General features: G+C 41.7%; 2 protein-coding genes and 1 non-coding gene across 3 annotated transcripts in view; 1 reads left to right on the top strand and 2 right to left on the bottom strand.

Moving 5' to 3' along the window:
- Positions 1 to 363: 363 nt before the first annotated feature.
- Positions 364 to 139,805, bottom strand: ift172 (intraflagellar transport 172). Its single transcript, XM_067984452.1, has 48 exons — positions 139,696 to 139,805; positions 132,886 to 133,029; positions 131,736 to 131,848; positions 129,088 to 129,127; positions 125,224 to 125,289; positions 123,376 to 123,455; positions 122,811 to 122,898; positions 118,081 to 118,295; positions 115,520 to 115,643; positions 114,860 to 114,955; positions 114,195 to 114,356; positions 113,587 to 113,640; positions 107,627 to 107,730; positions 107,080 to 107,165; positions 102,386 to 102,498; positions 101,590 to 101,757; positions 96,369 to 96,505; positions 94,766 to 94,873; positions 94,172 to 94,256; positions 90,932 to 91,024; positions 83,692 to 83,769; positions 81,035 to 81,283; positions 78,769 to 78,847; positions 77,153 to 77,273; positions 76,844 to 76,988; positions 67,614 to 67,703; positions 65,965 to 66,062; positions 63,739 to 63,874; positions 60,691 to 60,807; positions 56,658 to 56,800; positions 50,270 to 50,363; positions 49,066 to 49,130; positions 48,796 to 48,976; positions 47,973 to 48,082; positions 46,693 to 46,822; positions 40,592 to 40,690; positions 36,014 to 36,123; positions 27,406 to 27,469; positions 25,679 to 25,765; positions 22,733 to 22,849; positions 21,632 to 21,742; positions 18,761 to 18,880; positions 17,796 to 17,891; positions 6,022 to 6,081; positions 3,902 to 4,000; positions 2,823 to 2,976; positions 1,178 to 1,269; positions 364 to 626 (listed from the first exon to the last, which is right to left on the bottom strand). Exons 1-48 carry the CDS (start codon positions 139,732 to 139,734, stop codon positions 537 to 539), a joined length of 5,250 nt encoding a protein of 1,749 aa, XP_067840553.1. The 5' UTR covers positions 139,735 to 139,805; the 3' UTR covers positions 364 to 536.
- Positions 139,806 to 140,266: 461 nt separating this feature from the next.
- Positions 140,267 to 140,338, bottom strand: trnaa-ugc (transfer RNA alanine (anticodon UGC)). The gene has a single exon. It is a non-coding gene; the product is annotated as a tRNA-Ala (tRNA).
- Positions 140,339 to 186,648: 46,310 nt separating this feature from the next.
- cad (carbamoyl-phosphate synthetase 2, aspartate transcarbamylase, and dihydroorotase) overlaps positions 186,649 to 243,793 on the top strand; it is a 96,346-nt gene continuing 39,201 nt past the window's right edge. The window contains exons 1-22 of the mRNA XM_067985271.1: positions 186,649 to 187,062; positions 194,171 to 194,310; positions 199,345 to 199,474; positions 204,208 to 204,350; positions 208,707 to 208,848; positions 210,659 to 210,830; positions 215,102 to 215,287; positions 217,758 to 217,870; positions 225,674 to 225,828; positions 226,194 to 226,325; positions 227,844 to 228,077; positions 228,427 to 228,648; positions 228,787 to 228,975; positions 230,569 to 230,693; positions 232,796 to 232,929; positions 234,557 to 234,669; positions 237,349 to 237,593; positions 238,513 to 238,759; positions 239,584 to 239,682; positions 241,876 to 242,100; positions 242,326 to 242,508; positions 243,354 to 243,572. Coding sequence (XP_067841372.1) covers positions 186,954 to 187,062; positions 194,171 to 194,310; positions 199,345 to 199,474; positions 204,208 to 204,350; positions 208,707 to 208,848; positions 210,659 to 210,830; positions 215,102 to 215,287; positions 217,758 to 217,870; positions 225,674 to 225,828; positions 226,194 to 226,325; positions 227,844 to 228,077; positions 228,427 to 228,648; positions 228,787 to 228,975; positions 230,569 to 230,693; positions 232,796 to 232,929; positions 234,557 to 234,669; positions 237,349 to 237,593; positions 238,513 to 238,759; positions 239,584 to 239,682; positions 241,876 to 242,100; positions 242,326 to 242,508; positions 243,354 to 243,572 — 3,657 coding nt within the window. The 5' untranslated portion in view covers positions 186,649 to 186,953. The remainder of the gene's footprint in view (positions 187,063 to 194,170; positions 194,311 to 199,344; positions 199,475 to 204,207; positions 204,351 to 208,706; positions 208,849 to 210,658; positions 210,831 to 215,101; positions 215,288 to 217,757; positions 217,871 to 225,673; positions 225,829 to 226,193; positions 226,326 to 227,843; positions 228,078 to 228,426; positions 228,649 to 228,786; positions 228,976 to 230,568; positions 230,694 to 232,795; positions 232,930 to 234,556; positions 234,670 to 237,348; positions 237,594 to 238,512; positions 238,760 to 239,583; positions 239,683 to 241,875; positions 242,101 to 242,325; positions 242,509 to 243,353; positions 243,573 to 243,793) is intronic.

The raw sequence follows: 243,793 nt of genomic DNA, 5'->3' as shown, positions 1-243,793 counted from the left end.
CCACCTAGAAGGACAAGAGCAGCAGGTACATGGGAACAACACCACCTGCATGTTCCCCATCCAAGTCACACACCTTCCCGACTTGGAAATATATCGCCGTTCCTTCGTCGTCGCTGGGTCAAAATCCTGGAACTCCCTTCCTAACAGCACTGTGAGAGAACCTTCACCACGGACTGCAGCGGTTCAAAAAGGCGGCTCACCACCACCTTCTCAAGGGCAATTAGGGATGGGCAATAAATGCCGGCCTCACCAGCGACGCCCACATCCCATGAACAAATAAAAAAAATACGAAGAAATATTAAGCACAGGAATTTTGTTACGGCACAAAATTGCACAGATTCAAAATAGCCAATGGTAATGCAGTTTTGTTTTTAAAAGTTTTATTTATAAGGCAACTCTGCAAATAAATACAAGTCCTCAGAATGGAAGAGAATCATAAAGCAGACTTTTTGGTCATATTATGCTAAGCACTCACCATAAAATAGAAATACACATAAAATACAGTTTTATAACAGGTGGTCATTTATTAGTCGTCTTCACTGGAAGGAGAAGCTAGCACTGGGGAGGCCTCCACACCACTGACTGACAAACTTCAAAACATCTTGACACTCGGGACTGTGAGTTGTCTGGAGATGGAATAAAGTATATAATAATTACAAAATGAAATGGATTGACTACCACTGCCCGAGACATAAATCAGGATGTTTAAATGTGAATTCTTAATTATTGTTGATATTTTCTAGTAAACATCTGCACAAATGATTTTGCTTCCAAGACCCCTTTTGTGTAAGTACTTTAAACAATGTGATCTTCCCATATAGTTGTACAAGTGAAAACATCAGATTTAGGAACTCAAGATAAACAGTCACTACCTCTGAAGAGGTCAAATATGTGCTTCCTGTTAGAACTGCTATTGGCTGAAACATTTGTTCTAATTTTTAACCGAGCTATTGCTCTCTCCTGAATTAATCATGTACAGCAGCCTAATTATCAAGACTAGATTGCGTTTTATTTAATTTCGTACTGGACTGAGAACAGGAACTGAATTAATATAAATCGCAGTAAGTACGAGTTCAAATCTCGAGACCCACTCCACATTTTATGATAACTACTTACTGCTTTCTGAGACAACACTTCACCTAACTTGAATACCTTCGAACATGGTGTAGTCACTTACTTTCACTGCCATGAGGAATTTGTTCCAGTCATCTTTGTTTGCTGCTTTTCCAGGTTTTTTGAATTCAATTTTGTTACGAAGTACTGGATAACCTAAGTCATCATAAAAGAAATGGTTACTCAGTATATGAAAATGATTAGCTTACTTGACATACTGTTCTGAACATTTTGTGGTAATCTATTTGTAGATATATCATGATGTGCATAGTGGCAAAAGGATCCAATGTTCCCTTAGGCTTTTAGTCAAAATATTATTTCTGTATAAATCACCAATGACGTGGTGGGTATATGCACCACACGGTGTGGTATTGAGCCATTTAGGTCATAGGTTCAATTACTGGTCTCCGATGAGTTGGCTGATCTCAGCCATGATAGCAACAAGCCATTACAATTAGCCTTTCTATCCCTGGGTTAAAGTGAAGTAAAATAAATGCCCAGGTTCTCTGAGGACAGCATCAGCTTTTGTTGTGTTGTCCCCAGACCAAACTCAACAAACAAAAAAGTATACTTGGGTGGTGACCTGCCCGTGTTGGACCTATAACTGAGTAGAGTCACTACATCCCAGACAGGAGGCGTAAGGAGTGAAACCTTCAAGAGATAAAGTAGGCATAGGCAAACAGTGTTTTTGGCTAGGGCAAGAGGAAGATGTTTGCCATCATTATTGCAGGCACCAAGAAGCTAGCACCCAAGGGCAAGAATATGGCGAACTGAATTAATTAAAGTCATCACACTGTTCACTTTGCATTAACAGTCATCGACAGACACAGATCATTCTCTCCCCCCCCCACCCCCCACCTTTTTGGTTGACAGACACAGGTCATTCCTCCTCCTCCCCCACCTTTACATATGCAGATGTGACTGACTTTAATTAAATCTTAAGAACATGAAAATATGAGAATGTATGAAACATGAAAAAGCTATTTCGGCCCATCAGGCCCATTCCTTCTAAAGGACATATACAATTTACAGTAGCAGACTCTGCTCAACCCACTCAGTTTCTCAAGGGAAATAACCAATGATATATAAACCTCCAAGAATATAAAGTCTTGTGATTTTTTTTTTCCTGAGCCCCCTCCCCTGCCTCCCAGAGTAATAAATCAAAACTCCAGAATAATAATCCAACTCTGCAACCCAGTTACAACAACTCTAACCAGTTGAATTCTACAGGTGATTCATCCAGCAATACATGTTCCATAGATAATCTGTGTTTATCATTATTCTTGTAATCTTTAATCTGCTCCAAAAAAAAGCATTATCTAGCTCTTTTTTCTCAGTTTCCTCCCCATCTCCTCTTTTTTTCTTCCCTCCTCTATTAAAGATACTAACTCTTGCTGGTGAACCTTCTATTGGCACTTGCAGCCATCCAGCAGCTTTCCCATGTTTGCACCTAGACAGTCAGCATCAGCAAGTTATGTGACCAAGTAAGGCCTCTAGGCCCAAACGTCACACTTGCAATACGGGCTAAGACACATTATTGAGACACAGCAGACTTTTACTATGCTTTTAACCCCGGTTATAATTGCAGGAGGAGTGCTTAATGGATGCAAAAGGGTAGATAAGTGTTCCATTTCCCAGCATTGTCATCCCATAATTTGATGCGACAAATAATTAATCTCCAGCTGTACTTATTATCATTAAAAAAATACCTGTTATTATACAAGGAAGAGAACGGATTCCAGTATTTATAGCCACTAAAGAGGCTTCATAAGTGTCTCGTTCATCTGTTGGTAGGACCTGCTCAACTCGCTGGTCCATAGACACGGTAAGAACCCAGTCCCTAATTTCCTCACGCTTATCTTCCTGAAAAAAAAAAGAATCTCTAATTGCATTGCTATGTAAGGAACTGTGAAAGGAAACAAGTTAAGTTGGAGCAAAACTACTGCTAGAAAAATGAGTTCCAGAAAGCCCCAGCATTTAAGTTTCTGATCAGCCGCAGTTATCTCAGAACATCGGGCAATTTAAAAATTAAATAAATATGGTTTCCATTTTTGAAAAACCTACATGGAATAATATTCTGATCAAAACTACTGTCATTTGAAGTTCTGATGAGACTTCAGTGAGAAAATATATTAAAATAAATGGCTGAAACTTTCAGCCTGTAGTATGGGTAAGCTCTTATAGAAGTGATCTCGAGCATGAAATAATACACCTAGGTCGCTCCATTTAGAACATATTCTCATTATTAACTGTCAACTGTAGTAAAGGAAGATTAACACATAATTGGGAGGGGAATATTAACTTAGAGTGATGAAAGTTCAAAGACTGCAATACATATAAGCACCAGATGAGCCAGGTAATGTGAAAACATGTTAATGGCATAATTGTGTATGGGTAGGAGCCACTCAGAATATGGGAACATTTACAGGTATAAATAAATAGCAAATCAACTCAGAGACATTCACTTCAGTGAAGGGATTTCATCAATGACCAAGGATGAGTTCTGAAGACATTTCAAACTCCAAATGGAGTCACTGTAAATCTTTTTCTTCCCCAGTTTATCCAAATTTATATGTCAGCGACTTCAAATACTGTTCAACTTAGGGGCTTTTGAATAGGGTTCTGTAGTTCAAAAACAAACTAAGGCTTCACTAAAAAAGCAACAACCCGTTAAGAAACTCAAATCCAAAATACAGATTTAGCATTCAAATTTGGAATCACATGATAATATTATTGCCAATGGACACAACACATATAGACAGACTTATGACATTCTGTTTGAACTTACTGGAACGTGCTGTTTTACAGGGACAGGTATTTCAAATGGAATATCTGTATCTTGAAAATCAGAATGATCAAGTGCATCAAGATTCCCTTCCTCAATCGCCTGTAAACATAAGATGTGCAAGAACATTACGATAGTCTTTAGTCAGCACTTCGAAGACTATTTGGTTTACAGGGCTTATTGACTCTGTGTTTTAACTTCCTAAATACAACTTTTTAAAGCATTTTCCATTCTAATTTTAAAAGCAATCAAACAGCAGATTGACTCTACCCGTGGTGGGGCTTTAATACTGAGCATTATTCAGGATGACACGATGATGCAGCTTGTTGGAGGGTAGATGCACAACATAATGGTACTGGGAATGCTGGTTCAATCCCTGTATTTCTCAGTTCCAAATCTTAACCATGGGATTGTGGGATTGATGCCAGACGAGGGGCAAGTGCTTGCCTAAGGCAAGAGGGAAAACTAGAGAATTTGTCTTCTGATAGCTTGTTCAAAGTAGCACTGATGGATGCCTGAAAGCAGGTCACCTTCTCAAACACAGATGATGCCTAGGAGAGACACATTAGGGTGACTCATACCTGCACATAAAAAAATGGCTGAATGTTATTCAAACATAATAAGTGTCTTCAGAATATTCTGCACAAACTGAACAAACTCAGTTTAGTTTTAGCCTTTTTAGGTTACCAGCACCATGCATCATTGCCCCAATCCACTGGCCCATCACTCTGCAGTATAATGTGTAGTGTGCAAAATTTGTAGCGCATCTTTAAGGAGAGAACAGGGGCAGTCAATATTAATGCATCAGCAAAACAATTTTATTAACTTTTTGTTGACCCACTTAGTCTTAATAGTAACCCAGCAGCAGCTATTAACTAAACAGAGTTTAAAAAACAGATGGGGTGAGGGGAGTGTGGTCTGGAAAATCCCAATGGCTTTAGTGCCGATTTGCCCCAGACTTAATTTTTTTTATGATCCAGAGGAGTTAAGTAAATTACTTTTTTTTAAAAACAGAACAGTTAATCAGGAGCAACAGAGCAACAAGATTGGTGACACCATATCGCACCCAACTTGCTGGTCTGAAAACATCAAATCTTCCTTGGTCTCCCACTCACAGGAAGTGAAACAATGTTATTAGGGAGCAGGGTGGTCCCATCATCCATTGCTTTGTAAAACTGATCTGTTCTGAACAACAGTATCAAGACAGACACAAAAGGATAATGGGGAGGGATTTCAGGAGCAGAGACGGGAGATCCAAGGAAGCACTGAACACAAAGATATACATGAGTAGCAACGTTAACTCATTTTACATATATGTGAACTGCAGTCAAAAGGTTAACTTATTTGCACGAATTAAGTTATGCTTAATTAGCATCACTCATTAATTCATTCATTATCTCAACCCTAATGCATAGTGACTTCTGTAAAGACAGGGGCCTCAAAATGCACTGGGTGGGATCCGGGCAGTTATGCTCAGATTATGCCCGCCGTAGAATTCTGCTGTTCCCCCACCAAAGCTCAGGGCGAGGAGTTTGCAGGAGCTCCCCCACCAAAGATCCAGAAACACAGGCATACGATGTCTGGCCCAGAGGGATGCCAGGTTCCTCTGGTGAAAGTGGTAGTTGGTGCCTCAGGGGCCACTTAAAACATATTAAAAAAAATTCCCTGCGATTCTCCCACCTGACCCAAACCTGGACCTCTCCCCCAGCGGGTCCACTTTGCACCCCTCAGGAGATCAGTATACCTCATTTCAGTTGGTATACTGGCCTCTAACCATATACTTGGTCTCATTGAGGGAGTTCCCACTCTCAGCCCCATCCCCTCTGTTTCAGTAGCCTCATTGGTGGTGGAACCTGTGTCCACCCAAACAAGGCCACTAGAAACTCCAACATAAGGCCAGGATCTGGTGCACCCAGGTCCTGGCGCAGCTTCTGGCTAATATGACAGTAGTCCACTGGAACAGCCAAATAAATTCACTGTCAGAAAATGTTAGGAATACAAATATTAGGTTTATGAATGTAATGCTTTTAATGCCACTTCTTTCCTCTTACATTTGCTGACTTGCAGAGTAAAAAAAATACAGTAATCATAATAAATTGAAATTAGAAGATTGGAGCACTTACGTCACTAAGATCCAGGAAACGATTCAGGAATATAAAAGCCATGTTCTCCCAACCAATTGCCTGTTTTATTATGGAAAAAACATGGTGCTCAATTTTCAAAGTAAAAAACAGGTGTTTTGGGGGTGGGGGGGGGACATTAAAAATTGCCACCATTTCAGACCCGCCCCCAACCCGCCCATTTCCGGTTTTCACTGGGGCGGGTGCCGCTCCCAGGAGTGGGTTGGGCTTTAAAACCTTTCAAGGAGGCTTCAGGCCTCCAGTTTTCCTCGAATTCCCAATTTCAACTCCGGGGTGGGGGGGCCGAGATTATCGGGCCTTCTGTTTCATGCCTCGTGAAAGGAAGCGAGAAGGCCCGAGACAAACAGGTAGGTGCCTAGAAAGGCACAGCTTGTGGGCCCGGAGGAGTGCTTCCTCCAGGCACAACAAGCCTACCTGCACCGATCCCCCAACGATCGCGGACACCCGACCCCCGCTCGCGGAAACCCCCAACCCCCCGATCGCAGACCCCCGATCACGATCCTCCCCCCGACCCTCCCCCCCCCCCACTTCGATCCTCCCAACCCTGATCCATGATCCTTCGCCCCCACTCCAATCCTCTGACCTCGGACCCCTGATCCTCCCCCTCAACGATCGCAGACCTCCACGATGACCCCCGATCCCCACAACCCCAGTGACCGACCCCTGATCCCACCCCCCATTACTCACGACCCCATGCCAACCCATACAAACAAAGACTTACCTGCATACTTACCTGAAGACGTCCTCTCCCTGGCTGGTCTCCCGTCCAACTGAGACCAGCCTGTCAGTCGGACGGGAAACCGACAAAAAAAAACACGTCCTTACGGCAATCAATACTAATGGGTTTCCCAACCTCAATTTGAACACCCCGCCCCCTTCCCGGCTTGGTTTTAAAATTGAGCCCATGATCTCTTAGTTCACTGAAGCATAACTGCTAAGTTACCAAAATTGCATGGATGTCAAAACCTGGGGACTATTAGGAGAAAGTTTTGAAGAGTACTTTAATATCCCATTCGGTTTTGTGACCGGCTGCTATTCTTGCTCCAGAGACTGGCTGCCATTAAATTCACAGGGCTATCTCAGCCCCACATCCAATCTACTCTAACAATGAATCATTGAGATAGCATCAGTTTTAGTGACATTAATTGACAGAAATACAAAAAAGTTCAAATTACGATCAGTTGCTGAACAGAAATTAAACTTACAAAATAAAAACCTTACTGCTTAAATTCCAAATAGCAGCCCTTAGGTGTTTTGTTACCTCAAATGTCCACTGCTTTGCCGCAGAAGTTTATGCTCCTGGAAGTTTTGTATTTCTATAAAGTTAAAGAGTTAAAACAACAACAACAACTTGCATTTATATAGCACCTTTAACGTAGTAAAACGTCCCAAGGCGCTTCACAGGAGCGATTTTCCAACAAAATTTGACACCGAGCCACATAAGGAGATTTTAGGGCAGGTGTGACCAAAAGCTTGGTCAAAGAGGTAGGTTTTAAGGAGCGTCTTAAAGAAGTAGAGAGAGGTAGAGAGGTAGAGAGGTGGAGAGGTAGAGAGGCGGAGAGGTTTAGAGAGGGAATTCCAGAGTTTAGGGCCTAGGCAGCTGAAGGCACGGCCGCCAATGGTGGAGCGATTAAAATCGGGGATGCGCAAGAGGCAACAATTGGAGGAGCGCAGCAATCAGAGGGCTGTAGGCCTGGAGGAGGTTACAGAGATAGGGAGGGGCGAAGCCATGGAGGGTTTCAAAAACAAGGATGAGAGTTTTAAAATCGAGGTGTTCCCGGACCGGGAGCCAATGTAGGTCAACGAGCACAGGGATCATGAGTGAACAGGACTAGTTGTGAGTTAGGATACGGGCAGCAGAGTTTTGGATGAGCTCAAGTTTATGGCGGGTGGAAGATGGGAGGCCGGCCAAGAGAACATTGAAATACTCTAGAGGTAACAAAGGCATGGATAAGGGTTTCAGCAACAGATGAACTGAGGCAAGGGCAGATAGGGGCGATGTTACGAAGGTGAAGTAAATGGTCTTGGCGTTCGAGCGGATATGTGGTCGGAAGCTTATCTCAGAGTCAAACAAGATGCCAAGGTTGCGAATAGTCTGGTTCAGCCTCAGGCAGTGACCAGAGAGGGATGGAGTCAGTAGCTAGGGAATGGAGTTTGTGGCGGGGACTGAAGACAATGGCTTCGGTCTTCCCAATATTTAATTGGAGGAAATTTTTGCTCATCCAGTACTGGATGTCAGAAAAGTAGTGGAGGGATGGTGGTGAGGTGGAGCTGGATGTTGTCAGTATACATATGGAACCTGACGTTGTGTTTACGGATGATGTCCGTTCAAGAACGGTCTCCGTGGATTGGAAGGTAGTACGTGTAACTCCGCTATTCAAGAAAGGAGGGAGAGAGAAAACAGGGAACTATAGGCCAGTTAGCCTGACATCAATAGTAGTGAAAATGCTAGAAACTATTATTAAGTAGTAACAAGGTGCATAGAGAATCAAAATATGATTAGGCAGAGTCAACATGGTTTTATAAAAGGGAAATCGTTTTTGACAAATCTATTAAGAGTTTTTTTGAGGGTGTAACTAGCAGGATAGATAAAGGGGAAGCCGTGGATTTTCAAAAGACATTCGATAAGGTGACACACAAGAGGATGTCACAAAACATATTTGAAAGTTCTTTATCTGAATGCACATAGCATTCGTAACAAAATGGACGAGTTAACGGCACAAGTAACTACGTATGGGTATGATCTTGTGGCCATTACAGAAACATGGCTGCAGGGTGACAACGACTGGGAATTTAATATGCCAGGGTATTTAACAATCAGGAAGGACAGGCAGGAAGGAAGGGGAGGTGAGGTGGCTATGTTAATAAAGGAATAATACAGAGAAATGATATTGGGACAAAGGATCAGGACAATGAAACAGTTTGGGTAGAGATAAGGAATAATAAGGGGAAAAAAAACTAGTGGGCGTAGTATATAGGCCTCCTAATAGTTGCAACTCTGCTGGAAGAAGTATTAATCAGGAAATAGTCGGGGCATGTAATAAGGGAACAGCTATAATTATGGGGGATTTTAACTATCATATTAACTGGACAAATCAAATTGGGCAGGGCAGCCTTGAGGAAGAGTTTATTGAGTGTATTAGGGATGGATTTCTTGAGCAGTATGTAACTGATCCTACAAGGGGGGCAATCAACCTTGGACCTGGTCCTGTTTAATGAGCCAGGATTAAGTAATCATGTCCTATTTAAGGATCCCCTTGGAATGAGTGACCATAACATGGTTACATTCCATATCCAATTAGAGGGTGAGAAGGTTGGTTCTCAAACAAGCGTACTGAGCTTGAATAAAGGAGACTATGATGGTATGAGAGCAGAATTGATTAAAGTGGACTGGGAAAATAGATTAAAGGGTAAGACGGTACATGAGCAATGGTGTTCATTTAAGGAGTTATTTTACAACTTTCAAAACAAATATATTCCACTGAGGAAAAAAGGGTGTAAAAGAAATGACAGCCATCCGTGGCTAAGTAAAGAAATTAAGGATAGTATCCGACTAAAAACAAGGACACATAAGGTAGTCAAACTTAGTGGGAGGATAGAAGATTGGGAAGTCTTCAAAAGACAGCAAAAAGTAACAAAAGGATTGATTAAGAAAGGGAAGATAGATTATGAAAATAAATTAGCAAAAAATATAAAAACAGATAGCAAGAGATTCTACAGTTATATAAAAAGAAAAAGGGTGGCTAAGGCAAATGTAGGTCCCTTAGAGGATGAGACCGGGAAATTAATGGTGGGAAACATGGAGATGGCAAAAATGCTGAACAAATATTTTGTTTCAGTCTTTACGGTAGAGGATACTAAGAATATCCCAACACTGGACAAACAGGGGGCTCTGGGGGGGGGGGGGAGGAGCTAAATACGATTAAAATCACTAAGGAATTGGTACTTAGTAAATTAATGGGACTCAAGGCGGATAAATCCCCTGGACCTGATGGCTTACATCCTAGGGTCTTGAGGGAAGTGGCAGTAGGGATTGTGGATGCTTTGGTAATAATTTTCCAAAATTCTCTGGACTCGGCAAACTGCTAATGTAACACCCTTATTTAAAAAGGGTAGTAGGCAGAAGGCTGGAAATTATAGACCAGTTAGCTTAACATCTGTGGTGGGTAAAATTTTGGAGTCTATTATTAAGGAGACAGTAGCGGAACATTTGGATAAACATAATTTAATAGGACAAAGTCAGCATGGCTTTACGAAGGGGAAGTCATGTCTGACGAATTTGCTTGAGTTCTTTGAGGACATAACGTACAGGGTGGATAAAGGGAACCAGTGGACGTAGTGTATTTGGACTTCCAGAAGGCATTCGACAAGGTGCCACATAAAAGATTATTGCTCAAGATAAAGAATCACTGGATTGGGGGTAATATTCTGGCATGGGTGGAGGATTGGTTATCTAACAGGAAGCAGAGAGTTGGGATAAATGGTTCATTCTCGGACTGGCAACCAGTAGCCAGTGGTGTTCCGCAGGGGTCGGTGCTGGGTCCCCAACTCTTTACAATCTATATTAACGATTTGGAGGAGGGGACCGAGTGTAACATATCAAAGTTTGCAGATGATACAAAGATGGGAGGGAAAGTAGAGAGGAGGACATAAAAAACCTGCAGGGGGATATAGACAGGCTGGGTGAGTGGGCGGAGATTTGGCAGATGCAATACAATATTGGAAAATGTGAGGTTATGCACTTTGGCAGGAAAAATCAGAGAGCAAGTTATTGTCTTGATGGCAAGAGACTGGAAAGTACTGCAGTACAAAGGGATCTGGGGGTCCTAGTGCAAGAAAATCAAAAAGATAGTATGCAGGTGCAGCAGGTGATCAAGAAGGCCAACGGAATGTTGGCGTTTATTGCTAGGGGGATAGAATATAAAAACAGGGAGGTATTGCTGCAATTATATAAGGTATTGGTGAGACCGCACCTGGAATACTGCATACAGTTTTGGTGTCCATACTTGAGAAAAGACATACTTGCTCTCGAGGCAGTACAAAGAAGGTTCACTCGGTTAATCCTGGGGATGAGGGGGCGGACATATGAGGAGAGGTTGAGTAGATTGGGACTCTACTCATTGGAGTTCAGAAGAATGAGAGGCGATCTTATTGAAACATATAAGATTGTGAAGGGGCTTGATCGGGTGGATGCGGTGAGGATGTTCCCAAGGATGGGTGAAACTAGAACTAGGGGGCATAATCTTAGAATAAGGGGCTGCTCCTTCAAAACTGAGAGGAGGGGAAACTTCTTCATTCAGAGGGTAGTAGGTCTGTGGAATTTGCTGCCCCAGGAAGCTGTGGAAGCTACATCATTGAATAAATTCAAAACAGAAATAGACAGTTTCCTAGAAGTAAAGGGAATTAGGGGTTACGGGGAGTGGGCAGGAAATTGGACATGAATTTAGATTTGAAGTTAGGATCAGATCAGCCATGATCTTATTAAATGGCGGAGCAGGTTCGAAGGACCGATTGGCCTACTCCTGCTCCTATTTCTTATGTTCTTAATATTAGGGCTCATGGGATTGGGGGAATATATTAGCATGGATTGAGGATTGGTTAACGGACAGAAAACAAAGAGTAGGAATAAACAGGTCATTTTCGGGTTGGCAGGTTGTAATTAGTGGGGTGCCGCAAGGATTGGTGCTTGGGCCTCAGCTGTTTACAATATATATCAATGACTTAGATGAGGGGACTGAGTGTAACGTATCCAAGTTTACTGATGATACGAAGCTAGGTGGGAAAGTAAGCTGTAAGGAGGATGCAAAGAGGCTGCAAAGGGATATAGACAGGTTAAGTGACTGGGTGAGAATTTGGCAGATGGAATATAATGTGGGGAAATGTGAAATTATCCACTTTGGTAGGAAGAATAGAAAAGCAGAATTTTTTTTTAAAAAGGTGAGAGACTAAGAAATGTTGGTGGTCAGAGGGATTTGGGTGTCTTTGTACACGAATCACAGAAAGTTAACATGCAGGTACAGCAAGCAATTAGGAAGGCAAATGGTATACTAGCCTTTTCTGCAAGGGGGTTGGAGTATAAGAGCAATTATATAGGGCTCTGGTGAGACCGTACCTGGAGTACTGTGTACAGTTTTGGTCTCCTTACCTAAGGAAGGATATACCTGCCGTAGAGACAGTGCAATGAAGGTTCACTAGATTGATTCCTGGGATGAGAGGGTTGTCCTGTGAGGAGGGATCGAGTAGAATAGGCCTATATTCTCTGGAGTTTAGAAGAATGAGAGGTGATCTCACTGAAACGTATAAAATTCTTAGAGGGCTTGACAGGGTAGATGCTGAAAGGCTGTTTCCCCTGGCTGGAGTGCCTAGTCTCTAGATAAGAGGTTAGCCATTTAGGACCGAGATGAGGCAAAATATCTTCACTCAGAGGGTTGTGAATCTTTGGAATTCTCTACCCCAGAGGGCTGTAGATGCTCAGTCATTGAGTACATTCAAGATTGAGATCGAAAGATTTTTGGAGTCTAAGAGAATCAAGGGATATGGAAATAGGACGGGAAAGTGGAGTTGAGGTAGAAGTTCAGCCATGATCTTATTGAATGGCGAAGCAGGCTAAAGGGGCCGTACGGCCCACTCCTGCTCCTATTTCTTACGTTCTTATGTCACCAAGGGGCAGCATGTCGATGAGAAATAGGAGGGGGCCAAGATAGATCCTTGGGGGACTCCAGAGATAACGGTGCGGGTGCGGGACCGGGAAGAGAAACCACTGCAGGTAATTCTCAGGCTACGCCTGGATAGATAAGAATGGAACCAAGTGAGCACAGTCCCACCCAGCTGGACGACGGAGGAGGAGGGGCGCGTTGGAGCAGGATGGTGTGGTCAACCATGTCAAAGGCTGCAGACAGGTCGAAAAGGAGGAGGAGGGATAGTTTACCACGGTCACTATCACATAGGATATCATTTGTGACTTTAATAATGCTAAAGGGATCAAGGGATATGGGGAAAAAGCAGGAACAGGGTACTGAATTAGACAATCAGTCATGATCATTTTGAATGGCGGAGCAGGCCCGAAGGGCCGAATGGCCTACTCTTGCTCCTATTTTCTATGTTTCTATGTTTAATAAGGGCCATTTCAGGACTTGAGAGGAAAGGGAGGTTGGAGTTGTGGCGGTAGTTTGCAAAGACAGGGGTCAAGGATGGATTTTTTTTGAGGAGGGGGTTGATGATGGCAGATTTGAAGGGCAGGGGGACAGTACCCGAGGAGAGGGAACCGGTAACAATATCAGCTGACATGGGGGCCAGGAAGGGAAGATGAATGGTCAGCAGTTTGGCGGGAATAGGGTCAAAAGAGCAGGAGGTGGGTCTGATGGCCCAGATGAGCTCGGAGAGGGCACGAGGGGAGATAGGAGAGAAACTAGAGACAGATGTGAGTTCATGGCTAGGGCAGGGAGGAACCCTACAGGAAGTTTAGCTTGGTGGGCTATGGGAAGGGAGGGAAGCAGCACAGGAAGCTGAACGGATGGTCTCAACCTTAGTGACAAAGTAGTCCATGAGCTCCTCGCACTTGTTGTCAGAGGTGAGGGTGGAGGAGGCAGGGGGAGGGGTTTAAGAAGACGGTTTGTCGTGAAGAGAAGCCAGTGGTTATCTTTGCATTCCAGGATGATCCTGGAATAGTGAGCAGTTTTGGCAGAGGAAAGCAGGACCCGATATTGCTTTATGTGTCCCAGCCAGATCTGGCGATGAATGGCTAAACCAGTTATCTGCCATAAACGTTCAAGTCTGCGTCCCTTGGACTTATGGGAGCGGAGATGAGGACTGGACCAGGGGCAAAAATCAGGGTGAGAGAGGGTAATGGTTTTAATGGGGACAGAGGCGTCAAAGTTGGAGGTGAGGGTGTGATTGAGCAGATCAGTAGCTGCAGAAATGTCGTGGTGAATGGAGGGCCAAAGGCTAGACAGTTGGGAATTTGAAAGTACTGTTATAAGTGACTTGGGGGAGAGTTTTTTCCAGAAGCAAACACAGAAGGAAGTGGGGTTGGGAGGGATACAACGAAGTGATCCAAGGAAGTAGATACTTGCTCTTTGATTTACTGATAAAGTAAATATATTGAGATTTATATTGAGATGGTCGCATCTACTGACCAGGGAAGGGGTTTTTGGTGACTGAGGACCAAGAAGGAAATTAGTCCTAGTTTGATGAGTCTAATTATTTTCATTAAATCTTATTTTAGTTTTGTGGTTTCTTACAGTTTCTCCTTCCAGTTTACTGTAGAAATCTTTTCTCCCACCTCACATCTGGTTGAAAACAGAATAATTACTGGTTGTTGATTCTGAATTCTGAAGCTGTTAAAGGTAGCTGTATCAAAAACAATATTACAGATGTAACAGTTCTGAACCCCAGTGGATTTTTAAATGTAAACAAGTTATGCATAATCAACCAAATGATAGTGCTCATACTAATCATTATGGTCTCAGACTAAGGTTCTTCCACATTGAAGGAAAAGTTAAAAGTAAACTTCATAGGAAAAAAGAATTTGCATTTATGTAGCGCCTTATTGGGCCGAAATTTGCTGAAAAAAATAATGGCATGTGAACGACACATGCCGTTATTAATGTGCAAATCGTCCAGCAACTTGTGGCAAGGAAGAGCTACCCCGTGAATTGTGAATTGCCACAAGCTGCTGGACGATTTGCGTCGCTCCGCCGTTGCGCCTTTAACCTCCCTGAGTTTCATGAAGTAGCTGCATTAATTGCCCATTGAACTCGCCACAGAATGATAAGTCTAGTAATTAAGTGTAAATACCCTTTGAACAATGTGATAATTGTTAATGACTGCCAATCAACCTCTCTAGTCCAGAAAGTGAACAATTAAAAATGTTGAGTCTCATTCCTTCAGATAGTGAATTGTTGATGGAGATTTTAAAAATGTCAAATTTTAAAATTGAAATTTTTTTTCTTACTTTTCCTTTGTCTCTTTTTTTCTCTCTCTTAATCCAATCTTTCTTTCCTGCTCTTTATTTCTCTTTCTGTACCTGATTTGACATTGAATTCACCCACTCTAATTCACCCTCCTTCTCAGTCCTTCCTATGGTTATTTCTCAATCCTTAAAACTTATTGGTTAAGTAGATACACTGTTTGTCCCACCGTTCACTAAGGTCCCAGATGCCCAGTGCTCTCATCACGCTGTTATCAGCTCGCACTTCCAGGGCAAAAATTTTTTGAGCTGAAGATGTGCTGAAAAAAGTCTAACTGGGCATGCCATAAGATGCCCCTTGCCAGCAAATTCTGGCCAATTATGTTCTCAGCAGGTCCCAAAGTGTTTTACAGCCAACAAGATTAGTTTTGAGATACAGTCACTGTTATATACAATAGGTATAAATGTTGAGCCAAATTTTCCAAAAACTAGCCTGAATGTTAACATTAATGTTAACAACTTAAAAAATAAAGTTTATTAAGTAAATCTTCATACTTAATAGTGACATATCGGGCTCGATTTTCGGATGTTCGAGACGGCGGGTTCGTGGCGGGGGGCTCTGAAAATCGGGGATTCCCGGGGCGGGTCCGGAGCCCGGCTCCAACCCGCCCACTTCCGGGTTCCCCAGTGACACGCTTAGATGCGCGTGCAGCCCCCGCGTGCGGGACTCCCGCCGGCAATTAAAGTCGGCGGAATCCCACTTAAGCCAATTAATTAGATAGTTCAGGTCGTTTGCAGACCTGATTTGTAGGATATTTTAGGAAGGGTGGGATTTTCAACTCAACTAAGTTGAAATGGACGTGTTGCAGCCAGCAGCCTGTGACAGCTGCAAAGTTCCATTTGGCAGGGGTGGGGGGGGGGGGGGTGGTGGGGAGACCCTCACTCGTTGCAGGAGGCCACTCTGTCACTTTGGACAAAGTTTGGCCTCCACCACCCTCCTCCTAACAATAAAATTCACCAACTTGCAACCTCAACCCCAGTGTGCAAACACATTTACCTACGTTGCGGACCCCCTCAAACTTACATCTTCCGGATGGGGGCCGCCATAGCTGCAGTCATGACCGCCTCGGAGGACGAACAGCATCACCAGCCTCTCTGGCCACGCCGTCCACCTCTGACACGTGGAGCTCCACAACACAGTGCTGTGACACATCCACCTGGACAGCAGGAGGGTGGGCAACCACAGAGAGAGATGTGTCGCAGAAGGCACTACCCTCGCCACAGGGTCTACAGGCCGAGGCTCAGCTTCCTGGACCTCTCTGAGCAGCAGTGCACATGGAGGCTCTGAGTCACTCGACATGTAGTCGTGGACATCTGCAGCCTTTTTCATGCCGAGCTGCTCCCGGCTGGCCTGGGCACCATCTTCTTACCTGTCGCTGTCAAAGTCACCACTGCCCTCAACAACTTCTCCTCCGCATCCTTCCAGGGTGCCACCGGGGACATTGCCGACATCTCTCAGTCGTCTGCACAAAAGAGCCCTGCAAGTACACCTACACCCACTCTGCAGTGACACAATGGGTCGCACAGGTGTGGGTCTTCATGGTGATCCTCGGGAAAGGGCATTATTGCACAAACCAGACAAGATTTGCAAAGACGTGGCAGTAGTGGTGACAATATATGTAATGTGAGTTGATCAGAAATCAAATATAAGTAAAAACCATGACAAACCCTCAAACACCCTTGTGCATCCCCTTCATGCTCACGACACGTTTGCCTTATGCTTCCTACTGCACATATGTGATGCATGCCCTGTGGCTGCAGCACAGGTAGTGGCAGGTTGGGTGAGGCTGACCGTGAAAGAGGGTCAGCCTCACCCAACTGAGGCTGAGTATGAGACAGAGCCATGAGATTGTATGAGGATTGGGCTGAGTGGTAGTGGCGGGATGAGTACTGGCGAGGTTAGTAAGTGCAGGTCAGATGAGGATGAGCTTTGAGTGGGTGTGAGGAGCGATGTGATAGAGTAGTGTTGGCAGTGCAGAAGGAGATGTGGGGTGGGGGTGGTGATGTGGCAGACGGAGTGTAGGAAGTGAGTAAGTGTACTCACTTCGGCTGACCTACTGAGGTCATTAAAGCGCCTCCTGCACTGTATGCAGGTGCGTGATATGTTGGTGGTGCTGGTGACCTCCTCTGCCACCTCGAGCCAGGCCTTCGTGGTGGCAGAGGCAGGCCACTTCCTCCCGTCCGCCGGGGAGAAGATCTCTGTCCTCTTCCTCCTCACCCCATCCAGAAGGACCTGGAGTGAGGCATCATTAAACCGGGGAGCAGCCTTCCCCCTGGGCTGCTCCATGCTGTAATTTTGGCTCCTTTCTGCAGCATCAGTCAGCAGAGGACTGCCCCTTTAAATAGGGCTCCTCCAGCTGACAGCCTATGACGTGGTTGTGCAATCCGCCCGCTGTACAGCTTTGCAGCGCGAAACCTGGAAGCCAAGGTAAGTGGCTTCAATTAGGCTGCGATCGCGTGCGGAGCATCCCGATTTCACTGGGCGCGTTACTCACGCGCCCAGTCGACCCCCCGCTGCCAACCCGCCTCCCTCCTAAAATCGAGCCCATCATTACTTTCCGTTGTTGGAAAATTATTGAATTTCAAGAAGAAACTCGGAGGCTGTTCTTGCTCCAAGATTATAAGTTATTCTACAGAATCTTTCATGAGGAAATTTTAAGTATCTAGTACTTTTTAGTTTTATTTTTAAAACTCATTAGCAGCACCGTTGCTACCGATTTGTAGTAACTTTACAGTACAGTGGTATCTCCATTAAAAATAAAATTACAGGTGAAGACAGAATGTATACCTTTGCTGCTACGCCAGCTTCATAAAACGCTTTGTCAGCAGGGATGGTATCAGTGTGTCGCAGCAAAGAGATGGATAATTTTGCTGCAACCGTGTCCTGAAATCAAGAATAGTTTGAAATGTTTAAACATGTAATAGATTAATAGATTTTAAAAAGTCCAATTACTCTAAACAAGTCACTTGCCCAACACCAGTGATCAGACTTTGCCTGTAATCAAACCAAATTTTCATTTGTATTTCATTGTTGAAAACTATGTAATTTTCCGTTTCTCTTCATCAGAATACATCAAGAGCATAGAAACAATTAAATCACCATTACGAAAAGCAAAAATTATACCAGACTGATAATTGGATTCTTTGTTAATTCATAAATGGCACTTCTATGATAAATAATGCATTGACAATTGCTAACTTGGTTACACAGTCATGGAGCTCCTGTCCACCTAGGTAGAAGTGATGTGGAGATGCCGGTGATGGACTGGGGTTGACAATTGTAAACAATTTTACAACACCAAGTTATAGTCCAGCAATTTTATTTTAAATTCACAAGCTTTCGGAGGCTACCTCCTTCCTCAGGTGAACGATGTGGAAAATTTTCCACATCGTTCACCTGAGGAAGGAGGTAGCCTCCGAAAGCTTGTGAATTTAAAATAAAATTGCTGGACTATAACTTGGTGTTGTAAAATTGTTTACAATTACCTAGGTAGAAGAAGTGACCTTTTATACTGAAAAATTGCAGTGTTACAAGCCAAATTGCTTAACAACAAAGTAGCATATACACAGCACAGTGGAATACAGGATAGCACTGCCCAATAATCCAGCAAAATGTTATCATCTTTATCTAATGAAAAATCACCCTTTAATCTATGTAACAAAAAGGCCAGTCCATCTGTGCCAGGATCTAGTGATACATAAAATTTTGACAGACAGTCTATATTAAGGTAGTCATACAGTACATAAGCTTACCAGTTGGTTGACTCCCAATGACCCTGCACGAGTGGCATAATAGTGTGAAATCAGCAGCATCTGCTCAAACTCTTCATGAGCAGAAGAATTAGCCTCTGAAGATTTCACCAGGTTTTCACACTAGAACATTACAAAGAAAATCCCAAAAATTAAACACTGTATTCATCTTCAATGCAAACCAAGACAGAACAGACTGCTGAATTGCAGATTACACATTAGAAATGTTATCTACGATGCTAATGATTCAGCCACACACCTTAAATAAGCTGTATTTTAGATTGAATAAAATGACATCTGGGGGTGGTGCACTAATGCTCAGAGCCATGGAGTAGGTATGGATATAGATTCAAGTCCTGCTCAATTTCTGATCTGAATCACAATGAGCTGGGAGACTCCAAGTGCAAGTTCTGGTGTGTCTCAGAAGGAAACAGGTGGAAATTGGAGGACAGAATCCCAAAAGATAGTGTTTAGTGCATCCTGGCAGCCAGCTACAAAATTCACTGCCAGCGGCCTAGGAGCAGGTCCTGCATCTCTCCCTTGATTGCAGGTGCTAAGCCAGACAGAGGAAGCAAATACAAAAAACTAAAAATAAGTTGTCCAAATATCCATTTTAAAAACAGTTTTAAAAAATCAGAACTGTGATTTAGAGCAACAGAATGTTAAACTAGTGTTCAGCTGGAATCTGATAATTTCGAATAAGTCCCTTTGTACAGCTAAATAAGTTAGACTCAAAGAAAAACATTAGAACATCTCTATTTTATAGCGATGTAAGTACTGTGATGCCATTTAGATTAAAAAACAAAATCTACAGAGTGTTTCCACAATCCCATCACTACCCCTTCACTTACCCCACCCATAACCCTCCAATCACTACTCCCACTCGCTCACTCAAGAGTGAGTGGCAAGTTGCCAGAGGCCCCCTGATCCAAAACCAACCTCCTTTCCTATGTTTCCCTTTGTTTGCTTTCAAAATTCCACTTGTTTTTTTAAAATCAAGTTCGGATGAAGAAAGAAACTGTGTGTTTCTCACTATTTGTGTCTTTCTTTGTCTTCCTTGCTGACTCATAGATGTTAGAAATTAGAACCTGTGTCTCACAGGTGTAACCCACTAGCATTGACTTTTTCCATCTGTCAACAAAACACAAGTAAGGTAATCAGTTTGCTTCAAATTTCAACTTTTTTTTGAAAATTGAAGTAACATTACATGAAGACTCATTCTTTCTTCCCCTCATTGCCCCTGTCTCTGACTCCAATCTCTCTTTCTCACCCCCCCTCATTCTAACCCTAGTCTCTCTCTCTCTCTTTTTCACTTTCTAACATTAGTGTGCGTAATTAGAATGCTGTCATTTTTTCTCAACTAAATTTCACCTCAGTAAAGCTTTTGAAATTTGTCCTCTAGCTTTTTTCCAAGTAATTTTGAAAAAGTTGCTAGAAGCTGAAGAAAAAAATATTCCTCAGAATAGCTGACTGAATGGTATGAGAAATTAGATATACTGCACATGCTCAGGCTGCACAATCCAAATTCAGCTCACAGTTCTGGGCAAGTCTCAACTCCAAGCCCAGGTTTTTGGGAGAGGCTGAGATCTAATAAAATATTGATGGAGGCGTTAAATGACATAAAAGACAATCCAATGGATAAATTTAATCATGTTGAGAAATATGTAATTTCTGAATCCTTTTATTATATTTGAACTTATATTTTGGATGTTACAAAATTTTAGTTACTGATGACAAAAATGGCAGATAAAAAAAAATTCAGAAAGCAATTTTGAGAGAACTGAGAGAACCCAGTGGTCAGATTACACAACCTGGGGTCAGACCTCACAGAGTGGCAGGTTTACATAGGTAAAACTCATAAACGTGGACATAAAAATTTACAATGGGAAAAAGGTGACACAAGGAGTGTAATGAAAACATGAAAATAGGACATCAGTTAGCTCAGACAGGAATATCAGGCAGACACAAATACTCTTCATTATTTTGCTGCTAAACCAACTTATTCCTCGTTCCAGTGGATAATATGGAGGTGTTGAAACTATCCTTAGGCACACATGTCTTGCCTATAAAGGTTGAACCTCTACAATGTCAAGAGAAAATTCTCAATCACTTTGCAAGACTGTTGTTAGTGGCAACATGCAAACATTCCATTGTAAAACAGCCAGAAAAAATAAATCCTCAAAATAATTGCTATAAGTGCAGTATAATAATTATTCAAAACATTTGTAATTTCTTAAGATCAGTGTTGTGTTTAAAGAATAAACTGTATCTGTGTGTATTGGTCACAAAAGCAAAACATGATTTGCATCAAAAGGTGAGAATTTTTAATGTTCAGCATTAGTGCAATATGTGAGGAGGCTACCACCTTGGCTCAAGCGAAGGACAAGTCAGCAGAATCACAATGCAGATATACATTTTGTGCAGAAACCACTGTATTTTTCTCCATTTGGTGAGTTCAAAACAGGTCCACATATAATGATTGGAAAAGATGAAACCCATTTCTTCTGAAATGGCCCTGGAATATCCTATTCTCACTTCTCAGAGCAGCATCCTTACTATACCAATGTAACAGGATTGTCTGCCCAAGCAAGAATGCAGTATTGTTTTTGTGCCAAATCTTAGTGCAGTCTTTTGCTTTGGATTCATGTTCACAGAGAACTGATTTGAGATTGCCTAAATTCATTTCACCCAAAACCTTTCCAAAGAATTCATAGACCAAAAATCTTAATTCCATCTATCTGGATTTCTACCTAGGTTCTGGAAGATAAAGAACAATGATGCAACACACTTTGACATCCAGATCTTGGTCATAAATCTCAATTTGTTTCAATGTTTTTTTTCTTGTATTCATAATTGAGTTTATGCTACACTAACCAGATTGAAGAGCACGTCGCGAAGATCAGCCCATGTCCTGTATGCATCTGCAGTATTTATATCTGGCATGTTTATAACATCCATGAAAATCCGTTTGTATATGTTAAAATTCTGCACACAAAAGGAAAAAGATAAAGCGAATCACAAAATTAAACACACAAAGAAAGTTCATTTATCAAAGAATGTACAGGACCGGGAAAGGCTATTGTGACCCATCCGGTCATACAAGTAAGCATGGGCTATCAATGAGAAAATCTCATTGGCAAAATACTTGAGACGCCAGGCTCTTTAGGAAGAATTTTATCTCCTGGCAGACCCGCCAGCAGAACATGCAGGCCTGCTGTTCAGGAGGTTCTGTAAGAGGCCTGGTCCATTTTAACGGCCAGGCCTCACTAACGTAGATGTAACGAGTTGCCCGCCCAAAACGGGCACCAAAGGGCAACTTGCCAAATTCTGGCCGGCGAATATCAGGCTGTCGGAGGCCGTCCGGCTGGGGCTGAGGTAAGTTGTCTTGGGGGAGGGAGAATTTTGGAGGGTTATGCGAACACAGATCGGGGGGCGTACTTCTGCTCCTCTTGAGCCCATAAAAATAATTGTTACACTTACAAGAAGGCCTCTACTTCTTGCTTGCTGGGTTTTACTGATTGTAGCATCCCATGATGGACGTCCCACCCAGTAAGCCGTTAAATAGCTTTCAGGTCCTAAGTCCATCATAGGACCCCAATTTACATTTATTCATGGCCCGAGTCAGGCGTTAAAATGGCTGCGGGGCGGTAAAAAAGTAGGAAGTGCACCGCTTGCATCTTAACTCCTGTTTTCCACCCAGTTTCTGCCGGGTATAGGGAGTTAAAATTCCCTGTTTGCTTTCTGTACTATGTGCTTGTACCACAAAGCTAAATTCAGTTTTTCCATTACTTAAGCTAACAGCTATCTATCATTGCTGAATGCTCCCATTTAGAGGAATTTTTGCCATACCATTTCACTTCACATAGCAAAGTTTTTTTAAAACAATAATTGGGAATTGTCCAATAACTAGCACCTCACCAAAACACATTTGAGGAAATTTACCATGATGAAATTAATCTCAATGATTTCACTTACTTGTGGATTAGCAGGAGCACCATGTTGAACATACAGATTTAAGGCCTTTTCTGAATGACCTTCTTTGATAAGATGTGTAACATATAGAGCCACATACTTGTGGAGAATTTTGTAGTTCTAAAACAGACAGTACAGTTAGTGTATCTTGTAGAGTACAGACATCATTGTTGAAAACTCAGTATACAAAAACTAAAAGTATTTTACTTGCAGATAGAAAGATTTGTTTCCAGCACTTCTTAGTCTTTGGCTCCTAATCTTACATAGAATTTACAGCTCAGAAACAGGCCTATGCTCCACATGAGCCTCCTCCCATTTCTATTTACTTCATCTCACCCTATCAACATATCCTTCTATTCCTTTCTCCCTCATCTACTTATCTGGCTTTCCCTTAAATGCATCTATGCTATTTGCCTCAACCAAGCCATGTGGAAGCATTTTGTAAAGGGAGGACCAAATTTGACTCTTTACCAAGCATAAACCAGGATGAAAAAAGTACAGGAAAGATTATGTGCCACAAAGCACTTCCTCAAATTCACATAGTAAATATCACAGCAACTGAAAACAGGACACTTTTGTTTGGTTTCCTCCAGTGTCTCCTTCTCTGATGTTGTATGCTCCATCAATGTCAGCAGCTTTCCTGTATCTTGTTCAAACAGCCACTGTTCATCTGTGAGCCTGGACAATCTCTAAAATAGGTCTCTTACTCTGCCATCTGCAGAGTAGGATCTGTAAAATCACCAGGCAGGATAACTCTGACTGCTTGCATTTGTTTTGAGCTAGCCCATACTCCATACCCAGGTGACCCCTGAATACCAACATGTGGTATCTACCAGTTCATGGATATCTTTCATGATTAGTGGGTACAACATGGAGCCTTTTGTTTGTTTTCCCCAACCCTTACAGTTTTAATTTAATATTTTTTGTAACTACTTTAAAAATCACTTTGGGTGGAGCATGCCTCCCTGAATTTTTAGTGGTGCCCTTTCTTTAAAGAATACATCATATATCCCCATGGGCTAGGCTGTGCCCAATTCCATAATTGCACTGACCTACTACAAAATAAGACCCCTTTATTGTGTTGCTGTTTCCTGCTATTGCTTAGCCCACCTACTTAGTCAGTCCAGATCTCTGAACACTGTTTACTTCCCTTATACTAGAAACCTAGTCACATAGCTTGAGGCCATCAGCAAATTTTAAATTATTTTATAATATTACAGGAAGTACTCTCCTCCATATCACTTCAAATAGTGTCAACAGCAGGGGCTCCAGAAAGGACCATTTATCAACTCCTTGGAGAAGTTAAATATTGCTACCATTATAATAAAGATTATACCATAATAAAAATTATAATGTTGCTGGCTTGATTCAGGAAGTCCTCAAAGAAAGAACTAGCCCTATATTACAAGGCTTTAAGTAACAGAATGACATTATTATAGAGCCACAATGACTTGAGTAACTCTCTATCAGTCTGCAAATCACAAATTTTACATAAGAACATAAGAATATAAGAAATAGGAGCAGGAGTAGGCCAATCGGCCCTTCGAGCCTGCTCCGCCATTTAATAAGATCATGGCTGATCTGATCCTAACCTCTGTTAGCGTGGATTTTGGACTGTTGAATTAAAGGCAACGATGAAGTGACTAATGGGTACACGACAGTGGTATTTACCCTAAAACCACACTGAAATGCGCTTTGTGTTTGCGGAATGTCCAGTCTTCTCCCAAAGCTTTGTCCAATAAACTGCATGTTGAATCTTTAAGTCTGATTCCGAGTGGTGATTTTTCCCACAACACCTCAAATCTAAATTCATGTCCAATTTCCTGCCTGCTCCCCGTAACCTCTAATTCCCTTCACTTCTAGGAAACTGTCTATTTCTGCTTTGAATTTATTCAATGATGTAGCTTCCACAGCTTCCTGGGGCAGCAAATTCCACAGACCTACCACCCTCTGAGTGAAGAAGTTTCTCCTCATCTCAGTTTTGAAGGAGCAGCCCCTTATTCTAAGATTATGCCCCCTAGTTCTAGTTTCACCCAACCTTGGGAACATCCTCACCGCATCCACCCGATCAAGCCCCTTCACAATCTTATATGTTTCAACATTTGATGCAATATAAATTGGAATTTATTTTATTGTGAGGCTACTCAGAGGGCACCTTGTTTACAACTTTAAAATGCTCTTCAAACCATAAATTAATGACTATGTGACAAATTTTCCACAAGAATCCACTGTATTTTACACATAACAACCAATTTGGGTGAAGTATCAGTCAACACTAATAAAACACACTAATAAGATATTTTCCAGTTTCTTCAGATTGAAACTCATTTACATAGAGGGAATTTAACATTGTATCCAAGATAAAGCAGCCCGCTTGATTGGCACCCCATCCACCACCCTAAACATTCACTCCCTTCACCACCGGCGCACAGTGGCTGCAGTGTGTACCATCCACAGGATGCACTGCAGCAACTCGCCAAGGCTTCTTCGACAGCACCTCCCAAACCCGCGACCTCTACCACCTAGAAGGACAAGAGCAGCAGGCACATGGGAACAACACCACCTGCACGTTCCTCTCCAAGTCACACACCATCCTGACTTGGAAATATATCGCCGTTCCTTCATTGTCGCTGGGTCAAAATCCTGGAACTCCCTTCCTAACAGCACAGTGGGAGAACCTTCACCACACGGACTGCAGCGGTTCAAGAAGGCGGCTCACCACCACTTTCTCAAGGGCAATTAGGGATGGGCAATAAATGCCGGCCTCGCCAGTGACGCCCACACCCCATGAACGAATAATAAAAAAATAAACAAAGCAGCACTTTTATTTCGTGAAAATAAATTTTGAAATATTTAAGAAATACATGAAGGTGCAGATGTAACATTAGTGGGTGTGAAATTTTGGTCAATAATATAGGAAATACTCGGAAACAAAAATGTCTGCTTTACCTGCTTATTAGCAGTTTCGATGCATTTTTCCCATTGTCCTCGTTCAACATACATGTCAAGTGCAGCTATCACATCCACTCCAACCAGCTGGAAAAAATTAAAACAATTTAAAATAATATATCAGAAAAATATGTATGAATTATATAGAGTGTCTAACACTTCCAGCTGGATGAAGCACATATCAAAAGAATAGACTCCACTTCTCTTCTGTCTAGTCCATGGTCCTAGTCAAAGGGAGTTTACAAAAAGCTAATTTCCCCCCGCCAATCCAACTTAAAGTGCTGATATTGAGCTAGATATTGCTGTGAAAATAACGGTGAGGCTAAAAGCGCTCACCGCTATTTATATGCAAATCGGTCAGCAACATCTGGGGAGCGCACATGCGCAGTTAAACGCGAAAATCTGGAAGTTGCTATCTGAGATGCGCTGCCCCTCCGTAAACTGCGCAAAAATTGCATCTTGTCATCTGGCTCTCTATTCAAATGTATTGAATGGCATGAAGTTCCTGTACTGACGTTGCAGATACGGACTAAACACACCACAAAAAGTTAGGGCTTGTCCATTCCAGTCTAAGTACTCTTTTAACAGCATGGTAAATCTTAATTACTGCCAAACAACCTCTCTGGCACTGAAAATTAACTTTTACAAGTGTGGAGTCTCATTCCTTCAGCTTTTAATTATTGTTGGAGATTTTCAAAAAATTAAGTAACTTTTTTTTAAAAACTTTTTCTCTCTCTCTCTATTTCGCTTTTTGTACCTGATTTGACACTGAATTCATTATTCTAAGTTACACTTCCTGGTTCAGACTCTGCGCTGCTCAGTAACAACTCTTCAATCTGATTGGACAAGGAGATACACAGTTGCTTGCTCTGTTCACACAGATCCAAGATGCCCTGTTGAGGGTGCCACACCATTTGGATGTCCTGTTGTGCAAAACCCCATAGAAAGTCTATGGGCAAGTGCAAGTCTAACGAATGGCTAATGTCATTTGTTCGCCGTTCACTGCCCAATATGCTCTATCCTCAATCTCTTTAAAACTAAACTGAAAGTATCTTTCAACAGCATATCTTTGACAATTTGAGTACCCTTTTACCTAAGATTCTGGCAAAGTATCTTGATGATTCGGTCCCTTAACATCCCCACCATGATCAAATGGAGCTACTGAAAGTTTGCTGTCTTCTGAATGCTTGATATGGTGTTGTAGCTGAAACTTGCCCACTGTTTCCATACACTTTGTCACAGCATTTGCACTGGTTACAGAACAACACAGGCAGAGGCGCTGGAGCGGATCTCGAGCCCATCCACATTGCCAGGAAATCGTACTCACGGTATGGGGGCTCGCCTAGTGGCAGTACATATTGGGAAATTGCAGGCATGCTCAGCATGATTTTTTGCCTATGAATTTCAATATCATCAGTGAGTTCTTGACATGCGCTCACAGGAGGTGAGGTTCCTTGCTGGGATCACAATTTAGTAAAATCGGCCACATAGAGTAAAGAGATTACAAAGCCAAAGGAATGAAAATTTTAAAAACTTACAAAATATATATATTTCCTCAAATCTCTTCAAGAACATTTCTTAAAACTTCTTTTTCATAAAAAGAATTCACACTCCAGTTTTAACCTCCAAAGCAAACATTGCTTAAGTAAATAGACTTAAAATAAATATATGCAGATTGTCTAATAATGTCACGTCAATTTACTATGCAAATCAAATGAAATTCTTACTGAATCTACTTTGCCTTGATTTTTCAAATATTCCTTATAGCTTTGATCAACGTAGTCTTCGTATCTGGATAAAATAATGGAGAGAAAGAAAGAATGAGGTATTTAAATAGCACCTTTCCTGTTCTCAGGGTGTCCCAAGGCTCTTCACAGCTAATGAAGTGTAGTCATTGTTATTTTGTACACAAACACAGCAGCCAATTTGCACACAGCACAGTCCCATCAATTGCAAATGAGAGAAGTGACTAGAAAATCAGTTTTGGTGGTATTAGTTGAGGGATGAATGTTGGCCAGGACACCGAGAAAGCTCCCATGGAATGTCTTACGTCCACCTGAACGGGAAGATGGGCTCTCTGTTTAACATCTCATCCGAAAAAGACGACACCTCTCACAATGCAGCGTCCCTCAGTACTGCACTGAAGTGTCCGTCTGGATTATGTGTTCAAGTCCTGGAGTGGAGCTTGAATGCATAACCTACTGGTAGGTAGGCAATAGTTGTACTACTATGCCAAAGTGAAATATTAGCAGTAAAAATTTGTAACTTTAAAAGTTATTTTAATTATGGCACTTGATACTGTTACAAAATTAAACTATTTTCAGGAATCAATCAAGTTTTTAAAAACTTTTATTGATTGATATTTCCTTACCTTATTTGGCTAGTACTAGCATTTAACAAAGTATCCACCAAACCTTTCATTTTCAGAAATTTATCATTTGAGTTGAATTTAGTGTTGCATTTCTATGCAGCAATACAGAAACATATTAAAGTTAGAGTTGTTGAATTAAAATGTTTAAATTTGAGGTATGTACAAAATGTATTTTTTTTAGTATTATACGCAATATGACGTACGAAAAGTAATACACTGGTAACAATAGCAATTGCAGAGCAAAGTACTCACTATTTAGTATGTTCTTGCCTAATTTGAAAACAAAACTTAAAATACAAGATGTCATTAAGAATTATAGGGCCAACAAAATAAACAATAGAAGTCATGGAAAACCAACTGACAGAAGTACAAGGCCATTGGAAGAAATGGAGAAAAATATGATTCAGAATAGTTAAGTGTGCTGTTTGTCGATCTGAATTATGATCAAACATGTTCATTAACAAATTCAAAAAGCTCAAAAAATTACATCCTTCCATGTGGGTATCACAGATCAACTATATGGAGTGTCTGGGTGTCTCCACATCAATACAAATAGTACAAACAGTTGTTCAAGAACAAGTGAAGGAGAAAAGCAAAGAGCAGCAGAAAGAAAGTGTACTTTAGACACTACAGATAAAGTGAAAACGAGAAGGTGTAAGGCGATTAACCCAGCATCAAAGCTGAAGGTCAGGCTAGAGTCTGTGGCCCAACCAAGAGTTCTATATACAAATGCACGGAATATAAGGAATAAATTAAATGAACTACAGGTTCAAATTCAAATTGGAGGGTATGACATGATAGCTATCACTGAGACATGGCTGCAGGATGGTCAGGATTGGGAACTAAATATACTGGGTTATAAGGTCTACAGGAGAGACAGGGAAAATGGGAGGGGGAGGAGTAGCCTTAAAGATTAGAGATGAAATCACTTCAATGATAAAGGAGGATATAACGAGAGGTAAGCAGCCAACAGAGACCTTATGGGTTGAATTGAGAAATAGGAAAGGATCTAAGACTATAGGGGGAATTGTGTATAGGACCCCTGGCAGCAGCTCTGAAGTGCTAGATTGTATAAATGCAGAGATTAGACAAGCGTGTAAGAAAGGCATAGTGGTCTTAATGGGGGACTTTAACCTTCACATAGATTGGGAAAAGCAGACGAGCAACTGTCAGAAAGGTAGTGAATTTCTTGAGTGTGTTCGGGATAGTTTTCTACAGCAGTATGTCCTAGAGGCAACAAGGGGGCAAGCCACATTAGATTTAGTAATGAGTAATGAACCAGATTTAGTTAACGGCTTAACTGTACGTGAACATCTATCCAATAGCGATCATAACATGATCGAGTTCAATGTAGTGTTTGAAAGGGAAAAAAGTGAGTTAGCTGCTAAGATTCTAGACTTGGGTAAGGCCGACTTCAAAGGGATAGGAACATAGGAACAGAGGAACAGGAGTAGGCCATTCAGCCCCTCGTGCCTGCTCCGCCATTTGATAAGATCATGGCTGATCTGTGATCTAACGCCATGACCCGCCTTTGGCCCATATCCCTTAATACCTTTGATTGCCAAAAAGCCATCAATCTCACATTTAAATTTAGCAATTGAGCTAGTATCAATTGCCGTTTGCGGAAGAGAGTTCCAAACTTCTACCACCCTTTGTGTGTAGAAATGTTTTCTAATCTCGCTCCTGAAAGGTCTGGCTCTAATTTTTAGACTGTGCCCCCTACTCCTAGAATCCCCAACCAGCAGAAATAGTTTCTCTCTATCCACCCTATCCGTTCCCCTTAATATCTTATAAACTTCGATCAGATCACCCCTTAACCTTCAAAACTCGAGAGAATACAACCCCAATTTGTGTAATCTCTCCTCGTAACTTAACCCTTGAAGTCCAGGTATCATTCTAGTAAACCTACGCTGCACTCCCTCCAAGGCCAATATGTCCTTCCGAAGGTGCGGTGCCCAGAACTGCTCACAGAACTCCAGGTGCGGTCTAACCAGGGTTTTGTATAGCTGCAGCATAACTTCTGCCCCCTTGTACTCTAGTCCTCCAGATATAAAGGCCAGCATTCCATTAGCCTTCTTGATTATTTTATGCACCTGTTCATGACACTTCAATGATCTATGTACCTGAAACCCTAAGTCCCTTTGGACATCCACAGTTTTTAACTTTTTACCATTTAGAAAGTACCCTGTTCTATCCTTTTTTGATCCAAAGTGGATGACCTCACATTTGTCTACATTGAATTCCATTTGCCACAATTTTGCCCATTCACCTAATCTATCAATATGGGAACATAGGAACAGGAGTAGGCCATTCAGCCCCTCGTGCCTGCTCCGCCATTTGATAAGATCATGGCTGATCTGTGATCTAACTCCATATACCCGCCTTTGGCCCATATCCCTTAATACCTTTGGTTGGCAAAAAGCTATCTATATCAGATTTAAATTTAGCAATTGAGCTAGTATCAATTGCCGTTTGCGGAAGAGTGTTCCAAACTTCTACCACCCTTTGTGTGTAGAAATGTTTTCTAATCTCGCTCCTGAAAGGTCTGGCTCTAATTTTTAGACTGTGCCCACTACTCCTAAAATCCCCAACCAGCGGAAATAGTTTCTCTCTATCCACCCTATCTGTTCCCCTTAATATCTTATAAACTTCGATCAGATCACCCCTTAACCTTCGAAACTCGAGAGAATACAACCCCAATTTGTGTAATCTCTCCTCGTAACCTAACCCTTGAAGTCTGGATATCCCTTTGTAATTTTATGTTTTCATCTACACTGCTCACAATGCCACCAATCTTTGTGTCATCGGCAAACTTAGATATGAGACTTTGTATGCCTTCATCTAAGTCGTTAATTAATATTGTGAATAATTGAGGCCCCAAGACAGATCCCTGCGGGACTCCTCTTGTCACATCCTGCCAATGTGAATACTTACCCATTATCCCTACTTTCTGTCGCCTTTCGCTCAGCCAATTTCCTAACCAAGTCCGTACTTTTCCCTCGATTCCATGAGCTTCTAAATTAGCTAACAGTCTCTTATGTGGGACCTATCCTTAATTAGAGACTCCAGCAATTTCCCCACAACAGATGTTAGGCTAACTGGTCCATAATTCCCTGGTTTCCCTTTCTCTCCTTTCTTAAAAAGCGGAGTGACATTTTCCAATCCAGAGGGACAGTTCCTGAATCTAGAGAACTTTGAAAGATTATAGGGAGGGCATCTGCAATCTGCTCACCTACTTCCTTTAAAACCCTGGGATGGAAACCATCTGGTCCTGGGGATTTGTCACTCTTTAGTGCTATTATTTTCTTCATTACTGTTGCTTTACTTATCGAGTCCCTGTCCCCGATTCAATATTTCCGGCATGCTATTCTCTTTTTCTACTGTAAATACTGACGCAAAGTAATTATTCAACATGTCCGCCATTTCCCCATTGTCAATGACAATATCCCCACTTTCAGTTTTTAAGGGGCCAACACTGCTCCTGACCACCCTCTTTTTCCTCATATAACTATAAAAGTTCTTTGTATTGGTTTTGATATCCCTTGCAAGTTTCTTTTCATACTCTCTTTTTGTAGCTCTTACTATCTGTTTTGTGACCCTTTGTTGATCTTTGTATCTTTCCCATTCGCCAGGATCTGCACTATTTTTTGCCTTTTTGTATGCCCTTTCCTTATGTCTTATACTGTCCCTTACCCTCTTTAGTTGTCCATGGCTGTTTTTTTTGGCAAGTAGAGTTCTTGCCCCTCAGGGGTATAAACCAGTTCTGTATCTCATTAAAAGTTTCTTTAAACATTTCCTACTGATCATCAGTCGTTTTACCCATTAACAGATTTGCCCAGTTGACTGTGGACAGTCTCTGTCTCATCCCATTGAAGTCGGCCTTACCCAAGTCTAGAATCTTAGCAGCTGACTCACTTTTTTCCCTTTCAAACACTACATTGAACTCGATCAATTATGATCGCTATTGGATAGATGTTCACGCACAGTTAAGCTGTTAACTAAATCTGGTTCATTACTCATTACTAATCTAGTATGGCTTGCCCCCTTGTTGCCTCTGGGACATACTGCTGTCGAAAACTATCCCAGACACACTCAAGAAATTCACTACATTTCTGACAGTTTGCTAGTCTGCTTTCCCCAATCTATGTGAAGGTTAAAGTCCCCCATTAAGGCCTTTCTTACACGCTTGTCTAATCTCTGCATTTATACAATCTAGCACTTCAGAGCTGCTGCCAGAGGTCCTATACACAACTCCCACTATAGTCTTAGATCCTTTCCTATTTCTCAATTCAACCCATAAGGTCTTTGTTGGCTGCTTACCTCTTGTTATATCCTCCTTTATCATTGAATTGATTTCATTTCTAATCACTAAGGCTACTCCTCCCCCTCTTCCATTTTCCGTATCTCTCCTGTAGACCTTATAACCCGGTATATTTAGTTCCCAATCCTGACCATCCTGCAGCCATGTCTCAGTAACAGTTATCATGTCATACCCTCCAATTTGAATTTGAACCTGTAGTTCATTTAATTTATTCCTTATACTCCGTGCATTTGTATATAGAACTTTTAATTGGGCCACACACCCTAGTCTGACCTTCAGCTTTGATGCTGGGATAATCGCCTTACGCCTTCTAGTTTTCACTTTATCTGTAGTGTCGAAAGTACACTTTCTTTGCACTGCTCTACGCTTTTCCCTTTCACTTGTTCTTGAACAACTGTTTGTACTATTTGTATTATAAATTTCCCCTGGGTCTTCCCCTCTCTTGCTGCTTTCAACTTTACTCCCTTCTGACTCCCCGCTCAGGTTCCCATCCCCCTGCCACTCTAGTTTAAACCTTCCCCAACAGCACTGGCAAACACCCCCGCGAGGACATTGGTCCCGGTCCTGCTCGGGTGTAACCTTTCTCGCTTGTACAGGTCCCACCTTCCCCAGAACCGGTCCCAATGTCCCAGGAATCTAAATCCCTCCCTCCTACACCATCCCTGCAGCCACGCATTCATCCTGTCTATTCTCCTGTTCTTACACTCACTAGCACGTGGCACTGGTAGTAATCCTGAGATCACTGCCTTTGAGGTCCTGCTTTTTAATTTATCTCCTAACTCCTTGAATTCACCTTGCAGGACCTCATCCCTTTTTTTACCTATGTCGTTGGTACCGATATGGACCACGACTACTGGCTGTTCACCCTCCCCCTCCAGAATGCCCTGCAGCCGTTCCGTGACATCCTTGACCCTAGCACCAGGGAGGCAACATACCATTCTGGAGTCACGTTTGCGGCCGCAGAAACGCCTATCTGTTCCCCTTGCAATTGAATCTCCTATCATATTTGCCCTGCCACTCTTCTTCCTCCCCTCCTGTACAGCAGAGCCACCCGTGGTGCCACGAACTTGGCTCTTGCTGCTTTCCCCTGATAAGCCATCTCCCCCAGAGACTGTCCACAGTAAACTGGGCAAATCTGTTAATGGGTAAAACGACTGATGATCAGTGGGAAATGTTTAAAGAAACATTTAATGTGATACAGAATTGGTTTATACCCCTGAGGGGCAAGAACTCTACTTGCCAAAAAAAAAAACAGCCATGGACAACCAAAGAGGTAAGAGACAGTATAAGACATAAGGAAAGGGCATACAAAAAGGCAAAAAATGGCACAGATCCTGGCGAATGGGAAAGATACAAAGATCAACAAAGGGTCACAAAACAGATAGTAAGAGCTACAAAAAGAGAGTATGAAAAGAAACTTGCAAGGGATATCAAAACCAATACAAAGAACTTTTATAGTTATATTAGGAAAAAGAGGGTGGGGTCCAGAGCAGTGTTGGCCCCTTAAAAACTGAAAGTGGGGATATTTTCATTGACAATGGGGAAATGGCGGATATGTTGAACAATTACCTTGCATCAGTATTTACAGTAGATAAAGAGGATAGCATGCCGGAAATCCCAAGAAAACTAATATTGAATCGGGGACAGGGACTCGATAAAATTAATATAAGGAAAGCAACAGTAATGAAGAAAATAATAGCACTAAAGAGTGACAAATCCCCAGGACCAGATGGTTTCCATCCCAGGGTTTTAAAGGAAGTAGGTGAGCACATTGCAGATGCCCTCCCTATAATCTTTCAAAGTTCTCTAGATTCAGGAACTGTCCCTCTGGATTGGAAAATTGCACATGTCACTCCGCTTTTTAAGAAAGAAGAGAGAGGGAAACCAGGGAATTATAGACCAGTTAGCCTAACATCTGTTGTGGGGAAAATGCTGGAGTCTGTAATTAAGGATAGGGTGACTGAACACCTCAAGAATGTTCAATTAATCAGAGAGAGCCAGCATGGATTTGTGAAAGGTAGGTCGTGCCTGACAAACCTGATTGAATTTTTTGAAGAGGTGACTAAAGTAGTGGACAGGGGAATGTCAATGGATGTTATTTATATGGACTTCCAGAAGGCATTTGATAAGGTCCCACATAAGAGACTGTTAGCTAACTTAGAAGCCCATGGAATCGAGGGAAAAGTACGGAATTGGTTAGGAAGTTGGCTGAGCGAAAGGCAACAGAGAGTAGGGATAATGGGTAGGTACTCACATTGGCAGGATGTGACTAGTGGAGTCCCGCAGGGATCTGTCTTGCGGCCTCAATTATTCACAATATTTATTAACGACTTAGATGAAGGCATACAAAGTCTCATATCTAAGTTTGCCGATGACACAAAGATTGGTGGCATTGTAAGCAGTGTAGATGAAAACATAAAATTACAAAGCGATATTGATAGATTAAATGAATGGGCAAAACTGTGGCAAATGGAATTCAATGTAGACAAATGTGAGGTCATCCACTTTGGATCAAAAAAGGATAGAACAGGGTACTTTCTAAATGGTAAAAAGTTAAAAACAGTGGAAGTCCAAAGGGACCTAGGGGTTCAGGGACATAGATCATTGAAGTGTCATGAACAGGTGCATAAAATAATCAAGAAGGCTAATGGAATGCTGGCCTTTATATCTGGAGGACTAGAGTACAAGGGGGCAGAAGTTATGCTGCAGCTATACAAAACCCTGGTTAGTCCGCACCTGGAGTACTGTGAGCAGTTCTGGGCATCGCACCTTCGGAAGGACAAATTGGCTTTGGAGGGAGTGCAGCGTAGGTTTACTAGAATGATACCCGGAATTCAAGGGTTAAGTTACGAGGAGAGATTACACAAATTGGGGTTGTATTCTCTAGAGTTTTGAAGGTTAAGGGGTGATCTGATCGAAGTTTAAAAGATATTAAGGGGAACAGATAGGGTGGATAGATAGAAACTATTTCTGCTGGTTGGGGATTCTAGGAGTAGGGGGCACAGTCTAAAAATTAGAGCCAGACCTTTCAGGAGCGAGATTAGAAAACATTTCTACACACAAAGGGTGGCAGAAGTTTGGAACTCTCTTCCGCAAACGGCAATTGATACTAGCTCAATTGCTAAATTTAAATGTGAGATTGATAGCTTTTTGGCAATCAAAGGTATTAAGGGATATGGGCCAAAGGCGGGTATATGGAGTTAGATCACAGATCAGCCATGATCTTATCAAATGGCGGAGCAGGCACGAGGGGCTGAATGGCCTCCTCCTGTTCCTATCTCCTACTGGTTGAAAAAAGCACAAAATATCAGATGCAAAATGCAATAAATCTGTTACATCAAACTCAACAATATATAAATTAATACCAAAAACTTTTATTATTAATTTTTTCCACACATTTAAGTCTTTCTTATTGGGTGGCTGTGGATTAAATTATTTCGTGAAAGCAATCTTATCCATGTGCTCAGATTACTAATAAACTAATTAAACTTTGAAAGACTTCTGTTTATCCATAGTCAATGGACAGAAACTATAGGCAATGATTTATTTCATTATAAATGAATCTCTTGATGAGATTCTTGACTTGTGATCACTCTAGAGTACTTAATTGTTCCTAACATATTGCAATTTAGAAAGTTGTTACCTGGGATCTAACTCCTTTGCCACACGCTTGGCTTTGTTCCATTCTTCCCCTCCTATGAAACAGTCTATGGCTTCTTTAATGAGATCCATATTAAGGTACAATTCAGCTGCCTGGAAAACCACAGCATTACAAAACAATTAAATAATAAAAATTAAGGATACTGACTGAAAAATGGTTCATTATAAATTAGCCAATATAACACAACACAGCATAGAGGATGCCACAGAGCACCCAGTGTGATATCACATTTAAAAAAGGAGTGGAACCAACTGCATAAAATACAAGTGATAAAACTACAAATGTGTTATGTTTGATTAGGTTCACAAGTCCTTTAAATATGATTTTGAACTGGTAGCTGTGTGGTATTATATTTATTCCAGTTTTCAAACATTAAAAAAATTGTTATAAAGATAGATGAAATAAATGCTTTTTTTAAAACACAAAAAAAGGTAGAATAATGACAGTTGGGTTGGGCATGTAGATGTTTCAGAAGATGCAGTTTTTGACACAAAATCTTTCCACATATTTCTTTCTATATTGTTTGGTTGTAGTTTATAGTTTATTGGTTTTTAAATGTCCTATGATTGAAATTTTATTCCAGAGAGCTCTAGAGGATAACAGTAATGTGAAACATGGTCATGTTTTGCAGCTTACGTGAAATGTACCTCCAAAATAGTATCATCACATTATTTGTTGGAGGCCAGTCTTTGTATAAATATGATCATAACAGGCAAACACAGTAAAAACCTTAAAAACAAACTGTCAAGTCAGTATCTTATATAAAGAGTCATGCTTAATGTTGCACAATTACAGGGGATTAAAGGATTTCCTATGGGAAGTAGGATAACTACTTCCCATAAAATTGGTTGTATTGGTCATAAATTCATACAAATGTTATGACCTGCAAGCTTGATTTGTAATTTGTCAAAGAGATTTTACATATGGCTTGACATTCAAGCCAGATTTTACAGTAAATATTATACTGTGAACAGTTTGCCCAACAGCTCTTCTGAATATATTAGGAGCCTGTTCCTGTGGTCAAAGTGGCATTTTAAAGAATAGAAAAAACGCTTTGAAAGTTGTTCTTGCTTGTGTGTAATTCAGTGGCTAAGAGCTGTTCTACTAAGTTTAAAAGGGAAACATTTTGATAGTTATGGTTAAAGATCTTTTTTAGTTGGAACAGTACCATACATGTTGGAACAAGATAAAAGCAATCTTTGTGGCCAATTGCTTAATTCTACAAATGGTAAAAAGTTTCCAGCTCATAATATATTAACTTTCTTTTTTCATATTTGCAGCTAAAGGATTACAATAGGATAATTCTTCAGAATTGCCATATGAATTTCCTTAACTACACTTTTACAAAGTAAAATCCTTTTTTTTTTAATATTGGTGGACTGTCAATTGTACCCAACAGTTTTCATTAATCCCTCATTTTTACGGAGGCCGGACATTGAGGCATGCCGAAAGTGCCATGTCAAACACTGCTCACATCTCTCTCCAATCAAGTTCTGCCTGTTTCCCTTTTAAACTCAGCAGAACAGCTCTTAGCCACCGAATTACACACAAGGAAGGACAACTTTCAAAGTGTTTTTTTTACTCTTTAAAATGCCACTTTGATCATAATTTTTCAACTCTTAAAGATGACAATCAATAATTATCATTAAAAAAGTAACCTGCTTTCAGAGCATTAAAATTGCTTTGATTTACATCAACAATTTGCATTTATATAGCATCTTTAACGTAGTAAAACGTCCCAAAGCGCTTCACAGGGGCTATTATCAAACAAAATGTGACACCGAGCCGCATAAGGAGATATTAGGACAAGTGACCAAAAGTTTGGTCAAAGAGGTAGGCGTTAAGAAGCATCTTAAAGGAGGGGAGGGGGTAGAGAGGCAGAGAGGTTTAGGGAGGGAATTCCAGAGCTTAGGGCCTAGGCAGCTGCAGGCATGGCCACTAATGGTGGACCAAAGAAAAGCAGGGATGCGCATGAAGCCAGAATTGGAGGAGTGCAGAGATCTCAGAGACTTGTAGGAGGTTAGAGAGATAGAGAGGGGTGAGGCCACGGAGGGATTTGAAAACAAAAAGATAAGAATTTTAAAATTGAGGCATTGCCGGATCGGGAGCAAATTTAGGTCGGCGAGCAGAGGTTATGGGTGAACAGGACTCGGTATGAGTTAGGTATATGGGTTTTGGAAGAGCTCAAGTTTACGGAGGGTGCAAGGTGGGAGGCTGGCCAGGAGAGTATTGGAATAGTCGAGTCGAGAGGGAACAAAAGCATGGATGAGGGTTTCAGCAAAGACGAGATTAGTGCTACATTTCTGCTGGATCAGAATTTATAATGCTTCAACTAATAATCTAATGAAGTATTTCCTTAAATTACCACTGTTTGTACAGAATCAAATTCAGAACAATAGCTGTTGTGGTCTGGACTAAAAATACTATGAATGAAGTTTCCAACAGGCTTATAAGATGGATGCTCAAAGTAGGATAAGATGTATGGCTCAGTTTTTTCTTTCCCTAATGTGAGGTACTCAGCGGTACTCTGCTGTGTGCCAAAACTAAAAATTGACAAAACAAATCTAAGTTAACGGAGAAGGAAAGCCCACGAGAAGTACTTTCAATACAAAGCGCATATCTCCTGCTGATCTACTTCTCATAGAGACCCATCACTGCACCAGTGACATTCATTCAACTAACAGGGAAAGCTTTGTTCTGGACTAGGCTGCATGCCCATCTAGAAGTGCTAGTGTACTTGGTGAAACAACTTCAGCACCCAGTCTGTTTTAACTATTCCTGACCTTGGCATCTTCAGATTGGCAGCAAGGCCTGCCTGAAGCATTGATATCAATGTTAGAGTGGGAGACACTTTCAGTTGCAGATGGGCCACCTCCATAACTTATGTTATCAGAGTTGCTCCAGGTGCAAGTGGAGGCCCAAGATGTTTGGGGGGGGGGGGGACTACACACTGCTACACACTTAGTCAGTGTCAGCAATTCTCTATTCATAGTAGGGTAGAGTTTTCTGATTGCGCCCAAAATTGCACTGGTTAGGTTACAGTTCAAGTTTCCTAAAATGCATTTGTATAATCACAAAAATAAAAATTTCCATGAACCAGCGCAATTGGGCAGCTTAACAGAATGTAATAGTTTACTTTTTTTCTTTGCACTAAAAAATATTCATTGATGTATTTCAGAGTGGCAACCTGGTGCAGTTTTATTAATACAGCTGAAAATGGGTCTATCACAAAAAAAAAGCATTTTTAATAAGGATGTCCAGTCCTCCACCTGTGAATAACCTGATTTTAAATCACTGAAAATGACTTAAAAAAAAACAATTGTGAACCATTTACTAATATCACTGGTTTCTTAGTAAATTAAATATTTTTTGATCTGTAAAAACTTTTTAAACGTGCCTACTAGTGCCTGTGCGCCCAAGGCAATGAGCGCAATTTGAAGAGCCTTCCCAAACCAGTGCATTCGGTGGAATCTCGCAATGTTGACCTGGGGGCGTGGCCAGTTTTGTGGGCGGGGCCTGCTCAGGGCAAATTGAATCTTGAACCAGCATAAAAGATCGCGGTAAACCCACTTACGTTTAAAATTCCCCGATCTTTTGAACTGGTTTGGCCGATTCCGCCCAAGTTGCACTGATATTACTGGCGTAAACAAGCGGAAACTCGACCTCAGTATGTTTTGAGAAAAGCCAAATTAACTAAACGTCAACCTGCACCTTTACTTACAGTTAAAAATCACTAGCAAAAAGTGAATGAGTGCATTTTAGATGCAGTAGTCCACATTTTGTAAGTTGTCTCCCACATAAGGAAAAGTGTGCAATCGGGAAATCAGAGGGACACCTGGCTATTTATGAAATCTTAGCTTGCTGGCAAGGTTTTTAAAAATCATTCTCGGGATGTGGTTGTTGCTGGCAAGGACGGCATTTATTGCTCATCCCTAGCTGCCCTTCAGAAGATGGTGGTGGGCCTTCTTGAGCAGTTTGATACAGCTGAGTGGCTTGCTAGGCCAAACGGGCAGTTAAGACCCAACCATGTTGGTGTGGGACTGAAGTCACATATAGGCCAGACTGGGTAAGGGCAGCAGGTTTCCTTACCTAAAGGACATTAGTGAACCAGTTGGGTTTTTATGACAATCTGACAGCTTCAAGGTCACTTGTACTGGTACCAGCTTTTTATTTCTAGATTTTTAAAAACTGAATTCAAATTGTCAAACTTGGGATTTGAACTCACATTCTCTGAATTTCTAGTCCAGTAATATAACCACTACACTACCTATGAAGGGTTGCTTACAATGGAAATAAAACAGAAAATACCATATATATATGTATAGCAGGTCCATCAGCATTTGAAAGAGAAAAGAGATTAACATTTCAGGCAGAGATCCTTTGTCAGTCCTAATGAAGGATCTCTATCCAAAATATTAACCTATCTTTTCTCCTTCAGATATTGACAGAACTGCTGAGTATTCCAAGCATTTTCTGTTATTATTTAAAGGTTACTTACAATATATTTACTTTCACATATATAACCGAATCAAAACAATTTAGATTAATCCTGATCCATACCGCACTGTATTTCTGTATTTCAATCAGACGAGGACCAACTGTCTGAATCACCTCAAGAGTTTTTTCCTGGTTTAAGAATTTGATGGACAATTCAGCAGCCTGGAATATAAAGAAGCCATTAATACAAGGAATATTTGCGCGAGAGCCTTTGTAAAAAAAAATTACATTGCAAAAATATAGCCAGGCACAGACTTCAAAGAAGCAAGAACGACAAAATATTTTGCGACATAGGTAATAGCCAGGCATGAAATTTAGGCAGATGAATTACATTAGAAATTGAAAAGTAAAAAACAAAAGAGATAATCCAAAAAAGCAAAAACTGTAAATGCTAGAAAGCTAAAACAAAACAGAAAACGCTGGAAACACAGAGCAGGTTAATCAGCACCTGTGGGGGGAAAAAAATCATGGTACATAGAACTCTAATGAAGCATTACAAATTTAAATGGAGTTTAAACCATTCAGTTACCACCTCCATTTCTCTGCGTCCTTTTCTTTCAGGTGAAATAATCAACCTTGACACACAGATTCAATGGTTTATGCTTGTTAATTTCAGTCATTTAGCTTTTGTGACAACTGCACTTCACAACAGTGTGTGGTGTTTTGCATCTTTAATCTACCACTTACATTTTAATATTTAAAGGACTATCACAATGTTGGTGGTGCAAAGGATAAAGATAATTTTCTGGTGTTGCTTTTCATTTTAGGGTAAAAATTGTTTTCTGGTGACCTCATTACAGCCCTGGTCCAAACATGGACAAAAGAGCTGAATTTCAGAGGTGAGGTGAGAGTGACTGCCCTTGACATCAAGGCAGCATTTGACCGAGTGTGGCACCAAGGAGCCCTAGTAAAATTGAAGTCAATGGGAATCAGGGGGAAAATTCTCCAGTGGCTGGAGTCATACCTCGCACAAAGGAAGATGGTAGTGGTTGTTGGAGGCCAATCATCTCAGCCTCATGACATTGCTGCAGGAGTTCCTCAGGGCAGTGTCCTAGGCCCAACCATCTTTAGCTGCTTCATCAATGACCTTCCCTCCATCATAAGGTCAGAAATGGGGATGTTCGCTGATGACTGCACAGTGTTCAGCTCCATTCGCAACCCCTCAAATAATGAAGCAGTCCGAGCCCGCATGCAGCAAGACCTGGACAACATCCAGGCTTGGGCTCATAAGTGGCAAGTAACATTCGCGCCAGATAAGTGCCAGGCAATGACCATCTCCAACAAGAGAGAGTCTAACCACCTCCCCTTGACATTCAATGGCATTACCATCACCGAATCCCCCACCATCAACATCCTGGGGGTCACCATTGACCAGAAACTTAACTGGACCAGCCATATAAATACTGTGGCTATGAGAGCAGGTCAGAGGCTGGGTATTCTGCGGCGAGTGACTCACCTCCTGACTCCCCAAAGCCTTTCCACCATCTACAAGGCACAAGTCAGGAGTGTGATGGAATACTCTCCACTTGCCTGGATGAGTGCAGCTCCAACAACACTCAAGAAGCTCGACACCATCCAAGATAAAGCAGCCCGCTTGATTGGCACCCCATCCACCACCCTAAACATTCACTCCCTTCACCACCGGCGCACTGTGGCTGCAGTGTGCACCATCCACAGGATGCACTGCAGCAACTCGCCAAGGCTTCTTCGACAGCACCTCCCAAACCCGCAACCTCTACCACCTAGAAGGACAAGAGCAGCAGGTACATGGGAACAACACCACCTGCACGTTCCCCTCCAAGTCACACACCATCCTGACTTGGAAATATATCGCCGTTCCTTCATTGTCGCTGGGTCAAAATCCTGGAACTCCCTTCCTAACAGCACTGTGGGAGAACCGTCACCACACGGACTGCAGCGGTTCATGAAGGCGGCTCACCACCACCTTCTCAAGGGCAATTAGGGATGGGCAATAAATGCTGGCCTCGCCAGCGACGCCCACATCCCGTGAACGAATAAAAAAAAACTACTCATTCATCAAAATAAATAATTCATCAAAAAGAATGCAGTCATCTGATTGTGAATAAACTTTCTGCACTTCTTGGATGTCCTTTAAAATTCAGCAAAGGTCTCAAAACCTAAGATATTGATTTCTTATCATGTACATACAGAAGTTATTCTTCGGATAGTAATGTAGCCATCTACCACTGTGAAGATTTCTTCATGCGAGACACTCGTGGCCAACTAGAGTTCTGGGGCACGATTTTAACTTCAAAGTGCGGGTGCATTGGGGGCAAACAAAATCAGGCATTTCTGGAGCGGGAACCCGCTGAAAAACACGCACAACCTCGAGCCATCTGGGTGCGCGCACCATTCCCGAACCCGGAAGTCCCACCGGCAATTAAAGCAGGCGGGACGATATTAAAACCAACAAATGAAGTACTTAAATTACTTTAAATCTGCCTTAATGTAATTAATCATGCTGGCAAGCGATTTTAACGCTGCCTCTAGGTGTTTCCCATGCTGTGTGAAGCATGCCACTGGAAAGTAGGCGGGTTGCAGCCGGCAGCCATTTGGACATTTAAATCCCTGTTTGACAGATGGGAATAAAAGGTGAGTTATTGCAGCAGGGCACTCAGTTCTCTCAGACAAACTTTTGGCTGGGAGATCTTTGTGGTTAGACTGAAAATTCTTGGTTCACACTCAGAATTGTTCTGTTTACATATAGTTATCTGCTTTTTGGACCTCCTCAAACTGACACCATCAGGATGGGGGCACAATGGCTGCATTCACCAGTACATCCAAGGAGGAGGAACATCACCATCCTCGCCAGGCATGGCGTGCACTTCCGCCACTTGAAGCTCCACAATATAGAGGTGCGCCACAGGCACCTGCATGAGCAGAGAGGGGAACAACAGAGGGACCAACGTCACAGGAGGCACTATCCTCGTTAGATGGTCTACAGACCGAGGCTGGGCTTCCTGGACCTCTCTGAGTAGTGCCTACGGAGGCTGAGAGTGAGTCGCCAGGTGGTTGCAGACATCTGCAGCCTCCTTCATGTCGAGCTGCTCCTGGCTGGGCTTGGTGGTATCGCATTGCCCGTCACAGTTAAAGTGACCACTGGCCTCCACTTCTTTTCCTTCGGATCATTCCAGGGTGCCACCAGTGACACCACCGGGATCTCTCAGTCGTCTGCCCACGAATGCATAAGACAGGTCACTGATGATTTGTTTCGCAGGGAGTCCCACTATGTCAACTTCCCCAAGGACGGCCTCAGTCAGAGGGAGAGGGCAGTGGGTTTCCACTCTATGGCTGGCTTCCCACGGGTATAGGGTACAATCGATTGCACGCATATAGCAATCTGAGCACCTCTCGAGCCAGGACTAATCATCAATAGAAAAGGACATCACTCCATCAACACGCAGCAAGTTTGTGACCACTGGAAAAGATTTCTTCATGTGTGTGCCGGATTCCCTGGCAGCTGCCATGATTCATTCATTCTGAGGCAATCCAACATCCCGGCCCTCTTCCCCTCATCAAATAGTCTTAAGGGCTGGCTCCTCGGAGACAAGGAACACCCCCTGCATACGTGGCTCATGACACCTCCAAGGAACCCCATCAGCGAGGAACAGCGTTGATACGACAGTCACATCGCCACCAGGTCTGCCATTGAACATGCGATAGGACTGCTGAAGATGCGATTTCGGTGCCTGAATCGGTGGGGGAGCACTTCAATACGCACCATCGAGAGTGGGTCGAACTATAGTCGTTTGTTGTGTCCTGCACTACATGGCGCAACAGAGGGAGTTACCGGTTGATGAGGCCCCATGCCCTAATCCAACATCCAAATCTCCCATCAACATTGAGAAGGAGCAAGAGGAGGAACCCATCGGCAGAGCAGCGGCTCACCTGGCTGTTCGTGAGGCCAGCGAGTCACTAATATTTGAACGATTCTCATAAGGAGATCACAGAGTTGGAATAGTCCAGTCCTCAGACCACCTGGAAAGAGCAGCATCAAAACCAGCACAAAACAGTCCTACAACTACACATACATCCACTGTAAACTCACCCACTGGGTGGCATCAAGTCTCGCCGTTTATGATGAAGCACATGAAAGGGCACTATCACAAAAAGCAGTCAAGAATGGGCAAGACGTGGCAGTAGTGGTGAGAAGTATAACACTTAATGTGAATTTAACAAAAACCAAATATAATGAAAAACATGACAGTATGTCAAACACCCTTTTGCATTCCCTTCGTGATCACAAAACCTTACCCTTTCTCTTCCTACTTCTTCTACGTGATGCATACCCTGTGGCTGCAGCAGAGGTAGTGGCAGGTTGCTCATGTACATGCCCTGACTGCTTAAATGCTTTCAGCCTATGCCCTTTGGGTTTTGGAGCCCGTGAGGGGTCCCTCCAAAGACTGCTCCACCTGCACTTGTGCAGGGGCAGATTCGGCCACCTGGAGAGGAGGCAGCATTGCAGGTACTGGTTGAGAGGTGGGGCAACAGCTGAGACGTGGGGGCGCTTTGAGTGGCATCCCCACTTCCATGTCCCCTTTTGCCATCATCCCTCTCCTGGGCAAGGCCCACATCACTCCTACCACCCTACTGGACAACAGTTTAGAGGACATGTGTCATGCCTTGGAAGCCCAGTTGTAAAATTTCTGTCTGCCTGTTTAAGGCGGCAGAATGTTGTTCACCCTGAGTCCGAGCGACAGTTGTCAGGGCCTGAATGGACTCATTTGAGCTTCAAGCATGGCTCACAATGGAGGCTAGCCTTCTCTCCATCGCAGACATTCCCGCACTTACCTGCGTCACTATCTCAGACATCCCTGCACGTACCTGTGCTACCATTCCACTAATGCAGGAGGTGGACTCTTTCATCCTCACCGCTATTGTGGAGAGTGTGCGTGGCACCTGTTCCAGTACCTCGCAAATGTGATGCTGTCCCTCGATCATTCTCCTTTTGAACTAACTGACTGACCAACTAACTGACTATTAGGACCCCCGAGGTGTATCTGCGCTGGTGGATGGCTCACTAAGATGTGATGGTGCGCCCTCGGAGGCCGGGAGTTCCTCTGAGGAATCGTTCTCTCCCGTCACTTCAGTCGTTGAAGGGCCTGGAAGAGAACAGAAGGCAATATTAAGCATCATCACAGATGTGTAACGTTGCGATGAGCCATACTGAGGTGTTCAACATACCAAACATTCTTAACATCAATTCGTGTTGCATGTGATGAATGTTGAAGTTGTGTCACCAGACATTTGTGGGGTGCCAGTCTCGGCGTCCCCGACGGACAGGCACTCGAGGGTGCAGCTGATCTCTAACGCCTCCTCCTCCGTGTCTGTGAGGACCACTATTTGTTGTGCCCCCCCCCTCCAGTCCTCGCCCTCTCGCTTGCATTTTGAGCTCTCTTCTCCTACAAGGGGAGAAAGTGAGTGAGTGAGGGTGAAGTGGTCAGCCGATGAATGCATTGCTTTGGTGGGGGGTGGGGGGAAGAGATGATGTGCACCATGGAATGCAGGAGAATCAGTAAGTGTACTCACTTTCACTGACCTAGTTAGGTCATTGAAACACTTCCTGCACTGGACCCAAGTGTGGGAGATGTTGCTCCTGCTGGTGACCTCCTCTGCCCCCTCGAGCCAGGCCTTCTTGGTGGCAGAGGCAGGGCGCTTCCTCCTGTCGGTCGAGTAAAATAATTCCCTCCTCTTCCTTACCCTGGCCAGCACCACCTCTAGTGAGGCGTCACTGAATCTTGGAGCTCTCTTGCCCTTCTGCTGCTCCATTCTGCATGCTTGCTCCTTGCTCCAGCAAAAGCCATTGGTGCAATGGCCCTTTAAATCCAGATGCTCCAGCTGACAGCAGGTCATGCGGGTGCGCAGTCTGCCCGCTGCACGACTTTCGGACAGCAAACCAGAAACAACATTAAGGGGCACCAATTAAGTCACGAACATGTGGGGAACGTTAAGATTTTATTATTCAGGTTATCCGCGTGCCCAATGACCCACCCCCACCCTCGGCTGGCATTTTAAAATCGTGCCCCTAGTATTTGGCATCTAGTAGCCTACAGAACATTTTGGTAACCAAGGACTATTGGCTCTGCTTCAACTAAGAAATGTTCCTCTTGCTAGGAATGCAATATTTGAAGCACATATTTTACCTTCATCCAGCACTTCTCCATCAGAGCCAGGTTATTAGTCTCTTTGACTTTAAGGTAACATTCCACGGCCCTGATATATTCTCCTGATTGCTCCCATTCTCTGGCCTGTTCAACTATTCCTTCTACTCCCCTGTGAGACACAATTATGAAATCAATAGGAGTTAAATGAACAAAATATGTTAATGCCTAAATGAACAGTCAATGCTGTTACAGGCAATGGACAGGGAATTATAGAAGTTGTTTAGAAACTGTAATTATATAATATAGTTATGAATGAGTGGAGAAAAATATTTATAATTTTGTCTAATACATTAACAATTATATGTTATCCTAATTTCTGTTCATCATAAAAATGATTGTCAGCAAGTCCAATCACAGCACTACATATGTGAAGAAATACGTGTAACAAAGAACAATGGCTGTATGGATGACACTTCATTTTATGAAATGTGCAAGTTCCTAAGAAAACTGCAAAGTTTACAAAGGTGCAAATTTGATCAAGGACCTGGTCATTGAATTTCTCTCTCAAATGCTAAAGACTGAAGATGCTCCTCTAATTCTAGAGGCAGTTACTTTTATACTTTTGATCAATTTTATACCACCATATTTATTTTGAACACCCTGTAGGCAAGCCAGGAGACCACCTGCTGAACAATGTCCAGGTTGTGCCAAATTTGTCACTTGCGAGTATAGGAAGCCGAGGATCACTGGCAAGGGCATCTTCGACTGCTTGCCAATGTTCTGTAACTTGGCATGCATAGGATTCACGTTGAATATAAATACTGAAATGTGAAAGATATCTGCAGCTAGTGGGCACTGAATGAGATTTTATGAATGTTTTATATTTTCAATTATTTTACCATTTAACTATTAACAAGTGCCTCACTAAGGCAAAGATGGAAAAATCAGATGGAGAGTCAAATGAGAAGGCAATGTGGAGAAAAATATGAGCGGGTGGGTTTCCACTGGCTGCTCTCACATGCATCTTAGTTGCACTTCAAAGTAGCATTGGCAAAGGCTTTCAAATAAGTCACCATCAATTCTCTCAGCAGTAGACGGTGATAAAAATGGTGGGAAAAGTTTATAGTATTCATTTTTCCCTCTCAGGTGTTTATAACAAACACGCTTTCGTTTATAGAAAAAAACATATAAATCCTACTTTATATATCCTTCCTACCAAAGCTAGAATATAAATTGTTTATTTTTATAGCCATGTAATTGGTAATAATCTTTATAATTACAAATACATGCATTTCCACTTTGTAAGGTAATTTGCTCACTTTGTTCCTTTCTTAATTGCTTCCTGTTCATATTCCTCCTGGAGTTGTTCAAGCTTGTTAGGGATATATTCTTTACAAATTCTAATTGCATCACTCCACATTCCAACTTCCTGTAACAAAGAATTCTAAGTAAAAAGGGCTTTAAAAACACAATTGCCTGGAATTTCCGCAGAGGTTATCCCAAACATCCACCATAGCTTCGGCGGAAAATCGGTGGAAACCACGGAGAAACGGCATAAACAGCCGTTTATGCTGTTTCTCCAGGGTATCTTCCAAAGTTACAGCGGGAGATTGGACAGCCCTCGTGGAAGTTCTACCCCAATCAACATTTTCAGTTTTTACTTGTTTTTGGTGAATTAAGACATGTCCTGCTATTCGCTGGATAAACTCGGGGAAACCTTTCTGTCAATTTTTTGATGTGATATGGAATCATCATAGAATGCTACAGCACAGGAGGCCATTCGGCCCATTGTGCCTGTGCCAGCTCTTTGAAAGAGCTATCCAATTAGACCCACTCCCCTGCTCCTTCCCCAAAGCCCTACAAATTTTCACTTTACATTGTCCCAAACGTACTCAATTGGATATGAAATTTGAAATAAAAGTCATCCCTATTTCACACACAGGAAAGATGTACCGTTTGCACTTTTCAGATTCAATCGTTATTTTAACTTCTATAAGTTGTAGGTTAAGCAAAGAATATTTACATACGAAACAAATTACTCTTTACCAATGGCACTTGCAAGGTAATGAGCTATTTGCCCTCCCAGCAAAATTTCAGTACAATCTTCAATGACAAAACAATGTTGACAAAAAAACTTCTGACCTTGTAATATTTGACAGCCAATTCTGGTCTTTGAGCTCTCAGAAGGAAAGCCTCAGCCTTTTGATATTCTTTCTGGTCAAAGGCAAAGCGAGCCTGGCCAACCAGGACATCAGCTACACTGTCTGAATCATGAGCCTCCGCCACCCTCTGGGCTGCATCCCAGTCCTGGTTATGTACATACCTTTTAAAAGTAAACCGAACGTTAAGCAACATAAAACTATAAATACCATCAATTTAAGTAGTCTGTTATCTACCAGAAGAAAGACTCACATAAGGACAGCCTCCTTAGACTTTCCTGCTTTAATAAATTCGACTTCTGCCTCTTGAAATTTTCCCTAGAATTGTGAAACATGATAAATTTAGCAATGAGAAATGAGCAGAAATAAACATTACTATTTTTCCATCAAGAGTGTGCCTGCATTTATCGTTTACTTTCTTAAACTGAATTGTTTCTATCTATTTGTACCAGATTTGCAACTATTTCTGAAATTGTTGATTGATAAGTGACGCTCTGTAGATAGACAAGGAAATGCCACACCTCCTTGTTTCCCTCTTACTAACTTTCTTCCATACATTTTTAATTTTTTGTCCATAAAATTATTTTCTGATGGTATATTATCAAAAGTTAAAGAAAAGCACCAATGAATTGCAAGTTAATAACACCATAATTTTGGGCACTAAGGTTTGGATTTAACCTCCAGAAAGAAAAATAAAAAGATAAGAAATAAGAGCAGGAGTAGGCCATACGGCTCCTCGAGCCTGCTCTGCTCCTCAATCAAATCATGGCTGATCTTCGACCTCAACTCCACTTTCCCGTTCAATCCCCAATTCTCTTGATTCCTCTAGAGTCCAAAAATCTATCTATCTCAGCCTTGAATATATTCAACAACTGAGCACCACAGCCCTCTGGGGTAGAGAATTCCAAAAGATTCACAATCCTCTGAGTGAAGAAATTCCTCCTGATCTCAGTCTTAAATGGCTGACATCTTATCCTGCGACTATGCCCCCTAGTTCTAGACTCTCCAGCCATGGGAAACAACCTCTCAGCATCTACTCTGTCAAGCTCCCTCAGAATCTTATATGTTTCAATGAGATCACTTCTCATTCTTCTAAACTCCAGAGAGTATAGGCCCATTCTACTCACTATTATTTTCCTCTCACTAACAGCTATTAAGTTATAAGTGCATTCATCATAAACGACCCATGCCCATTTGCCAGTAAATATACATCCACAGCAACATCAAAAAACATGACAAAGTTAATAATTAGCATAAAGTGAAATATTTTTGCCCGAATTTTAGTTGCCAGAAATGACAATACACTACTGCAGCCATCTGATTTATTGCATTAGATCAAGTTGTATTATACCATATTACCATGTTGACCACTACACAAACACAATAAAAAATGGGATCCACATGAGCTGGTACAGCTGCAATTAGTTGAACATTCACAAAGGAAAGTAACCATTTACCTCATCTTCCAGATACATGGCATATTTGAGATGGATATCTGGGATTTTATTTTTCATAGACAACCGTGTCAATTCAAAAGCAAAGTCGAAAGAGCTGAAAGAGAATTTAACATACCGTAAGTGATTACTGGGTGTGTACTTTACTGGGAAAACTCTCCAGTGGCCAGAGTCATACCGAGCACAAAGGAAGATGGTAGTGGTCGTTGGAGGCCAATCATCTCAGCCCCAGGACACTGCTGCAGGAGTTCCTCAGGGCAGTGTCCTAGGCCCAACCATCTTCAGCTGCTTCATCAATGACCTTCCCACCATCATAAGGTCAGAAACGGGGATGTTCACTGATGATTGCACAGCGTTCAGTTCCATTCGCAACCCCTCAGATAATAAAGCAGTTCGTGCCCGCATGCAGCAAGACCTGGACAACATCCAGGCTTGGGCTCATAAGTGGTAAGTAACATTCGCGCCAGACAAATGCCAGGCAATGACCATCTCCAACAAGAGAGAGTCTAACCACCTCCCCTTGACATTCAACGGCATTACCATCGCCGAATTCCCCACCATCAACATCTTGAGGGTCACCATTGACCAGAAACTTAACTGGACCAGCTACATAAATACTGTGGCTACAAGAGCAGGTCAGAGGCTGGGTATTCTGCGGCGAGTGACTCACCTCCTGACTCCCCAAAGCCTTTCCACCATCTACAAGGCACAAGTCAGGAGTGTGATGGAATAATCTCCACTTGCCTGGATGAGTGCAGCTCCAAATACACTCAAGCAGCTCGACACCATCCAGGACAAAGCAGCTCGTTTGATTGGCACCCATCTACCACCCTAAACATTCACTCCCTTCACCACCGGTGCACCCTGTGGCTGCAATGTGTACCATCCACAGGATGCACTGCAGCAACTCGCCAAGGCTTCTTCGACAGCACCACCCAAACCCACGATCTCTACCACCTAGAAGGACAAGGGTAGCAGGTACATGGGAACAGCACCACCAACACGTTCCCCTCCAAGTCAAGCACCATCCCGACTTGGAAATATGTCGCCGTTCCTTCATCGTCGCTGGGTCAAAATCCTGGAACTCCCTACCTAACAGCATTGTGGGAGAACCTTCACCACTCGGACTGCAACGGTTCAAAAGGCGGCTCACCACCACCTTCTCAAGGGCAATTAGGGATGGGCAATAAATGCTGGCCTCGCCAGCGACGCCCACATCCCATGAACGAATATAAAAAATTTGTATGGTTTCTTGATCTTCTATAAAAAAATTTAATTGGAATAAATAAGTTTTATTCTGAAAATCCAAAAGCAGTAATTGTCCTCCACAGCCTCCATCTTCTCAAAAATATTTTCAGCGAACTTATGATACTATTCCACGTAAAGTCCATGAATTCCTTTATAGATTTTCCTTAAACTTATGTTATATTGATCTACTTCTACACCATAACATTCTGTTTAGATTTGCAAATCACTGGCATTCAATGTGATACTGAATGTTTGATCAGTTATCACACCCAAATCTTTTTTCTTGTTAGACCTCATTTAATAATATATTCTTCATTGGTTAATTATATTTGATATTAGAATATTTTTTAAAAATTGTATGTCATCATCTATTCACCATATCACTAAGTCTCTGGCTCTTCAATAATATCTGTCTCCTCATACTTGCCCGTACAACAAAGATAATTTACTTTCAACACGATCACTGATTTCATCAATAAACAAATTTGACAGCAAGGGACCTTGTACAAGTCCTGGAAGTCTTTCTATGCACATGAGTTTCACGTGAACATTCAGGAATGTTATCAAGTGAATACAGAGAAGGCATTTAATTGGGCTGAGTTTTGGAATCACAAGGAGATCATTCGACCAGTCATGTCTGTGCTAGCTCTCTGGGAGGGCTATCCACTTAATTCCATTTCCCATCCTTTCCCCATACCCTTTTAATTTTTTATAAAACATAGAATCCTATATGCTTTTTATTTACAAGTTTATTAACTTGTCTTCCCACTTCTAAAAAAAAATGTATGTACCTGAACTCTAACTCACTCTGCTCCTTTTAAAGTTTCACCATTTAGTGTATATTTCTTCTCCTTATCCTTCCTCTCAAAATGTATCACCTCTCATTTCTCCACATCAAATGTCACGTGACATCCACCCTGTTCTCTCAGCATAACATTACATGGCTATCACTCTCTCTTTCCCAACCAAACACCAGCCCAGAAACATACACCCAGGAGGCATTAGAAAGTGAGTCAGAGGGGATTACTCAGAGCTCCAAGTGAGCAGGAAGAGCTGCAGTGGAAAGTTGGGAGTCAGAAGTTCTTGAGCAGAGGGTCAGGAGATGTATTCCTTCTGGAAAGGGGCCTTGGGACATAGATCTCATTGGTCCTGCTTTTAAAAAGAGGGTGCGATGAAGAATGGACAGTGAACCATGTGTGAAAGTGGGTATACCAATTATCAAAATAAGATCACTTTGCTCCAACGTTTTAATTTTTGCTCCTATAAAGTTGGGTGTGCCCATCCAAGATAAGAAGGTTATCTGTTCTGCCAGCCAGAGGATAGCGCATGGCACAGGAAGGAAAGAGGGAAAGGGGAAATACATATTATTTTAAATGAAATTATTTAATATTGCCATCTGTACTAAGTACGTCAGCACAAGGGACGGAACTGATTGGTGAGTAGCTGGTGAGTGTTTTTTTTAAACTCTTTAGTTTATTTCTGTTGAGTTAGTAGTCTAATAAATAGAGGCATGGCAGGGCACCTCGGTCTCATCGAATGCACGTCCTGCGCCATGTGGGAAGTCCAGGACGCTTCCCGTGTCCTGGACGGTCACAGGTGCAGGAAGTGTCATCAGCTGGAGGAGCTCGAGCTCCGGGGTTTCAGAGCTTGAGCAACAGCTGGCGTCACTGCAGTGCATCCACGAGGCTGAGAGCTATGTGGATAGCACATTTCAGGAGCTGGTCACCCGACAGCTTAAGAGAGCACAGGCAGAGAGGGAATGGGTGACCACCAGACAGACAAGGAGGACCAGGTAGGTAGTTCAGGAGTCCCCTGAGTGCATCTTGCTCTCTGACCAGTATTCAGTTCTGAATACTGGTGAGGGAGAGGGTTCCTCTGGGGAGTGCAGCCAGAGCGAAGTCCACAGCACCATGGGTGGCTCAGCTGTACAGGGGAAGAGGAGGAAGGTCAGGAAAGCAATAGTGATAGGGGATTCTATAGTTAGGGGAACAGACAGGCGTTTCTACGGCCGCAGACGTGATTCCAGGATGGTATGTTGCCTCCCTGGTGCCAGGGTCAAGGATGTCACTGAGTGGCTGAAGAACATTCTGAAGAGGGAGGGTGAACAGGTGGAGGGTGAACAGGTAGAGGGCGTGGTCCATATTGGTACCAATGACATAGGTAGAAAAAGGGATGAGGTCCTGCAGGCAGATTTTAAGGAGTTAGGAAAGATTAATAAGCAAGACCTCAAAGGTAGTAATCTCCGGATTATTCCCAGTGCCACGCGCTAGCGAGAATAGAAATAGGAGGATAGAGCAGATGAATGCATGGCCGGAGAGATGGTGCAGGAGGGAGAGCTTTAGATTCCTGGAGCATTGGGACTGGTTCTGGGGAGGTGGGACCCGTACAAGCCAGACTGGTTGCACCTCAACAGGGCCCAAGCCAATATCCTCGCAGGGAGGTTTGCTGGTGCTATTGGGGAGGGTTTAAACCAGCTTGGCAGGGGGATGGGAACCGGAGCGTAGATTCAGGAGAGAAGCAGAACTGGAAATGGAAGATAAAAAATCAATAAACGAGTTTGGAAGGCAGAGGAAACAAAAGTTAGAAAGAGAGTTCAGCAGTGCTTAATGATATATATTTCAATGCAAGGAGTCTAGTGAATAAGGCAGATGAGCTGAGGGCACAGAAAGACACGTGGAAATATGATATCTTACCAATACTGAAACATGGCTTAAAGTGGGGCAGGAATGGCAGCTCAACGTTCCTGGTTACAGAGTTTCCAGATGAGATAGAGAGGGGGATAAAAAAGGAGGAGGGGTGGCAATATTGGTTAAAGAAACAATTACAGCTATGAGGAAGGATTATGTGTTAGAAGGAGCATCAAATGAGGTCATATGGGTTGAGCTAAAGAACAAAAGAAGGGGCAATCGCACTGCTGGGACCGCCAAACAGTCAGAGGGAGATAGAGGAAATATGTAGGCAAATTTCTAAGACGTGCAATAGCAATAGGGCAGCAATAGAAAGGGATTTCAACTACCCTAGTATTAACTAGGTCACAATCGGTGTAAAAGGTATAGAAGGCGCAGAATTCTTAAACTGCATTCAGGAGAACTTTTTTAGCCAGTACTAAGCAAGCCCAACAAGGTGGGGAGGTGGGGCACAGTTCTGGATTTAGTTTTAGGGAATGAAGCTGGGCAGGTGGAAGGAGCATCAGTGGGAGAGCATTTTGCTGGTAGTGATCATAATTCAGTCAGATTTAGCATAGTTACAGAAAAGGATAAAGATAGAACAGGAGTAAAAAGTTCTCAATTGGGGAAAGGCCAATTTTACTAAGCTGAGAAGTGATTTAACAAAAGTGGACTGGAAATAGCTACTTGAAGTTAAATTAGTGTCAGAGCAATGGGAGGCATTCAAGGGAAAGATAGTGAGGGTTCAGAACAAACATGTTCCCACAAAGAAAAAGGGTGGAACTCCCAAATCAAGAGCCCCCTGGATGACAAGGAGCATTCAGGGTAAGATACGGCTAAAAAGGGAAGCTCATGTCAGATACCGAGAGTTCAATACTGCAGAAAGCCTAGAGGAGTTTAGGACGTGCAGGGGTGAAATTAAAAAGGAAATTAGGAAAGCAAAGCGAGGGCATGAAAAAATACTGGCAAGTAAAATCAAGGAAAACCCAAAGATGTTTTATAAATACATAAAGAGCAAGAGAATAACTAAGGAAAGAATGGGGCCTATTAGAAACCAAAAAGGTAACTTATGTGTGGAGGCGGAAAATGTGGATATGGGTCTTAATGAATATGTTGCGTCTGTCTTCACAAAAGAGGGGATGACGCAGGGATTATAGTTAAGGAAGAGGAGTATGAAATATTGGATGGCATAAACATAGTGAGAGAGGAAGTATTAAAGGGTTTAGCATCTTTGAAAGTAGATAAATTGCAAGGCCAGGATGAATGTATCCCAGGCTGTTACGAGAAGCAGGAGAGGAAATAGCAGAGGCTCTGACCATCATTTTCCAATTCTCCCCGGCTACAGGTGTGGTGTCGGGGGGATTGGAGGACTGCTAACGTTGTACTGTTGTTTAAAAAGGCAGAGAGAGATAGACTGAATAATTATAGGCCAATCAATCTAACCTCGGTGGTGGGCAAATTATTGGAATCAATTCTGAGGGACAGCATAAATAGTCATTTAGAAAGCCACGGGTTAATCAAGGACAGTCAGTATGGATTTGTTAAGGGAAGGTCGTGTCTGATTAACTTGACTGAATTTTTTGAGGAGGCAACAAGGAGGGCCGATGAGAGTAACGTGTTTGATGTGGTTTACATGGATTTTAGCAAGGCTTTTGACAAGGTCCCACATGGCAGACTGGTCAGAAAAATAATAGCCCATGGGATCAATGGGAAAGTGGCAAGTTGGATCCAAAATTGGCTCAGTGGCAGGAAGCCAAAGGGTAATGGTAGATGGGTGTTTTTGCGACTGGAAGGCTGTTTCCAGTGGGGTTTCGCAGGGCTCAGTACTAGGTCCCTGCTTTTTGTGGTACATATTAATGATTTGGACTTGAATGTAGGGGGCATGATCAAGAAATTTGCAGATGATACAAAAAATGGCCACATGGTTGATAGTGAGGAGGAAAACTGTAGACTGCAGGAAGATATCAATGGGGTCAGGTGGGCAAAAAAGTGGCAAATGGAATTCAATCTGGAGAAATGTGAGGTGATGCATTAGGTAGGGCAAACAAGGCAAGGGAATACACAATAAATGGGAGGATACTGAGAGGTGTCGAGGAACAGAGGGACCTTGTAGTGCATGTCCACAGATCCCTGAAGGTAGTAGGACAGGTCGATCAGGTGGTTAAGAAGGCATACTAGATACTTTCCTTTATTAGCCGAGGCATAGAATATAAGAGGTTATGCTAGAACTGTATAAAACACTAGTGAGGCCACAGCTTGAGTACTGCGTACAGTTCTGGTCACCACATTAGGAAAGATGTGATTGCACTCGAGAGGGTACAGAGGAGATTTACAAAGATGTTGCCAGGGCTGGAGAATTTTAGCTATGAGAAAAGCTTGGATAGGCTGGGGTTGTTTTCTTTGGAACAAAGGAGGCTGAGGGGAGAATGTCCTCCTTCTGTGCCATAACTTTCTATGATTCTATAAGTATATCTCACCAGTTATCAGCTGCGTAATCAATTGCTGTTTCCAGAAGACCAAATTTATTCAGCAACTTAACTGCAGACTCTCCTCCCAGACTCTTAGCCCATAAGTAGGCCACCTGTTTATGGGCATTTGCACCGCCATGGGCTTTAGAAACCTATAAGAAATACAAGGGAGTTTTCTTAAATTCAAGTCTTTTGAATTGTAACTACACAAATTTTAACAAAAATAATAGATTTGACTATTGATGTAGCATTTGCTTTGATACATTAATGCAATAAAACAAATGTGATGTCAAACTTTTTACGATGTGCGATAACATTTTGACCTACTTCTTTCTGTCCATCATCACTTCCACATGACCTTTTTGTTAAACCATCTGTTTTTGTTAAGTGTGCAGTACAACATGCATTTGCTGCACAACTGGCTCCTCAATTTTGTCACCTGTTCAATCAGCTTTCAATCAATATATTTGATAATGCCATTCCTGCTCAAAATAAAATATCAGATTGCCTACCTTAGGTATTCTTCCAGTTTTGAATGAAGCTCGACCACATACAAATAGGAATTGCTGCTTTCTCATATAGGAAAATCATTTAGGGACACTAAGTGGACATTTTTCATTTTGGTGCTTCTAGCACACAATGAGATGCATATCAGGAAATTGTTCACCCCAGCCAGTGATTTTCTGTCCATTAATTTCAATGAAGGGAAAAGCATGGGCTAGGGTGCGCAATTTCCTGACATGCACTCCAGTGAATGCCAGGAATGCTAAAACAAAACATCTGCCCTACTATCCCCTTAAAAATGTCATACCATGTGTGGTTACCTTCCTCCACTCTGAATGTTTGTAGGAGGCCTTCTCGCTTGTGCCCATCATTTTTCGACTCCATGTAAGAGCAAGAGCACTGAGACTTACACACTAAAGAACAACAACTCTAAATCAATAACTGATCAAAATGAGAAACAAAGATGGCAGTCCTGAAGTATGTGGCCAGGAGGAAAACGAAATGAATATAACTAACTAGAGAAGCCATCACACCATGCTGGAGACTCGTCTTCTGTGGTGATGCACGTGGGGAATGAGTATGAAGTGTAGTTTGTGGGTTTAGTGGAGTTAAGAGGACAGGAGGCAGCAAGGGGAAAGGTATGGTTAGAGGCTGGGGTCAGGGGGAAAGAAGAGCAGGGTTAGAGGTAGAGGGAAGGAGAAGGTAGAGGAGGGTAAAAAGGGGTAGAGTGGGGGAGGGGAAAAGTAGAGCACACTTAGAGGCCCGGAGGAAAGGTGGAGCATAATAACAGGCCAGAGGGAAGGGGGGTTGAAAATCAGGCAACGCTAGAGTGGGAGAGGAGAGGGTGGGGTGAAAGTGGGTCAGGAAAAAGGGGGGGGGGCAGGGAAAGAGAAAGATGGAGAGGGGAAGGTGGAGGAGGAGCAGGAAGGACAGCAGAGGGGAAGAAGGCAGAAGAAAAAAAGAGAAAAAGGTGGGGAAAGGAGGAAGGGGATGGGGAGAGAAGGGGATGGGGAAAGGATAGACAGGGAGGAAGGTGTGGGGGAAAGAGGGCAAGGGGGTAGCAGAGAGGAGGGAGGAGAGAATAAAAGCAAGTGGGAATAAGGATAGTAGTAACGGGGCAAAGTGAGAGGAGGACATTGAAGCTGAATAAGGATTAATGGAGAATTTATTTTTATATAAAAATCTTGATTATTTAAAAATATATAAATATGTATTAGATATAAAAAAACACAAGGGTTTATATAAATTATTACTTTTCTTGGTCAGAGCAGCCAACTGGCAGAGGTGAGAGAGATAGTGGTTGCAGGCCGATAGGGGCAGAGCTAGACTGGGGCAGCAACAGATCAGTGAGGAAGAGCAGCAGGGCCAGAGGCCCTATCAACCTTACAACAACTGGGCCAGGGCAGGGAACCTCCAGAGAAGCCCACCGAAGCGGCAATGGTGCAGTAGACAACTTTGGGGTTGGAGCTGTGAAACTACAGGGAAGCGGGAAAGCTGCGGGAAGACTAGACAAAGTGGGAATTTGAGGAGAAAGACACACCCAAAGGGAAACTCCAAAAGGACTGGCAAGAGAAACAGCAAGGCTGGGGAGGTACTGGTTGAGAGTGTTGAAGAGCCTGGGAAGGAAGCAGGCAGGCTCCTCTCTAGAGAGTGAGGCTTAAGAGGAGAAAACATGAAACCAGAGGATAGGTGGCTAAAGACTATGGAGATATAGAAATGGGAAAAGGAAAATCAAAAGATTTACATTTAAAAATCAAAACAAAAAGTTAAAAAATGCAGAGATAAAAACACAGATGGAGGATCTAATTAAACAGGAGAAATAAAAATTGCTCTTCCCACCATTAGTAGCTGAACATTTGGATAAACATAATTTAATAGGACAAAGTCAGCATGGCTTTACGAAGGGGAAGTCATGTCTGACAAATTTGCTTGAGTTCGTTGAGGACATAACGTACAGGGTGGATAAAGGGGAACCAGTGGACGTAGTGTATTTAGACTTCCAGAAGGCATTCGACAAGGTGCCACATAAAAGATTATTGCTCAAGATAAAGAATCACTGGATTGGGGGTAATATTCTGGCATGGGTGGAGGATTGGTTATCTAACAGGAAGCAGAGAGTTGGGATAAATGGTTCATTCTCGGACTGGCAACCAGTAGCCAGTGGTGTTCCGCAGGGGTCGGTGCTGGGTCCCCAACTCTTTACAATCTATATTAACGATTTGGAGGAGGGGACCGAGTGTAACATATCAAAGTTTGCAGATGATACAAAGGTGGGAGGGAAAGTAGAGAGTGAGGAGGATATAAAAAACCTACAGGGGGATATAGACAGGCTGGGTGAGTGGGTGGAGATTTGGCAGATGCAATACAATATTGGAAAATGTGAGGTTATCTTAATGGCGAGAAACTGGAAAGTACTGCAGTACAAAGGGATCTGGGGGTCCTAGTTCAAGAAAATCAAAAAGATAGTATGCAGGTGCAACAGGTGATCAAGAAGGCCAACGGAATGTTGGCGTTTATTGCTAGGGGGATAGAATATAAAAACAGGGAGGTATTGCTGCAATTATATAAGGTATTGGTGAGACCGCACCTGGAATACTGCATACAGTTTTGGTGTCCATACTTCAGAAAAGACATACTTGCTCTCGAGGCAGTACAAAGGAGGTTCACTCGGTTAATCCTGTGGATGAGGGGGCGGACATATGAGGAGAGGTTGAGTAGATTGGGACTCTACTCATTGGAGTTCAGAAGAATGAGAGGCGATCTTATTGAAACATATAAGATTGTGAAGGGGCTTGATCGGGTGGATGCGGTAAGGATGTTCCCAAGGATGGGTGAAACTAGAACTAGGGGGCATAATCTTAGAATAAGGGGCTGCTCTTTCAAAACTGAGATGAGGAGAAACTTCTTCACTCAGAGGGTAGTAGGTCTGTGGAATTTGCTGCCCCAGGAAGCTGTGGAAGCTACATCATTGAATAAATTTAAAACAGAAATAGACATTTCCTAGAAGTAAAGGGAATTAGGGGTTACGGGGAGCGGGCAGGAAATTGGACATGAATTTAGATTTAAGGTTAGGATCAGATCAGCCATGATCTTATTGAATGCTGGAGCAGGCTCGAGGGGCCGATTGGCCTACTCCTGCTCCTATTTCTTATGTTCTTATGTTCTTATTAATGGCCAGAGCCTGCAAATCTTTTTTTTTAAAAAGAGGAATTTCACAGCACCACAAGAGGATTTTGAAAGCCAAATCATCATCCAAAACTTTCCTCAAGTGCAAACCTGGGAAAGTCCTATTATAGTGCCACCTACAGATGTCACAGGCAGGTGTGGACACTCTTAAAATTGAAAACCCCATAGGATCCATTCACTTAGGGGGAAATGCAACAGACATATTGATTTTATTAATATGTAGCTGCTATAATAAAATCTAATGATTGTTTAGTTTGATGGGTTTGGGCATATCCTTTGTAAACAAAGGGCTTCCTATCAATTACAAATTGAATATAAGTATGTGTAGAATAGAGCAAGTAGATCTTCTTACCCGATATGCTTCATCCCACATGTCATTGACTCGGTACATGTTCACTATTGCCTTCCATTCTTTCGCTTCCAAATAATGATACTCAGCTTCTCGAAAACGGCCTTCACTTTCCAGTTCCTACAGCAACACAAAAACAGCTAATAAGTGGACAACTATGCACCTGAGTTAGATAAATATTAAAATTGAACTCAGGATTTTTTTTGAGTTTCTTTGTATCACTGCATCTGCAATGGCATTGATATGAGTCAGTGACTGCCTAAAGCATACATCTGTGGACTAGATCTTTATAACACAATCTTTTACAGACACTTCATATATATAAATATATCTGCAGTATTTGTAGTACAGTCAACCAGTTGAAAGTAATGTAGGAGATCTGAATGTTTATAAAGATGCTATAGCAAAACTATAAATATATGTTGAGGCTAAAAACATTGGTCGCAATTCAGGTTAAAATCAAGAGACCAAATGCAAGTGATAGATAGAAATGCATTATCATTATTAAAACTTAATTGAAGCCAACTAAGTAAATCCAAGAGTAATTAACTTTAGTATGAAATTTCAGTTGAGAAAAATAATATGTCCACACTGTCAATCCATGTAGCATCAAGATTAGATTAAATACACCAAATTGTATTCATAAATGTTGTTTCAAAATCACTGAAAATGTGAATTCCTTTCTTTTAAAAATACGAGGTAAAATATTTTAAACAACTCATCCTCATACTGCATTTTACACATTATAGTTATCACTGCCTTATACAATATACTTTAGCACCCTACTGTATTACATCTTTGCAGTGAGCCAGCACTACCACATAGAATCATAGAAAAGTTACAGCACGGAAGGAGGCCTTTCGGCCCATTGAGTCCGCGCTGGCTCTATGCAAGAGCAATCCAGCTAGTCCCACTCCCCCACCCTATCCCCGTAGCCCTGCAAACGTTTTCCTTTCAAGTATTTATCCAGTTCCCTTTTGAAGGCCATGACTGAATCTGCTTCCGCCACCACCTCGAGCAGTGTATTCCAGATCCCAACCACTCGATGTGTAAAAAAGTTTTTCCTCATGTCATCTTTGGTTCATTTGCCAAACACCTTAAATCCTCTGGTTCTTGACCCTTCCACCAATGAGAACATTTTCTCTCTATCTACTCTGTCCAGACCCTTCATGATTTTGAATACCTCTATCAAATCTCCTCACAACCTTCTCTGTTCCAAGGAGAACAACCCCAGCTTCTCCAGTCTATCCACGTAGCTAAAGTCTCTCATCCCTGGAATCATTCTAGTAAATCTCTTCTGCATCCTAAGACCTTCACATCTTTCCTAAAGTGCGGTGCCCAGAACTGGCCGACCTAGTGTTTTATAAAGGTTCATCATGACTTCCATACTTTTGCACTCTATGCCTCTATTTATAAAGCCCAGGATCCCGTATGCTTTTTTAACCGCTTTCTCAACCTGCCCTGCCACCTTCAGTGATTTGTGCACATATACCTGCAGATCTGTCTGTTCCTGTACCCCTTTTAGAGTTGTGCCCTCTAGTTTATATTGCCTCTCCTGGTTCTTCCTACCGAAATGTATCACTTTGCATTTTTCTGCGTTAAATTTCATCTGCCATGTGCCCGCCCATGACACCAGCCTTTCTATATCCTCTTGAAGTCTTTCACTATCCTTCTCACTGTTTACTACCCTTCCAAGTTTTGTGTCATCTGCAAATTTGGAAATTGTGCCCTGTACACCCAAGTCCAAGTCATTAATATATATCAAGAAAAGCAGTGGTACCAGCACCGACCCCTGGGGAACACCACTGTGCACCTCACTCCAGTCTGAAAAACAACTGTTTACCATTACACTCTGTTTCCTGTCACTTAGCCAATTCTGTATCCACGATGCTACTGCCCCCTTTATTCCATGGGTCGCAATCTTAATGATAAGCTTACCATGTGGCACTTTATCAAACGCCTTTTGAAAGTCCATATACACATCAACTCCATTGCCCTCATCTACCCTCTCTGTTACCTCATTAAAACTCTCTCAGGTTAGTTAAACATGATTTGCCTTTCACAAATCTGTGCTGGCTTTCCCTAATCAATCTACACTCCTCCAAGTGACTGTTAATTCTGTCCCGAATTATCGTTTCTAAAAGTTTCCCCACCATTGAGGTTAAACTGACTGGCCTGTAGTTGCTAGGTTTATCCTTACACCATTTTTTGAACAAGGGTGTAACATTTGCAATTCTCCAGTCCTCTGGCACCACCCCCGTATCAACGGATGTTCGGAAGATTATGGTCAGTACCTCCACAATTTCCACCCTTACTTCCCCCAGCAACCTAAGATGCATCCCATCCGGACCGGGTGACTTATCTACTTTAAGCACAGCTAGCCTTTCAAGTACCTCCTCTTCATCAATTTTTAGCCCATCCAGTATCTCAACTATATCTTCCTTTACTGAGACCCTGGCAGGATCTTCTCCCTTGGTAAAGACAGATGCAAAGTACTCATTTAGTACCTCAGCCATCCCCTCTGCCTCCATAAGTAGGTGATCTTTGTGGTCCCTAATTGCACTCCCCCCTTACTACTCGTTTATTGTTTACATGCCTGTGGAAGACTTCTGGATTCCCTTTTATGTTGGTTGCCGGTCTATTCTCATACTGTCTCTTTGCCCCTCTTATTTCCTTTTTCACTTCCCCTCTGAACTTTCTATATTCAGCCTGGTTCTCACTTGTGTTATCAACCTGATATCTGTCATATGCCCCTTTTTTCCGTTTCATCTTACTCACTATCTCTTTTGTTATCTAGGGACCTCTGGCTTTAGTTGACCTACCTTTCTCCCTCGTGGGAATGTGCCTAGACTGTACCCGAACCATCTCCTCTTTAAAGGCCGCCCACTGTTCAATTACAGTTTTGCCTGCCAATCTTTGATTCCAATTTACCCGGGCCAGATCTGTTCTCATCCTATTGAAATTGGCCCTCCTCCAATTGAGTATTTTTACTATATTATTGAAAGATAAACCTGGAACATAGTGAACCTGCGTTAATTCACTATCCGCTACCTTTGCAAGATGAAGGTGGGTGTCTGTGAGTAGGTCCTTATGATATTTTGCCACAAGGCGAATCATGTCATCGTACATTTTAAGCTTCTTATACATTGTGATCGCTAAATCAGGTTCATCCACTGTAGTATACAACCTGCAGCAAAATCAAAGTGTCATTATTCAACATCATAAGAACATAAACAGCTTACAAATAAATTGATCAATCTGCTCTTATTAGCACAGAGCATCAGATGTAAATGCAATAATCTTTGAACTACACTACAGTATAGTGGTTAAACTGCCTTTTACATTCTCCTCTAATTGCAGTAATCAAACCCTATGATGTCCAACATTGTATATATACCTGGAAAAGAGAACGAGAATCTTTCCTCTGTGCACTGTGTGTAGCAAAATTTTAAATACCTTTGTAAAGAAGGCATTAACAATTTAACTATACATAGTATGAAAGAAAGCTTCCCCGAGGATGTGTTTTTTTTCAGTTCTCAGCCAGTACATTCATTGGTACACCTCAAGGAAATACAATGCACTATCCAAATACACATCCTGTGACCTTCAAACATAGAGGAGCATTGGGAATGGATACCACATATCATTCTGCAGCCCAACTACCCACTCTCACAGTTGAAAGGATTTCTCTGTGAGGGCAACAGATAATAAACTGGACTTAAAACATGATTAGAAAGTAAAACATTTCAGGGTGGTTTTGGTGGAAACATAAACAACTACATACTAAACAGTAACCTCTAACTAAATCCATACTGTTAAGTCCATTCAAAAATAGTGGTGAAAACTTTATTTAAAGAAGAGATTTTGCAAATCAAAGGTAGTGTATATATACAATATACTAGGGACCATGATTTTTTCAAAAAAGAAACTTGTGTTATAATCAAAACTCCCTCACAAACAGTAGGTATATGTTCAGCACTACAAAGTGATTTATTTTATTCAAACCACCTGTCCTTAGTGTGGATCTTCTGGGCATTATTTTCTTAAATGAAAATCACAAGATCTGTTAAAGATTAAAAGTTCACATCAGTGGTAGTTGAGAATTCTTAAACCACATTTGAAAAAAAGATATTCAGAAAAGGATGCTTTGAGAAAGTGACAGATATGGTGGATGGGGGAAATGCAGTGGATGGGGTTTACATGGACTGCCAGAAAGCATTTGACAAGGTACTTCACAGGAGACTACTGGAGATGATTAAGGGTTATGGATTAGGTGGAGTGTGGCAAATTGGATTTAAGAGGTTAGAAGAGAGGGAACAGAGAGTAGGAGTTAAGAGCAGTTTCTCAGAATGGTTGTAAGTGGGTAGCAGTATCTTACAAGGTTCTATTCTGGGCCTGTTTCTGTTTACTGTGTACATCAATTATTTGAATATCGGGCTAGAGGGAGTGGTGTCCACATAATGCAGATGATAGTGAAATGGGAGGTAATAATTATACTTTGAATGGGGGGAGGCTGGTGTTGCACTAAAGCAGAGAGATTTGTGGGTTCAGGTTTACAAGACATTAAAAGCAGCACCTCAACTGGATAAGACCATTGCAAAAAAAAACTAATGGAATTCTGAATTTTATGGCAAGAGGTATAGAATATAAAAGTCGAGAGTAATGGTGAATCTATATAAAACTTTATCAAGACCACAATTGAAGTAGTGTGCGCAGATTTGGACTCCATACTATAGGAAGGATATTGAGGCAATAGAGAGAGTACAGTGCAAACTCACTAGGATGCTGCTTGGTATGAGGAAATACACATATTAAGACAGACTTGAAAAATTGTTTTCATTCAAACAGATGGGAATACAGGTGCTTTGATAGAGGTACATAAAATCATGAAAGGATGGGACAATGTAGACAGCAATATATCATTTCCAGTGGCTAAAGGGCCCAGAATAAGGGGACATTGATGCAAGATTAAATGTAAGAGATTTAGGACAGAAAAACTTTCTTTTTTTTACACAGAGGGTTGTGAGGCTGTGGAATGTACATGTGGAGTTAGTGACTGAAGAAGAATCCATGTCAATCTTTAAGAATAGGTTAGATAGATAGTTGAAGGAAAGAGAGATAAAGGGATATGTGAACAGGGCGGGCACATGGGATTACGATTATTGCTTGTGTGGAGGATAAACACCAACATGGATTGCTTGGGCCAAACAGCTTGTTTCCATGTTGTAATTTCTATCTAATTCCATAATGCCAACAGCATAATATTCAGCATGTCACCTTTCAGCTTCCTTGTATTTTCCTTTCTTTTCAAGTTCTTGTGCTTGATTAATATACAAAACAGCCACTTCTTCATGCTTCATGCACTTCATAGCCAACTACAATAGATCCACAAGAAAAGTACTGCTTTAGAATTATAACTGTGAGTTACAAAATTAGTGAGGCATTGAACACGGTTCTACTCCAAAGCTAGTAAACAGTGCACTGCTGTTGTATATAATGGATTTATTTTGTATAATAAGCTTTTGTTAGCATAAATCAAATGTCCGGGAGCGAGCTAAATTGGACATAAACAGCTCGACAGTAAAAGTACTAAAATAGCACATTCTAATAATGAGAGAATTTGAATGTCCAGACCCCTATGGTTCAGTATTTTAATATGTAGATATTTTTACAACTGCGGTGGAACGGATAATCTAAAGGTGAATAGACGACTGAAAATTTGCTGTGTAGATCAATCATGAGATGAAAATTCTAACAGTGACATAAAATTTTAATGTCACTCAATACTGTCATCTCGGCAGCAAAGTCAGGGAGTGTGGAAGTCGCGGAGTGCAGAACTCAGCATTGGACATCAATGTGATAAATAAAGCATATGTTAAAATATTTAAAAAAACAATAACTTGGGGCCAAAACACCATGACGGGGGACGTGGCACATCCCAATGCAAATGTCGGGATGTGCCCCCTGGGACCTCCGTCGCTAAGCCCAACAAATTTTGAAGGGTCAGGAGAAGGTCCATTAATCAGCATGCCAATGGTGGGTAAAGAAACATTAGCAGCCCCCTATCCTACCAGACTACGTTGCACTTCAACCTGTGTTTTTTTTTAATTTGTTCATGGGATGTGGGTATCGCTGGCAAGGCCAGCATTTATTGCCCATCCCTAATTGCCCTTGAGAAGGTGGTGGTGAGCCGCCTTCTTGAACCGCTGCAGTCCGTGTGGTGAAGGTTCTCCCACAGTGCTGTTAGGAAGGGAGTTCCAGGATTTTGACCCAGCAAAGATGAAGGAATGGCAATATATTTCCAAGTCGGGATGGCGTGTGACTTGGAGGGGAACGTGCAGGTGGTGTTGTTCCCATGTGCCTGCTGCCATTGTCCTTCTAGGTGGTAGAGGTCGCGGGTTTAGGAGGTGCTGTCGAAGAAGCCTTAGCAAGTTGCTGCGGTGCATCCTGTGGATGGTACACACTGCAGTCACGGTGCGCCAGTGCGAAGGGAGTGAATGTTTAGGATGGTGGATGGGGTGCCAATCAAGCGGGCTGCTTAGTCCTGGATGGTGTTGAGCATCTTGAGTGTCAATGGAGCTGCACTCATCCAGGCAAGTGGAGAGTATTCCATCGCACTCCCGATTTGTGCCTTGTAGATGGTGGAAAAGCTTTGGGGAGTCACGAGGTGAGTCATTCGCCGCAGAATACCCAGCCTCTGACCTGCTCTTGTAGCCACAGTATTTATGTGGCAGGTCCATTTAAGTTTCTGGTCAATGGTGACCCCCAGGATGTTGATGGTGGGGCTTCGGCGATGGTAATGCCGTTGAATGTCATGGGGAGGTGGTTAGACCAGGGGTGTCCAAGGGGTGAATGTGCAGTGTGTACTAACTGTGGAAGAATACTTCTTAAAGATTTCAATTTTTAATCACAATTCAACACTGAACCTTGTGGGCCTGCTCCCAACTTCCCACTTGTTTGTACATGTCAATGGCATCCTTGATTCGGTCAGCTTTAATGTACATCCTTTCTGCAGTCTAAAGATAAAAAGAAAAATAGGTCGATTCAAGTTACTCAACCATAAAATACATAAACCTCTTCAATAATTCAGTACTCTTATGTAAAACGTAAATACATTCGTGAGATATATTTACATTTGATTTTAAGGTGATGCGTTTTCACTTTGATATAAAAAAGATTTATACATGTCTGCATTTGTCACCATGAAGGTGCTCTTTCAAATTGTAAAATTACACTGTGTGTAGTAGCCTAAAATAGTTATAGGTAGATATATAGTATATGCAATTTAAAAAATCAAATAAATGCTCAATTACTTTTTCTGTTCAATTAATGAAACAAAACCACAAAATGACCCTGCTGTCAAATATGACCACAAAATTTCCACCCTGCAAATTTCCTACAGTTAATATTCTTCAACAAAACAAAATTGCAATACAACACAAAAGCCTCCAGACCCAGACCTGCTAGCTGTTCCACTAGAAACTAAGCACCACTAGCTGCAAGATAATGGCTCTCCCTGTTTTGCTGGCATGCAGCCCTTCCCACAACAGATATATGGACAAAACTAATCGTTGTGGGACACATGCAAATCAGAATGAGTGATACTTGATCTCCACCTAGAACGGATTAAGTGACAGACAGACTGATGATCCTTTCTGGAGGCCCAAAACCTAAGTTGCTGCTCCCTTTAAATACCCAACCCATTTTTTGGGAGGAGGAAACAAGTCAACAGCAGCTACCTTCCTGAAGCCAGGCAAGAACTGCATGCAAATAATATGTACAACATTCCAATTTTTTTTATAATTGTAAACTTAAGAAAAATAAAAACACAAAAAAGCACAACCTCAAAAAGTAAAATTCACAAAAGGTACTTATATAAAAATATTTGATGGCAAATAACATAAAACCATGTTTTTATACTCTTAAGGAATAATTACATAATGTAATTTTAATGCATGCAAGTTAGGAGATAAGTCTCACTTGTGTGATAAATATGTGGTCACATAGCTCCTGTCAAGGATCCTCTATGTATTTTGTGAACTCGGGGATTATTTTTCAGATTCACAAAATTCTTTGGTTTACACCAACATACCCTGGGGAGGGGCAGTTGCAGGTAGTGGGCTCATGCTTCTTCATGAAAAAGAATATAAACTTTTTTTCTGCTTTGACATGATTTATGTTACCATGTCATGTCTTCACATTGAAACAGCAAAAAGGTTAACTGATCATTTTTCATGAAATTCGCGCCCCTTAAAACTAAATAAATTTGAAGTAAACTGTCCTACTAAAAGCAGCCATTAGTGGGATCACGTTTCACAGAATGGTATTCCAACCCTTTATAATGTCAATATTTAAGATTACGACATCACATAATTCATATGATAACTACAAGATTATTTTCCCATAAGACTACACGAGAAAACAATTGGCTTGCAGCGTTACCACACACAGATTCAAGCAAGCAATTCAGATGTCACAAATGGTGAGAGCAAAGTTCGAATAGTTTATCAACAATAGCAAAACATTTAAAATGAAATAGGTGGGGGAAGAGCAAGGGGAAATCTGATCTCTGATGATACTAATTGCAGGTTAGAAGGTAGTCAACAGGTGGGCACAAACACAGAAATTCAGAGACATACATGATCAGGAAAAAGCATACTCTGGGTCACAAAAGGAAACATGATTACTGGAAGGATTGGAAACAAAATGACAGAACTGAAGATTGTTGTCGAAGCAGGGAACTGTGATGTAGTGTAGAATATCAGAAACATGGTTAAATCCAGAGGATGGTAATGAATATAACATTCAGGGATATTGAGTATTCAGAAAACATAGATTGGACAGAAAGGAAGGTGATGCAGCATTATGGCAGGGATACCTAGGAGATAAATGTAGTTGATTCTGTGGGAGGTAGAAAGCTACATAATAAGCTAATCTATTAAATAGCTCTAATGTGAAAAAATACAAGCTAACATAAAGGAGTATACTACAGACCATCAAGTCAGTTTAAGAAGAAAGATAATTTGCTCTATTAAAAGATAGGAAGGGTATGTGAGAACAGGAAAGTAATTTTTAAATAGGTGACTTCAATCAAAAAAATATAAATTGGGAAACCCAAGTGGTTTACAGTCAGAGTTGGTAAATATAATACATGATTGCTTCATGATTTAGTGCTTCACAGGTCACAAGAGGCAGTGCTCAACTTGACCTGATATTCATAAGTGATCCAGACAAAGTACAGAGGACAGCAATCACAGAATATCCAAGTATGATCTGGATTTCAAAAATACCGAAGACCAGGAAACGAATAAACTCAAAGAAATGAAGGAACAACTTAAGCAAACTGATTGAAGGTGGTTGTTCGACAACACTTCAGTAGGAGCCAAATGGAACACCAATAAGGTATAATGTTGAGCATGCAGAATAAATACGTACTTAGCATCAGCAAGCTCCGGCTAACAGTACATCTAAATGGATTAGCAAATAAATCTAAAATAAAGAGGAAAACTGACCTCGACAAATCTCAGGGAGAAAGGGGCAGGTGTTCATTGGGATGAATATTGGAGCATGCAGAAACAAGTTAAAAGGATGAGGAAAGGGGCATAGCTGGAGGCAAAATGCAAATTGAGAAATTCTTTCATCACTTCAACAGTAGGAGGGTAGTCAACGAACAGGTGAGAACCATAAAAGATGCAAACAGACTTGAAACAGAGGATGAGTACAATAGTAAATATTCTGAATGATTGCAATCATCATGAGCAACATCCCCTCCCCAAACAGAGATGATCTAGACAAAATTATGATGTGGAGATGCCGGTGATGGACTGGGGTTGACAATTGTAAACAATTTTACAACACCAAGTTATAGTCCAACAATTTTTATTTGAAATCTACAAGCTTTTGGAGGCTTCCTCCTTCCTCAGGTAAATGTCAAGAGCTCCTTGAAGCCTACGCATTTATACATATAGAACAATACATGGTGTTTACAGACTGCCCCTGCAACTGCCCGTTGCCAAGGCAATCACCGTGTTCAGACAGAGAGGTGTCACCTACAGAACCCCCGAATACACATTCAACAAAAAAACAAACAGGAAAAAAGAGGCAGAAACATCCGGAAGCAAGAGAAAGCCAGCAAATGACCCATTATATTAAAAACAGATAGCTTTTGTTCGCTGGTGGGGTAACGTGTAGCGTGACATGAACCCAAGATCCCGGTTGAGGCCGTCCTCATGGGTGCGGAACTTGGCTATCAATTTCTGCTCGACGATTTTGCGCTGTCGTGTGTCTCGAAGGCCGCCTTGGAGAACGCTTACCCGAAGATCGGTGGCTGAATGTCCATGACTGCTGAAGTGTTCCCCGACTGGGAGGGAACCCTCCTGTCTGGCGATTGTTGCGCGGTGTCCGTTCATCCGTTGTCGCAGTATCTGCATGGTCTCGCCAATGTACCATGCTCCGGGGCATCCTTTTCTGCAGCGTATGAGGTAGACAACGTTGGCCAAGTCACAAGAGTATGAACCATGCACCTGGTGGGTGGTGTCCTCTCGTGTGATGGTGGTATCTGTGTCGATGATCTGGCATGTCTTGCAGCGGTTACCGTGGCAGGGTTGTGTGGTGTCGTGGACGCTGTTCTCCTGAAAGCTGGGTAATTTGCTGCGAACGATAGTCTGTTTGAGGTTGGGTGGCTGTTTAAAGGCGAGTAGTGGAGGTGTGGGGAAGGCCATAGCGAGGTGTTCGTCGTCATTGATGACATGTTGAAGGCTGCGGAGAACATGGCGTAGTTTCTCCGCTCCGGGGAAGTACTGGACGACGAAGGGTACTCTGTTGGTTGCGTCCCGTGTTAGTCTTCTGAGGAGGTCTACCCGATTTTTCGTTGTGGCCCGTCGGAACTGTCGATCGATGAGTCGAGCGTCATATCCCGTTCTTACCAGGGCGTCTTTCAGAGTCTGTAGGTGTCCATCCCGTTCCTCCTCGTCTGAGCAGACCCTGTGTATTCGCAGGGCCTGTCCATAGGGGATGGCCTCTTTGACGTGGTTAGGGTGGAAGCTGGAAAAGTGGAGCATCGTGAGATTGTCCTTGGGCTTGCGGTAGAGTGAGGTGCTGAGGTGCCCGTCTTTGATGGAGATTCGTGTGTCCAAGAAAGAAACTGATTCTGAGGAGTAGTCCATGGTGAGCTTGATGGTGGGATGGAACTTGTTGATGTTATCGTGTAGTAACACACGAATCTCCATCAAAGATGGGCACCTCAGCACCTCACTCTACCGCAAGCCCACGGACAATCTCACGATGCTCCACTTTTCCAGCTTCCACCCTAACCACGTCAAAGAGGCCATCCCCTATGGACAGGCCCTGCGAATACACAGGGTCTGCTCAGACAAGGAGGAACGGGATGGACACCTACAGACTCTGAAAGACGCCCTGGTAAGAACGGGATATGACGCTCGACTCATCGATCGACAGTTCCGACGGGCCACAACGAAAAATCGCATAGACCTCCTCAGAAGACTAACACGGGACGCAACCAACAGAGTACCCTTCGTCATCCGGTACTTCCCCGGAGCGGAGAAACTACACCATGTTCTCCGCAGCCTTCAACATGTCATCAATGACGACGAACACCTCGCTATGGCCTTCCCCACACCTCCACTACTCGCCTTTAAACAGCCACCCAACCTCAAACAGACAATCGTTCGCAGCAAATTACCCAGCTTTCAGGAGAACAGCGTCCACGACACCACACAGCCCTGCCACGGTAACCGCTGCAAGACATGCCAGATCATCGACACAGATACCACCATCACACGAGAGGACACCACCCACCAGGTGCATGGTTCATACTCTTGTGACTCGGCCAACGTTGTCTACCTCATACGCTGCAGAAAAGGATGCCCAGGAGCATGGTACATTGGCGAGACCATGCAGACACTGCGACAACGGATGAACGGACACCGCGCAACAATCGCCAGACAGGAGGGTTCCCTCCCAGTCGGGGAACACTTCAGCAGTCAGGGACATTCAGCCACCGATCTTCGGGTAAGCGTTCTCCAAGGCGGCCTTCGAGACACACGACAACGCAAAATCGTCGAACAGAAATTGATAGCCAAGTTCCGCACCCATGAGGACGGCCTCAACCGGGATCTTGGGTTCATGTCACGCTACACGTTACCCCACCAGCGAACAAATGTTATCTGTTTTTAATATAATGGGTCATTTGCTGGCTTTCTCTGCCTTCCGGATGTTTCTGCCCCTCTTTTTTCCTGTTTGTTTTTTTGTTGAATGTGTATTCGGGGGTTCTGTAGGTGACACCTCTCTGTCTGAACACGGTGATTGCCTTGGCAACGGGCAGTTGCAGGGGCAGTCTGTAAACACCATGTATTGTTCTATATGTATAAATGCGTAGGCTTCAAGGAGCTCTTGACATTTACCTGAGGAAGGAGGAAGCCTCCGAAAGCTTGTAGATTTCAAATAAAAATTGTTGGACTATAACTTGGTGTTGTAAAATTGTTTACAATGGACAAAATTAGTGACTTTGATATAAATTGATTGGAAGTCCTAGACTGCAAAGCAGGGGAATACAAGGTAAATCTTAGGAATGGATAAGAAAGTTGCCTAAAGATAATGGGAACTCATTAAAGGAGTTATGTTCGGGCTGGGGGGAAGCAATGAGTGGAGTACCTCAGGGCTTAGTGTTGGAACCACCACTGTTTCTAATTTACATCAATGACTTGGATTCAGAAACTCATTGCAAATTGGTCAAATTTTCAGATGGTACCAATCCAGGAGGGGCAGTGGACTCGGGCAGTAGCTCAGAAACTACAAAACAACTTGGACAAAAAATATAAGTAGGCAGAACAATGGCAAATGAAACAATGTTGACAAGTCTAAAATACTGCACACAGGAGAGAGAAGTAAGCAAAACTCATGCTCCATGAATGGTGTTGTAATAGATTAGGATGAAGTTCAAAGAGATCTAGGAATCTGTAAATTTGACAACCAGCATGTCCAACAATGCAATCAATAAAGTCAACAAAGTATTGAGGAATATAGCCAAAGCAGTAGGAAATCATCAAACTTTATATTGCTCTGGTCAGACAACATCTTGAGATCTGGTCACCGAGACACAAGGGAGATATTCAAGTGCTAGAGGGACTGCAGAGAAGAACCACAAGGCTAAGCCCTGCTGTCAAAATGTCAATGGTCTAGGTTATGAGGAATGATCAGATAAATTTGGTCTTTTCAGCCCTAAGAGGAGGCATTCAAGAGGCGATTTTATACAGATATATAAAAGTTAGAAAATGTTTATGGAAAAGATAAACTCAGAAAATTACTTTAAACTAAAAAGGCAAGAGCAGGAGTAGGATAAGGGGCCACAGGTTCAAACTAGTAAAAGGCAAGCTCAGGAAGTTCTTCTTCAAACAAAGAGTGATTAATACATAGAATCGATTTTCAGATAAAATAGTGAAGGGGAAAAGCCTGAAATCATTTAAGAAACAATTAGATGTCGCAATGGGGTTACTTCAGGGTCTTTCTGGATAGATGAAATTGAACGGCCTTCTTGAATAATAATTACCTTGTGATTTTGTGAACTCCAAATAAATTGCTGCCAGCTATTTATCAATCTTTACAATGCACAGGAATTTTTGAACAGCTGCATTCATGGGAATCTGGGACTACACTAACTGCCTGCCCTCTTAGGAGGTTTGTAGCCCAAGGAGCGGGAGAAAATAGCCATGTATAACCTGGAAGGAGGAGGATTTAGCAGTGGATTATTATTCCATATTATAAGGCTACTCACTATGCAATTCATATCTATCTACAAATCTCTCATAGATATATACACAAAGTAGCAGATCTCCCATGACATTACACATGGTGAGGTTGAGGATACAACAGAGTATGACAGGGCAAATTTGGTGGAGAAAGTGTCATAGGAAGTATAACACATACATAGGTGTTCACTAGACTTTTAATGCACTACTAGCAGATCTCCTGAGGCATTGCTCATGGTGAGTCAGGGGCTATGCTGTTTTATGATAGGAGTGATGCCATGTAATGCACGTTGGTGCAGATGTTATTGTTCCTGCACCTGGGCATATTGGATCATCTGGGCACAGAACATGGAGGAAAATCAGGCAGGTAGGTGTACATAGCAAAGCCTGCCCAATCTTCTGTCCATTTAAATTAGGAGGAATCCAAAAATTAAACCTCATCTTCCAGCTGGGTTAAAATCACTTAGAAAAATAAACTGAAATCCTCTTCAACTTTGACTAAGAAAAAGAAATACATTCTCAATGAACAATCCTTGTTTTGTTTTCTGTCAACAAAGAAACCACAGGTGTTAATGAAGAATGTTGTCTGTCTGTGAGCAGTTACATCGAGTTACATCGAAACTATAACACAGAAACAGGCAATTCGGCTCAACTGGTTTATGTATCCGGACCCCTAGATCCCTTTGCTTCTCTATCCCATTTAGACTCTTATTATCCAAGCAGTATGTGGCCTCTTTATTCTTCCTACCAAAATGCACCACCTCACACTTATCTATATTGATATTCATTTGCCCATTCTACAAGTTTATTAATGTCCTCTTGCATTTTAATGCATTCTTCCATTGTATTAACCACACCCCCAATTTGGTGTTGTCCTCAAATTTTAAAATTGTACTTTCGATTCCCGAATCCAAATCGTTAATGTAAATTGTGATCAACAGTGGTCCAGCACTGATCTCTGTGGAACACCACTTCCCACCTATTGCCAGTTTGAGTAGCTACCCATAATCCCTACTCTTTGTTTTCTGTTTTGTAGCCAACTTGCTATCCATTCTGCTACCTGTCCCAACTCCACATGCTCTGACCTTAGCCATGAGTTTACAATGTGGTACTTTATCGAAGGCCTTTTGAAAATCCAAATATATTACATCTACTACATTATCCTTGTTTACTCTTTGTTACTTCTTCAATGAATTCAATAAGGTTGGTCAAGCATGACTTCCCCTTCTGAGATCGGTGCTATCTATTCTTTATTATATTTTCATTCTCTAGATATCTTTCTATTACATCTTTGAGTAAAGATTCCATTATAGAAAAGGAGCAGTTGTTAAAATTTTAACTGTGGGATTTTCCCTTGGAAAAAGCAAAAAAACCCACAAACCCTCAAAGGATGAAGGACATACATCAACTCAGGGAAATCTACTGGAATCTTGCTGGAAATTCTGCAAACTGCACATACTCAGGATGCACAGTGTAGTTGTAAACTCATGGCAAATGTTCCAGGGAAGAAATCCAGCCGAAAGCTAGGCTCTTGAGATAGGCTGAGGCATTAAAGTAAAATCTTTAAGAAAGGCATTAAAAGCATTTTGACTGATTTGATTGGTTCACCTTTTTTCCTACATCACAACAGTGACTACACTTAAAAAGTACTTTTTTGGCTGTATAGCGCTTTGGGATGTCCTGAGATTGTGAAAGACGCCTAATAAATGCAAGTCTTTCTTTCATTTCAATTTTTTTTATTGATCGATTTTTCTGACAAATCATAGGCAGAGAGCGCAGCAGTGGGATTACTTTTGGTTGCTGTAGCCATAGGGCCGGCACAGAAATGATGTGATGAACAGAGTCCTTCTGTGCTGTAAACTTCTATGGTTCTATAGATGGATGGGGATAGAGATATAAGTATATAAAAAGTTTTTATATCTATGATTGCAGAGCACCAAGCAAGAGATGCTGATTGGATCATGCTGACCATGTGACCAACATCATATAGTTACCATAGATCTGTCACTTCTGAATTCCAAAGAAACACAGGATACATGATCTTCACCTCCTCTGGAATGATCCCATGCCCTTACACTGCAGTGGCAGCCGTGCATTTCTAACTTTTTCCATTCCTAGTTCAGCCTAACTACTTTTAAGTCAGCTTCCTGCTGCATGCTACCAACTCAACCCATGCTTCCACATCAGTCCCCACCAGAACTGCAAACGAGCAACACCATGGACATCCAGTAATTGTTTAAAATTAACTTGTGGATTAAAGCTTGATGTAAGTTTGAGTTAACTAGTTAAATAAATTACAGCTTAAAAACTCTGTTACCACTGTGTATAATATACAACAACCATTTATACATACTAAGTGAAGAAAATTGCACTTATGGTGACTTCCTGACCTCATATTCTTGGACTGCGGCGTAGTGCTGTGCTATCTTATGATAGTACTTGTAAGTTGTTTTGTCATCTTGAAGCTCTAGAATATGGACTGCTTTTTTCCACTGCCGAGCTCCAATACTTGCTTCAATTGCCTTTATAGAACAACTGGAAAAAAGTTGAAAAGTTAGTTTAAATATGATTGACATAGTAAAGCAGTTTAGAATTTAAGAGTTGTCACCAGAGAAAACAACTTCCAACCCTTGAGGCACATGGCTGTTACTGAGTGTCTGGAGAAAATATTCTTTTAGATCTATTGCAGGTGAACTTACCCAGCCTCAATGTAATGATTAATCGCAGCATCCAGCTGTTTCTGTTGTACAAGATAGTCTCCCCAGGCCTCCTCTAACTTCACAACCTCTGATGGAAAAACAGTTCGAGACAGCTCCACCGCTGAAAAAATATTAATTAATTTTGATAAAACTTCAGACAAAGCAACAGCAAAAACTGATTAAATTACTAAAATAACCATAAAATGAACCATCAAGGTTTCATAAAAAGGTAATTCCTGCCATGACAATTAGTAATTTTTTTTTACAATAAAAATGAAAGTACAAATGTTTATGCACCTCACATAACTAAAGCTTATTAAGTCTATTCACAGTTCCTCTCTCTAACAAGTTTGGAGTCATTTTTCCCATTGGCAACCATCCAAAGCATAATGACTATCATAGAGAAATCTACCTTTATCCATATTAAAAATTTTGTATTGGACACACAATTCCTGTCCACAAACCTTACCTCCTATCGTCACAATTCTTTGGGCAAGCTTTTATACCAACATTTACAATGTTAAGATGGAAACTTCTGTATGTCAACAATTCCCTGAACTATGGCCCCGATATTTACAAGGAAACGGGGAGGGTGCAGGGGAGGCTGAAAACGGCTGAAGAACCTGGCAAGGCCAGGGGTGTGGAGGTCCTGCTCAACTTAACGGCAGGACCTCTATCATTTTTGTCATCCGTTCCCTGCCTGGCCTCCGGCAGCAGGAGGTCGCAGCTTTAGGAACGGTCCCCGGCAATCGAGAGGGGGAAGAGATCGGCCATCATGACGGGGAGGCCGGGGGGATAAGAGATCGTATATCGGGGCTGGAGGGAGAGAGAGGGCATCGGGGCTGGGTTGGGGGGGGGGGGGGGGAAGGCTGGCCATCGAGTGCTGGAAAAAGCATTTACCTTGTGGAGCTACAACTCCTGCCTCCTTTTCACTGCCGGGTTTCCTGGCTCCTGGGAAACCCGCGCAGCAGCAGTGAATTTTAAATCATGCTCCCAATTGCACTGTGGGAGTCCAATTTAAATATGTTAATGAAGTGTCCCGCCACTCCATGGTGGGACACTTAGATGCCACGAATTCCACTGGCGTAAAAAAGGTGGTGGGCACGTGCGCAGCGTGTTGGGGACAGGTTCCCCATATTTAAGTCTTTAACCCTCACCCCCACCCCCAACCCTCTTCTGCTCGTCATGGTGGGGGGAGGGGGGCAGGTTTAACATCAAGGCCTATGTAATTGCAAGCTTGAGCTACAAAGCAGATAGCATTGATACATTTATAGGGGAGGCTTGATGTATACATGATAGAGAAGAGAATAGAGGGATATAGGGGCAGGGTGGGAATAGGTCATTAGAGTGGGAGGAGACTCGTGTGAAATATAAACACCTGCATAAACTAGTTGGGCTGAATGGCCTGTTTCTGTGATGTAAATTCGATGTAATTCTATGCAGATTAATATCAGAGCATTCCATTTCTTGGTTAATATGATCAGAAGTGCAATCTGTCAAATGATTTCATGTTTGTACAGTATGCATTAGATCCCATCTAATTTGCCTAACTGGTTACAATAGTAATTCTTTATGCACCACAAAGTACTGATCCAAGTTATGAGAGCACTATATACCTTTCCTAAATGCACTGCCCTTACAGTAGCAATCCAATGCTCTTTGGTGATTTCCAATTTTTTCATAGAGGTCTCCAGCCTAGAAAAAAAATCGAGTGCTTAAATAAATCATGGATGTACTGATCCTCTAGTATGCAATTGCTGTTATAATAGTCAAGAAATGTAATTAGTTGCTCTTGTTATAATATCCAGAACAGTGAACATCTTGGTAACACATGAACCCATCGCTATAGTGCTCAACACAATACCAACTTACATTGCACTGAAACGAAAGCAGCAAGTCTATGTCTATGCCCTATATGCTCCACTTTTTAAAAAAAATCAATAGTTCATTGTCATAATTTGATCCATGCTTAGTTTGAGGCTTATCTCTCCATCACCTGTGGTTCTCAGCAGACTTGCAACTCATATGGTTCCGGGCCTCTATGAGTGGCCTCTCAGCTGTGGGATGTTGACTTTGCTGTGACACTAAGTTAGTCCCTTTCCTTTTTTATTTTTCAGCAAAGAAAGTAAGGAAATGCGATTAGGCAACAGGGTTAATTCAATGCCACAGAACCAGCAAAACGGCCCTATTAACCTAGAACGACTGTCCCTACAGTTTTTTTCTCTTCCACTTGACAACTGCCACACAATAGTATGAATGAAATCAGGAGCTCACTGCAGGCAGAGGCCCATGTCCCATTAATTTGTGATGCAGAATGCTGCAGCATTCCTGAGAGTGGCCCTTGAGCAAGACATTGGTTTGCATTACCAGCCCTGGAAGTGCTATAGAATTGTTATTCAATGATGCATCACCTACCTTCATGTCACGTGACAGCACAATGGTACCTTTCAAAGACTGTTATTCATAAAAATAAAAGCAAAGTTTCCAACGGTGCTTTCTGTATTGTATTGAAACAGTAGCCTATACAGAAATGTCCTTTTAATATCTTCATTAAAAATTTTTATTTCAAGTCCTCAACATGTATCAAAGCCAGAGCATCGACTGGTTATTTTTACCTCACAACAGAAAGAGCTTTCAGCTGCATCTGTGCCTAAAGCATACTAACAATCACAATTTTTTTTTAAACTTTTAAGACAAAGATGTTATATATAAATCACTTCTTTAAAAAGTCAAAATTCATACTGACGAGTACAAAATGGTAATTTTAAGGGATTCAGATGATATTGTAAACTACAACAGAAAAGCTGTCCCATTATGATTTCCTTTCTTCCATTTTGTATGCTGAGTGCATTATTTTAAAAGAAAATCTTTTCTAGATAAGTATTCAGCCAATACTCATATGGTATTTTGATACTCAACCTGAACTACTGTATACAATATTAGGTTGGTGGGTGGGAACACGGTAAGAGAGTAGCACCTCATGGTCCAAAAAGCACCAAGGACAGTTTGGATTCCATTTTCCTGGGCCTCTCTCCTGAGTCCCCACTGTTGCTAAACTCTGTTCTTCTCCAATACTGCCAAATCCCACAACCCTCCAATATTGCCAGACTCCACCCCCCAATACTTCAAAACCACCTTCCCAGTCTAGCAGAAGTCCAGAACCCCTTTCCTCAGACTTCTCCCCTCTCTCACTCCAAGACCATGATACTCCATCTTAGTGCTTACAAACCCCTAATTCTGTATTTCCAGGAGCATCCCTTTGCTCCCACACCCTGAGATCTCCTCCCCAATTCTCCTAAATACCAGGACCTGCTCCCAGTGATCTCAGGTCCCACAAACTGTCCCAGTGTTCTCAGAACCTTCCTCTCCAATGTTCCCAGAAATACCACCCTTGTACTCCCAAACTCTGGGCCCCCTTCAAAGTACTGCTGAGATCCCTTCCCAGTACTGCCACATCACAGTGCCCCCTTCCCATTGCTCCCATATCCTAGGGTCGCCGCTAATGCTGATAAGTCAGTGCCCCTGCACTTGACATTTTTATAAAACCTCAAACTTGCCATGAGCAACATCACAGGTATGTTAATACCTAACTATAAATAAAAGTTTTATTTTCCAGTCTGAAATTCCATGAATGTTTGGCTTCTATGCTCACAATGTGTAGGATACTGGACAGATATTTTTCACTGCATATAATCAAAGAACTGCTGAAAATAAACATCCAACACATTATTTTTACAAGTATCAAGAAGATTTTAGGGGTCAATTCTTCAAAGATTATTTTCCTCAATTTGGCATAAAAAAATTCAAATCCTACTTATTTATATATTAATTGCTGTTAATTAATAACACAGCATAAAAAGTAGAGATGTTCCTAACACTCACCCTTTCGTAAAAATCCCCTTTAATTAGGGCAGCAGCAATTCGGTTGATGATATCACTGTTTCCCATAAGTTCATTCCGACTCAGTACTAAACGGGCAGCTTTTGCAGGGAGGCCAGCTTTCAGATAGAAATTAACGGCCCCAGTGTAATCTCCATCATTTTCTTTCACTTCTCCTGCCTTTTCATCCTGATTTGTCTCCATCAGCCACTGATAATAACTACGTCTAAGATTGTCCAATTCAGGGTGACCCTAAAGGAAGAAGCAAAGCAGTTATAAATGCCATAGACGATTGCTCTGAGCAAGATTTTAAAATGAAGAGCTATGACATGGTACTCCTTGGTGTGAAAAATATCAATACAAACACTGTACTATTATCTTCATTTTTTTAAACTTTCAGATGCTATTTGCATTTGTTGATATGGCCATAATAGGATTTGAAGATTATAAAGGATAAACCTTCAATGTATGTTACCACATACTCAGACCTAGATTACTGCAGTTTTCCCTTAAAGGATCTTTCAATATTTTCCAATTTGACACACGTACTGCTTGAGGGGTGGGGAGAGAAACAGTTCAAACCTTCATTCTATTGTTTACTTAAGAAAATATATTATAATTTTTAAAAAAAATAAGAACTCTGCTTTTGGAAGGAAAATTACACCTTGTAGAAACACTGCTAATTTTTAAAGGTTTCTAATATGCAAGACTTTCAGTTTTTAAAACAAGACTTTGACAATTGGAAAGAAGCTCCTCCAGAAACACATATTTTATTTTTGTCATAACATTAAAACTACCAGCTCAATTTCTGATACTTTGCTTGACTTTATACTGCTAACATGTCAGCACAAAAAGATTGTTTTTTGTGTTAAACTTAGACTTAGCAGCAACTTTTAGTTAATTACACACAGGGTAGGTCCCTAAATTCATCCCATGTTTGTAATTTTCAAATAAAATACACACATTATGTTTCATTTTTGAATTTTCCAACAGGAATTTTGAGCTTTATTAAAACTACCACCACCAGCTGTACTCACTGGGTGCCTGTGTATGCATAGTGGTGCTCAAGTTTCAGAGGAAGCAGGAATACCAAATTGGTTGAATCAAGCTGACATGACTGTGGTGATATTATTTAATATGTATCACTTGCACCAGCAGATTAATATAACTATGTCTGACAGTTGATGTTGCAGTGAAGATTGGTACTCAAACGTATCACCATGCATGTCATTATTTTTTGTGAAATTCTTCACAATCACTTAACCCACCCATTCCTACACCTGAAATTATCATCCAGTTGCTAGCAGGGTTTTGATACCAGAGGTGTCTTTGTTCAAAAGATGCCCACTTTGATGACTGATGGTCCCTGGTTTAAGAACATCTTGTTCATGAGATTTATTTCTTCTGTTAATTTTTTTTGGAAGGTGTGGATTTCAAAATGAAGTGCATATCTTTTCATTTCCTCCTTCCCCCACCCCTCAAAAAAATCATGTCGAGAATATTTAAGCTGTACTAACGATCAAAATCAACTTTTTAACTTTTAAGACAAAGATATTATACACAAATGTCTTCTTTAAAAAGTCAAAATTCATACTGCCCGGTACAAAATGGTGATTTGAGGGAGTTCTGATGATATTGTAAACTACTACAACTGTCTCATTATGGTTTCCTTCCTTCTATTTTATATACTGAATGCATTCTTTTAATAAAAGGAAAATTAGCAAGTCCCACCCTTGCTGCTGTATCTTGGAGCTGCATTAAGGCTCTGATGGGTTGTGAAATAAAACATATTGATATATCATTAGCTAAGTAGTAATGATTACATGTGAAGTGGATGTTTTTACATTTTTGACCGTTTTAGGAAAGAACTTGCATTATATAGCATCTTTCACAACCTCAGAATGTCCCAAAGCACTTTACAGCCAATGAGGCACTTTTTGAATTGTCGTCATTGGTAAGGTAGGGAAACCTGGCATCCAATTTGCGCAAAACAAGGTCCACAGACAGCAATCATAAAAATCACCAGATAATCTGATATGTTTTTTGAAAAGTGATGTTGATTGAAGGATAAATATTGGCCAGGACAACGAGAAAACTCCTCTGCTCTTCTTCGAACAGTGCCATAGTATCTTTTATGTCCACCTCAATTTAATGTCTCCTCCAAAAGATGGCACCTCCGACAGTGTAATACTCCCTCCGTACTGCACTGAAGTGTCAGCTTAGATTATGTGCTCAAGACTGGAGTGGGGCTTGAACCCATGACCATGAGGTGAGAGTATTACCACTGAGCCACGGCTGACATCTTACAACTTTTCTTAGATTACTATTACAGTAGAATAGATTTTAAGATCAGTCCTCCTTTCTCACTGCAAACATTTTGCTTTGCAACAATGAGCACATCACAATTTTTCATGATGTGGCACATGGTTGGATCCACGGAAAGCCTTAAATGCAGCATAAAATATTGATTCAATGATAATAATGTTTTCAAATTTGGTAAATAAGGTAAAGCTCAAGCAATTCAAAACACATTTTTCTTCACCATCTTGTCCCCTCTTGCCCATCATCTTTTGTGGATAAATATTCAGTCAATACTGAACTGGCACTTCAATACCGTAAACAGGACTCCATTGTATTGGTCAATCTGCAGAACAAATTACCTTAGCCTCAGCAACAATAATACATTCATCCCACATGTGTAGCTCCTGGTACATATCCATGGCTTTATCAACAGCATTCTAGGAAAAGATTGATATTTGTTTAAATAATGTTCTAAAGACAAGTACTAACATGCTGAGAAAATTGATCTATTAATTTTAAAACCTTTCACGGACAAATTGTGGATATACACAATACAGAAAAAAACACAGGCATTACTTTACAAAACTAACATCGCGCTATCCGTTATATTATATTAAAACAGTAAAACTAAAAAAGTATCTGATCTACTAAACCTACAGCAAATAAATGTGATACACACATTTTTTTAAAAACTGAAACCATAGGTTCACTTTCACTCTATTTAAAGCCTGCACAAGAAATGATAATGAATTATATTTTCAGTCAAAAAATCTGTCCAGAAAAGGCTTCTGAAGTTCTCAAGAACATATCCTTTCATATTTCACTGATTTGAAGTGATATGGAAGTAGTTTTATTACATTATTATATAAAATTTATGGATGGTTGGGTGTAAATAACTGAAAAGTAGTTGAGAACTTGAGAGGATATCAGACACATAAGGATCGATTGTAACTCACTCCACCTGGTGGGAACGGGATGGTAGCGGCCCTAAAATCGTAGTACTGCACTTACCGCCTCGTTACTGCTCATTGTCATCTTCCTCAGAGCATTCGCGAAGGCGGCCCAGGCACCCGCTTGCTACAGGCGGGAGCCTCATTATAGTATTTAAATCAGGGTCCGATGATGTCAACCAGATCCTGATGCCATTTCACTCGCCAAAGCGGAAGTGCAGTGCTGGACACGCCCAGGCGACACAGACATAAAACGGTAGTTGGAAGCGTTATTTCAATAGGCACTCACCTGAAGGCACTCAGGTTACTGGTATCTGTGTGTAATTCTCCTGCCCAGATTTCTTCACTAGTCTTTACATTTGAATTCACTGGTTTTCATTTTCTTCTGCTTCTAAACCTTGAAGAAGCCTAGGGCCCCAAATGGGAGTCATCCTGGCCATTCTATTGTGCTTGGAGGGGTAGGGTAGCAACAGGAGCAGCAGCAGTAGGTCAGGAACCCCTGAGGAGGCTACATATGAATAGGGCTGCTCTGCCCATAGAATCTATAGTTTCAAAGTAAGTTACCTCCGGAGAGCAATACATCAGGAAGCTACGTAACTTCAAAGAGGCCGTCATGGACCGGTGCAACCATCTCTCCCACCTGACCACGCATTTCCTGTGGCAATCAAAGTGACTACAGCTCTTAATTTCTTTTGTTTCCCCATGGGCACCAGTAGTCAGCAGCTTCCTACAAGTTCAGGCTGTGATTCACTGTGCCCATGTAGCCATCAGGGCACCTCCCAATGAACTAGCTGCCTTCCTGAACAGGAAAGGCTACCACTCCATCAATATTTAGCTGGTGAGTAATTGCCGCCAGTGAATCATGCAGGTCTATGTCTGGTTTCTTGGAAGCTGCCATGATGCCTACACGCTACGCCAGTCCACCATACCTCACTGTTTGACCAAGCTCAGCAAGTCAGAGGCTGGCTGGTTGGAAACAAGGGCTATCACAGTATGTTACAGCACAGAAGGAGGCCATTCAGCCAATCATGCCTGTGCTGGCTCTTTGAAAGAGCTATCCGATTAGTCCCACTCCCCTGCTCTTTCCCTATAGCCCTGTATTTTTTTCCCCCTTCAAGTATTTATCCAATTCCCTTTTGAAAGTTATTATGAAATCTGCTTCCACCACCCTTTCAGGCACTGCATTCCAGATCATAACAACTCTCTGCGTTAAAAAAAAGTTTCCTCATGTTGCCTCTGGTTCTTTTGCCAATCACCTTAAATCTGTGTCCTCTAGTTACCAACCCTTTTGCCACTGGAAATAGTTTCTCTTTATTGACTCTATCAAAACTGTTCACGATTTTGAACACCTCTATCAAATCTCCTCTTAACCTTCTCTGCTCTAAGGAGAACAATCTCAGCTTCTCCAGTCTCTCCACATAACTGAAGTCCCTCATCCCCGATGCCATTCTAGGGAATTTCTTCTGCACCTTCCCTAAGGTCTTGACATCCTTCCTAAAGTGTGGTGCCCAGAATTGAACACAATGGGGCAGAAATTGCTGGGAAAAGAATGGTGATTGCAGCGCTCACCATTGTTGGTGGCGAAATGGAGGAGCAAGTTCTGGCATTCACACAGGCACAGTGAAACGCGGAAATACGGAACTTGCTCCTAGTGGTTCGCCGGCGATATCACAGCTTCGAATTAAAGGGATATCGCCGGCTGCAATCAGTGAAATCATTGAAAAAGCGTCCACTCGCTCATCTGCCCAGCTGGAAAGTAACTAATAGTGCCATAAAACAGGTACACTTAAAAATACCAGGTCTAAACTAAGTTTTAACAGTGCAATAAGTCTTAATGACTGCCAAACAACTAAAAATTAACTTTTAAAAATGTGGAGTCTCAGTACTCCTTATTTTAATAGTTTTTGGTCATTAAACGTTTTTAAAAATAAAAACAAATAATTTTTTTTTAAACTTTTCCCTTCTGTCTCTTATTTAATTTGATTATTTCTTACCCTCTTTTTCTCGCTGTGTATAACTGTTTTTACAATGATTTTAATGTTGTGCTTTTCACTTCCTGGTTTTAACACGGGAAGCCTGCAGAAACAGTTTCGCAACTTGTCAAAATTGCTGCAATGTGCTTGGTCGAGGGGAGAGAGTGATCCTCTTGCTTCTCCCAGGGGTCCGAGCTTTGCTTGAACTAACACTGGGCTCGTCAATGCTTCCTATAGGAGGAAGTGCCCAAAGTAAAGACTGCGGAAATTAAGTTCGTTAATTTAAAACTGTGGAGCGTCGATAACTGTAACTTCGCAGCTCCGAGCAATTTCTGCCCCAATGCTCCAGCTAAGGCCTAACCAGTGATTTATAAAAGGTAAAGCGTAACTTCCTTGCTTTTGTACTCTATGCCTTTATTAATAAAGCCCAGGTTCTCAAATGCTTTTTTTAAAAAAAAACAGCCTTCTCAACTTGTCCTGCCACTTTCAAAGATTTGTGTACATACACCCCCAGGTCTCTCTGTTCCTGGACCCCCTTTAAAATTGTACCCTTTAGATTATATTGCCTCTACTCATTCATCCTACCAAAATCTTTAACTTCACACTTCCATGCATTAAATGTCATCTGCCATGGTGCCCATTTCACCAGTCTGTCTATCCTCTGTACACATGGCTCATGAAACCTCTACGCAACCCACGCTCACCCATTTAATGGAGATACAACCAGAGCTATGGGACCACTAGAGCCACCACAGTGCACACCGTTGGACTGCTGAAACAATGCTTTCGCTGTCTGGACTGGTCTGGGTGCTTTCCACAGAACAGTCCAGAGCGAGTCACTAGGATTGTTTGTTGTCTGCTGCATTCTGCACAACTTTGCTGTGCAACTGGAATAGTATATGGAGCCTGTAAAGCAAGAACATCTTCCCAATCTCATGAGGAAGGCCTGACCACAGCGAGGAAGGAGCAAAAGTGGGAGAGCAACAGCAACAGCATGCAGCCAGAGCTATGATCCAGCAACTAATTGCCCAATGCTTCAGCTGATTTACTCCTCTCCCTAACCCTACCACCCCACTGCCACGTTAACACTCAATATCACCTCTACCAGTCTTTCTACTCTGCAATAAAGAACTTCCAACCACTGACCAACATTCATATACATGACACCTAACATTGCAGGCCTACTGGCCACTATGGAATCACAGTACAGACAAAGTTGCAAAGTCAAAATCTGCGATTTTTTAAATGGCTGTCACAAGAGCCATTAACATCACATTTTTGCCCATGTGTTAACCCTTAGTGCTTTTCTAAAGTGACTTCTTGCCTATTCTACCAGTCCTACATGTTGCTCCCCCAGAGGCTTCAGCATGGGTGGTGGAAGGCTACTGATGCTCATATGAGGGTCTTTGAGATCCTTGTGGTTGATGACCTCTAGGAACTCAAGCCAAGGAAGGACCAGCTGCAGACTGCAGTATCTCAGCTGCAGCAGGGCTCTGGCTTTCTGAAACCATGGTGGGCATTGGATGAGGGGGTGGCGAGGGAGCTGGCATGCTGTCTTCCTGAGAGTGGGCAACATGTGCCACTGCCATTCCTATGGTTCATCACTTCCACTGATCAGTGGAAGTGATGAGCTGCAGGAGATCAATGAGAAGGCATTGGAGATGGTGGAGCCCAGAGCCTGAATGACATCAGTTTGAGCTTTGATCAAAGCTGCAAGAGCTGGTGACACAGATCCCTGGTGTGAGTGTCTGGCTGCAGCGTCCAGAGAGCTGACCACACGCTCCTTGGTAGACTGCAGAGTGCTAATGCAACAGAATATCACACAAGCTGGAAGCAGACTATTCCATATTCTCAGAAATGGTGCAGCAGCTCCTAGGCAGGTTTTCCAATACCTCATATAATTGCATATCTGCAGAGAGCAGCTTTCAGGTCCATTAATTTCTCCAGCACTTTTTTTTACTCATACTAATTTCCTTTAATTCCCCCTTCTCACTAGTCTCGTGGTTCCCTAGCATTTCTGGGAAGTTATTTGTGTCCTCTTCCGTGAAGACAGAACCAAAGTATTTATTTAATTGCTCTGTCATTTCCTTGTCCCCCATTGTAAATTGTCCCGTTTCTGACTGTAAGAGACCTACATTTGTCTTCACTAATCTTTTTCTTTTTACATACTCAAAGAAGCTTTTACAGTCCACTTTTATGTTCCTTGCAAGTTTACTCTCATACTCTATTTTTCCTCTCAATCAATTTCTTGGTCCTTTTTTGCTGACATCTAAACTGCTCTCAATCCTCAGGCTTGCTACTTTTTCTGGCAAATTTATATGACTCCTCTTTGGATCTAATACTATCCTTAATTTCTTTTGTTAGCCATGGTTGAGCCGCTTTTCCTTTTGTGTTTTTGGGCCAGAAAGGAATGTATAATTGTTGCAATTCATGCATTTGTTCCTTAAATGTTAGCCATTGCCTATCCACCGTCATGCCTTTTTCTGAAGCTTCCCAATCTATCAGAGCCAACTCACTCCTCATGCCTTCATAGTTTCCTTTGTTTAGATTTAGAACCCTAGCTTCGGATTGGACTACTTCATTTCCATCTTAATGAAGAATTCTATCATGTCATGGTCACTCTTCCCTAAAGGACCCCACACAACAAGATTATTAATTATCCCCTTCTCTTTGCATAATACCCAATCTAGGGTAGCCTGTCCCCTGGTTGGCTCCTCAATGTACGGGTCTAAAAAACCATCTCATACACATTCCAGGAATTCATCCTCCACAGTATTATTGCTAATTTGGTTTGGCCAGTCTAGATGTAGATTAAAGTCACCTATGATTACTGTAGTAACCTTGTTATATGCATCTCTAATTTCTAATGTAGGGGACGGTATCATCTCGAATTGATACCCGTCCCCTACATTACCACTACTGTTTGGAGGCCTACAGACAACTCCCACCAGTGTTTTCTGCCCCTTGGTGCTTCTTAACTCCACCCAGACTGATTCTACATCTTGATTTTCTGAGCCAATATCCTTTCTCACTATTGCTCTGATTTCATCCTTTACTAACAATGCCACCCCCCATCTCCTTTTCCTTTTTGCCTGTCCTTCCTAAATATCGAATATCCTTGGATATTCAGCTCCCAGCCTTGGTCACCCTGCAGCCATGTCTCCGTAATTGCAACTATATCGTATCCATTTACATCTATTTGTGCTGTTAATTCATCTACCTTATTCTGAATGCTTTGTGCATTCAGGTAGAGTGCCTTTAGATTTGTCTTTTTAACATTTTTAAGACATCTTACCATTTTTCTGTACTATGGACCTCTTTGTCTTATTACCATTTTTTATTACCAGGACCCTTTTTGTTAGTGCACTCTTGTGCTTGTACGCTCTGTCCCTTCTGACACAATGTGGTTATCCTTACCCCAATCACTTTACTGCACTGCATCTTTGTCTTTTCTCTTCAGCATTCTAGATTTCTCTCCACCGGGAACCGATGTCCCCTTGTGATTGGTAGAAATGCATGTGAAGTGGGGGAGGAAAGTATTTGGTGTGTTTGGGGAGGAGGTGGGGGGAGGGAGATGGGGAGGGGAAGGTGCTGTGGCCAGGTCTAATGCCGAGAAATAGAGATAGGAAGACATCATTCTCAACCTTGCTGTCTGGGTCAGGTTTCTGAAGTGCATGCAGCACTGAACCCATGTCCTGGGGGTGATGCTGTGGGCATTGACATTGTCAGCCAACTCTCTCCAGGCCTGATACAATATCTGTTTGGGCACTTTCCTGCCATCAGAGGGGAAAAAGAACCTACCTGCATGATCTCGCCTACTCCAGAAGCATCTCCACTGCTGTATCGAAGAATCAAGGTGCTCTTTCCTAAGGGACGTTACTCTCCAGAAACCTCTCAGTAGCATCACAGGTTTGCACAATGTTGAATGACACCATGTGTTAAGAGGTGCATTTGCTCTTTAAATGGGCAGCAGGCTTGCTGGAAATCCCACTTCTGAATTACGTGGGCTGCCCGTTACCACTACAAACACATGGGCTGCCCACTAATGAAATGTAAATGAGATTCAACCATCAAAATGGTACAGGCCCCAGACTTGGCCCCAGTCGCAAGGCCAGCCCAAAAACCGCTGGCAGTAAAAATTGGCCCTATAAAGTTCAGTAGCTGAATCCCCTCCCGTCCCCAAAATTACATTAAATTATGCTTTGTCTCTCATTTACAGTACCACCATTGGCTGCACGTTACCCACACTGCAATATCACAGAATACAGCCGCTAAACAACAACATTAAAAAAAGAGTATAATTTGTAAACAAAAGATTGAAATATGCCATCACTGACAAGTCCCTGTATAATATTTAGGAAAATACAACACAATTCAGACACACACAGTTCCATTTAAGGACCTATTGCTTTGATCAACTATTAACTTACAAATCTATGCAATAGAGTAACAATTACCCTCAAGATATTTTCATGTAAAAGATGAAGAAAATTTTGGTTCTACATGAAATTTTGCATTAAAACAGAGTACTGACTACAGTGAAGAAAGCTATAGTCAGCAACATTAAAATTGTCCTCATGTACAAGTTTCAGTGTCCGTATAAATAAAGTTCAGTGCAGTTGCACAATACTGTTCTGGTGATGGTTTTAAATTATTTAATAATTTTGTATATGTACCTGTTCCAGATAATAACTTTCTGCTAATTTGTAGTTTTTCTCCAACATAGCCAATCTTGCACGAACAAGATAATTGTCTGTGCCATCACCTCCCTAAAAAAAGATAAAATGGATGTCTGCTGTTTCATTATCTTATTGAGAACAATTAAATAGTAGGCTAACAAAGCTATACAATTAAACAAACACATCCAAACTATCAAAATAATTGTCTGAGTGGTTCAATGCCCAGTTTACAAAAAGGATAACTGCATTTACATCTAAACTGTCAGAATTTCCTCGATAGTTAATTTGCGTAAGTACATGCCGGGACTGATCTCCATCTCACAGTGTGGAATTGTGGGTGCAGCACACTGGGGGTGCATTTTGAGGCAGCACATGATTTTCCTATGGGCCCACAATATCATGGACAGGATGGACTTCAGGTGCTAGTGGTGGCACTTAATTGGGTACAGTAAAGGAACTGAGCGAAATTCCCAGCACCACCTGGGCCTTAATGGCAACTGCAATGTTAAAGGAGCAGGTCAAATGGAAGCCCCACGAGAGACCAGGAAGATCATCACATTTTAAAGGTAACAATAGATCAGAATTTTCATCGTGCCAGCTTCTGATGAATTATAGTACATTTTAAAAATAATTTGTCTACCAGAAGCTGCGATATGCACATCAGTGGTCTTCATATTTATTTTGAGGTTTGTCCCCTGTGAATGAGTTTTGCTGTTGTGCGATGGCAGCAGCACCCTAACCTGCAGTTTGCCTTGGAGGGAGTTGATAAGAGGGCAGTACTGTGGTACCAAACAGCAGGTAGAGGAACAGGGAAAGTAAGTATGGATATGTAGAATGGTGGCGCAGGAATAGGAGGAAGGTGCTGGTTTAATCTGCTGGCTTCTTTGATCCAGCCCATGAAATTCCTGCGGGTTCCCTTCTTCCCCAGCTAACTTTAGCACCTTCAAACTGCATAAAGTTCATGGGCCTAGAGAATTGGAAAAGGCTGCTCTTTGGTGGATTCTGGCCAATTGGGAAGAAGCCTTCACCATTCCTCCAGGCCAAACAGTTGAAGCATTCTCTTGCACTCCTATGCTGCTTGAGTGACCCCAGCCAGGTGCCTCCCATCTGTGCTCACAGAGGAAACATCTTTTGAGGTGGCAATTATATTGTTGAAGAAAATGGAATTTGTCTAAAGATGTACTGACCCTAAAAGGGGGAGAGACAGAGAAAAAAACAAGAGAAAATGGGGATAGTAAGGTAGAGAAAGAAAAAGAGAAGCGAAAGAACCAAGCTTCAAAGCTGGGGTAGATGGGGACAACAGTGGGAGAGGATAAGCAGGAGAAAGAAGGGGGATAATGAGGGAGTTTGCATGATCTTGGCTTTTTGTATATGAGGGGTATCTTTTTTTTAAATGAATGTGGCATGCATTTTTGTGTAATCATATGCAACCCACCATCTGGTTTCGACATGTGAATCCGGTGCCCAGCACGTTTTTCAATTCCTGAACTGTCGACAAAGCGACAACCAAAGCAGAATGTCCAACAGTGGTCTGATCAGCACAGTGGAACTTTTATGTTTCATAATATTCTATATGTGCATCAACAGGCATGGTGTCAGCACTCCACTGCTTGCTTTATCAACTATAGGTTCTCTGCTGACCAGAGAACAGCTAATTATTTGGGAAATATACTTACATGACATCGGAGCTGTAGAACTATTACTTAAGAGATACTAAGAGGTCTTTACATAATAAGCACCCTACTCTATCATTTCCCATTAAATGCTATTTCAAATGAAGACTTGTATAAGTTCCAGCTACTCGTGTAAACATATTAAGTTACCGAGCATTAACAAGCTGGCAACAGTCACTGCTACAAGTGGGAAAATGCAGATTTATGTCCCTAATTTCCCATCTCAATGGAATAATCAGGATAAGACGCAACCTCACTAGAAGGAGGATGGGGGAATAATTATTTATTAAGACAACAGGAGAAGCACACAAATGCGAATGCAACTCCCTATCCAAGCATCACAGAAGAGGCCATAAATCTGGGTTAAAATGTCTGTACTCTCACTCTGGGAACAACATGCCGTGTGCAGAGAGATAAGGAAGGGGCAAACCTAAAAGCAATGCATGACTAAAAAAGTCTGCCATCTGGTGGTGTAAATATGAAACCCATTCAATTTTGCATTTTATTGTGTGCAGTAATTTCCATTTAATACAATACATAGGAACAGGAGTAGGTCTTTCAGCCCCTCGAGCCTGTTACGCCATTCAATTAGATCATGGCTAGTCTGCACCTCAACTCCATTTACCCAGTTTAGCTCCATATCCCTTGATGATCTTATCTAACAAAAATCTATCGATCTCAGTCTTGAAAGCTCCAATTGTCCGAGCAACCACAGCATATTGGGGAAAAGAATTCCAGATTTCTACTACCCTTTGTGTGAAAAAGTGCTTCCTGATTTCCCTGCTAAATGGCCTAGCTCTAATTTTAAGATTATGTCCCCTCTTCCTTGATTCCCCCACTAGAGGGCATAGTTTCTCTGTATCTACTCTATCGAATCCTTTTAACATTTTAAACACCTCAATCAGATCACTCTTCAATCTTCTATACTCGAGGGAATACAAGCCAAGTTTATGCAACCTGTTCTCATAATTTAACCCTCTATGCCCAGGTTTCATTCTGTTGAATCTGTGCTGCACACCCTCCAAGGCAATATATCCTTCCTGAGGTGCGGTGCCCAAAACAGAACACAGTACTTCAGATGAGGTCTGACCAAGGCTCTATATAACCATCTACAAGCTGAAACTGCATATTTTTATTCATTATCCACTTTTATTCCCTCCCCAGATGGCATGGGGTCCCGTGCAGTATGATCCATCACTCTGCCATTATTCATATGAATGGACAGCAAGTGTATTTTAACTGTGGGATGGAAAGTGTTTCTCTGGATAACAGTTGATGGGTGGCCAATCAATGACCACATATGAAAGACATCTTGTGAGCAGTGCACTTTCATCTAAGTCATTATTAATTCGTTATGAGGTACATTGTTCAGTACTTCATAATGGACACAAATAGTTAATGTATAACATGTTGTTTTTGCTTATATAAAAAACAAATTGATAAAACATTTTTAGAATTTTTCAAATTGAGAAAACAAATTTATTTAGAAAAAGATTTAAATCGATTGATTGGTACTGGATTTTTTTCTTGCTGTCTATTGCCAATAGTTCCACTTACTACTTACATATTCTTTTGCTGCTTCATCTGCAATCCGGTTAGTCTCACAAAGAAATTGAGCCTTAGCTACATCCCCAAGAGCAGCAAAGCATCTAAAAAATAGGAATACATGTGTTAAGACTGTCATATCAAGGACTCAATTCTCTTTTTTTATTTCCTTTTATGTTTTTGGGTCATTTCTAACACTTTAGATTATTTTGGCTCTTATGTCTTAGATCGCTCATTGTGACATTAAGACACAACTAATTACACTGGGCACAGCAAAGGCTATGGGCCCTGACAACATCCTGAGTGTAGTGCTGATGTTGCCTCCTCCACCAACGTCAAATAGCTTGAAAATACAGCCTCACACATGTAGAATGGCCACTTAGGAGAGGCATCTAGGGAACGGAGCATTGTGGAACCACACCCATTCACTCTTATTTTATACACTACTTAGCCACATTATAGTAGTAAAGGAACATCAGTGTCACAAAGTCTCGAGAATGTAATTATTAAATGAGTGTAGAGGATCAGACCAGCCCACCTATTTCATTGTATTAAACGAAAAAAAAAACTTTTCCTCTTTGGTTCCCCATATACCACAACAAACTATTATTACCTCTCTGCAATATGTAGCTGTTGGGCTTCCAATGAAAGTTTGCTTAATGTTTTCCACATAGCTTCAGTCTCTGATGACAACTCCAATGTTTCCAGGAAAGCAGTAGCCCTGGAAAAAATATCAATACTTACACTCATCACATTGAAAGAAAAGCAGTAAAGTATTTCCCCAAACATTCATGTTTTCCCCCCCCTAATTTGAACCCAAGGAGGTCAGCAGTAAAATATGTACAAGACGTTCTTTGGTTCTGTCATTTCTTAACCAGCTGCTGAAAGGGACATTCTTAAGTAGGGGAAAACTGAAAGCAGTTTATCACACTCCCTCTTCTCCCTACCTGGGTTCTGAAGTACAACTGACATCAGAAACTAAAAACATTAATTTATTGAAGAGAACAATGTAATTTTGGCATATGAGGGGCTCACAATTTTTTATTTATTGGGTGGTTACTATTGTCCTCTAAACATTAGATTATTGAAGAGTACATTACAGGACTGCTTTTCTTTTTCCTGTCTTTCAACTAGTTATATCAATCTGCTCAGCGAGGATGTCCAACTTCTTGGAGCAGGATGCCAAATCCAAATGCCACAACCTACGAGGGCTGCATACAATTACATCAAAATGATGGGCATCATAAACTAAAATGCAAGCCCCCACCCAACCCACCATCAATTCACAAAAAATCTGAAGCACCCCTACACAAAAATGTGGGCCCCCTCATATGCAAGAATTCCAAGCCTTCCCCAAACACTTATTATCCAAGCCTCCCTGCACTAAGAATCTGTTCCTTATTTAGCTTTTTGCTCTTCACTTACTGGTCTGGTCCACCCCTGCACACTGTCCTGGTTGTTGCTTGCTTCCTATTGCTCACTTTGCTACTTTTTTCATCCATGTCTGCTGCTACCACCACTGTTGCTGTAACCGCCATTGCCATCTCTGTGTCCTCTGCCAACGTCCCAGACACTATCCAGAAGACAGCTGCAAGGACTGTATGCTAGGAAGCTTCAACCTCAGCCCTTGAAACTTCCTACTGCTCGAACACTGGCTTCCCAATTCATGTTAAAAGGCTGCTCCCTTCACTGGTCTAAATCCACCAATCAAGAAGCAGCCTTTTCTAATCCAAGCCTGGGCATTTTAAACAGCTGAGGCTGAAAGTCTGCATTACACACAAGTGTGCAAAGAAGAAAGGAACCACGGACTAAGTGATGGAGATTGCATCTTAAACAACACTGCTCTAGAGGAAAGCATGCTTCTAGACCACAGGAGTAGACTCAGCCAAGATCTAGTATTTGTACCAGTTTATCACAAATTACAAACCATACTTGTGCACTGTACCTGAAAATATTGAAACATTACCATTAAAAGAGCTTGGTGCAGAAGACACAATTCGAAGCAGAATTTTGTTTCCAAGATTGCATTTATAATATTATTTGGTCGTTGCTGCAGAAAGCTGTGCAAACTCAAATCCCACATGGAATAGCAATTCATTTCGATCTGAATATAATCCGAGGGAGTTGAGATTGCAGCTCTTAAAAAAAACCAAAATTCAGAAGGCCTACTTCCAATTTCAAATAACACAACTGAAGTGTTAATGCTCAGTACCAACCTGTTGTAATCTCCATCATCAATTGCTGTGCCGAATTCAATCAGTCCTTCATCCAGAGTGTAAGAAATAGTGTTCACTCCCTCAGTGACTATGACTTCTGTTTTACCATTACTCCGCTCCAGATCTACAATATCACCCTATACAGAAAAGTGAAAGAGAAAGAAAAATGAAATAAAACTGTCAAACAGCCTTATATTTTAAAATCTAGTCCACCCCATCCCAATTTATATGTTGTTTTAAACATCATTTGAGAGATTTAAAAAAAACTATCTGAGGTTACATTTATTCTGGAAGGAGTTGACATTTCAGAGAGAGTGTCACAATCCATTGCTCAAGAACAATGATGATAAATACAACATACTATGCAAGTATGCAGTGGGGTCCCCCCAGGGTTGATATTAGGTCCTTTGCTTTTCTGGTTATACATATATGACCTGGACTTGAGTATAGGGAATACAATTTCGAAGTTTGCAGATGATACAAAACTTGGCAACGTAGTAGTGAGGAGGATGGTAGCAGACTTCAGGAAGGTATAGACAGACTGGCGAAATGAACAGACACATGGCAAATGCAATTTAATGCGGATAAGTGTGAAGTGATGCACTTTGGGAGGAACAACATGAAGAAGCAGTATAATATAAATGGTACTATTTTGAGGGGGGTGCAAGAGCAGAGGGACCTGGGGGTGCATATTCACAAATCTTTGAGGGTAGCAGGGTAAATTGATAAGGCGGTTAAAAAAGCATATGGGATGGTTAGCTTTGTAAATAGGGGCATTGAATACAAAAACAAGGAAGTCATGCTTAACCTTTACTAATCACTGGTTAGGCCTCAGCTGGAGTATTGAGTACAATTCTGGGCATCACACTTTAGGAAGAATGTCAAGGCCTTGGAGAGGGTACAGAGGAGGTTTACCAGGATGATACTAGGAATGAGGGACTTCAGTTGTGTGGAGAGATTGGAGAAGCTGGGATTGTTCTCCTTAGAGCAGAGAAGGTTAAGGGGAGACCTAACAGAGGTATTCAAAATTATGAGGGATTTTAATAGACCAAGTAGGGAGAAACTGTTTCTTCTGGCAAGTGGATCGGTAACCAGAGGTCATAGATTTAAAATAATTGCCAAAGGAACTAGAGGGAAAATGAGGAGAATTTCTTTTCACACAAAGGGTTGTTAAGATCTGGAATGCACTACCTGAAAGGGTGGTAGAAGCAGATTCTATAGGAACGTTCAAAAGGCAATTGGACATGTACTTGAAGAGGAATAATTTGCAGGGTTATGGGGAAAAAGCTGGGGTGTGAGATTAAATTGGACAGCTCTTTCAAAGAGCCAGCAGAGGCACGATGGACCAAATGGCCTCCTTCTGTGCTGTAAGATTCTATGATTCTATAGGCTCTATGTTTCTGATATTTTGGCATTTCAAAAAGTGTCAAAAAATTGCACCAGTCTAGTTACGCACATTAAGATCTTTGTATATTAGGTAGCATAATATTATTATGAGCCAGAAGTGTAATGAGGACAATTAAATTGGAAGGGGGTATCAACAGGCAAATCAAAAATTTCTCATAACCAAAACCATATTCCATCAACCCAAAAGCGCCCTTTGTCATCAAGCATTCCACGTCAGATAGAATTGGGATTGAATAGAGAATAAAGCTCCCTCTATTGTAAACCAACATTGTGTTTAACCCCAAACTAGGAAAAGTGCAACACGATTCTCGTCACCATAGAGTGAATTCTTCCATATTGCAACTGGCCTCTCTGAACAAGACTGTCAATTTAACGACCAATCATTATCAAATTAGGAGCAGTTTTTGTCATAGACACATGCTCACTAGAAAGTATTGCCTAAACTCATTTCCCTTAAAGGACCTTAAGGCTGCTACAAACAACAGAAAAGGGGTATTTGCATCCAATCAATGAGTCTTGGCTGGATTTGATCCCAAGTCACACAAAGATTACATGTTTACGATGCATATCTGCATACCTAACTTGCCAAATAATATTGTACGAGATACTGGATTGAACAATGGATTATTGCATTACCTTCCCACCTTTGAGACCTGGAGCATGATTTTCAATTTCAGCAGTGGTGGAAAACTAGCAGTAGCTGGAAAAGAAAATTGGACGAAGTCTATAACAGGCAGCTAATCCACTACCGCCAGTAGTCTGCCACCGCCAAAAATGAAAGTAACCCCCCTGGTTTTCAATCCAGCTCAAAATGATGCGATAAAGCCTTCCTTTCTGCAAGGGTTGTTTGTGAAATGAGCTCCACCCAGTTCCTGTGGGTGTGAGATCACCGCACAAAAATAGCCAAAATTCCAGTCTCACTTATAGAATGATTGATGTAGAAAGTTTAAAATAATACTGGGATGTGCTCTTCTGAGGATGACATTAAAGGAGCAAGAAAGGTTTGCTGGATTACTTTTAGTCCAAAGCCCTCCACCATTTGTCCTATTTAAAAAAAAAGAAATATTTCTGGTTTCCACTCATACCATGTAATAATGTAAGCTACGGGGGTTGTTCACGTTTTTATTGGAGCAGCTGTATTCATTTCTACTGCATTCAGTGCTTGGCTGGGGACTGATCCAGAGGTGGCCAAACCGGATAATATTAGTACTTTTTTTTATTCGTTCATGGGATGTGGATATCGCTGGCAAGGCCAGCATTTATTGCCCATCCCTAATTGCCCTTGAGAAGGTGGTGGTGAGCCGCCTTCTTGAACCGCTGCAGTCCGTGTGGTGAAGGTTCTCCCACAGTGCTGTTAGGTAGGGAGTTCCAGGATTTTGACCTCGCGACGACGAAGGAACGGCGATATATTTCCAAGTCGGGATGGTGTGTGACTTGGAGGGGAACGTGCAGGTGGTGTTGTTCCCATGTGCCTGCTACCCTTGTCCGTCTCGGTGGTAGGGGTCGTGGTTTTTTTGGGAGGTGCTGTCGAAGATGCCTTGGTGAGTTGCTGCAGTGTATCCTGTAGATGGTACACACTGCAGCCATGGTACGCCGTGGTGAAGGGAGTGAACGTTTAGGGTGGTGGATAGGGTACCAATCAAGCAGGCTGCTTTGTCCTGGATGGTGTCAAGCTTCTTGAGCGTTATTGGAGCTGCACTCATTCAGGCAAGTGGAGAGTATTCCATCACACTCCTGACTTGTGCCTTGTAGATGGTGGAAAGGCTTTGGGGAGTCAAGAGGTGAGTCACTCGCCGCGGAATACCCAGCTTCTGACCTGCTCTTGCAGCCACAGTATTTATGTGGCTGGTCCAGTTAAGTTTCTGGTCAATGGTGACCCCCAGGATGTTGATGGTGGGGGTTTCGGAAATGGTAATGCCGTTGAATGTCAAGGGGAGGTCGTTTGACTCTCTCTTGTTGGAGATGGTCATTGTCTGGCATTTGTCTGGCGTGAATGTTACTTGCCACTTATCAGCCCAAGCCTGGATGTTGTCCAGGTCTTGCTGCATGCGGGCACGGACTGCTTCATTATCTGAGGGGTTGCGAATGGAACTGAACACTGTGCAATCATCAGCGATCATCCACATTTCTGACCTCATGATGGAGGGAAGGTCATTGATGAAGTAGCTGAAGATGGTTGGGCCTAGGACACTGCCCTGAGGAACTCCTGCAGCAATGTCCTGGGGCTGAGATGATTGGCCTCCAACAACCACTACCATCTTCCTTTGTGCTCGGTATGACTCCAGCCACTGGAGAGTTTTCCCCGATTCCCATTGACTTCAATTTTACTCGGGCTCCTTGGTGCTACACTCGGCAAAATGCTGCCTTGATGTCCAGGGCAGTCACTCTCACCTCACCTCCGGAATTCAGCACTTTTGTCCATGTTTGGACCAAGGCTGTAATGAGGTCTAAAGCATAGTGGTCCTGGCGGAACCCAAACTGAGCATCGGTGAGCAGGTTATTGGTGAGTAAGTGCCGCTTGATAGCACTGTCGATAACACTTTCCATCACTTTGCTGATGATTGAGAGTAGACTGATGGGGCGGTAATTGGCCGGATTGGATTTGTGCTGCTTTTCGTGGACAGGACATACCTGGGCAATTTTCCACATTGTCGGGTAGATGCCAGTGTTGCAGCTGTACTGGAACAGTTTGGCATAGTACACAATAGTAATCAGCCAGCACAAAAATGTTCTTGTTGAATGAGGTCCCAGGTGCAAGTATGCACCTGAAATAGCAGAATTTTATGAGAGAGAAAAACTTATTTGAAATGGTGATATTGTCGCAGGTATGAGACACGGGGGTGGAAATTCATCCGCGCTCATTTTTGGGCCCAGAATCGGTGCGTGTCCAATCATTTGGGCGCAACTAGGAAGTAAAATCGGTCAGGGCCCTCAATATCATTAAATAGGCGGGCTGCCGGCACTACTAGCACAATTGATTGGCAGCTCACCTAGTGTGAGCCGTAAATATCGGGCATTCCTGACGCTATTTAAAGGCAGCCTGCACCTGAACTTTGGCTGCAGGCAACTGTTACTGAAGGTTTCTCAACATGGCGGGCAAAAGAGAAGCTGCAAGGCCCTGCCACCCACCCCAGTTCTCGGACACTGCATTAGAGGTATTGGTGGAGGAGGATGGCAGGCGGTGGGAAGTCCTCCTCCCACCAGGCAGGAGGAAGGTCTCCAGACAAGCTGCTCAACAGCAATGGGCAGAGGTGGCAGAGTGAGCCTGTGCAGGCGCATCATGCCACAGACTTTGACCTCAACAGTCATTGTAATTGCCCACTGTGGCCATCTCAAGTGCCTTTAGTAGATGATCCGTAGCCTTCCTCCTCCCAATTTTAAACTAAAAGTTAAATATATCATAACATAAGATGTAACACAAAGTTAACCAGGATGTTTACAGGACTTTTAATTTAATGCAGTTTTTGTTCTGATTTTCCAATTCAATTCTGCACAATGTACAAATCTATAAATCTCATTTACCATTAAATTATGTTAGTCTTTGTCTGGATATATTTTAACATTGTGACAGCATGAATAAAAAAAACATGATTTGATTTACCTCACTTCAAGTTTTGAGGGCTTGGTAGAACTTCTTTCAAAAATGGAAGAAGGCAAACTATAAAATGAGGTTTTGCAGCCAAGATTATCAGATTTCATATTTTTGTAAAGTCTACGAAGCAACCTTCTACTGAATCACAATGTGTTGTTAGCATTGGAGGTATTATTTAGTTGTTTTGATATATTATACATTGTTTTCTATTCTTTTCTTTACCTTAAGTGGAAACATTGTAACTCGCTCTGGAGCATCAATATTGTACCAGACGCACAGATTGCCACGGTTCTGGGCAACAGCTACATCACTGCCAGGTACCCACTGAACATAGGTGCAGTAATTCAGGACTGTTGTCTTTGTGCTGTCTTCTATATCAAACAGATGCAACTGCAGGATAGAAGGAAATAAATGTTCCATGAGCAGAATGTTTTTATTCCCAAAAGAAAGTTTTAAGAAAATATTTAAAGTAGCAATCAGTTTTCAAAATCTCATAGCTTTTGTTGTAATTTAAATAAGTATCTGTGCAGATTCAGGTGGTATTTAAATTATTACCTTTACCCACCACTTTTATTTTTAAATTAAGTGAATTTCTTGAGAAGCACAAATCTAAGGAAGGCCTGTCATCTTGATTCTGATAGTGATTTATCACCCCAATGTCAAAGCCCTCTTGTCACATTGATATTCTCGGTCAGTTCTTCCCCCTGCATTACCGAAGATTCCAAAACCCCAGACTGCTGCTCTGCTAACACCACATCAATGTCAATTTCATGTAATTAATTTTTAGGAATAATGCCACCATGTTCTCCTCGTGCTCTTCCCAAATGTCCAGCACAGCACTGATAGTGTCAGCCCAAGCTTGACCATGCACCAGTTTTTCTTCATACCAGCCACAATTTAACTGAAGCTAGCTGTTCTTATGATTCAGAACTTGTAAAAGTGCCTACTATATCAATAAGTGGAACTTATATACATTGTCCTATTTTATGTATTCTACTGTAAAATAATAAGAACTTACACCAAGTTTTTTGTCTCTGAAAAGCAGCTTGTGTCCAGTTTCATTCAGTTCTAACCAGTCAATCTTTGTATCATGACTTATAGCGCCTAAGTTATAACCAGACAATAGATCCACTGGGAAGAAAAACAAATAAATATTTGTGATTATTTTAAAAACATAATCTTCCACTTCTGCTCCTCCAAGTTATTTGTGCTTCTGATCACTTGCCTCCTTGCATTTCTCATCTGCAAGGATGGTAGATCTGAAATTCTTCATCACCTTTTCCTCAGTGATGTACCATCTTATTCTTTTTTATTACACTCTTCTCTGTCTTGTACTCAGTCACTGCAGAGAATGGCCCAATTTTCTTGAAAGTGCCAGAGAAAGACTAATTCATTGGTGATCTGTTGTAAATTCAGTCTGTTGTGATTCAGACAGGATTATTTTCTAACTGGGCAATTTTCTGACACACAGGATTATTTTTTAATTAGTCTTTAAATTAAAAATCATCAGATAGAAACCAGGTATCCGGATTAGCTATCATAAAATAATTGTTTCTATGTGTATCAAATTGCCCAATTAGATGAGTACAAATGCATCCAAATAAAGCATTACAATCAAAAGATATGTAATTGAGTTCAAATAGTAGTTCTCTCTCATATATTTTCCCTTAAAACCCATCATAAATTGGTCTATAGTTACATAGAATTACATAGAGTGTATAGCACAGAAACAGGTCTTGTAGAGTTTGCACTCCGCACGAGCCTCCTCCTGCCCCTCTTCAACTAACCCTATCAGCATAACCGTCTATTCCTTTCTCCTGTATGTTTACAGGTATCACAGAATTCATAAGAACAATTGGCTAGATTTTTGCCCATTCATAGTCAATGGATGGAAAATCTTACCCAAAAGAAACAGGGAAGAAATATTTGTAATTCCTGGTTGTATGTTAAATTACCTAATAGTGTAATTTGTATCTCGAGGGCAATATTAAACAAGTGCCACCTAGTTTGTGAAGTGCTTTGGGACATTTTTCTATGTTAAAGATGTTATATAAAATGCAAGTTGTTGAATGAATTAAGAACAAGGTATTTCCATCTTCATTTACACATATGATATCATGTTATTCTGGAATTAGCCAGCATTCAAAAGAAGCTGACAACTTGCAATTAAAAATGAATCAGCATCAAATTGGATTATAAACTAGTCAACTTCGACAAATTAACTTAGCGAATAATTGATATTATTTGGCCATAATTCTAATATACATTTCAGGATAGGGATAGTGATAATGGCACCTTCATGTAAGCAGGCCTAGGTTTCTTTGACTCCTTTTGCAAGGCATCTTCACCTAGTTATCCAGAAAAGTATTAGATAAACTCTGTGGGATTCACACATATCCCTTCAACTCTAACCAAGTGAAGGGAGCAACTTTTAAGGCAAAATGGGAGAATACCTGTTTGTCTTGCTGATTCATGACCTAATGACAATATCCTAGGAACATATGCTTTCAAAATATGCAATTTCTGAAGATGAATTTTGTTGGTGGGCCATTAATTATGAAGAAACACAAGCATTCCCCCATTTTTCACTGAAAGATTAATTTCAGCTCCTACATTAACTCATTCTTCAATTGCTTATGGGAAATATATAAAAGATCAATAACAGAAATAAAGTTTCTTAATAAAATATGTATGCATGCCTGACAAAACAATTATGTGGTATCTTTGCTGGAAACTAGGGCTCCAACTACATCTTTAAACAGTGAATAAAGTGCAATGACTGTGCTCGCCTGTTCCCATATCCCTTCAGCCCCTTTTCCAAAGAAAAGGGCTTGAAGGGATATGGGAACAGGATGGGTAAATGTGATTAGAACTATTTGCTCGAGCTGAGGGTAAACACTGACATGGACTGGTTGGGCCGAATGATTTGTTTCAGTGTTGTAACTTTAATGTATTTCCATCCAATCACTATTGCACCAATACTTCATGAAACATGGAGATAAAATTTCTTCTGTTGATAATTCTACCAAAAAAAAGCACAAAAAAAATGCAGGATTTCTCATTTTGTACTCAAAGTGGCTTTTTTTGTTAAAAATCAACAGGAGGAATTTCACCTCCATGATACTTATAATTCAATATATAAAAAGAATGATAAAGTTGGAATGCTTAGCAGTAGTAAACTTTGAAAAACTTTAAGTTTACTCAATTTGGTTAATATTTTTGAAAATGTCATTTTGTTTATACAAAATAGATATACCAGTAAAAACTGTTGAATAATTTCCTTCTCCATTTTTACTGCAGGTATATACGGTGTCAATGCTATGCAAAGATTTTCAGCCTGCCAGTGTCATAAGTACAGTGTAAAACTGTTGTCACAAAATAATATTGGGGTACTTCTAAGAAAAATAGTGTTGAATTGTTTTTGCAGTTATAGCTGCCACTAGAAACATTGCTTTTTAAACTCTCTTTTATAAATTTTGGAACCAAGATGGTCTGTCCCATCAGCTTCTCTTCAATGAATTGAAATGGTGGAAAGGTAGATGGAAAAGAATTTAGGTGTGGTTACAAAGTATTCATTGAAAGTATTCTATCAATATGACCAAATTATCAACAAGACTAATCAAGTACTGGGATCCATTTGGAGGGTATGACACAAGTTATTTTTAACGCTACAACTCATTAACAAGGCTTATTGGAATACTTTGTGCAATTACGGGAATCCCACAAAATATTGATGGAAACCATTTATGGAAAAGCAACAAAGACTCAGGTATATTGTTGGTATGGATATTGTATTGGAAACCATTTTTGGAGTGGTGTGAACAGACAAAGCAGAGTTATACAGCACCTGTTCCAGGCAGTTTCACACTGCTAGAATCAATAGCTTAGTTGGATTATGCTACATTTATACTGCGTTTTTGAGTAGATTCAAAATGAAAAATCCCTTCACATCAATACAAGCTGTCCTCTATAACTGCAGCATAAGTTTCAAGGAAGGCTTATTCAATTGGTGTTCATTATAGAAAAGAAGGGAAACCAGATCACTACTCAATTGGGTAAATTTTAAACCGCAAGAACCGGTGGGTTGGGGGCGGGTGGGGAGTAAAAATACACCATTTTCAGAGCGGGACCACATCCCAGCTCCAACACGACTGCTTCTGGGTTAAATCCAGGCAGATTTGTCTGCGTGTGGACAGCAGACACCAGGACGTCCTGCCCCCATTTAAAGCCGGTGGGCCGATACTTAAAAGAGCAACGTACCTCATTGAGATACTTGAGGTACTTAATATTTTGTGTGTTGGAATAATAAAGTAAATTTAACCTTACCTATTCGAGTTTCTCATCGTTTCCCATTCTCATCAGGTGAAGGCAGGCAGGATCCATGAGGTGAGTGCCTTTATTGCACTGCTTGTGAGCCCAGAGGAGCAGGAGCGCTTCTTCCAGGCACAACAAGCTCACCTGGCCGACAGGACCCCCGCGATCAGCCGACCCCCCTCGCGATGGTAGACTCCCATCCACCTCTCTTCCCCCCACCCCCCCACCGATGGTGGACTCCCACCAACCTCCGACTCTTCACCTGACCTCCAGCGACCTCCATTCTTGTTCCTGACCCCCCGATCTGTTCCTCAGCCCCCCGATCTCTTCCCAGCTCCCCGATCTCTTCCTCAGCGATCCCCCGAGCTCCTCCCCAGCACCCCCCGAGCTCCTCCCCAGCACCTCCCGAGCTCCTCCCCAGCACCTCCCGAGCTCCTCCCCAGCACCTCCCGAGCTCCTCCCCAGCACCTCCCGAGCTCCTCCCCAGCACCTCCCGAGCTCCTCCCCAGCCTATGATCCCTCCCTCCAACCCTGGCTGCAGCCTGCTGCAGCAGGCCTTCCTGCCCGACAGCCAGTCAATCAGGCTGGTTATCGGGCCCGAAACCCGGAAGTGCAATTGATGGGCCTCATTAAGCCTCCCACTCGCCTATCGGGTTTCGCACCTGGAAATCTTCCACCCCGCTCCCTTCCTGGCTACAAGTTGAAATTTACCCCATTGTCTTCAAAATGATGAGAGGAATGGTTAATGTAGATTGTGATTTAGACTATGACCATAGACCAAAGAACACAAGTAGCAAATTAAGCAAGACATAAGCAAAACAAAAAACCTGAAGGGTTTTTTTTGAATCTCACCAGAGCAAGTACACAATGTTGATTGACTACTTTTAAAAAAGGTCAAGAACAGGTCGAAAGGTTATGGGTAAAGGTACAGATGATCAAATGTTCCATGAAACATAGTTCCCAAGCTTCTGTAAACATGGATGTGTCATCTGTGAAAGTGTATCAGGCCAGAATTGAACACTGTGGGTTGTAAGGCAAGGCCAGTTCAGTTTTACTTGACTATCGTCAAGAGTCAGGAAGACAGTTTGCAGAGTTTTATCTTCACAGTAGTTTTACCTGTGCTTGGTTGGTTGCCTCCCTCAGAAGACTGATTGAATTAGATAGAATCTATGATAGAGAATAGGCCTGTGGAAACAATGGACCTGATGGGCAAAACAGCCTATCCTTCATACTTTATTTCCATCATTTCAAATACAGGCCATCATTTTATAAAAGCAGTCACGCACTTGGAGGCATATCTCACTAACTTTACTCATCAAAATCAATATGAAATCACTCTGAAATAAAGTGCTGTTGATTAGTTACCATGCCATAAGTTATACTTCATTTAGAACCTACCAATTGCTATTGTCTTGATATCTACCAGATATGCCAATTTCTTATTGTCTTCTACCCCTCTTTGTTTGCGTTCATTTAGGCGAACACTGTCAAATAAAGTAAAAGAGAAAAAAACAATTCATCTCAGTTTTGAACTTTTTCAAAATAAGGTCATACATTCATATCTTCTACAGTCACTACCATTAATAATATCAATTTTATAACATATATTTTCAACATTCAATGGGAATTACCAACTACTAACACTTCAAAGATAAAGCAGCAGTTTCAAATCCTGGAAGTCTGCTTTCCAGGGGAGGCAGAAACAGCAACCTGCTAATCAATAAGGTGGCAGCTGTATCAATTCAGAGCAAGATGGTAAAGAAAAAAAGACAAGATCCCAGCTCATTCACATTTACTTAAAGTTCTGGAGGAGTTAGAAAATCTAATCATTCATTAACTTACTTTCCCAGGTAGAGATACATATTAGTACAAATGAAAGGCTTAGAAAAGTAGTTTAATGAGAGAAAACACAAAGACTGGGGTTAAAAATCTATATAAGTCACACCTGATTAAATGAGGGTTCATGAACTCTGTTCTAACAGATCCCAAAATGTCATTGTTGCCATATTCCACAAGTGTCAATTCACCAGCATTGAAGATCATGCACACCTGTAAGAAAAATGTATTTTAAACATTAACTAGCAAACACTTGTTACACATTTTCTAATGTTTGATGAAAAAATACTGTTTCCTACAACAAAATGTTTTACAAAACACATCTGCTTGAACTTGAGTAAAGTGTTAGTGTGTGCTAGTAGTGTGAATTGATTTCTTTAGCATACTGCATACATAGTTGATAAGACATTGTTGTAAACATATGAGTGTCTAAATTTAACTCTATTACCACGTTTGGTAGGATAAAAGCCAAAGCCCTGATTCTCCAAAATTGGAGCTGAGCTGGCCCATGGTAGAGGCTCATCTACTCTGGCAGTTCAGGCACAGACCGCACTGAATTTTTTGCTAGGAACTGTTCCACATAGAAATGTAGGAACAGCAGTAGGCCATTTAGCCCCTCGAGCCTGTTCTGCTATTCAATAAGATCATGGCTGATCTGTGACCTAACTCCATATACCCACCCCCGAAGCCCAATATCCCTTAATACCTTTGGTTAACAAAAATCTAATCAATCTCTGATTTAAAATTAACAATTAAGCTAGCATCAACTGCTGTTTGCGGAAGAGAGTTCCAAACTTCTACCACCCTTTGCGTGTAGAAGTGTTTCCTAACTTCACTCCTGAAAGTCCTGGCTTTAATTTTTAGATGTTGACCCACTAGTCCTCGACTCCCCAACCAGCAGAAATAGTTTGTCTCTATCTACCTTATCAGTCCCCTTAATATCTTGAAAACTTCGATCAAATCACCCTTAATCTTCTAAATTTCAGGGAATACAACCCTAGTTTGTGTAATCTCTCCTTGTAATTTAACCCTTGAAGACCAGGTATCATTCTAGTAAATCTACGCTGCACTCCCTTCAAGGCCAATATATCCTTCCTAAGGTGTGGTGCCCAGAACTGAACACAGTACTCCAGGTGTGGTCTAACCAGGGCTTTGTATAGCTGTAGCATAACTTCTATCCCCTTGTATTCTAGTCCTCTAGATATAAAGGTCAGCATTCCATTAGCCTTTTTGATTATTTTCTGTATCTGTCCATGATATTTTAATGATCTATGTACATGGACACCGAAGTCTCTTTGGACCTCCACTGTTTCGAGCTTTTACCATTTAGAAAGTACTCTGATCTATCCTTTTTAGGTCCAAAGCGGATGACCTCACACTTGCCTACTTTGAAATCCATTTGCCACAATTTTCCCATTCGCTTAATCTATTAATATCTCTCTGTAATTTTATGCTCCCATCTACACTGCTTACAATGCTGCCTCTCTGTGTCATCCGCAAACTTGGATATGTGGCTTTCTATCCCATCATCTAAGTCGTTAATAAATACAGTGAATAGTTGAGGCCCCAACAGAGATCTCTGTGGGACATCACTAGTCACATCCTGCCAATTTGAGTACCTGCCCATTATCCCTACTCTAAGCCTCCTACTGCTCAGCCAATTTCCTAACCAGGTCAATAATTTGCCCTCAATTCCATGAGCTTCAACTTTAGCTAACAGTCTCTTATGAGGGGCTTTATCAAATGATTTCCCCTGTCCATTACTTTAAACACCTCTTCAAAAAATTCAATCAGGTTCCTCAGGCATGATCTACCCTCCACCTAATTTGAATCGGCTTTTAGCACATGAAAAGCGTTCCCAGAGAGTTAGACTTGCAGCACATGACTGGAGAATCTAAAATCTGGCAAGGCAGCAGCTCAAAAGGCTGCAGCTTTCCATTAAAAGGGAAGTACTGATGGTGGCAGAAAAGTGGACTTAGACTTCACAATGCTAACTTGGAAGCTTACAGTTCAGACAGAGGCTATTCGTCCCATCATCTAAGAACACAAGAAATAGGAGCGGGAGTAGGTCTCACAGCCCCTCGAGCCTGCTCCACCATTCAATAAGATCATGGCTGATCTTCGGCCTCAACTCCACTTTCCCGTCCGATCCCCATATCCCTTGAATCCCTTAGTATCCAAAAATCTATCAATCTCAGTCTTGAATATACTCACCCACTGAGCATCCACAGCCCGAGAGAATTTGTAGAGAATTCCAAAGATTCACAACCCTGAGTGCAGAAATTCCCCCTCATCTCAGTCCTAAATGGCCAACCCCTTATCTTGAGACAATGGCCCCTAGTTCTAGACACTTGAACCAGGGGAAACAGCCTCTCAGCGTCTACACTGTTAAGCCCTCTCAGAATTGTATACGTTTCAATGAGATAACCTCTCATTCTTCTAGACTCCAGACAATATAGGCCCATTCTACTCAATCTCTCCTCATAGGACAACCCTCTCATTCCAGGAATCAATCTAGTGAACCTGATTTGCACCCTCTCTACAGCAAGTATATCCTTCCTTAGGCAAAGAGACCAAAACTGTACACAGTACTCCAAGTGTGGTCTCACCAGAGCCCTATATAATTGCAGCAAGGCTTTCTTACTCTTGTACTCCAACCCCCTTGGAATAAAGGCTAACATATCATGTGCCTTCCTAATTGCTTGCTATACCTGCACGTTAACTTTGTGATTCGTGTACAAGGACATCCAAATCCCTCTGACTACCAACATTTCTTAGTCTCTTACTTTTTAAAAAATATTCTGCTTTTCTAATCTTCCTACCAAAGTGGATAATTTCACATTTCCCCACATTATACTCTGTAACGTTGCCAGCTCTTTGCTAGTGCAATTCAAAACTAATCCCACGGCGCCGCTCTCTTCCCATAGCTTTACATCTTCCTCTGCTTCAAATATTTATCCAATTTTCCCTTCAAAGATGCAATGGTTTAGCAGCAATGCTCTGCGGCAAAGCATTCTATGCTCCAACAGCCCTCTGTGTAAAGAAATTTATCATAGCCTCTCGCCTCACTTTCTTAGTGATAATTTTAAATTGACAATCACTCGTCACTGATTCCCAAACCAGAGAAAATAGTCTTTCCCTAATGTCTCTATCAAAACTCTTCAATATTTTAAAAAACCTTTTTAATGTCTACTCTTGGCCTTTTGCGCTCCAGTGGAAATAGTCCCAGTATCTCAAGTTTCTACTCATAACTAGTTTCCCATTCCTGTCTTCATGTTGGTGAATCTATATTGTACACTTTTTTTTGGCTTTAATGTAATTTATATAATGGGTCACCCCAAACTGCACAAAGTACTCTAAATGTGGCCTAACCAATAGTTTGCATAAATTCGTCATTACTTCTTTAACTCTTGTACTCTGTCGCTATTAATAAAAAGCTAAAATACTATTGGCCTTTTTATAGCTTTATCTACCTGCACATGCATTTTCAGAGAATTATGTATTTGTCTTTCTGTTCCAGCACACACTTCAGTGTCTTTCCTGTAACTGTGTATTCAGAGTCCTTGTTCTTCTTCCACCCAAAACATATTACCACACTATTTGCTAAACCATCTATTTTTGTGATGTCAGCAAAGTTCAAAATTGTGTTCCCTATACCAAGTGACAATCATCTATATACACTGTGAACAAAAGTGGGCCCAGCAATGACCCCGGGGTACACCCTTGCAACCCTTCTCCAATCCAAGCAATTTACCCCTAACTCCTTGTTTCCTGTCCACCAACTAACTTTTCATTTATGCGATTACATTTCTTCTTATACCATTCAGCGACGACGTGTGGGCAACACTGCTCCCTTTGATGCTAAGGAGTTAAAGATCTTGCTGCAGGAGGTGCACAGAATGAGTCTGACCCTATTTGGAGCTGAAACCAGGCAAGCTGCCTGGAAGGAGGTCACCGACTGAATCAATGCAGTCAGCCAGGTCCCTTGTATGTGGCTGCAAATGAAGAAGGTTGCTGGTAGAAGGAAAGGCAGAGGCAAGTGTCCTCCACACTTTTGCATGCACTTCTTGTGAGGCCAGTCAAGCATGACACATAGAATAAGAAAAGATTTAAATAAGGGTGAGAATGCAGATGCCATATAATTGGATTTTTGGTAAAGCTTTTGATAAGGTAACTCATCAAAAAGTATTGCCGAAAATGAGCAAACATGGTATTGACAGCAGTGTGCTGAGATGGGCCGAATTGCAGCTGGATGATAGGAGCCAGGGCTTCTGTGTAATTGGGAGGTATTCTGTATAGGAGTGACTGTGATGACTGATGTCCCACAGAGCTTGGTGTTGAAATTGGTATTCTTTAACATTTTCATAAATGATCTGGAAGAAAGTGCTGGGAGCATCATCTCAACGTTTGCAGATGATGCCAAAATAGCAGGAGTGGTTAATATAGTGGAGAATGGGGACAAACTTACAGGTGGACCTAGACTGTTTGGGGAAGTGAGCAAACAATTGATATAGTTTACTACTGCAACAACAACTTGCATTTAAATTGTGCCTTTAATTTAGGCTACTTAAATGCCAGCAGCAGCCAAAAATAATGGAAAAAAGTAATGGAGGAAAAAAACATTTTCTTTTAAAATGAAAAAATGGCAGACCACCTGGCAAAAATCAACAACTGAATGGGGAAAAATACTGCAAAATGTATTTGTAAAAACAAAAAAAACACTTAAAAGAAATTCAAGCAACAATCTCACTTTATAAATTCTTCTTGCGCAGACCAGGTCTCCTGATTCCTGCTGCACCCATTTAATTTGGGCAAGGTGCATGTTGTGGGTGAAACCTTGCCTGGAGATCTCCCCTCAGATAATGAAGCAGTCCGCATGCAGCAAGACCTGGACAACATCCAGGCTTGGGCTCATAAGTGGCAAGTAACATTCGCACCAGACAAGTGCCAGGCAATGACCATCTCCAACAAGAGAGAGTCTAACCACCTCCCCTAGACATTCAACGGCATTACCATCACCAAATCCCCCACCATCAACATCCTGGGGGTCACCATTGGCCAGAAACTTAACTGGAACAGCCACATAAATACAAAAGCAGGTCAGAAGCTGGGTATTCTGCAGCGAGTGACTCACCTCCTGACTCCTCAAAGCCTTTCCACCATCTACAAGGCACAAGTCAGGAGTGTGATGGAATACTCTCCACTTGCCTGGATGAGTGCAGCTCCAACCACACTCAAGAAGCTCGACACCATCCAGGACAAAGCAGCCCGCTTAATAGGCACTCCATCCACCACCCTAAACATTCACTCCCTTCACCACCGGCGCACTGTGGCTGCAGTGTGTACCATCCACAGGATACACTGCAGCAACTCGCCAAGGCTTCTTCGACAGCACCTCCCAAACCCACGAGCTCTACCACCTAGAAGGACAAGAGCAGCAGGTACATGGGAACACCATCACCTGCACGTTCCCCTCCAAGTCACATACCATCCCGACTTGGAAATATATTGCCGTTCCTTCATCGTCACTGGGTCAAAATCCTGGAACCCCCCTTCCCAACAGCACTGTGGGAGAACCTTCACCACACGGACTGCAGCAGTTCAAGAAGGCGGCTCACCACCACCTTCTCAAGGGCAATTAGGGATAGGCAATGAATGCTGGCCTCGTCAGTGACGCCCATATCCCATGAACGAATAAAAAAAAAAATTCAGCATTGGATCAAATGTAACTTTAGAATCCATGCTGATGAGGTTTGTATATGCCTGAAGTATGGCCCTATTCTGGGCCAAAAACTGAATGTTGGCAAATGCAGCAAGCAGCAAATTTTTCCTTAAATTAGAATTTTCGTTTTTTAAATTAACTTAATCGCTTCATTTTAAACCATATGACACCATGTATTTTGCAGTGGAAAGTGTACATTTCAACTCAACTTTTATAGGAGCTACTTCTTAGCAAAAGCTTACCAAGAATAGCATGTGCCCATGTTTCATTTAGTCAAAGAACAAAAATATATTTTTGTGACCAAACACACTTTTAAAATAACAATATCAAAGTGAGGCAAAACTTACACTTTCATTATCAAAGAAAAGCTTTTCATTTCCACCAGACCCTTGCCAAGCAACCTGAAACAAAGCAGAAGTTATAAACATTTTCACTTGAAATGAGATTATTACCAATTTACTCTATGAGCATTAGACGTGATTTTGCTGTTTGCAGATGTGATAATTCACAAAAAGGTTTTAAAAAAATTAAATTCTCGCCTTGAAATTACAACTTGCAATATTCGTGTGCAAACAGTTAACAGGCTTCTATGAAATTCCTGTTCTAAATAAATAGGTGAATGCCTTCATTGAGAAAGTGGACAGAGGAATTTCATGGGCCATCAGCATGACCTAGGCGCATCCTCTGTCCAAGTCCACACCCCTTGATAGGGCGTTCAGCTCGATACCGGGGTGGAAACAAGAGCATGACAGCCGTCTTAGGCCAGCCTTAGACCCGATGACCCTGAAGAGAAGAAAAAGAACCTAACTTCAATAACAATCTATTCTTGGTGTGCAATTATTACAAGAAGAAAAGGCGAGCAGTGCTGATTGAAAAAGAGGCAATATATCCCTCCAAACTTTAAAACATTTAGTAAATATAACACCCAAGGCAGACCTCTGAATTTGCACAGTACCTCACTAAGTTTGTTGGTGGCTAAGTCTCCTAGAAGCAACGTGTCAGTGGTATGAGCCACCAGGTATCGATCTTTTCCCATGATCTTCACTTCGTCGATTTCATACCCATAGTGAGACTTTAGCACTACTCTGGTACCAGTTGAAAGGTTCCTTACTATAACCTGATTAGAAAAAAATAGGCAGTGATACCTGTCCTGAATTTCTTTTATTCATTTAATTTTATGGAGTGTTAGAAATAAACAGGTGTCTTTACAGGACCAAAGTAACTAATATAATACGTAGTCTGCTTTATACAGTTCATCAGGACATTCAATAAGTTTACAGTCATGATTCATAAGACCTAATGTTTATACCATGTTAGGCAATACTTTAGGATGCAATACTGGAATTAATCACAATCACAAAACCATTGGAAAAAATGGTAATTATTAGGCTGGGCATAAACAAAATTTGCATGAAAAACAAAATATTTCAAAACTAATAAAAATTTCCAAAGACAATGCGTGAGGGGAGGGGACTTGGCTGATTTATTTTGTTATAAATGTCTGAATTTTGTGTTAAAACTATGAGTAATGTATAATTCTTTTCACTATTCATTTATAAATACAAATTCCAAAGCACTATGCCATGAATGGTAAAAGGGAAGCCAATTTTTGCTACCTACCTGACTAAGGCCAACATATGTCATTTCAAATTTGTTCTTGTAAATAGATCTACGCAGACAGCAATCAAACTGTTCCACACCTCCACAAAGAGTGCCCTGTAAATTAAATACATGGGGTGTATAATAGTTTCCTCTTCTGCAAGAAAGCTGGCATGAGATGACAAGAGGTGAGATGAGGAGAGATATTTTTACACAGTGAGTTATGATCTGAAATGCACTGCCTGAAAGGGTGGCGGAAGCAGATTCAACAATACCTTTCAAAAGGGAATTGGATAAATACTTGAAGGGGAAAAATTTGCAGGGCTATGGGGAAAGGACAGGGTAGTGGGATTAATTGGATTGCTCTTTCAAAGAGCCGGCACAGGCACGATGGGTCCAATGGCCTCCTTCTGTGCTGTATCATTCTATGAATCTATGAGTATAAAATGGGAAACACCATTTTACACTCATGTTTATTTTTTTCCACTAAAACAGAAAAATATATCCCATCGTAAATATATCCCATAATAGAAAGTTCAACGTTTTTCTAAACTATCCAGAAGGCAATATGATGCAGGCATTGCATTTATGTTTCATGTATAAAAATAGATATGCTGAAAGCTGTATTTTAAAAGCTCAAGAATAACTTTTGATAAAGCAGATTTTGTTTTGAATACTAACCGCACATAATCTGGAACCATCCTTTTTCCAGGCTAAGGCAGTAATAGTGTAAAGATTTGGGATCTCCTTTGGTCTAGATTCATCCCAGGCACTTCTACGAGGGCTCCAGTTCAGGACTCTGAGCCTGCAAAAAAGCAACCTGATTTAGGTCATTCACTGAAATTAAATTAGCAACTCACAACAATGTCCAAAACATGTAGCAAACTTTCTCCTACTTTAAAAAACACATCTTCATACTAAAATTAATAATGTACAAATGATTAGCAAACCCAGTGTAGTTGTCTCTACTGAATGGAATTGCTGCCTCAATTATGTGCGAGACTACAATGAGAAAAATCCCCAAAATTAGTTTAGTCTGAAAAAGTAATCCAAACATTCTATCCTAAAGTCAGTGGCTCATTCTATTGTCTTGTCCCATAGGCACAGACTAAGCCCTCTGGTAACTTAAGTAACTACCTTGATACAGGAAGCTTGACCATGAGTGCAGGCAGGTAATCAATTGTGGGACCCATCACAGCTGAATTCAATCCTATTCTCACCTAAAATCCATACACTTGCATTTCTAACAAGGAATGATGGATAGCAATCAGGAGCAAAAACCCTGCCCAGTCACTTTCATCCCTCCTTCTCCTGTCCAAGGGCACTAAGGTTAAATGGAATGTTCCACTGAGATATCAGCGAACTGAGCACACCGACAGATTAGAGGTCAAACCCAAGACATTCCTGAACTGCACTGCTTAGTATATTTACTGAGTGAAGGACAATTGTGAAAGATACCTCTTGATATTTCTGTGTCTCAATTCCTCAGTTCAGTTTCAAAGCAACTGCCGTCCCATATCCAGGCTCTCTACTGAATTCCTGCTTTGCCAGGCAACTGACAAGTGGGGACACGGGAACATTCTGTGAAATATCCAATTTCACATATAAACTTTGCATCATAGATGCAGGTTGAAACCAAGAGTATTACCGCCAAAATCAATGCGAACTTTATTGTTTTGAAACAGGGAATATCAATTTATCTGAACTTTTGTGTAATTGGGACTAAATTCAACAACCTGTTGTTTACTTTGTAAATGACTGTGAATAAACCTGTTTGGTACTTTAGTCTGTTACAAGAGTATTTGGTGTGACTGGTATGATTCATCTTCTGATATGATGTGAGTATGTAATACAAATCATGTTATCCAGAGAAAATAAATGGGTCTATTGTTCGCCCAGGGCACACTATCCCAAATCACTTTGCACATAAAGTCTCGCAGCATTTGATAGCAAGTGCAGGTTTGCTAATGGGAGCTGGATTTTGTGTTGCATATGAGAAGAAGTATTACAATTACACAGCTGTACTTCACCAACAGGAAAAATTGCATACGGAGTAATATGAACCATCTCTATAGCAAAAACAATATTTTGTTTAAACTCACTAAAATTCTGTTAATGGAACTATTTAAAACACTTTTTATGTTGAAACTATGGCAGTCAAAAAATGATTGTTTTTTTACTACTATATTTGTTATTGCTAAAAACACTGCTCTACAAAGTTAGGAATTCCTGATAACCTCTAATGATTGAAGTGGTGTTGCTGATTACTACTGATGTTATGAAGTGGAAAAATGGACTTTAAAAAGACTAGAAGTACATTATGAACTTCAATCATTTCAAAACATATTGAAATACTTGTAGTTCAAAAACAGAAAAGGTCAACTATGTACTTCGAATTTCCTTGAAGTTTTAAGTCGGAATTGCTGAAGTCTCAATGAGATCACACCCTTCTGTTTTGCAAAATAGAAATGAATTTGAATGTATAAAGTTGCTCACCACTATGTTTCAAGACAAAGAGACTGTAACAGATAATGTATATATATCATGCACTCACACGCATTTCTTTCAAAATGTTTTACCTTAAAAACACTTTACATTTTTAAATCATACTAAAGAGATCTCCAGATAGTTCAGCCAGATAAGGCAGTGTGTAGTTAAGCAATACAAAAGAATGTCTAAGTCTGTGCTGTGTCTCTCTGTGTTAATCAGGGTTCTATAATTGGCCTCAGTGCCCAGAGTAAAAGGTGGAAAAAGTGTCAGTCCTGCTCCTGATCATTGTTCAGCCATCCCTACCGAAAATGCACATGCGTGGATACCAGGTGAAAATAAGTGAATGTGGCTGTGATGCTGGTCCCCTGGTCAAATCTCACTGTCTAGGTACACACATGAAGAACGCCCACTGGCAAGGTACCAGAGTCAATGCTTTCAGAAAAGGAGGAGGTGAAGGAAAAAATTAGGGAGAAAGGAGGTTAAGAGAAGAAAAGTAACATGTCATGCTTGCAATTTCACCAACCAATCTATATTTTACTATCTATGTGCATAGAAACTTAAGCAATTTTAATTGGAAAGCGTGAAAGTACTGCCCCCACCTTCCCCAATTCAACATGGGGAAAACATTGGAAGAAAAGGTTATATTAACCTCTACTGTCATGAAATATTATTTAAATCTTTTATTGGCACAACCTTGCACAACAAAATGCCAAAACATCTTATCAATAAGTTTACTTTCTTCATCATTTTACCTGTCATAGCTGCCAATGACTACAGACTGGCCACTAGGGCTAGTGGCAGCGACTGTGAACTCTTTTTCTGCAGGATCTCGACCATAATCAAACTGTTGGATAACGTGACCCTCCCTTCCATAGGCAATGATCTTCTTATCACATCCAGCAGCTACAATGCTATTTACAGCCCAAGCTAAGGCATAAGGTGGACAACAGTGTGTAGCTAGTTTACCCTGAAATAAAAAAGTTGCATTTCACAGTTTAATTAGGGTACCATTTTACCCGTAGACAGCATTATTACTACAAAAAATTGATTTATCTTAAGTGAGATTTTAAAAAAATCAATAAACTGCAGATCGCTCTATCAATATTTCCTCACAGATTGGTAATTGGAGGCATAGATTACAAATGAGCGAGGCTTCTGAGCAATGGATAGCAACCACTGCATAGACTTGTTATCGAATCAAATGTACCAGTGTGAAAATGGACTTAGAAACAGCCAAATGAACGCCTATGATTACAGGAGAATGAGGCAAATAACTTTACTACAGAACCATGGAATTTTTTGTTAAAAAGATATTAACTTATACTAATTGTGTTGGAAAAGACAATATAACACCTGTACTCTCTCCTCCTCCACAACAAAACACATTAGTTAGCCTCTAGTGTTAAGATTATTTTCTTTTTCTTGGTTGCACTGATTTCATCAAGGAAATTAGAATCAACCCACACAAAAGATATATTTGAACACAATAGGAAATTTGGTTACAAGAAAAATAGGCAATGCATAGAGAATATTGAGTGCCTAGAAATGATTTCCACACAAAAATCTCATCAAGGGGTTTGGATAACGTCACAACCATGAAAGCATAAAAAAAACCATGAAAAGTATATAACATGAGTCATTTGAGAAGCATCTTCTGAACTCATGGATGAGATTAAACCTGGAAATCAGATCAATAAGTTCATTATATTTTATAATTCACTGGTGGATCTCACGTGTTATTGTTTACCTTAAGTTGAACGATAATCAGTACATGGGCTTGTAACCCGGACAACAATCATCCCTTCTACTCAAAGCTATTCTGCCAGCAACAGAATTTATCGCTCCCCCTCGTCCCACTGCAGATGAATAGAGTCTCTCTGTCTCCCCCTGCCTCAAATTGGTCTCTCTGCACATCCCCTTCTCATTCTTCTCAATTTAACAGATTTCCTCTCTCCAGTGCCAACAGAATAGCTTTCCCTCTCTCTTAATTGCATGCTGCTCAAAAGGGTCACACCAATGACCTTTTGTATAACGCCTTTAACATAATACAAGCACTGGGCTGCTTCAGTGACAAAAAGAGATGCTGAGCAATAGGAGGAGAGGAATTAGGAAGACGATCGAAGAGGTAGGTTTTTAAGAGGCTCATGAAGGTAGGGGAAGAGGGGCAACAAGGCAGAGGGGATAGGGAGAGTGTTCCAGAGTGAAGAGGCCAGATGGCTGAAGGCTCTGCCAACGATGGTGGAATGGCGGCAGAAGGAATTGTGAAGCAGGCCAAAGTTGGAAGACCAGAGGTTCTGTACCGGCACATAAGCCAGGACGAAACTGCAGAGATCGGGAGCGGGTGGATTGGGATAAGGCCGGGGTGGGATTTGTAAATGAGCACAAAGGTTTCAATACATTTGGGGATGGGAGCCAATGGAAGTTGGTACGGACAGGACAGAACAGATAAGGCAAGCAGGACAGGATGCAGGTGAAATAGTTTCGGACAAGTTAGAGCTCATGTAGGGATGAAGAATAGAAGTCCGACAAGAGGTCACTGGACAAATTGAGCCCGGAGGTGATGAAGGTATGGATGAGGATTTCAGCAGCAGTGAGAAAAGGGCAGAGGTCATTGATGTTATGAATGTGGAAAATTGTGGTATTAGTGATGAGTAGGTATTAAATTTGGGGGGTTTTATGCTAAAAATTCTTTTTGGGTTTAACATCACCAGCTGCACCAATAAGAGGACCTTGTGTCCCCTCTGAACCAGAATATGCCCAATATCTAGGTAAATGTAGTGAGACCCAAGAATTGAAGAGAGAACCTTTGCCACTGTATTCCACTTTACTGCAACATATCATGTGCCCCTATGTGATCTCCTTGAATGTACACTCTATCAGACTAAGGGTCATACTATAAACCAACAGACAAATTTATTTAACAATAAACTGGTAAATAAACAGCATGCAATACAAACATTATATTTACAGCTTTTACAAGATTTACTATTCTCCTCAAAATGGCAGAACAACAAAGATGCTTCTCCTAACTGTCAAAATAAATTTGAACCCTGGAACACTGTTACTCACGTCTTACATTGTGAAGCACTACTATGGAGTCTCTATGGTATCTCTGCTGGCTTCAAAAATACTGATGATTAATTTAAAGTCAATAACAGATACATCTATTACACTAGTCGACTTCCTATAGCATGGCACATGGGGAGTCAAGATGAAATGTAGTCTTCAGGTGAAAGGGGGGTTAAAGGACAGGAGTGCAATGTAATTCAATCCCTATTTTGAAGTCATACATACTGTCCTTATTTTTATATTTCCACTGTAAACTCGTATGTGCACATTTATAATGGAAACAGCCTATGTAAACTTGTCATGTCGGAATAACACCCTTCTGCTGGTGGCGGTGCACGACCTCCACTGGGGGAGGGCGTAATTACAGCATGACAAATTTACATGGACAGTTTCAATCACCACATTCCATTTCAAAATGATTTGAAGACTCCAATGACACCATAATGAAAATCTATTATAAAAATATTTGCATTTACCTCCGGTAGCTGTTAAGCTTGTAAGTGGTGCTGAAACAGTAGTTTGCAATGTTAAAGTGTCCTGCTTGTGATCTAACGTTAAATGACTGGCTCTTTTTATATAGATTTAATCTACTACTGTCTTTGTTTGAGCACAACATGGCCAGTAAGAGCTGAAAAGGATCAGGAGAAGGAAAATATGGATAAAATGAGCAGTGCAAAGGAAAAATCAGAGTCACTATATAAATTTCTCCAGAATTCAGGGCAGTGATTCTCTCTAAAACTGGGGTAGCATAAATCCATAATGACTTAATTTTGAGGACAATTATTAAGTCACTAGTGAGTATTAATAACTTTGATGCTGCTGGATTTTATATAGACTTCAAAATAATTAATTCTTTCCTTTCATTTCTCCCTTCCAAGATGTTCTCTTCCAAATTTTATTTTCCCCACTGAGCCACTATCTATATTTCCTCCTGATTCCTGGAGCATTGTGGAACTCAGCTCTAGGGCCATCAGCCACCCACTCTCCCAAGCTTCTTGCTTCTCCTTTTCTTTTCATTTCCTCAGTTCAGCCCAGTTTAACCAGCCCTCTATATCCCTCCACTTTCCCAGAGCCAATCCCAAGCTACCATCTGATGAGGTTCTGATGACAAGTCATTGCCCTGAAATGTTAACGCTGTTTCTCTCTCCACAGATGCTGCCTCACCTGCTGAGGTGAGCATTTTACATTTTTACTTCAAGCTTGCTGCTTTAATGCCTTGAATACTTTCCCCCAAAGTTCCCAGTCCCTAACCTGACATTTTCTTGCACCACTCTAATCATGGATACTAATACTCGGAAGTATGCAAAAAAAAATTATCTTCGTCTCTCTCTCCTCCCTCCTTCATTTCTGCTTCTCTCTTGGTCTGAACAAGGAAATATACAAGAGTAATCTCGATGAACATATGGAAATGGCGGGCAGTAAATGATCAGCTGGTCCATCTATGCCTATGTGAATCATATATACATACTTCCTGTGTGTACTTAACATTCTGTTGTCATGTTTTTGTTACACTTTTTGTGTCAACTTTACGCATTATAAAATCATATGCACACATTTATAATGGTTTTGCCGATGTAAACTCATCATTCTGATTGCGCAATCTGGCCATCAGGTTCCCACAAATCACTCAAAATGCTTTCTGGCATTTTTTTTTAACAATGTTTTTTTCTCAGCAACTGAAATCTATTATGTCCAATATAAAGATTTTTTTAAAATTAAAAATTCATAAAATTACACATTTCACAATAACATGATTACATTGATCCATTGAATTGTCATGTGTGTCTTTTAATGCCTTCATTAAAGTTTTTCAAGCCTGGCTTTGGGTTTGATATTTCTTCACAGAGCTGTGATGCTGTTAGATTAATTTAGATTGTGCAGTCTGAGTATGTGCAGTGTTCCCAATTGCTCAGAATACATCAGTATCACTCAGTCGGCTGATCAACTTGAATATTTTTCTTTAGCTTCTATCAGTTTCTGTTCATTTGTTTTACAAAATTATTTCCAGAAAAGCTAGGTCTGAGAAGCTATGGATACCAGTTTGTGAAACTTCAGCTGAGACCTGAATGTTTGGCTTTTGTCTCAAGGAATATAATATAATTTTCTAAAGGAATGTCAACATATTTATACTATTTCTTGCAATACCAAAGTCTGCAAAACCTATATATCCTTTGGTTATTTGTACAGAAATATAGAAGTTTTAGCCTAAACCAAATTTGATCCATTTCTTTTTAACCAAAATATTTTCCTGAAATCTACTAAATGCATCAAATCTCAGATCGTTTTATGGATTTTAACATCAATGAATCTGTACCTGAGAGTTTTGTAAGGGACTGGAGGGTCACCATAGACAAAAACAGTAAAGCGCATTAGAGGTTTCTTACTATTTATGCCATTTCAACTAATACAATACCTGTGAGTCACCCGCCCCTTCGTCATCAAAATAGTAACGCACAATAGTGCCATCAGCATGACCAGATAGAATCCCTTTACCCGACGAACTGTGAATAGAAGATATGAAAGTGGTGAATAATTCATAATTTAACCTGCTAACTAAGACTTCAAAGATAGGATAGAAATTAAAGCTTCGAAATTCATGCAGCACATTACACCTGAATCATTGATTGAGAAGTGCATGTTAGCAGCGGAGCAATCAAAGGGGTATAAATTCATTTTGAGTGGTAGCGCAAAATGGGCGATACTTTGAAGTCAATGGAAAATAAAATCAGGTGGCGTGTAAAATGGACTGCCGATTTGCTATTGCTTGTTTTGCGCTACCGCACAAAATGAATTTATATCCCAATACGTCGAACCTGAAGCAAGGCTCATGGGGAGGGGGTGGAGGGGTACTCGAAGTGTAACAAAATCATAAACTCATTTATAAAGAGCAAATTTACAGTGTCACTATACATAACACAGAGGAAATCCTCCTCCGTGAGAGAATGTCTGCTGCCATTTACAAAGAAATAAATACTTACTTTGAAGTCAATGAAACCACGTAAGAATCTGTTCCATAAATGGTTGAGGACTTGTTTGTTTTCGTGTTGGCTAAACGAACCTATGTTAAGCAGAAACAATATTAACTGAGAACAGCAAGATATATTTTAAAATATTGATTTAAATAACACATGAATATTTACAAGAATGTCATCACACATCTTACTCATTTACTCAGAAGTAGGATTACAAAAATAATTTTTTTCAAAACACCACTTGGTGGCACAACTTCATTACTTTACACTTTTTTCTCATTTAATAATTATGCCTGTGTTAAGAATGACCAATTACACCCATTTTTTGAAATCTTTTCAATGCTAGTAACAATTAAAAAGGAAGTTAATTTATATAGCCCATATCCAGTCATCTGGAAAAGATGACTGTCGAAAAGACAATGTTGTGTTTATTCCACAGAGGATATTTTACATTATTTCTGATTTGGAGCACTTTTTCAATGGAAATCTCACAGAAAATCTCCTACAAATGTGTGCGTTCTAGTCACATTGTACAAGCTATTAATTGTCTCTTGTATAAAGAATACAGCAAGGGTGAGATGCAGAGTAAATCTCTCCCCACACTGCACAATAATGTGTCTGAATATCAACAGTAAGGCCTCCCTAAACGAAATTGCCCTTTTTAGGCCAATTAGTGCCAAATCAGAGACAATGTTGTCCTGTAATCATGCTTACCAGGATCCACAATGAAATATCCCAAATTCATTTCACTTCAAATTCTTTACTCAATTAGTAGAAAGAGAGTAATCTCATTAGCTTTCAGAAGCGAAAGACAAGTGTTCCACACGGCACTGCACTACTTAGTCCATTTCACATGAACACTGGGTTAACTGATCAGCTATTTAATTCAATATTGTTATTTTCCATTAATTTGTAAAGTTTGGTATTATTTAGCATTGGACTTTGAATACATTTGATTTTACATGGGTTATTTTACTTCTTCATTAAAAAGGTTAAATATAGAAAACAGGGCAAATATGCTCAGCAGAATTCAACGAAGCTCTTTACTCCAATGATCATTCAATGAATCTCCTGGTCACCTATCTGTTGTTGCAATTTCCAGTATTTGTAAATTTCTAACAATCAACATTTACAAAATTCCCTTATTAAAACAAAGAAATAGAAATGGGGCTACAATGATATTGCACAACCAGTCTGAGACTGTGGCTGCAGAGAAGATTTGCAGCTTCCCCATCACACGATCTCTGTGCATTCACACTTACACATATGTCAAGAGCTCCTCACACGACCTGGTAAACTTTTCATGTTTTAAGAGCGCAGGTGGGAGTATCTACAGTTTCAAAATTTTTTTTTAAAACTACTTAAATTTATTAAATGCCCAGAAGGCCCGATAAACCCCAGGGCAGTTTTTAAACTTGACTTAATGAACTGGAGTAATAGCTCATGTGGTGCAAGCTCAAGTGGTACAAGACTGCCTCCTCCAGGGAGTTTCACATTACTGCAGTCTACAGACAACTCAGAATCTGACTACAGAATTAGACTATCACTTTTGCATTCCTGTGAACTGCTTCACCACAACACAGAAGTGACAGTATAATCGCATCCCAGTGCAATAGTTGCTAAATATAATTACATATTACATAGAATCTACAGCACAGAAACAGGCCACTTGACCCAAAAGCTCTATGCCAGAGTTTCTACCACACAAACCTCCTCCCACTCTGCCCACATATCCCTCTATTCCCTTCTCTCTCATGTATGCATTAGTCTCCCCTTAAAAGTATTGATGCTATCTGCTTCTTTTATTTATTTTCATTCTCAATGGGATCAGTATAGTGAACTACAGGAACGTGCCTTTCCTTCAGCCAATCCAAAAACGATTGCTTGATCTGCTGGCCAGATTAGACATGTAACAGCACTCTGAAATATAAAACAAAACATTTATAAATGTGAAAACCATAATAAATAAAGTGATGGAGTCCTTCACTGCACATAGAACCAAAATGTTAAGAAAGCTAACAGATTTGACACATTTCAGTATCAATTGCAATTAAAAAGATAAATAAGTTATTTGGTTTCTGTATAACCTGTTGGGACACACGCTGTCTGGAGTACTGGCTCAGCTCTGCTCACAGGTAAGTTACATAGAAATTACAACAAAGAAGCAGGCCATTCGGCTCAACCAGTTCATGTTGGTGTTTATCCTCCACACAAGTTAGAATCCCAAGTGCCCACCCTATTCTCATATCCCTTTATTCCCCTTTTCCTTCCACTATGTTTTAAACCTATTTTTAAAAGGTGAAAGCCTCAACTTGCATCACATAACTTCACATCCCTCTTATGTTAAAGTTGTGCCTGCTCTCTGTCCTAAATTACCTACATTTAATCTTACGCCTATGTGTCCTCGTTCTAGATCCCTCAACCATCAGAAATAGTTCATTTCTATTCTGTTCCATCCATTTATACCCCTATGAAATCATTCATAATCCCTTCTGTTGTAACAAAAAGAGCCCCAATTTTTCAAGTTTTTCTTTGTAGTTGTATTTCCAGATAGCATCCTAGTGAATCTGCACTATTCCCTCTATATTGCCTCAACATCCTTTCTATAATATGGAGCCAAAAACTGCATACAATACTCCAACTGTGATCTTACTAAGGTTTTATATGGATTGACTCTCGCCTGTTAGAAGGTTGTGGACTCGAGCCTCACTCCAGAGACTTGAGCACAGAATCTAGGCTGACGCTTCAGTGCAATACTGAGGGAATGCTGTACTGTCGGAGGTGCCATCTTTCAGATGAGACATTAAACCAAGGCCCCGTCTGCACTCTAAGGTGGACGTAAAAGATCCCATGGCACTATTCAAAGAAGAGCAGGGTTTTATCATTTATTAACATTTTTTAACATTTATTCATCAACCAACACCAAAAAACTGTTATCTAGTCATTCATCTCATTGCTATTTGTGGGACTTTGCTGTGTGCAAATTGTAATTCCCTACATTACAACAACGACAACACTTCAAAAGTACTTCATCAGTTGTGATGTACTTTGGGACGTCCTGAGGTTGTAAAAGGTACCATATAAATGCAAATTATTTCTTTAACTATTACATCTTGACTTTTATATTCTATATCTCTTCCCATAAAGCTTTCTTTATGTCCTTATTCATTTGAGGTGCTGCTTTTAATGTCTTGTGAACCTAATGCCTCAATCCCCCTGCTCTTCCACACCACTCCACGGTTCTCCTATTCGAAGTATAATTATTACTTTTAAAAATCAAAATGTAACACCTCACACTTACTGACATTGAATTCCATCTGCCACTTTTTTGCCCTTTCCACCATATTATCAATATACCTTTGCAGCTTCCTTTGGTTCTATTATTTTACTATCATCTACAAATTAGTCCTACATCCGAATCATTGATGTACACAGTCAATAAAATCAAGCCCAGAACAGAACCATTTGGGACAGTTACGTACATCCAAGCACTTTAGAAACCTCCCTTAACTCTTGCTCTCTCCCTTCTAACCAACTCTAATCCAACTTGCTACCTGTGCACTAATTCCATACACCTTAATCTTTTCCAATAATCTCCTCTGTGGTACCTTGCCAAAGACTTCTTAAAAATCTATGTACACCACATCCACTTCACTTCCCTCATCCACCATGTCACCTCCTCAACGAACTCTATCAGGTTTGTCCAGCACAATCTCCCTTTCTGATATCTTTGTTGGCTACTTCTAAATATTTTCTCTTCATCTGTATTGACCTACATTGGCTCCCGGTCCAGCAACCACAAAATCCCTCGATTTTAAAATTCTTTTCCTTGTGTTCAAATCCTTCCATGGCCTCGCCCCTCCCTATCTCTGTAATCTCCTCCGGCCCTACAACCACCGACCCCTTCCCCCCACGAGATCTCTGCACTCCTCCAATTCTGGCTTCTTGCGCATTCCCGCTTTTCATCGCTCACCATTGGCGGCAGTGCTTTCAGCTGCCTAGGCAGTGAGCTCTGGAATTTCCTTCCTAAACCTCTCTGCCTCTCCTCTTTTAAGTCACTCCTTAATACCCACCTCTTTGACCAAGCTTTAGGTCATCTGTCCTAATACCTCTTTGAGGCTCGGTGTCAAACTTTGTCTGATAACGCTCGTGAAGCACCTTGGGGCGTTTTTACTATGCTAAATGCACTGTGTAAATGCATGTTGTTGTTATATATTTAACAATTTCATCTTTAAATTAAGGAATCCAGAATTTTTCCAACCAGAGATATTAAACTAACTGCCCTTTAATTACCAATTACTTGGATTAGCTCTATCTCACTTTTGGAAAATGAGTAATACATTCGCCACTCTCCAGTCCTCCAGCACACATCAACTCTCAATAGAACCCTGAAATATACTTTCTAGAGCCTTTGCTATTTCTTCCCACCCAGCTGTGTGAGTACAACTTTTTAAAATCTCATCTAAATTAAACTTTATACTCACCACAAATTTATTTGTGAAATTTAATCATGGAGGAGGCGGGGGGTGGGGGAGAACAGAAGTGAAATAAAGCTTTGGTTTTTGACTGGAAGTTTAGTAGAAAAGGGCTCAAGCAAGCCACAAAATATCAGAAGCAGCAGAGAAGCAGTAATGACAACTAAAAACTGGGACATAAAGAAGCATTAGCATTATGACAAAAGCAAATGAACTGTTTTCCTTTTCAGCTCATCAAAGCTGAAAGTAAGTTGCTGCTGGAGAGTTGACATATTGGGAGTAATTTTCAACTTTGGTAGGGACGGAAAATTGGTGGTAGTGGATCGCCTTTCCGTTATACACCCCGCCTGATTTTGCTCAGGCAGGATGTATAGTGAGCGGCCGATCCACTACCACCAGTTTTCTGCCCTGACGAAGTTGAAAATGACCCCCACAGAATTTTACAACCTTGCGTGCTGGTCATAGGATTGTTCGGTTGGAGTCTAGTGTACATACTTCTTTTGTGAAAATTATTATGTCAAAGAAACATTTGATTAATACAACGCAGTTCTTAAAATGGTGTTAAGCTGGGATTTCTAACACATTATTTATCAAGGATGACTAAAAACAGCACAAACTCCATCTATGCAATCCTGCCAAATATTTTCAGCACCATGCTATCTGATTTTGGCTTTGACTTGTTTTAGTTAAAGTTCCTTCATATATAAATTCAAGATTAAATTCATTGGCTATTTCTGCGTAAACGGTATCAGATTCCAATGTTGGTTTCAGGAGTTAGTAATTTTACGATCACAAATTTGTAAAATTGTGTTCCATCACCCAATGTCTTATCAAGTTTATCCACTGCATAGCTGAGCCATGCAGATTAGGAAAGTCCCAGGTCTATACCCTGTTTGTGCTAAGCTCACTGCCCTCAGCAGGAGTGGCATGAGGGCTGCTCACAATTAGCCTCTGCAAACCTGGGTAGAAAAGGGAAATTCAACCAACATTCCTACTCTTGATAGTTATGCCTGGAATGTTGCTATACTCACCAATAAACAAAGACCCATTAAATGCATGACTGTTTCCACTGAACACAGAAGAATTTGATTCTAAGATTGTTCTAAGTTCATACTCTAGATGAACTGAATAAATTCTGCCACAAAAAAAAATACTATATTTTCAAACATGTTGACACAAAATGAGGACTGATTGAAGAAATCAATGAAAACTCCACATTATTCATGTTACAAAGTTCTCTTACCATCTGTACAAACTTGTTACAGATAACCTTCTTGTCACCCCTAGAGAAATAAATGCAAAATAATCAGTAATCAAGTTTAAGTGCAATGGTTTAAAGCACCAAATCCACTAGTGGATTTAATTCAGTCTCTGCTTTATGGTAATCTACTTGTCGTGCTTGTAAACAATAAAAATGCACAACACTGATTTTTTTTTAAACAATCTATAAAAGATTGCATCACAATTTACTATAAAACTCATCAGATTAAATGTTATAATATGGGAGTGTTCTGTAATTGCTGAAGAAGCTAAAAATACTAACATAAACAAATTTACTGCCTAATAAAAATTTCACCTACTTTGGAAACTCAGTCACTGCTGTAACAAGAATTACTAAATTCTACCATCTCCCTCCTTCCCTAGTTTCTACACTCTGGACAGAAGAATTCAATATGAACATCAAAGGGGTTGTGCTCTGCAAAACTGGCACTTTAAACTTCACAATGATAAAATGCCCACACGGGTTAAAAAGCAAACCCACATTAATAGTTTCTGAAACCCAGACAGAAAACCTAAAGCTGATTTCATCCCACAATTGCAGCATAATAACGAGAACACAGCATCATTTTTGCCCAATGTTCTTAGTAAAATAGAGACAGGATACAGGAAATCAAGGGTTCCGATAGCATCTAAAAACTAAAAATCATTGCTTGAATTTTAGAAAACTTGGGAATCATTGACTGCTTAAGTGTACATAATTTCTGCACAATAATTAAAGAACTTCTTTGTTACTTATCATTATTAAGTTAATATAGTATTAGAAGAATTAGTAAACAAAATTGTTCAAAATATTAACACATAGCAAGATATTATGATTCTGGAGAAAAAGATCGGTGTAATTTCAGGAATAACTCACTGATCTGCATGATCGATTCTCATAAGGCTTTTACACGAGCATCTCATGCACCCTTCATGATGAAACTGGAAGTTATGGCATCATATAGCCAAATCTTGAATTTTATCTGGAATGTGTACTCCGGCTCCAAAATCCATACAAGGGTCAGCTTGACCCAGTGGTAGCAGTCTCGTCACTGTGTCAGAAGGTTGTTGGTTCAAGCTCCATTCCAGGACTTGACCACATAATCTAGGCTGACACTTCAGTGTAGTACTGAGGGAGTGTTGCCATGTTGGAAATGTCATGTTTCAATTGAGATATTAAACTGACCAAGGCCTTGTTTGCCTGTCCAGGTGGACATAAAAGATCCTACCACAGTATTTAAAGAAGAGAAAGGGAGTTCTCCCAGTGGTCTGGCCAATAGCTGAGTGGAGAAAAATATGAGGCATTTAATGAATTGATTTACTTTGAACATTTCTGAAGCTGATCATTTCTGTTGATTGGATCTTGTTTGGAAATGTTCTCTGATGCACTATTTTCCTCCACTAAGAGCGGATCAGCAATTGCAATTTAGTTCCCCTTACCTATTCTTTCCCCTGGTCGACTGGACATACCATGGTCCGGGAATGGGAGCAGCAGCAACCTGAAAAGCCTGCAGTCCCCACCTGCTGCTGCAGCCAATCACAGAGTCAAGATTACTCTTTGCCTGTTATCTCTAGCTGGGCACCGCGTGCACACGGCTTTTCAGGTTGCTGCTGCTGCTCCCATTCCCGGACCAGGGGAAAGAATAGGTAAGGGGAACTAAATTGCAATTGCTGATCCGCTCTTAGTGGAGGAAAATAGTGCATCGGAGAACATTTCCAAACGAGATCCAATCAACAGAAATGATCAGCTTCAGAAATGTTCAAAGTAAATCAGTTCATTAAATGACTCATATTTTTCTCCATTCAGCTATTGGCCAGACCATTGAGAGAAGTCCCTTTCAAGCTTCAGCCAGGAGGATTCACTATGAAAAGGTGTACTTGCCACAGAGAGACAGTAAGTAATGGATTAGCATACATCCTAATTGGTGCCTGCTCCCAGTCAATGGCACCCAGATGCATCCACAACATATTGCATTTAGATTTCTTTCTTGAGACTTACAAAAATTGCTTACATTGCAGTAAATTAACAATGTTATAAAAGTTTTATTGTGGAAGTAATTACTTTTGACAACTGCCTGTCAGTAGACTGTTCTAACTTTGTATTGAAACTATTGTTGACTTTCAATATAAATGATCAACACTACATACAAACTTAAAATATATATATATATATATATAAAAAAATTCTTTTTTTTTATATAATTTTTTTCTATACATACATCTGTGAATCTGACAAGATAAGGGGTATAACACAAAAAGCAGAAAACTGCACAAATATTAGTTTCTTTACATGCTATTTTCTTAATTACAATACGAAGGTTCTGTATATTGCAATAACCTTGAATTTCTGTATTCAATACAATCTTATGTTTTTATAAAGATAAAATAGTGTTAAGAGTTTTTTGTATTTTTTTTACAAAATTATTTTTTGAAAAATAAATTAAAACATAATTAGTTTAGGGCCTAGTGACTTATCCACCTTGAGTTCTATTCAATGTCTTCATCAATCTTCACGTGCTGGAAACCCCACAGGTGGGTGTGGATTTCCCAGCAGCATGAACTGAAACTCTTGAACATAATGATGAGTTTGTGTGTGTTAGCAAAAAAAATCTACATGATAATAGAACTTACCATTCTTCTCCAATTTTATAAACATATATGATACTGTCTGTCTGCCCAATGGCTATTTTGGTAGAATCTGGCGAAAAGGCCATGCCTTTGACCACATAGCTTTTCTTGCCATACTGAAAAAAAGACATATACATTTTTTAAATAATTAGTTTGCAATAATCAGTGTGAACAGAACACAAATAATTCTGCAAGAGCTTTACAGAGTTGACTGCTGATAAGCATACTTAATTTATGATTCCACAAGTAATGCTAACAGGACAGCTGATCATTCAGAACTTGCATTGTGACTTGCCACTGATCTCACTTCAGCACTGATTAGTCACTGGAAGAGAACCTATGTCCATTGATAATATTTTGCATGGGTTACAGATCTGTGCCAAACAAGTGCTTTGCAAGTCACAAAATCCAGAGGACTAATGTTAACAGCGCTGTGGTCAATAACATTAGTTAGCACAGGTTGCAGAAAACCAATGAACTGGTTAACTACTACCAGCACATATACAGCAAGACATTATTTATACAGTACTAACTGGCTTTACATGGTGTTGCACACTTTGGATCTGGATCATGTATGTGATATTTAAATGTTAAATTGAAAGAAACTTATTAGAGCTTCAATTGTGAAATTATAAATGCAAGATGCATGGTTTTCTCTGTCTGTAAAGCTAAAGAAAAATTATTTTACTAAACAAAGGAGATGTACAGTAAAATAATTCTTTGTGAACTTTACAGATGAAGAGTAATAAATTCCCTGCCATTTGTCAATAATCATCTAAACTTCAAGATTCCAATATTAAAGTTTTAAAATTCACCAAGAGGAGCTCAGTGTAAAGAACTGTGATCTTTCTTTCCCCGTTAGCAAAATAAGTTTTGTCTTATGTTTTTCAATTCAAATAGCTTATAACAGAAGTCTGTTCAATTTTCAGCAGTCATAATTCAGCTGAGAACGCAGAACTTAAAGGAATATCAGTTTTCTGACACTGAGGTTATTTTTAATGGCTAAATACAGAAAAGAAAATCACTATCCTACTGTATGACTGTCAATGGCACTTCTCTATAAATAATTGTTAACTACACATTTGTCAAGTTATTACACATTCTTATTACAAGTTATTACACAATTCTTTTGAAAATTAGGGTTTTTCTTTACCTTGGAATCAGCAGGTTTAGTGGAGAATTTATCTCTTCTTTCTCCATTTTCATCATAGAGAAGAACAACTCTGTCCACAGTGCAGACTGCGAACTTGCTGTTATTGGGTGCCCATGACATACATGTAACCTTTGCGGCACCATCCTTGGAAGAGGAGAAAAAGACTAAATTCACAAGTCAGGATTGCATAAAAAAAGAGCATTCATCCCATTTGACATTGTTTTTCCAGAATTTCAAGCTGTTTCTTAAATGAGAGCAAAGTCATAGTCTCAACCACCCTCTCTGGCAACCCACTGAAGCTTCTGATCACCTTCAGCATAATGAAATATTTTCTGATGTCAATCCTGAACTAGCCCTTCACAATCCTTAACCTGCGCCGTCTTGCCATGGTGCAGTCAAAAGTGTTGATTCAAATTTTCTTTTTCTAGTTACATCGTAAAACGATGTTTTCAATTATCATTCCAATAATATCAAACATTTCAGATGCTACTTTTACTCCTTATTCTTCTTGGGGTTGCCATCTTTTGCCAAGTCTAAGACTGACTTTGGCAGACCTCCTGTCTACATCTTTTCTTAATAGCACTAGCAGATTTCCTCTGACATTGTTCATAGTATCATAGTATGTTACAGCACAGAAGGAGGCCATTCGGCCCATCGTGCCTGTGCCAGCTCTTTGAAAGAGCTATCCGATTAGTCCCACTCCGCTGCTCTTTCCCTATAGCCCTGTAATTATTTTCCCTTCAAGGCTTTATCCATTTCCATTTTGAAAGTTATTATTAAATCTGCTTCCACCACCCTTTCAGGCAGTGCATTCCAGATCATAACAACTCTCTGCATAAAAATGTTTCCTCATGTTGCCTCTGGTTCTTTTGCCATTCACCTTAAATCTGTGTCCACTGGTTACCAACCCTTCTGCTACTGGAAACAGTTTCTCCTTATTTACTCTATCAAAACTGTTCACGATTTTGAACACCTCTATCAAATCTCCTATTAACCTTCTCTGCTCCAAGGAGAACAATCTCAGCTTCTCCAGTCTCTCCACATAACTGAAGTCCCTCATACTCGATACCATTCTAGGGAATTTCTTCTGCACCTTCCCTAAGGCCTTGACATCCTTCCTAAAGTGTGGTGCCCAGAATTGAACACAATGTGGCAGAAATTGCTGGGAAAAGAATGGTGATTGCAGCGTTCACCGTTGTTGGTGGCGAAATGGAAGAGCAAGTTCTGGCATTCGCACAGGCACAGTGAAACGCGGAAATACGGAACTTGCTCCTAGTGGTTCGCCGGCGATATCACAGCTTCGAATTAAAGGGATATCGCCGGCTGCAATCAGGAAAATCATTGAAAAAGCGTCGACTCGCTCATCTGCCCAGCTGGAAAGTAACTAATAGTGCCATAAAACAGGTACGCTTAAAAATACCAGGTCTAAACTAAGTTTTAACAGTGCGATAAGTCTTAATGACTGCCAAACAACTAAAAATTAACTTTTAAAAATGTGGAGTCTCATTACTCCTTATTTTAATAGTTTTTGGTCATTAAACTTTTCTTTTTAAAAATTAAAAAATTATTTTTTAAAAACTTTTCCCTTCTGTCTCTTTTATTTAATTCGATTATTTCTTACCCTCTCTTTTTTCGCTGTGTATAACTGTTTTTACAATGATTTTAATGTTGTACCTCCCCTTGACATTCAACGGCATTACCATCGCCGAAACCCCCACCATCAACATCCTGGGGGTCACCATTGACCAGAAGCTTAACTAGACCAGCCACATAAATATTGTGGCTACAAAAGCAGGTCAGAGGCTGGGTATTCTGCGGCGAGTGACCCACCTCCTGACTCCCCAAAGCCTTTCCACCATCTACAAGGCACAAGTCAGCAGTGTGATGGAATACTCTCCACTTGCTTGGAAGAGTGCAGCTCCAACAACACTCAAGAAGTTCGACACCATCCAGGATAAAGCAGCCCGCTTGATTGGCACCCCATCCGCAACCCTAAACATTCACTCCCTTCACCACCGGCGGTCAGTGGCTGCAGTGTGTACCATCCACAGGATGCACTGCAGCAACTCGCCAAGGCTTCTTCAACAGCACCTCCCAAACCCGTGATCTCTACCTACCTTGAAGGACAAGAGCAGCAGGCACATGGAAGCAACACCACCTGCACGTTCCCCTCCAAGTCACACACCAATATTGGAAATATATTGCCGTTCCTTCATAGTCACTGGGTCAAAATCCTGGAACTCCCTACCTAACAGCACTGTGGGAGAACCTTCACCAAACGGACTGCGGCGGTTTAAGAAGGCGGCTCACCACCACCTTCTCAAGGGCAATTAGGGATGGGCAATAAATGTTGGCCTTGCCAGCGACGCTCATTTCCCATGAACGAATAAAAAACTTCCTGGTTTTAACACGGGAAGCCGGCAGAAACAGTTTCGCAACTTGTCAAAAATGCTGCAATGTGCTTGGTCGAGGGGAGAGAGTGATCCTCTTGCTTCTCCCAGGGGTCCGAGCTTTGCTTGAACTAACACTGGGCTCGTCAATGCTTCCTATAGGAGGAAGTGCCCGAAGTAAAGACTGCGGTAAGTAAGTTCGTTAATTTAAAACTATGGAGCATCGATAACTGTTATTTCACCACTCCGAGAAATTTCTGCCCCAATACTCCCAGCTGAGGCCTAACCAGTGATTTATAAAGGTGTAGCATAGCTTCCTTGCTTTTGTACTCTATGCCTCTATTAATAAAGCCCAGGATCTCAAATGCCTTTTTTAAACAGCTGTCTCAACTTGTCCTGCCACCCTCAAAGATTTGTGCACATACACTTCCAGGTCTCTCTGTTCCTGTACCCCCTTTAAAATTGTACCATTTAGTTTATATTGCCTCCCCTCATTCTTCCTACCAAAATGTATCACTTCACACTTCTCTGCGTTAAATGTCACCTGCCACGCGTCTGCCCATTTCACCAGTCTGTCTATGTCCTCTTGAAGTCTATTATCCTCCACACTGTTCACTACATGCCCGAGTTTTGTGCCATCTGCAAACTTTGAAATTATTCCCTGCATACCCAAGTCCAGGTCGTTTATACTTCCTTCCAATCTGAAAAACAACCATTCACCGCTACTTTCTGCTTTCAGTCCCTTAGCCAATTTTGTATCCATATTGCCACTGTCCCTTTAATCCCATGGGCTTTAATTTTGCCAACAAGTCTATTGTGTGGTACTTTATCAAATGCTGTTTGAAAGTCCTTATACACATCAACCACACTACCTTCATCAACCCCGTTACTTCATCATTAAAGAACTAAATCAAGTTAGTCAAACACCATTTCCCTTCAACAAATCCATGCTGACTTTCATTTATTAGCTCATACTTTTCCAAGTGGAATTAATTTTGTCCCGGATTATTGTCTTTAAAAGTTTCCCCATCACTGACATTGGACTGACTGGTCCTTTTTTGAAAGGGGGTGTAACATTTGCAATCCTCCAGTCCTCTGGCACATCCCCATATCTAAGGAGGATTGGAAGATTGTGGCCAGAGCCTCCGCAATTTACACCCTTACCTCCCTCAGTAACCGAGGAAGCTTCCCATCTGGACTGGGTGACTTTTCTACTTTGAGTACTGCCAACCTTTTAAGTACCTCCTCTTTATTTTTATCCTATCCAATATCGCTCCTACCTCCTCCTTTACTGCGACATTGGCAATATCCTCTTCTCTCGTGAAGACCGATGCGAAGTATTCATTTCGTACCTCAGCCATGCCTTCTGCCTCCACAGGTGTGTATCCTTTTTTATCCCTATTTGCCCCCACCCTTCCGTTGGCTACCCTTTTACTATTTAGACGTTTATAAAAGACTTTTGGGTTCCCTTTTATGTTAGCCACTAATCTATTCTCATACTCTCTCTTTATTCCTCTTATTCCCATTTCCAGATCTCCCTCTGTACTTTCTGTATTTAGCTTGGTTCCCTACTGTATTAACAAGTTTACGCTTGTCAAAAGCCTCCTTTTTCTGTTTCATTTTAATCTCAATCCCTTTCGTCATCCAGGGAGCTCTAGCTTTGGATGTCTTTCCTTTCTCCCTCATGAGAATGTGTTTACTCTGTACCTGAACCATCTCTTCTTGAAGGCCTCCCACTGTTCAATTACTGTTTTGCCTACCAATTTAAGATTCCAATCCACCAAGGCAAGATCCCTTTTTAACACTGAAATTAGCTCTCCTCCAGTTAAGTATTTTTACACTTGATTGTTCCTTGTCCTTTTCCATAACTATTCCAAATCTAATGATATTATGATCACTGTTCCCCAAATGCTCCCCCACTGACACAACTCCATTGATTCCCCAGAACTAGATCCAGCACTACTCCCTTCCTTATTTGACTGGAAGCACAGTGATCAAGAAAGTTTCCCCTTTATACTATGTCAGAAGATATGCATTGTATAAAGATGGGACTGTCGTACCATATAATGTACAATGTATTATTCTGCTGCTAGGGCGCAGCCTCGTGCTTTTAAAGGCTCACGGCGTAATTGTTATGTAAACACTGCCTTGGCTGCTAACCTAGCATGCCTCTGAGGGAATCCAGATAATGGTAACTGCTTGAAATTATAGTCATGGTCATTTGGAGATCAGTAAATTGATTTTAAATTTCAGGCTCCAGGGCAGTGACTGGCTTTCTTTTTAAAAGTGGTTTTTGACACTTACAAATGTGACATTTGAACTGTGTCTGATGAGCAATAAGCAGGTTGCAGGTGCTGTGTATAGCAGTACTGGGAGAAGTAGATTGATTAGGGAAAGCCAGCACAGATTTGTTAAAGGCAAATAGTGTTTAACTAACCTGATAAGAGTTTTTTGATGAGGTAATAGAGAGGATGGATGAGGACAATGCAGTTGATGTGGTGTATATGGACTTTCAAAAGGCGTTTGATGAAGTGCTGAACCATAGGCTTATCATCATGATTACGGCCCATGGAATAAAAGGGGCAGTAGCAACATGGATACAGAATTGGCTAAAGGACAGGAAACAGAGTATCGGTGAACAGTTGTTTTTCGGACTGGAGGGAGGTGTACAGTGGTGTTCCCCAGGAGTCAGTGCTGGGACCACTGCTTTTCTTGATTATATATTAATGACTTGGACTTGGATGTACATCTGCAAATTTTGAAATTTGTACATCTACAAATTTCAAAATTTGCAGATGACACAAAACTTGGAAGGGTAGTAAACAGTGAGGAGGATTGTGATAGGCTTCAAGAGGATATAGACAGGCTGCTGGCATGGGCGGACACGTGGCAGATAAAATTTAACGCAGAAAAATGCGAAGTGATGCATTTTGTTAGGAAGAACTAGGAGAACCAATATAAACTAGAGGGCACAATTCTAAAAGGGGTACAGGAACAGAGAGATCTGGGGGTATATGTGCACAAATCATTGAAGGTGGCAGGGCAGGATGAGAAAGTGGTTAAAAAAGTCTACGGGATTCTGGACTTTATAAATAGAGGCATAGAGAACAAAAGTATGGAAGTCGCGGTGAACCTTTATAAAACACTGGTTCGGCCACAACTGGAGTATTGTGTCCAGTTCTGGGCACCGCACTTTAGAAAAGACGTTAAGGTCTTAGAGAGGGTGCAGAAGAGATTTATTAGAATGATTCCAGGGATGGGGGACTTCAGTTACGTGGATAGACTGGAGAAGCTGGGGTTGTTCTCCTTGGAACAGAGACGGTTGTGGGGAGATTTGATAGAGGTATTCAAAATCATGAAGGGTCTAGACAGAATAGATAGAGAGAAACTGTCCCCATTGGCAGAAGGGTCAAGTACCAGAGGACATAGATTTAAGGCGACTGGCAAAAGAACCAAAGGTGACGTGAGGAAAAACTTTTTTTTTTAAACACAGCGAGTGGTTATGATCTGGAATGCACTGCCAGAGGGGGTGGTGGTGGCAGATTCAATCATGGCCTTCAAAAGGGAATTGGATAAGTACTTGAATGGAAAAAAATTTGCAGGGCTACAGGGACAGGGCGGGGGTGTGGGACTTGCTGAATTGCTCGTGCATCGAGCCTGCGCGGACTTGATGGGCCGAATGGCCTCCTTCCGTGCTGTAACCTTTCTATGATTCTAAGTGTGTATATGTGATATTGGAAGAGTGGTCCTGGGATCTGGGAGCAATGGAAGGCATGACGCGGTCCCGTAAGAAGAGAACAGTGTTGATGTCTAGGAGCATCGGAGAAGAGGAATTGTTAGGTGTGAGAATAGTCGAGGTGACATGTTAAGTTGTGGATGGGAGTTCTGGGTTGTAACAGTACAATGAGTGGTACTGGGGTGATAAACATAAGCACATAAGTGAAGCTAAGTTGTGAGCTGCCACTCCTCTTTCTGGAGCCGAATAACCGATCACCAATTATAACATGCCCGAAATGGGGATTGAATGAGAGTGGCCACCTAGAAATATAAATAAACAGATACCAATGTGGGACTGATCAGAAAAGAGCATTGTCCGGGAGTCACAGATCCGCACAGAACGAGTGGGATGCAAAAGTGCTGCACTCTGCCAGTCACAAATTCTGACATTACACGAGCACTTTATTGGCTGTAATGCCTATTGGGATGTCGTGAAATGCGCCATATAAATTCAAGTCTTTCTTTTCTGAAGGACTGACGCTAACAGCGATGTGGGCACCTATATTACAGTTAAGATCGGTACGAGAAACCAAATGCCAGCTCCCTCTTCCCCCAAATACCCAGGGCGCCTCCACTCTGCCTGGTCCTCCGTGCAGATGAAGCCCGAGCCGCTGCGGCCTCTCACTCTGGTCCCCGGTCATACCTGAGGGGTGAGCAGGGTTTTGAGGTGCTTCAGCTGCATTCTGCGGCCTCGCTCAGTCCACTTTGTTTCTCCCTTGTCGCCGAATCCGCCACCGTTACCCTGGTTACCAACTTCCACCCCCCCACTTCTCGCTTTGTTACGTCACGTAACCTGCGTACAAAACTACGCAGACAGTGACTACGTACTACGACGGAGCTATATTAAAAACACAACAAAGGCTTAATTTATTTTCCATTTTTTGTAATCGGCTGTCAAAAGTGAAGAAATCAAAAGAACATCCACTCCTTCAAACGTAAAGCTCCAATAACTGAGACGTTTGGATCTTTCTGGAATGGCGCAGAGCCTCTGGGGATGTGCGTCCCTCTCTCCTGAACAACGACGGACGCAGAACGTGCTGGCGTATAAAATTGCTTTCTTGTCCGACGCAGAAGTAGAGTCGGATTGGGCAGTAGAAATGGGCGAAATGAGGTTTTGGGTGAAATAAAATGTTCGTTTATGTGAAGAAAATTTAAAGTAAAAAATACGGTGTCCTCACCCCCGACAAATTCAAAAAAAAACGGCTCTACAAAAGTGGAGATGCCGGGGATTGAACCCGGGGCCTCATACATGCAAAGCATGCGCTCTACCACTGAGCTACATCCCCGCTGCTCAAAAAACGGGCCGGCGCTATAGAGATGCTTTGACCGAATGCAGACAGCTGATGTATTATTGTCCTGATTTCTGTTGTTTGGATCTTTCCGCAGAGATTGCGCTTATTTGCATAAACGCCAAACAGCGCCGCCCAGAGGCCGTGGCGGCTGATCACATTTCCTCCGACCTTCTGCCCCCTGATGGCGGGAGCTGGTAATGTGAATGGGCGCCTCGTTGTGTCTCGTGTATTTACAGCATTAGTTGAATGACATTTAAAGAATAGGTGAATGTCTTTAATATCATACAGCGCCTGATTACTAGATGACGCCTGCATTTCACTTCAACACTTGATTGTCCTAACAGTAAAAGTAATCAAAGAAACAGAAAATGCTGGAAACACTCAACAGGTCAGGCAGCATCTGTGGCGAGAGAAACAGAATTAACCTTTCAGGTCAATGACCTTTCATCAGAACTGGAAGAAGTCAGAGATTTAACAGTTTATAAGCGTGTACAGAACCAGGGAAAAAGGGAGGGAGGAACATAAGAGCAGGAATAGGCCATTCAGCCCCTCGAGCCTGTTCCGCCATTCAATGAGATCATGGCTGATCTGTATCCTAACTCCATTTACCCGCCTTGGCTTAATACCCTTGGCTAGCAACAATCTGTCAATCTCAAATTTAAAATTATTAATTGAGCTAGCATCTACTGCTTTTTGTGGGAGAAAGTTCCACACTTCTACCACCCTTAGCGTGAAGAAGAGGAGAAAAGAACAAAGGAAAGGCCTGTGATGGAGTGGAGGACAGGAATGATTAAATGACAGAAGGGATGATGGGGCAAGGCTAAAGTGGGTGGTAATGGGACAAGTAAAGAAACAAAAAATGGGTCCAGAGGAGCTGTAAATGTTTACAGCTGAATAGCAGAGGGGGAGGAAAGCATGGAAACTCAGGCAAAAAGGAGAAGGCTCCCATGGTCTGAGATGTGGCAGAGAAAGATGGGTAAATCCCAGGAGTGTGGACCACCCTACTGGCCGTGTACCGATAGGGATCCCCAAAACTTGCACCAGCCCACACCTCGTCCGCTCCCAGTGGCCCCGGTGCGGCAATCCTCCATTATCAGCACCTGCCGTCCAAGAAAATGGGAGTGGTGGTTAAGATCTAAAGTTGTTAAACTCGATGTTAAGGCTGGAAGGCTGTAAAGTGCCTAACAGAAAGATGAGGCGCAGTTCCTCGAGCTTGCGTTGAGCATCATTGGAACAGTGTAGGAGGTCAAGGACAGAGAGGTCAGAGTGGGATTGGGATGGAGAATTAGAATGGCAGGTGACCGGTAGTTCAAGGTCACGCTTGCGGACTGAATGGAAGTGTTCAGCAAAGCGATCACCCAGTCTGCATTTGGTCTCCCCAGTATAGAGGAGACCACATCGTGAGCAGCGAACACAGTATACTAAGTTGGAAAAAGAACAATTAAAACGTTTGTAAACAATTTTACAACACCAAGTTATAGTCCAGCAATTTTATTTTAAATTCACAAGCTTTCGGAGGCTTCCTCCTTCGTCAGGTGAACGATGTGAAAATGAGAAAATGTGATGACAATTAAAACGTTGTTTCACCTGGAAGGAGAGTTTGGGGCCATGGACGGTGGGAAGGGAGGAGGTGAAAGGGCAGATGTATCTCCTGTGCTTGCATGGGAAGGTTCTGGGGAAGGGGAATGGATGTTGGGGGTCTTGAAAGAGTGGTCCTTTCGGAATGCTGAAAGAGATTGGGAGGGGAAGATGTGCTGGAAGTGGCGGAAATGGCAGAGGATGATCCTTTGAATGTGGAGACTGGAGGGATGGAAGGTGAGGACAAGGGGGACCCTATTATCTTTGCATTCGGGGAAATCCAGAGCACAAAGGCTTTACACATGCTGGTACATAAAATGTTTCCAATTAAAACTCTGGTGCCTTCTTAAACAGGACCTGACAAAGAAGTAGATCTACAGACAAATGAATGTGATATCAACCTTAGGTAGACAGCTTAACAATCCTCCAAGAAAACCTGATATCAGGAACGGTGTCACCCTTATCATGATTTATGTAATATGATACAACAATGATACAACAAATGCTATGGGCCCCGACAACATTCCGGCTGCCGTGCTGAAGACTTGTGCTCCAGAACTAGCTGCGCCTCTAGCCAAACTGTTCCAGTACAGCTACAACACTGGCATCTACCCGACAATGTGGAAAATTGCCCATGTATGTCCTGTCCACAAAAAGCAGGACAAATCCAATCCGGCCAATTACCGCCCCATCAGTCTACTCTCAATCATCAGCAAAGTGATGGAAGGTGTCGTCGACAGTGCCATCAAGCGCCACTTACTCACCAATAACCTGCTCACCGATGCTCAGTTTGAGTTCCGCCAGGACCACTCGGCTCCAGACCTCATTACAGCCTTGGTCCAAACATGGGCAAAAGAGCTGAATTCCAGAGGTGAGGTGAGATTGACTGCCCTTGACATCAAGGCAGCATTTGACCAAGTGAGACACCAAGGAGCCCTAGTAAAATTGAAGTCAATGGGAATCAGGGGGAAAACTCTCCAGTGGCTGGAGTCATACCTAGCACAAAGGATGATGATAGTGGTTGTTGGAGGCCAATCATCTCAGCCCCAGGACATTGCTGCAGGAGTTCCTCAGGGCAGTGTCTTAGGCCCAACCATCTTCAGCTGATTCATCAATGACCTTCCCTCCATCATAAGGTCAGAAATGGGGATGTTCGCTGATGATTGCATAGTGTTCAGTTCCATTCACAACCCCTCAGATAATGAAGCAGTCCGTGCTCGCATGCAGCCAGACCTGGACAACATCCAGGCTTGGGCTCATAAGTGGCAAGTAACATTCGTGCCAGACAAGTGCCAGTCAATGACCATCTCCAACAAGAGACATTCAACGGCATTACCATCACCGAATCCCCCACCATCAACATCCTAGGGGTCACCATTGACCAGAAACTTAACTGGACCAGCCATATAAATACTGTGGCTACAAGAGCAGGTCAGAGGCTGGGTATTCTGCGGCAAGCGACTCACCTCCTGACTCCCCAATGTCTTTCCACCATCTACAAGGCACAAGTCAGGAGTGTGATGGAATACTCTCCACTTGCTTGAATGAGTGCAGCTCCAACAACACTCAAGAAGCTCGACACCATCCAGGACAAAACAGCCCACTTGATTGACACCCCCTAAACATTCACTCCCTTCACCACTGTGCACTGTGGCTGCAGTGTGTACCATCCACAGGATGCACTGCAGCAACTCGCCAAGGCTTCTTCGACAGCACCTTCCAAACCCGCAACCTCTACCACCTAGAAGGACAAGAGCAGCAGGCACATGGGAACAACACCACCTGCACGTTCCTCTCCAAGTCACACACCATCCCGATTTGGAAATATATCGCCGTTCCTTCATCGTCACTGGGTCAAAATCCTGGAACTCCCTTCTTAACAGCACTGTGGGAGAACCTTCACCACACGGACTGCAGCGGTTCAAGAAGGCGGCTCACCACCACCTTCTCAAGGGCAATTACGGGTGGGCAATAAATGCTGGCCTTGCCAGTGACGCCTACATCCAATGAACGAATAATAAAAAAAATGATTTATGTGTGTTCAACCAAAAAGAAGCAAGGCCCGTTCCTTGTTAAACTAATTAAGATTGAGCAACCATAGGTTCTGACAATTGTCCGTGGAGTTGAATGATACTTTGGAAGAGGATCCATATGATTGAATTCTTCATCTTTATTGGTCATAAAGGATTAATTCCCTTTCAATGGAATGTCCTTGTCCTTCTTTAAGATTGTACTTTGCTCACCCAAAATTAGAAGTTTTGTAATCTTCGACATTGAATAGAACTTTGTTATACTGTTATTAAGCATAATACAGCTATTGCTGAGATACTTTATAGGCTTGTTATTGTTGTGCCTATGTGTTAATTGGTATTACATATCCAATTACTTTACTGCAATTATCAATACTTAACCTTATGAGTTAATTGTGTTATCATGGATGTTGTTGAATGAAGTAGTGTCAGTTAATGCATCTCTGTGTCTGACTTCATCTTTGATGATTCTGGCAATTGGCATTAACTTACATTTCACTTAGTGTTGTACTCTGGTCCTGCTGTGATGGATTGGACTTGGTCAATTATCAAAATAATTTGGACCAGGGTATGTAGGGCAGTCTTAATGTAAGCTAATTTAGATGTAGTACATAATCCCTAAACTTGAATAGCACATCCCAATGCAATTTATGATTATGTGTTGGAAAAGTGGGGATTAATCTGATACTCTTTAACTAATTTGGTTTATATTGGAATTTCCATTACAGTATTTCTTACATATATAGGATTTCACATCCTTCAATCCTACAAGCTGTCGGTATCCTTATCACAATACCTTTTTATTTGCAGATTCTGGAGGAGAAGAATTGGAAGAGAAGGATCAGAGGAGGCAAGCAGACTGATGTGTTTGCAATTTACAAGTTCTATTAGGGCCTGTACTTACACCACTACTGTGGGATAGTGTATCATATAATAGGAAAAATAGCTTAACAATACAGAAGTCAGTATTAATATCTTTATATTATGAGAATGTACTCTGTGTGCTAGAAGCTATCGTGGTTTAGATGAGGTCATTAGGATTCTGCAGGGAGCTGCTAAGTAAGCAGGAGGTGTCAGGCTAATGTAATTTAAGAAAAGAAAGACTTGCATTTATAGAGCACCTTTCAGGATGTCTCATAGCGCTTTACAGCCAATTAAGTACTTTTTTAAAAGTGTATTCACTGTTCTAATATAGGAAACATGGCAGCCAATTTGCACACAACAAAGTCCCACAAATAGAAATGAGATAATGACCAGATAATCTGTTTTAGTGATTTAGATTGAGGGATAAATATTGGCCAGGTCAGCGTCTACCTGAGAGGGCAAACAGAGCCTCAGTTTAATGTCTCATCTGAAAGACAGCACCTCTGACAGTGCAGCATTCCCTCAATACTGCACCGGAGCGTCATCCTAGATTTTGTGCTCAAGTCTCTGGATTCCCCAACATAACTGACTGTACTCATGTGTCCATAAGAGCCCCTATCCTCAGTGCTACTCCATTCATGAACACAAAGAGCTAGTACTCCATGCATGTACAGCTAATATGTGACTGTAGAAACAATTATGTGCATGAAAGCCTATTAGCCTGGCAGCTCCCTGATTCCTTCATCCTACAGCAGTCAACAGTATCAGTATTATTTGAAGGGCCACAAAAACTAGGACTGGCAGGATCAAGAATATGACTGATGACACCAATGTAACCCACATTATAAGAGGTACAAGGACATGCTTACACCAGGGTCTTATTAAAGCACACCATTGGCATCTTTAACAGTGATTCAGATGCTTAGACAGGTCAGCAGAAGTGCCACAGTACATCCTGACTAGGGTTTCAAAGTTTAATGTAGTTTGCAATGTTCTGCACAACCTAGTCCTATGAAGGAGCATAGCCATGGAATAGGCAGGAAAAGAAATGCAGCAACAATCAGAGGAAGAAGAACCACGAGACAGAAGATATGTCTGTGCAACCAACAGCTTGGTCAACAAGAGTCATCAGGTAAGGTCTAATAGAGCAAACTTTTAATTACCTCCCTTACAACTCCAATACACAACAGGCATCTTGATGTATGCCCAATACACTTGCCAAATGAAACATCGCCTCCATTGGGCTCAGCCATGTATCAAGACCTATGAATGCCACATAATTTCTTGCCAATATTCCTAATCTGCCTTATTCCAAAAGAAGTGTTCAGGACACACTGCAGTATCAGTGAACCCAATTTGTATTAACCCTTGCAGTGTATGGCACAAGGGCGTTCGATCTTTTTTTCCTGAAACTTTTTTTTAGTGCAGGTGTAGAATGTGTGCCTACTACTTCCAAATTGTGTGCTCCTTCTAATTATTCCCGCAGTATGAGATTAAAGTTAGGTAGGTGGGTGCTGTGCGTTAATGTCTTCCTGTAAGGATGGAGATGACCCAGTAACTCCTTGTGCTGCCTGTGGATGGTCCTGCAACTACAAGCAGCATGGAGATTAATGTAGTGACTGCTTGTCCCTGCATCCTCAGGAACACTCCTGAAGTTATTTGAGTAGGGTGATTGGGAGAATCTGGTGTGGTGTCACCCTGTTAGACACTGCCATTATCCATGTGAGTTACTGCCATTCCCCTGCTGCTGGGCACCCCCTCAACATGGCAGAGATCTGTGTGAGAACAGATAACTAGACAACAAAGAGGCTGTTGAAGCCTTGCCTTATGGTATCTCAATCTGATTCACCAACATGGTGAATCTAAACAAGTCAGATTGCTGTAGATTGAACCCAAGGTCTGTTGAGCCCCAGTCATAGCATTCATCAACCGTGGCCAATGGGGTTCTGCTGCAGAAGACCCTGGAGTAGTCACATCCTCCATAGTGATCTACAGCTTGCTCATGTTGCACTTCACAGATGCAGGCTGTGAACTCCTCAATTGACACTCTCAAGATGCTTGCCATATAGAAGCATAGAAAGTTACGACACAGAAGGAGGCCTTTCGGCCCATCATGTCCGTGCCGGCCAAAAAAGAGCTATCTGGCTTAATCCCACTTTCCAGCACTTGGTCCGTAGCCCTGTAGGTTACGGCACTTCAAGTGCTCATCCATGTATTTTTTTAATGAGTTGAGGGTTCCTGCCTCTCCCACCCTTTCAGGCACTGAGTTCCAGACCCCCAGAGGGAAAAAAATTCTCCTCAGCTCCCCTCTAATCCTTGTACCAATTACTTTAAAGCTATGCCCCCTGGTCACTGACCCCTCTGCTAAGGGAAATAGGTCCTCCTTATCCACTCTATCAAGTCCTGTTATAATTTTACATACCTCAATGAAATCTCCCCTCAGCCTCCTTTGTTCCAAAGAAAACAACCCTAGCCTATTCAATCTTTTCTCATAGCTAAAATTCTCCAGCCCTGGCAACATCCTCATAAATCTCCTCTGTACCCTCTCGAGTGCAACCACATCTTTCCTGTAATGTGGCCATCAGAACTGTACGCAGTATTCAAGTTGTGGCCTAACCAATGTTTTATACAGTTCTAGCATAACCTCCCTGCTGTTATATTCTATGCTTCAGCTAATAAAGGAAAGTATCCCATATGCCTTTTAACCACCTTATCTACCTGTCCTGCTACCTTCAGGGATCTGTGGACATGCGCTCCAAGGTCCCTTTGTTCCTCTACACCTCTCAGTATCCTCCTATTTATTGTGTACTCCCTTGCCTTTTTGCCCTCCCCAAATGTATTACCTCACACTTCTCTGGATTGAATTCCATTTGCCACTTTTCTGCCCACCTGACCAGTCCATTGATATCTTCCTGCAGTCTACAGCTTTCCTCCTCACTATCAACCACACAGCCGATTTTTGTATCAACTGCAAACTTCTTGATCAAGCTCCTGACATTCAAGTCCAAATCATTAATATATACCACAAAAAGCAAGGGACCTAGAACTGAGTGTTGTGGGACCCCACTGGAAACAGCATTCCAGTCACAAAAACACCCATCAACCATTATCCTTTGCTTCCTGCCACTGAGCCAATTTTGGATCCAACTAGACACCTTCCCTTGGATCCCATGGGCTTTTACTTTTTTGACCAGTCTGCCACGTGGGACCTTGTCAAAAGCCTTGCTAAAATCCATGTAGACTACATCAAATGTGCTACCCTCATCGACCCTCCTTGTTACCTCCTCAAAAAATTCAATCAAGTTAGTCAGACACAGCCTTCTCTCAACAAATCCATGCTGATTGTCCTTGATTAGCCCATGCCTTTCTAAATGACGATTTATGTTGTCCCTCAGAATCGATTCCAATAATTTGCCCACCACTGAGCTTAGACTGACTGGCCTATAATTATTCAGTCTATCTCTTTCTCCCTCTTTAAACAACGGTACAACGTTAGCAGTCCTCCAGTCCTCCGGCACCACGCCTGTAACCACGGAGGATTGGAAAATGATGGTCAGAGCCTCCGCTATTTCCTCCCTTGCTTCTCTTAACAGCCTGGGATGCATTTCATCTGGGCCTGGTGATTTATCTACTTCAAAAGATGCTAATCCCATTAATATTTCCTCTCTCACTATGTTTATCTCATCCAATATTTTACACTCCTCCTCCTTAACTACAATCTCTGCATCGTCCCCCTCTTGTGTAAAGACAGACTCAAAGCATTCATTAAAAACCATACCCACATCTTCCGCCTCCACTCGTAGGTTGCCTTTTTGGTCTCCAATAGGCACCACTCTTTCCTCTTGCTCTTTATTATTTAATAAAACATTTTTTGGGTTTTACTTAGGAACATAGGAACAGGAGTAGGCCATTCAGCTCCCCGTGCCTGCTCCGCCATTTGATAAGATCATGGCTGATCTGTGATCTAACTCCATATACCCGCCTTTGGCCCATATCCCTTAATACCTTTGATTGCCAAAAAGCTATCTATCTCAAATTTAAATTTAGCAATTGAGCTAGTATCAATTGCCGTTTGCGGAAGAGAGTTCCAAACTTCTACCACTCTTTGTGTGTAGAAATGTTTTCTAATCTCGCTCCTGAAAGGTCTGGCTCTAATTTTTAGACTGTGCCCCCTACTTCTAAAATCCCCAACCAGCGGAAATAGTTTCTCTCTATCCACCCTATCTGTTCCCCTCAATATCTTATAAACTTCGATCAGATCACCCCTTAACCTTCGAAACTCTAGAGAATACAACCCCAATTTGTGTAATCTCTCCTCGTAACTTAACCCTTGAAGTCCGGGTATCATTCTAGTAAACCTACGCTGCACTCCCTCCAAAGCCAGTATGTCCTCCGAAGGTGCGGTGCCCAGAACTGCTCACAGTACTCCAGGTGCGGTCTAACCAGGGTTTTGTATAGCTGCAGCATAACTTCTGCCCCCTTGTACTCTAGTCCTCTAGATATAAAGGCCAGCATTCCATTAGCCTTCTTGATTATTTTCTGCACCTGTTCATGACACTTCAATGATCTATGTACCTGAACCTAGGTCCCTTTGGATATCCACTGTTTTTAACTTTTTACCATTTAGAAAGTACCCTGTTCTATCCTTTTTTGATCCAAAGTGGATGACCTCACATTTGTCTACATTGAATTCCATTTGCCACAGTTTTGCCCATTCACTTAATCTATCAATATCGCTTTGTAATTTTATGTTTTCATCTACACTGCTTACAATGCCACCAATCTTTGTGTCATCGGCAAACTTAGATATGAGACTTTCTATGCCTTCATCTAAGTCGTTAATAAATATTGTGAATAATTGAGGCCCCAAGACAGATCCCTGCGGGACTCCACTGGTCACATCCTGCCAATGTGAGTACCTTCCCATTATCCCTACTCTCTGTCGCCTTTCGCTCAGCCAACTTCCTAACCAAGTCCATACTTTTCCCTCGATTCCATGGGCTTCTATCTGAGCTAACAGTCTCTTATGTGGGACCTTATCAAATGCCTTCTGGAAGTCCATATAAATAACATCCATTGACATTCCCCTGTCCACTACTTTAGTCACCTCTTCAAAAAATTCAATCAGGTTTGTCAGGCACGACCTACCTTTCACAAATCCATGCTGGCTCTCTCTGATTAACTGAAAATTCTCAAGGTGTTCAGTCACCCTATCCTTAATTATAGACTCCAGCATTTTCCCCACAACAGATGTTAGGCTAACTGGTCTATAATTCCCTGGTTTCCCTCTCTCTTCTTTCTTAAAAAGCGGAGTGACATGTGCAATTTTCCGATCCAGAGGGACAGTTCCTGAATCTAGAGAACTTTGAAAGATTATAGGGAGGGCATCTGCAATGTGCTCACCTACTTCCTTTAAAACCCTGGGATGGAAACCATCTGGTCCTGGGGATTTGTCACTCTTTAGTGCTATTATTTTCTTCATTACTGTTGCTTTCCTTATATTAATTTTATCGAGTCCCTGTCCCCAATTCAATATTAGTTTTCTTGGGATTTCCGGCATGCTATCCTCTTTTTCTACTGTAAATACTGATGCAAGGTAATCGTTCAACATGTCCGCCATTTCCCCATTGTCAATGACAATATCCCCACTTTCAGTTTTTAAGGGGCCAACACTGCTCCTGACCACCCTCTTTTTCCTAATGTAACTATAAAAGTTCTTCGTATTGGTTTTGATATCCCTTGCGAGTTTCTTTTCATACTCCCTTTTTGTAGCTCTTACTGTCTGTTTTGTGACCCTTTGTTGATCTTTGTATCTTTCCCATTCGCCAGGATCTGTACCATTTTTTGCCTTTTTGTATGCCCTTTCCTTATGTCTTATACTGTCCCTTACCTCTTTAGTTGTCAATGGCTGTTTTTTTTGGCAAGTAGAGTTCTTGCCCCTCAGGGGTATAAACCGATTCTGTGTCACATTAAATGTTTCTTTAAACATTTCCCACTGATCATCAGTCGTTTTACCCATTAACAGATTTGCCCAGTTTACTGTGGACAGTCTCTGTCTCATCCCTTTGAAGTCGGCCTTAACCAAGTCCAGAATCTTAGCAGCTGACTCACTTTTTTCCCTTTCAAACACTACATTGAACTCGAACATGTTATGATCGCTATTTGATAGATGTTCGCGTACAGTTAAGCCGTTAACTGAATCTGTTTCATTACTCATTACTAAATCTACTATGGCTTGCCCCCTTGTTGCCTCCAGGACATACTGCTGTAGAAAACTGTCCCGAACACACTCAAGAAATTCACTACCTTTCTGACAGTTGCTAGTCTGCTTTTCCCAATCTATGTGAATTTTACTTGCCTGTATTTTTTCATGCCCTCTCTTTGCTTTCCTAATTTCCTTTTTTAATTTTACCCCTGCACTTTCTATATTCCTCTAGGCTTTCTGCAGTATTGAGCTCTTGGTGTCTGATGTAAGCTTCCTTTTTTGCCTTATCTTACCCTGTATGCTCCTTGTCATCCAGGGGGATCTAGATTTGGCAGTCCCACCCTTTTTCTTTTTGGGAACATGTTTACTCTGAACCCCTTGAATCTCCCCCTTGAATGTCTCCCACTGCTCTGACACTGATTTATCTTCAAGTAGCTGTTTCCAGTTCACTTTTGCTAAATCACTTCTCAGCTTAGTAAAATAGGTCTATCCCCAATTTAGAACTTTTACTCCTGTTCCACCTCTGTACTTTTCCATAACTATGCTAAATCCAGCAAAATGCTCTCCCACTGATACTCCTTCCACCTGCATTCTTGACTGATGTCATGATGTTGAGCTACCAAAGTGCATTTTCAGGCAGGACCTCTAAGGTCTGAATCTCTGGGCTGAGCAGCTTAAAGAACGTTTATGCTGGTCCTCCGGCCACCTGGTTGTGTCTCCTGCAATTCCACCTACATTTGTTCCTCTTTACTTGTGCTCTGTACCTCACCAAGTACTACTGCAACTCAATAACTGACCCCTTTGTAGTGGATATATGTATGCGATGGTACTTGCTACTGTTAATGATACCATTCTTGCATCAAAAGTGTACTGCCTTACACTTTGTTATGTTAAACATCACCTGCTCAATCTATAATTGTGCTTTGGTTATTTTCTGCTCTTTTCAGTTCACTATAACTCCTACTTTAGTATTATCTGCAAACTTGGATATTATTCCACTCTACTCCCAAGTCCAGATAATTTATGTAGACAGGAAAGGGAAAAGTGTCAAGACACTGCTTCGTCGGCAATCAGACAGCTGACGACAGTCCGATAGAGCACCCTGCTCTTGAGGTGGCTGCACTGGCAAAGACTGTTGCACATCTTCTTCTCAACTGTGAGTTTGCAAGGAAAGTATATAAAAAAAGATACAATTGACCATGCATATAAAACCCCCAATTGCAACGTATCTTTTCTTTCAAGGAGTAGCTTGAAATGTCCTGATTTGTATGCAGTGTAAATCCATGCTAATACTGCTTATATACAATGAATGGATTACCTATTTATAATTTTATATATGAGCAATATTACCATGTAATTCAAGAAGTTTATATTGTTCCTTCTCCGTTTTAGAGGACTGTTAACATTGGCCCAGAAATTAGTCACCCAAGGACGCCGTTGCATAATGGTGACCTCTCTGACGGCCGGCGAATCGATGGAGTAAGTTCATGAATGTGCACATGTGTATTAAAACCAGGAAATCGAGAACTTGCTCCCATTGTTTCGCCATCTGTTTGACAGATCTGAATTAAAGGGCCACCTACGCTAAAACCATAGAAATCATTAAACGTTCGTAAACTTGCCCAGCTGGAATGAAGAGACTTACGCCACCAAATGGTACGCTGGAAAATACCAGTTTTACACTACTTTTTAAAAGCATGATGACTGTTAATGACTGCAAAACAACAAAAAAATTTAATTTTAAAAATGTGGAATGTCAAATTACTCATTTTAATATTTTTTGATCATTAAAAAAAATTTTTTAAATTAAAAATGTCGAAACTTTTTTTTTACTTTTAACTTCTGTAAGTTTCGTTAAATTAAATCATTTGCTTGGCATTTTACAATAAGATATGTTAAATTTTTATTTAAACTAACAGACGACGTTTACGTTAAATGCCTGCTTGTGGGTGTGACTTCTCTTCTTGACAGATTCTGTGGGCGTGGCTTCCATTCCCGCAGTCTCTAGCGATACAAAGGAAGCTGTGCTGAAATCACGCGCTGAACTGAAAAAAAATTGAAGAGGGAGTGAGGGACGTCGGAGACCACGAGGTGAGTATCTTCGTAGTCTTTGTCCGCAGGATGTGCGAGCAGCCTTGCCACGCCGGTCGCAGCAAGTTCTGGTCCATTGTCTCTGTTTCCCAGCTGCCCCTCCTCCCACACCACCTTCACCGTTACTTCCTGACTGTACCTCTGTTTTCTGGGTGCTCTTCTACTCGTGTCATATGCATTCTATTTCCCGGCTGCTGATTCTCAGACCCCTGCACCTCTGCTTCTTGGCTACTTTTCCTTTTGTGCCAGCGGTACCTCTATGATACAGAAACAAACTAGTCCCGTGAGCACGGATAACTGATCCTGTGTTCCAACATCGGAATCGCTATATTCAAAATTTTAGGAAAAACAAAGTGGTTTCTCAAAAACATCAACAATAGGAGACAACTGCGCTCTAATAAGTAATAGAGTGTCTGAACCCAGGGGTTACATTATAATCCTGTCACCCAGCTCTTTGATGAAATTCGTTTCTAATATTCAAAATGTAAAAAAATAAAGAGGCCACTTTTGGGGTCCATGGGCTGCTGACAAGTATACTTGTTCAGCAGAACGTCTTCTTGGTTCAGTGTGTTATCACGTCATTCTTAAGAATTTGTGTATTCTGTTGATAGGAAAACTAACCTTTAAACTCAATCGCTCAGAACTTGCTCCTGTCTCCAAAGTGGATGCGGGAAGTCAGGAGAAAGACGAATGCAATTGATTAAATTTTGAAAAAAATTGAATGTTGGATTCCATTCAACGAGAGAGAATAAAAATATAAAACAGAAGTTAAAATAATAAAAATAGGAATTAGGAGAGGGAGAGAATGTGGAAGATGAAATAAAAATTAAATTGATACCTTATTTTGTTTATTTAAAATTATGTTTTGGTGGTTATTTTTGTAGCTTAGTTTTGGTATTACAGCAACAACAAGACATCGAAGTAGTTTTATTACTATAATATTAGGATTGTTTCACAGTCACAATGGAGCCATAGGTGGCCATCTGGCCCAGGGATGCTGGAATTGGAGGTAGTCTAAGGGTTAAATGTTAGACTGATCATCACACTCAAAGAATGTTGTTGAATAACAAATGATAACCACAATGGTCTTTTTATGTTCCCCCAATAAAGATTAATATACTTGGAGTGATGTAAGTTAGGGCAGCTTGCTACACACTTATGGAGCAATTATGTAGATAGTTATCTAACCTTATATGTTTACCACAAACTCAAACATCTCATACTGCAGTGCTATGTGATTTTTTAACTCGTCTAAGTGTTAGGATGTTCTTATTTTGCTTTAGCCTTTAGCCTGTATTGTCACATTTTCAAAAGTGTCAAGGTCTTTATTGAATGTTTCAATGAACTGTTTTTCAGTTTATTGTCTGTCTATGATATGATTGCTTATCTGGGCTATGTTTCACAGGAAATCTTTGCTAGCTTTTAATTTTCTTTTTGTTTGATTTTACCATAGCTTTTGCCTCATTTTTTGGATCTAGTATAACTAGAATAACAGCTAGCTTGGAATGTTATGAGGCTCCAGCTCAACTGAGAGCTTGACCTCGTGTCCAACCTGTGTGAGGCCATCTGATTCTATCATACTGGCTTTTTCTGTTAAACATTTTCTTACAGTGCATGAGTGAATAAGGTAGACTGAGTCACAATAGTCTGGTTTATGTGACTTCAGGCTTCCCTTTGTGTCCATTTGTGTGAGCATCTTGGCTGCTGCTCCAGACCTGAGACCATTGCTCCAATTTCCCTTCCTGGGCCCTCTTATCCTTTTTCCCTCACCCAGGATGCCACATTACATCTCCCCCTTTTCCAACACCAAGTCCTTCCTGATCCCCACTCTCATCCATCGTTACTCTATAGCCTACCTTCCCTTCTGCCATTTTCCCAGGTTTGAATCTTCATGAATGAACCCATGGCTTTGTTCTGTAGCTCCCTTGACTGGGACCATCGCTGTTGCCTTTCTAAGAACAGCAACTGCCCCATTCTGCGCTGTCACTCACTATCTTACGCATTCTTTGGGGATTAACCTCCTCAACTTCCTTCCCATCCACTTACCCTGCCTTCCACCACCTCTCTATGTGCTGCAATAAGTTCAAAAATCATCAGCCTTGCTCAATGCCCGTTCACTTATGAATTAGGCCTTTGCCATTCACAACCTCATTTGGATGATTGTATTGGCAGCCTAGCACTGAGGGAGATATGGATCTCATGCACTGACTCACTCCTACTCACAGAGGCCTTCCCACTATACATTTCATCAGCACGGCCCTCATTCTCCCCCCCTCCCCCTATTCACCCAGGACCTTTTCCTCCTTCAAGCACCACACCCCTTTCCACCCCTCATCCCTTTCATTTAAAATTTTCAACATCTACCATCTCCCCAAACCCCATGCTGGCGTCTTCTCCAAGATATACTCACTGCTCTCTTTCCTTTGCCTCTGTTCCGTGACTCCTCATCCTCAATCTTCACTTCAACATCCCTTGCCCCTCACTTTCAAATTCACAACCCTGCTATCCTATCTCACACCCTTCATATGAACTCATATTATCCTTAGCTACCCCTCATGATCTCTCATGACCTTTCTGCCCCGAGGATGTTGATCACCGATTAGCTATATCTAACCACTTCCTAACTCCCTTATCACCCACATCCCACTACCCTCCTTCAATCCCATTACTGTCACCAACTGTCACCTAGAACTCTCCGCCAAGTCCCTTATAACCGCAATCTCAAATTTCCAAATCCCTTGCTTGTGACTCTCTACTCATCATGACACCTCTGCAACTGTTAGAATCATAGAAACATACAGCACAGAAGGAGGACATTTGGCCCATCATGCCTGTGCCAGTTCTTTGAAAGAGCGATACAATTAGTCTCACCCCCTCCACCATTTCCCCAAAGCCGTACAAATTTTTCCAACTGTTGATTTGCTTAAACACTCCCTGACCTCTATCTTTGATTGCCCCTATTCCTAGCAAAACTATTACTGTCTCTCAAATCTGTTGTTCCCCCTACTAGGGCTCCCATTTTAGCTCCCCTAAGTCAAAGTGGTGGAAATTTGAGTATATCTGGTGCATTGCTGTGCTGGCGATCAATCACAGGTCTGGTTAAGCACTACCATCCTTCACTCTCCTCAGCCAAAGCGGCCCACAAGTCCAGGATCATTCCAAGTTACTTTTTTCTATGACAACCGCATCTCCCTGTCCACTCCACTGTCAGCTTAAACACCTAGTGTGAGGAGCTTATGGATTGGTTCGTCACCATGACCATGACCGTTATCTATCACCAGTGTCAGAATATTCAGCCGACTGGGTCCCACTCCCTGGACCTCCCTTTCTAATTCTCTGCATGTCTCTCTCCTTTAAAAATATCCTCAAAGCTCAGTTCTTTAACCAAGCTTTTGATCACCCTTTCTGATCTTTCCTTTTTTGGCCTGTTTTCTGTGTACCCTTCTTTGATGTGCCTTGGGATGTTTTTATGTTAAAGGCACTATATAAATTTGTTGTTGCCATCTAGCATGGACTGACTGAATTATCATTTTATTTGATAAATAGGCTCACTCAATAAATGTCTAGTCTATGAAGTTCAGTTTTCAAATTCTAAACAAAACATATCTACTAAGTAGAAAATCTTTGCTAAAGGTATGATGGAACATAATATTTTGTAAAATATGTGATAAAGATATTTTACATGGATACATTTTTCAATTCATACATCTCTATATTAGTAATTCATATAGATAATTCTGGCAACACTATGGTGACTTAAATACAAACAACATAGGGTGCCTGCAAGCAATAGGAGGCTGGCATGCTGCTAATATACTAAATGTACAGAAAATGCTGATTACATAATTGACTTTCTCTTTGGAAACATTTTCTACAAACAAAAACCATTAATAAGGCCTTGAATCATAACAGCTAGTTGGTCAAAATCATTGTTTCTGATTTAAATATACCAATGTTCTGATGTTCTGATATAAATGTACAAAAATATAGTGTGGGAAGCTAGTTAGTGAAACTAAATATAGGTTAGAATACCAATTTTTTTTTTATATTCGTTCATGGGATGTGGGCGTCGCTGGCGAGGCCAGCATTTATTGCCCATCCCTAATTGCCCTTGAGAAGGCGGTGGTGAGCCGCCTTCTTGAACCGCTGCAGTCCGTGTGGTGAAGGTTCTCCCACAGTGCTGTTAGGAAGGGAGTTCCAGGATTTTGACCCAGCGACGATGAAGGAACGGCGATATATTTCCAAGTCGGTATGGTGTGTGACTTGGAGGGGAACGTGCTGGTGATTCCCATGTACCTGCTGCCCTTGTCCTTCTAGGTGGTAGAGGTCGCGGGTTTGGGAGGTGCTGTCGAAGAAGCCTTGGCGAGTTGCTGCAGTGCATCCTGTGGATGGTACACACTGCAGCCACTGTGCGCCGGTGGTAAAGGGAGTGAATGTTTAGGGTGGTGGATGGGGTGCCAATCAAGCGGGTTGCTTTGTCCTGGATGGTTTCGAGCTTCTTGAGTGTTGTTGGAGCTGCACTCATCCAAGCAAGTGGAGAGTATTCCATCACACTCCTGACTTGTGCCTGGTAGATAGTGGAAAGGCTTTGGGGAGTCAGGAGGTGAGTCACTCGCCACAGAATACCCAGCCTCTGACCTGCTCTTGTAGCCACAGTATTTATATGGCTGGTCCAGTTAAGTTTCTGGTCAATGGTGACCCCCAGGATGTTGATGGTGGGGGATTCGGCGATGGTAATGCCATTGAATGTCAAGGGGAGGTGGTTAGACTCTCTCTTGTTGGAGATGGTCATTGCCTGGCACTTGTCTGGCACGAATGTTACTTGCCACTTATGAGCCCAAGCCTGGATGTTGTCCAGGTCTTGCTGCATGCAGGCTCGGACTGCTTCGTTATTTGAGATGTTGCGAATGGAACTGAACACTGTGCAATCATCAGCGAACATCCCCATTTCTGACCTTATGATGGAGGGAAGGTCATTGATGAAGCAGTTGAAGATGGTTGGGCCGAGGACACTGCCCTGAGGAACTCCTGCAGCAATGCCTTGGGGCTGAGATGATTGGCCTCCAACAACCACTACCATCTTCCTTTGTGCTAGGTATGACTCCAGCCACTGAAGAGTTTAACCCTGATTCCCATTGACTTCAATTTTACAAGGGCTCCTTGGTGCCACACTCGGTCAAATGCTTCATTGATGTCAAGGGCAGTCACTCTCACCTCACTTCTGGAATTCAGCTCTTTTGTCCATGTTTGGACCAAGGCTGTAATGAGGTCTGGAGCTGAGTGGACCTGGCGAAACCCAAACTGAGCATCGGTGAGCAGGTTATTGGTGAGTAAGTGCTGCTTGATAGCACTGTCGACGACACCTTCCATCACTTTGCTGATGATTGAGAGCAGACTGATGGGGCGGTAATTGGCTGGATTGGATTTGTCCTGCTTTTTGTGGACTGGACATATATGGGCAATTTTCCACATTGTTGGGTAGATGCCAGTGTTGTAGCTGTTCTGGAACAGCTTGGCTAGAGGCGCAGCTAGTTCTGGAGCGCAAGTCTTCAGCACGACAGCTGGGATGTTGTCGGGGCCCATAGCCTTTGCTGTACCTAGTGCACTCAGCCGTTTCATGATATCACGTGGTGTGAATCGAATTGGCTGAAGACTGGCTTCTGTGACGGTGGGGATATCGGGAGGAAGCTGAGATGGATCATCCACTCGGCACTTCTGGCTGAAGGTGGTTGCAAACGCTTCAGCCTTGTCTTTTGCACTCATGTGCTGGACTCTGCCATCATTGAGGATGGGGGTGTTTAATTGTCCACCACCATTCACGACTGGATATGGCAGGACTGCAGAGCTTTGATCTGATCCGTTGGTTGTGGAATCGCTTAGCTCTGTCTATAGCATGTTGCTTCCGCTGTTTAGCATGCATGTAGTCCTGAGTTGTAGCTTCACCAGGTTGGCACCTCATTTTTAGGTACGCCTGGTGCTGCTCCTGGCATGCTCTTCTACACTCCTCATTGAACCAGGGTTGATCCCCTCTCTTATTGGTAATGGTCGAGTGAGGAATATGCCGTGCCATGAGGTTACAGATTGTGCTGGAATACAATTCTGCTGCTGCTGATGGCCCACAGCATCTCATGGATGCCAAGTTTTGAGCTGCTAGATCAGTTCTGAATCTATCCCATTTAGCACGGTGGTAGTGCCACACAACACGTTGGATGGTGTCCTCAGTGCGAAGACGGGACTTCGTCTCCATGAAGACTGTGCGGTGGTCACTCCTACCAATACTGTCATGGACAGATGCATTTGCGACAGGTAGATTGGTGAGGACAAGGTCAAGTAAGTTTTTCCCTCGTGTTGGTGCGCTCACCACCTGCCGCAGGCCCAGTCTGGCAACTATGTCCTTCAGGACTCGGCCAGCTCGGTCCGTAGTGGTGCTACCGAGCCACTCTTGGTGATGGACATTGAAGTCCCCCACCCAGAGTACATTTTGTGCCCTTGCTACCCTCAGTGCTCCAAGTGGTGCTCAACATGGAGGAGGACTGATTCATCAGCTGAGGGAGGACGGTAGGTGATAATCAGCAGGAGGTTTCCTTGCCCATTTTTGACCTGATGCCATGAGATTTCGTGGGGTCCGGAGTCAATGTTGAGGACTCCCAGGGCCACTCCCTCCTGACTGTATATCACTGTATCGCCACCTCTGGTGCGTCTGTCCTGCCGGTGGGACAGGGATGGTGATGGAAGAGTCTGGGACGTTGGCTGAAAGGTATGATTCTGTGAGTATGGCTAAGTCATGCTGTTGCTTGACTAGTCTGTGGGACAGCTCTCCCAATTTTGGCACAAGTCCCCAGATGTTAGTGAGGAGGACTTTGCAGGGTCGACTGGGCTTGGTTTGCCGTTGTCGTGTCCGGTGCCTAGTGGTCTGATGCCGGGTGTCCGTCCGGTTTTATTCTTAGTTATTCTTCCCCAACGTAGGTCCGTGATCAGAATACAATTCACAATTTGTATAGTAGATTTGTAAACCATCAGTTGACCAACGACTCAAACTCAAAAAAGCTGTAACATGTTCTCTGCCTAATACAAGTCGAAGAAGATAATGAAGCAGTCCGTGCCCGCATGCAGCAAAACCTGGATAACATCCAGGCTTGGGCTCATAAGTGCAAGTAACATTTGCGCCAGACAAGTGCCAGGCAATGATCGTCTCCAACAAGAGAGAGTCTAACCACCTCCCCTTGGCATTCAACTGCATTACCATCGCTGAACCCCCCAACATCAACATCCTGGTGGTCACAATTGACCAGAAACTTAACTGGACCAGCCATATAAATACTGTGGCAACAAGAGCAGGTCAGAGGCTGGGTATTCTGTGGCGAGTGCCTCACCTCCTGACTCCCCAAAGCCTTTTCACCATCTACAAGGCACAAGTCCGGAGTGTGATGGAATACTCTCCACTTGCCTGGATGAGTGCAGCTCCAACAACACTCAAGAAGCTCAACACCATCCAGGATAAAGCAGCCCGCTTGATTGGCGCCCCATCTACCACCCTAAACATTCACTCCCTTCACCACCAGCGCACCGTGGCTGCAGTGTGTACCATCTACAAGATGCACTGCAGCAACTCGCCAAGGCTTCTTCAACCGCACCTCCCAAACCCATGACCACTACCACCTAAAAGGACAAAAGCAGCAGGCACATGGGAACAACATTACCTGCACGTTCCCCTCCAAGTCACAAACCATCCCGACTTGGAAATATATCGCCGTTCCTTCATCGTTGCTGGGTCAAAATCCTGGAACTCCCTTCCTAACAGCACTGTGGGAGAACCTTCACCACACGGACTGCAGCGGTTCAAGAAGGCGGCTCACCACCACCTTCTCAAGGGCAATTAGGGATGGGCAATAAACGTTGGCCTTGCCAGCGACGCCCACATCCCATAAACAAATAAAAAAAATCAACTTAGCCTTTGCTGCAAAGGCGTTAGGAAGTGGGCCGTAGGATATGCAAAACAATTTAGCTGGCACAAGCTCTGGTTTTTTTTACATCAGTATATCAGTCTATCATGATTTCTTATCAGAATATCTAACTTTTGGCAGCCCTTTAATTTAAGATATTTTGTGCCATCCTTCTCATTTCTTTTGGTTGGAAGGCTCATTGATTTTATAAATGCAACTTCTTTCATTATGGGCAACTTCTGCCTGGACAACACAATGCTTGTTAAGTGTTGCAGCATGCTTGCACAGAGCAAATGTTGCTTCACGTTGTTTGATCATTTATCAGAAGAATGACCTCATATCTGTCCAAAGAGTGTTTTGTTGCTTCTTTTAATTTGCAATTTCTAACCGTCATCACAAGCAGAAACAACAACAGTAACAAGACTTGTTTGGAAAGCTTTGGTCTCATTTTTGCGTAATTAAACTGATTAATTTACATGATTTTACCCTGGGTTTCACATGTTCATCAGATTAGCTGTAGAGCCAACCAACTCCATCAACATTGCTGAGGCAATCTACATTCGAATCATAGAAAAGTTACAGCACAGAAGGAGGCCATTCGGCACATCGAGCCCATGCCGGCTCATTGTAAGAGCAATCCAATTAGTCCCATTCCCCAGCTCTTTCCCCTAGCTCTGCAAATGTTTTCCCTTCAAGTGGGATGAGAACAGATCTGGCCCGGGTAAAGTGGAATCAAAGACTGGCAGGCAAAACTGTAATTTATCAATGGGCATCCTTTCAGGAGGAGGTAGTTCAGGTACAGCCTAGGTACATTCTCAAGCGGGAGAAAGGTAGGGCAACTAAAGCCAGAGCTCCTTGGATTACAAAAGAGATAGAGAGTAAGATGAAGCCGAAAAAAGGGCAGATGTCAGGTTGATAACACAAGTGAGAACCAGGCTGAATATAGAAAGTTCAGACGGGAAGTGAAAAAGAAAATAAGAGGGGCAAAGAGAGAGTATGAGAATAGACTGGTGGCAAACATAAAAGGGAATCCAAAAGCCTTCTATAGGCAGAAAAAGGGTAGTAAGAGGAGGGGTGGGGCCGATCAGGGACCATAAAGGAGATCTACTCATAGAGGCAGAGGACATGGCCGAGGGGCTAAATGAGTACTTTGCATCTGTCTTTACCAAGGAAGAAGATGCTGCCAGAGTCTCAGAAAAGGAAGATGTAGTTGAGATACTGGATGGGCTAAAAATTGATGAAGAGGAGGTACTTGAAAGGCTAACTGTACTTAAAGTAGATAAGTCACCTGGTCCGGATGGGATGCATCCTAGGTTGCTGAGGGAAGTATGGGTGGAAATTGCGGAGGTACTGGCCATAATCTTCCAAACATTCGTTGATACGGGGGTGGTGCCAGAGGACTGGAGAATTGCAAATGTTACACCCTTGTTCAAAAAATGGTGTAAGGATAAACCCAGCAACTACAGGCCAGTCAATTTAACCTCGGTGATGGGGAAACTTTTAGAAACGATAATCCGGGACAGAATTAGCAGTCACTTGGACAAGTGTGGATTGATTAGGGAAAGATTTGTTAAAGGCAAATTGTGTTTAACTAACCTGATAGAGTTTTTTGATGATGTAACAGAGAGGTTAGATGAGGGCAATGCGGTTGATGTGGTGTATATGGACTTTCAAAAGACGTTTGATAAAGTGCTGCATAAAAGGCTTGTCATCAAGATTGAAGCCCATGGAATAAAGGGGGCAATAGCAGCAAGGATACAAAATTGGCTAATTAACGGGAAGCAAAGAGTAGAGGTGAACGGTTGTTTTTCGGACTGGAGGGAGGTGTACAATGGTGTTCCCCGGGGGTCAGTACTAGGACCACTGCTTTTCTTGATATATATTAATAACTTGGACTTAGATGTACAGGGCACAATTTCCAAATTTGCAGATGACCCAAAACTTGGAAGAGTAGTGAACAGAGGGGAGGATAATGGTAGACTTCAAGAGGATAGAGACAGGCGGGTGAAATGAGCGGAAATGTGGCAAATGAAATTTAACGCAGAAAAATGACAAGTGATACATTTCGGTAGGAAGTACGAGGAGAGGTAATATAAACTAGAGGGCACAATTCTAAAAGGGGTAGAGGAACAGAGAGATCTGGAGGTATACGTGCACAAATCGTTGAAGGTGGCAGGGGAAGTTGAGAAAGCAGTTAAGAAAGCATATGGATTTCTGGGCTTCATGAATAGAGGCATAGAGTACAAAAGCAAGGAAGTCATGATGAACCTTTACAAAACACTGCTTCGACCTCAACTGGAATATTGTGTCCAGTTCTGGGCACCGCACTTTAGGAAAGATGTGAAGGTCTTAGAGAGGGTGCAGGAATGATTCCAGGGATGAGGGACTTCAGTTACGTTGATAGACTGGAGAAGCTGAGGTTGTTCTCCTTGGAACAGAGAAGATTGAGAGGAGATTTGATGGAGGTATTTAAAATCATGAAGGGTCTAAACAGAATAGATAGAGAGATATACACAACGGAAGGAGACTATTCAGCCCATCGAGTCTGTGCCGGCTCTATGCAAGGGTAATCCAGCTAGTCCCACTCCCCCGCTCTATCCCCGTAGCCCTGGCAGAAGGGTCAAGAACCAGAGGACACAGATTTAAAGTGATTGGCAAAGGAACCAAAGGTGACATGAGGTAAAACATTTATACACAGCGACTGGTTAGGATCTGGAATGGACTGCCAGAGGGGGTGATGGAGGCAGATTCAATCATGGCTTTCAAAAGGGAACTAGTTAACACGGCGCATAGTGGCTGCAGTGTGTACCATCCACAGGATGCACTGCAGCAACTCGCCAAGGCTTCTTCGACAGCACCTCCCAAACCCGCGACCTCCACCACCTGGAAGGACAAGGGCAGCAGTCACATGGGAACAACACCACCTGCACGTTCCCCTCCAAGTCACGCACCATCCCGACTTGGAAATATATCGCTGGGTCAAAATCCTGGAACTCCCTTCCTAACAGCTCTGTGGGAGAACCTTCACCACACAGATTGCAGCGGTTCAAGAAGGCGGCTCACCACCACCTTCTCAAGAGCAATTAGGGATGGCCAATAAATGCTCGCCTTGCCAGCGACGCCCGCATCCCATGAATGAATAAAAAAAATACTTGAAAGGAAAAAATTTGCAGGGCTGTGGGGATAGGGTGGGGGAGTGGCACTAGCTGGATTGCTCTTGCATAGGGCCGGCACGGACTCGATGGGCCAAATGGCCTCCTTCCGTGCTGTAACCTTTCTATGATTCCATGATAAGTATTTATCCAATTCTTTTTGAAAGCCACTATTGAATCTGCTTCCACCACCCTTTCAGGCAGCACATTTCAGATGCTACTCATTTCATAAAAAAGCTTTTCCTCATGTCACCTTTGGTTATTTTGCCAATCACCTTAAATCTGTGTCCTCTGGTTCTTGACGTTTCCGTCAATGGGAACAGTTTCTCTTCATTTATTTTTTCTAAATCCTTCATGATTTTGAACACTTCCTGATGTCAGGCTAACTGGCCTGTAGTTCCCTGTTTTCTCTCTCCCTCCTTTTTTGAATAGCGGTGTTACATTTGCTACCTTCCAATCTGCTCGGACTATTCTAGAATCTGGGGAATTTTGGAAGATCATAACCAATGCATGCATTATCTCTGCAGCCACCTCTTTTCATGCCCAAGGATGTAGGCCATCAGGTCCAGGGGATTCATTGGCTTTTAGTCCCATTAATTTCTCCAGTACTTTTTCTCTACTTATAATAATTACTTTAAGTTCCTCACTCCCATTAGACCTTTGGTTCCCCATTATTTCTGGTATGTTTTTTGTGTCTTCTACTGTGAAGACAGATACAAAATATTTGTTTAATGTCTCTGCCATTTCCTTATTCCCCATTATAATTTCTCCTGTCTCAGCATCGAAGGGACCAGTGTTTACTTTTGCTACTCTCTTCCTTTTTACGTACTTGTGGACGCTCTTACAATCTTTTTATATTACTTGCTAGTTTACATTCATATTCTATTTTCTCCCTTTTTATCAATTTTTTGGTCATTTGCTGGTTTTGCTGGTTTCCGGAACTCTCCCAATCCTCAGGCTTACTATTCTTCTTGGCAACATTATAGGCCTCTTCTTTTAATCTAACTCTATCCTTAACTTTTTTAGTCAGTCACGGATGAATCACTTTTCCCATAGAGTTTTTATTTCTCAATGGAATGTATATTCTTTGAGAATATTGAAATATTTCTTTAAATGTTTGCCATTGCTTATCAACTGTCATACCCTTTAATCTAATTTCCAAATCTCCTTAGCCAACTCACCCCTCATACCTATGTAATTGGCTTATTTAAGTTTAAGACTCTAGTTTTTGACTTAAGTATATCACTCTCAAACTCAATGTGAAATTCTATCATATTATAGTCACTCTTCCCCAAAGGATCCTTTACTGTGAGATTACTAATTAACCCTGTCTCATTACACAATACTAAATCTAAAATAGCCTGCTCCCTGGTTGGTTCCATGACGTATTATTCTGGGAAACTGTCCCGAATGCATTCCATGAACTCGTCCTGCAAACTACCTTTGCCAATTTGATTTGCCCAGTCTATATGAAGATTAAAGTCCCCCACGATTATTATATTACCTTTGTTACAAGCTCCTATTATTTCTTGATTAATACTCTGTCCAGCGTTATAGCTACTATTATGGGGCCTATAAACTACTCCCACTGGTGCTTTCTGCCCCTTGTTATTTCTTATTTCCATCCATGTTGATTCCACTTCCTGATCTTCCAAGCCAAGATCCTTTCTCACCATGTGTAATAGTCCAGAGGCGGTACCATGTCAGGTTGTTTAACGTGGTGAGAGATCCTCACACGGACCCATGGTTGTGAGTTTAACGTGGTGATCACACGGACTCACGGTGAGCTGGTTAACGTGGTGAGATATCCTTGCACAGACTCAGTGAATTTTTAATTTTTTTTTTTAAAAGAAGGGTCGTGTTTAGCCATGGCAGATGAGATTGATAGTTACAGGAAGAGGGACAAACCACCAGTAAAAATCTAGTAGATAAAACAAAGAAATATATTCAGAAACTTGTGCTTTATTAGTCAAGGACTGTCAGACCTTGTGAGATGATGTGGAGATGCCGGTGATGGACTGGGGTGGACATATGTAAGGAATCTTACAACACCAGGTTATAGTCCAACAGTTTTACTTGAAAATCACAAGCTTTCGGAGCTTACCTCCTTTGTCAGGTGAGTGACGAAGGAGGTAAGCTCCGAAAGCTTGTGATTTTCAAATAAAACTGTTGGACTATAACCTCACTCACTCACCTGACGAAGGAGGTAAGTTCCGAAATCTTGTGATTTTCAAATAAAACTGTTGGACTATAACCTGGTGTTGTAAGATTCCTTACATTTGTCCATCCCAGTCCATCACCGGCATCGCCACATCATGGCTGCTATCGACACCACAAACTGTCGGCTCACAGTGGAGAGGATCTCCAAGAAGATCGCGCATATCGACACAGACATCAAGTGACTCACTCACCTGACGAAGGAGGTAAGCTCCGAAAGCTTGTGATTTTCAAATAAAACTGTTGGACTATAACCTGGTGTTGTAAGATCCCTTACATTAGACATTGTGAGAGGTTAAGGATCAGATGAAGGGGTTAACAACTTGTGCTTTATTTGTCAAAAACTGTGAGACTCTGTGTGAGATTGAGGATCAAGTGAAGGAGTTAACTTCGGAGGAGAAGATCAAAGGTTGGAAAGCAGGAATGCTGCTGTTTCAGCTTCAGGAGGTGGAAAAGTTAAAGTACGAACTGCAGGCAGTTCAGGCTAAATATAAAATGCTAAAAGATAAAGCACCTAAAGAGGAGGAGGAGTGTAGCAAGACTGACAATGAAAATAGAAAATATACAGAGATACTGCAGGGATCAGTGGCATACATGCAAACACAGGCAGCAAGCAAAACACGAGACTTACTCAAGGACAGGCAGAGTCGGAGGAACTTAAATATCAGTTCGAAAAAGCAAAGCCTAACAAATGAATTGACTACGGCCATTAAAACTATGGCCGACATTATGAGGAAATAAAAAGAGGCAACCCAAAAGGGGCCTGATCACGATAGATGTAATAAAGAGATAGAAAAGCTTAAACAACAGCTGAAATCCCACAGGGGGATGGTACATGTTGTAAGTCAGTGTGGTGTAGCTGAGGGAGATGATAGTGGGAACGAAGGTATAGACTGGGGTAACCTCGCACAATGGGCAAAGCGTTACTGGGAAGGGGACGACGACCGAGATCGTTGTCATGATCGAGGACCGAGGGACCCGTTACCCGGAATGGCCCCCACACGTACGGTCAAACGAGAGGTCGGGAGAATTACGGCCCGGGGGAAGCGCAGCTACCAGAGTGGGTAGAGGAAGATGTTGAAAACGCTGCAGAGAATGTGACACAGGCTATAGAGATCCCCTATGTGGGTATGCAATTACAGGAATTATTGAAAACTATTCCTAAAATAAAAGTCAGAGAAGACGTAGTAGCTTCAATAGCAGCAATAGATCAAACTGCTGAATTGAACGACTGTGACGACAGAGAGAAGGTGCGAATGGTAATATATGCCTGTAGCCCCGAGGTATTGAAGTGTCTGTCATTGGGGACATGAGAAGGCAGGCAGGGATGGGCGGATACTATAGCTGCAGTCTGGAAAGTAGTGGGGATAGGAGGTAGTGGCGGTCAGGCTGCTCTGCAGGCCCTGATGAATTGTAAGCAAGAGAAAGATGGAGGGACCTTCACCACACCAGGCTTGGGTGAGGACACAGACTGTGAGCTTCAAACTTTGAGTCAGTACAGGATCGGGTTAAGTCACAAACATCAGAAATTGAAATATGGTTTAAGTAAAAAAGGGTAGCCTATGATGGAATCAAGAAGGAGAAAGGGAGAGTGTTACAAACAACACAATGTGTTCTTTTGCTTTCAGTGTACTGTTTCTTTAAAAAGCCTGTCCTCATTGTGAGTGTTTTCTTTTCGCTGTTGTGGGCTACACTCCTTTTTAATGCTTGTTACGTGTTTTTCTCTTTTGTGTTGAGTAACAGTGAGCATGAATTGATGTCTTAAGATTTTGACATTGGAGGTGATTCTATTGGTTTAATGATATTGGTTGTATTGGAATATGATAGCTGTTGGCAAACAGACAGCATCCCTTTTGATCCTGTGATTGACTGTGATCAGAAAAAAAGTGACCAAAAATAGGAAAAGAATTAATATGACAACAATCTGGAGCTGTCTTGCAGTTGGACTTTCTAAATGCCAAATACTTTAAAATGATGTGGAGATGCCGGTGATGGACTGGGGTTGACAAATGTAAAGAATCTGGTTATACCAGGTTATAGTCCAACAATTTTATTTGAAAATCACAAGCTTTTGGAGGCTTTCTCCTTCGTCAGTTGAATGTGGGAATCCTTGAACGTTTCGCATTTATATTCAGAGAACAATACCTGGTGATTACAGATAATCTTTCCAACTGCCCGTTGTCAAGGCAATCAAAGTGTTCAGACAGAGAGGTGTTACCTACAGGACCACCGAATATACAAACGGCCAGATCACAAGACAGAGAGAGAGAGGGAGAAACATCCGAAAGGAAGAGAAAGACAGAGAATGACCCATTGTATTAAAAACAGATAACTTTTATTCGCTGGTGGGGTTACGTGTAGCGTGACATGAACCCAAGATCCCGGTTGAGGCCGTCCTCATGGGTGCAGAACTTGGTTCCCTCCCAGTCGGGGAACACTTCAGCAGTCAAGGACATTCAGCCACCGATCTTCGGGTAAGCGTTCTCCAAGGCGGCCTTCGAGACACACGACAACGCAAAATCGTCGAGCAGAAATTGATAGCCAAGTTCCGCACCCATGATCACCCTAGGTGATTATGGGTGAATTTCAGGAAACAAACCAAAGGGGTTAGGGAAAGATATGTGAGTGCATCCATGAGTAACATAAATCTCCAGGGCATGATTTACTAAAGATATCAATCTGGTATAAATGTACAATCTAGTGAAAGTCAGGAAAGTGTAGTTGGGAATTGTTAATTGACAGCTTTTCCTTGGAGATGTTTGTGTCCTTGCCTATAGTGAACAATGAAAAAAAAACTGTTTTTGATAGCCTGGCCACTACCTGAGACATTGGGACCATGCAAGGGAAGATAAGCAAAAAACCTTGATCTTTTGATAAGATAACCTGAAAGTCCAAGGTTGGCTACAGTGGACATGAAAGATACAAATGTATGTCGCCTTCGGAAACAGAGACCAGGATGAAGAACATGATTGCAAAGGCCTACGGCCTGGTGAGCTATTGGAACCACTCTTCAAACAGAGCAGTTGCTCTTACAGGATTGAATCTTACTAGACATATGAAGTGTGCCATGGAAAATCGCCAATATCATGAGGAAAAAGAAACTGGCCAGCTGAAAGGTAATATTCAAGAACATTACCTGTGATATGTTGTGTGTGAGGCAACTGGTATGCAGAAATACATGAAGAAGAGGCACTGAAGAACAGGTCTCACACATGTTCAGTTACTTGACAACAGCACAACATGAAGTGGTTAATGTGGCCCAGGAGAGTGAGAAAACCTTTGAAGCAAGGCACTGACACAAGAAACCGACTAATTAATGAAACAATCAGGAAACACTGGTTCCAATCAGAGGGATTGAAATTAAAGAGGGACATAGAAATTTGAATTTTCAAAATTCAGGATTAGGTGCCCTTGAGTTAACAAGGAAATTGGGAGAAATAATACTTAGTAAAAGAAAAATATCCACAAGATGGATATTAGTAAAAGGAGAGCTGGAAAATCTTTTAAGTCCATGATTTCTTGATAATATGGTACGTTGTAGTTTTCTATGCAGTGTAATATGATTTTCTTTGTCGATATCACAATGTGTAAGATTAACCAAATGAAACTTAGAAGCAATATGTACATGTCTATGTGTGTTTATATAAACATAATGTTAGTAAAATGTAACTCAAGGTGATCTTAGACAAGACCGAGACGAAAGTTACGAGGTAAAGTGAAAATTGACCCAGAGTGGTTTCACTCCAGTTCAAAAGGTTGGAGATGTAAGAATATGGTTTAAACTGTGCATAGTCAATTATCCCATCTCACGTAGCATCTAGGCGTTTAGCAAGAGGGCAGTGCTGGTGGAGACAAAGGTGCTGTCTCTGTGTGAACAAAAGCAGCTTGTAAGTACACAGTAGAGATAAAGGATAAGGTAGTCACGTTACGTGGCATTACATGGCATGGTTCATCTCAAGTTGTTTAACACAGAGTCAGCATGGGGGTGAGATAATTTACAGCCAGGAGAGAAGACCAGAGATGCGTACATGCAGCTCTGACAGCCGAATAGTATAAAGATGGGGCACTCTGCACCCAAAAGTTAGAGCGCTTGGTTCAGTCGGAAGTCCACAGCCCACTTAGACCAGAACAGCAATTGGCTCAGATAGGTATGTGATGCTGACAAGAAGAGAAGGTTAGATAAGACCACGTGAGGTCACCAGGGACTGTTAGAGATTAAGATTGAAAGATTGAAATGAAACAACACAATACTGACATTGAAAAGGGTACATTTCGAATCATGCATGGTGAGAAACGGTATAGATCGTAGGAAAACACCCTTACACCAGAATTCTCTCACAGGTTTTAATCCCTGCTCAGTTTGTTTTAATTGTAATTGCTATCATAATGCTTTGTGTAGTATCCTCCATGTATAAAAAGCTGAATAGGCAAATGGATGTAGTGCGCTACCAAGCTGTGAACTAAAGATGGGACCAGAGTGTGAGCCTAAAGGGTGTCCCCTGTGGGCTCAGAAGAAGGGAATGTAAGAAAAGCTCAATACAAGCTTTCTGTATAATATTTTAAACCTTGTTAGGAAAAAGCATCATGTCAGATTTGCTGTGAACAAAGGCTTTCTGTCTATCCAAAACAAGCTTTTTATGACCTTGTGAAACAGAAGGCCTCTAAGAGTAATGAGCACCTGGTGCCATCCTCATGGACTTGTTTATAAATTAGGAAAGGGGAGTCGTCTCTAGCTTTGTTACGTTTTGTGTGAAGATAAGAGTCATTGGCATCTCAGAGGCAACTAATCATGAGGGTGGTGGTAAAGCCAAATGTTGTGTGTGTAAGGGAGTAGGACTGACAGCAGCCCTGTGGGACAGACAGTTATTGATGGGAGGCCCATACAGAGCTAATTGTCTCTAAAATGTATACAAAGCTGGGTGCATTTCAGTACTGATTAGAACATTCTCGAAGCACAGCAGGACTGCTCAATGAATCAAGATCTTCGAAAGTGCACTTTGAAGTCTTGGACAGTGATCAACTTTGTATCAGGTTGTATTCATCTTGTATTATGTTGGATTGTACTCTTGTATCTTAACATCTTTTGCTACTTAAAACTTCTTAATAAAGCCATTACACTTTGGAATGAACCACCTTGCAACCTTTTGATTAAGGACTCGAACAGTAAAAGTATATTACTTGCACCACCGCTAAGCTACATTTCTCCAATGCTTTCTGCATCAGCCTCAAAAACATAACCGTCAACTTTTCCAGAACTCTTCTGCCTGTATCCTATCCAATACTAAGTTCTGCACTTCTAATATCCCCATTGTCACCAACATCAATTGTCTCCCATCTCCAGTGCATCAACTTTAAAATGACTGTTCTCATTTTCAAATTGATCCATGGCCTTGCTCCTCTCCATCTCTGCAATCTTTAAGTCTATATCCCACCACCTTCTTCTTCCACTTTTGCTCTACTGTGTGTTCCTCTCTCTCTCTACTCCACCATCAATGTAGAGCCTTCAGCTAGCATGCCCCTGCACTCTGGAATTGTTTTCCTAAACCTTCTCACCATACCTTTAACAGCTTCCTTGAAACCTACCTATCTGACTGTGCTTTTGATTACTTTGCCTGACTTCTCTCCGTCCTCCTGCATAGGTCTCCTAACCTGCTGCAAAGCACCTTGGGACATTGTGTTATGTAAATGGCAGTATAAAGTACAAGTTGTTGTTCAACTGTAATATGATGTGGGACAGCTCAGTTTATTGCTGGTGGTAAATTTTGAAATAAGGGATTTGAAAACAGCAATTTTTCAGCTTGCTAGTAAATGAAGATGGTTTTTTATCGATCAGGAAATAGGTCCATGTGCTTTTACTAGTTGCCCATGTACAGGCTACATTTTATATATACTGAATTTCATTTGGTAACAATTCATTCTACATTTAGAGTCTCTGCAATGACTAATTGGGGCCAATTTTAGAAAGAAAGATTTGCATTTATACAGTGCTTTTCACGACCTCAGTACATCCCAAAATGCTTTACATCCAATTAAGTACTTTTGAAATGTAGTCACTGTTGTAAAGTAGGAAATGTGGCAGCCAATTTGGGCACAGCAAGGTCCCACGATCACCAATGAAATAAATGACCAGATCATCTGTTTTAGGAGTTAGTTGAGGGATAAATGTTGACCAGGACACTGGGAGAACTCCCCTGCTCTTCTTTGAAAAGTATTGTGGGACCTTTTGCATCCACTCGAGAGGGCAGACAGGGCCTCACTTTAATGTCTCATCCAAAAGATGGCACCTCCGCCAATGCAGCACTCCCTCAGTATTGCATTGAAGTGGCAGCCTAGAGTATGTAGTCAAGTTGGGAGTGGGGCTGGAATCCACAACCTTCTGACTCAGAGGCAAGAGTGCCACCACTGAACCAAGGTAGCACTCTTGCCTCTGTTATGCCCTGGAATGGGATGCAATGGAGCATGAAATTGGATGAAAATCTGGTCCAACTGATCTGTGTTCATTCTGTGAATTGTTGAAGTTTCCAATGGGGATTGGGGCAGATGGTAGAAGCTCTCATCCAAAACAGGCAGGAGCTTCATCTAAACATGAAATTAGGGACAGGGATGTCCTGCGTGAAATTTCCTGACATTCAGGCATGCAGGAAGTAGTGTCAATAACCTTGAGAAAGCTAAGTGTCCAGGGTTGCTAGAGACTGAGATGACAGGTGGCAATGCATTTAAAGGGTAAAGGTAATTCAAAGGTAAGTGATATTAGAACATTTTTGGATTTTTTTTGATTATTTTCACTTTTTTTCCCCTGCCCTTAGGTTCTTATGAGCCTTTGTGCTAATTTTTCTTTTTTTTTGCCCTTGAACCATTATTGGCAACAATGGGTTTCCCGATTGGAATCCCCCTATCTGAGGTGTCAAGAAAAAGAACAGGAAGACCAACAAATGGAATCCAGGCAGGTCAGGCTACACGAGAGGTTTTCTGTGCTCACTCACTGGTACTGCAGACAGAGCTGAGCATATTTCACTTTGGTAGACAATCAGTGCTTGAAAAAGAACTAGGACACCACCACAAATGCCTGACTAACCATGATGTTGGATGCTTCCTCAGAACTACCCCAATCTCAGAATGTCCTGCTCTCACTGGCACTGCATGATAGAAGGTTTGCCATGCTGATGAATAGCCAGCATAGCCTGATTGCCCACTCCTCCGAATATATCACCAAACACAACTGCAGGTCCTGGCAAACCTGCCTGACAGTGACCATGGGGAACTGACTTCACAGGGTCTAGGCCATCAGAAAACATGATGGAGTGCTGTGCTACCTGCTGCAAGGACATCGTCAGTTACCGTGCAGCATAGTGATAGCACATTCAATGACTGTACTGGTCATCTGCAATCTAAGATTTGGTTCCCCTTCTTACAGGAGTGCTGTGGTGCTGGCCATTGAAAATGATGCTGTACAGTGGCATAGAGAATCACAATCCTCACAACTACCGCATGAAACACCTCAGCACCTTCAAACAGGTGCTCCGTTGATGGGCTGCTCCTTCACTTGCCTGTAGGCACATGTCTGCACTTTGGGTTTCCTTTGGTTCATTGTTGCCTTTCCAAAAACTTTCAGAATATTTGTTTCAATATTGGGACTCTCCCCTTTGATTGTAATCTTCCCTTTAAATTTTTATTTACACACAATTTTCCGCTCCCACCCCGAACGTGTGTGCTCCCTGCAATCATCTAAGTCTGCACATGGATTATCAATTTTTGTGCAACTGATTTGAAGAAAGTATGTACCTCCATTCATATAACGCCTGTCGCATCTTCAGAATGTCCGAAAGCACTTCATATTTAATGAATTACTTTTTGAAATACAGAGAGTGTTGTTATGTGGTTAAACATGGCAACCAATATGCACACAAGGTTCCACAAACATCAAATGATCGAATGACTAAATCTGTTTTGGTGGTGTTGGCGAAGGAGGACTGTTGGCCAGGACACGAAGAGAACTTCCTACTCTTCTTTGAATAGTGCCATTAGAGGTTCTATATCTATCTGAGCAGGTAGATCTGAAAACACAACATCAGCTTCCACATGTACACTGGCGACACCCAGCTCTACCTCACGACCACCACTTTCGACCCCTCCACTGCCTATGATTTGTCATGCTGCTTGTCCAATATTGGATAAGCAGAAATTTCCTCCAATTAAATATTAAGAACATAGGAACAGAGTAGGCCATTTAGCCCCTCGAGCCTGTTCCCCCAATTCAATTAGATCATGGCAGATCTGTATCTTAACTCCATCTACCCGCCTTGGTTCCGTAACCCTTGCTTAACAAAAATCTATCAATCTCAGTTTTGAAAATTTCAATCAACCTAGCCTCAACAGCTTTTTGGGGGAGAGAGGTCCAGATTTCCACTACTCTTTGTGTGAAGAAGTGCTTTCTGACATCACCCCAGAACGGCCTAGCTTTAATTTTAAGGTTATGCCCCCTTGTTCTAGACTCTCCCACCAGGGGAAATAGTTTCTTTCTATCTACCCTATCAAATCTTTTAATCATCTTAAACACCTCAATTAGATCACCCCTTAATCTCCTGTATTCAAAGGAATACAAGCCTAGTCTATGCAACCTGTCCTCATAATTTAACCCTTTTAGCCATGATATCATTCTGGTGAATCTACATTGCATCTGCTCCAAGGCCAATATATCCTTTCTGAGGTGCGGTCCCCAGAATTGAATGCAGTACTCCAGATGGGGTCGAATCAGTGCTCTGTAAAGTTGTAACATAACTTCCATCACTTTGTATTCCAGTCCTCTTGAACTAAAGACCAACATTGCAATAGCCTTTTAAATTATCTTTTGTACCTGTCCACTAGCTTTTAGTGATTCCTGTACTTGGACCCCTAAATTTCTCCGCTCATCCACATTTGCTAGCTTCTCGCCATTTAGAAAGTACTCTGATCTATCTTTCTTAGGTCCAAAGTGCATGACCTAACATTTCCCCACACTCACTTAATCTATCAATGTCCCTTTGCAACTTTCTGCTCCCATCTACACTATTTACTACGCCACCTAACTTAGTGTTGTCAGCAAAGGTGAACCACTAGGAGCAAGTTCCATATTTCCGTGTTTCACTGTGCCTGTGCGAACGCTGGAAATTGCTCCTCCATTTCGCCACCATCAACGGTGAGCGCTGCAGAGCTCACCATTCTTTTCCAAGCAATTTCTGCACCATTGTGTTCAATTCTGGGCACCACACTTTAGGAAGGATGTCAAGGCCTTAGAGAGGGTGCAGAAGAGATTCCCGAGAATGGTATCGGGGATGAGGGACTTCCGTTGTATGGAGAGACTGGAGAAGCTAAGGTTGTTTTCCTTAGAGCAAAGAAGGTTAAGAGGACATTTGATAGAGGTGTTCAAAATCGTAAACAGTTTTGATAGAGTAAATAAGGAGAAACTGTTTCCAATGGCAGAAGGGTTGGTAACCAGAGAACACAGATTTAAGCTGATTGGCAAAAGAGCCAAAGGCGAGATGAGGAAACATTTTCTTACGCAGAGAGCTGTTATGATCTGGAATACACTGCCTGAAAGGGTGGTGGAAGCAGATCCAATAATAACTTTCAAAAGGTAATTGGATAAATGCTTGAAGGGAAACAAATTATAGGGCGATAGGAAAAGAGCAGGGGAGTGGGACTAATTAGATAGCACAGGCACGATGGGCCGAATGGCCTCCTTCTGTGCTGCAACACACTATGATACTAACTTAGATATACGACTCTCTATTCCTTCAATCAAGTCATCTATAAATATAGTGAAAAGCTGTGGCCCCTGTACAGATCCTGCCAATTTGAGTACATACCCATTATCTATATTCTCTGTCTCCTACCTCCTAACCAATTTCCTGTTCCAGCCAATAGGTTTCCTCCAATTCCATGCACTCTCATTTTTGTTCACAGTCTCTTAAGTGAAACTTTGTCAAATGCCTACTGTAAGTCCATATAAATAACATCCATAGACTCACCCGTATCTACCACATTAAGTACCTCCTCAAAAAATTCAACTAGGTTCATCCATTGTCTTTGGCCTTCGCCACAAATTCTGTTCCCTAGTCACTGACTCCATCCCCCTCCCTGGCCACTGTCTGAGGCTGAACCAGACTGTTTGGAATCTCGGCGTCCTATTCGACCGAGCTGAGATTCTGAGATCCTCTCCATCACCAAGACCGCCTACTTGCACTTACATAACATTATTTTTATTTGTTCATGGGATGTGGGCATCGCTGGCGAGGCTGGCATTTATTGCACATCCCTAATTGCACTTGAGAAGGTGGTGGTGAGTCGCCTTCTTGAACCGCTGCAGTCCACGTGGTGAAGGTTCTCCCACAGTGCTGTTAGGAAGGGAGTTCCAGGATTTTGACCCAGCGACGATGAAGGAACGGCGATATATTTCCAAGTCGGGATGGTGTGTGACTTGGAGGGGAACGTGCAGGTGGTGTTGTTCCCATGTACCTGCTGCTCTTGTCCTCCTAGGTGGTAGAGGTCGCGGGTTTGGGAGGTGCTGTCGAAGAAGCCTTGGCGAGTTGCTGCAGTGCATCCTGTGGATGGTACACACTGCAGCCACTGTGCGCCGGTGGTGAAGGGAGTGAATGCTTACGGTGGTGGATGGGGTGCCAATCAAGCGGGCTGCTTTATCTTGGATGGTGTCGAGCTTCTTGAGTGTTGTTGGAGCTGCACTCATCCAAGCAAGTGGAGAGTATTCCATCACACTCCTGACTTGTGCCTTGTAGATGGTGGAAAGGCTTTGGGGAGTCAGGAGGTGAGTCACTCACCGCAGAATACCCAGCCTCTGACCTGTTCTTGTAGCCACATTATTTATATGGCTGGTCCAGTTAAGTTTCTGGTCAATGGTGACCCCCAGGATGTTGATGGTGGGGGATTCGGCGATGGTAATGCCATTGAATGTCAAGGGGAGGTGGTTAGACTCTCTCTTGTTGGAGATGGTCATTGCCTGGCACTTGTCTGGCATGAATGTTACTTGCCACTTATGAGCCCAAGCCTGGATGTTGTCCAGGTCTTGCTGCAAGCGGGCTCGGACTGCTTCATTATTTGAGGGATTGCGAATGGAACTGAACACTGTGCAATCATCAGCAAACATCCCCATTTCTGACCTTATGATGGAGGGAAGGTCATTGATGAATCAGCTGAAGATGGTTGAGCCTAGGACACTGCCCTGAGGAACTCCTGCAGCAATGCCCTGGGGCTGAGATGATTGGCCTCCAACAACCACTACCATCTTCCTTTGTGCTAGGTATGACTCCAGCCACTGGAGAGTTTTCCCCCTGAATCCTATTGACTTTAATTTTACTAGGGCTCCTTGGTGCCACACTCTGTCAAATGCTGCCTTGATGTTAAGGGCAGTCACACTTACCTCACCTCTGGAATACAGTTCTTTTGTCCATGTTTGGACCAAGGCTGTAATGAGGTCTGGAGCCGAGTGGTCCTGGCGGAACCCAAACTGAGCATCGGTGAGCAGGTTATGGGAGAGTAAGTGCTGCTTGCTAGCACTGTCTATCACTTTGCTGATGATTGAAAGTAGACTGATGGGGCGGTAATTGGCCGGATTGGATTTGTCCTGCTTTTTGTGGACAGGACATACCTGGGCAATTTTCCACATTGTTGGATAGATACCAGTGTTGTAGCTGTACTGGAACAGCTTGGCTAGAGGCGCAGCTAGTTCTGGAGCGCAAGTCTTCAGCACTACAGCCAGGATGTTGTCGGAGCCCATAGCCTTTGCTGTATCCAGTGCACTCTGCCGTTTCTTGATATCGCATGGAGTGAATCGAATTGGCTGAAGACTGGCTTCTGTGATGGTGGGGATATCGGGAGGAGGCCGAGATGGAGCATCCACTTGGCATTTCTGGCTGAAGGTGGTTGCAAATGCTTCAGCCTTGTCTTTTGCACTCATGTGCTGGACTCCGCCATCATTGAGGATGAGAATGTTTGCAGAGCCTCCTCCTCCTGTTAGTTGTTTAATTGTCCACCACCATTCACAACTGGATGTGGCAAGACTGCAGAGCTTTGATCTGATCCGTTGGTTGTGGAATCGCTGAGCTCTGTCTATAGCATGTTGCTTCCGCTGTTTAGCATGCATGTAGTCCTGAGTTGTAGCTTGGCACCTCATTTTTCGGTACGCCTGGTGCTGCTCCTGGCATGCTCTTCTACATTCCTCATTGAACCAGGGTTGATCCCCTGGCTTGTTGGTTATGGTAGAGTGAGGAATATGCCAGGCTATGAGGTTACAGATTGTGCTGGAATACAATTCTGCTGCTGCTGATGGCCCACAGCACCTCATGGATGCCCAGTTTTGAGCTGCTAGATCTGTTCCGAATCTATCCCATTTAGTACGGTGATAGTGCCACACAACACGTTGGATGGTATCCTCAGTGCGAAGACGGGACTTCGTCTCCACGAGGACTGTGCGGTGGTCACTCCTACCAATACTGTCATGGACAGATGCATTTGCGACAGGTGGATTGGTGGGGATGAGGTCAAGTAAATTTTCCCTCGTGTTGGTTCGCTCACCACCTGCCGCAGGCCCAGTCTGGCAGCTATGTCCTTCAGGACTCGGCCAGCTCGGTCAGTAGCGGTGCTACCGCGCCACTCTTGGTGATGGACATTGAAGTCCCCCACTCAGAGTACATTCTGTGCCCTTGCTACCCTCAGTGCTTCCTCCAAGTGGTGTTCAACATGGAGGAGGACTGATTCATCAGCTGAGGGAGGACGGTAGGTGGTAATCAGCAGGAAGTGTCCTTGCCCATGTTTGACCTGATGCCATGAGATTTCATGGGGTCCAGAGTCAATGTTGAGGACTCCCAGGGCCACTCCCTCATCACCCATCTCCACTCCTGCCGCAGCCCATTTCCTGCTTAAACCGTCATCCAGGCCTTTGTTACCTCCAAACTATTATTCCCCTGCTCTCCTGGCCGGCCTGCCACCTAACACCCTCCGTAAACTTGAGCTCTTCCAAAACTCTGCTGCCCATATCCTAACTCACACCAAGTCCCGTTCATCCTTTTGTTCAAATCCATCCAAGTCCTCATCCCTCTCTACCTCTGTAACCTTCTCCACCCCTCCAACCCTCTGAGGTCTCTGCGCTCCTCCAATTCTGGACTCTTGCACATCCCCGATTTCCTTCACAGCACCATTGGTGGCTGTGCATTCAGTTGCCTAGACCTAAGCTCCGGAATTCCCTCCCTAAACCTCTCCACCTCGCTACCTCGCTCTCCTCCTTTAAGTCGCTCCTCTTTGACCAAGCTTTTGGTCACCTGCCCTAATATCTCCTTATCATAGAGTCATAGAAAATTATGGCACAGAAGGAGGCCATTCGGCCCATCATGTCCGTGCCGGCCGAAAACGAGCTATCCAGCTTAATCCCACTTTCCAGCACTTGGTCCGTAGCCCTGTAGGTTACGGCACTTCAAGTGCACATCCAAGTACTTTTTAAATGAGTTGAGGGTTTCTGCCCCTACCACCCTTTCAGGCAGTGAGTTCCAGACCACCACCACCTTCCGGGTGAAAAAAATTCTCCTCAGCTCCCATCTAATCCTTCCACCAATTACTTTAAATCTATGCTCCCTGGTCACTGACCCCTCTGCTAAAGGAAATAGGTCTTCCCTATCTGGTCCTGTCATAACTTTCTTTCACTCAATTAAATCTCCCCTCAGCCTCCTTTGTTCCAAAGAAAACAACCCCAGCCTATCCAATCTTTTCTAATAGCTAAAATTCTCCAGCCCTGGCAACATCCTTGTAAATCTCCTCTGTGCACCCTCTAGTGCAATCACACCTTTCCTGTAATGTGGTGACCAGAACTGTACACAGTACTCAAGTTGTGGCCTAACCAATGTTTTATACAGTTCTAGCATAATCTCCCTGCTCTTATATACTATACCTCAGCTAATAAAGGAAAGTATCCCATATGCCTTTTTAACCATCTTATCTACATGTCCTGCTACCTTCGGGGATCTGTGGACATCCACTCCAAGGTCCCTTTGTTCCTTTACACCTTTCAGTATCCTCCCATTTAGTGTGTACTCCCTTGCCTTGTTTGCCTCCCCAAATGTATTACTTCACACTTCTCTGGATTGAATTCTATTTGCCACTTTTCTGTCCACCTGACCAGTCCATTGATGTCTTCCTGCAGTCTATAGCTTTACATAAGACCATAAGTCCATAAGAGATAGGAGCAGGAGTAGGTCATTCGGCCCCTAGAGCCTGCTCTGCCATTCAATGAGATCATGGCTGATCTGATTTTTACCTCAACTCCACTTTCCCGCCTTTTCCCCATTTCCTTTGACTCCCTTGCTGATCAAAAATTTGTCTAACTCAGCCTTGAACGTATTCAATGACTCAGCCTCCTTGGGGTAAGGAATTCCAAAGATTCACGACCCTCTGGGAGAAGAAATTCCTCCTCATTTCCGTCTTAAATGGGCGACCCCTTATTCTGAGACTATGCCCCCTAGTTTTAGATTCCCCCATGAGGGGTAACATCCTCTCAGCATCTACCCTATTGAGTCCCCTCAGAATCTTGTATGTTTCAATAAGATCTCCTCTCATTCTTCTAAACTCCAACGAGTATAGACCCAACCTGTTCAATCTTTCCTCATAAGACAACCCTTCCATAGCCGGAATTAACCTAGTGAACCTTCTCTGAACTGCCTCCAATGCAGGTATGTCCTTCCTTAAATAAGCACCAGAACTGTATGCAGTACTCCAGGTGTGGTCTCACCAGCACCCTGTACAGTTGTAGCATGACTTCCCTGCTTTTATACTCCATCCCCCTAGAAATAAAGGTCAATATTCCGTTTGCCTTCTGGATTACCTGCTGCACCTGTATGTTGACTTTATGTGTTTTATGTACGAGGACACCCAGATCCTTCTGTACTGCAGCATTTTGTTGTATTTCTCCATTCAAATAATATTTTGCTTTTTTACTTTTCCTCCCAAAGTGGATGACTTCACATTTTCCCACATTATATTCCATCTGCCAAATTTTTGCCCATTCGCTTAACCTGTCAATATCCCTTTGCAGACACTTTGTGTCCTCGTCGTAACTTGCTTTTCCACCTATCTTTGTATCATCAGCAAATTTGGCCACAAGACACTCTGTTCCTTCATCCAAGTCATTGATATATATTGTAAATAGTTGAGGCCCCAGCAATGAGCCCTGCGGCACCCCACTAGTTACAGATTGCCATTTTGAAAATGACCCTTTTATCCCGACTCTTTGTTTTCTGTTAGTTAGCCAATCCTCTATCCATGCCAGTATATTACCCCCAACACCATGAGCTCTTATCTTGTGCAGTAATCTACCTTGTCGAATGCCTTTTGGAAATCCAAATATACTGCATCCATTGGTTCCCCTTTATCCATCCTGCCCGTTACTTCCTCAAAGAACTCTAATAAATTTGACAGACACAATTTCCCCTTCATAAAACCATGTTGACTCTCCTTGATTGTATTATGAGTCTCCAAATGTCCTGCTACTACTTCCTTAATAATGGATTCTAGCATTTTCCCAATGACAGATGTTATGCTAACTGGTCTATAGTTACCTGCTTTCTGTCTCACTCCCTTCTTGAATAGGGGTGTTACGTTTGCGGTTTTCCAATCCGCTGGGACCTTTCCAGAATCTAGTGAATTCTGGAAGATTACAACCAATGCATCCACTATCTCTGTAGCCACTTCCTCTAAGACCCTCGGATGTAAGCCATCGGGTCCAGGGGACTTGTCAGCCTTTAGACCCATTAGTTTACCTAGTACTTTTTCTCTAGTGATGGTGATTGTTTTTAGTTCCTCCCTCCCCTTTGCCCCTTGATTTTCTGCTATTATTGGTCTATTATTAGTGTCTTCTACTGTGAAGACAGATACAAAATATTTGTTCAATTCCTCTGTCATTTCCTTGTTTTCCATTATTATTTCCCCAATCTCATCCTCTAAGGGACCAATGTTTACTTTAGCTACCCTCTTCCTTTTTATATACTTGTTGAAGCTTTTACAGTCAGTTTTTATATTTCTTGCTAGTTCACTCTCATGATTTATTTTCTCCCTCTTTATTATTCTTTTCGTCATCCTTTTCTGGTTTTTAAAGTTTTCCCAATCTTCGGGCTTACCAGTAATCTTTGCCATGTTGTATGCTTTTTCTTTTAACCTGATACCATCCTTGACTTCCTTAGTTAGCCATGGTTGGTTCACCCTTTTTGTGGAGTTTTTCCTCCTCACAGGGATATATTTTTGTTGCGAGTCATAAAATATATTTTTAAATGTTTGCCACTGCTTATCCACCATCATACCATCTAATCTGTTTACCCAGTCCACTTTAGCCAATTCCACCCTCATTCCTTTATAATTACCCTTTTTTACGTTTTAAGTTTCAGAGCCAAGATCCTCGCTCTCAAACTGGATGTGAAATTCTATCATGTTATGATCACTGCTTCCCAAGGGATCCTTTACTTTGAGATCATTAATTAATCCTGCTTACTATCAACCACAGAGCCAATTTTTGTAACATCTGCAAACTTCTTGATCAATTATTACCCCTAATTATGCTAAATCTAACTGAATTATGATCGCTACCACCAAAATGCTCTCCCACTGATACTCCTTCCACCTGCCCAGCTTCATTCCCTAAAACTAAATCCAGAACTGCCCTCCGACTTGTTGGGCTTGCTAGATACTGGCTAAAAAAGTTCTCCTCAGTGCAATTTAACAATTCTGCGCCCTCTATACCTTTTGCACCGATTCTATCCCAGTTAATATTAGGGTAGTTGAAATCCCCTACTATTACTGCCTTATTGTTTTTGCACTTCTCTGAAGTTTACCTATATATTTGCTCTTCTCTCTCCCTCTGACTGTTTGGGGGCCCACAGTACACTCCCAGCAGTGTGACTGCCCCTTTCTTTTCTTTAGCTCAACCCATATGGCCTCATTTGATGCTCCTTCCAACATATCATCCCTCCTCACAGCCGTAATTGTTTCTTTAACCAATATTGCCCCCCCCCCCTCCTTTTTTATCCCCCTCTCTATCTCATCTGAAAACCCTCTAACCAGGAACGTTGAGCTGCCAGTCCTGCCCCTGTTTAAGTCCTGTTTCTATAATAGCTAAGATATCGTATTTCCACGTGTCTATCTGTGCCATTAGCTCATCTGCCTTATTCACTATACTCCTTGTATTGAGGTATACACCTTTAAGCACTGCCAAACTCCTTTGTTGTCTAGTTTCTATCCTTTGTTTCCTCTGCCTTCCAAACTCACTTACCAATTTTCTGCCTTCCATTTCCAGCTCTGTTTTTCTCCCTTCTGAATCTAAGCTCAGGTTCCCATCCCCCTGCCAAGCCAGTTTAAACCCTCTCCAACAGCACTCGCAAACCTCCCCGCAAGGATATTGGTCCCGGCCCTGTTGAGGTGCAACCCAACTGGCTTGTACGGGTCCCACCTCCCCCAGAACCGGTCCCAATGCCCCAGGAATCTAAAGCCCTCCCTCCTGCACCATCTCTCCAGCCACGCATTCATCTTCTCTATCCTCCTATTTCTATATTCGCTAGCGCCTGGCACTGGGAGTAATCCAGAGATTACTACCTTTGAGGCCATATTTATTAATATTTCCGAACTCCTTAAAATCTGCCTGCAGGACCTCATCCCTCTTCCTATGTCTTTGGTACAGATATGGACTTTGACCTCTGGCTGTTCACCCTCCCCCTCCTGAATGTTCTGCAGTCGCTCGGTAACATCCTTGACCCTGGCACTAGGGAGGCAACATACCATCCTGGAATCACGTCTGTGATTGCAAAAACGCGTATCTGTTACCCGAACTATAGAATCCCCTATCACTATCACTCTCCTGACCATTCTCTTCCCTCCTTGTACAGCTGAGCCACCCATGGTGCTATGGTGTTGGATCTGGCTGCACTCCCCAGAGGAACCCTCTCCCTCACCAGTATTCAGAACTGAACACTGGTTATAGAGTGAGATGCACTCAGGGGACTCCTGAACTACCTGCCTGGTCCTCCTTGTGTGTCTGGCGGTCACCCAGTCCCTCTCTGCCTGCACTCTTTTAAGCTGTGTGGTGACCACCTCCTGAAACGTACTATCCACTTGGCTCTCAGCCTCGCGGATACACTGTAGCGATGCCAGCTGTTGCTCAAGCTCTGAAACCCGGAGCTCGAGCTCCTCCAGCTTCCTGCACCTGTGGTTGTCCAGGACATGGGAAGCGTCCTGGAGTTCCCACATGGCACAGGCCGTTCACGCGACAGGTCTGAGCTGCCTGCCATGCCTCGATTTATTATATTATCAACTAAAGTTAACAAAAATAAACTTAAAGACTTGAAAAAAAGTCACCAATCAGTACCCTCCCTTGTGCTGACGTCACTTTAGGTGTTTTCTCACCTCTCCCGGCTCTCTCCTCTCTTGCTCCTCCTTTTATCGCTGATCCCGCACTTCACTCTCTCTCCTCCTTTTATAGCTGATCCCTCGTTCTGTTCTCTCTCTCCTCTCTCGTTCCTCCTTTTATCGCTGATCCCGCACTCCGCTCTCTCCCTCCCCTCTCGCTGATCCCGCATTCCCCTCTCTCTCTCTCCCCTCCTTTTATCGACAATCCCGCGCTCTGCTCTCTCTCCTCTCTCGCTCCTCCTTTAATCGCCAATCCCGCGCTCCGCTCTCTCTCTCTCCTCTCTCGCTCCTCCTTCTATCGCTGATCCCATGCTCCGCTCTCTCTTATGTGGCTCGGTGTCAAATTTTGTCTGATAACACTCTGGTGAAGCGCCTTGGGACGTTTTACTATTTCAAAGCCAATGTTTTAATGCATGTTGTTGTTAACATCTCATCCAAGATAGCATTTTTGACAATACAGTACTTGCTCAGTCTTGCACTGCTGTGTCAACCTAGAATATGTGCTCACAGTCATAGGGGCTTGAAACCTTCTGTTTCGGAGGCAAGGGTGCTAACAGCTAAGCTAAGTTGGCATGTTAAGTTCATGTTAGAGAAGATATAGTTCTTTTAAACTGCATTTATCTTCTCTCTTTTTCTTTCAAATCTCCCCGCTACAAATTTTTCTCTGACTGAGATAGTATACAAACGTATGATTCCTCTGGCAATGCTGCTGTTGAGTCAGTCATTTAAGAAGTGCTTGAACATTCCCTCAGTGTCACAGCTCGTTTATCCAGTAGCCATCGAGGAGCATATGGACTAGGAAGAAGACAGGTTTGATCCCTGGTTTGTGCTGAGTTGTTTGATATTACATGGGGTGGAGGTATCAATGTTATGATTGGCATTGTCAACCATAAGGTTGGGAGGGGAAAATCATCCAGAATTCCTAATCATCCAGGATTCCCAATAATACATCAACAACTTGTATGGTGCCTTTAATTGCTATCCAGAGAATTTTGCTGGATGTGCACATGTGGACTTCAAGTTAGGAATGTTTATGCTGGGCTTTGATATCCGCTGACATTGACTGTTACTGACTCCCTCTGATTAGTCTGTCATTGAGATCAGGAACTTGATATATCTCTGACATGAGTATAAACTTATCCTATCATTGTGTGGCACAGTATGCCAGAGCACCACTCTGCTGGTTCAGCAATACTTAAAATGATTTGCACCTGGTCATAAAAGTGTTTTTGGTTTAAAATTCTTGTGACGTTTTTGGCTGTTAGAAAGGCCCCTAGTAAACCCTTCATACATAAGGGTTGAAATATTTTCATCTGCACGAATGGAGAACACAATGAATGCTTGAAACTTACAGACTATCGATTGTTTATGACAATTTGATAAGATATTTCTGCAACTTTACAATCAGAGGAAAATATACCTCAATGTAACGGGCAAGTCTCTCAGTACCTGACAAGCCTCCTTGTAAGTCTTTCTCGTAATGCGTTGAGCCTGACAGCCATGGATTGAGTTATACTGTAAAATACCGCCATACTCCTCAGGCAAATTAAAGCTCACCGAAATGTTATTGCATGCAAACAATTAAATTTAACCAAATGATACATTTTATTTAAATCAATTTCCCATTTATCCTACCCTGTGTACATTTTTTTGTTTAAGAAGGGGGAGGGGGGGGGGGTTCGGTATGTATGAATGTGTCCCATTTTGTCCTGTGAGAACATCTTTACCGTCTTCAGCTAGGGGACGAATGATCGAGACGTCACTTCCTTCGCTCAGCGGCGTGGGAAAGCGTGTATCGGTGGGACTGTAGCTGCCGCCGGTGTGGATGGGTCGGAGGAGTGCGGTTTGTACATTTTCCTCACAAAGTCCTTGGCGGTTGCTGCAGTTGTATTGCAATAAAGAGCAGCTGATTAGGGAGCTGCTGCTATCGCTTTGATTGACAGCCGCTTGGAATCCTGCCTTTGTCCGCCGATCGAACCTTGTGTTGCATTTTGTGCCTGCAGAGTGGAGCTCACGTGTTAGGCCCCAGTGAGAGTTACAGTGCGTGAGACACCGGCGGAGGGAAGGGACGGGAAGGGACGGGACGCGGCAGCAGATAAGATGCCGGGGAAAGTTGTATCCGAGGAAATGGCTACACTTTTCTTGGAAGACGGCTCTTCTTTCAGAGGCCGGCTTTTCGGCGCAAGTGCCACCGTCTCTGGCGAAGTGGGTAAGTTTTTCCCGGATTCGAGGGCTGGCTTCTCTCTCTCTCCCGCAGGTCATTGTATGTCGAACTTACAAGTGTCTACTGCAGTTCTTCCAGGAGATAAAACTCTCTGCTAACGTGGAGGGCTTAAGTCAACATTGTAGAAACGGTCCGCTTCAGAACAGATCAAACGACGAATAACGTTTCATTCGTTTCTCGGATAGGCATGGGATTTCAAGTCACAGTTTAGCTTTCTGATGGTCCTAAAACTTTAAATGTTGATTTATTCTGTAGCGCCAATCCATTTTTTGATATTTTGGCTGCAGTTCTTTAGGGGTATCCGTGTGATTGCATCTTTGTGGTTTGTGAAGATGAGCGCCATGGTGTCAGGGACAGCACACGGAGTTCAAATCCATGTTCTCTTTAGTTTAGATATATCTGAAGTTGCTGATAGAGCAGGCATTAATGTTCTGATTTAGGATTTATCCACCAGTGAGGCAATAATACCAGGCACATTCCTTTCCAAACACACAATTCGAAAAGGACAAACCAACATGTAAGAAATCAAAACGCAATTAAGACTGAATTACTAAGGCCTCGAGGGCTGGATTGCCGGTGAATGTAAATCTTTGAATTCCTGTGTATGTATCAACGCCTTTTTAAAAAAAAAACTGTGTCTACATGCGTATATTTTTCTATCCCATAAATATTCAAACATCTTTTCAATAGAGGTTAATTACGCTAAATCATGTATTTAGACTTTCAAATCGATGTTTATGTATCATACTATATACAGAATTGTCATTTGCTTTATTGTGTATTTCTGTAATAAAAGTTGATTTTTTGAGTACTGAATTGTCCTGTTTGGGTACCGTAAAAGAAACCTATCTGTGGAAAGGATAGATGTACAAAGTTTATTAGAAAAAAATCTGTTTGCTGCTGCAATGTCTTGTTAAGCATGCTTCCTGTGTGGAACTGTCACTAACACCAATAGAGTCTCAAATTTGTTCTCTGGTCTCTGCTGATTTAGGTAATCTCAGGTAGGGAAGTAGGAACACTACACTTGGTATCCGTTCCCTGAACTAGTTAAGGGAGGCATCGTCCAGGGTTCCTGTTCGCTCTCTGGTCCTAGCAAGTGTGCATGTGAATTTCATGAGGACAGGACTGAGATCAGTTACGATGCTCATGATGGCCAAAAGGCCTACTAACCTTTGCAGTCAAGGGCCTGGTGTTTCCTTCATGTTTGCCCCCTGAGTGCAAACCAATTACGTGGCTTAAAAGATTGTGAAATTTTGGGTGTAAGTGAGTTATGCGGGTAACTACAATACACCCCAGTCGCCTTGATCTTTTATACCTGTCCATCAAACCTTTTGTCTGAATGAATCTCTGCCCATAATGGTGGCAGGTTTGTTTGGTCTATGGAGCATGAACATTCTGTTGTGTTTATAGTGTGTTCCCACCTGGGTGTATGGACATGGCAGATTTTTCATTGTTGTCTGTTTTGCTTCCTTTTCTGCAGTAGTGCGATTATTTATCGTAACTGCTAGGTGCTCGACATTCCTCTGAGCTGTGGGTGGCATTGGGTAAGGAGAAAAGTCTTGCCATGGAAGCTTTCATAAAGTCCAAATGGCCGTTCTGTTGGGGGTGATAATTTTGGCGCACTGCCTCTTTTTGTTTAGCAGTTCTCTTCATTTCCTTGCATTTGCACTTGATTTTGGTTTGTTTTCTTTTTAAAGGAACTTTCTGTTACCAATTTTTCCCCAGTTGCATGGTTACGAAGGTTAGTTACTAATTTTTGGTTTAGGTGGCCCCAACACACACTGATGGACCATAATTTGCTGTGGCAAGGCATCTACTGGCATCTGTCATTAGTTAGACTTGCCCTTGCACATTTTAGGTTTTAAAAAAATTTTCGTAGCAAATTACTGAAAGTATGATGTGATAACGTCGCAGTGAGGGAAACAGGGCATCTGGGATCTAAGTGAATAGGGCAAGCAACTATGTATCTCCATAACCAATCAGATTGAAGGATTGTAAAATCAACAGTGCAGGGACTGAGAAGGAAGTCCAAATTAGAGCGGGTGAATTCAATGTCAAATCAGGTACAGCGAAAAAAAAGTTATCTGTTTTTAATACAATGGGTCATTCTCTGTCTTTCTCTTCCTTTCGGCTGTTTCTCTCTCTCTCTCTCTCTCGTTCTGGCCGTTTGTGTATTCGGTGGTCCTGTAGGTAACATCTCTCTGTCTGAACACTTTGATTGCCTTGACAACGGGCAGTTGGAAAGATTATCTGTAATTACCAGGTATTGTTCTCTGACTGTAAATGCGGTAACCTTCCATGGAATCCGAATCCCACACTCACCTGACGAAGGAGAAAGCCTCCGAAAGCTTGTGATTTTCAAATAAAACAGTTGGACTATAACCTGGTGTTGTAAGATTCCTTACATTTGTCAACCCCAGTCCATCACCGGCATCTCCACATCAAATCAGGTACAGAAAGAGAATAGAGAGGGAAAGAAAGATTGGATTGAGAGAGAAAAAAAGTGACAAAGGAAAATATAAAAAAAAGTTTTAATTTTGAATTTTACAATCTCAAACCTGAAGGAATGAGACTCCTCACTTGTAATAGTTAATTTTCAGTGCCAGAGAGGTTGACTGGCAATAATTAACACTTATCACAGTGTTAAAAGGGTACTTAGACTGAAATGGACAAGACTTAACTTTGTGGTGAGTTTAGTTTGTAACTACCGCACAAATACAGGAACTTCACGCTGATCAATGCATTTCAATGGTGAGGCAGACGGCGAGATACCGTTTTTGCGCAGCTGTTTTTGCGAAGCTAACAACGGAGCAGCACATCTCGGACAGCAATTTTTGGATTTCCATGTTCAACCGTGCATCTGCCATCACCTGAAGATGCTGTAGTATTTGCGCATAAATAATAGCGAGCACCATTAGCCTCACCGTTACTTTGACAGCAAATTATGGCCCATTAAGTCATGTAAAGTTTTGCGCAAAACACCACTTTCATTTGCAATACCATACCATTAGGTTGTTGCCATCACCTTTTTAATATATAATAGATGTTGCACAATGGTTCTTTAAGTAACTGCATTGCTATGTGATGATTATGTTGGTATCTCAACATGGTGTTTTACTAGGAACTTGTAACCAAAATGTAGTTGGCTAAGTAAACTAGCATCAAAAAATTGGAAGCTGGAATTCTTTTTATTTCAAAGTCTAGCTGAAATCTTGCAATGTAGTATAATTTGTTTGAGTTAGCAAAGAGGTTCTCTGGGTTCTGACATTGGTTAATAAAATGCAAAATTGGCTACTGTAACTTTAATAATTTAAGAGCTCTATCGCGACCAGTAATTCTCCTAATATTGATTGCTACATTTAAGTGTAAACAATTTTACAACACCAAGTTATAGTCCAGCAATTTTATTTTAAATTCACAAGCTTTCGGAGATTTTCTCCTTCCTCAGGCAAATGTTTGTCTGAGGAAGGAGAAAATCTCCGAAAGCTTGTGAATTTAAAATAAAATTGCTGGACTATAACTTGGTGTTGTAAAATTGTTTACAATTGTCAACCCCAGTCCATCACCGGCATCTCCACATACATTTAAGTGGTAATGGAGAACATTCCATAACTGATGGAGCAGAATTAGTGGAGTACATTGTGATCTTGGATAAAGGAAGCAGGTTCCAGTTTGCATTCCCTGGTGTATGTTGAGCTTCTGATTAATAGAAAAATAAATAGCTTTGACAACTGCAGTCATACCTATTTATTTGTAACTTGCACAATTGCAATTCCAGTTTCAACGCAAGCATTTCTGAAGTCCTGTTTCTCCCCCACCACCCCCCCCCTATATTTCCAATTGTGAAGTTTGTTTTACTGCAATTTTATTTATTGCAATTCCTGCTTGTATGCAACTATAGCATAGAGAAATCCCTCTATAACAAGATGTCATCGTTGAACCTGAGGCCTTCACCTCTCAATCGGTGGTCACTGTGTCTAAGAACTGGTTTGACCTGGTTTTCACCTGTTTCTTAGTGTGTGGTTGAGGGAGAAATGGAAGTTGGTTTTTCCAGATGGCCAACTAAAAAAAGCACTGTGACTTGTCACTGCATGAGCAAGTGGATGTTTTGAACAGTATGAAGGAATTGAAAAAGAAAGGAAGAACTTTTCAACCTCTGGATGTCCCAATGCGCTTTACAGCCAATGAAATACTTTTTGAAGTGTAGTCACTGTTGTAATGTAGGGACATTTTTTTTTCGAATTGAGGATTCAAAAGCTAGTTGCAAGAAAAGCATGGCATTTCTGAATCTTGAGGTTTCTAGAATGCTGAAAAGAAAAGTGAATGTCTTTAAGCACTGGGGAAGAAATGAGAACCGGGATAGGAAATGGAAGCATGGAAAGCAAGATGATTTGTCGATGAAGCACTGTTTATGTGGTTTAATCAGAAAATCCCACTTGACAACTGCCTGTTGAAATCTAACGCTATTGAAATTGGCGAAGAACTCAACGTGGAAAGATTTGAGGCATTTAATGGTTTCCTGTCCCACTGGAAAGTGAGACACAACATTGTTTATAAAAGCTGTGCGATGAAAAAGCGGACAGTGACAAACCCGCCATTGATGTGTGGATTGAGGAAATGTTGGCATCTGTAGGCAGGTGACTGGTGCAGAAATCCTTTCCTCCCTGAACGACTCGGCTACAGAGGACATAAAAGATGATTTATCAGAGCTGGAAATTCTCAAAGTTAGCGAGATAGATTCTGCACTGTGTGTTCTGTATTGATTGTTCGAGTCAAAAAATGGCGAAACATTTGAGTTTTATGCACTGGAAGAGAAAGTGCATAAGTTGATATCTGATCTCCATCAAGAAAAAAAATCACAGAATTCTTAGCAACATTAATAAAGGCTCCCGGGACATGAACATTTTTCTTCAATTTTTAAGATGGTATGCTGTATCCTGCTTTTCAAGATGTTGTAAGAATTAAGTAGAGCTGGTGAGGAACATAATGGTGGCCATTTCTATCATTAGATGGGGAGGGGGGTGAAAACAGCGGTCAACAGGGTGGGGTTGTGACTGTGTATAAGAACAGACTAATGGTAGTGATCTGGACAGGGCCAAGAATGCAGTATTATAAGGATCACATTACCCAGATAACCAGGTAGAAGTTTGATGGGGGCAGGCAAAGATCAAAGTGGAATGTACATGTGAATGCTAGAAGCAATCAAAATAAATTGGTTGAATTAAAGCCACTGGTGATAACAAGTAACTAATGTAGGAATTATAGACATGTGGCTAATCCTGGAATTGAATGCAACTTGCAAGGGTATTCAGGAAGGATGGGGGCATGGGAAGAACAGAAAAAGTGCTGTGCTGAGCGCAAGACCATACAGAAGTAGATGGAGATGTTGGCTGTCCCACAAGAGAACAGAAAAAGGACATAGCAGCAGGTATAAAACGATTTACACCAAAAACATTCTTCTAATACTGTAACAGCAATATGGTATAAAAACAGAAAATGCTGGAAAACACTCAGCAGGTCAGGCAGCATCTGTGGCGAGAGGAAAGAGCTAACGTTTCAGGTCAATGACCCTTCGTCATATGCTGCCTGACCTGAGTGTTTTCCAGCATTTTCTGTTTTTATTTCAGATTTCCAGCATCTGCAGTATTTTGCTTTCGTTACAGCAATATGGTAGGCAGGGAGAAAATAAAACCGCTAAGGGAATCAAGTGGGGGTGAAAATGATAATGAATAGGAGGTAGTAAACATGTGCAATGACTACTCCTTGGAGAGTTTAACCAGGCGTGATGCTTAAAATAAACCATACACTTTTGAAGTATTAGCTCTGTGGCTTCAACATTAGCAAAGCAGATATTCTAGACTGGCTCTAAGGACTGAAAAACTAATTCTCTTAGATGTGCCAAAAATGGTTTTGAAAGCAATATTTAAATGGCCTAAACATTGTCACCATACATGCATTGTAAACCGCATCACTGTAATGGACAGTAGGAGAGTTCTGCAAGTGTATAGACTAGATGCTGAAACTGTTGAGTCTTCAGCATTAACAATATTGGAGACTGGCTTAGATTGGAGGTTATTGTAACCTCCAATCTAAAAATGATACTCAAGTAAAAATCTAATGTGAACCTATGGAAGGATAGGGTAGCTGTGTTTTACTAACTCAGCTTTTCTTTTGAAATAATTCATCTACTGTTTGTTAATAAATTAAGTTCTTAAACCATCTGGAACCAAGAGGATTAAAATACATTGAGATTTGTCCCATGGCAGCTGAGGTTGATGTGTTTACGTATTGCCTTACTGTGTTATGAAGTGAGATGTTAGTTTGTGCTTCAGCTGGCACATTTCTCATCTTGGTTAGGTCATGAGGTACAGGTACTGAGTTCAGGCAGGTTCTTCCTTCCACAAGAAGTGAAAATTCTCAAGTTGCTGGAAGTTTTCATGCACAACTTGGAGGTTGCGTATCACTCTGGTGACACTGCTATTCCCGTCCAGAATGGAAACGATTGGGTAATTCTCCTGTTAATCATGCCTGCTATAAGTGACTGGGATTGATTTTTATGGAGGATTTCTGTTTGCTGCAGTTCGTAGAGACTATTTTTAAGTAGACTTTGTAAATAAACTTTGTTTGCTTTGCTCTGTTTTGCTGTGAAATTAACGTAAGTCTTGTCGGCTGTAAGTCCCACCCAGCCTCCAACTCTTCGGCTGACGGTGGTGTCAATAGTCATAGTGCAACTTAGTTGTGAGTTGCAGGGCAGCTGTGCAACTTAAAGGTGGAATGGGAGCTAAACTTGGAAAGAAAACTTTAAGAAACTAACAATCCTACTACATCTGGTTCCTCGCTAGAGATTATTGCCTCCGGATCCCCCGTTTAATTTTGGACACTACGTTGCTGTACAGGCAGTTTAATTCACCTTTAATTAGTTGTTCCTCTTACTTTTTTTTTTAAACAGTCCTTTTATACTTCTGTTAGAGATACTTTAACAATCAATGTTTATCAAATAAATATGTCTAAAGACTAACAAGTGTGTTTAACAGCTTACGAATGTACAGTTGTCAAAGTAATAGCTAAAGTAATAACTATATTTTCTTTTCAGTTTTCCAGACTGGCATGGTGGGTTACCCAGAGGCCTTGACTGATCCATCATATTATTCCCAAATACTTGTCTTTACCAATCCATTAATCGGGAACTATGGCATACCAAAGGATGAAGAAGATGAACATGGACTCAGCAAGGTACATAGCATGCAGTAAACTGTTGTGTATACTGATAACGCTTGAACTAGTCTATAGCCAATTGAATCATTTTGCAATAATTGTACTATAAAAGAAAACCAGTGTCCTTGAATATCTTCTCTACCTAACTCAGTAAAAGCAAATCTTGCATCCAGTAGTCATGCCTAAAGTTAGGAAGGCTGTAGTATCTCTTGTGTTCGGAACATTAATCATTTGCACGGCTTCTTTCTTGCCTATTGAAATGCATTTCAGACCTTTTTATTGCTGCTGCTACTAAACTAGCAAGATGGGGAGAAGGATCTGGTAGCAATAACACAAGCCTGAAGGTAAAAGAAACAGGAGATGAGTGTAAAGGTCAGTTAAGGAATAGAGGTGACATGAACGGCCAAAGGAACAATTGCAGTTATAAAACAGAAGCATAAAATGACTGTTAAAAAAAATAAAGTAAAAGGAATAACTAATTAAAGGTGAATTCAACTGCCTGTACAGCAATGAAAACGGCGTCCAAAATAAAACGGGGGAACTGGATGCAATAATCTGTAGCGAGGAACCAGATGTAGTAGGAATAACTAAAATGTGGCTACATAAAGAACAGGACTGGCAACTAAATATTGCATGTTATAACATCAGAAAGGATAGGGAAGGAAGTGGGTTGGAGTAACAGTACTAATTAGAGATAACAACATAATGGCAGTAGAAAAGAGGGACACAACTAACAGAAGGATAAAAACAGTCCATATGGATTGAAATAGCAAAGTGATGGAAGGTGTTGTCGACAGTGCTATCAAGGGGCACTTACTCACCAATAGCCTGCTCACCGATGCTCAGTTTGGGTTCTGCCAGGACCACTCGGCTCCAGACCTCATTACAGCCTTGGTCCAAACATGGACAAAAGAGCTAAATTCCAGAGGTGAGGTGAGAGTGACTGCCCTTGACATCAAGGCAGCATTTGACCGAGTGTGGCACCAAGAAGCCCTAGTAAAATTGAAGTCAATGGGAATCAGGGGGAAAACTCTGCAGTGGCTGGAGTCATACCTAGCACAAAGGAAGATGGTAGTGGTTGTTGGAGGCCAATCATCTCAGCCCCAGGGCATTGCTGCAGGAGTTCCTCAGGGCAGTGTCCGAGGCCCAACCATCTTCAGCTGCTTCATCAATGACCTTCCCTCCATCATAAGGTCAGAAATGGGGATGTTCGCTGATGACTGCACAGTGTTCAGTTCCATTCGCAACCCCTCAAATAATGAAGCAGTCCGAGCCCGCATGCAGCAAGACCTGAACAACATCCAGGCTTGGGCTCATAAGTGGCAAGTAACATTCGTGCCAGATAAGTGCCAGGCAATGACCATCTCCAACAAGAGAGAGTCTAACCACCTCCCCTTGACATTCAATGGCATTACCATCGCCGAATCCCCCACCATCAACATCCTGGGGGTCACCATTGACCAGAAACTTAACTGGACCAGCCATATAAATACTGTGGCTACGAGAGCAGGTCAGAGGCTGGGTATTCTGCGGCGAGTGACTCACCTTCTGACTCCTCAAAGCCTTTCCACCATCTACAAGGCACAAGTCAGGAGTGTGATGGAATACTCTCCACTTGCTTGGATGAGTGCAGCTCCAACAACATTCAAGAAGCTCGACACCATCCAAGATAAAGCAGCCCGCTTGATTGGCACCCCATCCACCACCGTAAGCATTCACTCCCTTCACCACCGGCGCACAGTGGCTGCAGTGTGTACCATCCACAGGATGCACTGCAGCAACTCGCCAAGGCTTCTTCGACAGCACCTCCCAAACCCGCGACCTCTACCACCTAGAAGGACAAGAGCAGCAGGCACATGGGAACAACACCACCTGCACGTTCCCCTCCAAGTCACACACCATCCCGACTGGGAAATATATCGCCGTTCCTTCATTGTCGCTGGGTCAAAATCCTGGAACTCCCTTCCTAACATCACTGTGGGAGAACCGTCACCACACGGACTGCAGCGGTTCAAGAAGGCGGCTCACCACCACCTTCTCGAGGGCAATTAGGGATGGGCAATAAATGCTGGCCTCGCCAGCGGCGCCCACATCCTGTGAACGAATAATAAAAAAATAAAAGATAGGAAGGGATCGATCACGCTAATAGGGGTATATTACAGACCACCTAATAGTGGAAAGGAGGTGGAGGAATAAATATGTGAAATGAGTAAAGGACATAGAATAATAATCATGGGAGATTGTAAATATCCCCAAATAAACTGGCAAGAAGATATAAGTAAAGGGGTACAGGGAATGGAGTTTCTACAATGTGCGCAGGACTCCCTTCTTACCCAGTATGTAAAAAAACCAACGAGAGGAAGCACTGCTGGATCTAATAATGGGAAATGCACCAGAACAGATGAGAAGTAAGCATAGGGGAACATCTAGGCTATAGCGATCACAACATAATAAAGTTTAAAATAAAGTTTGAGAAGGACATAAGAAAGACAAAGACTAAAGTAAAAAAGCTGATTTTAAGGGGATGCGAATGGAACCAGGGAAAATAAACTGGAAAAATTACTGATGAGCATAAGAAATAGAACAGCAGTGGGAAACATTTAAAACGGTGATCGAGAGTCCAGGAGGAATATAACCCACTAAAAAGCAAGAACAAACTAGTTAGTAATGACACAGCATGAATGAATAAAGAAATAAGGGTAAAATTGAAACTAAAGAAAAAGGCATACAGTAAGTACATAGACAACAAAGGAGAGGATGACAAAAGGGAATACGAAAAAGTTAGGAAAGAAGTCAAAAAAACAATTTGGAAGGCAAAGAGAAACTATGAAATTAAATGATCAAGGAATATAAAGAGAAATAGTGAAGTATTCTACAGACACATAAATAACAGTAAAGGGCCACTAAGGGAGACCATGATAAACTCACAGGTCATGGCAGAAATATTAAATAATTACTTTGCATCAGTATTTACGAGGGAGATTAACAAGGTGGGCATGACATTAGAAGAAGAGATCAAAAAAGGTATAAAGACATTTAAGATAATAAGGGGCGAGATAATTGATAAACTAATCAAACTTAGCGAGGATAAAATCCCTGGTCCGGTTGGATTGCATCTGCGCATATTAAAAGAAGTTAGCAAAGAGATAGCAGAGGCATTAATATATACATTTGTTAGAAAATGGAACAGTGACAGATAACTGGTGGACAGCTAATGTGATTCAAGTATTTAAAAAGGGAGACAGAACAAGTCCATGGAACTATAGACCAATTAGCCTAACGTTGGTGGTCGGAAAGATAACGGAAATCCTTACTCAGATGAAATAGAAAAACATCTAGAAACCGAAAATATAATAAAGTGTAGTCAGCACGGATTTCAAAAGGGAAGGTTTTCCTTGACCAACCTTATTGTTACTACTTCAAAGGATTCAAAGTGTAAACAAGGGTAATGCAATATATTTGGATTTTCAAAAGACCTTCGATAAGGTATAGTGGACTCATGACTAGGGTCAGAGCATATGGAGTCGGGGGGCAAGTAGCAGAATGGATAGCAAGCTGGCTACAAAACAGAAAACAGAGAGTAGGGGTTAAAGGTAGTTACACAGACTGGCCAAAGGTGGGATGTGGTGTTCCACAAGGATCGTTGCTGGGACCACTGTTGTTCACCATTTACATAAATGATTTGGACTCTGGAATCGGAAGTGCAATTTCAAAATTTGCGGATGACACCAAATTGGGGGTATAGTTAATACTGAAGAGAACTACGACAAAATACAGGAAGACATTAATAAACTTGTGTAATTGGCAAACGAATTTCAATATAGATAAGTCGATACTGGGACCACTGCTTTTCTTGGTATGTCTGTCGGTCGGCTGCGTCCAAAAGTGGCAGACAACACAACACGTGGAAGGGTAGTAAACAGTGAGGGGGCTAGTGATAGACTTCAAGAGGACATAGACAAGCTGGTGGAATGGGGGAAACATAGCAGACGAAATATAACTGAGAAGTGTGAGGTGATAGTTTTGTAGGAAAAATAAGGGGACCACATACTCCTTGGAAATTAAGAGTCTAAATGGGGGAGAGGAGCAGAGGGATCTGGGGTACAGATACACAAATCACTAAAAGTAGTGACGCAGGTTAATAAGGCCATAAATAAACTAAACACTAGAGGGATAGATTTGAAAAGCAGGGAAGTTATGTTAAACTTGTATAGAACCTTGGTTAGATACACTTGGATGCTATGAACAGTTCTGGTCTCCATATTATAAAAAGGACAGAGAGGCACTGGAAAATGAGCAAAAAAGATTTACTCGGATGATACCAGAACTGAGAGGTTATACTTACCAGGAAAGATTGAGCAGACCGGGGCTCTTTAGAAAAAAGACTGAGGGGTGACCTGATAAAGGTCTTTAAGATTATGAAAGGGTTTGATAGGGTAGACATGGAGAAGATGTTTCCACTTGCAGGGGAGACCAGAACTAGGGGCCATAAATATAAGATAGTCACTAATAAATCCAATAGGGAATTCAGGAGAAACTTCTTTACCCAGAGAGTGGTTAGAATGTGGAACTCGCTACCACAAGGAATATTTGAGGTGACTAGCATAGGTGCATTTAAGGGGAAGCTAGATAAAGACATGAGGGAGAAAGGAATAAAAGCATATGTTGATGGGGTTAGAGGAAGACAGGTGGAGGTAGGCTCACGTGGAGCATGGACCATTTGGGCTGGATGGCCTGTTTCTGTGCTGTGCATTCCATGTAATTCTATGAAGGATGCTGATAGTTGGCATCTGATGGAAGTAGAAGAGTTGGGCAATGTCCCTTCATTTTTATTCTCGGTAATGAGATTGGCAAATGGTTTCACCTGTTCATAGTGCAATGTGTGGCAAAGTGAAGGGGAAGTTTCCTTTGTACAAGGTTGAGTTATTTAACCCTTTGGACCAAGCGATTGGGTAGAATTCCTTTATATGAATAGGATGCACTGCATGAGCGATAGGCCCTTCATTTTGAAGTCGGTGAGTGGGTTTAATTTTCATATTTTACTTTTTTTAGTGGTTTGAATCTGCCAAAATTCATGCTGCGGCACTGGTGGTTGGTGAAAATTCACAGAACCCAAGTCACTGGAGCTCAGTTCGCTCATTAGACCAGTGGTTGAAAGAACAAGGAATTCCTGCATTGGAGGGTAAGGATCTTTACTCTTTTCTCTGCATTCCTGAATTGCTTAATTTTAAAAATATCAGTCAACTTCTATTGCGTTACACATGGGAAGCCAAAATGAAAATGGAGTATTTGGTTAAAGATGGGTTGGAGAGCAGGAGGGATAATTGGACTGAAGGGAGAGGAGAAGGTCAAGAGGAGGGAAGGGGAAAGGTGTGTATGGGGTAGAGGGGAGACAGGGATTCGGTGGCAAACTGTCTCAGCAGGTGGGGGGAACATAATACAGACTGCTATGGAAAGTTGACCACAGCATGTAAAGTTACGGCTAACTTTAACCTTGAGATGCTTAATCATAGCTACATACCTGCAAAATAGGTACAATAGGCAAAATAGGTACAAAATAGGTACAAAATAGGTACAATAGGTACTCACTTTGCATTTTTAATTTGTAATAGCTATATTCACATAAAATGCAAAGAAATGTTGGGACAGTTAAATTAATTCTTATGCTCAGTAGCAAATTATCAATGAGGCAATTGCAGCCAAGTAGTTCCTTCTATGTTAACTTGGCTGGATCAAATTAAGTGTTTGGTTTTAGGGACCAAGCCAGAGACCTTTTTATTTAGAGAGCAGTTAGTGACAAGGCTTTGGTAGTTAAATTGCTTACTTTACATGGCCCGCTGTCTGATTCCCAATCTTTGTGCTTGAGTAGGTGTGTTGTTGAAATCAGCTGTAGTTGTAGCTCAGATTAGCGACATAAACTAACTGGTTACTGTTGAGGAATCAAAAATAGGCTGGACAACAGTTCTTTTTAACATTAATTAAAACCTGATTGGCTTCTGTGGACTGTAAGTAACTAGTTTTGCTTCCCGCACCACTTAGATTAACTATAAATTCATAATTAGCACGAGGTGTTGAAGATCAGAATCTATTTGGTTAGAGTTAAGGAACAATAGAGGTGCCATTACACTACTGGGTGTATTCTATCGGCCACCAACTAGTGGGAAGGATATGGAGGAGCAAATTTGCAAGGAAATTAGTGATGCAAGAACTACAGAGTAGGGATAATGGGGGACTTCAACTATCCTAATATAGACTGGGATAGTAATAGTGTAAAGGGCAAAGAGGGGGAGGAATTTCTGAAGTGTGTTCAGGAGAACTTTCTTGATCAGTATGTTTCCGACAAAACGAGGAAGGAAGCGTTGCTGGATCTAGTTCTGGGGAATGAAGTGGAGCAAGTGTCAGTGGGGGAACATTTAGGGAACAGTGATCATATCATAAAGTTTAGATTAGTTATGGAAAAGGACAAGGAGCAATCTAGAGTAAAAATACTCAATTGGAGGAGGGCCAATTTCAGTGGGTTGAGAACTGATCTGGCCCGGGTAAAATGGAATCAAAGATTGGCAGGCAAAACTGTAATCAAATAATGGGCGGCCTTTAAAGAGGAGATGGTTCGGGTACAGTCTAAATACATTCCTACGAGGCGGAAAGGGTAGGGCAAACAAAGCCAGAGCTCCCTGGATGACAAAAAAAAGAGAGAGAGAGAGCGAGAGAGTAAGATGAAGCAGAAAAAGGGGGTGTATGACAGCTGTCGGGTTGCTAATTCAAGTGAGAATCAGGCTGAATAAAGTATAGAGGAGAAGTGAAAAAGGAAATAAGAGGGGCAAAGAGAGAGTATAAGAATAGATTGGCGGCTAAGGTAGAAAGGAATCCAAAAGTCTTCTATAGGCATATAAATAGTAAATGGATAGTAAGAGGAGGGGTGGGGCTGATTAGGGACCAAAAAGGAGATCCACGCACGGCGGCAGAGGGCATGGCTGAAGTACTAAATGAGTACTTTGCATCTATTTTTACTAAGGAAAAAGTTGTTGCCAAAGTCACAGTAAAAAAGGAGGTAGTTAAGATACTGGATGGGCTAAAAATTGATAAAGAGGAGGTACTAGAAAGGCTGGTTGTACTTAAAGTAGATGTCACCAGGTCTGGATGGAATGAATCCTAGGTTGCTGAAGGAAGTGAAGGTGGAAATTGCAGAGGTTCTAGCCATAATCTTCCAATCCTCTTTAGGTGTGGGGATGGTGCCAGAGGACTAGAGAATTGCAAATGTTACATCCTTGTTCAAAAAAAAGGTGTAAGGATAAACCCAGCAATTATAGTCCAGTCAGTTCAACCTCTGTGGTGGGGAAGCTTTTAGAAACAATAATCCGGGACAAAATTAGTAAGTCACTTTGACAAGTGTGGATTAATAAAGGAAAGCCAGCACGGATTTGTTAAAGGCAAATCATGTTTAACAACTTCATTGAGTTTTTTTGATGAGGTAACAGAGGGTTGATGAGGGCAATGCGGTTGATGTGTATATGGACTTCCAAAAGATGTTTGATAAAGTGCCACGTAATAAGCTTGTCAGCGAAGTTGATGCCCATGGAATAAAAGCAGCAGTGGCAGCATGTTTACGAAATTGGCTAAGTGACAGGAAACAGAGTAGTGGTGAACGTTTGTTTATCGGACTGGAGGAAGGTACACAGTGGTGTTCCCCAGGGGTCGGTACTAAGATCACTGCTTTCCTTGCTATATATTAATGACTTGGACTTGGGCGTACAGGGCACAATTTCAAAATTTGCAGTTAACACAAAAGTTTTTTTTTATCCGTTCATGGGATGTGAGCATCGCAGGCAAGGCCAGCATTTATTGCCCATCCCTAATTGCCCTTGAGAAGGTGGTGGTGAGCCGCCTCTTGAACCGCTGCAGTCCGTGTGGTGACGGTTCTCCCACAGTGATGTTAGGAAGGGAGTTCCAGGATTTTGACCCAGCGACGATGAAGGAATGGCGATATATTTCCATATGTACTTGGAAGGGTAGTAAACAGTGAGGAGGATAGTGATAGACTTCAAGAGGACATAGACTGGCTGGTGGAATGGGTGGACACAAGGCAGATGAAAATTAATGCAGAGAAATGCAAAGTGACACATTTCGGCAGGAAGAATGAGGAGAGGCGATATAAACTAAATGGTACAATTCTAAAGGGGGTACAGGAACAGAGAGACCTGGGGGTATATGTGCATAAATCTTTGAAGATGGCAGGACAGTTTGAGAAAGTGGTTAAAAAAGCATATGGGATCCTGGGCTTTATAAATAGAGGCATAATGTACAAAAGCAAGCAAGTTATGTTGAACTTATATAAAACACTGTTTTGTCCAATCTGGGCACTGCACTTTAGGCCTTAGAGAAGGTGCAGAAAAGATTTACTAGAATGGTTTCAGGGATGAAGGACTTCAGTTACGTGGATAGACTGGAGAAGCTGGGGTTGTTCTCCTGGGAACAGAGAAGACTGAGAGGAGATTTTATAGAGGTATTAAAAATCATGAAGGGTCTAGACAGGATAGATAGAGAGAAACTGTTCCCATTGGCAGAAGGGTCAAGAACTGGAGGGGACAAATTTAAGGTGATTGGCAAAAGAACCAAAGGCGACCTGAGGAAAAACTTTTATATGCAGCGAGTAGTTATGATCTGGAATGCGTTGCCTGAAAGGGCGGTGGAAGCAGATTCAATCGTGACTTTCAAAAAGGAATTGGATAAATACTTGAAGGGAAAAATTTGCCGGGATACAGGGGAATGGGAATAACTGGATTGTTCTTACAAAGAACCGGCGTGGTTTCGATGGGCCGAATGGCTTTCTTCTGTGCTGTAACCATTCTATGGTTCTGATGTAGATTGCCTCAGCAATGATGCTATAGCTAATCTGATGAACATGTGAAACCCAAGGTAAAATCATGTAAATTAATCATTTAATTATGCAAAAATGAGACCAAAACTTTCCAAACAAGTCTTGTTACTGTTGTTGTTTCTGCTTGTGATGACTGTTAGAAATTGCAAATTAAAAGAAGCAACAAAAACACTCTTTTTGGACAGATATGAGGTCATTCTTCTGATAAATGATCAAACAACGTGAGGCAATATTTGCTCTGTGCAAGCATGCTGCAACACTTAACAAGCATTGTGTTATGGGCAGCATCTGCCTGGACAACGAAAGAAGTTGCATTTATAAAATCAATGAGCCTTCCAACCAAAAGAAATGAGAAGGATCGCACAAAATATCTTAACATTAAAAGGCTGCCAAAAATTAAATCTGCTGATAAGAAGTCATGATACACTGATAGACTGATTTAAAAAAAAATCCAGGTAGGGCTTGTGGCAGCTAAATTGTTTTGCATATCCTTCAGCCCACTTTCTAATGCCTTTGCAGCAAAGGCTAAGTTGATCTGTTCTTCATCGACTTATATTAGGCAGAGAACACATCACAGCTTTTTTGTGTTTGAGTCTTTGGCCAACTGATGGTTTACAAATGTACGATACAAGTTGTGAATTGTATCCTGATCACGGACCTACAGGTGGAGAAGAATAATTGGAACCTGAACCTGCATTTTGTTTCACTAACTAGTTTACCATGCTATATTTTTATATCAATACATTTAAGTCAGAAACAATGACTTTGACCAATGAGCTGTTAGGATTCAAGGCCTTATTAATAGTTTTTGTTTTGCAGAAATGTTTTTAAAGATAAATTCAATGGCGTTATCAGCATTTTCTCTACATTTAGTATATTAGCACTTGCAGGGTCTAACTAGAAGTATTGCCTTTGTTAACATCAATGTCCTATATGTATGGAAAGTGGCAAATTACAGTAGTAGAGATCTAACCAATACACAGAGCCTCTTGAAGGTGGTATATGAAATAACAATACTACTTTCTTAAACTTATTAGGAATAGATACCAGAAGCCTAACAAAGAAGATTCGGGAGAAAGGCACACTGCTGGGAAAGCTTGTGATGGATGGGACAGACGAGAACAGTCTTCCTTATGAAGATCCAAACAAAAGACATTTGGTGAAGGAGGTTTCCATTAAGGTAAAAATTCAGGAGTGCAAAAAGATCATTGAAGACTTGTGCTCACTGTTCCTCATCATCTTTCCACTGAGGCCCATTCCTACTAAATCAGTAACTTATCCAATTTCATTTTGACTGCCTTAACTGAGTCAGCATTTACAGCAATAACAGCTTGCATTTATATAATGCTTTTAACGTTTTTTTAAAAAAATGTCAAGACGTTTCACAAAAGCATAAACAAATGAAATTGTTTGTTCATTTGTATTTGAGTTTATAATCATGTCCCCTTTTTGTGGACCTATTGCATCTCCGCTTCCATCAAATAAGTTCCCGTTGCTATTCTTGAAATTTCAATCGCCTGATTCTATTCCTACATCTCTGAACGCAGGCAGTGTATCTCCAGGACTGGCTCCTCTTCCTGTCCCTGCATTGTCACCACAGGAATCCACCCCCCCCCCCCCCCCCAAGGATCTATCCTTGACAGCCTTGTTGTCTTCAATTACATGTTGCCTCTCAATGATGTCATTCACAGGCACAGGGTCAGTTTCCATGTATGTGTTGGTGACACCCAGATCTACCTCTTCCGCTACTCCTCAGCCCCACGACGACCTCCCTGCCGTCAGTCTGCTTGGTCAAATTCAAGTCATGAATGTCCTATCGAACATCAGCAAGACTGAAGCCATAAACTTCACTTCCTTGCCACTGACTTCTTCATACTTGGGATGGAGCAGACCTTGGCATCGTGTTCGACCCACAACTGAGCTTCAGATCCAACATAGAATAGGATCATAGAATGGTTACAGCACAGAAGGAGACCATTTGGCCCATTGAGCCCGTGTTGGCAATCCAATTAGTCCCGATCCTCCACTCTTTCCCCGGCCATCCTTTCTATCACCAAGACTGTGTTTATTTTCACCTCTATGTTGCCCATCTCTGTTCCTACCTTGCGTCCACTGCTGCTGAAACCCTTATCCATGCTTTTGTCATCTCTAGATTCAATTATTCAGTGTCCTTCTTGCTGGCCTCCCATTCTCCTCCCTCCATAAACTCCAACTTGTTCAAAACTCTGCCGCTCATCTTCTGTCTCACACTAAATCTCATGCTCATCCTCATCTTTCTCTTATAAAGCCTCTATGGTCTTGCCCCACCCTACCTCAGCATGCTTCTCCAACTCTCTGATTTCTGGCCTTTTATTTGTGTTCCCACCTCCCCAACTCCACTATTTTTAGAGCTTTCAGCTGCACCGCTCTTGCTCTCTGAAACACTCTCCCTTGACTCCCTCTCCAACACTCTACACAGTTAAAAATGTTCTCTGTTGCCTGAAGACCAGGACATTTTTTTGCTGCATTCCTTAATCTTTCTCTTCCTAGCTTGGCATCCATTCCAACCCCCATCTGTGAAATGCCTTGGGATTGTTATGTTGAAGTTGACTTATAAATTCAGGTTGTTGTAGTGGAGAACCTGGTTCTGTTTAGTCCCTACCCACAGCTCCTGGGGAATTGGAGTTGGTGCAGTATTTAAAAGTATTACAGAATCACAATGCTACTTTAACGTGCCAGCCTTGTTAATTGTTCTTGGTCTGAGTAAATTATACTTGGTCCAGGAAATTTTAGTTTGAACTTGTAAATGTTACCACTTGAAGCTGCAGAGTCCCATAGAGGATACTTTAAAGCACTTGTTAAAAATCTTATTGAATAGACTGACCAGGAATGAGAATAGACTGGCAGCCAACATAAAAGGGAATCCAAAAGTCTTCGATAGGCATGTAAACAGTAAATGGGGTAGTAAGAGGAGCGGTGGGGCCGATTGGGGACCACAAAGGAGACCTACGCATGGAGGCAGAGGGGATGGCTGAGGTACTAAATGAGTACTTTGCATCTGTCTTTACCAAGGAAAAAGATGCTGTCGGATTCTCAATAAAGGAAGATATAGTTGAGATACTGGATGGGCTAAAAATTGATGAAGAGGAGGTACTTGAAAGGCTAGCTGTACTTAAAGTAGGTAAGTCACCCAGTCCGGATGGGATGCATCCTAGGTTGCTGAGGGAAGTAAGGGTGGAAATTGCGAAGGTACTGGTCATAATCTTCCAAATGTCCGTAGGTACGGGGGTGGTTCCAGAGGACTGGAGAATTGCAAATGTTACACCCTTGTTCAAAAAAGGGTATAAGGGTAAACCCAATAATTATAGGCCAGTCAGTTTAACCTCAGTGGTGGGGAAACTTTTAGAAATGATAATCTGGGATAGAATTAAGTCACTTGGATGAGTGTGGATTGATTAGGGAAAGCCAGCACAGATTTGTTAAAGGCAAATCGTGTTTTACTAACCTGAGATTGTTTTTTGATGAGGTAACAGAGAGGATAGATGAGGGCAATGCAGTTGATGTGTATATGGATTTTCAAAAGGCGTTTGATAAAGTGCCCCATGGTAGGCTTGTCATGGAGATGGAATAAAGGGGGCATTAGCAACATGGATACAGAATTGGCTGTGACAGGAAGCAGAGAGTAGTGGTGGTCTGTTGTTTTTTGAACTGGAGGGAGGTGTACAGTGGTGTTCCACAGGGGTCAGTGCGGGGACCATTGCTTTTCTTGATGTATGTTAATGACTTAGACTTGGGTGTACAGGGCACAATTTCAAAATTTGCAGATGACCCAAAACTTGGAAGGGCAGTGAACAGTGAGGAGGATAGTGATGGACTTCAAGAGGATATAGGACATGTGGCAGATGAAATTTAACGCAGAAAAATGCGAAGTGATACATTTCGGTAGGAAGAACAAGGAGGGGCAATATAAACTAGAGAGCACAACTCTAAAAGGGGTACAGGAACAGAGCGATCTGGGGGTATATGTGCACAAATCGTTGAAGGTGGCAGTGCAAGTTGAGAAAGTGGTTTAAAAAAGCATACGGGATCCTGAGCTTCATAAATAGAGGCATAGAGTACAAAAGTATGGAAGTCATGATGAACCTTTATAAAACACTGGTTCAGCCACAACTGGAGTATTGTGTCCCGTTCTGAGCACCGCACTTCAGGAAAGATGTGAAGGCCTTAGAGAGGTTGCAGAAGAGATTTACTAGAATGGTTCCAGGGATGAGGGACTTCAGTTACGTGGATAGACTGGAGAAGCTGGGGCTGTTCTTCTTGGAACAGAGACGGTTCACGGAGGTTTGATAGAGGTTTTCAAAATCATGAAGGATCTAGATAGAGAGAAACTGTTCCCATTGGCAGTAGGGTCAAGGACCAGAGAGCATAGATTTAATGTGATTGACAAAAGAAGCAAAGGTGACCTGAGGAAAAACTTTTTTACACAGCGAGTGGTTATGATCTGGAATGCACTGCCCGAGGGGGTGGTGGAGGCAGATTCAATCATGGCCTTCAAAAGGGAACTGGATGAGTACTTGAAAGGAAAAAATTCGCAGGGCTACCGGGAAAGGGTAGGGGGTGGGACTAGCTTGATTGCTCTTACATAGAGCCGGCATGGACTCAATGGGCCGAATGGCCTCCTTCCGTGTTGTAACCTTTCTATGAATATTTCACATTTTAAAATTGGAAGTATTTAAACTAAGTATATATATATATATATAATGATGGACAGCAGCAAGAGTAGCAAAGAAAAAACATGAATGGGAAAACTGTGATCTGTAACCGAAGGGGTTGGCAGCTGACGCCCCAATATCAGGGTTTCAGGTCATGTGGTGTGCTGCAGTGCCACACAGACTTGGAAGGCCCAAGGTTAGCCGATCTGTAAGAGCGGTGGGATGCAACAGTTAGCCTTAGTGGTTTAGGATTCCTGCTGTCCATCAGTATCCCTATCCTGTTGAATCGCATTTGTGAGGGCAGCATATAGCTTGCTGCTGAAAATAGAATGGCCACTTGGGTAAAGTACCAGAGGGCTGCTGGTGTTGTGATAGTTATACAAACATGAGGCACCTTCTTCAGGAGATGAGGAAAGAAAATTAGGCTTGGGGAGGAAAGAGAAGAGAATCGATAGCATTTAGGATACACAGTGTTCGGAATATTTGTGTGCCTTTGAATTTGAACCCTTTAGAAGTGCTGTTGGTGTATTTTGATCAGATATGGGTGCTTCGTTAACAAGACGGTCATTCGATGTAATCTTACCAAAACATCAGTAGGAATGTGTCCAAAATAGAAGTTTTGTCTTTAACTATTCAATTGTCCCAGTCATCCCCTAATGGTCACAACTCTTTGCTGCTGCACAGTGGTTTTATTTATGTGCATCTGAAAATATAACTCACATACCTACTTCCCCTAAAGGGTGAATATTTTCAAGAGTTTTTTTTGGTCAACCAACAGATTGTGTTTCTGTGCCTTAAGTTACAAAAGTGATCTGCAAAGGCTGTTTTCATTGTTTCACTCTTAGGAACCCAAAGTATACAATCCCTCTGGAAATTTGAAAATTATGGCAGTGGACTGTGGGATGAAGTACAACCAGATCAGGTCCTTGTGTCAGAGAGGAGCTTCTGTGACTGTGGTATCATGGGATTATCCTTTTGATAGTAAAGGTGAGCAGCAAGGATTCTTTATGCCATTACGTTATTGGAAATATTAACATTGTGAGAAACTATATTGGAGTACATCATGAGACAGTGATTAGTCCTTCCAAAATATTTATCCAGAAGTGAATATTAAGTTGTTTTCCCTGCCCTGCCTGCACCCCCCCCGCCCCCCCCAATCTCCATTGACCAGTGGGATATGACACTGAACTGTCCTGTGTTTTACCCGGCGTAAAACATTGAGCAAACACGAGCCGAGGCGTAATTACACTACGCCTGAATTTCCTCAGATAAGGGGGAACCAGTGGCGATAGCATATTTGGATCTTTAGAAGGCATTTGATAAGGTGCTACATAAGAGGTTGCTACACAAGATTAGGGCTCGTGGGATTGGGGGTAATATATTAGCATGAATTGAGGATTGGTTAACAGACAGAAAACAGAGCGTAGGAATGAATGTCATTTTTGGGTTGGCAGATTGTAACTAGTGGAGTGCTGCAAGGATCAGTGCTTGGGCCTCAGCTGTTTACAATCTATATCAATGACTTGGATGAGGGGACTGAGTGTAATGTATCCAAGTTTGCTGACAATGCAAAGCTAAGTGGGAAAGTAAGCTGTGAGGAGGATGCAAAGAGGCTGGAAAGGGATATAGACAGGTTAAGTGAGTGGGCTAGAAGGTGGCAGATGGAATATAATTTGGGGAAATGTGAAATTATCCACTTTGTATAGAATGGGCGTATATTCTCTTTTTAGAGTTTAGAAGAATGAGAGGTGATCTCATTGAAATGTATAAAATTCTGAGAAGGCTTGACAGGTTAGATGTGGAGAGTTTAGAACTAGGCATCAGTCTCAAGATAAGGGGTCAGCCATTTAGGACTGAGATGAGGAGGAATTTTTTCACTCGGGGTTGTGAATTTTTGGAATTCTCTACCCCAGAGTGCTGTGGATGCTCAGTCATTGAGTATATTCAAGACTGAGATCAATAGATTTTTGGACACTAAGGGAATCAAGGGATATGGGGATAGAGTGGGAAAGTGGAGTTGAGGTTGAAGATCAGCCATGATCTTATTGAATGGTGCAGTAGGCTTGAGGGGCCGTATGGCCTACTCCTGATCCTATTTTTTATGCTCTTATGTTCCTCGATCTTTTATGCCTGTCTATTAATCCCTGTGCCTGAACGCATCGCGGTTCGTTGTTATGGCTCCGCCCCTAGGCTAAAGACTCCTACACTTAAATTTCCTGCAATTGCGCTGGTTCAAAATGGGTGTAAAATTAAGTCCAGAATTTAGGTGCAGCAGGAAACAGTTACTTTTCTGGTGTTTCATTCTGATTTTTAAAAGCATCTTTCAAAAAAAAATTATCCTGAGAACCTTATTAATAATCTGACATACTGTTATTTTTTTGGCAATTGGTTATTTCTAGTATTGTAAACATATTTGGAATAAATGTTGAGTCAACTTAGAAATCTGCAAAAATTACATTTGAAATCAAAGTTAACCACTGGAAACTTTGCAATGATTGCTGAAACTGAATTTAAATGTTCATTGCATGGGAATTTTTTCTGTTGAGTTAAGACAACACACAACCATTTTGTTTACCCTTTCATGAGAGTTCTAAGCTATCAAAGCAAAGATAAGCACACCAAGATGATAATTGCAAAAAGTGGAAGAGAGAATTGGTACCTCCTCCACTCAGTAGATAATACCTTGAGTTTCAAAATTAAGGCCATGAATACCCATGACTACTATTTTGGAAAAGTTCTGGGAAAGGATTGATAATTATTTGAAGTTCCCACTGATAATTACTTTTCTGTTTTATAGAGTTTGATGGGTTATTTATCAGTAATGGACCAGGAGATCCTGAATATTGTCAACAAACAATTAACAATGTCAAAAAGATTATTTCTGAGGAAAAGCCAAAGCCATTATTTGGAATTTGTTTGGGTCACCAGATCCTTTCATTAGCAATTGGAGCCAAGACTTACAAAATGAAGTAAGTGAACTACTTAATAGACATGCATAGAAATTCTGTTTTTTTTTGTGTGAGGAATAAAGACTCAAGTATCTTTTCCCCCAGTGACCTAGTTGCTAAAGACGCTGCCTGCTTCAGCACTCTGATTAGAAGGTCCCAGGTTTGATTCTCAAACTGGCAGGGTTCCCATTCTTAATCAGTGAGTTGTGCTATGTGTAGATATTGAGTGAGGACAGGATTGGTCTTGGCTGTGGTACTTTCCACAGTTAGAAACTAGGCTGATCCTCGTCTACGCTCATAGTGAACAATTGGGCAAAGTTCTTGAGGGCTGCCAGTGCTGGTGGAACTGTACCCCCAGTAAGAATTGGTACCTGAAGTGGGAATGGAGGTGATGATAGAACACCTTTAAACATTGTTTTAAGCTCAATAGGCTGCAAACTGTATAATATTTCTCACGCATCAAACTATCATTGCCTAAGGGAATAAAAACAGAAAATGCTACAAGTACTCAGCAGGTCAGGCAGCATCTGTGGAGAGAGAAACAGAGTTAACGTTTCAGGTCGATGACCTTTCGTCAGAACTGGGTCGTCGACCTGAAACATTAATTCTGTTTCTCTATTGATGCTGCCTGACCTGCTGAGTACTTCCAGCATTATCTCTTTTTATTTCAGATTTCTAGCATCCACAGTGTTTGGCTTTTGATTGCCTAAAGGAAGCAAAGTCTTCCTCAATAAGACTCTTTTATTACATACAGTGCACCTCAATGAGGTGCTCTTTAGTTGTGTTGGTTCTTGCATTCAGTGCAACAAATGCGATCTAGTGAGTAATAAATAAAGCGCTTAAGATGCTATAACCAGCAACTTTGAAATTGATGTTAATGCAAATGGATAATGGTTATCGCTTTTAGGCCGATTATAAGTGACCTGCCCGTTTTAAACGACGTTTTAAGTGGTGGGGACTGTATATATGGATAGAAGTTTTTGGTTTACTTTAATGTTAATCATCCTAATGTGTTGAACCATTTTGCTAGCATCAGTATTTTCATTAAATTCTGCTATTTACGTACAAATTAAGACTCTTAACAGAGTGGTGAAAGAGATTTGGGGGAGCAATTTCATAGTCCATAAACATTTTCATGCACAAGTTCGAGCAGGACTTCTTCACTGCACAGGACCTCCAACCAACACTATACACCAGATACATCGACGACATTTTCTTTCTATGGACCTACGGTGAGGAATCACTAAAGAGACTACACGATAACATCAACAAGTTCCATCCCACCATCAAGCTCACCATGGACTACTCCTCAGAATCAGTTTCTTTCTTGGACACACGAATCTCCATCAAAGACGGGCACCTCAGCACCTCACTCTACCGCAAGCCCAAGGACAATCTCACGATGCTCCACTTTTCCAGCTTCCACCCTAACCACGTCAAAGAGGCCATCCCCTATGGACAGGCCCTGCGAATACACAGGGTCTGCTCAGACGAGGAGGAACGGGATGGACACCTACAGACACTGAAAGACGCCCTAGTAAGAACGGGATATGACTCTTGACTCATCGATCGACAGTTCCGACGGGCCACAGCGAAAAATCGGGTAGACCTCCTCAGAAGACTAACACGGGACGCAACCAACAGAGTACCCTTCGTCGTCCAGTACTTCCCCGGAGCGGAGAAACTACGCTATGTTCTCCGCAGCCTTCAACATGCCATCAGTGATGACAAACACCTCGCTATGGCCATCCCCACACCTCCACTACTCGCCTTTAAACAGCCACCCAACCTCAAACAAACCATCGTTCGCAGCAAATTACCCAGCCTTCAGGAGAACAGCGTCCACGACACCGCACAACCCTGCCACAGCAACCTCTGCAAGACATGCCAGATCATCGACACAGATACCACCATCACACGAGGGGACACCACCCACCAGGTGCACGGTTCATACTCCTGTGACTCGGCCAACGTTGTCTACCTCATACGTTGCAGGAAAGGATGCCCCAGAGAATGGTACATTGGCGAGACCGTGCAGACGCTGCGACAACGGATGAACGGACACCGCGCAACAATCGCCAAACAGGAGGGTTCTCTCCCTGTCGGGGAACACTTCAGCAGTCATGGACATTCAGCCACCGACCTTCGGGTAAGCATACTCCAAGGCGGCCTTCGAGACACACGACAACGCAAAATCGTCGAGCAGAAATTGATAGCCAAGTTCCGCACCCATGAGGACGGCCTCAACCGGGATCTTGGGTTCATGTCACACTACACGTAACCCCACCAGCGAACAAATGTTATCTGTTTTTAATATAACGGGTCATTGACTGTCTTCCTTCTCTCTCTCTCTCTCTCTCTCTCTCTCTCTCTCTCTCTCTCTCTCTCTCTCTCTCTCTCTCTCTTTCTCTTTTTTGGGGGGTTTGTATATTCGGTGGCCTTTTAGGTGACACCTCTCTGTCTGCTCACTGTGATTGCCTTGGCAACGGGCAGTAATCACCAGGCATTGTCCTGTGATTTTCAAATGCGAAGGATTCGAAAATTTCATTTCCACACTATTCACCTGAGGAAGGAGGAAGCCTCCGAAAGCTTGTGGAATTTTTAAAATAAATTTGTTGGACTATAACTTGGTGTTGTAAAATTGTTTACAATAGTCCATAAAGGTAGAAGTGCAGGTAGAAAAGGCTATAAAAAGGCAAATGGGATTCTGGGTTTGTACATAAATTGTTGAATATAAAAGCAAGAAAGTGATACACACTTTGTGCAAACCATTGATTAGGCCACCGTTGAAGTATTGCTTGCAGTTCTGGGCCCCCATTATAGGAATGATAATAGGAGAGCCATAGAAAGGATGTAATAAAATCACCAGACTAGTCTCTGGAACAAAAGATTATAGTTATGAAGAAAGGTTTAAAAAATTGGGACCTTTTTCACTGAAACAGGGACAGTTATGAGGGATTTGATCGAGGTTTTCAAAATTATGAAAGGTTTTCAGAAGGTAAGTCGTAGAGGATTATTTCCACTAGTTGGTGAATCGATGACCAGGAAGCGCAGATTTAGGATTATCACTGGATGAACAAAGAGGGATGTTAGAATATACTTTTATCACACAGGATTATTTGAACATGGATTGCTTCAGCACAAGTAGCTATTGAGGCAGTGGCTTCAAGATTACTTAAAAGATAATTGGATAAATATTTGAACAGGAAGAATATATAAAGATATATAGAAAGGGCAGGGAAATGAGTTTTGACAGCTCCAGTTGAAGCACTGGCACAGGCTTGGTCCAAATGGCCTCTTGCGTTGTAATTCCTGTGATTCTGTCTAATAGTGACTTTCAGCTTTCCAGTCTTAGTGTTTGTTTGTAATTTCAAAGAATTTTGTTTTTAAACCTTGAAGTCGTGTTTTAATTGCAAATTATTGTTCTGACAGATGATCTCCAAGCATTTATTTTGATTTTGCTGTAAAATTGTATTGACTAGTCTTATGCAAAAAAACGATAAGGAGACTTGGCTCACAAATATGATTTACTGTATATAAAAATGGAAGTTAATTTGCATGGTATTTAAAAGTATCAATTAATCTGCAAAAATAGTTAACTTCATTGTCGCTTTAGAATGTAATGTTTGTGAGAAAGGAGGTTGCTTTTAGCCCTCAGGATTTGATTGTGTTTCCATTGGTAAATAGATGCTGAAACTTTCTCAAGGTATATAATTTTGTAAAGTAAAACTACTTCACTTTCCTCCTCAGTTTGTAGTACAGTTCTGAATAAAGTATTTTCAATTGCCTTTTTATTCTTGATTAAAGCAGCAGTGATGCATATTTGGAGATTGAGGGCGTGACCTCACTTGCTAGCGCTTTGGGGACTAAATTCCAACTTTTTCACTTGAAGCAATCCAGTGCAGTCCTTTTTTAAAGGGATAATGTCTGCTAAAAATTGGTATTTTGAAATCGGATGTTTAAAATTTTTGATATCTTTTAAATTGCTGAGAAACTCAGAATAGGGATTGTGTGTCACTCTTGCTTAATTAACGATCTTCAGACCAGGAGCTTTTCCTCAATTCAAGACCAAAAATATTGCTACTTTTGATGCATGTTTAAAAATGTTGGTTTGTAACACATACAGAAACTTGAAGAATGGCTGGGCAGGAATCTTTGCGTACTATGTAATGTAATGAAGCAGATCGTTTGGTGATTAGTGATTATGCTAGGCTGTTGAGCAGTAGGATTTCTATTTTCCTTTGCATGCTGAACTTTTTCTGGAAGGACTACATTTATTTTTGTTTTGATAGGTATGGAAATCGTGGGCATAACCAGCCTTGCATTCATGAAGACACACAGCGTTGCTTCATCACTTCCCAGAATCATGGCTTTGCTGTTGAGCCAAGTTCTCTTCCACAGGATTGGTCCATTCTGTTCACCAATGCTAATGACCAGTCTAATGAAGGAATAGTTCACAACACTAAACCATTATTCAGGTGAGCACTTTGAAAAGCAATATATACTTCTCCTCTGCTCATAATTTTTGAGTTACAACAACTTGCATTTAATGTCGTAAAATGTCCCAATTTGCTTCACATCACATAGGTATAATCAGACAAAAGTGGATGCAGTGCCAAAGAAGGAAATATTAGGAGAGCTGACCAAGAGCTTAGTCAGAAGTGGATTTTGAGGAGGTGGAGTGGCTTACGGAGGGAATTCCAGACCATGGTTCTCGATGACCAAAGGCATGGCCGCCAATGATGGGGAGAAGGTGGGCGGGCTGGTGGGGGGGATGCACAAGAGGCCAGAGTTGGAGGAACAGAGAGTTCTGGGAAGTTGTAGGGCTGGAAGAGGATGCAGAGAGGGGGAGGGGCAAGACCATAAAGGGATTTCAACAAAAGGATAAGAATTTTAAATTGAAGGTATTGGGGGACCAGAAGCCAATAAAGGTCAGCGAGGACAAGAGTGAAGGGTGACCAGAACTTTATGCCGGTTTGGATATGGGCAGCAAGAGTTTTGGAAGAGCTAAAGTCTAGTGTGTATGGAGGATGGGAGGCCGGCCAGGAGAGCATTGGAATCGTTGAGTCTAGAGGTGACAAAAGCATGGATGAGTGTTTCAGCAACAGACGGACTGAGGCAAAGATGGGTGGTAGAAGATGGCAGTCTTTGTGTTGGAGAGGGCATCGGGTTGGAAGCTCGGCTCAAGGTAAAGTTATTGCAGTAGTTCTAAGTTTATGATACTGGCTTACATCATTTCAGTTACTTTTCTTAAATAGTTTTTTATAACGAAGTTTTATACTTGTTTATTGAGGGGTGTTTATATTAGATTCCTTTGGCTAAAGTAGAACAATTTTCATGAACAGAAAAGATTCACAAAGTATTTTTAATATTACAATATTAAAGTTTTGTTTTTTGTGCAATTCAATATTACAAATTTCTTGCAAGCCTTCTGTAAGTAAGATTTTTACCATACGGGAGTAAGCTGTTTAATTTATTGGTCCGACTGATTCACTTTCTTGGCCAGTTCTCATATGTTCTCAATGTCTGCCACAGGCTGTTTCCTGGCTGTGCTTCTCTCCATGATTTCCTTCTTCAGTCAGGGGTCCTGAGTTTGGGTTAAATTTAGATGTTGGATATTGGCATCTGGAGTTTGCCATCCTTCCATTGAATGAACACCTGCATCTTATATTGAGTTACATCGAAACGACAGCACAGAAACAGACCATTCTTCCCAACTGGTCTGTACTGCCCGTTTGTGCTCCATAATAGCCGCCTCCCTCTCCATTTAATCTAACCCTATCAGGATATCCTTCTATTCCTTTCTCCCTCATGTGCCTATCTAGTTTTCCCTTAAATACATCAATGCTATTTGCATCTAATGAACGTTTAGCGTGGCACGGTGGTGGTCATTATATACAGGACTGACGGAAAAGTATGTAATTTTTTCTAAGAGATAAATTTCTGCTACCTTAGTATTTATATTATAACTATCCAACGAGGTGGTTGAAGGTTTGAGATTGGGATATATATCTCTATTGAATGTTTTGTAAGTCATCCTGAAGGATCTAGGAACATCTGTGACAGGACAATGGCGATTTGCAATCGGGAGCTTTACCTGCAGTGTTGGTTGTTGAGAATTAGTGCAGTCATGGTATAGTAACAGGCTGTTTGGCCCATCAGTTTCTGTGCTAGTTATTTTCTCAGCATGTGCCATCTAGTCTAAACGCACTGTCCTGCTCACTCACCATACTTTTTAAAATATACCACTTTGTCAAGCAACTATCTAATTTCCTTTTAAAAATATTTATGGATTCTGCTGATTTTGTCAGAGAATTCCACACTCTAACCATCCTCCCATGTAAAGCAGTTTATTTCTACCTCTTTCCCCCAACTCTTCCCCCGCCCCCCCCCCCCCACCCCCACCCCGCATCTCAATTCTTTTTGCGATCATCTTAAAATTGTGTCCTCTCATTGCCATCTTGCAGACTAGTGGAAACAATCTGTCGCTGTTCACCAACTTATGACAAATCTTGAAGATCTCTATCAGGTCACTCTGAACCTTCTCAACTCTAGTGAAAAATGCCATAACTTTTTAAGTTTCTCTTTATAACTGTAACCCATCAACATCAGTGCAAGTGACAGAGCATCGTCACTATTGGATTGGGAGACTTGTAAGGTGTACAATTGAGAGAAATTCTCGGATCACCTGCTGAGGTACTGAAATGTGATTGTGTGCCTGTTTTATTTTTGCCCATGTTGGTGTATAAACACGCCTGTTAAGTTGGCCAAGAAGTGCTGATTGTTGCTGTGGTCTTCTTCAGTTGCACAGGTGCATTCCCTGAAGTGAGAAATTAAAATAATTTAAATTTAATATGCTGATTTATGGCCTCGTGAATTCCAAGAAACTGATATGATTTGTTCTCTCTTGCTGATCAAAGTTTCTCTTTCTTTTCCTACTATATTCAGTGTTCAGTTTCACCCGGAGCATATGGCAGGACCAACAGACCTGGTGGATCTTTTTGATATATTTTTAGAGTGTGTGCGCGATGTGAAGCTTGGAGTTCATTTAGATAAAACGGGTAAGAGCTTAGACACGAGACAGGTATGGGCCTGTAGCACCTCACAATTACATTTTTCAAATTGCGATGGAACCGAAAACTAAATGGGAGCACAGACACAAATAAACTTTTTTAATCCATTGTATACTGGTTTCTAAGTAATTCCCTACAAATCATAGGCATTCTGCTGGCTGAGAAGGCCCTAGGATATCTAAGTAGCCAATGTATTTATGACCTGTACCTTTATGACTTTTTTTTGTATTTTGAAGCCGAGCAGGGTGTAAGAGGAGAGCAGGGAACAGGCTATCCGAGATTGGGTATTGTGCAATGAGAAGGGGTTAATTAATAATCTTCTTGTGTGGGGTCCTTTAGGGAAGAGTGACCATAACATGATAGAATTCTTCATTAAGATGGAAAGTGAAGTCGTCCAATCCAAAACTAGGGTCCTAAATCTAAACAAAGGAAACTACAAAGGTATGAGGAGTGAGTTGGCTATGATAGATTGGGAAGTTTCATTAAAAGGCATGACGGTGGATAGGCAATGGCTGACATTTAAAGAACAAATGCATGAATTGCAACAATTATACATTCTTTTCTGGCCCAAAAACACAAAAGGAAAAGCGGCCCAACCATGGCTAGCAAAAGAAATTAAGGGTAGTATTAGATCCAAAGAGGAGTCATATAAAGTTGCCAGAAAAAGTAGCAAGCCTGAGGATTGAGAGCAGTTTAGAATTCAGCAAAAAAGGGCCAAGAGATTTATTATTTTTTATTCGTTCATGGGATGTGGGCGTCGCTGGCGAGGCCAACATTTATTGCCCATCCCTAATTGCCCTTGAGAAGGTGATGGTGAGCCGCCTTCTTGAACCGCTGCAGTCCGTGTGGTGAAGGTTCTCCCACAGTGCTGTTAGGAAGGGAGTTCCAGGATTTTGACCCAGCGACGATGAAGGAACGGCGATATATTTCCAAGTCGGGATCATGTGAGACTTGGAGGGGAACGTGCACGTGGTGTTCCCATGTGACTGCTGTTCTTGTCCTTCCAGGTGATAGAGCTCGCGGTGTTTGGGAGGTGCTGTCGAAGAAGCCTTGGCGAGTTGCTGCAGTGCATCCTGTGGATGGTACACACTGCAGCCACAGTGTGCCGGTGGTGAAGGGAGTGACTGTTTAGGGTGGTGGATGGGGTGCCAATCAAGCGGGCTGCTTTGTCCGAGATGGTGTCGAGCTTCTTGAGTGTTGTTGGAGCTGCACTCATCCAGGCAAGTGGAGAGTATACCATCACACTCCTGACTTGTGCCTTGTAGATGGTGGAAAGGCTTTTGGGAGTCGGGAGATGAGTCACTCGCCGCAGAATACCCAGCCTCTGACCTGCTCTTGTAGCCACAGTATTTATATGGCTGGTCCAGTTAAGTTTCTGGTCAATGGTGGCCCCCAGGATGTTGATGGTGGGGATTTGGCGATGGTAATGCCTTTGAATGTCAAGGGGAGGTGGTTAGATTCTCTCTTGTTTGAGATGGTCATTGCCTGACACTTGTCTGGCGCGAATGTTACTTGCCACTTATCAGCCCAAGCCTGGATGTTGTCCAGGTCTTGCTGCATGCGGGCTCGGACTGCTTCATTATCTGAGGGGTTGCGAATGGAACTGAACACTGTGCAATCATCAGCGAACATCCCCATTTCTGACCTTATGATGGAGGGAAGGTCGTTGATGAAGCAGCTGAAGATGGTTGGGCCTAAGACACTGCCTTGAGGAACTCCTGCAGCAATGTCCTGGAGCTGAGACAATTGGCCACCAACAACCACTACCATCTTCCTTTGTGCTAGGTATGACTCCAACCACTGGAGAGTTTGATTAAGAGGGGAAAAATAGAATGAGAGTAAACTTGCAAGGAACATAAAAGTGGACTGTAAAAGCTTCTATAAGTATGTAAAAAGAAAAAGATTACTGAAGACAAATGTAGGTCCCTTACAATCAGAAACGGGAGCATTTATAATGGGGAACAGGGAAATGGCAGAGCAATTAAACAAATACTTTGGTTCTGTCTTCACGGAAGAGGACACAAATAACTTCCCAGAAATGCTAGGGAACCAAGGGACTATGAGAAGGAGGAATTAAAGGAAATTAGTATTAGTAAAAAAAAAAATAGTGCTGGAGAAATTAATGGGACTGAAAACCGAAAAATCCCCGGGTCCTGATAATCTGCATCCCAGAGTACTACAAGAGGTAGCCATGGAAATAGTGGATGCATTAGTTGTCATCTTCCAAAATTCTATAGATTATGGAACAGTTTCTGCAGATTGGAGGGTGGCAAATGTAACCTCATTATTTAAAAAAGGAGGGAGAGAGAAAACGGGGAACTACAGACCGGTTAGCCTAACATCAGTAGTAGGGAAAATGCTGGTGTCTATTATAAAGGATGTGGTGACAGGATATTTAGAAAATATCAATGGATTAGACAAAGTCAACATGGATTTATGAAAGGGAAATCATGTTTGACAAACCTCCTGGAGTTTTTTGAGGATGTAACTGGTAGAATAGATAAGGGAGAATCAGTGGATGTAGTTTATTTGGATTTTCAGAAGGCCTTTGATAAAGTCCCTCATAAGAGGTTAGTGTGCAAAACTAAAGCACATGGGATTGGGGGTAATATACTGGCATGGATTGAAAATTGGTGAACAGACTGGAAAGAGAGAGTAGGAATAAATGGGTCGTTTTCGGGGTGGCAGGCAGTGACTAGTGGGGTACTGCAGGGATCAGTGCTTGGGCCTAGCTATTCACAATATAATATCAATGATTTGGATGAGGGAACCAAATGTAATATTTCCAAGTTTGCTGATGACACAAAACTAGGTGGGATTGTGAGTTGTGAGGAGGATGCAGAGAGGCTTCAAGGTGATTTAGACAAGTTGAGTGGGCAAATACATGGCAGGTGCAGTATAATGTGGATAAATGTGAAGTTATCCACTTCAGAAGGAAAAGCAGAAAGGCAGAATATTATTTAAATGGTGATAGATTGGGGAATGTTGATGTACAAAGAGACCTGGGTGTCCTTGTACACCAGTCACTGAACGCAACCATGCAGGTGCAGCATGCAATTAGGAAGGCAAATGATATGTTGGCCTTCATTGCAAGAGGATTTGAGTAGAGGAGCAAGCGTGTCTTCCTGCAGTTATACAGGGCCTTGGTGAGACCACACCTGGGGTATTGTGTGCCGTTTTGATCTCCTTACCCAAGAAAGGATATACTTGCCATAGAGGGACTGCAGCGAAGGTTCACCAGACTGATTGCTGGGATGGCAGGTCTATGGTATGAGGAGAGATTGGGTCGACTCGGCCTGTATTCACTCAAGTTTAGAAGAATGAGAGGGGATCTCATTGCAACATATAAAATTCTGACAGGGCTAGACAGACTGGATGCAGGGAGGATGATTCCCCCGGCAGGGGGGGAGGGGGTCCAGAACGAGGTGCACAGTCTCAGGATATGGGGTAGGACTGAGATGAGGAGAAATTTCTTCTCTGAGGCTTATTTAAAAAGGGTAGTAGGCAGAAATTATAGACCAGTTAGCCTAACATCTGTGGTGGGTAAAATTTTGGAGTCTATTATTAAGGAGACAGTAACGGAACATTTGGATAAACATAATTTAATAGGACAAAGTCAGCATGGCTTTACGAAGGGGAAGTCACGTCTGACAAATTTGCTTGAGTTCTTTGAGGACATAACGTACAGGGTGGATAAAGGGGAACCAGTGGACGTAGTGTATTTAGACTTCCAGAAGGCATTCGACAAGGTGCCACATAAGATTATTGCTCAAGATAAAGAATCACTGGATTGGGGGTAATATTCTGGCATGGGTGGAGGATTGGTTATCTAACAGGAAGCAGAGAGTTGGGATAAATGGTTCATTCTCGGACTGGCAACCATTAGCCAGTGGTGTTCCGCAGGGGTCGGTGCTGGGTCCCCAACTCTTTACAATCTATATTAACGATTTGGAGGAGGGGACTGAGTGTAACATATCAAAGTTTGCAGATGATACAAAGATGGGAGGGAAAGTAGAGAGGAGGACATAAAAAACCTGCAGGGGGATATAGACAGGCTGGGTGAGTGGACGGAGATTTGGCAGATGCAATACAATATTGGAAAATGTGAGGTTATGCACTTTGGCAGGAAAAATCAGAGAGCAAGTTATTATCTTAATGGCGAGAAACTGGAAAGTACTGCAGTACAAAGGGATCTGGGGGTCCTAGTGCAAGAAAATCAAAGAGTATGCAGGTGCAGCAGGTGATCAAGAAGGCCAACGGAATGTTGGCGTTGCTAGGGGTATAGAATATAAAAACAGGGAGGTATTGCTGCAGTTATATAAGGTATTGGTGAGACCGCACCTGGAATACTGCATACAGTTTTGGTGTCCATACTTAAGAAAATACATACTTGCTCTCGAGGCAGTACAAAGGAGGTTCACTCGGTTAATCCTGTGGATGAGGGGGCGGACGTATGAGGAGAGGTTGAGTAGATTGGGACTCTACTCATTGGAGTTCAGAAGAATGAGAGGCGATCTTATTGAAACATATAAGATTGTGAAGGGGCTTGATCGGGTGGATGCGGTAAGGATGTTCCCAAGGATGGGTGAAACTAGAACTAGGGGGCACAATCTTAGAATAAGGAGCTGCTCTTTCAAAACTGAGATGAGGAGAAACTTCTTCACTCAGAGGGTTGTCGGTCTGTGGAATTTGCTGCCCCAGGAAGCTGTGGAAGCTACATCATTGAATAAATTCAAAACAGAAATAGACAGTTTCCTAGAAGTAAAGGGAGTTAGGGGTTACGGGGAGCGGGCAGGATATTGGACATGAATTTAGATTTGAGGTTAGGATCAGATCAGCCATGATCTTATTGAATGGCGGAGCAGGCTCGAGGGGCCGATTGTCCTACTCCTGCTCCTATTTCTTATGTTCTTATTCTTGTGAACCTGTGAAATTCTCTACCACAGAAGGCTGTGGAGGCCAAGTCACTGAATATATTTAAGAAGGAGCTAGATGGATTTCTAGTCACATAGGCATCAAGGGGTATGGGGAGAGAGCAGGAGTATGGTAGAGATAGAGGATCGGCCATGATTATATTGAATGGCGGAGCAGGCTCGAAGGGCCGAATGGCTGCTACTCTTATTTTCTATGTTTCTATGTAACATTTTCCCCATAATGCAACCAGAAATTCATCTTAAAAAAAAAAGTAGCCAGGATGTAAACCACTGCATCTTTTGATCTCTGGCTATGTCATATTAGATCGCTATCCAGTTCACATACCCTGTTGTCATAAGGCAGTTGCAATCTCTTGTTCTTCCTTGCTACTGAGTTGTTTCAGATTCTCCACTACCATGAGTGTAACAAAATTATTTTTGAAAGCCTTACTCCAATAAGTCTTATGCATTGTATAGAATAAAAAATATTGAAGTTCTTGATTATCATTGTGCTCTCCTAATCTGTTGCCCCTTGTACAGTTAAAATTTAAAGGTACTGTCTCATTGTTTTTGTTGGTTTTAAAATAATGTACATGGTTACAAGAACTCTTCTGCAATCCAAGTTTGAAAAACACAGGTAGCATTGATATTGGAGGAAGAAAATTGTACTGGGACAGTAATCTGATTACTATACATCTAGATTTGCTATTGTGTAAGAAAGGTGAGTGAAACCAGGAAATGATAGACCTGTTAGTCTAACATCTGTTGCGGGGAAGCTATTGGAATCTATAATTAGGGACAGTGTGACTGGGCATGTAGAGAAATTTGAGCTGATTAGAGAGAACCAACATGGATTTATAAAGGGTCGGTCATATCTAACGAACCTAATTGAATTTTTTGAGAAAGTAACTAAAGTAATAGGCAGGGCTGTCCATGGATATAGTTTATATGGACTTGATACAGTTCCACAGAAAAGACTGTTACCAAAAATTAAAGCTCATGGAATTGAAAGCAAATTGTTGGCTTGGTTAGGCAGTAAAAGACAGAGAGTAGGGATAATGGGTATGTGCTCTAATTGGAAGGAACTGACTGGTGGTGTCCCACAACAATCTGTGCTGGGGCTTCAACTATTCACTATATTTATTAATGATTTAGATAACGCAATAGAGAACCATACATCCAAGTTTACTGATGACAAAGATTGGTGGCATCGTTAGTAGTGTCGACAAGAGCATAAAATTACAAAGAGACATTGATAGAATAAGTGAGTGGGCAAAACTGTGGCAGATGGATTTCAATGCAGGTAAGTGTGCGGTCATCGATTTTGGACCAAAAATGGTTAGGTTTGAGTTTTTTTAAATGGTCAAAAGTTAGGAAAAGTGGAGGTCCAAAGAGATTTAGGGGTCCATGTACACAGATCACTAAAATGTAGCAGTCAGGAACAAAAAATAATCAAAAAGGCTAATGGAATGTTAGCCTTTATAACTAGAGGGCTAGAATATAAAGGGGAGGAAGTTTTGCTGCAGCTATGCAAAGCCATGGTTAGACCACATCTGGAGTACTGTGTACCGTTCTTGGCACCGCATCTTAGGAAGGAAATATTGGCCTTGGAAGGAGTGCAGTGCAGATTCACCAGAATGTTACCAGGGCTCCGAGGGTTAGATTATGAGGAGAGATTACATAAACTCGGCTTGTATTCCCTGGAATATAGAAGGTTAAGGAGTGATTTGATTGAGGTTTTCAGGATTTTGAAAGGAATTTTTAGGGTGGATCGAGAGAAACTTTTTCCGCTGGTGGAGGCATCTCGGACAAGGGGACATAACCTTAAAATCAGAGCCAAGCCATTCAGGAGAGAAGTTCGGTAACACTTCTACCACCCTTTGCATGAAGAAGTGTGGAACTGTCTCCCACAAAAAGCAGTAGATGCTAGCTCAATTTATAGTTTTAAATCTGAGATCAATGGATTTTTGCTAGCCAGAGGAATTAAGGGATATGAAGCCAAGTCAGGTAAATGGAGTTAGGATACAGATCAGCTATGATTTCATTGAATGGTGGAACAGGCTCAAGGGGCTGAATGGCCTACATATATGACTGGTTCCTATATATGACTGGTAACCTCGGTCTTTAATTATGAAGCCAATTCTTTGCGATTTTAACAGTATTTTATGATTTTTTTTCTGGTTTTAATGCTGCTATTTAGGAACAGAAATTTTTTTGAGAATATTCTTTACATATTCTGCAAATAAATGTTAAATTGGTCAATTTTTTTAAAAAAGTGTTCATCAAATTAAAAGATGGCCGAGTACTGCTGATGAATGGAACACTATTTCAAAAAAGTGCCTTAACCTCAGCTGTATAGGGCACCTCTGATATGCCATTTTGAACTGATAAATTTAATACATGAGCTCCTCTGGCCAACTTGTGCTGTGCTGTAGGCCCTCACCCATTGAGAACTGTTGAAGCTGTCCAAACTAATTTCACACAGGAGTCTGGCAGCTAGTGGGGAGAGGAGACTTTTTATTCCATCAGTCTGAGCTGAGTTTGAGCCTTACTGTGAGGGGAGAAGTATGTTGTTCAGTCCCTCTTGTTTTAATGTATAATGTTCTAGTCCTTTAAAGGGTCTCATTCGGAGAGAACAATTTACAACAAGCTACAAAATTTGATTTTATTTACCTGTTTTCAAAATGATTGGGGGAATGAAATGTAAGTCTTGTGTTATGACCATTCTTTTCTAATGTTATTGAAATTGGTGTGTTTAAGAACAATTATAAAAACTCAGGTACTTAAAGACTATTTTTTCTCCTCATAACTGATGAATGCATAAAGTGACTGCTAAATGCAGTGATGAAGCAGATTTAAATCTTGTCTTGTTCTTTAGTTAAAGGACGAATGATTTCACGTTATTCCTACAAAAATGGGACTGAACAACCTAAAGCCCTACCTGAAAGGATACAGCCTCACAAGGTCCTTATTCTTGGATCAGGTGGACTGTCTATTGGTCAAGCAGGGGAGTTTGATTACTCAGGTTCTCAGGTGAGTTGAGGAAAAAATGGATCAGAAACAATTTGTTCATGATAAAGTTTGAAAGATTTGAATGGGGATTGCGTTCAACTGGAAACAAGTTAAGACAGCTGCAGTAAATGTCTTTGTCTGCAGAACACAGTGACTTTGTATTTGCAGACTAAATTCTTGGGTTGAGTGTAAGGATTCATGAACGATTTCTGGGAAGTTAGTCACACTGCAATAAATTAGTGTGTGATTTGAGCTTTGTTATGCCACTTTATTTGTCTTTCTGGTTTAGATTTGATTAACATTTGTCTCGTCTCAAAATAGTTGTTTTGATTTCACCAGTTATGTTTTTTGTTCTGTTTCATATCTAAATTGTGCTTCTATTTCAGGCTATTAAAGCTCTGAAAGAGGAGAATGTTCAGTCTGTGCTAATTAATCCAAATATTGCAACGGTACAGACATCCAAAGGACTAGCTGACAAAGTCTACTTTCTACCTATTACTCCAGAATATGTAACGCAGGTACAGCCTCTTTCACTACTAATATATAAGAATTCTCATTTAGCACCTGTTTATGTTGGGCAAGCCTGAGCAAAGCATCCTGTCACTGATCACCCCCACTGCAAAAAGCTTTGTGTGTGTTTTATACTTATTGAAGTGATATTTGTGAAGGAAGTTGAAGGTTCTTTATTTAGTTACTAGCTGCCAAGACTTTGGCATACATCAAGGTAAACCGGTAATTCATCAAGCTGTCTCTCTGCTGCATGTTGAGAGACTGTTAACAAGCAGTTCCTGAACTTAAGTGATGAATTTCAAACAGTTCATCTTATCCACTCCAGTACACAGTTGGAAGTAAGTGAAGTTTCTGGAACTTGGTTGAGCTGCTGTCCCTTTGTTGGCTGTCTCAGGTGAAACAATTCAATCCCCCGGAGTCAAATGTTCATCAGTGTTGAAGCATGGATGACAAACACATCAACCATTTTTTTAAAAATACAGTTGTACAGACTTGTATGATTTCAGTTACCAAAAACTAGTTCATTACCATCTTTATAATCTTTAGCTTTATTTTAATATTTTGTGGCTGCTTATTTTGACCTTGTTGACCAAATATTTGGTTCTTACCAAACTTATAGCTGCCTGGGGTTCCCCCAGTGACTCATGAGGTTTATCCTATGAGTGTCTGAGCCACACGGGACAGGAAGATCCCAGGTTTATGTGGACTTGGCCAATCTTAGCTGGAGCAATAGCAGGGGCACATGCAGGTGGCTTCAACACCTCTGATTTAGGGAGAGGAACATTGGATAGAGTTTATCTTGCTAATCACTACCCAGCAACCCTTCCTAGAAGGCTTGTGTGATCACCTGCAATGGCTTAGCTGTGATACCCTTGGAGAAGAACCATGAAGCATCTAGATGCGAAAGAAAGAACTTGTATTTTTATTACATCTTTCAAGTCTTCCCGAAACACTCTTTGGAAAGTGAATTACTTTTGAAGTGTAGTCACTGTAGTTTTGTAGGCAGCCATTTTGAGCATGGCATGGCCCCACAGTCAATAATAAGAAGAATGACTAGTTACTCTGTTTTTGGTGGTGTCGGTTGAGGCAGAAATGTTGGCCAAGACACCTGGAGAACTTTCCTGCTCTTCTTTGACTAAAGCCGTGGGATCTTTTTATGTGTATCTGAACAGACAGATGGGAGTCTTGGTTTACTGTCTCATTCGAAAGACAGCATCTGGGACAATGCAGCGCTCCGTTATTCCTGCATTAGCTTATGTGCTCAAGTTCTGAAGTGGGGCTTGAACCCATGGTCTTCTCATAGGAGAGAGTGCTACCACTGAATGAAAGCTAACAAAGCGGTAGCTTATACAGCGTGTCTGCAGTTAATATGGTGATTAGTATAAAGCAGTCTTGAGTTCCATGTGTTGTATATGGATATAACTTGTGGGCACAGGCATGATGGGCCGAATGGGCCTCCTTCTGGCTGTATGAATTCATGGTACAGATAATACAATACTTTGAATTATTTTAAATTTTGTATTCAGGTCATTATGAATGAACGACCAGATGGAATCCTCCTGACATTTGGTGGACAGACGGCACTCAACTGTGGAGTGGAGCTTAGAAAAAGAGGAGTTTTAGAAAAATACAATGTCAGAGTTTTGGGGACTCCAGTCTCTTCTATTGAGATGACAGAAGACAGGAAGATATTCGTTGAGAAAATGGCAGAAATTAATGAATATGTTGTACCCAGTGAAGCTGCTTTCTCTTTAGACCAGGTAAAAATACTAATTTATCAACGGCTTTGTTTCAACTATTACATTCTGTTTGTTACCTCCTAGCAATGAATGTACATGTTCTTGGATAGGTTATAGCAACACTGTCAAGTGAAATCCACAGCATATACAGTAGTGTGACTCATCTAGTTTATGGATTAAAAACATTGTGACAATGGTTTAACTTTACACTAGTTGGCTAGGACTAGAAATTAATATCACTGACGTGTATACTAATTATGCTGTAAAATGGTCTGTGTAATAACTTGCTTGCTGCACATGTCTGGATATTGTTGGATATTTGTAGTATAACTTAAACAAAATAATAATTCAACCTCCTTATATTTATTAGGCCCAAGCTGCAGCTGAACGCCTGGGTTATCCCGTTTTGATACGGGCTGCCTTTGCCTTGGGTGGCCTGGGCTCAGGATTTGCTCAGAACAAAGAGGAGTTGGTGACCTTGGTGACGCAGGCATTTGCACATACATCTCAGATTCTGATTGACAAGTCTTTGAAAGGCTGGAAGGAAATAGAATATGAAGTTGTCAGAGATGCCTATGATAATTGTATCACTGTAAGTATGGAAAATCTGATCCTAATGGTTCCCTCTCCTGGTTAGTGTGAAACCACAGTTTTTCTCTATCTTTGATTGCTCTTTGCAAAGGCCTTTCTGTGTGTGATATACTAAGTTATGCATTCTGTGTCTCTACAGGTTTGCAATATGGAAAATGTGGATCCACTAGGAATCCACACTGGGGAATCGATAGTTGTTGCACCAAGCCAGACTCTGAATGATAAGGAATACAATCTGCTGAGAACTACTGCAATCAAAGTGATACGTCACTTGGGTGTTGTGGGAGAGTGTAATATTCAGTATGCCCTAAGCCCTGAATCTGAACAGGTGCTCAGCTTGATCCTCCTCCTGACTTTCTTGATCATCTATTGAAATGAAACTTGATGAATTTTGTCTTTGCTATCTGATCATGTAGAGTAATATGATACTGGAAAGCAAAATTTATAGTCCTTAAAATGTATGTGAATCCCTCCACATTCAGATTACTAAGTTTATACAATGCCATTTCCTTTTCTTGACCGGAGGTCACCGGTTACGGCTACTGGCTTAGTACAAAGAGGGGAAGAGTCAATTCTCTCAACTCTCAATTCACTTTATTCACGCCGTTAGATCATATACATATAGCTTATACATCTGGTTAGATATCGGCATGCAGTTTACACCAGGTTATACAGTTTTATACCCAAACTAAGATCTCAACGCACACCCACTAGGTTTCTCTGACACTCCGAGTGGTCACAGAATATACGTCCCTGACGTAGGTTCTTCCACTTCCGCGATGGTTGGTCTCCGGAGTCTTCGCTCTGGCTCCATGCTCCAGATCCTTTATCCTTATTCCAAATCTTATCTCTTCAAGCTAGTTTTGTCTCTCTCCCTTTGGTTTAGGCCTGCTCGCTTTTGCCTAAGTCTTCTCATTGGCTCTGTCCCAAGGACTTAGGTAGCATTACCTCATTACTCCTTTTCTAAATAAGGACTTGTGTCTTATCACATCTCCTTTGTCTTTCACAAAACTTAGCTAATTCAAACCGGTTCCAGCCAGCTCAGGCCAGCGACTGAACTCGGGTTACTTCAGTTTAAAAGTTGTTCTTGCCTGTGTATCAGCAGCTGGGGAATCTCAGGTTACTTTCTGCAGCCCCTGGCCAACACTTTCCATGACTGTTTGTTTGGAAGCTATCAGTTTTTTAAAAAAAAATTCTGATTAACCTTTAATGGTTTAAATACAAATTACACTGAAGTACACCTGCTTTCAGGGTATCTATTGGTCATTGGTTCTGGACTGAAGTGTCATGATTAAAAACCATATATTCAGTACATAAATCCTACACATGGTGCTGCAGATTGTATAAACCTGCATAAGGAGGACACTTAAGCTGCTGTAAAATCCAGTGCACAAGAGTTGATGGACATCTCTTTCCTTCTCAGTAAAATTTTATTGGCGGTAATATGGGAGTAGTTTTGTTTATGAATAGAAAAAAAGCTTTAAATCCATCCAAGGTTGCGTTACAAAGTCGGGCTTGTGTATCACTCCCCTATTCTAGAGTTGTCATTTTAAGAACTCTTTTGCGTTTTGTGTAAATTGTTTCCCTGTAGAAGATAAAGAACATGCATGAAGGTACAACTTGCATTTGCGATTATACAGTGCGTATGTTTTAGTTAACTGTAGAAAAGTTGCATGTTTTAGGATATTCTTTTGTTACTTAAATAAAAATGCCTTGATTTCAAACTACAAATCTATAAAATTAGGATGTAGGAATTTATTCCTAAATTTCAGTTCTTTTTGAAATTCTAAAGGTGGTATCTGGGATTACTTGTATGGTTAAATTGATGAATATGTTGATAACTTAGCTTCCATCATAATTTTTAGTGCATTCCATTGTAGTAGTACTGCAGCATCACTTTCACATCACTTGTGTCTTGCAGTATTTTATCATTGAGGTGAATGCTCGTCTTTCCAGAAGTTCAGCTTTGGCCAGTAAAGCAACTGGTTATCCATTGGCTTATGTTGCAGCTAAACTAGCCCTTGGGATCCCCTTGCCTGTTCTAAGGTAATTCTTGCTTTAAGAATTAAAATGTCTTATGCATAACTACAGGGATGCTCTTTCAGATTACAATAGAATGTTATTGTTCCGCCCCTGGAATGTGGTTTAGGCTTTATCAGATGGGGTAAAGATTTATTTCTTATGGTTGGAAATCTTTAGGTGACATGTGTTTGAAAGTCCATTACACACCAGCTTAATACTGCCCTTACAATTAAAACTGATTTAAAATCCATTATTCAAGTGGCATATGATTAGATAACCTTTTCATAGAATAGAATCATACAGTCTTACAACACAAAAGGAGGCCAGTCGTACCTGTGCTAGTTCTTTAAATTATTCCTCTTCCAGTACATGTCCAATTGCCTTTTGAAAGTTCCTATGGAATCTGCTTCCACCACCCTTTCAGATAATGCGTTTCAGATCTTAACAACCCTCAGTGTGAAAAAATTTCTCCTCGTTTCTCTTCTAGTTATTTTGCCAATTATTTTAAATCTGTGACCTCTGGTTACTGACCCACTTGCGAGAGCAAACAGTTTCTCCCTACTTACTTTATCAAAACCCCTCATAATTTTGCACACCTGTATTAGGTCTCCCCATAACCTTCTCTCCTCTAAGGAGAACAATCCCAGCTTCTCCAGTCTCTCCACATAACTGAAGTCCCTTATCCCTGGTATCATCCTGGTAAACCTCCTCTGCACCATAGTAAATACAAATTTCACCAAGTTGGGGGTCGAGGTTTTCTGTGCTATTCATGAAATTGTCAACCTATTTTTGAAGAACTGGTTTATGTTTGCGTTGCGCGTAGTGTCCAGAAGAAATCTTCGCCCATGGTGTCCGTACTCAAAGTATGACTATAGTTTTTATTGTCAGTATATTTGCTACTTTTTCAATTAAGGTGTGATTTGGTGCATCTGTCTGCTTTGCAACTTAATATTTTGAAAATCACACAACCATGACTTCTTGCACCACCCCTCCCCCATAAGTACTTGCCTCCATTTGGCAAGTACTTATGGGGGAGGGGTGGTGCAGGAACTCATGGGGATACCATTGGCCTGGATGCAGATGGTTAGAACACGTTGCTGCAGATTAGAGCATGAGGTGTGTTTTTTTTCATTGGATCTCAGTAAAGGATTGTGAAGACATTGCAACTGTCAAAACATGCAGATAGTCCATCAGAAGAAAGCTGTAGCTATAACTTGGTCAATTCTTCTGAGGTGTAGGTCTTACTGATTTCCTAATTATTATGTACATATTTCTTTCCAGTGTGAATTCTTTACTGCTATGAGAGTAAAACTGCTGCTAATATCGCTCACCAGCATTTTCAAAACTCTCACACCGAAGTATATAAGCTTTCTTTCTACCGAGAGGGTGTTGCATCAAAGGAAAAGACTATATGTAATGAAACACATTTAAGAAAAGAGCAAGGAAAATGCTGAGCTAGATAAAAATTTTCAGGCAAAATGTCCAAAAATGGCATTTATTTTAGAAAAACAAGTACATTGTCAATTAAGTAAACTACAACAGTGTAATATAAGGAAGATTTGGGTCTAAATTTCCATTAGACTTATAAATTAGGGTCCCCAATTTTATTTTATACTGATTAAATGGCCCCTTGCTCTGACTTGATGGCTGTGATCAGTTTTTCAGATCGATGAAAAAACATTTGGGAATTGGGGGGATAAGTGAAAAGAGAAAAATTGTTACCAGACTTTGAACAACTCACTTTCCCATCCATGAAACACCGGAAGGTCTAAAGCTGATGAGATATCCTTTTTCACTGAAGAAAATGGGCAGTTGGAAAATGTACATTGGAAGATAGGGTTTACGAGGCTATTATGTAATGTCACTCAGAATGTCAGGCAGGGCATATCGGTGCTGATGTATCTTTTCTGCTAATGCAAAAACCAACTCTTCAGATATATCATGGTGTTTCAACATTCCTCCATTAGTTTTTTTAGTAGAACTGAGAAATCTTTGTCTTAGTCCTTGTGATTTTATAGAGTTAGATTTCTTTAGAACAGAAATAAAACTTAAGTAGAATGAAGTCCAACTTGCAAGAGAACCATTTAGCTTAATTTGCTGAACTTTTTAATATATATTTGGTGTAGAAATTCCGTGACAAATTCCACAACTGCAAATTTCGAGCCCAGTCTGGATTACTGTGTAGTGAAGGTACCACGTTGGGATCTCAGCAAGTTCTTGCGTGTAAGCACCAAAATTGGAAGTTCGATGAAAAGTGTTGGTGAGTGCTGTTTATAGCTAAGCCTGCAGTACAGCAGTTGCCAAATAACCAAGATTGGTTGTTTGACACTTTTATAGGCTGAAAGACATTTTAGTTTCTATTTTTTTTTCTGTCACTAACTTTCTTAATACTGTGCAAATAGTTATAACATTAAAAATTCTCATGGCAGTGTATTATTGTAGCCCAACTTATTTTTTGTTCTCAGTTTCAGTTTTTGAGTTAAAATTCAGAGATATGTATTATAAATTGGCTGTGTTTTTTCATTGCACAGTTCTTCTGGGAACAGTGCACTGAACACCAAAGTTTCTTGGCATGGCTGTGCTTTTACTGGGAGCAATGAGAGTTTAAGAATTGAAGCAATTTGTCTTGATCTCTGGGGTTCATTTGGGTCAAATAGCAGCAGATCCTGCCTCCAAGTAACCCTGTTGTTTGGGGCCATTGTCTTTGCCTTCAGATGAGTGAAGACTTTGATTAAGTAGAAACTACTTACAAATTTTAGCATGATTAAAAATTCTTGGCAATTTTTTGCTCTTAAGTTTTCTTTAGCGCCAATAATACTGGTTGAGTTATTGATCCTGAGACCATTAATGCTGAATCAATACTGGCAGAGAAAGAGAGAGGGAGAATATGTTTCCAGAGAGCTTTGTCCTTTCTGTTTTCTCGCGCTATCTGGTTCATTAGCTCTTCCTTCTATCCAGTTTACATAAAGGTTGATATTCATTTTGTTTAAACATATTTATCTTATCACAAAATTGCCAATTCTATACTTATGCCTATTATTTAACCATTTTCTACATTTGTTTTAAAGGAACACTCCAGAGTAAAGTGCACAAATGATTCATGCAAAAATATATTTCCTGTTATTTTAATTAACTTCTTAAAAACGATTGTCATGTGACTGCTAGTTTCCAATTCAAGACACCCATTTTCCTGCTATTTCAGGGATTAGGTACAGAAGCTTATCTTGGTTCTCAGACTTACATTCCTTTCCTGCTGTTAAAAGCAATGAGCACCTAGACACAGAATGCCAAACTATTCCCTGAGGTTTCCAGTCTTGGAACTGCAAGAAAGTTGCTATTTCAGTTAGCCATTCATGTTGGGGTTCAGAGTTGTGAGGTGTTGCTCAAAAGCGATAGTGAGAATTCAGCACAGGTTTGATTCTCACTCCGCTCCCAATCTAAGCTGTGCTGAGCATAGGCTGCAGACTCTCCGTGGTGGGAGAGCAGAAGTGAAATTTGAGGCCAAATTTATGCCTGACAGCAACTTACAAGGGGCATTATTAAGGTCTTGGGAGTAGGCTGACCTCTTTCCCTCAGCAGCAGATGTGGGTTGGCCAGATGGGCTGAAAATGAGCGATAATTCAGAAGTAAAAAGAAAATTATATTTAGAAGTGATTTTTCTGCATTACTATTTAGAAGATAAGTTCATTGCAAAGCCTGGAGTATTCCTTTTAAGGATTATTTTACACTGATATGTTATAAATAATCCACTTCAAATTATGAAGTATAATAAAAACAGAAAATGTTAGAAATACATATCAGGTCAGTCATCGTCTATAAAGGCAAACAGTGGGTGTGTACTCTATCAAAACTGTGTTATCCCAGTTATATAATCTGTTTCAAAACAGGTGAAGTAATGGCTATTGGTCGTAATTTTGAAGAAGCTTTCCAGAAAGCACTGAGAATGGTGGACGAAAACTGTGTTGGGTTTGATCATACATTGAAGCCAGCTTCTGATGCAGTAAGTCAAAAGCTATTTCACCTCATTCAGCAATTAGTTTACTGTTCCAAAGGTTTACTATCCTGGAATCAGGGGGAAAACTCTCCACTATGGCTGGAGTCATACCTGGCACAAAGGAAGATGGTAGTGGTTGTTGGAGGCCAATCATCTCAGCCCCAGGACATCGTTGCAGGAGTTCCTCAGGGCAGTGTCCTAGGCCCAACCATCTTCAGCTGCTTCATCAATGACCTTCCCTCCATTATAAAGCCAGAAATGGGGATGTTTGCTGATGATTGCAGTGTTCAGCAACCCCTCAAATAATGAAGCAGTCCAAGCCCGCATGCAGCAAGACCTGGACAACATCCAGGCTTTGGCTTTTAACTGGCAAGTAATGTTCGTGCCAGCCAACTGCCAGGCAATGACCATCTCCAACAAGTGAGAGTCTAACCACCTCCCCTTGACATTCAATGGCATTACCATCGCCGAATCCCCTGCCATCAACATCCTGGGGGGTCACCATTGACCAGAAACTTAACTGGACCAGCCATATAAATACTGTGGCTACAAGTGCAGGTCAGAGGCTGGGTATTCTGTGGCGAGTGACTCACCTCCTGACTCCCCAAAGCCTTTCCACCATCTACAAGGCACAAGTCAGGAGTGTGCTTGAATACTCTCCACTTGCCTGGATGAGTGCAGCTCCAACAGCACTCAAGAAGCTCGACACCATCCAGGACAAAGCAGCCTGCTTGATTGGCACCCCATCCACCACCCTAAACATTCACTCCCTTCACCGGCGCACTGTGGCCGCAGTGTGTACTATCCAGAGGATGCACTACAGCAACTCGCCAAGGCTTCTGCAACAGCACCTCCCAAACCCGTGACCTCTACCACCAAGAAGGACAAGGGCAGCAGGCACATGGGAACAACACCACCTGCACGTTCCCCTCCAAGTCACACACCATCCCGACTTGGAAATATATCGCCGTTCCTTCATCATCGCTGGGTCAAAATCCTGGAACTCCCTTCCTAACAGCACTGTGGGAGAACCTTCACCACACGGACTGCAGCAGTTCAAGAAGGCGGCTCACCACCACCTTCTCGAGGGCAATTAGGGATGGGCAATAAATGCTGGCCTCGCCAGCGACGTCCACATCCCATGAACGAATTTTTAAAAATTCGATCCAAGAAAATAAATCCTACCAATTAGAGATTTGCATCAGGGGTTTTTCACTCTGCACAGGGACATATATTTTTAAAATGTCGTGTTGCTGTATGTTTCAAAAAAATATATATTTTTCAAGCTTCTGATGGCCTCTAATTCTTGTTTAGTCCTTAGCTTGTATTCTTATGTCAGAAATTGAATGTAGTGTTTCTATGCATTAGTGATAATGAAGTTGCGAACCAAATTGAAGCTAGTGAGGATTTGGGTGAGAAAAAATAGATGTTTTTTTCATTTCTAGCGATGTTTGTTTGCGAAAGATAAAAAGCCTGAGATTTTTGAGACTTAGACAAAACATCAGTAGTGGCCGGAGTTGCCTGCCATTGCATATCATACTTAACATTGTATGAAAAGTACTTGAATGCATAGCGGCATGTGTATTTTGTTTAATTTTCTTCCCAAATTGTATCATAGAAAAATTTCCTGAGAGCTATGAGGTTGTGCATGGTGCCATCATTTTTTTTTTGCTTCTGTATTTATAGTTTGACCTGGTACGCTGATGAATGCAATAGTTAAAAGTAATCTGGTGCATTAACTGCCATAATATTACAAGTTTTTTGTACCTTTTTAAAATTCATCCCACGACTTAATCCCTGATTAAAATTATTTCAATTCCTGATTTGGTCAATTAATCTGTCATGTATTGAAAATATATACGCCTATCTGTCCCTGACAATTGTGACATTGTTTACCTTGCAAATCTATTCGTTTAATTGGCAGCCTCGAACATTGCAACATGCATATTTGTAAAAAAAAAAGAAATCCTGTGCTCAGTTCTGATCTACTTGGGACAATAGCAAGTTTTCTAACCTGTACTGAAGTGACCACATCTGAAGTGACCACCCTGAAGTGACCACATTTAAAGCATAGTGGATTACCTGCTATCTAACACTGTGTAGTATTCTGTCTGATGAGCTTTCAAATGGCTGCTGATAAAACTGTCCTTGAAGGATGTTGAAAACATTGTACATCTTTTTTGTAATTTTCTAAAAATCCTTGATTTCAAAACCTTTTTCTCCCATCTCTGCACACAATTCTCCTGTCGGGAGAAAATGATGTTCACCTGAGTCTCTGGCAGTGCTGCGTCAGTGTTAAGTAAATGAAAGCATCCCAAGTGTATTATTGCTCTCCCTATTGGAGAGAACTTGGCATCTGCCTGTTCCTTTCCGGTAATGCTGAGTGAGATCAGGATCTCGCAGTGTGATGGGAATCATAAGTGCAAACACCTACCACTGTAGCATGCTGCACCACCAGCTTGCTTTACTTGTTGTGCCTACATTTGTACAGTTCTAATTACCACAGAAAACGTCACATTGCCCTTAGGATAAGTTGTAGCTTGTTACCAGTTTTGCATTGTTACGAACGTTCTGCAGCATTCCTCCAAAAGGTTCAACATCCATATAATTTTCTTGTACATAGTTCCAATCTTAATTTTAAATTGAATGCTTGATAATGTACCATTTTGTTGAATTGTTTCTTAGGAACTTGAAACTCCAACAGATAAGAGAATCTTTGTCCTTGCTGCAGCCTTGAGGGCAGGTTATGCAATTGACCGTCTGTATGAATTGACCAGAATTGACAAATGGTTTCTTCACAAGATGAAGAACATAGTAGAACACTCACTGAAGCTCGAATTGTATATGAAGGATGAAATGCCTCATGGTGATCTCCTGAAAGCTAAACGTCTTGGTTTCTCTGACAAACAGATTGCAATGGCTATACAGAGGTAAACCACTGGGGCAACTCACATTGACTTTACAGTGCAAATTTTTTTTCAAAGCAGGCATTTTAAAAGCAATCAAACTTGACCACGGTATTAACCTGGCTAGAGAGTCTGGAACTAGGGGGCATAGCTGCAGGATAAGGGGTCGGCCATTCAAGACTGAGATGAGGAGGAATTTCTTCACGCAGAGAGTTGTGAATCTTTGGAATTCTCTACCCCAGAGGGCTGTGGATGCTCAGTCATAGAGTATATTCAAGGCTGAGGTAGATAGATTTTTGGACTCAGGGAATCAAGGAATATGGGGATCGGGTGGGAAAGTGGAGTTGAGGTCTAAGATCAGCCACGATCTTATTGAATGACGGAGCAGGCTCGAGGGGCTGTGTGGCCTACTCCTGCTCCTATTTCTTATGTTCTTATAACCATTCATCATTTCCACACAACTATAATGTTACTCGGCAGACTGTCCACTAGACCATTGCTGCTTCTGATTGCAACCTCCTTTTGCTTGGAGTTCTTTATACTTTGCCTCGGATCCTCTGGAAAGTCGAAGAATGGTGGCCCCGGATTATTTGAAATGTGACCACTTTTCATTTGATTCATGGGTCTGCTATTTGTTAGTTTGGCCTAGACTACAAGACTTAAAGGCCACAGGTTGCTTTTGGCTTACATTATGTGTACTAGTGTTATAGCTTGAACCATACTTGACCATGGGATGTATAATAAGGCCACCAGATTTGGAGTGAAAAACAATAAATTAAATTCGAAGTTCAGATTCAGATACTAACATTGTTGCCCTCTTGTGGGCGGGGGAAGAGTTGAAAAATCCTAAAGGTCTCTTCTTGCTTCTTGGGTAGGTACATGTTCAATATCTTTGTACCCAAAGGGTGATGACCTATAAAATGGTTTGGTTGTCTTTCCTTAGTACTGAGCTGGCAGTGAGGCGATTGAGACAGGAATGGAAAATCCTTCCTGTGGTGAAACAGATTGATACAGTAGCAGCTGAATGGCCTGCTCAAACCAACTATCTCTATTTGACGTATAACGGTGAAGAACATGACCTCGAATTTACGAAACCTCACGTGTTGGTGATCGGTTCCGGTGTATACAGAATAGGGAGCAGCGTCGAGTTTGATTGGTGTGCTGTTGGATGTATCCAACAGTTACGCAAGGTTAGTCTTCAAAATTGCTTTATTGGCATATTTTATATATTCTTTATAAAAGGACTAATTTGAGAAATGTAACTTCAATTTATAACATTCCAGATAATATATTCAATAAATGCTCTACTCACTGCCACAGGAATGTATTTCAGCAGGCTCTCTGTTGATTTCAATGTTGGTAGGTATACAATGCTGATCCAACAGAGGCTACCAAAGGGATTGCTGGAGATGAGCACATGCTGCCTTTAGCACTCCCTCTGTAGCTGAGCCTGTGGTTGCTGACAGATACTCTTTGATCTGACTGAAGTCACAGGTAAGTGCATGGGATGCTTTCAGTTCACAGATCAACTGAGATCAACTTTTCCAGCGCTGGTTTATGTGCCAGCAAGATCAGAATGATGTAGGTGAATGAAAATCCTGGCAGTCCTAATTCCTGCTGGTCCATTATCAATAAGTATGGAAAATTCGAGGTGTTAAATGTTTGAAAAACCCTAAATTCAAATCAGTAACATTAATTCCGTACTTTAAGATTACGCTTCCTACTGTAGTACTGTTACTGTAAACAATGAATTGGTTACTAATATTTTGTATTTTTAAAAATTTGAATATTACATATATTTAAGTGATTTCTTTTTGACAAACTTGCTCTGAACTATTAATGTAAAGACTGATATTTGGACTTGTATGTAATGTAAATCTTCATACTGTTCTTCCCCACCCAATCAGTGGATATAAATTCGGCATTTGATTAACCAGCAGAGGTGTAGCATGCTGTGTTTAATGTTCTTGAAAGCTGAAATGCCTTTAAACTATTGATGCTTCATTCCATACAGATGGGCTACAAAACAATAATGGTGAATTATAATCCTGAAACTGTCAGTACAGATTATGATATGTGTGACCGGCTTTACTTTGATGAAATATCATTTGAGGTAAGTTATGTTTGAAAGTAATGCCTGGCCTATGATTCTCTGTTATCCCTTTGTTACAAATACAAATAATTGACTGTTTGCAGATGTATGACTGCTTTAATATTTGGAAGAGAATTTTTATTTGAATAAAAACTTAAAATGACTAATATTTGTACCTTTCAGGAGCTTCAATTTTTTTTTCCCCCCAACAGTTCATATTCTGGGTTTGCTAAAGTGTTAATTTCTTAAAGTAGTCACATCACTTTTTGTAAAGTGTGTTTCTGATGTATAATGTGTGTACATGAAAATATTTAAGACTTAATTATGCCTGCAACACCTTTTTGATTGAGGGTGCATTTTGTTTTTTAAGTTTCAATCAGATTTCATTATCACAAATGATGTGGAGTAGATGCTGTGATCGAAATTGCTCCTTTCACCATATCATTCCATTGTGTCTGCTGTACTAAAACAGCATGGCTCCCTGTCATGCAAAGTAACTACGATAGATGAAGTCTGTTGTGAGTTGGGACTGAATTATCTGATTCTGTGCAGCAATAAGTGTGCACATTTCTTGAATTGAACACACCTGCCCTCCCTCCCTTTTTTTTTTAAATGTTCTGCGGGATAGGGCCTCTTCCAAAGATTCAGATGATAAATACACTGTACGATGTGGTGCCGAGCCACATAGAACTGAGAGATTCTTGTTTCAGCCCCTTATCTATGCTGAGTTAGGTGATCTGAGCTTGGCAGTTGTAGGGGTGCAACTGTAGGGTTCAGTATCTCATACTAGGAAGTGGAAAATTCAATCTACTAATCACTGTCCATTGACCCATGTTGCAAAGTATGCATGTTTGGATATCTATTGAAGATAAGCTTGAATAGAAAGTGGACCTCACTGATTAGGTTCACAGATGAAGAATAAGATGTCTGGTGGTTTCCATGAAATTGTATTTCATAGTGTGAGTTTCCTTCAGCGGGGGGGGGGGGGAAGAGGAAAATTGAGGTTGGGATTGTCAATTGATATTGGCAATCTAGTTTCCCCTAACATGCTTGCAGTATAGGAGGGATTAATTCTTACATTGCTCAAGTACTCACTGGATTGAAAAGTGGCATATGTGGAGATTTCCAAAAGCTAGATTGTCTTATTGTCCAACTGTTTTAATTTTGATAAGCTTGACCTGCATGGAAACCCATGCGTAAAAGTCTGCAAACTAGACGACTGAGAAACCCACATAAGTAGAGCTTTGCTTTGCATGTTGTGGAGTAGGCACTTTCTCCATGCCCAGCTTGGTCACCCTACCTATTAAAGCATTGGCTTGCAAGGTTTTGTGGAGCCAAGTGGGAAGAATCCCAGATCCCAGTTACTGGTTTACCACTCCACGTACCTTCAATGAGGCAGTCTGGTTGGTCAGTCATCAGCAGAACCTTAGATTACTGTGGATCTGACTTGTTCAGATGTTGGATCATTAAGTCTTCCATGGAGAATTGACTGTCCCATTCTCCTATGATCTCGCATATCACCTTGAAACCAAATTGACACCAAAGACAGCTTTGTTACCTCCTCCACCGCTTCCTCAGGTTGGTCGTTGCTAGTTGGTTATTAAACAACTGAGAAGAGTGGGTTTGAACAGTCGCTAGGCAGACAGCAGGTGCCGGACACCACCACTAATTGGCACGATGAGCAACAAGGCTCATGATAGAAGCTGCAATACCAGAATTATCCTGCCACAGGATGGGAATGCGCCATATCCTATCAAATGGTGGTTCCGCTGTTTGCACGCTCATATACAATTGCTTGTCCTTCTACAGTTGAATTAAAGTGGACATCAAACCCATAAATCCTTGTATATCTGGCCTCCAGGTAACATTTCAAGCAGCTGCTGTCCCAAACTCTGACTTTCCTTCTCTGTTGTTTGCTGGATGTCTGGTTTTTAGTGTGGTAGAAGGACCTACACGTGACTGTTCATAACATGTCCAATGCCTTGATGCTTTAGATTCTCATGTTGCATGCTATGTACTAGGTTTCCCATCATCAACTGCTTAATTCAGGCAATCGTGTAAGGGGCTTTGGCAAAGGGCTGTCCAACTAAATTAAGATGAGATGGGTAAAGACAATATTTAGGAAATGTCGACTTTGCTAAAATAGTTAAAAGTATGCTTGAGAGTGAAAGAGCATTGAAACCACCTTCAATACTGCTTTTATTGTCTTTTCAGGTTGTGATGGACATTTATGAATTGGAAAACCCAGAGGGTATAATTTTATCTATGGGTGGACAGTTGCCAAACAATATTGCCATGGATCTGCATCGTCAGCAGTGCCGAATCCTGGGCACTTCACCGGAATCCATTGATACAGCTGAAAATCGCTTCAAGTTCTCTCGAATGCTGGATACGATTGGTATTAGCCAGCCACGGTGGAAGGAACTGTCTGACACAGAGGTGTGCCTGTGACATTTATTGCAAGCAGTTAGACTGTCCGAAGTGTGCAAGTTAATCTGCTTTAAAATGTTTTTGATTTTAATCTGTTTCACGGCTAAATAAGGAACACGTTAATTACTGGAGAGTTCAACATTTGAAGGATTATAGAATGGTTTCTTGTTCTTTAACTTGGAAAGTATTCTTCTTTAATATTTCATTACTTAAGGGTCTCTTCTCTCTTTACAGTCCTCCAAGCAGTTTTGCACAAAAGTTGGTTACCCATGTCTCGTCCGCCCATCCTACGTGCTGAGTGGGGTTGCTATGAATGTGGCTTATTCTGACAGTGACCTGGAGAAGTTCCTCAGTAGTGCAGTAGCAGTTTCGAAGGAGTACCCAGTTGTCATTTCCAAATTCATTCAAGAAGCAAAGGTTTAAAAAAAAGCATTTTTTCATGGCTTTAAATTTCTTTCTAATGCTATTTTTGTCACCATAGAAGCGTCTGTTCTTTATGACTTGCTGATCCTGATTTATTATTTTCATTCATCAGTGTATTTTAAGCTTAAAAGGGTAAAGTTCCCTTCTTTTTCTTTCCCTGTTTGTCAGTCAGAAATCACGTACTTCAGCGTTTAGATTAAATTTATTTTCTTGTATCCATTCCTGCCAAGAGAGATTTACAGGGAGTGACATTTCTTTTTTAATTATCAAACCACAAACAAAATTGTGGAAATATTCAGCTTTGAAGCATGTAGTTTCTGACGGTGTGCTTTCCTTGAGAAGAATTTTAGCACCCAGATTGGCTAATGACCCCAAAGTATGTTCTGAGAGCAGTTAAATTTTTTCATTGTATATTTGTGCATCTGTGTGGACCAACTGTCTGAGGTGCTCAGAGTGATCATTTAGATTTAAAATTTGTGTAAATCTGATTTTTGACTTAAAGCCTGTATTTTTGGAATCCATATTTGCTTTAAAAATCAGGAGCTAATGGCAATAATGAATGTGAATCTGTATGTGTCATGGGGAGATGGGAATTCCTGTAATTGATTTAGTCTCTTGTATCAAAGCTGGTGTGGTGAAACACTCTGATATGCACACTTTGTCCATTATTGCCTAATTAAGTCCAACTTTGATGTAATTATCTATTTGGTGGAATGGCATGCACTTATTTTAACAGTCTTTGGCATGATAAAACAGTTAGTGTTTTAAATGGCATTTGGGTAACTTATATGTGCTATTAACTGTTGTAATGAAACAAGTTGCACGTTTATACCATATAGGAGATTGATGTGGATGCAGTCGCCTGTGATGGAGTAGTCATAGCAGTAGCTATATCGGAGCATGTAGAAAATGCAGGGGTCCACTCTGGAGATGCTACACTGGTAACTCCGCCTCAAGACCTAAACCAGAAAACAACAGAGAGAATCAAAACTATAGTTCATGCTATTGGACAGGAGCTACAAGCTACTGGTCCGTTCAACCTTCAGCTCATTGCAAAGGTTAGATCCTAGTTTAAACAATTATTAATTATGCTGTGTTTGAATTGCAACATTCTTGAAGATAATGAATGAAGGAAGGTCTACTTTGTCCTGTATCCTACATAGTCCTATTATTCCAGGCAGATATTGGATTGAATTTACTTTGTTCTAAACCAACAGAAAAGTCTAGGATGCAAGGTTTTTGGACTTTTCCCCTTAATTTTTGTTCATCAAAGCAAAGG

This window comes from Heptranchias perlo, chromosome 5 (genome assembly GCF_035084215.1).
Source record: "Heptranchias perlo isolate sHepPer1 chromosome 5, sHepPer1.hap1, whole genome shotgun sequence".
Taxonomy (NCBI): domain Eukaryota; kingdom Metazoa; phylum Chordata; class Chondrichthyes; order Hexanchiformes; family Hexanchidae; genus Heptranchias; species Heptranchias perlo.
Note: the sequence above shows the minus strand (reverse complement) of the source record. Positions and strands in the feature narration are given on the sequence as shown.

Bases quoted from the DNA above. Each gene is read 5' to 3' on its own strand.
- ift172 (XM_067984452.1), bottom strand. From the start codon at position 139,734: ATGCAGCTGAAGCACCTCAAAACCCTGCTCACCCCTCAG. The intron at 131,849-132,885 runs GTAAAGAAAAAC...TCTTTTTTTCAG, and splicing joins CTAAACCTGCTGATTCCAAG to TATGGCAAGAAAAGCTATGT. The intron at 18,881-21,631 runs GTTAGTGTAGCA...GTAATGTTCTAG, and splicing joins GCGACGTGCTCTTCAATCTG to TGTGAAAACCTGGTGAAATC.